Source organism: Chelmon rostratus, chromosome 4 (genome assembly GCF_017976325.1).
Source record: "Chelmon rostratus isolate fCheRos1 chromosome 4, fCheRos1.pri, whole genome shotgun sequence".
Lineage (NCBI taxonomy): Eukaryota > Metazoa > Chordata > Actinopteri > Chaetodontiformes > Chaetodontidae > Chelmon > Chelmon rostratus.
The window spans coordinates 10,825,020-11,089,732 of NC_055661.1; the positions used below are offsets into that span (position 1 = coordinate 10,825,020).

At 42.3% G+C, this 264,713-nt stretch overlaps 3 protein-coding genes and 3 non-coding genes across 6 annotated transcripts; 1 reads left to right on the forward strand and 5 right to left on the reverse strand.

Moving 5' to 3' along the window:
- Positions 1–38,779: 38,779 nt before the first annotated feature.
- On the reverse strand, positions 38,780–122,185 carry LOC121605271 (ephrin type-B receptor 1-like). The gene is made up of 20 exons (XM_041935133.1): positions 122,092–122,185; positions 91,966–92,030; positions 90,988–91,278; positions 89,986–90,204; positions 89,708–89,888; positions 81,041–81,196; positions 76,214–76,476; positions 73,226–73,301; positions 71,772–71,896; positions 63,126–63,291; positions 62,605–62,710; positions 61,436–61,497; positions 61,141–61,338; positions 55,514–55,761; positions 52,428–52,495; positions 51,638–51,785; positions 48,316–48,465; positions 40,375–40,571; positions 40,095–40,253; positions 38,780–38,891 (listed from the first exon to the last, which is right to left on the reverse strand). The coding sequence occupies exons 1-20, from the start codon at positions 122,183–122,185 to the stop codon at positions 38,780–38,782; spliced, it is 3,084 nt and encodes a 1,027-aa protein (XP_041791067.1).
- Positions 122,186–127,350: 5,165 nt separating this feature from the next.
- LOC121605601 (glypican-1-like) lies at positions 127,351–166,386 on the reverse strand. The gene is made up of 10 exons (XM_041935583.1): positions 166,050–166,386; positions 138,942–139,100; positions 137,116–137,333; positions 136,459–136,632; positions 134,627–134,792; positions 133,770–133,900; positions 132,849–132,986; positions 132,290–132,420; positions 129,636–129,811; positions 127,351–129,176 (listed from the first exon to the last, which is right to left on the reverse strand). Exons 1-10 carry the CDS (start codon positions 166,198–166,200, stop codon positions 128,995–128,997), a joined length of 1,626 nt encoding a protein of 541 aa, XP_041791517.1. The 5' UTR covers positions 166,201–166,386; the 3' UTR covers positions 127,351–128,994.
- Positions 166,387–182,533: 16,147 nt separating this feature from the next.
- Positions 182,534–225,922, reverse strand: LOC121605958 (glypican-5-like). The gene is made up of 11 exons (XM_041936105.1): positions 225,745–225,922; positions 222,924–223,085; positions 219,143–219,690; positions 217,319–217,501; positions 215,388–215,542; positions 215,154–215,213; positions 214,798–214,920; positions 205,266–205,386; positions 197,226–197,355; positions 182,759–182,868; positions 182,534–182,635 (listed from the first exon to the last, which is right to left on the reverse strand). The coding sequence occupies exons 1-11, from the start codon at positions 225,920–225,922 to the stop codon at positions 182,534–182,536; spliced, it is 1,872 nt and encodes a 623-aa protein (XP_041792039.1).
- Positions 225,923–234,487: 8,565 nt separating this feature from the next.
- LOC121606056 lies at positions 234,488–234,593 on the reverse strand. The gene has a single exon (XR_006006829.1). It is a non-coding gene; the product is annotated as a U6 spliceosomal RNA (small nuclear RNA).
- Positions 234,594–240,491: 5,898 nt separating this feature from the next.
- LOC121606057 lies at positions 240,492–240,597 on the reverse strand. The gene has a single exon (XR_006006830.1). It is a non-coding gene; the product is annotated as a U6 spliceosomal RNA (small nuclear RNA).
- Positions 240,598–260,420: 19,823 nt separating this feature from the next.
- On the forward strand, positions 260,421–260,526 carry LOC121606058. The gene has a single exon (XR_006006831.1). It is a non-coding gene; the product is annotated as a U6 spliceosomal RNA (small nuclear RNA).
- Positions 260,527–264,713: the final 4,187 nt, after the last annotated feature.

The window sequence follows — 264,713 nt, forward strand, 5'->3', positions numbered from 1 at the left end:
GATGCTCTGGATGTCTCAGCCTGTGTGTGTACATGCGTGCACGCGGGGCTGCACGTGCACGTGTGTAGATCTGGGTATGTGTGAGAACGTACGTGTGTGTGCGTGCACGCATGTGTGCGCTCGCCGTCCGTGTTTAGCTTCATGATGACGAACCATTTTTTAACTTTTATATTTCTAGACTTTACACCTCTCATCCCTTTTATGTCCATCTGCTCCAGCGTCTGAGGTGCAGTCTTTGTTTTGGAGTGAGATTTTTTTAATAAGCTTTCACACATTTAATTTCTCCCAAGACATTGTAGCATCTCATTTTTTTAAAAATATAAAACTCTGTTCTGTTTAAGTCCAAACCTGCGCTGCAATTTTTCAGATTGTTGAGAAGATATACTGGACCTGTGTCTTTTCTGTCAACAAGCCACTGATCTGCTCTCCTACTTTGTGTTTATCAGACTGCCTTATATACCATGGACATGGGATGTCCTTGGCAGCACGCCATTTCAATTATCTTTTGCTTTCACTTTCTCCAGAGTAATCTTTTAATCTTGCTGCAGTCTATCTCAGTCTCAGCCCAGTCTTTGAAAATCACTTAGCAATTTTTTTCTATCTCTAATGTCCATAAAATATTGAATCTTTTTTTTCTGTTTTTGTTCTGTGTGCAGCTCCCTACTGCTGTGCAGAAGCCTGTTGCATGCTTTGTAGTAATAATCAGTGACATCTTCATGTAAAAAAATCGCAGTTTTGCTGTTCAGCATCTCTGATTGATATGACAGAACAGTGATTCAACTTATTCATGACCTGAGCCTTTACATCGTCTGTTCTAGGACTTCTTGTCTGAAAGGGATTGTCTTGAAATAAAAACAAAGACAGAACAAAAAACAACAAACTCGTACTAACTAGAAGTGATACGACCAGTCAGCAGCGAATAATGATAGTTAACAGTGGTGGACTCTGGCAGCCTGAGGGGCAGGGGCGAAAAAATAAAAGGGCACCTGGCAGTACACTTCATTCAGTTTTCTCCATTGGAAAGGCACCTGAGAGGGTACTTTGTCACATTTTCTCCACTAGTAAGGAATTCTAGAGGGCAATTTGTAACATTTTCTCCACTGGAAAGGCGGCTGAGATGACACGTTATCACATTTTTTTGGACATTGGGTCACTCTAGAGGACAGGTGATTTATCTACCATAGGGCTAGATTTTTTTTCTAGATACCAGAGGGGTGTCTCTTGGTTTCCCACATATGCTGGATCAGATCTGATTATCCTTGGCTCAACACGCAATTGTGATTTCTTATTGCATTATTTGCCAGTATGGAACCTCTAATCACAGGAGCAAGCTATGGAAAATTGTTCCGATCTGTGGAAAAATCATGGGGTTGCAGCAGACGGACCTGTATCACCTGTACCTGACCAGGCTGACTGTGAAGCCTTACAAGGTATGCCAGGATCGTTCCACTAGCAGCAGCTTTTCGGCCACTGCCTTCTGGTAAAGAAACAACAAAATACTGACCAACAGTGTCAAAAACTCTTTTATCTCCATGACAATAACACAGTTAAATAAGGTTGGTGGCCTTATTGTTGAGGTGCAATATATGTACAAATTCATGATTTTAGCATATGGCCATAGAGCAATTTAGATATTTATTCATAATTCTCAGCATGTTGCAGGGAGGTGCCCAAATTGCTTTGAAAGGGTGGTGCAGTGTTTTACTGTAGTAATTAATCTTGCAATTACTTGTTTTTGTTTTTTTTGTACATACCAGTTTCCATGATGGTTTCCGACCTACCTGTAGCCTACTATGTAACAGGTTGTAACAAATTGGACAACAAAGTTTCCTAAACTGAAACTAAACAAAACGTCTACATCACTGCAGCAAGCTGAGACATTCAATGATCTGAAGTCAGCAAAACCAAAAATGTCAGCTGGTGCTCTGGTGTTAAGTTGCTCTTTAAATTGTAAGGCTTCATTCTAACTAAAGGAAACTGATGAGGTGAAGATCATGTCGAGTTTTGATAATAAAAAAAAAAACATACAACATGTCACCGGCATTCAAGAACGCTGGCTCCCTCCTCTTGAACTTCACCTTTCTCCCACTTCATCTGGATTGATCTTGGTTTTTTATATTTGAATGAAGACGGCTGGTTTGGGTAAAATAAAAATTCAGGACCACTCCCACACAGTCTGTCTCCTTCTCTGGCTCCCACTCTTCGCTTGGCTGCCTCTGACCAACTATCTGCCTGATTGCACTCTCTCTCTCTCTCTCTCTCTCTCTCTCTCTCTCTCTCTCTCTCTGCCCATCAGATCAGTGTTGCTCACAGCCAGGGAGAGGGGAGGTGTGAAAAGCTCATGCAGAGAGAGCAACCCCAGGAAATGCCAGCCAAAGAATGACTGAAACAAGGAAAGTGTGTCAGTGCATGTGTGCTTGGCTGATTGTGAGTGTGTGTGTGTGTGTTCATGCAGTTGTTTGTGCAAGTGTGTGTGTTACGTGTCATTCCCCTCTCTCTCCAGGTTTTCTGCCTGTCTGATCCTCTTCACCTGAATGGATAAGACCCTAGGCCTGACAGTGTTATAATGCATGGCATGAACTATGGAATATCAAAACCTTGTTGTTTTAGTCACAGTAGGACTTCTATAAATATGCTGCAACTTCCATCAAAATGCACAACTCCTCTCTATCTCTCTCTTTCTCTCTCACACACACACACACTCCAAATATAGAACACATTTACATTTACATAGCACATAGCATTTGAGAGCCAAACATGAAATCCATTTTAAGACGTGTGAGCACACCTGCCATGACATCAGTGAAGAGGTTGTCCAGGTAAGGATGCACATGAGCGGCATGCGAGGAACACGATGATGTAGTCATTTCCACACTTTAATCATAGATGTTTCAACACTTAAATGCTGTAGGAAAGGAAATGGAGAGCGGTGCCCTCTGTGAATGATATTAAGCATTAATGGATAAGAAAAACACTCTCACACTCTGTCTCACACACACACACACACACACACTTCAGCGGCTCCTGAGAGGAACGGTTCTGAAGCTTTATCAACCCTGAAATGGGAAGTGGTTTGTGGTATTAAAAAGGAATATGTGACTGGGGCGAGCAAGCGGAGGCGGGTAGGGTGTTGGTCAGGAGGAAGATCCAGGAAAGGATGGTCCAGCGGTCAAACAGGGTCTCTATAATCCTAATTAACCCTCTATGATTCTAGACCACAGACCACAGAAACCACACCAAGCAATAAACAAAATGTACCAAAGCAAACCAGAGGTCTGTTACGGTGTCCTTTCTTTGGATTCAGTGCATAAATCATGTACCTTAGAGTCCCCAAAGAAGAAATCTGCTTCTGAAGACAACTTGTCTACATCCAAAAGAGTTCATCAACCTACCAATCCTGTTAATATGAATACATCTTTGTCAGGAGAGGTCGACCGAATACTGGCACCTGTAGCTTAAGATGACATTGATAAAGAAGTTTCATAGTTGGTGAAGGTTGTAGCTCTATAGCATGCTTGTATTTTTCAGGACTGTAAACATGCCTGTGAAAGTCTGAATCTCCTGGATAAGTTATCATTCAATTTATGGTGCTTTTACTTGACTCTATATTATTGATTTATCTGTCTATATGATTTTGTAACATACTCTTTTAATGTTTCTTACTTAGTCATGTATTGTGCTTTGCTAACTTCTTGACTTCCCGTTGGACTGCCGGTATGTTGTGTGCATATTGTGTTACAATTTGTGACAAATATCTCCAACTGATATAAACTGTTGAATGATCAGAGCATTGTCAGCTTCAGCTGCACGACACACTTTGTTGCGTGCACGTCATCAGCGTGCAGCATAATTTTAAACTTGAGAAGTGAATGTGTCTCATGCCAAAACATTCATGGGAGATGCTGCTGAAGATGAAGTGGTTTGTGATGATGAATTTGTGAACAAAACACAGAATTGACCCAAAATCAAAAATGATAAAATAAGATAATAAGATTGTGTTTTCTAAACATCATAATTGTTAGCTTCCACCCACTGTCATCATTGCATGTGACAGAATTTAAATCTCTGTGATTGGGTGTGTCGTGTCAAAGTACAAAAATGCAAACTGATTACCTTTCCCTTGACATTTTTATTTGCACCTTCAGACTATTTGTACCTTCGACTTCTTTTCAGGTCAGGTATTGACCTCCTATAGTGAAAAATTACTTTATTTTCTTCACACTTTCCCTTAAGAGGCAGCCTCAAAGAAAACCATTACACACCAGCCAGCTCAAACACTGGAGTGTCACAGACAATTTGAAACAAATGCTTATTTGACAAGAGATACAAACTGGCTGCTGCAGGTTGGACCGTCAAGGTGTGACCACAGGTGAACACATGGGGCTGGTGCATGAGTTACAGCATTGCAATGAGCTCCAGCCATTATGGTTCTGCATGTATAATTATCATGTGTGTGTGAATAATGCTACTGAACTGCGAGGGTACCTCCCACTGTGGGTCCCTGTGTAGCCAGTCCCTGTGCTTTCACATCTGGCTGGAGCTTTGAAGTGGCAGGTGTGCCATCTACATGCCACACACACACACACACACACACACACACACACACACACACATACATATATATATACAGAGCCACCATGTTGGCAGATGAGACAGAGACATTGGCTTTTGTTGGCAAGTACAAAGAACATACACATTGTCGTTTTGGTGTTCAGGGACTGTTTTTGATACAGCATAATCAGATTCACACATCTTAGGTTACTGAGGCTTTAATGAACAAAAGAAAACAGGCTTTAAACCCACTTGGTTGTCAGGCGTAAGTCACCAGGGATGAGCATTGACTTGACTTGAGTCTCTGCTCATGTGTGAAAGACCTGATCTAACACGATTTCCCCTCCCTGTGGCACGACAGAATTGTATTTCACATAAAAAAGATGGGATTTCCACACATGCGCCAACACCCACACACATGCAAAAATACCTTCAAATTATGTGCAGGTGAGCCAGAGCCACAGTAGAATAAGTCAAAGAATTACAGAAAAGTCATTGTCAATTGTCTGGTGTCACTATTCCACACAGGCTCACAAACATCAGCATGCATGTCTTGTTTTGGAGCTTGCAATGAGCTAAAAAGTTTGACAAAACTACTGGGCTAAACAGAACTATTTACTCCCTCTCTGGGGATGCATAAATGTAATCCCTAAAAAGATTTTGCAAGCTAATATGTAGATTTTTCCAAGAGCATGTGTCGTGTTTTAATCCCCAGCTTATCTTGCATTGCAAACAAAATAACATGGCAGATAGACTTTGAAAAAGAGCATCTATAAAGCATTTTGAAGGCTTTTAACTGTCATATGACCAGTGGTGGAAGTAGTACTCAGATCCAGTTAAAGATACAATACCACAATGTAGAAATACGTAATTACAAAACTTACAATTTTTTGTAAGAGGTCACAAGCCAAAAGGTTTTTTTCTTTTTGTATTTTATGAGCTCATATATTTTCATCCATTCACATTGAAAAATAACTGGTAACTATAGCTGTAAAATAAATGGGTGGAGTTGAATAGTTGAAAAAAAAAGTTGAATATTTCCCTCTGAAATGAAAAGTACCTTTGTTTGTTGGGATTTCCATCACTGACCCCACTTACACTGCTGCCCCACTCCATTTTCTGGGGTCAATATTGAAATGCAATACATATAATCAGCAAGGTTTGCACTTACACATCATACAGATGATAGTTTCCCAAAATAGTTTAGTTACGACATTAACATTGCATAGAATAGTAGAATTACACCAAAACCATACATGTACAAAACATTAAAATAGAACAATTTAAGTGGCTTTACAGGTAAAACTAAACAACAATCACAATAATAATGATCCCAGTTCATCTAAAACAGGCATCTCAAACCGGTTCCATAAAGGGCCGCGTGGCTGCAGGTTTTCATTCCAACCCAGGAGGAGCACATCAGGCCAACCAATCAACATCAAGGGATCACTTAGTTATCAGCTGAAGACTGAGATCAGCTGATTAATTGATTCCAGCCAGGTGTGTTCCTCCTTGGTTGGAATGAAAACTTGCAGCCACGCGGCCCTTAATGGAACCGGTTTGAGATGCCTGATCTAAAACATCCACCCAAAGAAATCAAAGAAAACCCACTTTGCTGATCTATTTTGCAGGTTCTGGAGTTGAGCAAACGGTTCCAGTAAGATGTGACTTTTTCATGGTGTTGGTCTTGGTTGGAGTTTTTACAGCTCTGTTCTGCATGTGACAAGCCCACAGGCGCAAGGGTTCCGGACTCAGAATGCAGACTTTATACACAAAAGAAGGTTTTTTCTCAAAGGTGTGGTTTATTAACAGAAGGCGCTCAGGATATCTCAAGACAAAACTAGAAATGCAAGGCGAGCAAAGTAACAAACAAAAGGCGCAAGGATCTTGGCAAAAAGGAAACAAACTCTAAAATTACTAACAAACACAAAAAGGGTCTCTTGGACTAATCACATATCTGAACAATGCAAAAACAAGGAATCAAGGAGCTTTTCAATGCTAGGAAGGCCAAGGCTGGTTCACAACGCAGCACAAGACAATCTGGCCCAAGACAAAGGGAGATGCGGACTATATATACACGAGGTAACAAGGAACAGGTGGAGACAATTAGGGTCTGAAACGAGAGGAGAGTTTCACAATAAAACAGGAAGTGCAAGACGAGACATGATGCTAGTGAACAAAACACATTAACAGACACAACGAGACATGACACCATGACTTGACCAGATTACTGAGCTCTAATAAAGTTAGATGCAATAAAGTTAAAGAGGTAAGATCCTTAACTGTGTAATTATGAACAGTATTTTAGTATGTTAGTTACTTTCCATCCTATGAGAAGCAATGACTCAGAAATAACCTTATATAATAGTAATATAAGGTTGCAGGGTAGCCCTGATCCTGAACACACACAGAGAAAACACACAGAAACAGCAATCCTGGTTTAAAAATAACCACAGTCTAATTAGTTTTCTGTTTTGTGTGTGTGTGTGTGTAAGTGTGTGTGCGTGTGTGTGTGTGAGGGCAGGATGGGACTACAGCGACAGAGTAATTAAGAGAAACAAGTCTTTGATCTTAATGAGGTTTTTCTACACTCATCAGTGAGTGAGGGGATGTGCATATACATGTGAGAGGGCTCGTGCACGTGTGTATGTGTGTGTGTGTGCTCACCCTTTCTTAAGAAAAAAAAAGTTCCCTAAAATAACCCCCTCTGAAATGAAAAGTAAACTCCAATTCTCTGCAAACCAGCAGGGGGGAGTTTCATCTCTGTCTGCTCTGGTGACTTTCTGCTGTTTGGCCGCAGACTACATGTCACATCTTTGAAATAACAGATTTAGGTCATTCTGAAAATGGAAAAAAGAACTTCCTGCATCAGTTTTTTTTCTAAACTTTCTGACTAATTGACTGGAAGATAATTTAGATACTGAACAGTGGCAGCAGGAGTCCACTCCATTCAGCGGTGAGATTGATGCATCTGAACAACACCAACAAACATGGCCCGCAATCACTCTAGAGGGGGTGCTCCACTGAGAGCATCATTACCGACTCTGCGTTGTCTGCTAAATCAAAGTAGCTTCCCCGCCTTTGATAAAAGAGTGTGGTGCCGACCAGGGTGGGAGTTTGCCGCTGGGTTACTCAGATGAGAATTGTTCAATGATAAACTAAGATGCGTCTATTTGCTGGTCTGGCTGAAATTAAACAAAAAACACCAGAAAATAGCATGAAATATAGGAAAAGGTTGCAAATGGTCACCATGGAAATTACAGAGTTGGTCTGAGCTACTGAAGCCAAATGATAAATAAAGCAATATCAAACAGAATACAATAAGATTGGAAATATACTGTACAATACTATCAAACCGAATAAAATATGACTATAGTGTAACTGAACAGAAGATAATTAGTTCAAGTTAGGTGTAATTTATTTATCACAACACAGTCTCAGAGGACTTCATGTATAGAGAAACAAAGAGGTTTTTACTAATCAATAATCAATCACAGAGCAAACTAATGCATTACTATATGCAAAAACAGCAGGGGGCACAAGACAAAGTATGAGTGGCAGGCTGACATCATTTGTTTGTGCCTTTCAAAGCCACTGCTGAGAAATAAATCAGAACAGTGCAAAGAAGAAAGAACATGGATGTATAAAAACAGCCTTGCAAATGTTTTATGAGGAAGGCACAAAAACAACATGGTAACACTTGGATAGATCAAGGTGTGGGTTAATATGATGATGTTGAGGTCAGGAGTCTTCATCATTATGGTTTCAATGATAAACATTTGGTTTAGATTAGCGTGATGATTGTGCTCATGCTTTAAGAAACGCCAGCACTGACTTTTGGCAGGCTGACATAGAGGGTTTTTTTCACTTGAACGTAAATATATGTTTGCTGAAAAACCTTTCTCCTCAGAGGACAGTCTCGAGCCATAACAAGCCTAGTCATCCTCAAACAATCAATGTGTGAAATGGAAAAAGTCCATGAAAAATGTAAAAACTGTACAAAATTGGGTTTACATGGTCCTTTTCAACTAGGAACTTTTCCAGAAACCCAGGATTATAAATCTACATGTAGTTGGTGTCACGGGTCTCTCTGATGGACTAGAAAATAAAAGGCTGGAATTCCATTTTATTCTTAAGTGTAGTTCAATTTTTGAAACAAGAACAAAACAAAACCTATGGGGAAGGCAACATAAACATACTGTATAATCAAATTAAATTCCTTAGGAGAGATCACACACATGTCCCAGCATGTACATATTCAAAGAAAAGACAAAAACATATTCCATATTATATCCCATACAGACACAGAACACTGTCTGTTTTATCTGTCCTGTCCGATTTATCATGAGACGGTTATATCAGCTCCTTTATTTGGCTGTTTTGACCTCAACTGAAAGGCCTAACTGAGGACAGGGGCTGCAAATGACCTTAAATGTCTTGCGATCAGTGATGCTGGCTGTTGTGAAGACTAGTTCAGAAACGAGTAGATAAAGGTTAGTGAATCAGACAGAGTGAATGAGTGGGAGAGAATCGTTGCTACTTTGAAGGGCCTGATGCTCTCCTCTGCACGGTTCCTTTAAAACAACCTTTTGAATATCTTAATCACATGACCGTAATCAAACATTTCTTTTATTTTGATTCATCAGAATCTGGTTCACCAGAAGTGCATCTACAGAACAAGACAGCATTAATTTTCGGCATTTTCTGACAGCGGATCAGTTTTATATATTGCAGGAAGCACTGGATCAAGAAGGAGCAGTGAGCTGTTACATTAAAAGCTGCAGGTGACAGGCTGCACACTTCCAACTCCTCAGCGCTCCAACAAACTCCACTGTGCTGCCGTGTGGAAAACTACTTCCACAGCATGAAATCAGGTCATGGCTGCTCATGCATGATGCAAAAAGGCCAATTATTGACTGACTTCTGTGTTAAAACTACATGAGTTTGTTTGGCTGCACTGCAAACAGATACACCAGTTGCTCTGCTGTTGTGTTTCTGACAAAGCAGCTGCTGAAGGGCGGGGGGTTTGTTGTTGTAAACCTCACTTTCTTTCATCACAGGTGTTTCCAGATGAACCAGGACTGAAATGTGAAGGGATGTAACTTTAATGTGTCCAAAGATAAGATTCAAATGCCAGTATGCCACAGTGAAAACAGCTCTCTAATCATAGTTTGGGGACATAAAAGAGGCTTGAAGAGTTTGATAAAGCCCGATTAGAAACCTTAATGTTTGTCAGAGAACTACAGTATATGCAAGCAAACTCATCCTCATTGTGCTCTGCATACCGAGGCAGCTTAATGTTCAGCAAAGTCCTCACACACAGACTAACCTCCACAAACTTCGGCTGGCTAAACACATTAAAAGACTCTGCAGAATGCAGAGATGTCTCCGAGTAAGTGAACAAATGTTTCTCTCTTTCTGAAAACTTGACCTTTTTAGAGTGCGGCCTGTTTTCTGCTTGTCGGACGCAGACGATAGGTGTCTTAATCAAACTGGAGCATGTGGTCTGGGCTGCCTCTGACGGCTTCAGACAGTTTCTCATTACTGAGCTGGCATTTAGCATTTAGTCATTTTAACATTCAGTTCCACTCTTGTCTGCTGACTCAGTGCACAGTCTCTACCCCGCTACTCTAAAACACACCCAAACAAGCACCACAGTGGGACATTAACAAGGTTTGAAAACCCTTAATGGAACTGTAAAAGCTGACTAATAGACTGATTTGGAGTGATAAAAAGAGGTATAGGTGTAGAGAAAGTAATGGAGTTTTTTTGCTTGCTTTATTCATTTTTTGCTTCATTTGTCTGGTTCATTCAATGTGTTGGTGGCTTGTGGCGCAGTTTTTAGTTGTCATACATGTGTACACACACTTGCTGCCTTATGCTGCTGTGAAAAACGCTGCATTCACACTGCAAGCAACATGATCAGCAGTCCACTGGAAAACCATTCATTTCCTTTAGAGATGGGAAGCCACACTTGGCCAGCATGCGGATGATAAATAAACTTGTCAAAAGCCAAAAAAACAGTTGGCCACAACCTAACTTCTCTGAATCGATGGGCCGTCAGCAGCCAATCAAATTCTCACTTTCCTTTCTACCCCCATCACTGATACTCTGTCTCATGGACAATGGTGGGTGCAAAATGGATGAGAAGCTGATTACAACCATTCAAAGCTCCCCAGTTCACTACTTTGATTGGAACAGGAATAAAATGATGCTGAGAAGAGAATGGCCGCATCAGTCGTTGAAGTCAGTGTTAAAGGACAACTCAAACATGATTGAACACTTTGCTCATTTCCTGCTTTGTCCACCAGCTTTGCGTCATGTTCCGGTGCTTAGTCTGTATCACAGTTTGAGATACCTTTCCATTTCCTTAGTTGTTTTTCAAATTAAAATCTATCTATCTTTATCTGAAGAAGGTGGTGTAATTATAATTGTATACAGTAAATCACTTGATTTGGCTTCACTTTGAGGTTAACATACTTAACATACAGTGAACAGAATAAAAGGGAAGTCTGTTTTTGCACTAAAAGGTCAGTTTACTCATCACAGGGTGTGTTACACAGCCTGAGGAAAGAGTTGTAGGCTATGGTGTCTTCTGGGGCTCTGCAGGAGTTTTGTTAAGTCTGACAAAATGAGTGGATGTTCAGACTGAAGAAATGGAAGAGGCTGCATTGGCGTGTTATGTGAGAGATGAAGACTTGAGAAGATGGAATACAATCCGGGAGGTCCCATTTACCAGAAACAGACTGATGACTTTAAAGGCGTATCAGATGCCAAGACACTGTGTAGAGATTCATAACGCTCAGAGACATGATTTTACAACTTGGGATAGTTATCACAGTCAGATGAATGAGGAGGCCTTTTTAACGTGTTTGTTTGTAGTGTTGTCATCAAGGTTATCTCACTGTGCTAGTGTTAAAAGCAGGAGGTTTGAACGATGTGGCCATGTTGAGGTTAATGAATATATGCCATCCATTGCATCATGAGAAGTGTTGGATACAGGATTTCTGGAGGTTGACCCACACTAAGGACTAAAACCCAGCATACTGCTGTCTGTGCAGCTTTAATCTTGACGTCTACGACCAGAGAAATCAGTCAAACAAAACGCAGAAATAAAGCTTCTGTCAGCGTCTCACGTTGCCTCTCGCGGTGTTCTGACATGAGCATATTAATATGAATCATCTCTCTGGAACTTCTTTCAAAATATTTAAATTCATGGTCTGACAACGCCGATAATACTTAAGAAAGCAATCCCACCTCAAGGTCAGTTTAGTAGCTTTTTAGTTGGGTTTGCCTACCTATCATGACCTGAAGATGTTCATATTTCCATTTCCAGACATATATCAATGAGATGCATTTCACTGCCAACACTGCAGCAGTTAATTTGACCAGCTGGAATGAAAACCCGTCAGAATATAAGCCGTCCAGCTCAATACTCTGATCTGTTTCTGCATCCAAATCTCACAGCGACTCACTCAGGGAAGAGCTTCCCCCTACTGCACTGTTGTTGGTACCCTCTCTGTTGGTCTCTCTCTGGTGCAATAATTTGGAAAATCTCACAGTACCAAGACTGTCTCCTTGCCAGGTAATGGGACTTTTAAATGACTATCACACATGCTACCTGTACTGCACACCCCGCTGCTACACAACACGGTATCAGGAGATTATCCCCTGGCATACAGTGAATCCTTATCTTTACGTTGCAGTTGGGATTATTTTGCTTGGTGTTTTGGATGCAGTACGAGAGAAGACTCGGTGATGTAATGAAAGCTCAACCCATCAAATTAAAAGATAGACCCGGACACCTTCTGGAACTCTATTTTATCGAATTACTCTCCAGTACATGCAAGTTAGCTGCAATAACGCTCGGCAGATTTATTTCTTTTGTAGTCACATCCCATGACTCAAAAATCTGGCACAACACAGCCAGCAGTGGATTCCTGAGCCAAGAAATGTCTCTGCCATGGCAGCACATCAGGTACCACAGGTGACACAGAGACGTCCTCTTAATTTCCACAGCAGCAACAGTTATATGCCAGCCAAACACACGCTGAATCAACTTGAACCGAAAAGACTGTTTCAATCCAATATGCATAATGTGCACAGGGGAATTAGTGTATTTATCAACTTCTGTGTGCACATGTGCACTCTTGTGTGTGTATGTGTGTGTTGCACAGAGGGATGCTTGACTCCCAATAGATGTCATTATTTTCTACTCTCAAGCTCTCATCTCAGCATGAGCACGGAGGTATTTTTATTATTCTGTCTGTGTTTTGTGTGTGTGTGTGGCGGAGCGCGCGCATGCACATGTGGATGAGTGTGTGGTGAAGGGAGGGGGGGGCGAGCGTGGTTCTGTGTGTGTTCGTGTGTGGGTGTGTGCTTCGCAAAATGTTTGTCTCTCCAAAAAGTTCCAGACACTTTTTTGTGCTTTCTGGTTAGCTGAAAAGTGCGGAAAATCTCATTTCCTGCTAAAATTTCTGCAACAAAGAAGCTACGGCGCATCAAGTGTCACAGTGTCGAGGGAATCGGTTCAAGTCACTGGCACAAATACAATCTTTCATCTGGTTCAGGAGCGAGCTTTTGAGTGAACCCTGCATGTGGCGTGACTGTGTATCAGGCTGGCAGGCGCAGGGCTCATGTGCTGGAGAGCAGGATGGGATTCACCCTGAGAAGAAGAGATGACACGATCAATTACATCAGCAAAAAGCTTGCAGAGGGTGTTAAAAAGTGCTTTGTGAGCGCTGCACCTGGATAAAGGCAGCCAAGCATGGCTGTGTGGCTGTCAGCACCACGGACAGCAGTGTCTGTTCAGCACCACGGACAGCATCCTGCTCACTGCACCATGACTTCAGCTCTGATCACTGACATTCATCTCATTTTTTGACCAATTAGTCCATGTACGTTCATTGAAGAGAAGTTTAATGAGTGAATCTGAAGTCTTCACAGGCAAATTAATGTCCAAACTGCACCCAGGCTGGTGCAGAACTGCTGCTCCGGGAGCTCAAGTGATGTAACTCTGACAGGTGGAGGCAACTCAGGGGATTGTCACCTCTAATGCTAAAGTAAGTAGTAGAAGGACTGCAACAATGAATCAAGCCTCATCGAGTCCAGCTGTGATGTGCTGAGTTCATCCAACTCTGTCAAAATGTCTTAAACTGTTGATCGCACAAAGCTGAGGTACAAATATACATAATACATTCCCTATTTATGGCCATTTCTGTTGATAGGGAACACTTAACTGTTATGTGAACTTCCGTCAGTCCTTCCTCACATGCACAAATCAACAAATCATTATTGAAACTCAAAACACTTCTGCACCACATTGAGCCTTTTTTTTTTTTTTTTTTTTTGCTTTGATTGTCAGAGTGTTGAGAGCCTGGTTTATCAGGGATGTATTAACACGGTTTCAGCAGGGTTCACCGAGTTAAATCGAAGACTTTTAAAGACCTTTTTATCACCACATAGAATGCAGTTTAATAGCTGCTCCACAATAACTCCGTCCAAATCATGAAAGTATGCTGGGAAACCAGTGGGGACATCATGGCCTAGAATTATTTAGAATTTATTTATTTATTTCCAATATTTTCCAGCTTTAATGCTATAATGAATTAAATCAACATGAATTTTAATTAACCTGGACCTAGATAAGCAGCAGAAAATGGACTGATGCATTAACCAGTGAAAAATTATTAATTAATTTCACTGTACTTAAGTTTTTGCTAAAATTTGCTTTTTTTTTTTTTTTTTAACCTTTGAAGGCTTTTTATTGAGGAAGCTCAATTCAATGCTTTGCAAGACCTGCAGACACTCTGTATAAAAATGATCATTTCTTGTTATCTGTCCTGGTGCAAACATACCCGATTTTTACCAAAAAGCACTATGCTCTGTCCTTTCTGTCCACTTTCGTTTGAGTCAGCTTTTGTTTCCTGATGACTTCATAGTTTGTGTAGAAATCATTGCCACTCTCTGACACACCAATTAAATGAAATAAAACTCACTGCCTGTACTTTTATTTCAGCTAAAGTCGGATCAAATGAAGGAAGTTCCCTGCTATTCACAGCCTTCCTAATGTTTATGAGAGGGCGGGCACTGAGCTTGTTCTATTAAAACACATCCATGAATTGATGAGCTGTTAAGATTTCTATATAGTGCTCCACTTCACCTTTCATAGCATTTCCCAGGGGTGCAGTGACTTAAGCTGTAGCTTCGAAGTTGTTATATCACTTTGCTCTTTATCTGGATAAATCTTAATCACCAGGAAACAAAAAAACACATAGAAGGATAATGCTGTCTCACCCTCTTCTTACTTTCTGCCCTGTCTGTCTGTTCTCTCCTCCTTCGTTGTGGAAACTGACCAATTTGATGCTGGAAACTCCCTGCAGCACTGAGAGAGATAGAAAGAGACAAAGAGACACTGGGAGGGCAGAGAGATGAAGAGAGCAGTCAGCGGCGAGAAAGGTGGGACAAAAGAGAAGGAGAGCAGCAGAAACAGAGAGATGATAATGAGGACAGACAGAGCAGAATATTTCACCAGTGGAATATTTCACATTTCACATAATATTTCATTCTTACCGTCAGATTCCCGGGTTTGAGATTCTACCCAGGGCAGACAGATTGACAGACTATTTTTCATCAGCCATGCGTTTCCTCCCTGGCTCCTGCAACTGTGAACCTCTCCCTAAATGACTGCCATAAATCCTCCACAAACCCACATACATTTCTGCCATATTTCTGGTGACAGCTGATTATTTCTGCAGCGGTTAATGTGTGTATTCACAACTACAGTGTATTCATCTAAGTAACATAATCAAATCAATGGAGCCATCATTGCTTTGTGGGTGTGTGCTGATTCAATGTAATAACACACAAGAGGTCATTTAGAAATCAAAATGAGTTTCTTGACTTGAAAAAAAAACTTACTTCAGTAATTCCCTCTTGACTGATGAAATAATATATTTAGAAGGTATAATGTGAATTATTATGTGGGTCTGGCCATTAGGCAGTTTGAGGGGGAATGAGGAGGGATGTTATCCCCCTTGTTGGAAAAATGACCAAAATGCCTCCCCCTTGTTAACCTGCCATCCCCCAGCAGAGAGAGTGCAGGGGCAGAGGGGTTTGGTTGAATATGTTTACCTGACTCATTGCTCCTTTATGTGATCATTCAGTAGCATCTGTGCAGACTAAACCAACTTCTGCTTTCCATCCTCACAGTTTACAGTAATCATGGTGGCACAGTTACCACTGATATCCATAAAAACTTTCAAAACAACTGCTGTTGAATTCAGACAAAGGTAGACAACAGCAGGCTGCTCATTTTCAGCTGATGACTGGTGCTAGCAGATTTTATCAGCGAGCTAATTAACTCTCTCTAGCTTTTTTAAATGTTTTTAAAGCTCATGAGAATCCTGTGAATGGGATATTGAAAATACAATCCATCTCATGTATAAGGGCTGAGGCTAAAGCTACATGTCTGAGGCAAAAGGTTTGAATCCTAAACAGCTAATCCAGGGCACGTAACACTAGAAGACAAGAACAGCATTGTTTTTGTGCATGTGGCTAGTTGCAGCTAGTTACTTTTGGTATTAAGCATGAAAAGGACAAATGTAAGATCATGCTTATTTCTAATGTTTAGGGTGAATGTTTTCTTAAAATACTATGTGATTATTGAGTGAGATTCACCTTTTGTAGAAGTAACTTTTGTCACCGTCAAGCTTCCGCTCATGCACCGCCTCCATGCCGTTTACAGCAGTGCTGCTATCTGCTTTATATTTACTATCGATTTTCATAACAAGTTTGAAAGCGATGGGTCGTTGCTCATACAGAGGTAGACAAAAGCAGGCAGATCATTGTCAGACTGCTATCTGTCATAACCTGGCTCAGAGGTAGGTGACTTAAACTGCTAAACTAAAAACGCTGCTACAGGCCTCACTTGACCAATCAGACGTCAAACCCCGCTGGTGAAGCGAGTTTCAAAGCGACAGTCTGGCATATTCAGTGGTTTTTCTGTTGCTTCTTCGTGAGTTAGTTCTTAGTGAGTCTGTCTGTTTTGCAAACAGATGCAGCTGTTGTTTGCTTTTAAATGAAAGAGGCCCGCTGAAAAGCAAAATTGCGATCCTATTCGCAGCCCTTGATCGGCTCCATGGTGATCAAATAGTGAACACCTACAACACAAAAGGGCTGAGGAGAGATTTCAAAGCTCTCAAGATGGAGCTGGAGAAGACCAACACCAAAAAGAAAGAGACTCTGGAAAGATGTCGTGCCCTAATAAAGACAGATACAACGCTTCTAAGGCGCTATGTGCGGGCCATTAACGCACCGATAGCAGAGAGGAAGACCAAAGACCCCTCCTGATGGTTGAAGGAGGCCCAGAACTCTGTCTTAAGTTTGGCACTGGCATCTGCCGTCAATATCGGAGCCGCCAACTGGAAGAGGCAAATGGGCAATCTACAAGGGAGCAGGCGGAGCAGGATTCCAGCATTCAGCCCGGTGAGCAACTGATTTGCCTCAAGGTCAGTCAGGTCCAGACGATCGTGGACAATGCACTCACTGAGCGCTGCGACACGTACAAGCGTGTGCTGGACAGCCAGGCGGCAGACCTTACCAACCTTCAGACTGCCGTGATGGTGGACAAGGTGCCGCTAGAGAATGCAGGTCTGAATACAGTGCGGGTGGAGACGGACAGCAGGCCCAGGTGGAGGAAGAGGCTCCAGAGGTTGTTTCCATGCGTTTTTGGACAAGATATAGAACAGTAGGGGACTTTGGTTTCCAAAGAACAGCCTGCTGTCCGTGGAGGGGAGGATCTCTCTTACAATTGCTCTTCCCGAGGTTTCTTACGATTCTGGCCCACTGGGAGTTATTCCTGGTCTTCTCAGAGAGCTGACCACTGTTGATGTGGGCCTGTCCCCAGAGGGTAAATTAAAGCTGCTACAAACTACTGCAGCTGTAAACAAATTCAATTAATCTGGAAAAATAAAATATGCATTTAAAATAAAAAAATAAAAAAGAAACCTGTTCCGTTCAATTTCATTGCATTTCACTCAGTGGTAATATGTTGAAACAGTTGTAGTAAATTTTAAAGGTGCAGAGCATAAACAATCCACAGCTCAGGGTCTGTGTCGTGGGAAAACTCTGCTTTACTAAGCAAACTCAAGTGCAGGCAAAGCAGCCAAAGGGCCGGTTTTAACATACAACGTGTGTAAAACACTCGTTCACACACTCACACTGCAGTTCCCAAACATATTTAGACCTTCGTTTAGACACACGCCTGCAAATTCAGCTAGAAATGACAGGACAGACTTTTATTTAGAAATGTATACTTTATACTTTATTGGAATTTAAACTTTTGTAAACTATAACATTTCAGTGAAATAACAGAGGCCCATCTTCACCCAATACGAAGAAAAAGTCAGCTGTTTATGCTCATGTTGCTGCACAGATTAGCAGAATTTTCTTGATCCTGAACTGAAACTAAAAAAATTAATACTTGGTTCAATTTATGTTTCTTTAAAAAAAGATGCTGACTAACATTTGAAGTTTTCACAGATCATCAGATGCGTTGATTCTGTTTTTAAGCATTAACTATAGATCCAATGATGCCGACCCTAACATGAAGTTAAAGATAAAGTGAATGTTGCCTGTTTTTTAACACCTTCTTTGGAAACAGCTGCATAGCACACTAGATGTGAAGGGTTGAGACTGGATGTGGACATCTCTCATGATGAGCCACTTCTCAGATCTCTTTTTGATGTTTTCTGTGGACTAGTTTTTAAATTAGAATCATGTAAAAGGACCTCTTAAAAATATGTGAGCTCAATACCCTTGGTGTAGTGTTTAAGATTAAAAAAAGTCAAAACCCAACAGTTGATGATTTGTGAAGGACATGTAACGCTACATAAAGAAACAGTTGCAGCTCGTTAGCTCTGTTAGCATGAAAAAAGTTAATGTTATTAGATATTTCTTTCTGACAACCCTGTTTAATTTCAGCTTGCATACCTATTGCGTTTGCAAACAGTTTTTAAGTTTTAACATCACAAGAAGACAGAATTTTAGGGTGTAACCCATATGTTTAGCAAATGTAGCGCTAACTTGCTGACATTGACTGGGGCCGCTGGAGCGTGAAAATCCCCAAATTCAAGAGGACAGAGTAGTTAACCCTCACCTGAACCCTGATAGCCTCCAGGACCGCCTTTTCAACAGAGTGGAAATATTACTGTGGCGTACTAGTTATTAACAGGGCTTTTTTTCCCCCCACTTAGCCTTAACCCACAGAATCATGTAGCCAAGTTATTTAATGGTCCTTGACCTTGAAAATTCTGTAATGTAGGTCGAAAGCTAGTTAGCCAGACATGCTAGACAAATTCATTTGTCACCTTTTCTGTTGTGTTTTTGGTTTTGTAAAGACTAAAATAATTGTAATAATAATAATAACATGTCTGAGAAATCTATCCCAGAAATCACAGCAATGCACTGATGACATGATTGTAATGAGGAGCTGCCGGTCTCGTACAACCTTTGACCCTTATATCTACCCCTGAGGCCACAGTATCCCTTGAGTCTTCATTATATTCCGGTGAAAGAGCAGAATTGAGTATAACTGTCTGTATTAAATGTGATGCACTTTCTAAGTGCATTGCTGTGTTTCATTTTTTTACCCCCCCCCCACACACACACACGCACACACTCTCTCGCTGAGGAGAAGTGAGCAGACCGTCATGACAGTATGGAAAGGTAGCTACTGTTCTGCACTTCACACATCAGTCATTGTGGAGCTCTTTGTGATCGCCTGTAAACAGATGGACACCATGGTAGAGATGATTGGTGATCTGAGCCTTGCACCAGTGATGCTGTCACTGCTCATGTTTCTCTAAATTAACACTAGACTTCTCCAGAAACCAATAAACTTTAAATTGTTTTAACAGCAAGCAACACTTCCTCTCAATTACGAAGATGTTGCCTCTTCAGACAAACATTTTCTCTTCTACTTTACTGATGAGGACAAACAGCTAGGAAGTGATTTTCCATCTGTCTTTCACTCCTCACACCATCTGCCTTTGTAAGAAACTCTCAAGCATTAGTTTTGTCTGTGCTGGTGGAACATCCGTCTCTTCCTGGTTTGTGTCGCACAGCAATCCACTAAATCTCTAGTCAAATTAAACTCTGTGGCATAAAACATTGAAACGTGAAGTTTGATGGAGGCTGCCAGTCTTCTTGAACATGTTCTCATTCATTTACGGTAAATATCTCGCGTGGGCAGCCAGATTCAGACCATTTGCGGCTGAATATTGGTGCACTCATCTGGTGTCCTGGCATCAAGGACCAAATGTTAGCTAGCTCTGGCCCATGCATGGCTGCCAGATTTGGCTAAGATGTTTGGGTGTAGGGACGGGCTGAGAAACAGCTCCAGTTAGCAGCACTCAGGCTGGTGTCAACACCTGGAAGAGGACCAATGAACCTGGGACATTTCTGGCACGTAATTTGTCTTGAGTCTGGCAACCACAGGATTTAGGCTGCTGCTGGACATTTCTGGCTACCTGGGTGTGCGACTGCTGTGTGTTACAGTAGCTTTAACACTTTAAAGTCCATCTGAAATTTCATTGCATGTTTTTGTCTCTTACAACATAGAGATCTGTTCTGTAAATCACTTGAATAGCAACCTGCATTTTTGCATTAATCAGTCAGAAAGCTGTTGGTTCTCGTATACGTAGGTGAACAATTTGTTTTCAAATGAATCAAAAAACTGCATTTTACACTGACACAGCAGCCTGCTATACAACAGAGCCACAGACTAACACAGATTCATTTTTCTGCTTATGTCTTGCTCTGATTTAACATACAAAGACATGTTGTTAGCCAACATTCACCCACTAGGCCTAAAGAAAACTGCACTAACGTCAGTTTGCAGGGTAGATAACTAGCCAAAGGAATGCACCTGCAAGTGTCATTTCAGATTTTTTTTATATACTTATGAGTTCCTTAGTCTTAAAGTATAATTCTGGTACTTTTAAACATTGGCTCTATTTTTATAGATTTTGTAATCTATGCCCTAATAGGTGCAAAAAGTTTTTGGAAGAGGTCTAGTAGATCACCTCAGCCTGCAGTCACAAAACAGGCTGCAATGGCTGCATCATAATCCTTGGGGTCAAATTTGCCTGTCAAAGTACGGCCAGTAAAATGTTTGTTTTTATGTACGTGTATACAGCTGCTTCGATCGGGTGGCTTGTTTGTGTTCCTGTGTGACTTGTTTTAAAAGGTTAGTTGCAACAGCAAATTGCTCTTGGCTGTCAGCAGAACATGGACATGCCCCTCCACTGTCCCTTATAATAATAAAAACCTACTGACAACACATTTAAAAATCACTTTGACATTATTCTTGAGCCTTTTTGCAATCAAGCATAATAATGAATAATGGATGAAGGACTTTAATACAGTGAAGTGATGTCATTAGTTCAGTTTGTGACTGATGATGTGATTTAATCAAAGTCTCTTTCACATTCCCAGGCATTGCTGCAACATCTGCACGATTCCAGACTTTAGTCATTAAACTATACTCATGCTGGCACTTTTCAAGAGTTGACAAACTGCTGCGACTTTTTAAAAAGTTTGTCTTGAGCAAAAAAAAAAACCCAAAAAACTATTCTGGCTTTTTTTAAGACACAGAAGGCGACTTTCTGAAGAAAAAAAAAATTTTTTTCAAGATTTCGGCAAAGACTGCATTTTGTATGAGGTGATGAATCATGTTGAATGATACTCAGGATTTCTACTTGTCACTAATTTTATTTTAGGAAAACTCAATCTAATTCATAATGTGTTGTACAATGTTATTGAAACTGTTCAGGTCATAGGCATCTGAACAGACAATCATAAAGTGTTAAAGAGACAAAATGAACTGATGCATCTGTTTCTATTTAAATGGGATTACTGGAAACTCACGCTGGCTGACCTCCTGTTAGAGTCATATATATTGCTTAGTCATCTGTCTTTGCAGAGACAGCCATGTTTTCAGTGGTGGAGGAAGTATTCAGATCCTTTACTACAATAAAAGTAGCAATGCCACAATGTGAAAGTAGGCCACCAGTAAAAGTCTTTCAAAGTAGTTCAAAACCTTACTTAATTAAACATACTTTAATTATCGAAAGTAATGGTTCCTGTCAGGTTTTACTATAATAAAGAATATGATGATCTCATTAATATTATGGCTGCATTCATGTGTATGTTGTATTTTAGTGTAGTTCAAGGTTGTGCTACTTTTAACGGTAGTTTAATCTACAACAATGCTTTGTATTCTATAAAATCATTAAGAGTTTGTAGAACCCAGTAGTTTTAAGAGTATATTTATTTTGGGAAAAATTTTCACTCAATTCTTCAGTTTATCAGAAAAAATCCAGTTTAACATAAACAAATTTGGAGATACATGGTTTTCACTGGACAGGAGATCATGTTGCATGGCGATGAAGTGCAGCACAGAGCTGAAGAACAAAACTGAACAACAGGGGAGCCACGCTGCAACAGTAAGTGTGTCTCTAGTCAAGCCCTTGGCTGGGCTGGCTGGTATGGAGATTTGGTGCTGGAGGTTAAATGAGGAGAAAACTTCCCTTTTGGGAGAAAACCAGGCGTCTGCTCTGGCTTCCAACCATGTGAAATATTAACAAGGCCGGGGACTGTACAGTGGCTGCACAGCCCTGGCCTCTGCACACAGTCAAGACACAAAAAGAGACTTTGTTCTAAAGAGGAAGGCGAAAAAAAACAGGAGGGAGGCCACAGACCGTGGGATATTTTCTGAAACTCCAAAGGCTGATGTTATTTTGAAAATAGTGAAATATTAGCAACTCAGGGAAAGAAGATCTGTGAATACTTGTTTGATGACTCACGCACACGGCTGACACATCTGATGAAGAGTTAAGAAGGTAATCAATCTGTAATTTAAAGCAGATTCTTATTTAAAGAAACCATCTGAGCCGTGCTGCATGTGAGTCAGTCTGAGCTCAGCACTTCAACTAACTCTAAAATGATGCAACAGTCCTGCAACTGAGACACAGAGAGAAAAATATGCAGAATACCCTGCTACAATATGCATCTCTTCCATTTTTAATAATTTTCCTAAATCACACGTTGGTCGTTTTAGTCTTGTGTTAGGGCTTTTAGTGAACCAGAGGCAGACTCTGACTCCTGTCTGATGTATCACAAAGATTGCCCCTCGAGAAGTTATAATGATGCTCGTATCAGCAAAATTTGAGGCTTTTTCAATTGCTGCAAGCAGAGACCAGAATTCAGGTTTGTACTACAACATGATTACTTGACATTTGTTTACTGGAGAATGGGAAACAGAGAAAAAAAAAGAGATGGAGATAAGGAGAGAAGAGGATATGAAATGCAACAAAGGCTGCAAATTGGATTTCAATCTGCTTCATTTCAAGTTTAACTTTGCCGTGCACGCATGCAATGTTTTTTTGTTTTGTTTTTAATCTTGACTTTTCACCAGGCGAGTTGCAACAAGGCATCCAACCACTTAAATATCTAATTTACCCTGTGTAGGAAGCCCAGACGTCTTCAGGGAGCAGACTTTGACTCGAGAGCTGAAGTATTCTCTGGCACGCGAGGAGACAGGGGCCAAATGAGGCAGGCTGATTGCTATTCTGAAACACAGTGTTGTGCAGAGAGGAAGACAAGGCCAGTACAGAGAGAAAATCTGTACACTGACAGAAGAGAAAGAAGTGAGGAGTGTGTGTGTGTGTGTGTGTATGTGTGTGTGTGTGCATGTGAAGGTGTGGAGAGACGTGGGCAGAGAGAGAGTAGAGATTCATTCTCATACTGAGAGTATTTCACTCCCTCTCCCTGTTTTTCTCTCTCTCTCACACACACACTCACCCGCAAACACACACACACAGATATTGTCACTGAGCCATCTTTTCAAAGATGATTTAAAAAGAGATTAAAAGAGAGAACCAGATTTCTCTATAGTCCCCCGTTGCTATGGCGATACAAAATTGAGTCTCTCCCTCTTTTCTCTCTCTCTCTCCTTCTCATGGTCACCTCATCAAATCAGCATGTAGGTGCAGTCCTGAACATAGAGGCAGGCTAACTACAGGCTGTGTGTGTGTGTGCGTGTGTGTGTGTGTGTGAGACACTCCTGTTATCTTGGCTCACTACGCTGCCTCCCTCTTGCTGTTGTTGTTGCTTTTATGTGGTGACAATGAGGGGGCTTCCTCGCACCACTGCTGCTGCAATCTGAAAAACTCGTATCTCCAGAAGGCCTGTTTTTGAAGTGACAGTGACAATGAATTCTAAAAATGGACAGTTACGGGACATATCATCATCTTAAAAGATATATCCATTTGGCCAACATAGAGCTACGAGAGATCAGCCATCAGTTACCAGCATGGCCTGCACTGTTCAATCTTTTGATCAACTTGGAGTTGGGACACATGTGTTTAATGTGTATCTATAGGGAAACAGTTAGCCTGACTCTGTCCAAAGTCATTCTGTTTGTGTATAGATTAAGAGAATTAGACATAATGTGACATTCATGGTGCTGTTGACAGATTTGTTTACCTTTGAACTGAGCCAGGCTAGCTGTTTCTAACTGACTCTTAATGCTAAACTAAGCTAATTGTGTGCTGGCTTTATCTTTACATTGCAATCATGACTCCAAAAAAGTTTTGACGCTGTGTAAAGCATAAATAAAACAGAAATTTGATAACTTGCTAATCTTTTTTTTGACATAACCCAATTGAAAACAGCACTAAGACAATATATTAAATGTTTGACTGCATCAGCTCCATTGATTTTTGTAAATATCTGCTTATTCGGAAGTTGTCCTTTCAAACAGGTTGGGACAGGAGCAACAAAAGACTGGGGAAGTTGTGGAACGCTCCAAAAACACCTGTTTGGATCATTCCACAGGTGATAGTATCATGATTGGGTGTGAAAGGAGCACTCTGGAAAGGCTCAGTGGTTCACAAGCGAGGATGGAGCGAGGTTCAGCACTTTGTGAACACATGATTGTATAAAGGAGATTACTGCATGGGCTCAGGAACACTTCTTAAGACCATTGTATAGGGTTGTACCTTCATATTATATTCTTTATATTTATTATATGGACATGAGAGTGGTATAGATGTTCTCATCTAATTCTTGGCAGGGAAGCAATTAACAGTTATTCCCAAAGTGTTTAACCAACTGACACCCACACGTTTTGGAATGGAAGCAAGTAACAGTGAGGGTCAGTATGACATGAATATATCTCATCAAAATGAAGATAATGAAATAAAAACTCCAGAACAGCAGACTGTTAGTTCGAAATGGTATGAATGCTAAAAAGGAACAAACAAAGAAAACAGAGTCCTGCAACATCAAGGTGTTTTTGAAAATATCTTCTTTCATCAGCTTTGTCGCTAATGTGGCAAAATTGAAAGGACATCTTGTCCGGAGAGACACACAACTGTTGATTTTTCCAAATGTAATTATTTTTCTCTGCTTTGAGCACCACAAACAAATTCCACTCACATCACGTCTGCTGCAATTTTGGGGCTGGCTCTCAGGATTGAGTTGCAAGCGGGAAATACAGTGTTTAGGATTTGGGTGACATGACCTAATAGTTAAAGGATTGCATATTGAGTGAGGGAAATAAAAACTTACACGTAAGCAAAGAAACTAAAGAAAACAGTCTTCCCTAAGATGAAGTCATTGTGAAAACCAGTGCAGATCAATATCTCAGTCTCTCTTAACTCAGTATTTAACATTGCTGATCAGGTATCAGCTTGCTGACATTTAAACCTTCAGTCTGTGATACGGTTTCCTGTACGTGGACTGTATCAGTGTACAGCTTTGGTTTTACAGCAAGTGTTTGGTTTCCGTGTTCGTACTTCCATATTCCAGCTGAAGCCTCACACCGTAAAAAACAAGATTAGACTGAACTACTTCCTCCAAACACTGAGGGCGTCCTCGGAAAGCAACACAAGTACTGATCCCTCCAGAAGAGTCACAAGCTAAATTTAAACTTCAGAGGCTTCAGGGCAGAGAAGAACAATGGCGCGCAGGAAACGGGGGGAGAGGAAGGTAAAGGCGGGATAAGGTTGGAAAAAGGAAGATGGAGAGGGAAGAGGAGGAGAGAAGTGTGAAAATGCAGACAGAGCAGAGACAGCATGGGGATATTCTGACCTTTGATTACACTTTAGGTTTTTATTTGGGCAACTCAAAAAATGCAGAAATGTCTCAGAGTGTATCACAGATCAGGTCATCCAGGGTTTAAATAATAAATCACATCTTCATTTTAAGTTAAATCTCTCAACAAAAAAATGAAGCTGGCAGGTCATTTGCCCGACCCGAGCTGAAGACAGAGTTATTATCTTCGCTCTGAATCTACTTTGATTGGGTGGGGGGGTTCAGTTCAGATGAAGTTTGAAGAGTTGAGCATCAAAGTTACAACTGGCCCAAATTTCTCAAATTATGGCGCTCAGCACAATTCCCTGAAAAATGTGTGAATCTCATGAGGATCTGTTAACAGGGTAGTCAAAAAGCGAGACAATCCTTCCCCAATTCATTAATACTCAACTGCAAAGCAAATTTCTCAGGACGGTTGTTTAATTGATTGTTCAGTTGTGCACTTTGAATGCGAATTCTTTATTCCAAGGCCGAGTTTGGCTGGCACAAAACACCCCGCGGACCAGCCAAAAACACCAAAACAATATTTTTCTGGCTTTCATTGGAGCATTTTGTGTCCCCTTATGGTCCAAAAAGTCTCTATTTTTTAACTTGACACTTCTGGACAAAACGCTGCAGCATGAAAAACATTCAAATGTTCAATAACAGCACAAAAGAGCAGCTCAAACTCTACTTCTGCCACATATATGCTCAGTAAATGTAATGTGATGCTGCTCTGAATCACTGGACTGAAGCTCCAACCGTACAGCTGTGACGTGACGAGGTCAGAAGTGATTTAAGTCACATGTCTCTGAGCTTCAAAAAGGCAGCAGTGCTAAAAATCTGTTTCTTTTTTCTAAAAAAAACAAGGTGTTTACTCCCTGCTGGGCTCCAGAGCCACTCTGAGCACAAATTTACAGCACTGTTGTCGCTGTCGCTTCTGGAATTTCCTCGACTGGTTTGAGACCCCACAGAGGTTCATGCTGCAACTTGAGAATGTACAGCAAGCGTGAATGAGCTGCTATGTGAGGTTTGTTCAGAGGAAAGCTGGAGCGCTGATACATCTTTACGTTGTTTTTCAGTGTTAGTAAAGTCACAGGTCTGAGCGGAGGCTGTGTCTAAAGGGCAAAATGTGAAACTCTGACAGGCTCAAACTCCAAAACTGTGAGTCTGGTTGACATTAAACTTGCTGCACACATTCTGTATTCATTACAAATTGAAGTGATTAGCCTAATGGGGTGTGATAATTAAAGGTCAACATCTTTGCCTCAAACTCAAGACACTGCAGGTGACTCACAGGGATGATGCACGGTGGCTCTGTGTTCAGGAATTTTAAAAGTTACTCTGCAATTAAAGGTCAAAACTTTCAAAGGGAGCAATGGCTAGCCTGTAGCATCAGCCTGATCTTGAATGAGTGCATCTGAACTCTGCTCTGCGCTGTCTTGGATTTGACTGAGGTGGTTTTCATGACAGCCCAGACTGTCACCCCAGAAAACTAAGAATAAAACTGCTCCTCTCTTCAGGGCTGAATCCAGATGTCCTCCCTCCAAGACCTCCGGGCTGAGCCCTCACAAACTTTGTTCATTTATCGTGGATATACATCCAAGTTCTTGAACCTGTAACTGAAATCAAGGTATTTTCCTGAAATACTTTTTGTGGCACTGACATTGGTAATTTATTCCTAAATTAAATAATGGCTATAAAACTGTACACGACCATTAACGCTGCAAAATACATCAATATTCACATTGGTGGTTAAAAACCAACTTATCCCTGTTGAACGTACATTATAGGAGGAACACGATCAACCCTATGCAATGTTCTGTACGTATACAACACCAAACCAAACTGATTATCACTATTCTTTTTACATCATCACAACATATTGCCTGTATTCTGGAAATTAAGTCAAAAGTGTGCTTGAGGCCCCTTTGCAGACTTACTAAATTGTGGATGTGGACAGCCTCCTGACACCAACTTTTTTAGGAACGAGCCACAAAAAAGAGATCTCCATCGATTTAGCACAGCCCCTGTTCATGATCTCATCATCGACAGCTTAAAAAGGTTCCAAATCGAAGCAGCAGGACCACAGATGTCAGCTGTCTTTATTCCACACATTCTTCTTCCGTGTCAAAACCTGGAGCCTACATTACCCACAGCGCAACTCAACCACTGACAGCTGGGTCAGAGATTTGCGTGTGTTGTGCTAATAGCGGCTATTGTAGCATTGAGCTGCTAGCCTCAAGCAGAGATGAGGAGCGGGCTACAGATGACTGCTACGCTCACTGCTTTCTAATTTACCAGATGATTGTTTTTTTACTTTGAAACTTGTAGTTTTCAGACCCAAATGATGCTGACTCAAGTGACATCACTTGAAGCAACTTACCAGACTTCAAAGAGCTCCCTGCAGAGCCACAAAAGGCTTTATGTACCTTTTTCTCACATATACAGTCGTACTCCTGCAGACCTGTAAACACTCTTTGACGTGGCCAAGAAGTTTACTCTGGGTTTATGACTCTGCAGAGAAGTCTGTATCTTTGGATTTGGCCTCGCCCATTTGTCTCTGAGCCGCCACCGCGTAGAGCTAATCTAACTACTGTACGTTAATGAAGCTCCCACTGCTCAACCTCACACACCAGCTCCGGCTTCTGATGCCCAGAGAGGTGACATTCAGCGTTCCAGGCTTTTCATTGCCAAGTCCCACAATGCCTGAATCTGTTCCTGGTCCCATCTCTGTACGCTGCAGATGGCAGCTCCACACGGTAGTGATCCTGCCTAGCTTTTCACCTGCAAGCAGCACCGCCGGGCCTGGCTCGTGGACCTCGGCGTTCCCATTGTGAGCGAGGTTGTCTCGTGAATCGGTCAGCGGCGTATTCATGAGAACCCAATACCGCAAAAGCATCTTTTGTTTAGTCTTGTAGCACTCGTGGGCAGACTCAGCGAACAGTGCAGCACTGTGGGGATAAACAGTTGTAAGGAAGTGGTCAAAAAACAACCAAAGCAGGCAAAGGAAGAAGAAGAAGGTTGGAAAGTCACAGTGAAGACGCAACTCGGACAATCGAGAAGGAAGTGTTCACTGGAGAGCATGAATATACTGCACAAATTGAGTAATTTTAACTAATAAGGGGAAGCAGGAGAGAACAGGGTTTAAAATAATTATTTAAAGCAGAGACGGTGGATGGAAGATAAAACCGGGTCCAGTTCAAATGAAACACTGGAATGACTAAATCAAAAGAAAGTAAAGCAAAAGCACTTCCGCATTCAGTCATTCAGCAAGAGAGTTTTATCCAAAAAGCATCTTTATTTTCTTCAATCATCACGTTACTGCTCAACAACAAAAAAATAACATTTCATTTACAACAGGCTCGCTCGGCTTTGCTTTTGCTTTGCTGGTAAGTGTGTAACTGAGTGCTCCGAGCACACGAGGTCTCAGTTCAGATCTGTGCAAATCTCTTCGGTGCTGTGTCATATTTATTTTAGCAGCCTAGTAGATAGAGATAGCTGCTGCTGACTACTGCTCAATAATAGATAACATGTTCATTCCTTAAAAAAAAAAGGGAGGGGGGGGGCTCACTCTATTCATCGTTCCTGCAGAGAGCTCTGCGAGGGGAAGATACAGACGAATGAAAGGGAAAGAAATAGAGCCGGAGAGGAAAAGGAAAAAGCATCACGTCCTCTCATCTCCAGGAACCAAAGTCCAGAGAGCAAAATGCCTCACACCAGTGGACCAGAGCTGGAAAGGAGAAAGTCAATTATTTATCCAGGGGGTTGTTGGGGGAGGAGAGGAAAGAGAGATTTGTGTTGGTGAGGTTGTGCGAAGATGACTCACTGTATGTGACACACACACACGCAGACGTGCTTATTAAGAATCTCTTCTTCCTCCCTCCATCTTCTCCCTCTTAACCTCCTTCTGTCAGTCAGCGGTGATGAAGTCATGCCACCACACCCGGTGTTGTGCTCCTCACTCACACGCCTGGCCAGGCTTTGGTCTGCTACCACTGAAAGCCATTAACCCTTGAAGCAGAGATTTGGGGCGACCCGTACGATATCATCCATTAGATATGAGCTCCATTTACCATCCTCCTCTGGCCCGTTTCTCTGAACTCTGAGGGTAATGACACATGGGCAACACCTTAAACTCGCAAAAATGGGAAGTATTACCTTCAGTGAAGATGAGGACTGGCATCTGGTCCGCTAGACAAGCTGACAAGCCACCTTCACTTGCTTGCATGCTAGATACTTAAGACCTATGTGCAGACCAAGGCCATTATTTTCAGCTGAGAGTGTGTCTGTGTTCTCCTGGGCAGCTGTGTCGTCCGTAGAGGCTCACGCTGTTCTTGTTTGGACTTCTGACCACTAACATGTGCATCTGGTGGCATCCTGGTGTTGACAGGAGCTGGAAGCTTGGAAGGCTCACAAGTGAAGAAGGAGTTAATTGGGCTCTGCTCTCTGACCCTGCAAGGACTTCGGTAAACAATCTCAAAGATGGCAGAACATGTCAGAGAAGGTGGGAACACTATGTTACATGCGTGTGATTGATAACATTCCAGTGAATCCCAGTTAGCCGCACTAAGCTCCATCCTTGCATCCTGTCTCCTACTAACAGTCGACGTTGAGTTTTTATAACCACAAAGTTGATCTTTTGATCTATTTTTAGCCATAAACACAATGTTTCCCTAAACCCAAGTTCTGAAAAAGGTTCAGCTGCCTAAACTAAACCACATCTTAAAGGTAGTATAAAGTATGGTGTTATTCATCATGTTTTTCAGTGTGAATCAATAAATTCCAGCGAAACACCAAATATTTTTCGTCCTCTACCCTGTGCCTGTCAGTAACCCCCAAGCTCTTTCATACCGACGGGAGAGATTTTTTAAAAACAGGTCATACACGGTATATATACAGCATTCTTTCATTTTTAAAAACTGCTCATGAATTCTGAAACTGGTCTTTAGCAAACATTACTCAAATGGGAGCATATTTGTTGGGGACTATTTTCTGCTGTGGATTAACACACGTTTGGTGTTGTAGTGAGTATTTCCAGCTGCAGCACAGTGTATGACTGAAAACAAGAAAACAACTTGTGACCCAGTGCAACAGTGTGGCTGATTTGTTGCCTTTTTAATAGTTTTTGGACAGATGTGGCGCTCTATGGCACAGAAGAACAGTATATCAGGCTGTGGCTACACAGATGACACATTTTAGTAGGATCAGTTAATTGATGGTTTTGGTCTTTTCATAAGGTCTGTATCCTTTAATAACAGAGGTGGCTCTAATGAGTTGTTTTAAAGTGGTCATATGTGTGGAGTGCAGGTTCACGTCATGCAGGAGCTGTTTGTCTGTTGTGAGGTTTGACTTCAGTGGTATATATGGAGAATGTATTTATTACTGCTCACTCACAGGCCACACTTGATTGTAATCAAATTTCATTCTCCGTCACTTAGCGACAGTTAACGGGTTTATGTCAATTACGCTCCTAACGTGTATTCATGGCACTCATTAGCAATTTGCAATAATTCCTGCTGCTAATCTGCTTCATATGAATTGATGGGGCTCTCACTGCTCTGAATAATACACTGCAGCACACTCCACAGGCTGTCAGGTAATGGATTTCTTTTATTAGGGAATCTATCTTTAAATGTGATTCAATTTAGCCCGCCTCGTGGGTTTTTTTGCTTTTTGTAAATTTTTTGTCAGCTCAGCTGTGTTAATGCCTCTGAACGCTCTGAGGAGAGCTAAACAGCATCATTCACAGTCATCCTTGCAGGTTGTAAACTTTGGCATTTATCAACAAGGAGTTACAGTCGCAAACACGAGTCATTCACACACTTTGAAAAAGTGACTCTCACTCCCGTGGATGATTAATTTAGGCTGCTGGCATTAAAGTGGAACTCATTATGGACTTTTATTACCTTCTTTATCACTTTTCAGAATGCAGTTGTCTTCTATAATCTACTATGGAATTTATTGTACAGTGTATCGGGGAAGATTTAGGCTTAATGTTGCCTCCAGTAGTGAACATCAAGCATACCAATTCAACAGTTTGCTAAAACCTGGTACATTACATTTTTCCTTGTTTAATTTAAGGTTAATGTTTTTTATGCACTGTCCCTGTTGAAATAGAGATATATGAAAGAATATTGAGCCTTTCCATTATTATATCTGCCATGTCCTAAGCAGACTCAGAATAGCTTCACTTGGAAAACTTCATCTGATGTCAGTTTCCTCGTGTTTTGTCAATCGCTGCCACAAACCCCACATGTGTAAAATATATAAATTAATTGCAAAATCAACCACCTTTTTCCTTTTTTGAAATCTTCTTCTGCCCTTACTGAATCTAATATGTAGCAAAGTATTGAAGCAGCGACAAAATATGGAGATGAACATAAAAGTTTATTATTACACCAAATTAGGAAATATTTCAGATTTTATGTTACAGTATTTGCTGTGCATGAATATGTACATCTGTGTTTAGTTTGCCAAGCAGAAATTTTGAAAAGACATATTTGGGAGGGTGTATTTAATCATGTTTTACAGCTAACAAACAGAAGTAATTACATCATTTTGAAACACGTCATCGGTGCCAAATCATCTATTAGCAATTATCATAAAATTTGAAGAGTATCAAGGTTATGAAACAATATTAAGCATGTTTTACAAGCTGTTAAAGGAAGGGTGCGACATTTTGGGAAATATGCTCATTCGCTTTATTGCCAAGAGTTAAATGACTGATATCACCTAATATCAATATGAAGCTACTGCTAACAGCCAGTTATCTTAGCTTAGCATACACACTGGAAATAGGTAAAAAGTTAGCCTGGCTCTGTCTGGAGGTAACAAACAGCACATCTAAAGCTCAGTAATTAACACCCTGTATCTTGTTGTTTAATCTATGAAAATAAAGCATAATGTTGGGTTTTTTACTGTGTCAAACTCTTTCTTAGCTCCAAAAATCACAATGCTGGGCTGGTTTGTACACTCCACTCTGGATTAAACAAATAACATATAATGTGTTCGCTAATGAGCTAATTACAGTTATAATAGTGAGAATGCCGTATATTCCATTCAATTTCCTCTTCTTATTCCTTCATGTTGAGCTTGACCGCTAGTTAATTGATTACCAAAGCTGATCAGTTTGATTGATTTGTCTTCTTTATTGACAAACAGTGCATTGTAAATGTGAGACTCAGAAAGTTAACAGCTACAAACTCACACGCGCACGATGTACAAACATTTCACTGTACACTGAACAGCACACACACATTATATTACACACACACGCACACACACGAAGATGCACAGGTGTGCGCATACTCACGCTATTTTACAGCTGTATAATACATTACAGTGGGATGCTCCGACTATATGAGCAGTAACATCTATAACAGTTTTGTAGGTAAACAGAGAAAGGCAGACTACAGCTGATTACTGAGCTGTTTTTCTTTTTTAAAGAGAAACCATATACATTACATACATACTGAAAAGTATGGCAAGCAAGAGGAAATAAAATAAATTAAAATTAAATTATTAAAAAGGAGAGAACCATTTCTGCATGTCCAGAGTGCGACTGTTTTAGTTTGATGAAACACTGTCAGTGACATGACAGTTGGAACAAAAGTTACCAGCTGAAAAGAGAGAATAAACCCTTTATTTGTGAGTGGAGAAGACCTGTACTTGCACAGTTTTTAATAAACGCTCTCCTGAAGACACCACACTGTAGGTTTTTTTCTTTTTTGTGTGTAAAAGTGGTGGTTGCCAACACATGTTCAAGAGAGTCAAAATGTTTGTGAGAATATTGCATCTAAGAATAAAAATGAGTGCTCGACTCGCTTGCCTTTAAACTGCTAGTCAGTGGGAAAGCAGACAGGAAGCAGAGTGAGTTGTACACAGAGGGGTTGTGGGCATTAGGAGAAGAAAGAAGGCAGCCGGGTAGAGTATGGAGAGAGAGAGAGAGAGAGAGAGAGAGACAAAAAGAAAGAGTAATCTCTCCACACCCAGCCTCATTTTTATTCAAACATGAGAGTCGAGCTTTGCCTCTCACACCCCCCCCCTCTTTTTTCTCTCTTCTTCTGTTATCCTTCCCTTCTCCCGTTGCCCCTTCTATTACCTATTCCCTTTCACTTTCTTCCCCTCTTCATAACTCGCCTCCTCTCATCTCCAGCCTCACCCACAGTATCTATTACAGCAGAGCAACAGGAGAGGGGAACAGCAGCCGAGTCAGTCCAGCTTCCAGAAAATAACTGCAATTAAATGATAAATCCACCCTAAAGCCCGTGGAGGAGCTTCTGGTGACTCATCTTTCATTCCAGGGCTTATTCTGTTGTTGAGTGGTATATTTTTTAATGAAGCGGTTAATTAACATAATGTGACATCATGTTGCTGCATATTTCCAGCACAGTTACAGTGAGGTCTGGATGGAATTTTCTATCTAAAACATCTTGTAGTAAATGTCAGATTCTGGTGTCAATCCCTAAGAATCAAAGAGAAGAAACAAGACGGTTTTTGTGTGCAGCTGCCATTTGTACCGCCATTCAACAACGAACGGAGGGAAATTCACCTTCTCCATTGGCAGTAATCCCAGCAGACCAGAATGCATTGCAGCTGCGAAATGTTGAGTTTTTACAAAGGAGAGAGACTGTGGTCACAGTCTAATGTTCACAAGCTGGTCAGGTACTGTATATATGCTGACATGCCAACCCTTTGCAGAGTGGCAAGTTTCCACACAACACTAATGTACCATGCAACACAAAACAGTTTTGGATATATATATATATATAGTAGTAAAAAGTATTAATGATAGAGAAACCAGGTGGAGCTTTCCTTTAAAGGGTAAATTCACCTTAAAACAGTAACTGTGTCCAACATCCATACTACATAGAGTTGTGGGAGCAGCTATTACAGACATCCCCAGTTTTGCAAGTAAAAGTCCCATTTACATTTCCCATAGACAATGACCCATTTCCACTCAGTCACTTCATGTGTCATTAGTACCAAAGACGGTCAGCTGTGTTAGAAAATATCTATTTTGGCCAAAAAGTCACTCAAGAACTTAACTTTGACTCCCAATGTGCATTTTGCCAAGAAAAATCCAATCACAGAGCTTAAAATTCCATTAACTGAGCCGCTAACTGAGGACAGAAGCTAAACATTACAGTGTTGAGAAAGCTTTAAACACAATCTCCAGTTTACACCAATTTACTTATAATTTCTGGGTCACTTTTTCAGCGTGTGACTGCAATGATGAAGCTGCATTCACAGCTACTCTGGTTCGCAGCCCCTTCTTCTTCTCATGAATGTTGTAGCATTTAGACCCATCTACCAGGTCAAACTGATGGACAACACAAAACGAATTAATTAAAACTGACGCTTGATGACCTATAAGGTCGTTACATTATTCAGGACAGTCCGGAGTTTATCTGTTAAGAAATTGTGTTATTGTTTTTGACTTATTTTTGACCACATGCACAGGCGTGTGGGTGACATGATTCACGTTCCTGCTATTATTATTGTCGCATTATTCCACTGGTCTACAGGTGGCGATGACGCACCAAGAAGCGCTGCAATGTGCCATTAAGAGGCAAGGAAGAAGAAGACTGATAAGTAACATGAATGTAAACAACGCTGCTTTAAAAATCAATACATCCAGCATGTTTGTCGGACCTCAAGGAAACACACGAGGAGTTTTGGTGAGTAACACTGAATGTAAACAGAAAGCTTGTTTATAGGAAATCTCCAGAGGGCGCCTTTAACGGTTTTGTGCTAACAGGAAATGATACAATACAAACCAGAAAACCTTCAAATGTCAAGTGTCCATCAACAGCAAAACTGCATCCCGACTCTTTTGAGTCCCTGGCTCTTTTGAGTGTGCTCCCAGAGTGAACACACTCCAGCTACGCTCAAAAGCTGCCTAATGTAGTGTGTAGTATGGAAGTGGGACACAGCTAGTGTCTTAGGGAAACATCTTATCTTTGTTAAGTCTACAGTGGCTGGCAGATGTTTGAAAAAAAAAAAAGTCAAGCATAGACTGTTATTGGCTTGGCGATTTGTAGTTTTCAATATGAGAGAGAAAAATAAGAACCGTTTAAAAACCTTGATGTCAAAACTCCACACTTTCAATAAAAAGGATTAAAAATGTAATTTAGCCTTGAACTAGAAGACATTCAGCACTGATAAGATCAGAAAAGTCTTGTTCACATTCACAAACAGAATTCTCAAAGGTTTTGGTAATGTCTTCGTCTCTTCTAGGGGCTGGATTCAGGGTGGATTTAACTTTTAATAAGCACTTCAGAAAACTAAACATCAAAAACATTTTTCTCCATGAACTCTTAAAGCACTTCATTTTGGATTAATCCTGTAAATTAAACGATCCCTTTTTACGCAGCAGTGTGGCCAGAGCTCACTTCTGTTGTGTTCCTGAGACATCCTCTCTGTGCTGTGTATTTGTGCTCAAACCAGGATATGTTGTAGTATAAGTACAAGATGTGCTGTAGATGATTTGTGCCTTCATTGTCCGTTCACAAACACTGACGCAGGAACATGTGAAATGCCTCTGAAAGCTCACATCTAACCTTGTTAAACAGCAGGAAAAAAAAACATGAAGCAAAGGACAGACACGTCACGTTTAGCTAAGGATGTTATATAACGTATTAAGATGCCTGCATGTGTTGATAGCTTTCATTCCTGCAATTTCTGCATGACATTTTTTTTTTGGTGGCGTTCAATATGAGCTTTTAGGCGCACTTGTCGTGTCACTCTTGGTTAAACACCTGAGCCAGCGCGGAGACTGTTTTTCCAGAGGCATCTATTTACAACGAATTACGCCTCTGAACCACTGACACGCTCTCAGTTGATCTCAGTACTTCCTGATAAAATGTTCAATAAGCTATCGTTGCCAGGCAACAAATGCAATTCCGCAGACAAGTGGAAACTGAAACGTTTGGAGGTTTGAAACAATCGTGGACATCTCAGCGTCACAACGTTCATAAATAAAAGACTTTGGGCTGTCCCGGCAGTGGAGAGCGGTGGTGTGAGACAAACACGCGTCGGAGTCATGCAGCAGTAAAACGTGTTGAAAGCAAACAAGTAAACGCTGTCACTTCTGTCATTGTTAGCTCGGCCCGCGGCGGATGACGACTCAAATCATGACATCCAATCAGTGCAACAGACTGGTAATAGTTGGGATGTGGGTGCACACGCATGACCAGAGGTTTGGGGCTGAAGGCGGAGTGAGCTGTGCTGTTGTTTCACAGCTGGTAATCTGCTCAGCGCCGAATTAAAAGACATCTCCCAGTGCTCCTCCATCAGTGTGCCCCAGAGTGAGATCAGGCCTTCTCCGTATCATCTGTTGTCACATTTCTGCACTAAAACATGATAAATAAACCCTCGATTTCCTTCCTGAGCCCCCAGCATTTTGTATTGTACTGCATGTTTTCTCCTCAGACGTCTCTTTCTGACATGTCTGACAAATGAGTCATTGTTGCTTGTAAATGGATGTTGCCTAAGGCCCGCCGCAGGTTGCTGTCCACAGATGAGAACACGGATTGGTCACTTCATGTAATTTCATCTGCAAACTGACACAACAGTTTTAATCAGTTCCATCAATTGCGAAATGTGGCTGTCAAAACAGACTTTGACAACAATGACATGTCTGGCAGCCAATGAATAAAAAACAGAGTTTACACAAAGGCTCCTGCCTGGCCGCCTGTTGCAGTGGAGTGATGATTACCACCTGGACGGCAGCCATACAGTTTTGACAGAAATGTTTCGTGGATGGTACACGAGCGTCGGATCTCTGGTTTGTTCATGCGTTGTATTGACGCCCGACTGGCAGACAGCTTTAGGACTTGCAGCCAAATCACAAGAACATTGGATGAGAATACCTTTTCTTGTCTTTTGAGATTCTCTGGCCACTGCTGTGTGTTCACAACAGGTGCGTCTCAGCAGCTGGTAATGACTCAATACCCACAGTCTCTTAAGCAGTTTTTCCTCTTCTTCTTTACTTTCAAGCATGCAGCTGACTTGCTTCCTAGCATGAGAAGAAGACTTGTAGCACTGCTTTGGTTTAATATATGTTCGTCTGGTTTTGTTTAGATTTCCTTGCCTGTTAATTGGCTTTACTTTGAGGGCATCTGTGCTGACTGTACAACATCATCCATTATGAGTTCTCTCTGAAGTGAGTGTTCTAAGTGGGCCAGGATTTACTAACTCTCTGCATGGAAGAGTTTATCTTTTCATGGCTGCATGGAAAGTACAAAGAATAGAATTATGAAGCCTTTTTTCCCTCATTTTTTGTCTGCAGTCCACACCACTTAAACTTTGTTCCAGTGATGAATCAGGCAGAGGAAGATAATCATAGAGAGCTCACAAATGCTCCAGTGACAAATTATTGTTTGATGTTGTTGGCAACAGTGAAAGCAAATGAGCAAATAGGAAATAAACATCCCATATCATAATATGTACAGACTCTTCAATATGAAGATAGATTCACAAAGTCCCATTTAACTGTTGGCTCTTATCTGGATTCAAATGGTAGCAGTTTTCAGCAACGCACTGATGTAGTCTCAACAGAACTGGAGATAACAAAGCCTGTTTCCAGAAACACCGCTTTAAAGAATTTTAGTCCAGTTTGTGTCACTTCATATAAATGTCCGTTCAGTCGTTTTTCTCTTCACAGTAGCATGTTTGTGCGAGTTATCCTTACATAAAAAAAACAGGCCGTGTCGTCCTTGAATCAAACAGTCGAGCTGGTAAAAACGGGTCTGTGGATTTCAGTGGTGGATGTCAAAGTTATCTTGCAGGCAGATTTTGTGTGAGAGGGAATCAGGGTTTGTGATTGTACACTACATAGTCAGACAGAAAAGGCTGGAAAGTCACAAATCATGTCTGCATGCCGAGAGGCATTTAGTTGAAATCAGTTTGGGAAGCTAAATGGTATGAGAGAAGTCTGTTTCATGACCGAAGGAGGGACCTGTTGACAGACACATAAACGGCAAACTGAAGTGAATGAGGGTAAAACAGAAGTGTAAAGATGACAGCCTGCTCCTTCAGACTGTACACTTGTCAAATATTCATACTGTATGACTCCTTCGTGTGGTTACACAGATTCAGTAGGAGACTGGTCATCGACGTTGTGCCTCATTGACTGAACACTGGTCAGGATTTTCTTCTGGTGGCCGGCTAGAGAGACTCCAATCCTCTGAAGGTCTCTGCGAAAACACAGAGGTACATTATCAGAAAAACACCATATTAACACAGCTACTATTAAAGGTGCTATGTGTAGGTATTTAACACTAATATATCGTTACTAGCATTAATCATGAAATGATTGGAATGAAAAGGTGCCATGGGCTTTAAATTAGCACAGCATGAGCACGCAGCATGTAAGGATAAGGGCTAGTTTTTACTGGTTTGATTAAATAATGACAAAGTCGTTCAACTAATCATTTCCAGAGAAACAAAATGATACATTCCACACAATTATGTCTCAGCTTTTTAACATTTTTTGTTGTTGACAGAAGTTGTTTTTTCCCATTTAAATGTACATCAAATGTACATCATTAATTTTGTTTTACTGATCATTTGTCTGGGGAAATTTGCTTTTAACCATGATAAAAACCATGGCCAAGCCCATACATAGTCATATACATCACTTAACATGGGCTATATGAGCAGATGACTCTTCATAGGATCTAACATGGGCGTGAATTTATTTTTGTTAAATAAAGTTCTACTGTCTCCACACTGGTACCAGGTTAAAGTATACTTAATTAATCCCTGTGGGAACATTGGCCTGGGGTGGACAGGGACCAACAACATGATGCATATCTACAGTACATTACACATATATAAGCAAACAAAGCTAAAACTACTAGAATTTCCTACAATGGCAGATGGTGCAGGGAGAGAAATGTTGATCAAAAATCTCACTTTCAACATGTTCACATGAAGAGTGAGAACAAACCACGAGCAGAAACACCAGGTATGCCAGTTATGAGAAACAGCTACATGAAAGCCAGGGTCTGTGTGAAATACAGGCTTAGTTCAAGGAACCAAACAGCATCACCGATACCGTTCGTAGGAAAGAGCTTTTTTACTATTTTGACAGTGCTTCAAGTTGTTTATAGCAATTATAGTTTGTCACAATTTATTAGACAGAGATTTTTGAGTGTGAATGTTCTGTAATAGAGCTCATAGCATTTTATAGCATGATTAAAAGAGGGAGAAAGGATGGAAGTAAGTAAGTCTGGGAGACGGTTCAGACAGAACACATGGACCAGCAGTCAGCCAACCAGCCGTCCTGCCAATTGTCCATCTAACGAGACACTGACTTGGCAGGTGAGCAGTGTGAGACGTAGGCAGGGGGAGACAGACAGACGAAAAGAGAGAGGCAGTTAAACGGGTAGACTTACTCAGCTGTGATTTGTGTGACGAGCGGCAAAGAAGTGAATCCCGAGCCCAGGAAAGAGTCTCGATACTGGGTCATCTTCAGTGCAGCCAGCCAGTCTTCCACGGAGCTCACCCTGCTGAGGTCTGGAGCTCCACGGTCTAACAGGGGATGATGGGAAGGACTGCAGACATACCACAAGGGAGGCGGGGAGGTGTTAGAAAAAGAAGCGCTGTTTCACTGATACAGACGGCCGAGACAGGAAGAGCGTTTGCGTATGGAAATGAGTTTGTATCTCTCCTCACCCAGGGGCGACGTTGTTGGTGCCGGCTTTCAGAGATGCGGGGTTGCGTATCATTTTGTCCAGCATGCTGACAATGTCGGGGAACTTTGGCCGGGCGTTCCTGTCTTTCTGCCAGCAGTCCAGCATCAGCTGGTGCAGCACTACTGGACAGTCCATGGGAGCTGGCAGCCTGAAGTCCTGCTCGATGGCATTTATCACCTGAGACACGGTGAGAGAAGGAGGAGGGGGGGAGACAAGTGGACACAAATGGTTAGAAACAGTGGAAAATCACTGATTTATTGTGAGTAAGTGATTAAAGTTGATATAATCAATATCTTTATCTTGACACTGGGCCAAATGGCTATGTTTCTGTTGTAGTGACAAACCCACAGAATTACTGGCCTATAAGAAAGACAACTATCTGCTCAGTGGAGCTGGTGAATATAGTGGTTCATTTAGCAGCTAGAGCCAGATACCTCAGATACCTGGAGACCAAAATGGAGATAAGAACTGGCTACACGACTCTAAATACATGCTAATGATTCTATCTGATAATTGGCAACACATTCATTATATCAACTTTAAGAGGTGACATTACAGTATGCCAGTGATGTGTTGTAGCTTGTGCTGCTGCTCCCATGCGACCAGAAAAAAATATAATAATATTACATTATAATATGAAGGACACGCTGAAATGGCAGTTAAAGCATCCACAATGTTCCAAGTGTAATGGAATATGTGGGCAAGGTATAAGTTGGAGATTTGATCAAATCGTTCATGGATTTGATCGCTGGAAAGTGGTCTTGATTTGATGAGCACAGAGTCTCTACAGGAGTGTCCGCCTCCACCCATACCTCCGTCACCCTCATTGCTGGATGGGGAGGCAGAGAAAGAGGAGACATACATAAATTCCAGCCACTTAGACTGCATCCTTGGCAGTTTTGGAAAGGTAAACACTGTTTTTGCATTCTGATACCCAAATACTCACCTGGGCCCCGTTAATAATGTTGTGTGAGGTACTACGAATACACCAGTTAATGAGGTCAAGTGTGGTTTTATAGAAATAAAAGGGTTAGCTAGTGGACCTTAACTCACATTTGATTGGATAAATGTATGCAAATTTATGGAAATGAGAAATATAAGCATTTCTACATAATAATTGTCAATAATGATAATGATAATTATATGTGTATATATTTATTTTATTATTATTATTGTTTTGTTTTTTTTTGTTTTTTTTTTACATATGTTTGACATACCAGTAGGCAGCACAACACCTGACATGGAAATGTTTTCTTTGTGTGTGTTTTTAAACAAGCCCACTTTTCTAGTGAGAGATATAAATGATAGAGGGGAGAACATATTTTGAAGGAAACATATTATTGTGATATGACATCAGTAAATTGCACTCAGCATGGTGCTGGTCTGTGATGCTCAGGATATCAAAAGGATGAAAGAGGGAAAAAGATCCAACGCTGAGTCCAGCTCTCCGGCGGCTGTTTAGGGGACACTTTATATTTTGCTCTCGAGTTTTGATTTGTGACTTCCTGTTGGCGGAGAGGGGTTGAGTGGGGAGGAACATTCTCCTCTACAGCTCCTTTGTGATTTTGGCTGATAAGACAGGTGTATTCTTACAGAAAAATCTTGCCTCATTCAGCTTTATTTAAAACCACACAGAGAAAAAAAAACTTAGTTAAGAGGATTCATTTCCATTTGAGAACTTTATCCTGACAAAGCGTGCAGCCGCTCAGCATATCCAGATATGCATCACTAAGAAGCAGAGCCGCGTGCTGCAGCCTCTGATGTCAAGGCAGGTAGTTTTACAAGAGGAGCCTCTGATTTCATTATGCCAGTGCGGGTACTGAGAATGATAAGGACCTTTCGAGGTTTTTCTGTGAAAACTTTTAGGCAGGAATTTGGTATTGCAGAGAGGCTGTGCTAAATACGCCAGCATACCTTTGAGTGCAGATTGTAATTATCCTGAACATCACAGAATTGAAAATTTCTTTGAGTGAAAGAGCACCTAGCTGCCTTGCCACCCTAAAAAAATAATCAAAGAAAGGAAATATCAAGTGCAGTGATCATTATCACAAATTATTGTGCCCCCTGTGTCAGGGCTGTGAGAGTATTTATTCAAACGTCTCCTCAGCTGTAATTATGATGGTTGTCATGTTTAAAACTCACATTGTTGTGTAACCTTGTGGCTCAAAGATGTGGCTCTGAACATGATCTGTACTTGTACAGCCTTCAGAATTTTTTTTTTTTTTTTTTGCACGTTACATATCTGGTTACTAATATCTTTCTTCTCACCTTCCACACTTTATTCTTTAGAGGCCCAGTGACTATTTTTAAATATATGACTGTAATGTTTCTGTTATAGATGACAACAAAGCATTTTGTTTAAGTCATAAAAATGGAAATGACAAACTTGAATCAAATAAGCCGACCCTTTCAGCATCAGGAGTAAAGACACCTGTCTGTCAGCATCAGTATCGTTTATGAGATAAATGAGAAATATGGAAAGTACTTGCCAATGTACTATTTCAATCATAGACAGTCCATTCATGTTTAAAGGAAATGTTTGACATTTTGGGCATCAATCTCATTTGCTTTCTTGGCAAGACACTAGATGAGTAGATCAATACCGCTCTCTGTGTACAATAAGTATGAAGCTATCACCAGCAGCCAATTAGCTTAATTTAGCACAAAGACGAGTTGTTACATGAGCTTCCCCAACAAACAGTGAAACAAACTTCCTGCTCATAAGCCCCTGGTAAAACCTTGTTTCTATGCTTCAGTTTTGGACATATTCAACCAACAAGATAGAACATGTTGACTTGTAAGCTTCAGAGGTGCTGGCACACAGCTTTAGTTACTGTCTAGTAACATTTAGTTAGCTTCTTGTAGTTACATATTGATCTTCTCATCTAGATAAAGTGAATAAGCAGACACAACAGCTTGTAGCTCCTGTGTTTACTTTTCTGTTTGTTTGTTTTTACTCATATCTACGTTCACCACTCTTCTGGAAGCTCTAACACGATACAGCAGGTCCGAACTGTTGAACTTTGGAGTACAGTTCGGACTCCACACCCCCCCTAAACTGGACTTTATTCCAGCTGCTACGGACCCCAGAGCCCACCACAATCCCCCCACTGCTGCCAAGGAGACTGAGGAGGCACCGTAAACACAAGCGTGGCAAGAGAGCCAGCTTGCGTGCTAGGCTACAGGCTAACCCTCACAGACCGGCTCTCCCCAGTCTCTGCCTCACTAACGCCAGGTCTCTTGCCAACCAAATCGACGAGGTCCATCTAAGGATAGACTCTCAACATCCTGGACGCAGCAGTGGAGATCGCAGGGTGGACAGACAGGTCTGCAGCTTCAGGTAAGAGCAGAGGCGGAGGCTTGGCGCTATATGTACACAATGCCTGGTGTACAGCGACATGCACCTTCAGCACGTTCTGCTCGCCTGATTTGGAAGACCTGGCGATGACCATTCAAGCTTGTTAGAGAACTCTCGTCTGTCCGCGAGCTAATGCTAAATTAGCATTAGGAGATGTGCTGCCTAGTCAGCCGGCAGATGAACGACAACCAGGAGGCGGCTGTGATTGTGGCGTTGAACTGAAGGCGGTGTGTCCCAAATTTCACAAATAAAGTTTCCTTCCAGAGACAGTAACATTTTGGATCAGGTTTACTGCAACATCCTTGCTGCTTACAAGGCTGCAACAGCTCCACACCTGGGCATGTCAGACCACATCTCAGTAAAACTCATTCCTGCCTACAAGCCTCTGGCCTGCAGAACAAAGCCGACCACCAGGACAGTACAGATATGGACTGAGGAGGCCTCCTCTGCACTTCAGGACTGCTTTGAGCTGACAGACTGGACTGTTTTCAGAGAAGAGGCAGACCTGTAGGAGTATACATCATCTGTGTTGTCCTATGTTCAGTTCTGAACTGATGCTGTCCTCCCTGTTAAGACCATCACTGTGTTTCCGAACCAGAAACCATGGGTGGACAGCACAGTGCGGTCCCTGCTGAAAGCCCGGGACACTGCCTAGATAGAGGCGATAGATGCCTCCTTTCATGGTATGGCTCAGGTCAACTTGACATGCTTTTGACATCAGGTTCTTCTCTCATTTTCCACTGTAGCTGGCAGCCCCTTAATAGGTAGGTGGAAATCTTTGATCATCATAGCGACGCTTGATAAATCCGCTGTGACATCACCTTCAGCGGGACACAAGCACACAGGAGCAACGAAACATAAGCTTTTCATCGGCAGCTGAACAGACGAACGTCTGCACTTTGTCAATTCAGTTTTGCAAACTGCCATTTTTAAAATTTGGTTGCGTAAACAAAAAACTGCAGTGTCGCGCCATTAACTATTCTAGTGATGATTGTCTCTGACAAATCAGTGTCTGCAGAGTTTCACTCCACTGGTCAATATCGGCTCAGCTTGGAACCTTGACTGAGGTGAAACCAGGTACCCGGTATTATCCACAACTCTGACAATGGAACACTGAAAAAGAACCGTACCATGCAGTGGTCTTCATTACTGCCTCTGTGTTGTCATTATTGTATCTTTTGTCTGTATTTAAGGTCAATAAATTCTTTTTTTTTTTTTTTTGCATTTTTAGTGGCACGAGGCAATGCACGAGCCACGAGCCATGGCTCTTTGAGCTATAGAGGCGAGCTCAAAGAGCTATAGAGGCGAGTGGCTCGAGCTTAGCTTGTAATCTCTCGCGTTTTGTCTTCTTATTTTTCATATTCCGCCAGAATTTCGGCGTGTAACTAGCCCCGCAGCTTTAAGAAAACCCTTGCAAACTATATATCAAAACGTGTGGCGCAGGATTCATTAATAATTCGCAAAGCTATTCACAAAAAACTGTGAAAAATTTCCCATAAGAAATGAATGGGAAATTTCCTCAAATTTCAGCCTTTTTCAAGTTTCTGCTGCCTCGCCATACTTTCTCCTAGAGACTTCATTCGACTTTAAAACGTAGATAATTTTGTCCGCTCAAAATGAACATTGGCTCCCTTTTCGATATCTCTTATGGTTTTCGATCCCTGACCATCTGAAGACCATAAAGTTTCTCAAAAAATGCTCAGAATTTCTGCCCCTAGAGTGGGTGAAGTAATCAGCTAGAGTGAAAGAGGCAGTGAGAAATCGCCTGAAAGTAGTTTTTTTAAATTAGCATAAACTCCAAATGGTGAATAGGAGACACAACATTTTTGGATCCTTTTGTAGACAAACGTCTCTTCTCGCCTCTGATTTCAATTTTAAAGGGTTAGCCCCCACCAAATTTAAATAAAGAGGGATTTTGCACCAGCTGCTCTGCTCTGCTGCTCGTTACTGGGCTCTGCTGAGGCCTGATAACGAGCCATTCATTTGAATCAGGTGTGCTGGAGCTGGGATACATCTAAAACATGCAGGGCAGTGGAACTCCAGGACCAGGCTTGAGAAACAGTGGTATACCAGCAGCCTCCTCGTGCCACTGTCAAAATTTCAGCGGGACCGGAATTGTCTTCTGTTTTCTGTCACTATCACCATCTCATGTCTTTTCATGTCCTGCCATTCCCCCACTTGTCCCCACTGTGTTCCTACCATTCCCCATCACCTGACCTCCACATCCACCTCCACACCTGCTCCTCATTCCCTCATTATCTTCCCTAGTTTACCTGCCCGTAGCCTCAAAACTCTGCCAGATTTTTTATTGTGCCTTCCTGCCAAAGTGTTCCAGTTCCTGCCAGCCTTATTTTATGACCTCTGCCTGTTTCTGGACTCTTGCCAGCCAGCTTTTGCCCCCTTGGACTTGTCTGCCTCTCCCTGCTTTGATCGTTGACCTAGTAAACACTGTTTTACCAACCTGTTCTGCCTGTAATTCAACCTTTTGAGTCCAAATCTCACCTATCTGAGCGTGTCTGCACTGCATCTTGCGTTTTGATGCTGCTGCTACATTTTTGCTCATATTTTAATGATAGATTGTTCCTTTACCAAATCAGAGGTGTCATAAAATTCCTTTAAATAATACTTAAAGATGGTTTTTTTCAGCGCTTTCTGTAAATTTAAAGGTTACAAGCCGGTGTCAGTGCACTTGTAAGCCAATCTAACGGTAAGCTGAGGGAATGCGATGTTTCTACTACAGTAAATTCAGCGCCGGGGATTTGTCTGCTCGCCTGGTGAACTCTACTTGACCCCGACACACTTCTCAGGCTTTGTGCCGCATAAATTCTCTCTAAGCACCGCTGTCAATCAAAATAGCAGCGAGTGTAGTAAAACATCACAGGTCTCTTTCATGATTAATTCATGTCGAACACAGCACCTGTGGTGGCTCCGCTGACAATTTCACCGTTCCGTGTTCTTTGAAATCTTGTGTGTGTGCGCCTTTATGCATCTCTGCTGGCATGTGTGTGGTTTAGCTGAGTGTGTGTGTCGTATGTGTGAGTTTAGGGTGTGAGGTTCATGCATAGTTAATGCCCCAGCAGACCCTCGTTAGCTATAGTGGTAACACACACTTTCCTCATCATTATACACTGTCTGTGCCATTATAAAACTGTCTCTGTCATTATACTGACTCTCCGTCATTACTGCTGCATAGACCGCTCCTATTGTGCAGGAGCAACCATAAGGGGGTGAGGGCTGAGGTTGCAAGGGAGGTGAGGAGAGACAGCAGGGAGGTGGGGGTCTAGGGAGGTGGAGAGAGATAAGAGGCGGGGGGGGGGGTGAAATAAGGGGAAAGAGATGGTTAATGTGATGTAGATGCTAGATAGAGAAAAAACAGTGAATGACTTAGTTCTATCAGTTGAAAATCTTTGTCTTTCTTACAGTTGGAACAGGGTCTTGCCACTGATTAACTCTCTATCAGTGGAACAGTTAACGAACACTTCACATATAGACCAAGTTAATGAGGTTTGAGGCAGGTTAAAAATTGCTGACGTGGAGCTGTGGTCTGAATATGCTCTTACTCAAGAAAAAAAAAAAGACAAAATATCTTATTAAGAATATTTCCAGGTGATAAACACAACTGAAACCAGTCAGCAATGTTTTGGAAGATTTCCTGCAGCAACAAAATTTATTTCGAAGTTTAAACTCAAGACAAACTGGAGGCTTGTAAAATTCCCTGGCTCCTCTGTGTCAAAGCCATTAGATATATAGTTTCAGAAAGCAGGAGTTGGGATTTAGAGCCTCAGTGCTTTGAAGTAGGTTTTAGTGCCAAAACTCGCTATAATCTGTGTATCACATTTCTTCTCGGAATAGAAACCTAAAAATAAAAATGTCAGCAATCCGATCTTCTGGAACCTCCTTTTTCATGTACTGTACGTGATGCCCTTTAGGTTTAAACAGTAAAATTGAATACTCAGAGAGGATGAACTGTGCACTTCTTTTTCAGAAACTGGCAATTTTTTCCAGCCAAAAAAACACAGGGATGGATGTAACCTCAAAACACTTAATGACATAATTGTGATGCCAGCACAAGGGAAAAAACAGGGTATAGAAATGCAGCAGCAAATCATACTGTGAAGGTAATTGGAATAAAGTTGTCAAGACAATGAAATATTCCCGAAAGAAAAGATCAGCTGGAAAACAAAATTCTAATGGCTTTTGGTCTGATGTTCCAGGGAACAAACATTTCTGTGACACATAAATTGATGTCCTCATTTTCCGTGTGTTTTCCTAGACATGCAGGCACCCTGCTGTGAGAGACGCCAAAGGAAACAAACAAGCACACCCCCTCAACCCCCTGACTCGCATGCGAACACACACACACACACACACACACACACACTACAGTGTGTGACAAAAACATGGGTAAATGTACAGAATCTTAGACACTCACTGTAATCAATGAGAACACAAAAGAACAAGACAAACACTGTCTCTCTTTCTCTATCTCTCTCTCTCTCTCACACACACACACACACACACACATACACACACACACACACACACAAGCATGCGGTGACTCACATCTTGGTTGCTCATGTCCCAGTAAGGCCTCTCTCCATATGACATCACCTCCCAGGTGACAATCCCATAACTCCAGACATCTGAAGCCGACGTAAACTTCCTGTAGGCGATCGCCTCCGGAGCTGTCCACCGCACTGGGATTTTACCACCCTGAGAGGAAGACAGAGAAAAGGGAAGAGGAGAGGGGAAAAGAAATGAAGAAAACTGTTTTCTTCATAGTTCAACTCTTAACACGCTCGCTTACACATTCATCACACAGCACTAAATACAGAAGCCATAGGCAGCCCATATCTGCCATAGGTCATGATAAACATAAAGGTGAGGACTGACTATTAATGTAATGCTCATCACAATCCTGCACAGCACAGTGATGACATCTGTGGGAAATGGGGATGATAGGAAACAGTGCTGAAAGAAATTCTGTTTTAATTATTTTTATCTCTATTCTATTCCACTTACGTACATCCACATCTTCCAGAGGAAAGAAAAGGGACTGGCGCTGGGGATTGATTTTCAGTCAAAATGGACAGAGACATGAGGTAAACAACATACACTATAGTCACATAGAACAGGTGTACACACAAGTTTATCATCACTAGATAGTTGGTTGAACAGGATTTCAAATCCATTGTATAATGGATCCAAGGGTGGGAGTTTCCATTGTCAGTGTCAAAGTGCCACACCCTGTGCACGATAAACTGCCCTGTATGTCCTGTTTATATTGCCCTTCCACACAGCATAAAGCCACTATTAATGGTCCCCACCACACGATTATGGCAAGCATTGATCGTGTTGGGAGTCACAATATGGTATTTTTTTTGTGAGGGAATTTGTCTCAAGTCTCCCTGCATTATTGGGGACGCTGTCAATAAACAAAGAGTATCAAAGACCCTGTTTACATCGACTATCAACATGCGTCTTGGGTGATCCAATCACAAGTGGTAGCCAAGACACATTTACACCTGTGTCTGCAAGGTGTCCAGCTGTGTTCAAAGTGCCTACGTTGCCTCTGCTTGGTCAAAGGGCCACGCGCATAGTTACTATGTGTAGGCAGATTTGTTTCACACGGCTAACAGCTAGCTAGGAAAACAAAAATGTTTCAAGAACTGGGATACATGAACATGCCTAACTTGATCATTTTTAAATGTTCACACAGTCTGAAACCCTGTTTACACCAGGCAATAACATGCAATGCCCCGACAAGAATGTATCAGCATACCTCATCAATGCAGGAAGTGGTGGTTGTTTTGGTTACTGCGCACCAACGCTTGAAAGAAATGGAGAGGAGCACTGATGTACGAGGAATACAAGTCCCTTTTTCATCTTGTCCTACGCTCATCTGCAAGTGGCAAATGACTCAGTCCTGTCCATCTCAAGAGTTTGAATAGCCCGTACAAGCATATTAGTTCTGGTTTTTAGTTAGTTTTCTTAGCTAGTTGTCAGCCAGGGTGAAACAAACATGGCAACAGGTAAGAACTGTGAGCAGGGCCCTTTGACCCTTTAGCAGGACACACATGTTAATGCCAGGTGTAAAAAGGGCCTGAGGTTTGTTCTGACACTAGAAAACCATGTAACACTGTCTCCTGGCTGTCTAATCAACCTGCAGTTTTGTTTTTTCATTGTGGTCAGTATGCACAATGTTCTAATCTTGTGCTCTAACATCCACGTACTGATAAAACAATATGTTGTCTGCATGCTGAAATGTCACTGTAGCCCGGTTTATGGTGGACAAACTAACAGAGAGTCAAAGATTTGCATATCTGAAGACAAAACTGCAACCCATGCACAAAAGATTATTTTTTGATGCTATTGCTCTGAATAATGCACAGGCTAACCATGTCTCTGCAGCATCATTAAAGTTCTGGGGAATAGAAAAAATATTCCCCTCTCCTAGGGGTGGAGAAATGATCAACTCACTGCTCTGCAGAGAGACATATTGGATTCACACTCTTAAGAGCCTTTGGCCTAAATGACAAACTGAATTTATCATGTTTCCCTAGTTTATTACACTTGGTGGATGCAGTACTTTTACTTTTATCTCTGTAACTTTAAGATATGTTTATGTTCTTTTGTTTGATTTTGTTTGTGATTATAGTGCATGGGGAGTGGCACGTGGCTATGACTATGGCGACCCCCACCCTTGGATCCATTACCTACCAGAGTTGATAACCTGTTCAACCCATTATTCAGTGACAATACACCTGTCCTAGGTTCACTATATACTGTATGTTGTTAGCCTCCTCTGTCTGTTTTGACTGTGATGAAAGTTACAGAGCGGTTGGACACAGCCCCCTCACTCTGACGTCAGAAAGCCAGGGGGGTTCCGAAGCCATTAACCATCACACAAGTAGTTCTGATGGACTAGACCAGCCCCTCAGAGACTGCAGTGGTCTTGACTTTTCATACAGTGCCAGCATGAGTTCAAAATGTCCAACGCTTAAATTTATGACAGGACACCTCTAAAATTAATGACTGAATTTCCATCAGCCTCAGGGTGAAGACCCTGCAAACGTGGTGTGACACAAAGCAAATTATGGCCATATTCACCGAGTATGGGACAAAAAAAAAAAAAGAGGAATAGAACAAGGGGTCAAAAGTTGAGAATTTCCTCTTTTATATGCACATTATCTCTGTGTAAATCATTCCCTTGCCAGTCATGCAAAGTGCTAGAGAACATAGTCGGCTGCATACTTACACAATGTTCACTAACGTCAGATCTAGTGGTGAGTTAGAGATCTAGTTAGATCTACTGGCTAACTTGTGAGCATTTGGTTTCTTCCCATGGGTCTTCACTCTTAGTTATATGTTAAGTTAACATGACTGAGCACGCTTCGTTACCAACTGTACACATTATAGCAGCGTCAGTATTCAGCTTACAGTTGAGTTTAAGTACAGCTGAGGCTCATTATGTACAATTTATACTGGTGAAAAAAGAGTCAGTGTCTGACAAGCTGAGTCTGTCTTTAAATGGCCAATGCATGTGTTTTCTCTGGCATACCCCTCAGGACAGACTTTACATTTGTTGTCGCACTAGTGGTAAAGATCTAAGGTTCGCAAAGTTATCAGAAGTTCACCCATCCAACAAATTCATTCTTCTAATGTGCAGTAAGCATTAAAGCTTCACAGGGCCGCTAGCTTCGCTTTAGGCTTTAAGTGTTGTTTTTTATCAGTGAGTAAGGAACAGTGCAACCTCTTACGTGGTTATTAAAATAACCATGGCAACGAGCATCATCTTTTAACCAGAGAATGCAGCATTAGTGTGTCCTCTTTTACATTCGTTTGTGCTTGTATGTTTTCTGTGTGTGAGTGTGTGAGTCCTCACCAGTGAGCTGGTGTAGGTGGGGTCAGAGGTGTCCTCCTCCAGATATCGTGATAAGCCAAAGTCAGACACCTTACACACCAAATTACTGTTCACCAAGATGTTCCGAGCAGCCAGGTCCCGGTGAACATAACTCATTTCTGCCAGGTACCTGTAACACCAACAGGATTTATTATGTGAATGTGTGTGTTATCCACTGCCAGCTACCTGGGCTACTATAAAAAGGTAATGGGATTTAGTGTGCGTGTTGTCCCTGCCAGCTATCTTTGATAAAATAGGAATGGGATTTAATGTTTGTGTACAGGTACATGTTTCTGTGTTATCACCACCCGGATACGTGCAATAAAACTCAGATAGGATCTGGCGAGTGTACGTGTGTGTGTGCGCGTGTGTGTCTGTATGAGAACAGTGTTTCAAGCTGCTAAGCCGACAAGTCGTGGTGCTCTTAACTTGAATAAATAGAGTTGGTGGTTGTTCCTGTGTGTGTGTGTGTTTGTGTGTGTGTGTGACAGAGGGAGTTTGCAGAATGTGGAGGCAGCATATCTCAAGCTGCTGATGTCTGATTGAGAATAGCACATGACCAGACAGTATTGAATATCACCACATGAAACTTCAGTGTGTTAGAATTGGTATTGTTATATAAAAACTAATTTCACACAACAATTATTGAAAGGTCTGAAAAGGTTTACTTATTCATCCATTATTATGATAAAAATGGATTGGTAGCAGGAGTCTCTCTCTCTGTGTGTGTGTGTGTGTGTGTGTGTGTGTGTGTGTGTGTGTGTGTGTGTACCTCATTCCAGACGCGATGCCCCTCAGCATACCAACCAGCTGGATCACTGGGAACTGCCCATCATTTTGCTGCAAAACCATGAACCGTGACAGGATTACTTTTATTTTCCGTCATCAGGTTTTTTCACTCACTCACTTCAGTTATTAACAGAAAGTCTAGCAGGTGAAAAGATGTCAGTATATTTTAGCTATAAAAGACATTTGGAGGGAAAAAAGTATTATTTGTTACTTTGTAAGTATAATGTAAGCAAGATGATGCGAGAAAAGAAGAACAGGAATACAGTCTGATCATGCTGCAGTTCAGGAAATGTGATTTATTTTAGCGATTTTAACTTTAACTTAATTTGAACTATTCAGTTTTCTATCAATATTACGGTCCTTGGCCTTGGGTTAGGGTTGAGAAGTAACTGTGCTTCAAAGTGCTTGTAAGATCAATAAACAGTGTCAGATAGAGTTGGAGGGTTTTGTCCGACAATTTTTCCTAAACCAACACTCCAACATACAAACTCATTCACGTGGTGTTTGGCCAGGTGTGCACAGATGAATCTGAACTCTTACACATACTTCAGTCACTTTTCATGTGAACAAATAAGTGCAACACTGATGCATTTTAGGAGACGCATGCAGAGGCACATAGTTCTTAGAGAGAGCGAATGGCCATTCAAAACATGTATAAACACCTCACTTTTAGAAATGGTCACACTCACTTCCTGCACACTAGTTTGCTGAAAGCATACCAAGTCCCTCAGGTGCATCCTGACACCCTTTAAACATTAGTGGATTCATCTCAAAAAACTGTCTGGTGGCGGTTTTCACATGAACAGATCATTCACAATGTGAAAATAGAGTAGACATACATTTAATTTGAGAACTGCTTCCTGCTGCATGTCTATAGTTTGTTCAGTACAGCATGGGATGCTTCAGTTCTTTTCACTTTGAATAGATTGGAGCAGGTTGACCAATGCAATATACACAAGTGGCTTTAAAACAGGCTTGTGGAGTTAAGTAGGAGTCAATTATGCTGTTTTTCCTTCAGGGGAACAGTTCAGTTCACCTAGATGTTTTTAAGCTCGAATAATTAAGCAGGGACTGATTCTGTGTCTTGGCCTTTCCTAATATGCTCTGGTGGGCTTTTGCTTTCCCAAAGATGTACAATATATGATATGATGTAAAAATGCTTCATCCTATAATTGTAATTAGTTCCTTATCAGCATATTAGATAGATATGTTTATAGAAAAACAAAACAAAAAACACACTTATGGTGCCATTCCCTTTTTTTTTTTTTTTTTTTTGCAAATATCTCCGTATTGTGTAAAAGCAAACACAACATTCCTGGGCTGAATACAAAAAGCCAACAGAAAAAACATATATTTTGAGGAGCTGCAGGCTTGTTATGAGACTCAAAACATTCACCTTTTTGCTATTTTGCTCTTTCACCTTTGGGCCAGACAGTTTCTGTCTCACAGAACATCACTGACATCCCTGCTGACATAGTTGCAGTGGAAGGTGTCTGTGTGTCTTTTAATTCACTTAGTGCATCAAACTGCGCCTTTGATGCTCCTCTAGTCTAATCCTCTGCAGGCAAAACCTTCTTCTAGGTACACACACACACATACACACACACACACACACATTGATCCTCTGGGTCTTGTGCCTGCAAGATGGTCACGCTAGGACAGCAACACCAGTGAGATCGATCATTGTGTGTGTGTGTGTGTGTGTGTGTGTGTGTGTGTGTGTGTGTGTGTGTGTGTGTGCGTGCGTGCGTGTGTGCATGAGTCAGCGGATGATTTCTGAGTCAAAAGAGGTCACGCTGTGAGAACCAAACATCAAAGAGTTTCTCTTTCTGTCTTTAGAAGCGCCCCGAAAGGAGGGCAGGATCAAAGAGAAGGACAGACTGACAGACAGACATGCTGGCAGGATGAGGAGGAAAGAGCACAGGAAGGAGAAGAGAGGAGAACAGGAAGAGCAGGAGGTTGTTTCTGTCTTTGTGTCTCTTTCTCCAAAAGCTCCCAATCCTCCCATCTCCATCTGTTTTCCTGTTTGGACTATGTGTGATTTGGACTGAAGAGAAACATGCAGGAAGATACTGTAGGCACATACAGCATGTACAGCGTGTTCATGTATGTGTCTGTCTGCCTCATTAATATATAATTACATAAAGTATATTATATTCCTCAACAGCTTCACTTTGTATATAGAATTAAACCAGTCCTATACTGTGTTAAGGAGTGTTACTCAGCCATCTTTGAAAGCAATTTAATAAGTTTCAAATTGTAAAGCGTAAAAGTGTTGCTCCATAAGGTGACAAAACACTCTCAGCTCAACCTGCTGCTTTCAAGTGTACCATACGACTCAACCTGTGACAGCTAAAGCTCCAAAATGAGAGTGTAAATTGCCCTTAAATGGGCAGAAAATATATTCTCTCAATCAGCGTCACATAATTTTCTGGCAGATTAGAACAGTTGTGTATGGAGCCTGGGAGGCCAGTGGTTTAGTTCCTTTTCTTCTCTGTGCTCTTCTTGCTGCTTTGAGGTGGGTGGGGCTCACTTGGAAAAAGGCTATATCACATACTTCAGTGCACCAATCAGGATTTAGTAACGCCTGAATCAGAATCTGATGACAGTTGGTAGGCTTCAACCAAACTGATCAAACCAAAGCCACATCCCTGGATTAGCTGAGATATTGTTGTCACCTGCTGTTTCAAAGGTAATGAAGCAACTGTCAAACTCAATATCTATAAATAATGACAAGTCAGCAGTACACATAATCCTGGAGTGTTTTAACATCTACATTTCCATGGCAACTGAGCAAACTCAATTTGTTGATGAGGACCATGCGATACAGTGGAAATCTCCTGAATAAGAAAGACCTTAAGTAGGCTTTAGGTTGAGACTGTCAAGCACCGTTTGAAGGTCAAGAATGAACAATCACTGTTTGATAGACTTTGTGACCCAGCCAAAAATAATATCATCAAATTCCAAAAAGACATTAAACCTGTAGATAACTCTTTCTCAGATGTTATATGAAGAGCTGTTTAAAACAGCTGCATCTGTATGTGTGCACTGTATGTGTGTGTTATGTACCCTGAGAAATGAGTCAAGCGCTCCGTTCTCCATGAACTCTGTGATGATCATCGTTGGCCTGCTCTTGGTGACCACGCCCTCCAGTCTGATGATGTTTGGTTGGTCAAACTGGCCCATGATTGACGCCTCAGACAGGAAGTCCCTCCTCTGCCTCTCAGAGTAGCCAACCTTCAGGGTCTTGATGGCCACGGGGATTTCTTTTTTACCGACAGGCTTCAGGCGACCCTTGTACACCTCCCCAAACTCACCTGCAAAAGAAAAAAAAGAAAATATTTCAGGGCTGAAATTAAAGCATTCTTTTCGGCTTGTGACGACAGAGTGTGTGATGTTATCTCCTTTGTTTACTACGGCAAAGGCGGGTCTTGTTGTAAGCTGTAGGTTATAGCTTTTTTCAGGCTTGATGATTGGCCAGTGATTGGCCAGCATGGCTTTAGGGTTATGTTGCTACCTATTGGTTAGGCATGCTGTTGATAGTGTTTCAGTTGTGTTCTTGCATTTTCATATGGATAGGCATTTTTAAAAAATACACAGTGTTTTTTTTTATGAACAATGGAGGGGAAAAGCCTGCTTTAAAAAAATACAAGGCTCTTCAGGCAACAATATGTGACTCAGTGGGGAAGTACATTGTTGGGGATGGTTGTTTTTTAATGTTCCCTTGAGTTCAGAGCCTGTAAATAAGTTATGACATAATAAAAGGGGCTAATAAATAATTGCATTTTAATCACATTTTATGATGTAAAATGGCTCACCTGTGAAATCAGATGGGCTGTAGTTCATACCATTTGGACACCATTCATTATTAAAAATCCTCCATCAATCAAACAAGAAAGAGCATATTGTTCCTTGCAGCAGCTGAGCTGGGCAGCAGTGAGAGGGGCAGGGTGTGTTAAACACATAAACACTCTCTTAGTCATGGGAGCTGCCCTCTGTATCCTCAGTCTCATACTGACGGCATTTCAGTGGCTCTGCTCGAGCAGAGTGAGATTGAGGGCTTTGCTCAAGGGCACACTGATGGTATTTTTGCAGACCGAAAGAACAACAATCGAATCACCTCAATAGGTCCTCTCGAGGGGTGAGAAAAGGTTTGTAGCAGAGGTGGCAAACAATATTAAAGGGACAGTGCCAGTATTATTGCTAAGTTGCTTTGCACACCACACCTCAACTCTCATCTTGTGGTTAAACAAAGGCAGCCGGGTGACCTCATGGATAAAGAGACTGCACTGAAACACATAGGTTCACCCTCTGCCTACAACCTGCACCATTAGCCAATATGCAATTCTATTGCTATTCAAGGCACACCCAAAGTAAATCAAAAGCTGTTGTTGAATAATTTGGAATACATGCTAGGTTTTGGTCTCATTGGAAAGACAACACTCCTGCGCACTCCAGGTTTTATCCTCAGCAGCCAGAATCACTCCAACTTAAGTTTGAAAAAGTTTTGCTTTCTGCCTGAATGTTTTTTGCAGATTGCTAAATCTGGGCCTTATTAGCTGGAAAACACAATGGGACCGCAGCATGAGTGCTTTCAATAAAAACTGATAACAATACCACAGACAATGGATGTTTTGCATCTGTTTTTTCCGAAGCTATGTCTAGGCATGGCATTCTCCCAAAAAAAGACCATTTACTATATGACTCTTGATAAACATCTATATCTTTATTTAGGCATCTATATTTAGATTTTGGTCCCACTGAAGGAGCATGTCCTCAGTTTTGGAAATTCACTAGCTATATGAAGCCACTCATCTGCACAATCGGTCACACCTGGCTCGATCTTTAAATGAAAGGAGAGGGCAGGCACTTATTTTCAGCGTGGTTCAATGTCTTGAACTTATTCAATGTACAGAAAATGTCCCTACAGTGCTGCTCACAAAGATATCTTTTGTCACAGTAAATGCGGCCATATGCTGCTTGGGGACATGAAAATTGAATATCATTTCAAAATAAAAGTGCTCATCCCTGAGATAAAAATCGGTGTGTGAATAATGGATGAGTGATGGGAATTGGATGACAGGCTATGTCGTCCTGTCTCACTGTGATCTCTGCTCCACATCTCACTGCTCATTAAAAACTATCTACTGTCACCGCTGTAAACCAGAAGAAGTAGAGATGGATGGAGTGCAAAATAGGACGGAGAATGGAAGGAGGATGGGGAAAAGAATGAAACAGTGAAGGATGGAAATGAGACAGTATTGATAATAATGGAAAAGAGGGAATGCAGTATGGAAGGATGAAGAGGCATGAAAAACCATAATTTTTGCAACGAGGGGCAAAATCAGATGACATGTCACGAAATAGTGGTACTTGAGGAAACGATAGAATAGAAGAGAAATAATATAAGTAAATTAACTGGCCTGTCAGGTGAGACGTTATTGCTCCTTTCTATTGTAGGTGTTTGAGGACTTGTCTTCAGTCAAATAAAGTGCTTTTTATGAATGACATTTCTTACAGTGTGGGTGATAGTAACAAGGAAAGAGGGAGAGGAAGGGGTGTTATCACAGAGGAAAAGGAAGAGAGAGTGAGGTGAGATATTTTTACTATCTCCTTAGGGTGCTTTCTTCTTTTATCTTCCCTCCTCAATCTGTTGTTCTGCTTCTTCCCCGCTTGGTTCTTTGTTTTAGCATTTCTCTATACGCAAACAAACCCTAAAACTCCAGAGGGGCTGAATCACAGAGAGAGATGAAGATAGGGGGAAGTATCAAAGAAATACAGAAAGAAAAACAAAAAGAGAAAGAAAAAAGAGAGAAAGAGCTGTGGCTAAATTTTGACTTTCTATAGCGACAGAGTGGGAGAGATTCAACCGTTTAAGGGCTCAAAGTCCGGCCACATCTCAATCACCCAGGCTCATATTTTTCCCTCACTCCCCGTTGTTCTCATCCCTCCTCTGTCACCTCTGGCTGAGGTGAGAAACCTTCCCCTGAGAGAAATAAAGCGAGAAACCGAGGGATTACGGAAAGCCTCTCAGAGTGGCTCAACAGACCAAAGCCCAAAGCACATACTCTCAGCGGTGACGGGCTGAATCTGGTTCATGACCTTTATCACCCAGAGCTCCATGGCCATTTGGGTTTGATTGGTTTTGGTCCAAAGGTAAAAAAAAGAGTAAAAACATTGTTCCATCTACTATGGTTTAATGGTTTAAGGTAGAAGACAAATAGCACTCATTAATTATTAAAGATTCAAATTTGCCCAATTACCACTGGGTTGTGCAATAATACATGTAAGGAACCTATACAAGTTTTACAGTTTTATCTATTGACTATTTCTAAATTGGTGTTCCAGAAGATGTATTATAATATGATGCAAAATGGACCCCTTGATTTCCTGTCTACTGTCGGCTCTGGAGGAGATAGCCGGGGGCAGCGCTAGAGCTTCAGGGGGAATAAACACCTGAAGTCACGTTGGATTCTGCTCTGATCTGGAGCGGTTTGCCAAGCAGGAAGAGAGCTCAGAATTTTTTTTAGAAACTTTTAGGATTACAAAATGGATTTATCTTCGCTTTCGCTTCTCAACCTGTGTGCAGCAGCGAGCCGTCTAGGTGCCGACCTCCACTGTCAGGTGTTTGTAATTCTCTCTGTCCCCGTTGACTGCTGGCTGGAGGGGAAATGTACTTTACTTCATGATCGTACAGAGAGGAGAGAGAGGAAGAAATGGGACTGGGGGGAAACAGAAAGAACAGGTGTCTCTGGTGAGTGTTGAGTTCAGTCAGAGGCTAAAGTGAACACTCACACACACACACACACAGACACAGTCACTGTCTGCCAACATTTGCTAACTTAAATGTACAGGTATTGCTGTTTGGGGGGAATACACACGTGGATTGATCAGTTATTTTTTGGCGATACTTGTGCAATGAACACAAATGACCAATGCAATTTAAAGTAAAGTAACAATTTGAACGTACGGTGAGAGCTAGATTTTGACATAGAGAGCCACCATAAGACAGGGCCAAGAGGAAGCAAGAAAAATAGTGCTTTGTTTCTAGTCCTGGGCAAGGCCAGATGAACCCATTAGATAAGTACAGTGCACACTGAGACTTCCAGGCTTAAATATCAATACGTGAGTTTTTTCTGTCTGGGTTATTATGTGGTAAATTGACTAAACTTAATATGCGCCATGTGAGTATATAAACATACACTGTAGTAATTCATTCGAGTTTGACACAAGGACTCTTTTTAAGACAGGGCTACAAGATAAAAGTGAAATATTGAATAAAAGTAAAACAGTACCAAAATACCAAAAGACAACTGAGCCTGAGGCTTTTCAAAGCCTTGGGGCAGGTCAGAAATGCAACCTTTCCCCTGTAGGCAGCATTGAGCTTTCATGAAAAAGAGTTAAAAATTGAATGGTGAAACGATATACTGCCCTCGTCTTTTCGACCTCTTTGAAAAATTTATTTATTTGTAAATTTGAAGCAAAAATTCACTTTAAGCATTGATATCACCGTTAAAAATCTATGTGTGAGAAGAAATAATAGCTTTATCATTTTCTGGTACAGGGTTCGAGGTTATTCTTCAGTATTTTGCATTCCGCATAGTTTGTTAAGGCATAATGCAAATAAAATCATGAACAGATGTGAGTTTGATCTGAGGAATAACAACAGTGATTGACGTGAAAAATTCTTTTACTTTTCTTTTTACTTTAGTTTGAAATTAGCGAGTTCGGATATCCAACGTCTGATTGCTTTTACACATGAAGCCCTACATTTAATGACTTGGATGAATGATGATGGTTGTCACTAATGATTGCTGCAGTGTGTGAAGCTTTTTATAACCATGATAGTGGGTTTTATTATATGTATTAATTTCATGTTGTATGTATTTTATTATTTTTTTTGTATGTATCTTATGCTCAGATGTGTGTGTTCTGTGTTTCACCTGACTTGGATTCCCTTTGGGGACAATAAAGCAAAAGTGAAATTCTTGAAGGTATTGCGTAGTTTCAGTACTCAGGGGTCAGTGGTAAAATAAGGCACTTGATCTTCACAAGTTTTTCCTCATTTTTTTGTTTCTTGTTTCCATCTTTTTCTCCTTTTTACATCCGACAGCTGAAATGCAAAAACTCTGCCCCCCCAAAAAAAAATTTCAGAGGATGCGCTGGGACTCTGTTTCACATCCAACTTTCTCTATTTGCCAAACATCACAGAGCATTTTTACAGTGAGAGCTCAGATAGCCAAAGAGAATGCATGAAGACAGTTTTAATTTATTCCAGTGAAAGTTTTCAGCATGAATAAAACATCTCTCCTGACTTCAAAGGAAAAAAATAAAGTAATAAATTGGTATTGCACGTTTCCAGATCTTTGTCATTGACACCAAAAGTGTGGCACAATTGAAGAACTGGATTAATTTACTTTAGAGTTCATGTGACAGATGGTCTCATTAAAGGAAACCAAGGTTTATTTTTCTAATGTTCACTTCTGAAGCAGTTTATAGTAGATATGAACAAGGACTTTGATTTTTTTTATCTTCCTCCTCAACAAGAGCTCTTGTACAAATAGAATGAATTCACATTAATATTTGACACTTATTATCATAATCTTCAACATCTTTGAAACAACAGAAGCAACAACATAGAGGCAACATAACAGAGAGGAGGTGCAAGTCAAGATTCAAAGAATGAAAATCTCTACCTGATCCAATGACTTCCTCTATTTTGACACAGGAGGGGTCGATTTCCTTGGCAAACTCGCGGACAGCCTCGTTGGGGTCCTCATAGGTGAAGGGGTCGATGTAGATCTTGACCCCTGGTGAACTGTGACCTTCGGACAGGGTGGGAAAGGTCACAGTGGGGGTGGGACCGCTGAACATGTCAGGCCTCAGAGTCACCTCTGGGGAGAAAATTAGAAGGTGCACATATAAACACTGTTGTGGAAGAGTGGTGTACGGAAACGTAGAGCTCATTTAAAGTTGCAGTGGTGGTCGCACCTCCTCCTGTGTTGTACTGCTGCAGCTTGTCACCGTACACACTCTCCTTCAGCTGCCTTCTTCTACCGCCGCAAGCACAAGGAGAGAGATTTAGGAGAAAAAAGGCAAGCAGAAAGGAATGTTACACAAAGTTTGAAATAAAAAAATGCTAATTGGCTGTCTTCTCTTCAGCTCAGTTAAAATATATAGTCTTACTGAATGTCAAAAAAGTCTGTTTGAGAGCAGGAAAAAAAAGAAATTCATTAGTGGTGGCTGACGTTATTGTTCTGTCAGCTGTTGTTTCCTGCTTTCATCTGGGGATGGAAGCACAGAAATGCACACCTTATCCTGTATGCAGGAGAGCTTGTTGCTTGCTATTTCTGGGAGGTCATGGGGTCACAGAAACCTTCAGAAAGTCTATGTTAAAGCCAATCATTGTTATGTTTTATATGTCATTACTGGTTCAGAATTGCACTTGAATTGTTGTTAGCAAGCAAGCATGGGAATAGTTTCTCATACAGAGGCCATTTAACTGCATTATATTCTAGTCGTGGATTTTACGTCAAAATGCACGTTGTTCACTGTAGTTTCAGTAAACACTGTCCTCTCGGTTAATGTGAATGTTTATTCCTGTCCAGGAAATCTTAAATCAAGGCTGCCTTTCAACTGCGTCTTACAGTGTTCCTCAGCAGATACAGTTTGCTCGGTCGTCATGGAGATGGTTCAGTTCACGTGACCAAAAGTATGGAGCGTCACATGATAACAGATGGTCATCCAGAGGGGTGGGGATTGTAAACCTGTCATTACATGATTGAAGCTCCAGACTATGAAATGTGGTTGAAAGCTCTGTTAAAAGATTTTCTTTTTTTTTTTGTTCACAACAGACCTTTTCACATCACACATCGATTCATGATTCCTGTGCTTTTCCTACTATGACAAATCAAAATGTCGACTATATACAAACAAATTCACAGATTTAAAAAAAGGAGTGTGATGAGCCTTACTGAACCAGTACATGTCCAATACTTTGCTCAAAGACATTTTGATCGGATTCAAAACATGTCACATATGTAACAGGATATTAATTTTACCACTTAGGATATTCCTGTGAAACACACATATGCAGATGGGTTGTGTGTGTGTGTGTGTGTGTGTGTGTGTGTGTGTGTGTCTGTCTGTCTGTGCGTTACCTGGTACAGATGATGGCGATGGCTACCAATGACACGATACACACTCCACCTACTAAAGAGCCTGCAATCAGGGAGAGCTGCTGTCCCAGCTCTGACTTGTACTCATCTGCAGAAACACACACACACACACACAAGAACACACAATCCAACCCACACATTGAAGAGAGTCGTATTATTTTGGTATTTTTTTAGGCACTCTCGCATACACACAACTGAGCATTTCTGGAAGGGAAAATATACACCTGAAAGTTTCTCCCTCTCGAACACATATAAAGTATCTTTTGCAAGGCTCACTTTACATGACTGCAAGCACACGCACACACACACACGCACACACACACGCACACACCACACGCACACACAAAGTAGGGCAGAATTTAATTACTTCACAGCCAGATTTTCACTCTTGCTCAACCTCTCAAATTCCCTCTCTCAGTACTGCACTCTCTTTCCCCTTCACCACAAAACCTCCACCAACACACACACCTCCACACACTCCAGCCGACCAACCACCCACTTACCGTCGGTGAGTGTTTGGAAGAGCATGTCCTTGCTGTAGGCGCCATAGCCGGCCACAGTGCGGGCCCTCACCTGGACCACGTAGCCGGTCCCCGGCCTCAGACCCTCCAGAACAACATTGGGTGTTTCGCTCTGGACCACTGAACTGTTCAGCACTGACGACTGGGACTGAAGAGGAGGTTGAGAGAGAGATTAATATGTTTCACAGCCATGCAAGACAGACTGTAATATTTCTTCAGTCACAGACTACCAGAGACTAAATTTAGTACTCAGTTTTGGCCTTCAGCTAAGACAAGATTAATTCTCCCAAAGTTCCAGTTCAAACTGAGACATTTACCATTTTCCATCTGTGACACCACAGACACCCTGGCCAGATGGTGTAACTGCAACATCTTGACTTAAAATTCATGCAGGATCTTTGTCACACTGTGCCAGTCTCCATCACAATCTTTGTCTTTTTCCATTTTTTTCCCAACAGTAAAAAAAGAACAGTTTATATATCTTCTACTACATTTTTGTTTCTGTGCTCCACACATCTGTTTCTATCTATCTGTTCACACCTTTAAGAGTCAGTTCACCCAAATTACTGACATCATTTTACTCTTACCCCTAGTGGTACATTATGGAAGGAGAATAGTTTTAATTGACCATACTGAGACATCTGCCTCCACCCAATACAATGGAGGGGGATAAAATTTCATTAGTGGTCATCAAAGCATAGAAAATGACATGAAAATGTGTTTTTCCAGAAATATTCTCCCAGTTAGTGAGAATAGAAAGACCTCACTATGAACACTTTTTACTGGAACTACTTTCTACTGAAAAAAGTCACAATAAAAACTGTTCACAGGGGAGGTTTGTAGATGCACCTCTGGCCACATTCAGCATGACTGATGGCCAACAGCGATGTTATGGTGGACTGAGATAGCCATGAGTACATTTCTCTATGACAGCAGCAAAGTGAGAAGTTCAGATTTTCAGCTGCTGTTAAGTTGCTCTAAAAGTCGTACTGTTTTTGATAAATAATCAATGTCATTTTAACAGTGGAAATAGATTGAAATCAGCTTGTTCTAATCAAAGCTAATCAATAACATAATCAAATGGTGATGATTAAAAAAAAAACCCTTGCTGAAATATTATCAGTTTTACTCTGGACAATCCACAGACCTCTGTGTGAACAGTGAATGAAAATCACCAAAAACTGGTAGAAGTAAGTTTTGTAGAGATGATACTGGGTCATTCTTTCTGGAAAGACACGTTGCAATTACATTTTGTAAATGTCATTTTCAGCGTTTGGTGTAGCATAAACGGAATTCCATTTACTCCCATTTTAATCGGGCGGTGACAGACAGAAGGCAAAAAGAGCATAATTCAAAACCTCAGCACATAAAACAAAACCTATCTGCAATGCAAGACACCACTAGGGTAGAAAAAATGTATTTTCTGTCTAATTTCCATTATCTTTATCATTCTTCTGTTTTCTGCCCCCTTTTCATCTCATACTCCTCGAACTTAAATCTCCCTCTGTCTCTCCTCCTATCTGCCTTCCAGCCATCACTCAGTTTATACACAATTTCTTAATATTCTGCAGAAAAATCTCTTCATTTCCTCTCTCTTTGACTTCTTGCTCTTTTTCCCACCTCTTTGACCTATTCTTTACTCAATTTCCTTAAAATATCACAAAGTGATAATGCAGGTAATTAGCTGTTGCCCACAGAGACAGATCTACCAGACCATTTAGCCTTCTTTCCATCCTGTCCTCCTCCAGAGGTGAATCAGCCATCAGACCAATCAGGTCCATCTCATAAACCCAAGGCTACAACCTTTTACCTCTATCTGTCTTTGCCCTCCTTGGATGCTTCCTCTCACCCATTTCTTTCAGATAAAACGGTTTTACTGCGGCAAAATCGCAACGGTCCAGAGGGAATGACAGATATGCTGTGGTGATGGCATGAAAGGAGGGGGAGGGAATCATGCCGTGAGGATGAAGGAGGTGGAGGGGTCGACGGCAGAGCGAAGAGGAGAGGAAGAGAGATGATGATGGTGACGAGGAGGAGGGTTCAGGAGGGAAAAGGGTGGTAAGAAAGTGAGGGCTGGGGGTGCAAAGAGGATGGGGGGTATGAAAAAAGGACATGCACATGAATAAAAAGGGAATAAAGATGATTGAATTACCACTATAATTCTTAATAACAAACACCCATTTCCCCCTTGATGGTCTTAAATGCTTTTTGTTACTGCTTGTGGAGATTTTTATTATCATGATATGAAATGTCTTGTGTCATTTTTTAGTGTTAATCCTGTATTAATCCATTACCTTGATACATTGCATTTTCCATCATTAGGCTCTACTTCCTTAGAAGTGGACTGTTGATACACTGGAGTACGACCAGCCAGACTCCTCTTGTCATAATTAGGATGCGACACAAGGACAGCTACAGAGTTTGTGGTGTTAAAAGCTTGGAGAGAATAAGATAGAGTTATATTTGGAAGTGGCCATAGAAATGGGGGTATTGTGTCAGGGTGGGGTTTGGATTTGGAGGTGTACGTGTGGGGGGAGCTATGCTTGCCTTACTGAAAAGGTTAGGGGGCAGCCCATCTGGGAAGGTCTGGTAGCCAGAGATAAGTAGTGGGTAAAAATCCTGCCTCCCTGTGCCATATCAAATTTACTACATTAAAACTTCATTATCTATAGAGTGGCTTTGAGGGGAGGAGTTGGTGAGGGGGGGGGGGGGGTGGAGAAAAAGATGGAGAGAATGAAGGTGAAGAAATGACAAAGTATCAGAAAAGGAGTTACAGTACAGCTGTCTGGTTAGAGAAAACTGTCCTCTCTCTCCAGGCTTATCAAATGGCTCCCCGAGGACTTCTTCACTTTAAGCTATGAGCTAAAATTAGTCACTTTATGTCGCTGGCTTCTGCACAGTGTAAGATACAGCCTCTATCCCATCGCATGATGTGTATCAGGGAAGAATAAAACAATGAAAGAACCAACTGTCAGCTTTTGATTCTGGGTCTTAATTGGCTTCCATGTGAAATAATGTTAAAGCAAAGGCAGCGGCAAATAAGGCCGACTTACATTAAAGTGGCTGCCCTGATTTTGACAAAGTCAGGGTTTTATCTGTGACTGTCAGACAGCAGCGACAGTACATCTCACAGCGAGTGCAGTTCTTTTCACTCTGTCCTAAGCTCACTGTAATTACTGTCCGAAAGGCAAAATCTCAACTTCCTCTGTCTGCTATTCTCTAGCTTTCCCTGGAACTTCACTTCTACCAAAACCGTGGGAAGTAGGGGTGCTGAGGTGTGCTGCAGCGCTGCCCCACTCACATAGCACCTACGCCTCTGGAGATATGTCTGTGTTGTTGCAGGATTTGGTTTGCTGTCGCATTACGCCACATTTTGTGTAGTGTCCTATAGCTTCAGACAGCCTCTCCAGCATGAGCAAAATATTCATGTTCAAATGAAGTTTTCAACCAGCAGCTGTACTTAAAGAAGCTCATATGAGCATTTTCTGACCTGCCACCTCAACAGGTGAGGTTAGGAAAAGGACAGTGACCAAGGTTGAAAGAAACCAGTGTTGACTGTTGGAAGGAGAGAGGATCTGAACTGTGGTCCCTGGTGACAAAGTCAGACACTTTGTGCAACCAAACTTGAACCTGAACTCCTTCCTAAGAGGTTTTGCAGCAGTAAAACAGTGTCATACGTCTGCCTCTGCTTTTAAGAGAGGGCAGTCACTATTTGTGTGATCACACAAGTTTAGTCGTCAGAAAACTTAAACATGAGAGTTTTTAGGCACCTCAACAAACAACAGTGCTGCTGTTTTTCTGCTGAAGACAGTCAACAGTTAATATTTGAACTACAGTCAGCTCTGCTCAGAAGAACCTGCAAAATGTTTGTGCTTTGATCAACAGATGAAATGCTTTCAGGTGCCACATCTGATAATGGCATAAAAAGAGGCATTTCATAGAGGAATTATATTTCATGAGCTTTGAAGGATCTCTTACAATCTCAATTCAAGACAGAAAATCAGTTACAAGGATAGGTACGACCCAGCTTCCATTATAGTAGAGATTACACACTGGATCTGCATATGTTGACCATATATATATATATATATATATATATATATATATATATATATATATATATATATATATATATATATATATAGCACAGTAACAAGAATATGGCTTACATAAAGGCAAAGTAGTAATAGCACAATAATTTATATAATGCTGGCCATTGTGTCAGTGCTGTATTTAGTTTAGTTATAGAATTTAAATATTAGTATGTAACATGCATTGAACCAACATAAGCAATAATGCCTGTTGACAATAAAAATGAAAGACACACTATCTCTTTCCCTTTCCTTATGCAGCACAGTCAAATTATAGTTAATACTATGTTGTGCTGGGAAATTGGAATCTGTGCGCGAGCACTCTTTAGTCATGGACTTTAGGATTGTACATCTATAGGGGACAAGAGTCTTGAGCATTTAAAGGTTGTAGTTCCGCTTGTATCTCTTGTAGTTCCGCTTGAGTTATGGAAGCACCAACTCACTGACAGTATGTATTAAATAGACAAAATGAGACTGGAAGTGGTAGCCCAAAAAAAGCCGAAAACAATTTTCTTCGGAAAAAAGGATTGGAAGATGGCATTGAATCAAATGTGGGCTATGGATGAGGAGGCATATTGTTCTCTCTGGTGTATCTCGCACAATCCCTTGTAGGTGCTTTGCTCTTTGTTTTTAATCTGTCTGCAGTGAAAGTCTATCTATTTTTGCAGCTGTTGGCTCAGCTTCAGAAAAGAGGAGGATATTCTTATGTTTAGCTTTGGGTAATAGATATGCTTTTAATTTAACTTTCAGTTTCCAAAAGCACTGTACTTCCCACTGACTGAATTACAAAGAAGACAAGATATGATTAGGAACTTGTTCACTACAGGACAGTTGGAGGCTCAGACAAACTCAAAGAGCAGAGTGGTAGGATTGTTGATTTCAACTGTATCCACTTGTAGATGAATTGGTGATGCTGACATACACAGCAAAAAGCACTGGAGTGACATTTTTTTCATCAGATTTACACTTTATTCTCTTTTGCAAAACACTGAAAACAAGTGAAACAGGACTTTCACAGGGGTCGAGAATATTGTTTCTGCTGAGGAAAAGATTTAATTTCCATCTTTCTTCAAATCTTAAAAGGAGTTTCAGTAGTTCAGAATCCGAATATGGCAAACTGCTGTTGACTTGACTATGCCTTAAACCCTGTGTCTCCTAATGAAAGACAAGTTCATCCACAACTTCTCTTCAACTCCCCCAGTCCTGGGCCACCCTCTCAAGCTCCTGTAAGGAACCTTAGGCACTGGCATCGTAGGTTCATTGTGGTTGTTTCTGAAATCAATCTTGTAGGCTAAGCGGGGGATTGGCCCACCCATCTTCACCAGATTCCCGTCAGACAGTGCGTTTCCAGGTTGTTCTACAACAGGCTTTTAATTGCCTGTACTTTTCCTTTTTCTATCTCCCCAGTGAGACTTTGGGAGACGAACCGCAGTTGGTCACAAGCTGTGGGTAGTGACCAAAAGAAAGCAAGAAACTTCCTCTTTAGGGTCCCTGAGCTCACCCTTGGAGATAGCGTCAGGAGCTAGTTTAGGTTTGGGTGTCCGATAAGAATGACTCCTGATTGCCTCTGTTCTCTGGGCACATTCAACTGATACAAGACCCCAGGGTAGACCCAGAACATGCTGGAGGGATTATATATGTTATCTGGCTTGGGAACACCTCAGGCTCCTCTAGGAGGAGCTGGAAGACATTGCTGGGGAGAGGGATATCTGGACAACTTGGACGTATTTCTGGATAAACAGTAAAATAATGGATACATGGATGGATGGAGAATGTGGAAGCATATGTTTCTCAATACTCCTCTCCATAAGTTCAGAGAATGTTTTCTTTCTTACCACAGTGGTCAAAGGCGGGAAGCAAACGTCTAAAGAGTTCGGCACTTGCTGATCATTGGCCATGGCAAAGAGAATACAAAGAATCATGTTGAATATCTTTCCCTTCAACCTCAACTGCCTGATACATCCGCCTGATACATCCTCAACATCCAACCATGGATGGATGGTTTCCTGCAGAGATGTTCTATTCTCTATAGTGAAGAGTCTCTCTAGGAGTAGTGGGAGTAGTGACTCTATCCTTCGTAGATAAAGCCCCCTTGTATAATATGTACATATATATAGTCATATATATATAGTCAGCTGCTATTTTGTATTTTGTTTTTTGAATTTTTATATTTCTGTTGCTATATTCTTTCCAACTGCTATTACCTGCTGCTGTAATTTTCCCGGCTGGGGATTAATAAAGTCTATCTGTCATGTCTCGTCGTGTTTGAGGTTTTGTTCACTGGCGTCATGTTGTGTCTTGCACTTCCTGTTTTATTGTGAAACCTAACTTTCCTCTCGTTTAAGGCCCTTGACTTCCTGGTGTGTTCCCCGCCTGTCTGATTGTCTGTCCCGCCCTGATTGTCTCCACCTGTTGCTTGTCTTTGGTTCACATCAGTCCTGTCTCGCTACCTTGAAGAATACCTTGCCTAGTCGCCTTGGAGTCTTAGCGCCTTTAGTTACCATTTTCACTGAACACCATTTGTTGTATTTTCGTAAATTGAGCATTTTTGTTATTAAATCCGGCTTCAAGCCTTTTTCTGATTTCCAAGAGTGTCCACGAGTCTTGCATTTGAGTCCAGCCTCATTGCGCCTGAGCGCTCCTGATACTATCTTATCTTATCTTATCTTATCTTCAAGGTATCTATGTGAAACCAGTGGTCTGTAGTGTCTTCTGTTACATACTGAGGCACTAAGGCCCACCAAGAGACTGGAAGGGCACACCAACAGTGAACTGAATGAATCTAGGAAACAATCTCGCTCAACAAACAGTACTGCAATATCAGTGGCTGCAGTCCACAAACACCGTAACATTCCTCTTCACAGACTATGGAATATGTGCAACCATCACGATGAAGAGCTTCTTAGTGAAAAACTGCACCTGAGCTGTAAAAACATGTCATGATATCATTGAAAAAATATTTGTATAACATGTTTCATTGTTTCATCTTTTGCACTGTGTCATCAAAATATTTATTGATCAACTCAGATGGCAACATAGGGCATTTAGGACATTTATTTGGCCTGGAGATTTCATCTCGTGGTTAAGGTGAGGTGGTCAGCACAAGACATACAACATGTGCATGAGTTCTGTCTTAAGTTGCTAGACCAATTAAAAAATGTATTTAATTGGATCTCCCAGTGCTCACAGATGTGAATTAGATTCCATATTGTGTGTTACATGAAACTGTGGCAACTCAAACCACTTTATCAGTTGCCCATGCAAGAAACATACAAAGCGTTGTCTAATTCAATTAATCAATACATTAATTAATATATAAACATTTCTTTTACAATTTAGTTGAAGTTATGTTGTCTTACAGTTCGACAAGATCCCACAGCAGCCACTTGTTAATGAATGAATGCTCATTTTTGCTGCACAGCTACAATCGACAATTGATGAGTGCTGGAATACAAAGAGACTCTTCCATCACTGTGTAATCCTGTCAGTATGACAACAGGCTCTATGAAATAGCCATTGTGCCTCTAAGATCAATCCTGACTTATTCATAAATAATATTACATATATAATCAATAACTGGAATTACAAATCTAAAAAAAAAGTTTAGTTTCTGCCTTCAGTTGTCCTTAATTAATCATCATGTTATGTCTATGGTGAGCACCATCCTCTAAACTAATAATACCAATATTAATACTTTTTATCCACCATTAGTACTGAAGCTATAAGCGATAATAATAACACGAGTATTACAAGAACTTTATGTTTCATGATCATTGTTATTTTGAGTGGTATTGTGGTGTGTGAACACATTCAGAACACCATTTAGTCATGTGTGGAACAGTGGACACTGCTGTGTTTAGTTAATAAACAGGCGCATCGAGAGGTAGCAACTTAAATACAACTGGAAAAAAAAATCTTTACATTACTTACATCAGGTCAACTCCGATTGGGACACTGTGCCAAATTTACAATTTACTCTTCCATGTTTTTGAATGCCTGTATTGTTATTCCCATGTTTCTTTATTTTTTTTTTAGAATTTGGGCTATTTCATGGATTTAAAGAATAATGCATTCATTAAATTTTAAACAGTGGTCCTTTGTCTCATTGATCACCTCTAACTCTGCAAGATGAACACAAGCATTCCTGAAATGCTGAACTCATCCTTTGAGTAAACATAACATCTTTATCCAATTACCTGGATAGGAATATGAAAATTTTCTCAACGTGTTTAATTGACTGGCTGACACAATTTCTTGTGGTCCTCTGACATCTAATATCTCTGTGTCTGTGCACAAATAATGTACACACTGATTAGGGTGTTGACTGACACATTGAAAATAAGTAGCAATAGTACTTGAGAAGAGGTGAGACGGTTGCTGCATCTCAGCAACAGTCCTGATAATAGATGAGTTAGATGAAGTTGATATTGATTCGCCTGTTTTACCAACTCTAAAGGATTACTGTCTGTGACCGTAGCACCAAAAAGCACACAGTCACACACACAAACACTCACAGACATTCATCATCCCACTCTACCTTGTCATAGTATCGTATCTCGTAGTCGAGGATAATTCCGTTGGGCTGTTCAGGCGGTGGCCATGACAACGAGAAACTGCGGCTCGTTGAGCTCACTTGATGCATTATGGGAACTACTGAGGGAGCTGTTAAAAAAACACATATGCACACAAATACACACAATCAATTAGGCAGTTAAAAGATTTGCTAGCATGCTTGAACACCATAAATATGGAAATATAGTGTAGTGTAATGTAATGACATATTGCCAAGGATTATTTACACCCAAAGGAAAACAAATGCTTCCTTATCCAGTCTAATGAAAACAAATTACTGTACATGGCATTGATGGGGAAACAAGAGTTATGTCTGTAATGCATTTTTACCTACAATTTTAGGAACTAGAAGCCGTTGGCTATAATGTATTTCATGGTTTTGCCACTGGGACCTTTTTATAAGACAGTTTTCATCACATTTGTACTTTACTTGATGGCATACAGTGGTGAGAGGAGGGAATCAAGGCATGGAGATTGATACTACACCAGTAACAAGCCTCAAATTGATGTAAGTTATATTGAGATAGGGAATGTATGCATTCCAGACAGCAGAGTCACAAGGAATATCATGGGACTGCCATAATCCTCAGTAAATGCTGTGATACCTCATGAGCCACATGTGTCTTCTGTAGTCATAATTTGACAGCGTGAGCGAGCTGTCGCCTGAAAACCTCACAGTCTTTTTTAATATTGCCACAATTGACATTTTACAGGGTTCTCTATATGTCAAGTGAGTTTCATATCCTAAGGGCCTATGAAACACACTAAAAACTGCATTGCATAATTTAAACCCCCCCAGTCCAGTCAACCTGAAAATAAATCAGTTTTTGTTGAGTCCCAAAAGAGTTCAAGGATAAGAGAGTTTTTCATCCGGCAGCAGTAACAAATGTGCTCAGAAAGCAGCAGGGTGACAATGGATCATCTCTCGATTAGGAATGAGCCTGGGATGCTGTAGATGAGGTAAATGATGTGTTTTCCATCAGAGCAAAGCAGCTTTTAAATCTAAATTTGGGTAGCGGTAGAAATATCACTTGTGTCTGTCTCCATAAAGTATTGATGGAGCAGTAACTCAGTTCACTTTATAGTCTCTAAGAATTACACTGTCAGAGATGGGGGGCAGAGGGAAGAGGGCAGGGAGAGGGGATAAAGGCAAGAGAAAGAGAACTGAGGGAGAGGCAGGCGGAAAGAGGAAAACAGGATAAAAGCTATGGATGTGCAGAAAAGACACAGAAAGGGGAGAGAAATGGAGACAGAGGGAGAGAGATGACAAGCTTATAACATGTTTTATGAATTAAAAGGCTGTAGCTCAATTTCCTTTATCCCCCTAGCCAGTATAATCCACTGTGCCCCAGGGTATGCTTACGCACACATACACAGATGGTTGCACATGCACACACAGCTATTGCACTCCCCACTCACCAGCCTGATTGGTCGTAATGTTGATTGACAGTTGCTGGGCGGGATAAGGGCTCTTGTTGGAGACTCCGTTGACTGCCTGTGGAGTACAAGGCGTAATGGTCAGTTACTCCACCTTACATACATCAGTTATTGTTCTTAGGCCTGTCAAGCTCTCTGTTCTTGCAGACCACATGCAGCATGCAATGTCAGAGGCAGCCGATTTAACACAAATAACAGGACCTTAATTTCAGAGGTAGACAAAAGCAGCTGTCCCAGATTCTTATCAGCTGTAGCTAGCTAGCTCATTAAGCTAACATTAGCTCTGTCAGTCAGCTGCAACTAACAAACTGATTTTTTGATGTTTCCAGCTGACTCGCTTTCATTCATTAATTCATCCTTAATATGCACTTGAAGGCTGCAAACATGATGTTGTGCTAAAAGGCTAAAGCTACATGTCCCAGGTAAAAAATCAGCAACTTCACCAGCTGATGATCCAGATATGGCAAAAAAAAAAAATAAGTAAATAAATAAATCAAACAGCATTTTATATTTCTGTATAGAGTTAGTTCTGGTCTTATGACTATAATAAAGAAAAGAAAAAGTGTAAGATCAAGTTTACTTACATTTATCTTACATACTTGAACAAGCCCGACAGAAGTCGGATTTATGCTTTATTGTTGGTATTTCAAACATTTAATTCTGTGACAGGAGAGGCTTCTGGGTTGAGAGCTGAGTTTCACAAACATAATAACATCTCCTGGTGTGATTAGAGCGAGACAGGGCTCCTAACTTTGCGTTACACTCTGATATTGTAGCATCATGGATGCTCTGAGGAAATAATACCCAGACGATGTGCTATTGTGAATGCTGATGGTTTTCATTTCTGTGTAGAAGCACCACCAATGTCTTCTTAAAACTGCGAACTCTCACCGTCTGTCTCATCTCACCACCAAAGCCACCTAATTAGCTGTCACATGTTGTTTGTCATGGACTCAGTTAATCATTTTGACAGCCGAAACAATGTCTTCAGTCATAGCAAATTGTTAAACAAAGCCGTTGTAATTAGTGACGCTAGCTAAATGGCTTACTCCAAGCCCTAATTTTATATTGTTTTGTTTGTTTCATTATCATTTCACATGTGATTCTGTGTTTTTCCTTTCCTCGAGCATCTGAGGATTCAGAAATATTAGTTTTGTATATTTCATACACAGGATAATCAAAAACAAATGCTGAAAGTCAAAGTCTTCAAATGACACCTACCCTTGATGCCACTATTTTCTTAAAGCAATTGCTATGTTTTTACTCGGTGGATGATTTAATTTAGGAAACATTATGACAAATCATGGATATCTCAATGGATATTCAGCTCTCTGTTTAAAGGTGGCTGTCTTCTGTAAACACATCAAATTACAATTGATACTTTCACAATCAATGCTTTCATAATCAGGTCAGTGTTTGAGGGTTCCATTCATACATCATTATTGATTTATCCATCCCACAACAGATTGCTTTCAAGATGGATAAACTCATACATCCAGGCCGCTCTACTGAGTCGATCTTGAAAAGAATAATGTTCCATATGGCAATCCTACAAAAATCTAATTGCTTATTAATAGTCCCATTGGACATTAACTTACAGCAGTGGTAATTATGGTCAAAAGACTAAGATTTGGCCACATTTTGATTGGAGTAGTTGAGATTTCACAATCCAAGACTGAATGGGGAAAGTAAAGTGACACGCTCCCTTCCCTTAACAATTACAACGCAGGTCACCTTGATTTAAATGGCCAGGGTTGATGGTAAAGGCTGCTGATGGCAGAAGACTGCAGGTTCTCCATCATGCAGAATTTATAGGTACCATGGTGGCCTTGTGGTTTGAGAGAACATGATATAACTGACACACTCTGTCCCTCCGTCCAGCCACATTTCCACCACATCAAACCACTGCCATTGTCTTCCTGTCCACCAGATGCCCCCAGACTTTCTCTCCATTACCTGACCTTCTCTGCCTATCTTCTCACCATCCCCACTTTCCTCATCAGTCCCCCAAGTTTCCATTCAGCCCTTGTCAGTTCATCTTGGTTGCAATGTTGCTTATTTACCGTCTCTTTTTGCTTTTGAGCTCCTGCACCTGAACCTACCTGCCGTGCTTACCTGTATCCATACCTGCCTGCCTACCAACACCTGCCTGTTAGCCTCTCTATTTCAGTAAATGTCTGAAATTATTCTGCTTGCCTGCTTGTCTGCAGTTGGGTCCAGTACTGCATTTCCTGAGTCATGTTGTGCATAACACCCCCCCAAAAAAACAATGTCAGAAAACATCGATGTAGCTTCAGTATCCTTGAACATCACAGTAAATATCTGGAAATCATTTGCATGTTAAAACGGCAACACACTTAGCACAAAGTAACTTTCTTAAACATTATGTAACTAGTGGTGTGAAAAAAGAATTCTTCACTGAAAATCAAACTTTTGAGCAACTCTCCGGCTGTGGGCTTGAAAGGTGGCTTTGTAAAGTTTGTGACTTGCTTCTTCATGGAGCTGTAAATAATTCCTGGATTCATAGCAGTTACACTGGATTCCGCAGACAACCCTGCATCAGGGCAGAGTCACTTTGCAATACTGTGCCATGAAGAGGCAACAAAAAGAGTTGTGTATGTAGCTATGTATGTCGTGAGGAAAGTATAAACAACAGAGATCAACAGACAGAGAGTGGATTATACTGCAGAGGGGTTTGAGAAGTTCCTTAATGGTCTTTGAAATACTGTGATGACACTGTGGTTCTGGGTAGCTATCGGCGTCCATTACAAAGGTTGTAAATTCAGACTTAACGACAGTTGGCATCGTCCATGAAGAGGCAAGTTGACTTCTCAGACACACCTCTCAAGCCTGAAGGCAGCGAGTGTGTGATACTCCAAACGAAGACTTTCATTGGAGGATTCCTTTAACAATGCTGAACAAAAAGCATGACTGCTGTTCTGTGAACTTCTCTCTGCTCAGTGGACAAACCTGTATGTCGAAGGTGTACGACGTGTGGGCCCGCAGCTTGCTGATCTCCACAATCGTTTCCATTAACCCTCGCTTGCCTGGAACAAACGCCACGCTGTCGTCACATGGCTGACACGCCCGGCGCTCACTGCTGTGGCACCGGCGGCATAAGACATTATATGACAGGTCATCGCGGTGCCCGGTGTCACGTGGTGGGTGCCACTCCAGCAGCACCGATGTCTGGTTGACGACTGACACCACGTTGCGAGGAGCCGAAGGGACACCTAGAGAAAAAGAAAATACATGTTTCCATTGTCTGTCTCGGTGTACCTTTCAGCAACACTGTAACTGGACATGCTAAAGTGCTCTGAATATCATTCAAATTCAAAACCTGTCAAGCAAATCACCCTTTCACACCTGGATGCAATCAAACATTCATTATGGTAAGCACTTGAGAAAATCTTTGTTTTTTTTAATTATGCATGGCCTTCTAATGGCTTGCATGTGGATAAATGTTCTACTATCACAGGATGTCTATCATTTTATAGCTAAGGGAGCTGTGTATGAGCAAAGCATCACTGTGTGCATGCAAGCTATGTTTGGAAATGTTTTACTTGATATAATATTACAGTAACTACAAGTTTCACATTGTCATTAAGGTAAATGTGAGGGGATTGAACCACATTGGATTTACTGATCTATTTGTTTGTGCTGAAGCTGGAATATCACTGTCCTTTTCCATAAGCACATCCCACCCATTACCAAGATCAAGTGAAAAATTCAAACTCCAACCATCCTACGGTTTGTGCCACCTGGCTCACGATTAGGTATAGACAAAAAGAAAACATCCTGTGCAGATGCTGAGATCCCGTTTGAACCGTGTCTGCTGATACACGGCCCTCACCGATCATTTATTTGTGTAGTTATAGCAGCTGGTATAGCAGTCTTATGGGTCAGTTTGACTGGTTTGTAGTGTATTGGGATATAAAGGAGCAGTTCATTTGTAGTGAGGCATTAGACAGTATTAAACAGATTATCTACGGAGTACTGTCCCAGGAACTCCCCCAGTCTCCCTTATTTTTGCTGAACATCGCCAAATAACGATTGGCGGCGGATGGATTTGGACATTCTTAAACTTAAATACTGGTACATACTTCAGAAACATTTGAGCTATTCTTGCATATTTCAGTTTGGCGCAATTTTGTACCTGTACAAAAGTCAGCAGACGAAGCTGAATACTTCTTTCACGATGTGCAACAGAAAAGAGCATCCTGTCTCATAGCATGTTGGGTATTTGAGGAACCTTAAATTCATCCTGTTTGCTAGACTATATTCAACATAAAAGTATGGATGCATCAATTTGTCAATGTTTGAACATTTGTTTCTGTCATTTCAACGTTGCCTACATGCAAAGTTACCAAGTGCAGTTTCCAACCAGTATTGCTGGTACAGATGTAGGGAGTCTGGGCTTCAGCCAAGCCTGTCTCTAACAGACAGAAGGTGACCTAACAGCTCACCACCAGCCAGAGAATCTCTTTTGTCTGTCAGTCTTCAGTCAGTCAGTCAGTCAGTTTCTCTCTTGCTGCTTCTGTCTCTTTTCTGTCAGCTCATGTCTTTGATCTAAGGAGAAACTCTGGTTTTCTAGGGTGTTATAGGGAGTCTTAAATGCACACCCAGAGTTTTCACAAGGTTAAACCTAGCGGGTTCACTTCTCCTTGACTGTTCACACACATCACAAGACCCGCGACACACACAGACACACCCGCACGACATGTTGGAACAAAAGCAGATGAAATGAAATGGATATTCAACCTTGGCATGTTAAATCACAGAGTCATACGAGATGGCCCTGTGGAATATGTGGATGTGTGTATACGTCAAACAGACACTTAGAGAAACCCAAGCTGCAAAATCAAAGTGCTAACAATCAAACAATTGAAAGTCACACCATCTTATAAACCTACTGAGAGAGAGGACCCATCAGAAACTGTGTATTCATAATTACACACACAGGCACACGCAACCTGTTGACACAGATATTCACTCAAACTTACCTTTGATCTGAATAGCACAAATACAAATTATTTTACACTGTCAGACACTTGCAGAAAATATGTAATAACCACTTTTTAGATTGACCACTTTGCTGCAAAAAACAGAAACCATTTCAAGCACTTCATCTGTACTGCAGTCTGCAAACACATTCTGCACTTCTTTGCCTTTCTGTAAGTGGCTTATGCAGTAACAATCTGACCTGTGCACAAAAACACACCCCAGTCACACATACAGTACACACACACACACACACACACACACACACACACACACACACACACACACACACACACCTCCACTATACCTATGCAGCCTATGAGGCATGCTGAGGGAATGATTTTCAGTCAAGGAACTATCCCACACACTGCTCGCTCACTCTTCCATTTCACTGATCTGATCTTATATGTGATTGTGTTTATACCAAATCAAAATACACTGAAGTTCCTTCCTATATTGAAGTCCCACGGTTTTCAGAGTTTCCTTCGTTTCACTGTTGTGTTTGAAAAAAACTTGTAACTCCATTTGTTTTTGCCCTTGAATTGAGAGTACCAAGGTAATTCACAGAGCTGTATAGGCTGAGTAGGTTGACACTTGACACCTTTTCACTGGGGAAGTTGATTTTTCTTCTGTCAGCATCAATTTGAGAGTTTGCTGCCACTATTTGAGGTGAGGCTTTTTATGTGCTTTCTCTGTTGTCAGAATAAGTTAACCCCATAAACTGTTCAACAACCAGTGTGGCAAAATCATTTTTTCCCTTTGTAATATACTGCAATAAATGATGAGTAGTGACACGGTTTGATTGCAATACCTGTGAAGGAATAAAGACAATTGAAAGTGTTGCAGCATGTAGCCCCAACACTGTTTTAGTTTTTAGTTTAAAACATGACATTTGCTTTAATCCTGAATTGAATCTATGGGTGACAAATCACTTGATTTGTTGCCTCTATAGATGCTTTAATGGATCACTTTGTGACACTGATTAAGGCTACATCCACACCCAACTGCTTGGCTTAATTAAAACAAACTCTGGTGCATTTGACCTTTTGGTTGGCTTTATACAGATTGAGTGTTTGTGGTGTTAAAGGAAGCCACCACAGGATTGTGTGATAGTAGAAAAGCGATTTTAGCATGAAATCAAAATATAGACTACAATTAAATCCATCTACAGTACCAGTGGTGGAATGTACATGTACTCAAGTACAGTAGTTAAGTACAAATTTGGGGTACTACTATATGTACTTACATATTTGTCTGACAGATATAGTTACTAGTAACAGATTCCAATTTTTCATACCCTTTCTGTCCTGCGAAAACCAATTATTTCTCATGTTTCTGATAAACCGAGGGATTAGGTGTTCATTTATAGGTGAAGAAAATTATCCTATTTCTTAAACTAAATAAACTATTTAAATCCTCCTTGGATTAAATGTATTGTCAGAAAACTGAAAATGGGGCTGTTCTTCTGATCTTATGAAATGTTGAAATATTAGAGATATATGGTTCTCACAGCACAGCAACGATAAAAACTGAATGAAAGTGATGATCTGATGCATGAATATGGTGCATGGCTGTAGATCAAACTACCCAACAGCATGTAAAGTAGTTAAAATTAGCTCAACCTTCCAAAAACATCACATTTAACCGTAAAACACTGACAGAGGTATTAGTACTTGTACTCAAGTACTGAATACTTCTTCCACCACTTTTCTACTTTTTCTAAAATCAAGATGAGTGCCTTGGTATTTTTTCCTTTTGTTTCCCATGGACACAGCCCTTAACCAAAGAGCACCATTGTAAAAAAGTAAAAGAGAAAAAAGGAAACAAGAAAACCAGTTCCAGGCAGCACTCCTATCTTTTGGCTTTTTTTTTAGTAGTACAGTATTGTTTGGTCAATGTAGGGACATAAAAAAAAACTGGTACACAAAGGTCAAAAAGGGTCTAAAGAGGAAAAACAGGGCTACAAGTGGGGCTCATAAAATGGTCACCATGTCATGATTCACACACCTGAGAGAAAATTCTACAGTTTTTGAGCGACCTTCTGTATATTTTTCTGGCAGAATGTTGCAAATTCATTCAAGAATGTAAAACAGTAAAATAAAGACCCGTCTATGAATGAAGCTGAGCTTTTTTAGCCCCCCAAAAAACATGAAGTTGTATCCAGGTCACCAGGACGTGCGAACACACACACACACACACACACACACACACACACACACACACACACATACCAACACACACAATACACACAGACATACACACAGTCTCACAGTTTGAGACTTGCTGCAGAGACGGTCCAAATGATTCATGTCTCAACCTACTTACACCATCTCTCTGTGGAACTGAGAGGCAGCGTTTTTCAAACTCTGTGCCTCGTCTTGCATAGTAATACAGCCTCTTCAACACACTAAACACATATTCACTCCAATGGAAAGCCTGAGGAATGTGGCAGTGTTATTACTTACTGCTCCCCAAATCCCCAAACAAGGACGGGAACATTGCAGCACACTCGCTCTGAATGAGGTGCATAAAATTAAGGTTCTAGTGATAAATCAAAGCAGATGTTGGCCTTTAATTCAATGATGAGATATTGGACTGTCAGCGATGTCAACCACTGATGTGATGTAATATGTCAGCTAATGGTAAATTCAGTTCAAAAATCTGCCTTCTCGGCCTTGGATTATGTCTCAATCACTCTGAGGCGTAATCACACTGAGTTACACTACTGAAAGGTTTCTTGAGTATGTGTATATTTTTTTTTTTTTCTGTTTGTTTGACAGCTGGAGACTGACTCACTGGTGCACACGTCCTCCGGTCTGTCCATGTCTCCACGGTAATAGCCGTTCCGACAACCGCAGAGGGTGGCGGCTTCGATGGTGGAGCGACTGTTGAGCGGACATTGCTGACATAATCCTGCCCCCTGGGATGACTTAAAGGTGCCCTGAGGGCAAGCTGAAGAGAAAAAGAGGGAGAGAGGGGAAAAACATGTTACAAAAAAAATTCATATAAATTCACAACTCTGCCTCCAGAACATGAGTGAAACACAACAAATAAGATTTGTTTGTCCAGCTTTTGTTTGTCTTGATTGCAAGACATTTGGTAAACTTTGCTTTAGAAAGGCGCCATACCAGTAGAGTTATTACTGGTAGTACGAGGTTGACAGAGCACAGAGGGGGATTTTCTGGGGACAGCATCACATTATCTTGTTCAGACAAGATGCACAAAAACATTTTTTGCAGATCCACAAGCTCACACTATTATCTGTGGTGTAGATTACAGTTCCATTTCTCTGTCTCCTTTATCTGGGTCAGAGATGTCTCTGTCCATAAATATTAACTGAATTATCCTTTAGGACATGAAACACATATATGAATTCTTAAAGCTGATGTTCCCCCTTTATCCAACTTTTATTCATCCAGGGACGGCTTGTGCTGAACATACGGTACATCCTTGTTATGCAGCTTGTATAAAACACCATGGAGTTTTATCATTTGCCCTGCAGTCTGCTTGGAATAAGACAAGCCTAGAGATGGAGGTGGGAGGTCAGTGCATACTGGATGCTTCTGTAGCTGTGACAGAAGTTTTGAGTTGCTTCTGTTGTGATAGTGTGCCTCTGTCTCTCAACCATGGCGTTCAGAAAGCCCTCCTTTCATTTAATTAAAAATGAACACCACAGCAGGTCTTGTATGTGTCCCTCTGCACCCTTAAATCTGAGAAGGTACAGCATAATGTGCATTTAATAACCATCTGTTATAAAATAGCCTCACAAACTTCCAAGCTTTTGAACACATCATACTCGTCAGTTATAACTCTGTGTTGTGGCGTACAGCGTCTCACCAGTTCATCCAGAGGGAATCTTCAGGAAATGTTGATGCAGTTCCACAAAAACAGTAATTAAACATTCTCACTTGACACTGAACAGCCCATTCACACCAACCCACACTCAGTATTCCTATCCAAAAACACTACGTTTCTGGGATGCCACAGATGCATCTATGCATAATCCGCTTTTTTCCTGACAAAAGTAGTGTTGCATTTTTAATTTATGGCATGCATTTTTAAAAGCTATAAAGCCAGACCTTTGCCTGAACATGTCTCACAAAAGAACCATGGCTGCTACTGCTCCATGGCTGCTACTGCAGTATGTACACTACTCCAAATCTGATATCTGAGTAGTTTCTCACAGTAAAACACAGGGGTGAAGAACAGCATCCTACATTGTAAGTCATGTACGATCAAAATCATCAGCAAAACCAACAAATAGCAATATAAGATTACAGGAGAGTGAACACAATAGAACAGAAGTGCAGAAATTGTGATATTGAGAGGGAAGAATAAAAACATCAGTTTCATTGTGTTTCTTATTTCTCCTCCATTTCACTCTCTTTTCTCTTGTGTCTTTTATTATTTGTTTACTTTGTTTTTTTCTTTTTTCTCTTGAACAAACTGCCTGACCTGTAGAACCTTTAATGTTTCATTACATGTTGAGGCTCTTAACTTGCTTCCACTTTCTCTCATTTATTTGTTTCACTCAGTTCATGTTATCATTTGGACTCCAGTTCATATGGACTCTCCTCTGTCTTCCACCATAAATCTGTGTAGCATTTGCATTTGGTCTTACGGCATCTACAGCAGCTCCGAGATGAAGTGAACATTCATAACAGCGGAGGAGGGAAAACAAAGTGCTAAAGATAAATCAAAACTGTAAAAAAGTAGCATTAAAAAAACCTCATTTGGTTTTTCTCAGCCTTTTGGCAGAGCTTTCATTTCAGCCTAATTTCTCATTTCACACCTCTCTGTTTCCCTGTTCGCCTTTTTTTTAAATTATAGTCATAATTCAGAATATGTTTGCCCTGACCAGAAGGCTCTTATGAAACCTCATGTATGAATTTGGGACACAAAACATGTGATATGTTTTTCTCCAGATGTTTGACCACAGTATGTGAGGTTTCACGACTGTGTGTCTGATGTGCCAGTTTGCAGCACTGGGGCTCTGCAGGGTACTGCGCTCTCTCCTTTCCCCTTCACCCTCTACACATCGGACTTCAGACACAACTCAACCGGCTGCCGCCTCCAGAATTTCTCTGATGATACAGCCATCGTTGGATGTGTATCACAGGGGAACGAGCTGGAATACAGGGAAGTCGTCACTAACTTTGTGAGCTGGTTTGGACTGAACCACCTGCACATCAGCACCAGCAAGACCATGGAGATGGTGACTGACTTCCACAGGAAGGGTATTTAAGCCTGGGGACAGAACTGAGAGGGGCCCAGAATATGGAGACCGGGAATGGGCAAATGAGCTGAACCTGTTCTTTAACAGGTTTGATTCTACCCCCGTTCCCTCCCCCATCCACCAAAGCCCAGACCAGACGGCGTTACCTCTCAGCATCTCCTCCCTTCCCCCCAGTGCAGCCCTGATACCAGCAGCTCCGTCTTCAGACCACTTCACCCTCCTCCAAGCCACATCACAGACTTCGAACCCAGCCCCACTCCTCACCCAACAGGAGCCACCCCCCGTACTCCACCCAGCCTCTACATAACAGCTGATCAGGTGAGGAAGGAGCTCAAGAAGATGAAGATGAGGAAGGCTACTGGCTCCAGACTGCTCAGGGATTGTGCAGATCAGCTCTGTGGAGTTGTTCAGCACATCTTCAACATGAGCCTCAGCCTAGAGAGAGTTCCTGCCCTGTGGAAAACTTCCTGTGTGGTTCCAGTGCCAAAGACTGTGCATCCCAGGGAGCCCAACCACTTCAGGCCTGTAGCCTTAGCTTCCCACCTGATGAAGACCCTGGAGAGGATTATACTTAACCATCAGGCATTGGTGTGGAAGACGCTATCATCGACCTGCTCCATCGCTCTCTTTCCCACCTGGAGAGCACTGGTAGCACAGTGAGGATCGTCTTTTTTGACTTCTCCAGTGCTTTCAATATGATGCATCTGCAGTCTTTTACGCAGTGGTCTGCTGGGGCTGCGGAAGCTCTGAGAGGGACAGAGAGAGACTTAATAAACTGGTAGGGAGAGCTGGCTCTGTCCTGGACTGCCCTCTGGACACCACTGAGGATGTAGAGGAGAGGAGGATGCTAGCCAAGCTGACATCGATCATGGACAACCACTCCCACCCCCTGCATGACACAGCGGGGGCCCTTAGCAGCTTCTTTAGTAACAGACTGCTGCATCCAGTGTATAAGAAGGAACGCTACCGCAGGTCCTTCATTCCATCAGCTGACAGATTATTCATCTCCAGCATCGCTTAACATAAGACTGTGTTGATGTTGTTTGACAAATTACGCTCATATCCATACTTTTTGTGCAATATTACATATTTCCTTTTACATTTCGTGCAATATTACATAGCATTTACTGTTTTGTATATTTTATTCTTCTGAGCAATAGTAGTAACATTATTTATTATTATTTTTAATCTGAAGGCACCTTACATTGTTCTTTTTTTCTACAGCTATTGGGGCAATACACACTTTTTACATATTTTTTATTTTTTTGTCCTGCATATTTTATTGTTCTTTTATATAGTCAAATTCCATTTTGCTTGTGTAATATGAACATATATATAGTCTACTTTTTATTTTGTATTTTGTTTTTTTTTTAATGGTCTCTACCTCTGCTGTAATGCCCAAATTTCCCCAACTGGAGATAAATAAAGTTTTATCTTATCTTATCTTATGAAAATGCAAACGTTACACAAAGAAATAAACGAGAGAAAGTGACAGCAAGTCAATAGCCTCAAAGTATAATGAAACGATAAAGGTTCTACAGGTGTGTGTGTCTGTATATATATATATATTGTCTGTATATATATATATATATATATATATATATATATATATATATACAGACACACACACACACACACACACTATCGGTTCTGATGTCTTCAGTATGAATCTACAATGTAGAAAGTAATAAAGATAAAGAAAAAACATTTAGTGAGAAGGTGTGTCCAAACTTTTGACGGGTATAAAATTAACTGCTTAACTGCTTTGATGGTCGATTAATTTGCAGGTTTAAGAGTAAAAGGCTGTGGGGTTACGATGCCGACCATGAACTGCAACGTCCCTGGTTTAACTGCAGGCAGAAATCAGCAGCTCTATAGCCCTCATTTCTGTCATCTGTGTTCTGTCTTTAATACAGAAAAATGCCCCCCCCAAAAAAGAAAAAAAAAGAGTAAACGGCAGTGAAAGGCTGACTGTATCAGAGGCTCTGGTGGAATTTACATCCAACTGGATCAAAGAGGCTGAAACAGAATGACAGACCGAGTGAGGAAACAACAAGTCAGCCAACGCTACCCTCCTTACAGTCTTGAATCCTTTAAACCTGTTGCAAAGTACTGTGTCCATACTACCTGAAAAGTACAACCTGAAACTGACATCATGCTTCCTCACATATTCAGAATGTCTTCAGCTACAGTTTTGCCAGTGTTTCCTTCAGTGTCTCCATATGACAGACACCCTGTCCCTCCTTCTTCACTCTCTATGTCAGTCAGTTTCTTCATATGCAGACATCTACCTTTTCCCGTCTCTTCAGGAGTGTCAATGGATTATGGCTCTTTGTGTGTGTCTGTGAATGGCTTGAATAAGCAGATAGACATCTGGCTTGTCAAGGTCATTTATTCAACAACCTTGCTCATACACATGGGTCGTGTCACCATGGCAACAAGTCTTGCTCCCTCTCTCGATTATCTCTAGATACCTCTGTATAGTTATCTCTCTCTCTCTCTCTGTCTCTCTCTCTCTCTCTCTCTTTGTCTTTCTGTCTCAGGGTTTTAAACTAGTAACACTACATATGCATGTGCATGTTGGTTAAGTGTACACTTGTCATTTATGTGATATCTTCATATACAGTACATAGACCAAAATGTTGTCTTGACAACAGTGGGCTTTTATTTTAATTTGATTACGTGTTGTAATCTGCTTCCACTATGATACGAAGTAACACAATTTCACTATATAGTGTCACTTTTCCACCTTACATTGACACAAACTGATGAACCCATTAATATTATCTTTATTGGTGTCCCTAAGTTTAAACTGAAATCGTCCAAGAGTAACATTCAGAGAGTATTGTTGGACATTTGTTATTCAGCTGTCAAATTTGAGAGACTGAATATCAGTGAATGGAAAAGCTGCAAACCCCAGGACAAAAATATGTAGTATAGATGTCTTTACTGTAATTTTCATAATGTTATGTACCTAATTTGCTGTAGATACAGTGGACAAAGGTGAAAATGGCTTTGAGGATGAACTAACGCAGCTCACAGGCCAGAAAATTCATCATGTAAATGGAAAAAAACTCCGAACGAACAAGGAGACACAAAGAGAAAGAAAAAGATAGGAAAGTACAGAAAGAAAGAAAGAAAGAAAGAAAGAAAGATTATTCCTCTGTTTCCCTAAGTGCCTTTATCCAGCTGTGTGGAGTCACACAGCGACCATGCAGATGACAATTGTCTAAAGTAGGCATACAGGCTTACTGATCAATTATTAAAAATTTGCATGCGTGAGTGTCTCTCTCTCTCTCTTTCTGTGTGTGTGTGTGTGTGTGTGTGTGTGTGCGTGTGTGTGTGTGCGTGCGTGTTTGTGTGTGTTAAAACCCTGCAGGTTTTAAAAACTCTTAGAGCATTGTTGGGGTCCACAGCAGGGGTGGTTTGTGTATATTCAGTGCTATTGCTTACATTTGTAGTGTGATGCATTTGAAGAAATGGTCCAATTGAATATCTGTTTACAGTACACAGTACCTTGATGTTGATCCAGTTTGCCGGATGGTTTGCACAATATGCTGGTTTGGTGCAAAATAAACACAATCTCTGTGCCCTGACACACACAAACACACACAAATAACACACACAAATATGCACGCACACACGCACACACACACACACACACACGCACAAAAGACAACCATCTGTTCTAATAGTGAGTCCAGTTCCCTGCCAAGTCATTATCAGCTGATTGGCAGAAGAGCAGACCAAAAAGACGGCAGTTCAGTGGAGACAGACGGGACCTGCCCTGTGACATCTCAAATCACAGTTTAGGTGCAAAAGCTCCGAATGAAACATAAGAGGCAGGTGTAGGTAGACGCGGCATTGCAGAAACTGTCAAGTTGACTGAGCATGTCTTTGGTCTGCATCCAATCAGACTTTCTACTAGAGTTGGACAATAGGAACAACACAAACACAGACCATGACAGAAACATTTCTCATTCAGAAAATTAGAAACTTCAGTATCATGTCCAGAATTACATTTTTTGACAACATACAAACAACCCAAACCCAACCCAGGAACAAAATAGGCCAAAGAGGCACAGCATGGTTGGTTGAGTTAGCTAAAACACTACATGCTAGTGCTTTGCTGTCTGAAGTTGGACAGTTGGATGAGAGAGACAAGCGCTCCCTTTGAGAAAATGATTTCATGTCAACACAGAGAGCTCCAGCACAACATGTGAGGAGCTGCTGTGGATAAATTAAGTAGCAAGAAGTTGATGTTGTGGAGATACTTTGGGCACACAGTGGATGAGACAATGGATGAGACAGTAATGTTACTTAATGTCTGACATGAAACAGATCATGTAAATGAATCACCTGAAGCACCACCATTAAATAATGCACACAGAGTGCAAGCACGGTATTTAGACCCATCCCCAGGAAGGAGCAGCCAGGCTCTCAGAGAAACACCTCCGCAACAAACTGTGAGATCAGTTTGTATTTCCTGCTGTTGATGCATTAACCATGCTTGCAAAAGACAATCAACATAAAGGACAATCAAAAAACGATTTATGCTGACAGGATTGAACATTTTTGTTTATTTTTGTATAATGTCTTTATATAAAAAGATATTCTGTTTGCAACTCATACCATTCTTGGTCATTTTTCAGGTTGTGAAACTCTCACTAGAGAATTTCAACCTTAAAGAAAAATAATGACGAATAGTGACGTTATTCATATCGTCATAAATTTCAAGGGAAAAATTTACAGGAGCACAATATTTTTAAGAGATCCTGAGCAACAGGCTGGGAACATAATAATTCCAAACTGCACCTTAATTCTTTCTGCAATGGCAGTCAAGATTACTGCAGTATTGTCAGACTTAATCACTGTCTCCCATGAGTCGTGTCTGGCTTACCTTCGACCCACTCAAGTATTATATGAAGAAAAAGTATTTCTGTGCAAGAGACACTGACACCAAAGCCTAAGCTGATTTCAGTCAGTGCATTTAATGTATTTCACAGGAGACAGATAGAATACTATTCATCAGACCCGCCTTTGCTCTCTATCTCTTTTATCTGTCACAGTTTTTAACTTTCTGTCCTTGGATTGTCCTTTGTTTTAACTCTTTTTTTTTTGTTTCTTGCCAGTCCATCTCTCCAGAGGGCTCTCCTGTCTTTCTTTCTTTCTTCCTTCCCTCCTTTCTTCCTTCTTTCCCTCCCTCCTTTCAGATACCCCTCTATCTCTCTGAGACACTCTGACAGTTCAGGACTAATTTTCAGTAGACTAATCTGGCTGGAACACACTAAACTAATTAACGCGGGATGAAGCGGCCTCACTTATCATTTCACCATATGTACATACATCACACACGTGCTTGCATGGCCCCCCCACACACACACATATAGACACACAAAACGGACGAGACTCTCCAGGGAGAATACGAAATGATGGGTACTACTTCAGAGAGGAAATGGGGAAGGAGGGCAGATATAAAAAGGAAGTGAAAGAGGTAGAGATATATGGAACATTGAGGGAAGAGGAGCTATTTCTGTGCCATGTTCACCCAAGTCTGTTTCTACTAATATTAACATTTGGAACATCGGGAGCTGCACCCCAGGGCAAAAATACACCAGAAAATGTATACATGCATGTTATTATTCAGCTACGACTGCAAGAATTGACATACTTTGCTCTCTTGCACACAATAAATCATTTGCATTTTCTTCCAGAATTGAGTCAGCATACAGCAGTATAGCTATGGTGCTGTTTTGCAGCCCAAGCCAGGACTTAAATATGGCACATTTCTCGCAGTAAATGAAAACCAGGTATTAGAGTACTGATATGCACACATTGTGTTCAAAACATGCTTTCCATGCCATATTTGTAGCATGCACACACATATAAAAATGTAAAAAACTAATTTGTTTGATTCTAGCATGCTTGGTGCTACCTTTTTGCTGTGTGCTTCTCTCCTGCTGCAATAGCATGGTTGCTCTGTTTGACTATTAGAAGCATGTTTGCTGGATATTGATTTGCTGTCATGCTGGCTTGTTGAAATTTGTGTGCAGCATGCAACAGTGTTTGCTGTGGATCATGTTTGAAAAATGATAATTAATTTAGCCTACATGATATGATCTCTCATATGTTGTGATGCATTGCAGCATTTGTGGCTGTTTTCCTTTTTTCTTCATTTTTTACGAGCACAGTTTGAACTAGCAAGCCTCATTAATGCACAGATTTACCTCGACACACATTGCCATTGTCTGGTTCATAACCCGCCTTGCAGCTGCAGCTGCCGATGGGTACCATCCACTCTCCATCTCCGTTACAGTAGAGCTTTATGGGCACGTCTACTTCCTCAGCGTTGGGGATACAGCTTCCCCTAGCAATAACTAATGAGGTGGACTCTGCTCCAGTCAGTGTCTGCACAGAATCAGAATCATAAAAATTTACATGTTAGACAACAGCTGCACTAAAGCCGGATAAAAAACACGCCACAGTTTTCAGTTTTGGTCCATACCTCTGGGAAAAATGCAAAGTTCTGCACAATGCTGGGACATTTCTTGTAGAATACTCTGACAGCCAGAAGGGACATGCAAGCTCCCAGATCCTGAAAGGCTAAATGGAACCCTCTGCCTTTGGACAGCGGGCCGAAACTCCGAACTTCTGTGTTAACCTTCATTAGCCTTCCCCCAAAATCAACCTGGGAGAAACTCTCATCTGCAGCGATGGTGTCCACCTTACAGTGAGGTACAGACACAGAGATGGATAGGAAAGAAGAAGAAAGAGGAGAGACAGAAAGAAATTGATAAATGAACAAATTTTGTAAGGTTGTCCCTGTTCTTTATAGAATGGAAAATTTTGGTACTAATTTCAGATTTACTCAGTAATGTTTGAATCTGCTGTGGACCACATACCGTATCATTTTATTATGTTATAATTTGCAATTACCCCCCAATGGGCCTCAATGGTGGCAACTGGGACATTTCCAACACTCTGCAGCATTTCAATGAACAGTTTTTGAGTGTAGTTTCACACTGTTTATGTTGATGAATCAAACATGTAAGACTGTGACATTTTTAGGAAAGAAGTCAAAAGGCAATAAGGAAAACAAATTAAATTATTAAGAGTTAAATTCTAATAAAGCGAAGAAATTAGAGCTTTTCTTTTCAGATAATCTAATACATAATACGTGATACATGGTTTTCACTGGACAGTGATGATATAATGAATGTGCACCAATGTCAGATATCCAGATGCTGGCCTGCATTTTCTCCGGAGTAGTAAACTGAATGGACTCATTTGTACTGCATCACTCACATTCATCAGACCAAATTACAACTAATATCAGAAATTAAACTGAGCTGATGTCCATAACATAGCCCAGAATTAGGGTCTCTGTGTTGAGAAACATTGAGATTATCATCAAATTTTACATTTGAAATGCTAATTTACACTGTGACAACACTCCCAGAACCAGCAGCTCTTCACGCTTCACACTCTCTCGTGCCTGGACCATTACCTTAAGAAAAGGGGCATTGGCCCAGTACTCCACCCCTTTGATGCCCTCTGACACGGTCCTGTCAGTTTCCAGGTAGTACAGGTTGAACGTCTCTTTGCAGGAGCCCAGGACGCTGGGGATGGACGCACAGTCACGTACGGTGAAGCGGATCTCCACGTAGATCCGTTGTGCCGCCCGCCTGTCAATGTAAGTGGTGAGGAGCCAGTTGTTCTGGCTGGGCTCAAACACATTGCACACCTGGTACGTCCTGATGGTGTTGAGGTTCTCATCATAGCCGCTCACCTCCTCCCACTGTGGAATGTGTGTGTGTGTGTGTGTGTGTGTGTGAGGAAGGGGCAGGGGGTATGGGTGAGAGGGGAGGAAGCAGAGGAAGAGGGGAAAAGAGAGGCTAAAATGATTAATGGGTTTACCAAGACTTGACACAAATTAAACTTTCTCTTTCCCTCCCTTCCATTTTGTCTCTCTCTCTTTTCCTACTTCCCACTCCCCTCCCTCATTCGCTTTTTTCTCTCCTCTACCTTGTTCTTTTGTGAGCAGGGACAACCATTCATCACAATTAGAGCCATTCACCTCAAACACACACACACACACACACACACACACACACACACACACACACACAGCAGACCATTGTGACCGGCTAGTAGCCAAGCCAGCATTTTAAAAAATCCAAGGAGTTCAAGACTAAAAGTGAAGGGACCTATTCTATTTTATTCTATTATATTATATCTAATTTTATTTTTTTCTATTCATTGGTCCATTGTGGACTCTTGTGTGGTACCCCTGTCTGCTCTATTGGAATCCATTCTATTCTGCATCAGTAGCGGTTAATTGGTGTCACCTTGCAACTGTAATTAAGATTTTGACAGACTTGTTAATGGAGCACTGTAAAGTGTACTCAAACTGCTTTCCCCAAGGGTACACACACACACACACACACACACACACACAGAGTACACCTTTGCACATTGTTCTTACTCCATTGGCAGGGAACGATATCCAGCCAAGCTCAGCTGTCGCTGTCCTTGTATCCATCACTGTCTCTGTCAGACAAAAAGAGAGAGAGACAGAGAGACATGTGAAAAGATGGAGCTGCAGGAAGAGGACAGGTATGAGTTTAATTAATAGTCAGGTCAGATGCCAACTTTAGTACTGCATAGTGATGCATGTCATTCATATTCATAAAATTACACTTTACACCTTTTGTGCAATGCTTCTCCCTCTCTTCTTTCCACCCCCATGATGAAAGAGACAATGGCCACTAATAACCCAGGCCTCTGGTTATGCTAACACGGTATAAACAAAAGTAACAATGATGTGACACAATGAAAACAAAGGTAATCCAGTTTAAAATAACGTCATTGTTGTCTGCTTTTTATAAAACTTTACATAACAGATTACAGCTATGCTCAGAGGAGATTCATTCAGTGTTATCTGTGTCACAGTGTGACCATATCACTTACTACAGAATATAATGAAATAGTATGCTGAAATCCTGTTATAACCTAGAAATAGTAATTATATTATCAATTAGGGAATGGGAATCGAGGCGCATTCTGGGGTGGCGCCGGCACTTTTGGAGGATAGCATACTGTCATTATCTCTCACCATCACTGGTGATTTGTCATCATGTTGAAATTTAAGCTAACTGAGCTACTCCAAGTTGTACAGGTTAGACTACCTAGATAGATGAGTGGTGACAGGTGACTGTTGGTATCCTCAAGAGATGGCTAATTTGCTATTGAAGTTATTCCCATTCCCTATACCTCATGAATAAGATTGTATGGCTTCTGGCCTGAAAATAGCAGTTAGAAACAGTAATAGCAGTTAAAAACAGAGAGTAGCTGGCGCCATTTGAAGGTAGCAGCATTAGCAGTTAGCAAAAGCATTAACAGTTAGCCACAGAAAACAAATGGCAGCAGCATTAGCAGTTAGCAGAAACATTAACAGCTAGCCACAGAAAACAGCAGTAGCACTAACAATTAGCAAGAGCAATATCACGTAGCAACAGAAAACAGTTAGCCGCAGCATTAGTAGAATCATTAACAGTTAACTACAGAAAACAGTTAGCATTAGCAGTTAACAAAAGCAACACCAGTTAGCAACAGTTAGCAGCAGCATTAGCAGTTAACTAGAGCAACACCAGTTAGCCATAATTAAAAGTTATCTTAGCAGCAGTTATAACAGTTCGCAACAGATGCAGTTACCAGCAGCAGAAACATCTATACAACAACATGCATCATCTATCAGACATTTTTCTATTCAGTTTAATAACAGATAGCTGAATGCCAAGCCTTTTGCATTTATGTGTGTATACCACCGGACTGCTGTCAACTGCTATATATAGCAACTTCCTTTATTCTATACACTGAAAATTTCTCAGTCAATATTACAGAAAATGCAGTAGGTCTGTATTAAAATAAAATCAATACTATGCTACAAAATTTAAACATATTGGCCACCTTGCTTGAGGATGTTAAACATAGACTTTTCAATTTGAAATTGTAGTAACTCAGGCCTATCATTACTGAAATAAGCAATCACATTAATCTAGCATTAATTAAATAATAATTACATACAGGTGAAATCAGTCAGTTACTAAATAGACAACTCTATTATGTGAATGAATTTTGGTAGAACTCAGCTGATCTGGGTTCCCAAAATGCCACTAACTATCAGCTCTCTATCAGCTACAGTTACCTCACATACTAACATGACACTTTCATTAAACCACAGCTGGGTGGCACACTGACACAGTACTGTACATCACAAAGCTAATTGTGCTCTCTCCGATGGCAACAAAGATGCCTGAAAGCTAAATATATATATTTATATATATAAAACAACTCATCATCAAAGGTACTTGAAAGCCAAAGCCCAGATGGGGCATTCATTGTAAAAACATGTCACTTGATATTATAGATCCATTGTGTTAATAGTGACAAATTGCCATATGCGGAGCCCTAAGAACTATTTTAAGCATCTTTCTGTCTGGTAAGTCCAAATCCAGGCAGACTGGGAGAAAAAAAAGACATTAACATGTCCATGCATGTTAATGTTAGCACAATACAGTGAGTGGAAAGAAAAGCTATCAATAATTAAGGATGACAGAGTTATGGAAGAAGACACTTTTCATTGCATATTGCTGGTAGTAGTAGTGCAGACAAGGGAAAAAGGATTCATTTAGATGAAGATCTAAAAATCTGCATGGCACGCTACTTCCATGTAACTACAGACTGAAAAAAGAAATATATTTGGCCACCACCTTGTTAAGCAAAGTGAGCAAATATTTTAAGAGCTTATTGAAACAATCCTCTTTGTTGTTTTAGGTTCAGGTTCTTCATGAGTGCCTGTGCAGTTCTTCATAATGAAATGATGACTTTACTCACATTATTGTTTCTTCAATAGAATTTTTGCTCAGGCAGTTTCTCGGCTCTCCTACGTTTCTTGAACGAACTGCTGTTTTTATCAGCCACACAGTGCAGCGAGTGGACACGCTGAGACCCTCGAGCTGACATAGGTTAGTTGGCATGCTGACAACACAGACCCTAACATAGAGTCCTTTGTAATAAAACTTGGTGAGAAGATTTGACGACATCGCACCATGAGGCAGCCGCGGGCAAACAACTCCCCTTGATTCTTGACATGCTCTCCTCCTCTTGCACTCTTTCATTCTGTCACCCTGCCTCTCATTATCTCCCCTCCTCCTCCTCCTCCTCCTCCTCACACCCTCTCCAGCTTCATCCTCTCCTTCACTCTACCTCCCTGTCTTTTATCTCCCCCTCTACCTTGGGTGCTCCTTTTTTTGTCAGCGAACTAGCCTAATTACAGCAGAACCCAGTATTTCAGCTCTCCCTTGGGAGTGAAGGTCGTTTGGGAAAATGAAATGCTTGTCACGGGAAAATGTACTCGACTATCAAAATCTTGGACCAAAGCTTATTCAAACGGTGACAATTGTCACTATCTAATTTGTAGCTTCAGTGCGTTTAGTGGCATGTTGTCAACAAAGATTTTCAAAAAAAATGATCCACTGCAGAATATAGACCCAGTTTATTTCTGCCTTGCATATTTTGCCTGCTCCGATGTCTTTGAAGTTTGCGAAAAAAAAAAATGAGGCTAAAAAGAAAAAATAGTAATATAGAGAGAAAGCCACAATGTTGACAGAAGAGATGTTGGAACAGCTCATGTAGTCTTACAAGCTCTACCTTCCAGCAAAGTCTTGCAAGAAGGGATTTGATTCAGGGCTTTGCTTAAAGAATAGAACAATGGCTGTGCACTGTCATACTCCACCATACCACCATATTTCTACTTCAAAGTGCGTTGAAGGCACGTTCTCAGGCAATTTTAGCATACAATGCACAAACTTTGCTGCTAATACATTTATGGAAAATTGATTAAACCATCATGCCAGGAACTCTTGGAAGACCTCTATGATTCATCATTTCATGTTATTACATCCTGCTCACAGCTTGATGATTATGAGCAAGTGCTGGGAGAGTAATGTGGCAAAGGCAAATGTCTTTTATATCTAACTTCTTATATTACATGCAATAAATATAAATAAGACAAAAAATGAAATTCTTCCACGTGTCTGATCATCTTTCTCGCTTCATTAGGGCTGAGGCTAATGATCATTTTCATCATCGGTTAACCTGCCAAGCTTTTTCTCAATTAATTCTCTTTAACCAGGAGAGGGTCTAACTGAGATTAAAATCACTGAAGTGTCCTTACTATGCAGCACAACATAAAACATAAAATATAGAGGTTTCAAACATATAACATGGAAATAAAGATGAAATGTTTAGTCCAGAAAATTGTAATCACAACTATCCAAAGCACAAGGTAACATCCTGGTCCAAAACCCAAAGATATTTCATTTTCTATCATATTTGACAAAGAAAAGCATCAAATCCTCACATCTGAGAAGCTTGAATCAGCAAATGTTTAATCTTTTGCCCAAAAAAACCCCCCACTGATTCTTAAAATTATTATGCCTAACTGTTTAAATACTCGTCATATCTTTGTACAGCTACAAAGTGCTTGTCCTGGAGTCGAGGAACAACATAACCAAATCATAACAGCCAAGGTGCCTTGTGAATTCCCAGTTTTAAAGAGAGGAAGTCTATGCTGGGCTTATTAGAGTGCATCTACCCATCAGTCTAATTAACAGCGCACAGCACACACCTCTCTGCGCATAATACGCCATATTCTCCGATCAGCCTAATTACTTTTGACATATTGGAGGCTGTGATCACATTGCACCCACCTCCCCCCTGCAGTGGTGCACGTCCTCAACCAGCACACACCGAACGCACCACTGAATGGAACCAGTGTCATTTTATGGCAGAGGAAACAGCAGGTAAATCTCTGCGATATTGTAGCCATCAAAGAGGCTGTTAAATCCTTGTTGTGGCCAGCGAGGGAGAAATAAAAGTATTTCTATCGCAGACGCTGAATTAGAAGTAATTTTACTGTTTTTCTGCCTACTCCTCTTTCTATGTGTGTGTGTGCGTGTGTAATGTATAAGCGCAGGTGGTCAAACAGCAAGTGAGGTCGGTTCATCTTGTCCTAATTAGCCAAGTGTGTTCAAACCAGATTAGTCAATTGTTCAAAGGCACAAATTGTGTGATTTATATGCCTCTGTATGTGTGTGTCTCTGTGTGTGTGCCCTGTACATACTATATGTGTTTATGCCTGAGAGCAAAAGAAAGAAAGTACGCCTCGGAGCATCATGCTCGTGGTTAAGGGAGCACACCAAAATAACATGCAGACGTGCACGTACACACAAGCCAAACACACGCTAAAAGCCCTCCTGGAGTGAAAGACGTCATACCGCCCGCAGAGACAGTCGTTGACCAATCAGGCGTTGAAGTGGAATGACACAGTGTCACGGAAGGACAGCTAAGTCAAGAGCACACACATTCAGATGCAGATGTGCACTCGCACAAATCAAACATACATAGGCTGTACAGATACGTGCGTACACTCTCATACGCACACAAATATAAACTCTGCAGCACTGACGCCGAGCAGCTTTTCTTTGAATTCAACCTCACAAGCCCCCAAAATCAATTATGAAGACAATTATGAGACAGAGCACACAGCTCTGAAAAATCTAAAAACTCGTCCACACACGTAACCCAGGCGATCATTTACCTCTCAACAGGAAATGATGTAATTAGAATTAAACACTTGGACGACCAGCTAAACACAAAGCCAGAAAGCTGGCTTGGGCCATAAGAAGAAAGAATGAAAGCAAGTCATTATTCTTATCAAATTTTAGCTCCTGTCAAAAATGCTTTCCTGCATTAGGCCCACAGGAGCTCCACTAGGCTCAGTATTACCCTCTAGTGTCTCCGAACCGCTCTTATCTGCACGCAGTTCCCTGCAGCTACACTTTGGCCTGTGCACAGCCTGCAAAGTCTCACCCGATAATTTCCACATTCAACATCAATCTGCAGTAGTGGCTAATGGGCTGACCCTGTTGTCTTAAAAGAGTCTGCTCAGCAGTTCAAAAACACACTGTATCAGCAAAAAATAGACATAAGTATGCAACAACAGTAGATTTACACAAGGAGCTGTGGATGTTGTGGACAAAATTACAATCCTGCTACAAAAGCGTGACACCATCATGTCATAAATTAAAGAGTTTGGTTTTGGGGGCATTTTTAAGCAGAGTGGAACAAACATGTGGAAACTGTTTTAGGTGCAGTTTGAAGAAAACACTAAATGATTTATTATGATTGATTTACTCAATTAAAAGCGGCTCCACTCCAACTTTACTGTAAATACAGTCTAAATAAACTGCATGTTATACTTTACATAGCTATTGTTGTTTAAGTTTATTGGATCATATCAAACATCTGATCGATTTCTTACTTTCATTCACCCATGTAAGTACGAACAATGATAATACTGGACCTGCCAGGATGTTTTCATGTACATCCGAGTAAGATAGGCTTATCGCTGTTTATCTCACCTGCAAAAAAGCCTTTTTTCTTTATGTATCCTTGTGAGTGTGCGAGACCCTCTCTGGCTGGCAATGCCCATGTCTTTCAAACTCCACACCTCCAGTTTATATTGCAGGCTTTGTGCTGTACATTTTTCTTCAAGCTCAAAAAACTACAACCCCAGAAGACATCATGCAACTGTTTTGACAGGCTGATTTCAATGAGTCAGTTTGGTGGAATGCCCCTTTAAAACCTGTCAGTAAAGCATACCTTTTTACCTGATGTCCTGATGTAAGTTTGACTGTTTAACCACGAAACTGCATTATCCACCACATATAAGTCATGTCTTAGGTTTCTGCTCACAGTATCTGAAAGAACTGTAGGTTCTGCCATATCACGTTTATCAGCCCCTCATCCTCTGCTAAGCTGTCCTGCTAATACTGGTATTAATTTCCTTCTTGATTTCTCCTCCTCTGTGTGCGGCACAAAACAAATTAGACACAAGGGGCTCTCCGTCCTAGTGTATTAATAGCTAATCTCTGTTTATTTGCTTTCACACACAGCAGGGATTTCAGTACTTGGGCATGCCACCATATGTACCAGTTCTGGGAAAGGCCAACCTGCAACCTGTCAGTGTATTGGTGTTGATGATGAACAGGAAAGGGGGCTCAAAGAAATTAGTTGAACTTTTGGGGCAATTAAGAGGTTATTCCACAGTTCTTTCCAGTTTTGTCTCCCTCTATACATTTATTTGACTACTTTAAGGGCCTGCGTTGACAAATCTTACAGCTTCCTCATGGCAGTCTGCTGGCTTTGTTCCCATCTTCCTTTTTACTATTTGACGCTGTTTTCAATAAAGGCGTGTTTTTGTCATGAGCACAATCTTGGTGATAAAATATCCCGATGTGAAAGTTCCACTTGAGGTTGCTGAATTACTCTTTGTGGTGTTCAGCTTTTGCTCTCTGGTTCCTTGCTGCTAAATTAGGCGCTTTGCCTCTTAAAGTATTTTTGGTTCAGCTACTGTCAGCTTCTCTTTTATTTATGCACATTTTAACTCCTTTCACCAAGAGAGGTAAGTCGTGAGCCTCCATCGCTGCTCAAATAGCAGACTGTGGCGCACAGATGATTGTGAATAAAGCAGTTCAAGTGAACTGAAGCTAAATTTTATGAAGTTTGTTCACATCATATAACTAGGCATACAGTGTAATGTACTTATAATAACATGATTGATCTTATTGCTAATTTATCATGAATCCGTACTGTGTGAGTTCTCTGAAGAACAACAAATTAACTAAGATCCACAAAACGTTGCAATCACATGTTGGATAGCTCATATAATAAAGGCTGCAGCTGTAGAGTATAGTGTCTTTGTGGATAACACCTATTGCTGTGTAAGCCTGTAAGTATTTCACATGTATCTCAATATAACTTTCAGTATCAATTCATATAAGTAGTAATGCAGGAGAGTGAATATTGCACTTACAGTCATCGACCATGGCTCTGAATGAATGCTAACGCTGCTCAGCATCTGCTAGATGTGTCACCAACCCAAAGCACCAGCAGCTAGCATGAACAATAGACTACCTGACAACAGGTAAACAGATAAATGAGCTGCATGGGCACAGATTTAAAAACTTTCATCCATCCCGCAATGGGAAACACAATGTAGACGTTTTCAGGCCAAGCGTGCCCACAAAGCAGTGCGGCGTCACAGCAGCGGATCTTTAGTATCAGATGTGTGCAGGGTGTAACCAATGCCTTGTGGTATCAGGTTGCTTTTCTCACTGCTGACACGTCGCCGTTGTTGTGAATGGAGAGAGACGCAGGGCCGCCGTGTTAAAACGAACAACCAAGCTGTCACACACGAGCACTAATCTGTGTCACAGTTTCTTATTGAACAAGCATCCCACACAAAACGCGCACGCACGCACTTTCGCTCCCCAGACTTTGTATTTTTTCCTCTCTTTCGTTCCTCCCCGATCCTCTGACTTCACCTCTCCTCTCATCCCGCTCTCGCATCTGTCGTTAACAGCCTTGACCTAGAAAATTTGTGGTGTCATGATTTCACTTGATGAAAGAGGACATGCTCGTCACTGTTGGAAAAAATAGCATATCCTGTAGAAACCTTCTATCTCAGCTTCTCCGATGCTGAAAAAGGCCTGTAAATCCTCGCACATTTGAGCAATTTACAGCTTTCTCCATTGCTTGTGTTGTTGCCAAAAAATCAAGGTTAAGAAATGTTGATACATAGCTCCTGCAAACTTGGATTTCTTTACAATAGTATAGTTTGATGACTTGTCACTAAGACATATTATATGTTAGATAATGCAATACAACACAGTAAAACCTGTCAACAAAATACATAGTTTTTAAAGAAGGAGGGCAGGTTTGTGGCTTTAAAACTCAGAAGATGTATTGTGGTTCTCAAGAATATGATTGCTTGTCACAGTAGAGGCTTGTCACTATAAATATAACTGAAACATATTGAGTTTTTTGACAACGGGGTGTGGTAGTCACTGTAAAATAAATATATAACTAACTTATTGTCTTTTAGAAAATAGGAACGGAACAACAGTAAAACAAGAACATATTGGGTTCTTATTTTTAGAACTGAGCAGTGATGAAGCCTGTCTCTCTCTCTGTCTCTAGCTGGAAGAAAACTTAACATGAAACTGCCACTACCACAAAAAGAAGCGTGCACACACACACACACACACACACACACACACACACACACACACACACACATGCACGCGTTCGCTCAGAGACACAAGCGCTGTGTGAAGCATCCAGTCTGTCACAGTGGCAGAATCCTTTGTGCCTTTGTGAGTAGCACAAGGGGGAACAGGCCTCTAACTGACATGCTCTGTTTTTAAGGAGAGCGGTGCCTGCAGACGCCACATTAGACATCGTCACGTGCCGGTTCCTTTGTGAAAGTGGATGTTCAGCGCTTTGATAGGGTGGATAATTCAGAGGGCTACATGAGTGGGCACAGGCGGGGATGATATAGCTTCTGTAAGCACAAATAAAAAGTTACGTGCCCACTGTGGAACATATGGTGTATGGGATGGGCAGCCATTTGTCACTTTTCGTTAAATGGGAATATAAGCAGATAAATCAAAATCCAGGGAGTGTATGGTGGGGTTGAAGGACAATGGGTATATACTTTGTTGGTGTGTTTGATTTCTGGTGTCAAGTCTAAATAGAGTGTTTTCCATGTCAGCAGGATTTTTACATGAAATTTGGCATATACCTGGAGACTCAGTGAAGGAAAACCAGGTGAGAGAGGAAACAGCTCTTGAACTGATCACAGATGATAATTGAATTAATACTGAAGCAAGATGCACCAAGCCCAATACTGGCCACATTTAGCAGATTGGGTACCGGCCAGCCGTGCTGGAAGAAGTACTCGGATCCTTTGTAAAGAAGCAAATACTGCAACTTACTTAAGCAAAAGTATTCTGATCAAAATGTACTTAACTATCAAAAGTAAAAGTACTCCTTCTGCAAAATGCATTCTTACAAAGGACTTTGTTTAATGATCCTGACTTATCCAACAAGAATGCCTCATAAAGATGGACAACAAAAACGGCAGTGGTTAGAATTGGACCTGCATATCAGGTGGGGATCAGGTGTCTGAATGAGTATCAGGAGACGGAAAGTCAGATCAGTGCATCCCCAGCTGAAGCTGAACTGTTGTTTATCTGCAGAATAATATTTGATTCTTACATTGCATTGTAATAGTGATTAATGCACCCCATCTGCAGGGGATATAGTGTATAGTATATTATGTTTACAGTCAAATATAAAGTGAAATGGGCACCTCTGGCTCATGATCTCGGTCTTGATATCGATCGTGGTAAAATTTAGGGCGATAACAATGATAAGCTATGTCAAAGCACTCGGCCACTTCCTCCTACAAAGCATTGTTTGAGCTGCCGCTGAAGAAAGTGGATGTGAATGTGGATGTCCTCTAGATGTTATTCAATATATTCTTTTATCACAAAATATATTCAGAACCAAACCATGTTTCCAAAGTTCATTTCTATGCGGGCTAATGGTCAAATTCACCAGCAACTCAACAGTAAATCATGATTTTGTGTCTGAAACCTACCAGCCACTTTCATATTTTACCAGCATTTGGCTGGTGGCTGGTGTTAATTTCCAATCCTGGCACGCTTAACTAATTACTTTATGTTATTCTATTTTTTATGGTAATGAATTATATTTCAAAGTTTAACTAATGAACCCTCTGCTTCCTTCAGGCTTCATGCTTCATTATCAGGATACTCTTCAAACTTGCAGCATTACATCATCATTAAACATTTTTTTGATATTGATCAATAAGGAAAAAGTGATCCTGATCATACATTTTTGTGCAGGGGCATAGCACAAAATTCTGGAGCCTGTCTTAGGCATTCTCTATGTGCCCCTTCCTTCATCTATAGCCATTCCTTCTGGTATCTTTGTGATCTCTCCTCACATGAGGGCTCTTTATATTCAGTTCTCATTTCCCCCCAGTCCTATGTCCCCGCTTCAGTGATTTGATATTGGGGAACTCACAAGAGACAGATTAAAAAGGAATGGTCAATACTGAAGCAACTGGGGCTGAGTTATCCTGAGTTTTGGTCCCTAGTGAGTCAAGCTACAATAATGCTGGATCCTACCTTCCTCATAATACAACCAATATCATCTCCCCCTTCCTGTTCTGGGCACTCACTTCTTTTTCCATTTTACCTGGTTGTATCACAGTGGTCCTGTTAAAAATGTGCACTCTCCAATCCCAAGACACAATTATACTTGACATGAGACATTTTAGGTATAACTACTTTTGTAGACTGAAGTACTAATCGTGACAAGGAAAGCCAGTGGAGTTCCCCTGAAGATGGTATCGCTAAGTATAAGTAATTATCCCCTGCCTGGCTGATGTTATTATAGATATTAGCGTGTAATACAATTATAATGCAGTAATGCACTTCAAATGAACTTGGACTAGCATCTGTTTAACAGTCACTAACTGTCACTTTTAATATGACATCCGGAGTACACTGTAAATAAGACTAAAACCTCAACTCTCATAAAACTCACAAACTCAAAACTATGCGACAAAATCCAGCAGAGCTTTCAGCGTATCAAGAGATTTCCAGTGTTTTCACTGTGTACGTCTCAGAGCTGCCAGTCAGAAATGAAAGATGAGTGGGACACAAAATCAGACGAGGCAGAACTGAGAGCTACACATTGAAGCATTACAGCCGCAAACGCCAACATTTAATCTCCAAGCCCCAACATCAAAGCCCAAATCCCCCACATTTTTCATCAAATCAATCTTAAGTAAATACTCTTACATTTTGTATTTCTTTTGCATTTTGACATGTAAACTGACAATAATTGAGAGGCCCACAGGAGTCCATCAAAGTGGGGCGTCAAAATAATTTTAGATGCGACTTGCGATCAGAAAGCGCCTAATGGAAAAGGACTATGTAGCTGAATAGAAGTCAGCTGAAAGGAAATGGGCCACAGTGTGCATTGTTTGTCTAAGTACATCTACGCTGCGTCTCAAACGGTGACAAGCTCATCATATTCACAAAGAATACACCCACAGCAGCATTACAGCTTCTTAAGTTTATATAAGTGCATTGAGTCAATGTGGAGTCTGAAAAATACATCCCCAGCACACTGAAGACTGCAACAAGCCAACATCTTCATCCGAGCCTACAATTATACATCTTTGTATGAAGACACAGATCATTCAAGTTGTTCTGAATGTGGTCCAGTTCTTCATATAAGCTCCTTTTTTAATAGCAAACATCAGACATGGCCAAGTAATGCATGAGAAAAACTAAAACTGCAGTACTTTAGTGTTTTTACTGCTGATTATTTTCTTAATGAATTGATGAATCACTTGTTCTATAAAATGTCAGAAAATAAATTGACATATTGCTTTTGTACAACTAACGGCCCAAACAAAATATTAAGTTAATCTTAATAGAAGGAAGAAAGAAAACTGGCAAACTGACATTTGAGAAGCTAAAACCAGTGATTTGTTGGCAATTTTCTTATTTTTAAAATTGCTATTGATTCATTTTCTATTCATCAGCTGATCAATTTACCAAACTAGCTAAAAACTTCAGCTGTATAAAAGACTAAACAGAGCTTTGATGCACATACGCTGCACCTATTTTCATGTTTCTCTGCAGTATGACTTTTTTAAATCTCTGTAGGTTTTCCCAAGGAAACAACAAGCCAACACACTGGAATTCCAAGAAAAGTCGAAGAGTCGGCAGGAGTGTTGCTGAAATCCAGCAGAGTGAAACGCTGATGACTGACAAGGTAATTTCAGCATGAATATATTATTTACTTTACTGACATACGCGACCTGACAAGCCGATCAATATTTCCCAAAATCAAAGCATACTGCAAAGCGATGTACCAGTTTTAATTGTACACCCGTACAGATGGGATATAATACTGTATATATAATTAAAAAGCAGCAGACTCCAGCTTTGAGCATTATTTTGTGAAGGGGGTTGTCTAATCATCTCATTTGTATTCTATTAAAGCAGACCATTAGTCACAGATCTGTTTATCACATGTCAGCATGTGTCTCCGCTTGTCTCCCCGGAGACAGCTAGAGAGAGACAGAAATGAGCAAAGAGAGAAAGACAGAGATATCAGCTGACCACATGCCACCAAGCCTCTGCTGCATCTCCCCTGACAGCCTCGCTCTATCAGCGGGTCAATCTGTTGACAGATGTTCGAGCCTGGAAGACATCCGCTAGCTCGGTGAGACACCTTATGCTAACTCAGAATGCGCAGTGTGGCTAAGAGACACATGCTCGCGCCGTATGAAGCCTGGTCATGTCAGTGTGGAGCCGCACGATACCAGACTCGCTGTCGACCGCAATGTGAAGGTAGAGTGGCTGCTAGCACGACCTCTGAGAGGAAGGGACCTGGGTTGGTGTTGTTCTAGTGCTACATCTTTGTATATACAATGTCTGTCACCTAAGACCTTATGTTAGTAGTTCCTTTTCAGATTAAGATTTAGGATCAGTTTATAAATTATCATCCATTGTTAAAGATTAAACTATGAAAGAAAAATGGATAAAGCAGTTAAAAGTGGCTCAATCTTTAGCAGCAACAACAACATTAAAGTACCACTTACATATTAATACATCAATAATAATGATACAGTAATATAATAATACAACGTTGTAGTAACCACTCTACATACATACACTTTTACTTTTGATACTTGAAGTACATTATGAGTGCGGGACTTTTACTTGTGGTATTACAACCTTTTCTTACGTAACCTATTTCAATACCAATGTTACTCCAGCAGACAGACATTTTTGTTTTCATATGTCAAGGCTTTGCAATTTCTTGACTTTGAACACCAACACAGTGGAGATAAAAACAAAATACGTCTGTGGTACTCTCTGTGAAAAAGCACCACAGCTAAAACTGATCAGTAAACTGACAGAACACTAAGCAGCAGCTATTTTTATTTAAGTCATTTTTTTAACCAAAACTGTATTTTTTATTTATTTATTTATGTATTTGTTCTTGCTTCTCAAGAGACTGGAGACTTTAATTCATTAATTGAGAAATAAATTGTGGCAAATATAACCATTTGTTGCTGCCCTGCAACATCTGTTTCTGGAGTGTCCTTATTAGAGAGAAATAAATAAAATGAAAAGGATATAAAGACAAATCATGAAAGATTTAATCTACTGCTATCAATTTTGGCAAGAATGCCACTTTTAGAAATCAAAAGGTGTCTGAGCAGACTGCTTGATTACCAACTAATGTGTGACTGGTGCACACATGTCAATATGGCATATGTTTTTAGAGATATTAGTAATAACCACTTAACACCAGAGTTGGCCAGAGAATTCAAGAAGAAAGGGACTTACAAATTGCTCGTTAATGATATAAATCAACTTGTAAATCAAATTAAATAGGCTGCATGAAATTGTAGTTTAATTGTTGCAAAAAAAAATCCAAATCAAATTTGATTACTGTTCCACACAGTGGAATGAATGTTTCTGATTGTTACATGAAGTGTTTTTAAATGTACCACTTCAGATCCCCTGTTACTTAATTAAAATGGTGAGAGGCTGCTTTTGCACAATTTGGAGAGGTGCTGCGAAATCGTGCAAGCACTGAACAGTCATAAAAAAAAAAACCCAAAACTCCTAAAAACTCTGAACTCTCTGTTCAGAAACTCATCACATTAAAGTCACAGAGGTGAAGAGACCACAATGAGATTTGGGGTGGAAGTGCAGTGGTGGAGTTCGCCGAAAGGTCACCTGCACCGCGACCCGCCACAGCTATTTTCTGAGTCAGTGAGGATGATTATGTAAATTCTGCATGCAAGGTAAGGTAAACCAAGCATGTGTAAACAATTTCAGCGATGTGAGAGCTATGTTTGGCCCTGAGAGGGGACCTCTGCGCTCCTTGAGGTAGAAACCTGAGGAGGATCAGTTGCAAAGGAGTTTGAGGAATGGGGGTCAGAAGGAGAGGCCGGGGTTAAATTTGACTTCAGTAAACTCAGGGAAAAGATGAAAAGAAATCCGTGGTATACAGCTTCTGGAGTGACTCAAAGTTTACCTTGTTGTCTTTGATTCAGCCATCAGCGGTCTGATCCATGTCACTTTGGTGGGTACGACGCTCATCACGCGCACTATGGAGATGCTCTCTTTGTGTGTGTAAGTGCAAAGTGTATGAGGGTCTTCAAAGTCAAGTGATGTGTAGTCAGCTGCATTGCATTGACTAAGTGCATCCATACACACTCACACACACACACACACACAGTTTGACCTGCTGTCATAGAGATGTGCAGTGTCTCCTCCTTGATTGACCCTGAGGACTGCAGCACAGCTCCACCTGTCCTCTGTAGATCTCTCCTTCCCCCCTCCCCATCTTGACCTCTGCCTCCCTCACTGCTGTGTTTGACTCTCTGTGGTTCTTGAAGCACAGTTTGTCAGTGTTCAAGTAAAAATTGGTTCCCCAACGGACTGTTACTCTTTGCTTAAGTCCTCCTTTAAATCCCTTAAATAGATACAGTTCACTCAGAGGAGCAGAGTGAGTAAGCCATGTACACGCTGGACTCTCATATAACTGGTGTCATGCTTGACTGTTGAGAGCAAAATCCTGCCAAAATAGCTATTAAATATTTCATCAATGTCACCAGCCAGGGCAGGATTATGTTTGTCAGTACGATTGCTTGGTTTTTGACAGAATGCATATTTGACTTTGTTTACAGCTTCTTTGTAGCTGCCTGGTCACTACTGCAGCTTCCATATCAGGCCCCTCAAATGTCATTTTCTTCTTGGCTGCAGGTTTTCCTGAGACGTGGCCACAAAATAATTATTCCCGTTCCCTTTACACAGCAGGGTGGCTCTGCATCTGGGCCAAAATGACACTGCACTGTAAAGAAAGATATACCATATTTACTCAATAAAATTGAGGCAACAGATTGCACGCAATATTATTAATTAAATATTATCAGATTTGTAATTGAGTAAATTTTAATTAAATGAGACCCCTTGGAGTTAACCATTTAATATGAGTAGATTTAATTAAAATACAAAAAGGCAATAATTAAAACCTAAACAAAAATATTGAGTATATATCAAAAAGAGAAATGTCTAAATTAGTAAAAAGTATTAATAAAACATAATTAAATTCTACATACAAGTACCATGTAATTGAGTAATAATGAAATATCTTAATCAGTTAATTTATTTGAATTTACTCAGTGGATTTAATTAAATCGAAATATTATTCTTACTTAGATATATTGTGTTTATCTCATGATCTACATTTTAAGGTGAGATTACACTGGGTACCAGGAAGAACAGAGGAAATAAAACTCAGAAATTAACAAATCACACATAAAATGCTTGCCAAAATTAACATTTTTATTATAAAAGTTATAGCATTTCATTGCAAACTTTTACAAATTATGACCTTGAACACTATTTTGTGAAAACAAAAATGTGTACAGTTGCCAGAGTACCTGTCGAGAAGAACTAAGAAACATTAGGGCATGGCTACACTGTCCTATCATGGACAAGACAAGGTACCGAATTTCCAGTTTCAAATGTCCTGTGCTGTAGCCTGTAATGGGTCAGAAGATCACCTCTTGTCGTTGCTCTGTATCCACAGGTTTTACACTGCCATCTCATCTGGGGGCACATAAGAGAAACACAGTCATGTTAATTACAAAATGTGCCTTTCTGTTTAATTGCAGATAAAATAAAAACCATCCATGTATCAATCACATGCATATGGTGTATTGTAGGGCTGGTTGGTATATCAATATTTGCATCTCTTTATTGTCAACATATATGTACACTGATGACATCCAGTCTAGCAAGAAAATAAATTTTAAACAATTATAGCCTACATTCTAGATGTGAGAGTTACTCCAAAAACAAACCTTGTTAATTTAACTTTATTTCAATATTTCATATTTTAAATGAATTGCAAAACCTAATTGTTGTACACTTGAACACATAATTACTATCATATAATAAGTGATTGACTAAATGTTTACTGAGTTTTATGCAAAGGTAGAACAAACAAACAGATCACAGCAGCATGTCCTGACACGCCCCCTACCCCACCCCCACCACACACACACACACACACACACACACCACACGAAGTTCGCTAAACTTTTAAACTATCAACCCTGCATATGCTGGACATAAAACGAATGGTACCACATTGCTCCTCACATATTGTCAGAAGAATTTTATTGACGCAACCGTGATGTTAGCTCGCCGACCTGATTCGACTTTTCGCGGCTGGCGGGAGATTATGAATTAAGAGTAACAGTAAACCTCAATAAAATTGAAGCCCTAAAACGTAACACTGACTTAATGCGTTTTCGAGGTAACTTAACGTGATGACAAAACAGCGAAAGAACAGAGATAAGTGATAACGTTACCTGCGTGGTAAACGGTCCAACACAACGCGGAAGTTAAGTTAACGGAAGTGCAGCAAGTAGAGTTTGGAAATAAAAGCTCAATATACTTAGCGCGATAATCCTGATCATTTCTCGATATGGAAAAGTGTCTGATCGCAACACAAACCCCAACATGATTATCGGCAGGATTTAATAAGTACATGCCGAGGACATATGAATAACACTAACGCAACATGGGCAACACCATATCGGAATAATAACCGACATCTTTCAAAGTAAAAGCTTGTGCTTTTATCAGCAATACGAACGTTTCCATTTTGGAAGCGAAACACTATCACAATACTAGCCTATATTAACATAGTTAACATAGTTAGCTAACAGAAGCCGGCTTTCTGCTGCTGAGTTTCTCTCTCTCTGTGTGCTATGCTCTGCTCATGTTGTATTATAATTCAGCATGCACCATAGACATGTATTGACTTCACCATCCCAGTACAGACAAAATAAGTTTACTTACCACAGTTAACCAGATTACATAGATGAGTAAAGTGGAGGAGGGTAACTGCCCATCTGCATGTTTTGCCTGCCAAATTCAAAAAGCGCGGTTAACAGGAAGTGCTTTTCAATTAAAAATTGACAGGTTCAATTAAGTTGGATTTATTCAATTTTCTCTCCGTTTAGAATTGCATGAACAGAAAGCTTATATTTAATTAATCCAAAATACGCTGGTTTTATTCAAGACATTTTTATTTGAATTTTACTTAAATAATCACGACAAAATCAAGGACACATTAATATTGAATATACTTTACCAAATTCATCAGTTAAAACCTACATGACCACAGAATCATTTATTACAGTGTGGAAACAATGTCACATTTATCTTGAGTAACATTATATTTGTTAACCTAAATGAGCATTTCATCAAAACTACTTGAGACTTTTAATGAACAAGAAGTATGAGTCGAGTGACTTAGTGGGAAAAAATAGCCCTGCAATGCAATTTGTCTCAAAATGTTAAGTGTCTGTTGAGAATACTCCTTCTGCCCTCGCTGTGTGTGTGGAGGTGCACAGCTATGCAGCAAATCAAACAGGCCACTTCCAATAAAAGCTGAAGAAGAACTGGCTTTTGGACTATTTACTGGAAGCAATTTTGAAAGAGTGAAATTAGTACTGGTAATTCAACACAGTAAGTCAATGATACATAAATTACAGTTTTAGTAAAAGATGAAAAAACATAAAGAACAGTTAAACCACATATGTTGTAAGAATGAATTAGTCTTGTACAATAAGACCGACTGTCCGACCTATTATTACCTAACCAATATAAAGATATAAGAAATGCATCTGAATCCAACACTGATTTGTCTGTATGTGTGTCAATGAATGTGTTGTTGTCGAGCGCACAGGCTACCGCCACAGGCTATATAAAACATGGCCGTGGTCTCCGTGACGTCACTGATACTTTTCTGAAGTGCCGCTGTGAAGCTGAACAGTGACTCTGGTTGTCACCGCCTTGGCAGTGCCTGACTGCTCTTGGCTAATTCATAAATGGGTAAAGAGGTGCAGCGTGGGTAGAGTTGAGGAGGCCAAATGAAGCCTGGCTGCAGCTTCCTGTCAATCAAAGCAGCCATGCCCATAATTATGCATAAATATTCACTCCCTGTATCTAATTCCCTGGACCAGGAAATTAGCTATAGAGACCACAACCGTGGATTGTACTAGCCTGTAAACATGTATATTTCTGATGTAAATTCGGACATTTTATTTAGGGGGTCTACGGGAATTGACCCACTTTTGAAACCAGCCTCAAGTGGCCATTTGAGGAACTGCAGTTTTGGTGCTTCTAGAGAGTTACAGAGGGCTTAATCCTTCCTTCATAGAGCACTGCAATGAAAATGCTGCATTCATGGTGTTGAAAAGTGCACTCAGTAGGTGTGCCAAGAGCTGACATAATTGTGAACTCCCAGAGCAAGTACAACACAATAATTATTCTACTAAGAATAATAAAATAGAAAAGAGTAAAACTGGTAATGATAACATTTAGCAACAGTAATTTTAACAGTTGCTTAGTTAAATAATGCATTAGTGACCCACTAGCTGCAGAAAGCTAGCATAACAGCTAGCTTGGCTGGCAGCAAACTGATCGCAGAAAAAATAATTAACAAATCAAAATTCACACAACAAACAGGAGGACAGCAGGAGAGAAAGGTCGAACACAGGAGAAGTAAAACGGGAGGGATGCTCTCGGCCTAGTGATTCGCTCCCTGAGGTGCATCTGTTCACCTTCATGGCTCCCATAAGAGATGAATATCAAAGTGAACATGATTTCAACTTGTGCCAGACTTTCTTCTGTTCATGCAGTGGCTGAGAAAAGAATAAAATTAAGTGTGCAGTGTAGTAATTACTTGGCTATACTCAAAACCACACTGTCGAGTGTTCCAGTGAGTATACTGCACGGCGGTGTGTGTACTCTGGATAATGCAGCCGGGGTTCAGGCCAGGACCCAAATAAAAAATTCATTTTCTCACTCTGGGATGAAAAATATGTCAAAGCTCAGGAAGCGTCCAGGTGGACCAGTGGCTCAAAGCACACAGTGCATTGTCCGTTTGCAGTGTGAATATTGATTCAGGCTCATGGCCAACAGGGTGCTGTATGCCATCCCTGGAGTTCCCATGTCTTCTCTCTCTTTTCATTTGATCTGAGTCGTACCTTATAAAAATAGTAATGCAAAAGCAGTAGTACTTTGGTGGACGAATCAAAAGTTTAAGACAGAAGGCTCACACAAGCGCAGATGCTGATAGGAAGCGTTGCTATATTTTGCTTACTCGTGTAAACCTATGTATGTGTTCACGTCTTTATAATTTAAATTCCACAGCAGTCAGAAATTTCCAGGCCAGATTAACAGCCACTCAAACTGTAAGAGCTTGTTAAAATGGCTCCCTGGTGGGAGGGACCTGACACTTATTGGCTCTCTGCTCCATATATCACACTGCAGAAGACTTACCACTGGGTTCATTGTCTCACTCTTTTTGTCTTTTCCTTGCTTTGACTCATTCTCTATCCTCCTTCATCCCTCTTTTGCTCCCTCCAGCTCTCAGGAGATTTGCTATCAAAACTGCTGTCACGCAGAGTAAAACTGTCAAACTAAAATTGCCCCCGTCGCTCTCCTGCCTGTCTGCTCTGCCCTGGTTTTTGCTTTGCCCCCGTTGTGCTGAATTTATTCAGGAGAACAAGAGGGGGAAAAAATGCAACCACAAAAAAAGCCTGAAATGTGGGGTCATGCTACGTGCACAGTTCAAGTGTGTGACATTTCGCCAGACAAAAGTCGACACTCGGAGTACATGTGTCGGACCTGAACAATAATCTTTCTTTTTCCTGCGGTCAGTTTCCTTCTGTTCCCGAGCAGAGCCGCTGAATGCCCCACTGCTCCAGCAGAGCAGCTTAGTGGCCATCAGAACAGAGGCCTGTGGCTGTAAAAGGCAGGTGTGGATGAAACCGAGCAAGTGTGAAGCCGAGTATAACGGCACGCGGACACTTGCTCAGCCTACCGTGAGTTGATAAAGTTTAAACTGAACTGGAAACGCAGGACTGTGCAAGCAGAGAACTACAATAAAATAATGAGCAAGAGGCAAAGATGCTTTTTTAACATCCAGAAACAATTTCTGGTCTTGTCAAAATGCCAAATCATTTCCGACAGCTGCAGACAAATCAAATTATTCCTCATGTTCAGACCAGCCATTAAAAGAAAAGATCCCCTCCTAATGCACACACCAATGCAAGTTATGGTGGACAAAATACAACATCCTCTTTCTGTGCAATAACGTACTCAGCTGTGTAAACTGGACAAATCAAGTGACAGTCTTCCAAAACTACAGCCTTTTTAGTACAAAATTATCTCTTTACGAGGTACCCTTTAGCGTGCCTCGTGACCCATGGACCATTAGATGCTCAGAGCAAGGTGACGTAGTATAAAGTGCCACAAAGTCCTCAGAGGGGTGGAGGTGGGGTAGCCATGACTTCACCTCTGTGCCTTAACCTGAGTGAACAGCTTTCACAACATTAACCAAGTGTTAGAAAGATTTGCTGGCAGAAAGGCCTTTAGCATTGCTGGGATGAGAACATGTCTAATGGGTTTACATTGGAGCTTGTTGAAAGCATACAGGTACTAAAGAGTACGTTGTGCATCTGAATGAGATGGCAAGGCGTGTGACAAAGCTTTGGTATTTGACGCTCTGGGAATAAGAATGGGCTGCAAGAGGAGGAATAATTACAGCGAGCAAAACCTCTTCCTCGTTCATTTGGTCACCTGACTCATGTTTCAAGACATACTTGAAAACTTGTGAATCAATCCTTCAATCAATTCATTGAAAAGGAAGTTGAGACATTAAGAATGAAAAATTAATGTTATTTCTAATTTGTTTGCACTTAAATCTTTATCATTCCTCCCTTGATGCATTTTAAGATCTCAACAACATTTATAGTGTTCAAATCAAAACTAACTGAATATTCCTGATGAGGGACCTTTTTCAACCCACAACCTTTTCAAAGTGAGGCAAAATCAGTGATGTGCGTTGCCTCACCCATTATGTCCTTTTCCCTCTTTTCTTTTGCTTCAGCGGTGACACAGTCCTTAATATCCAGCATGGCTATCTGTGAGACCATATGCCCACAGCAGGAACCCTGAAGAGGCTGGCAGAGAGCCCACTCTCAACCAGCAAATAAATAATGGGCCATTATGTTCAATCATATGCTGAGCTATAAAGGTCTAAAGCTCAGAGCCGCAGTATGCGGCATGCAGTGTGGACGAATAGAACAGAATAGAGGAACAGAGTGTACATTTAATCCGATGCATCACGGCCATTCAAGCTGGAAATGAAATGTAATTAGTTATACACGCTTAATTGCATTTGAGAAATATAGGCAAAGTTTTCTTTCAAGATAGTAGCTGAGGCAGAGAGGGCTAGTTATTCGTTTTGGAGTCTTGCAGACAGATGTGATGGTAGGCATGAAAATTCTACACTTGACCACCACCCCCACCACCACCCCCACCCATTCTGTGACTGAGCTCTCATTGGCTGTTACGTGATGTCACCTAAGTCTCATCTGAACTCATGCTGCCGCCTGTGTGTTGTGTTTGAAAATGCAGCTATTAACATGTTGGCAGGTTCTTTTCATTTGTGGCTTCACTGTCCTTATTCTCTACATTGATTTGCATTGTGGACACAGTCTTTTTATGTGAACTTGTGACCCTTGAAAGTAAAATAACTGACATGAAAGTCTCTGAATTCAGTATTTACCCTAATATAAAGTGGGAGAATATGAGCTACAAACACTGATTTGGTGAAGATTCAAAATAATCCCCACAGATGTCTTTGAATATATGGGTCAAATTGCAGGAAATTGCATCATTATATTTTCTTCTGGGGAAGCGGCCCCATGCCCCCTGCTAGAATTGTGCCCCCCTGGGAATTCTGGCTTACATAAGATAAGGTAAGATAAGATCTAACTTCACTGATCTCATGCCAGGGAAATTAAGATGCTACAGACAGCAATAATAGCAGATAGAACAAAATTTCGTGGCTGTTTGGATGAAATAAATTAATTTTGAATACCCAAAAAAGATGCTGGACATATACTGTTTGTTTGAATCCTAATCTAGTTGGTGAACCCACCTAAATGTATATCTATTGTATGTGCTACAGAAAAATTAACAAACTCCTATTAATTTAGGATCAATTTGAAAGCAAAAACACAAAGAATTAATTTTTAACATAATTCTAAATAAATTCATGCGTCAAGGGGTTAATACTAATACTGTATTACTCACTCAACAGCAAAGTAATTGGTTACATTACTCAAGCAAGCTCCGTCAAAGATGCTTCCAAGCCTCCTCGCCTCCACGTCACGTCTGTGTTTAACACGTGTGGAAGCAGAAACTGTGACATTGTGGTTTGTCAGTCTACCATTTGGAGGCATTACAATTCAATAACCATCAACAGCGAGCTTATGTCACAGTCACAGGGCACTTCACATTAGCCCCAGTGGCCGCACACAGAAGGTTCACACTTACTATGATCAAAACCTGTGATTCCTGGTTGTAGGTTTACCAGTTAGCCACTGGTAGCTACCAATCAACAAACAACACATAAATAAGACAATTACTCCAGTAAAGAGGAGCATTTTTCCACTTTTAGGGCAGTACACTAACACATCACAGACCAGTCTGTCTGCTGACCACTGAGAAAAACAAAACTGATATCAGCCCGCTACTAAACTCCCAGTAAGATGTCAAATAAGCCAATCCTCAAAAATGTTTGAGAGAATTACTGGAGTTCTATTACTGATCTAACACACATTATTGAATTTCAAATTGTAATCCCTCACACTTACTTGTTATTCATGAAAGAAGTCATCACAAAGATTTAAGCCTTATTCAGTAATACATTAAATAGCAATGAACATGTAATAAACTGATTAAGTGTATTATAGTTTATTGATTTCTGAACAGCAATTTGACTGTAGAGAATGAAAACACTCCACATACATTATATTGAGAATTAGTGTTCATTCATTAATAGATTCAACAGAATCAATTGATGTTTTTTCTGTAATTTACCAGGCAACAGTGACTAATTCCAGCTTTGCAGATGTTTATGAAGAGGAATAATGTCATCATGCCATCACTACAGGAAAACTAAAAGACATTCTGGAGCAATCTCTGCTTCCTGTTATGGCCGATTTGCTTTTAAAAGCAGTGGTTGCATATTTCAGACTCTTACATTTCTCCTGTTTTTCTTGTCTACAGCCGGTAGATAAAGATGTCTGGGAGAGGCCTGAGGTCAAGACAAATGAAGGTGTAGAGAAATTATACTGCCTTTGCCTGAAACAAAGGGTAATTGATGCTACTGCTTACCTTGCGTGTTGAAAAGGAGAAGGCAGAGCAACTCAAAGAGCATGCCATTGACATCTGTCTAACATAGCGGTGTATTGATGTGACTCTTTGAGCTGCAAATTAGTTGAAGTGACAGTATAATGGACCCAAGTGAAAGGAAGGGGAGAATTTTAGGTGAAAACAAAGGGTTCTTTCATTCCTTTTATGCCCACCAGCGCTCTGTTCTCTAACGGTATCAATTATCGTTTCATATCAGGGAAATATAATCTATTTAGACTGGTTTGTTATGCAAATAACCCGAGGAGCTCGGATGGTGAAGTGTTTTATAATGTGCAAGCCTTCTGCATTTCTGCAGTTAAAATCAATTTATGCTTTTAAACATGTCAGCGATGACAGCTGTGGAGGAGAAATAGTGATTGTAGTTAAATAGACGCTGACTGACTGTTGTTGATATGAACAATATATTCACTTGGCAGGTTTTATGCAGCAGCGTTATTCACAGCACTTTCTAGATGCCTGCATATTGTAAGCTTATAGTTCCCCTCTCCGAAACCAGCATGGATTTTCCATGTCAAGCTTAAGGCTGCTCTAATCAACAGAGAATTATCACCAAGTCTGCAGTTCCCCTCAGCTCTACTGAGAAATTTAATGTCTTTTAGCTCATCATTTTGGTTTTGTTTTGGTTTAGTCTCAAAGCTCTCAACCTCATTTCCAGCAGACGGCTGGTTTCAGCGTAAAAGCCCTGATAAACTAACTCTACACGACCTGCTCAGCACCAACTGGCAGACAGAGTTAGCAACTTTCTGGTGAACATAGTGGAGCATTTATCCTTATGTTTATGTCCGCAACAACATTCTATTAGTGTAGGTTTAATGCAATGTATGCGCTTCAGCTCTTGTGCCATCTAATGGATTTTTTCAATCCTCTTGTCCTGTTCTACATGCACAAATAAATGCCAAATAATCTCTCTCTCTCTCTCTCTTTCGCTATTCAGTTACACAGGACTGGTTTTGCTACAGACAAAAATGTAGACATGAGACTTTTGTGTTTGTGTTTTGTGTTTGACCAAAATGAGGACTTGCTAAAAGATGTTTAATTTTCAGCTCTTGCATTCTGAGTAAATTTCTGGAACAATAAGAAATTAATAAGGCCGTGTCAGGCAGGCCCTGCATTGCCAGACGGCATGAATATTTAATTTTTTGCCCTATGCATTGAAGGGGGTCTACCTCGTGTTAATGCAACTTTGAATGGAAAATGTTCAAATGTTGTGTAACTTTATTGTACAGCATTTAGAGAAGATTTGGGACTTCAAAATTGCTGGCTACAACTGCAGATACAGCATAAAGAATTTTAGATCATGTTGTTCACATCTCATCCACAGAAGTCAGAAAGAGAAGTACATTGTGGCCCAAACATTTGGTAAAGAAATGGTGCCAAAAGTATGCATTAAAAATGCTACTTTTCCCAACAGACATGACTCATCACGGATCGAGTGGACAAACAAGTTCTTCCTTGAATATAAGAAAGGGGTTGTTGAATTGTGTGAAAAATCACAGCCAAGGTGTGAAGATTCATGATTAAGGATATATTTTCACACTTACAGAACTTATTAATCACATCTCAGTAAACATTGAGCATGTTTTGCTAGAAATGACTTCCTGAACCACTGAAAACTGTGATACTGAAGTCTGCTAACCTGTGGGTACAGAGAAGCGCACTGTCTAATACCAGACTGACTGATATGAAATTGCCTCTTGACGCCCAGTTCTCTGTGGGAAATACCTCACCAAAAGCCCGGGACTCTGAGGTAAATATTCCCACAAGTTCCTAGTATCTTACAGAAGAAGAAAACCAAATGTATTCTGAAACCATTTGAATGCTGTGTCGAAATAAATATTTAATGCTGGAGGGAGGCCCGAAGGAAAAATAGACTGGGAAACACTGGAGTAAAAGCCTCAGGACTGGTGTGAAGGATCTTCTCCCAAGCTCCTACTTTTCCCCAGTTCAACCATCTGTCTGTCACATTGATGACCTGTCACCAGATGAACATAGAAACCACATCTTTAAAACATGAGCTGGCAGAGCATGGTGCAGGGTACAGTGTGTGTGTGGCGGCAGCGCAGTGTGTCATCTGCATATCTCTTCGCAATAAGTGTGTGATGGGTTTCCCTGAGTCGATCATTTGTTCATCATTTGTTGCACACACACACACACAAACACGCACTTGTACTGAATAACGTTACAAATTACAGCTTGTCATGTTAATACCAGCGTGTGAAGCAGGATCTACCATGTTTAACCTTTAGCATCCCCACAAGATGACAGATGGGACACGGCGTGTATGTGTTCAGGCTCCAGGGAAAAGGACAGGAATAGTTTACGTGCAGGAGCAGAAATAATATGTGCAGCGTAGTCATGTATACAGTGCACAATTTACATGCAGCCTAGCTTCTGTAGAGGGGTTAAATCAGCGGCACAAGGATTCAAGATTTCTAAATTAGGCTCAAACCATGGCAGCGGCTCTTGCGTGAGAGAGTCGAAGGAAATTCACTCCTCGACCCCTCGACACTCAACACTGACACAAATCAGCAATTTCAGTGACAGAGCCTGCTGCTGACTGGACATTTGGTTCAGACACAGATGACTTTGCCACCCCTCCCGCGGCTTTTTTGCAGGATATGTAGCACTTATACCCACCAATATCCGCTGGGTCAGGGTTCGCATTGACTTTCAAAATTACAGGGTCAAATGCTGGATTACTGTGCTGCATTTGGGTCTCCCTGAAAAGGTGTAAATCCTGAGGGGATGTGCAGGTCATTGTATTAGTGCAGCAATTTCAGGCTACATAGATGACAGCAAATAGCCATAGCCAGAATGATGTATTCCTCATATTCCCTCCACACTTTTCCAGTATTGTGGCCCACATTTCTGCATCCTCACTCTTTCCCAAATCAGCAGTGACTGCGTGACTTCACACTTTTAAAAAGCTGCTGGCACTTTAGTAAACAACAGATACGATGGGGACAAAATTTCAAATCTGGCAAAGCACTCACTTCATACAAAGCAATCAGCAGGGCCGGGGCGACAAGACATTTCAAGAGAAACAGAAAGAAGAAACACAGCAGCAGACAGAGAAAACACTACACCCTGACTGAGATGGCAATATCAATGAGTCGTTGAGTTGTAATGATTGAGTGGGATTTTGAACTGAACTTCACTGGAAATGAAATGATATATAATAAAGGTAGATGTAACCTGGGAAAATAGGCTGCATTTCTTTTTATTTATTTATTTCAGTCTCATCAAACCTAAATAAAAATAACTAATGATAAACTACACTGAAATGTAGCTGAAGTGATTCATTGACTCACAGAAAATCAATCTGCGACTATATGATAATTAATTCTATAACAACTGATTAATCATTTCAGTCTTTTTTCCCTGTGAATATGCTGCCTGCTTTATGAACATAATTTTTTTTTTAATTATTATTATTAGAATTAAAGCAGGCTGTCATGACTCATCGTTATCTGTTAATTTATACTTGTTTTTAGTGCGTTTTGTTCCTTTCCATGCAATCAAAGCTTCGATGAATCATTGTCCAACCAGTATATACTGTGTATCAACAGATCAGAGGCCAAACAATTAGTTGATTAATTGATTAGTAGGCGGACAGAAAATGGATCAGCAACAATATTTATCATCTTCCAAGCAAAACCAAGAAAACTCTAGTGGTTCTCGCTCCTCAAATGCAAATTAGTCTGACAAAAAAGCTGTCTGACTATGCCAACCTGCACTCTGGGAGACAGTAATGGGCTGTTTTCACCGTCTGTCATTTTCTTGATCTATCACTTGATGGATTGATCGCTGGGTCTTAGAGTTTAATCCCACATGACTTTTCAAAACATATCTTAGGCATTTCTGTACTGCAATTTCTTGATACTGGCATATCCGTGAGGAAGTCTGGAAGTTTGGGAGAAGTGATAAAGTGTAAACAGAGCAGAGGTAACAGCAGCGACTGTGTCAGCAGTGGGTCTGTTTTACACCAACAGACTCAGATCAGCTTATACACCAGTTCATTAGGCACCTACTTACCATGAAAAGGCCACCGTGACCACAAAACAACCCACCACCCACACGGTACCTATTTGTCTCTCCTCTCTATCTTAACCTCCTACCTCTCTCTCCCACACACACACACACACACAAACACAGCTTTCTGTTTAATCAAAATAGACCTGCCCTTCAACACATTTACATGTCTCATAATGGGGGAGACTCACTACGGAGCCCGTCATTACGCGCACCATTAAAACACAGCAGTAGACTAATCTAGCGCTTCCATAAGGGACAGCAGCAGGAGGAGGAGCAGGAGGAGAAGTGGTAGAAGACATGGGAGTGGAGGCTGATTGGGGATGCTGCAGGAGGAGCAGGAGAGGAAGCAAAAGGAAGGTGGAGAGGAACAAAGCAGAGAGGTGGAGGACTTGTCTGAAGACTGGTAAAGAAGATCTATAAGAAGGTGAGGAAGAGGAGTATGGGGGAAGGGGATATTGAGGAAGTGGCAAGCGTAGGAGGAGATGCTTGAGGAGGAGGAGCAAGAAGAACAGAGAGGAGGTAGCAATGGTAACTTTTAGGCAAGAAGTGACAATTGGGGAGGAGCAAAGGGACATACAGTATGTGATGCTTGGGGAGGATAAGAAAATGGAGCAGGTCATGCCTGTGGAAGAAGAGGAGTAAGTGGTGCTTGAGGAGGGGCAGCAAGAGTAGAATTTGATGCTGCAGCTGGAGAGGATGCTCTGAGAGGTGCATTGCGTGCATAAGGAGCGGGAGCAACAGCGACTGATGCTTTGGAAGAAACAGAGGGATTAATAGGGAATGCATAGGGAGGTGCATCAACATTAAGAGATGCTCAAAGAGGAGTAGCAGGAGGTAATACTTGTGGATGAGCAAGGAATGATTCTTGGGGAGGTCAGTAGGAGAAAAGCAATGGGAGAACTAGTGAGTAATCCTTGGGAAGGAGTAAAAGAAGGAGCTGGATATCATGGTTGATGAGAATAGGGAGGTATAGGGGAACAGGAGTAGATGCATGGAGAGGTGCAACAGGAGGAGCAGCAGGAGATGCTTAGAAAAAAGAAGGAGCAGCAACAATTCATTGACGCTTGGGGAGAAATGTCAGACGGAGCAACAGTGCATGGGGAGGAGCAGAAGCAGCTACAGCTATCAGAAAGGTAGCAGCAGGAGGTGATGCTCGGGGAGGAACGAGGGCTGATTCAGCAGGAGCATTAGTTGGTAATGGGAGAAGTAGAAGGAGGTCACACTTGGTGGGGTGCAGCAAGAGAAGCAGGAGGTGATGTTTGAAGAGAAGCAAAGGGAGATGCAGCAGGAGTGCTCGGAGAGAAGTAGCAGGAGAGGTGGAACAAAAGAGGCAGAAGGTGATGTTCGGAGAGGAGGAAACAGCAGGAGGAGGAGCGAGAGGTGATGTTGAGCGGGAGGTGCAGAAGTGGGGGAGGTGGCAGCAGCTACATGGAGCAACTGAGCACCTGTGAGCTATAAATGTGCTTCACCTTGCCGCTCCAGGTGAGCAGGAGCGTGTTAAAGGAGCTACAACAGAGCAGAGAGGGAACACAGTAATGTTTTTATATGCTTCAGTATGTTCATGTCAGAGAACGTCACAGAGCTGTAAGTGAAGTCAGATTATTGGTGTATTCAGGACACAGTTTGCCTTTAATATCAAACCAAAACAACGCTCTATAGTTAAAAACTGTGCTTAGAATAAACGTTATTATGTTATTTCATGTTTGGTAGTATTTTGCATGTGTTTTATGTCCCTCAAGAAGGATTAAGAGATTATTAAAAGACAATTTTGCTATTAAGAACATCTTAGATGGATGTATAAATGTGGAATGAACCACATTCTTACAGGGAGAATCAGTGGAGCCTGCGGCTTACTTTTCATACATGGAGGGACACATGGGCACTGACAGTATCTTTAACAGTTGCATTCCGGCACTGTCCACAATCGCAGTGCTGAAAGGCAATTCATCAATATTAAAGCTCCAACACACCCAGCTCACCCTGACGGACGAGAAAACTTCCTGTGACAGATCTTAAAGCAATATCACTTAAAAATCGCAAAAGGGGCGTCTGTTGGACAGCTGCGCAGACACCAAGTTAAACTGGAAGTGCATTAGATGGATTATGGTTGTAAAAACGCGTGAGTTGACCGGGCAATTTTGCTTAACCACAGTTAGTGCATACATTAATTCCAGCCTACACCCTGCATCAGCTGAGCACTGACAAATGTCCCCTCTTTGCACACCTACCTTCCACTGCGCACACCCAAGTAACCACACAGAGAAGAACCGCAACCCAAGTGACCGGCACGGCCAGCATGACTCCCCGTCTGTCCTCTCCCATTATCCGTCTGACAGAAAGAGAAATCCCACAGAAACACGTTGTATTCCTCTGGTTAACAGTCACATCTCAGCCCTCAGTGTGTGTTCGTGTGTGTGTACGCGTGTGTGTGAGTGTGCGCGCGCGGCACCGGCAGACTGTGCGAGGACTGGAGCGGACAGACTGCTGCTGGAGCTCCGCTCTCTCTCCTCTCAACCTCTTCTTTCTCGCACCTTTTCTGTCCAATCAGGAGAGAGTATGGCGGATCGCAAACCAATCACCCGTTCTTTCCCACCTGACCCGCAGCTGAATGCCCAATGGTCAGGTCTCCCCCGCCCCGGCATGGCGGCTGCGCGACGGGACAGCGACGCCCAGCGGTCAAACCGCTGTACAGCATTTAAAAGACTTTTAAACAGAGGCTGAGCCCCTCGGGGACGTGTACAGGTGTGAAGGCTCCTGCCTCATAATGATGCGATGGGATGGATGCTCTGGTTCTTTTTTAAGGTTCTTGAAGTATAGTGCAATAATGCCCCTTTTATCAATAATGACTGAATGCCTCCTAATGTTCAGCCAAGTCCTAAATACAAAAGGTAGAGTAACAAGTTAAAAATTGATTCAGCACTCTTATTTTGATCAAAATGAAAACAAATAGCACTCCTCATCATATTTCAGCTCTCTTGCCTTCATCGTGGTTGTTCCACTTTCTGTATATAAAGGCCATAGCAATTAATCTGTCATGTGACTTAATGATCGCTACTAAAAATAAAATTACTAGCAAATGTTGAATTTTGTCAGTCTGTTGGTAGTAGGCTGTTAATAAAAACTGACTTGACTTTTGTGGGTTCAACATCTATGCTGATTCATGAGTCACATCATTAATCAACAGACTATATGAGGAGTAACAAGACACCGTGATACCACCGTGATGAAGGGAAGATAGCATAAAATGTTGGGTGTACTGGAAAGACTTGTGTGGCATGTCTACATTTGGATGAAATTACCAAAATTTAATTACTTGATCAATTGGAAAATGTTATGAAAGGCTGTCTCTGCAAATGAATCAACAGGTGCTATTAGAGGCATGTTGGTCCAGTTGATCAATATTAAGGTACATCAAATAACTCTTTATTTATTATAAATGCTCATTCCCGCAGGTGGTATTTTGCTCATAAGAGATGTGATCAGGTTGAAGGTGAGTCATGATAAAGTGATCAAGATGTACATTGTCCCACCTTCCCACCGTCCGACACAGCTAACAGGAGAAGTCGTGTGCAGATCATGGCTGTGCAGGGCCTTTAAAAACTCTCTGAAGCGGAGCAGAATGCGTCCTACATACTGGATGTCAGTGCAAGTGTATTAAACTCCGACCAACCAGCAATCGCTCTCAAAGCCAAACACTGCAACACTGAGCTTGTCAGGATTACATTCTCTGGGTTATTAGGATTTATTCTCTACATTCTGACTTTTAGCTGCAAAAGTTCAACACTTAGGTTTCAAGCTCTGAGTTATTGTTCATGTTCACCATTAAATCTCCTACACATCCACGGATTAGATGTGTTGTTCAGGTATATTATTCTTACCTGTGCTTTGCCTACTGTGACAGACTGCATTTGAAATTGCATACTAAGGTGCTGCCAACTACACACTCAATCAGCATGTACCGCTTACTGCCTACTAAACAAACGATTACACATGCCATTACCAGCAGGCTGTTCACACTGAAGTAGACTTGAGCAATGCATCTTCCCTGCATCACATGGCCGTATCGATCACAGCTTTAACATCAGTGCTACCACTGAATGGAAATTGTTTATCACAAATGCAAACCAATATTCCACTCAATGTAATATTTTCCAGGCAAGTTTAAAAAAAACTACCTGGCAAAGGTTATTGTTTGTGGTTTTCATTTGATTTAAAGTAGAATAAAGAATTAAGGTAAAATAACTATTAAGATCAAAGATGGAGCAGGCTATGTTAGCAGCTACCATCGCAGTGCTTCATCGAGAAGCAGAAGAGGAGGCTGCTGAGCTGAGCAGGCCACTGCAAGAGAGAAGAGGGAGAAGGAGGAGCTATCTTAACGTTTCTGGCTATGTGGGTTAGCTAATAAAGGTGATCTAAAGCAGAGCTTAACTTTAATAATAGTGGAAAATAGAGAACAGAATAAATATAATACAATAGAGAGATGCTGGTGCAGTGGTCTGTGTGGCTAGCTTCGCAGCTCCAAAAACATTGGAGCACATTTTTACATCAATTCACAGAAAACTGTAAATTTTGATTTCTCGCCTCAAAAATTGAGGCGAAGTGAAGTGAATTTAGTGATGAAATAGCAAAAATTGGGAAAAAAAGACAACCCACAACTGTCTGCCTCACAGTCCACCTTTGGGCAGTCTGAAGAGAGACAACTGTCATGTCCCGCCGTGTCTGATGTGTCTGTTCACAGTGTTTAGTCTTGTCGGGCACTTCCTGTTTTATTGTGAACCCTAACTCTCCTCTTGTTTCAGACCCTGACTTCCTGATGTGCTTCCCGCTTGTCTGATTGTCTGCCCCGCCCTGATTGTCTCCACCTGTTCATTGTTACCTCATGTATATATAGTCGGCGTCTCCCATTGTCTTGTACGTCATGTGCCCCGTGTCTTGTCTTGCTATCCGTCCTGCTAAATATATCTACACAGTTAATTACCTTTGATACCTTAGCGTCCTTAGTTCTCTTTTGAAAGCCTTAGCGATTTTTGTTCTTGCCTTTGACACACCTCTGAGCCCTGAGTTTTTGCCTGTATTGCCTTTTTGCCTTTTTGTTAATAAATCAGCCATCGCGCTCGCTTTTTGTTGGAACTGTGTTTGGTCTCCTGCATTTGAGTCCTGACTCCTTTGAGCCCTTGGGCCTTTCAACAACACATTTTGGGCCAGTTGAGTGTGTCCAGCTAAGCTAAGGTAAACTCATGGCGTACACTTAGAAACTCTTGCTGATACAGTATACATAAAGTCCATATACTATGCAGCTGAAAGGCACTACATACTCAATTTGGCATCATACTCACTATGAATAGTATGTTAGTATGCAACGGCGAACACAGCCAAATCATCTGTTGCAAAATTATGCCCTGAGCTTAATCCATCAAACAGCAGCCTGACTGGTCTAACCAGGTAGTGTAAGTTACAGCACCCGTGTGTCCACATTAAATACAGCTTCTTTGTGAATGTCATTATAAAACTGAATGTTTCCAGTAATGTCGTCAGCCATGACTGACTCAGCTTTTAATGCCACAGCAACCCCTGGCTTTGTTCTACCTTACACTGTAAATAGTGGGTTCCCAGGGAGTGAGGTCCACAGATTTTAATTTGGAAAAAGAGAGCACCAGTAATGGCCTGGTAGTTGGTCCAGGCAGACACTCTGAGTTGACATATTGCAATTGTTATCAGGAGAGAAAAAGTTGGATTGGTGCACCCCTAGTGGCAATATGATGGAGCAATGACCGGATAGCAACTACTAAAAAGTTTTTTGGTCCTCGGCAACAGCTGCAACAACAATCTCAAAGTTTTAATGACAACTGCAGTATGAAATCTGCAGACTTCACTCAGATACATTTCAGCCCCTGATGGCTTTAGATCAATTCACTCCTGAAGTTTCTGTCCTGTCTCTCATCTCCTTCATCTCCTGCTGCTTCCTGTCTCTTACACTGTCTGTATGAAGGAGAAAAGCTGCTGAACAACACGACAGGACAGATCATTCCTGTCTGCGGCCCAGACAGTCCATTTGCAGTCTCTCAACATGATTTTTCAGTTGTCAACAGCTTTTATGACACTGCACCATGTACCGCTGCAACAATCACCTTTATTCAGTGGCTACTGCATCCTGTACACATTGACCAGTGTCTCAAAGAGTCGTGTATTTGTCTGCGTGAAAGTGAGAGGCGGACAAAGAGGGAGATGCTTCTTATCTTAAACCAGTGGTTGGAGGCATTTCAAATCGTTTAGAGAACACATCAGCGCTGAGCTTGTTTCTTTTCAAACCACAGGTGGAGACTCAAAAATCGATTATAGCCCCACCAGCTGCCACATAAGCAGACCAATCACATTTTAACTGTAGCCAGAGTTAAGTTACATCACTTAAATGTGTGCAGCAAGAGCTGTGGAGCCTTTTGTTTTGAAGTAACTCTCACCAGGGGCAGTCAAAGCGGTGAGTAAACTTTGATCACGGACAGACAGCTGAGGGAGGATGCTGAGCGTCGATAAATCATGTCTAGACACAACCAAGCAGAGCCAGCAGTGTGGTACACGTGTCCTCCCACATCTCAGTGAAATTCAGCTCAGATTCTACCTTTACTTCCACATCGTTCACAACTACAGGACAAGACACGTTTCAGGAAAGACCCGTCATGTGGAAAAAGGGCAAATGTTCAGATGGGTTCTGCTCTGTCAGTCATAGGTAAGAGACTGGTGTTGAGAAATGAAATATGAGCCATGCACATTTAAGACATTTAAGATAATTTACATATAGAAACTTACAGTGATGTCTGTGCCTGTGCATGTGCCTGCTGCTCCGTTTCGGTCTGTTGTACTAAATGCATCAGGAAAATAAATCATTTATGAACCCCAAACCCCTGACTGGTGCAGGACTGTCATCCCCACAGACAACACGTGGTCCCGTTATTCTCCTGCAGGGCCACACGAGGCTTGTCAGTGCCTGCTACAAAGAGCTATTCATAGTTGTCGTGCAGCTCGTGATCATCCCAGATTTTATATCTGGGTGCAGGTGACTAAATGTGGTGGCCCCAGAGCATCAGGTACAGGAGGTTTGATGACCAGAGCAAATCGTGCTTGGTCGTATCTCTTTGGCTAATGGGTGGATTCCCGGATGCTTGTATAAAAAGCTGTATCAGATGACTCCACGCTGAGAAGAACAGAGAGGCTTTGAGGGGGTGCTCCACCGATTTAGTATTGCATTTTCATGAACAGCATTGCTTTGAGCTTAATGTTAACATCAGCATATCACCATGCTCGCAATGACAATGCAAACATACTGAATGATGTAGAGCAGGTATAATGCTTACCATGCTCACCATTTTTGTAGCGAATGCTAACATGCTAGCTAGCAAAATTTGCGAGGTAGCACAAAACACAGAGTACGGCTGAGGCTGATGAGAATGACATCAGAAAGTATTGGAGAAATTTTAATTTTGACCTGATCATCATCAAAGCTATTAGAATTGTAATGTCGATCCATCTGATAATGTGACATTTCATTTAAAACCACATGGCACACTCACTGCGGTAATATAGGAAATATCAGAGGATCCCCAAAGTCATTACGATCCCTCCTCTGGGGACCTTGAACGTCTGCACCAAATTTTAATGTGTAAAATCAGCGGAGTGCGCCTTATCAATAATAATCCAATCAAAATGTGCATGGCAAAATCCACTGCTACAATCAAACAGTTTAATGAATGAAATGTGTGATTAAATACACGGACAAATAAAAAAATCAGCTCAATACACAACCCCAGTGTGTGTCAATGTGTGTGTGTGTGTGTGTGCAAGACTTGCTTAAATCAGGAGTCCCACATGTACCAGTATAGTTCAGACGGAAAGAAAGGCATGCCAAGTAAATGACACATCACCAGGCTAATGTATACATGTTGTCAGTACTGTACTGTATGTACAAAAGCTGGACTGCAAACCTTTGTTTTCTTTTAACTTTGTGCGGTTACAAACCTGGTGAAAATGTCGTTGCTAGTGTTCAACGCACTCAGGGAAATGTCTGCTGTCAAAAAATGTAAAAAAAAGTGTGCAGTGTCATAAGTGCTTTGGTTTGACACACTGTATGTCAGCCACTTTGTTGCTTCTAAGACCTCAACAAGGAGTCCTCTCTAGCATCACTGCGTCATGAAATGTTCTCTGGGGAGATTTTTGTGGTACAGCAACCGCGAGTGTCGGAGTAACGTGCAGTTTTCTGTCGTCACTACAACCGCTCTCCTGTGCTTTGATGAGACTGCTTCACAAAGGTGACGAGTTCTTAAAAAAGTGATACTTCCTGTTTCTTTTGAAATGGTTGGGTATACAGTAAAAGTGAGGTAAAATCTTGCAATCACGACATCTTGTACATTTCAGGACTGTGATAATTCATCTGCAATTTTCCAAAGAAATCTGTTTATGCCAACACACACCAAGACGTCTGGACGACCACATCACAGATTATGGGGGATTCATTGCCAATATAGTATTATACTGTACATTCATGGCTCAATATGGTGCCAGTCTTTTAGCTAATGTACACAAACATTTACAACTTACACAATGTTTGCTGAGGTGGACGACCTCGACTCTAGTTAGAAAATGAAATGAAATTAAAAAAAGCCTTGTTGAACGCACCACATATGGGAGCACTAAACCTTTTTTCACTGAGCTCTGCCCCCTGCTGACTGGAAACTGGAGCTAAATGGACCTGATCGTCAATAAATCATTATCAATGACCCCATCGTTATCTTCATCATCATCCATCATCATTCTCTTCTTTGTCTTCTTCGTCTTCCTCGTCTCCATTTTCTTCCGCATCATAAGAATCCATTGAAACCAGCTCAACAAATCACCACATCAACGAATCACACCCAAACTACGACAAATTGGAACCGAGCGAAACAAAATAAAGAATATTGTCACTGTCAATTTTTGCTCATCTTGGTCAAAGAAAATGTTCATTTATTCCCCAAGATGTCTTTTTCATTTTTTGGCAAAGTTAAGTTCCAATCTTTTCCCCCGCCACACCCCTTCTTGTCCATCCTATGGTCCCGCCCTACCCTCAACTTCAGAGTCTGATTGGAGGCGGCGGCAGTCCATCATCGCTGAAGCAGCAGGACGGCCAGTGGGAGCAGGAGTAGGAGGCTACAGAGGCGGCTCTGAGACGTGGCTGCGCCTCTGACTCGTTTGTTGCCTGGCGTGTAGGCATACGATCCCGGTCTGCTCCGAGAACACTGACCACCTACGCACATCCCGCTTCCTGAGCCGCTGATGTCATCACCTGGGGAGGTCACAAGAGAGACGGAAAACACGTTTCTAATGGGACATTATTTATTATATTTTTTTTTAACACATAAGTGGGAGGTAAGTTTTTTCTTTTATTTGTCATGAAAACGCCACATTGCATCACTCCTGAGAAGCTCCCACTTCTCAGTTTGTAGGCGTTAATTACTGAGTGGGGACCATTTGACCCTTATGAATGGAATCAGTGTTTTAATTAGGTTTATTTGTCATTAGCTGGGGGTATTTACTCCTCAGGTCCCAGATGTCATCGACTCTGGTTTAACAAAGGGAATCAGACCATTAAGTCACTTCATGCAGTGGTATATGCACTGTGTGTGTGCATGTATGAGTTTGTGAAAGTGAAGAGAAACACAGCAGACAGGATCTGGTGTGTCATGCAGAAAATATCAACAGTGGAAAATACTTTTGAAAGCACAGAAATTAGAAAGGGACCCACTTGCGTCCTGGAAGTCCACGTCGTTGCCATCCAGTGCATTTTTCAGCCTGTTGCTCATGATTTTGAGTTGCATGATCTGCTGCCGGATGGTCATGTCTGGTTTCGTGATGTCAAGCTCCACTTCTGGGTTGTTGATCTGACTGGCCAAGCCGTCACCCATCATCTCTGGAAGATACCTGATTGGACGAGAGAGGGGTTAGGGGAAGAATGTGTGGCTACATCATTAAGGAAGTTGAGTTGAAAAAAAAAAACAAGCACACATCTGGTTGGTGAAATGCTTTTCTGAAGCACGGCTTTATTGGAATATTTTGTTTGCTTGTAAACATGTGCATGCAGTCACTCGGTAAATGTGCACAGCTGTGCTCAATCTTGTAAATTAGATGTGGCACTTTGTGCTGACAGCGCATGCTCAGCAGATAGACTGAAGAGCAGGAATGCAACTCACACACACAGACACACACACGCTTGTACTTCTGCCCTTTGGGTTAACCGTCAATGACAACAGAACTTCACCAATTTTGCATTGTACTCCTTTAACATCGTTGGTTTCTAAAAAAAGGATCAACACTGATGCATCAGAACCAGAGAGGTTTTTTATTCCATACATTGTTCTTTCTTTTCAACATCTTACCCACAATTCAGTTTGATTGTATATTCAGGTGCGTTACACTAAGAAAATATATTAGCTGCTACTAGCAACTAATATCAATATATATTACAGAAAATATATAATTGAGCCACTATACTGTAATCTCAATCTAACTAAACCTTAGTCTTAAATATAATGTAAGTTCACTTTTTTAAATCCAGTCAGGTGACCACACAAACTTTGAAACCATTCTTGCTTGGTCATTAAGAAATCTTTTTTCTTTCAGCGGAGGAGATGCCCGCAGTCCTTTTAGTACACAAATATTAAAGTTCAGCAGTAATCAGACAGGTCTCTTCCAAACTTTAGGTCTGTTCAGTGTGGAATTCCCTCATAACAAGACTGGATTTTGTCCCTCATGTCTTCCATTGGAAGTGTGTTAAGAAGAGATCCCTTCGTGGTCAGTATGAACAGGAGGAACGATTACATCCTGTTTCAGTGTTTATATGAGTGTGTGAGAGACTTGGAAAATTGTGAACCTTTCCTTCAATATTATGTCCCTTTAAAGAAGTGAGAAGTGGAGGAGTCAGAGTGTTCTCACTTTCCAAAAGCTCCTCAAAGTTTTAAACTCTTTGTCCTCACAAAGATAGAGCCACAAAACAGACACACACAAACACACACACACTCACACACACACACACACACACGCCATGTGCTTAGTGGTGGGATTTAATTTATTTTCTTGAAGCCACTTACAATTTTAAATAACCCTATTTAAAGTCCATACTCCAAACCTATCTTCCATCTTCCACACTGAGGATTTATTACAGTTGTAATTTTTGTGTGTGACATTTATTGAGCTCTCAAGAAAACCACAAGATGTCGCTGTAGAGTTTCAAACAGTTCATCACAGTTATAATTCAGTCTCTGCCACACACACACACACATATCTGTCACACACAGTCAGCGATTCATCTATATTTCACAGCCGTTCTCACCTTTTCATCTCTCTCTCTCACACACACCCTCACACATCTGTATCTACTGTCATATGTTTCGGCATGCTCTGCTCAGCATAAATCTCATCAGTTGGCTGTAATCCGATCACTTCAAAGGATGCAAGGTGTGTGCGTGTGTGTTTGCATGTGTGGAGCGTGGTGAGACGACATATACACAATGCATTTAGACATGGATTAAAGGGGCCTGAACAGCATGCTGGGATGTGTAAGTGTATGGCCATGAATACTGGAGGGTGTGAATCTCAAGAGACTTTACAATCGACTAAATGTCAGTTCAGAACACCTTAGAATAAATTTCCATAGCTGCTGTTTTCAGTTTGTCTGCGAAGAAATAGCTTGTTGCCTCTTTTGTTATGACACAAAGGATGCAAATGGCTTCAGCGGGAGGAGAACTGGCCTGTTTCATAGCAACTTTAACGAAACCTAGCTGTCTCCTCTCCTTGCTTTATTCTCCTCTCTTCAGAAGTCTCTTTTAGCTTTTAAGTGCTGAAGAACATGCTTCTCCTTTTTGTGATGCATCTTGTTTCCATGCTGCATGGATAAAGCTTACGTGGATTTTTCAGACCTTGGCAGCGTTTTATTCAACACTCTATAATCCAGCTTTCTATTGGGGGAAGGAGGAGTGGTGGGTTTAAAAAGCCTGGCTGCAGGAACATCAATATCATCAACATGGGTTCAATGACTGAGATCAGAAATGTGTAAAACTGAGAAATGAATGCACACATGATGCATTAAGGATTCAGCCACACAAAGAGAACAGAAATGGAACAAGAAAATGAACACATGTACTAAATGGGAATAAACTTCAATAGAAATGGATTGTATAGTCCTGAATAGGGAACATAGGGAGGAGTGCCATTGTTTGACAATTCCAGCCTTGAAAAGTGAGAGCAAATCCTGTTCTGAGAGAAATATTTTAATGTTGAATTTAAATGTTATCTCATCAAGCAGGTCGGGTGGATTTAGGTGGTGCTTGAAGTCACATGTAAACTGTAAAGAAGCTTGTGATGGTTCTGTGACAGGCGGCATTTTATTGGTTTCTTCCTCACCTGGCTCTTGTAATGCCATTCCAGCATTTATCCTGACTGGCGCCCCCTGCTGCCAGTTTGCTGCAAAGTGCCACGGGAAGCTGGACCCAGTACTGTCGCATCTCCCTCAGCTTGCTGGACAGATCTGACACCTGAGGACATGGACACTTTCTTTCATTTTGCAAGTCACAGGTGAGTCACATCCCAAATCTTATAGGTCAGGTATGGAATTTAAAACAACTCATAATGTTTTTTTACTCACATTTATCTGCAACAGAATATCTGTAGTACATGCAATTAATGAAAATCATGCTTTTTTAAAATGTAGCCATGGTAACCCATGGATAGCCTTGACAATAACAACATGGGATGTAGTTTCCATGCAAACATAGCCAGGAATTGATCCATGAAATAGTACATTTGTTCATGCACAAAAAAATCAATGCTGCAACTAATCCCATAATAACCCTTTTCTCTAGTATGTACGTTTGTGTGTGTGTGTGTGTGTGTGTGTGTGTGTGTGTGTGTGTGGGTGGGTGGATGCGTGGGTGTGTGTGTTTGTGTGTGTACATGCACAAACCTGCATCTCCAGTCTGAGTCCAGCGGTCGGAGAAGGTTTGTACTCTGATGCGGTCAGGGAGCCACTCTTCTTCCTCTGCTCATGGGGGGTGGGACTTCCTGTTCCTGTTTCACCTGGAGTTCCACATGTCTGGTACACCTACACACACACACACACACACACAAACACATCGATATACAGACACAGATCAACATAAACATGTACTAGAGGCTCTGAACTGTGAGGTTAAACACTTAAAACCACACAGCTCTAGACATTATTGGTGAGTCTGTATTGAAACAGTTGTGAGAGCACAAACAATTCCAGTAGATGTCGCCATAGACAAGCGTTTAAAACTGAGAAGATTCATTTTTCCATCCACGGCCAATTTCTTCAGGAACATAGCTTTGTTATTACCTACAGTGATATGTACGGAAGAGACAGATACACATGGAAATATCACACTTGATTATATATACATTTATATGTTAAAGTTCATGTAAACAGACATAAACAGACCTTGAAAATAAAGTGAACTTAACAAAATGTAAGAAGACAACAGCTTGGCTTTGAAAACAGGGCCAAGACTGCTGCACTCACTGCTTTCCCACTAAACGGACATTGATTTACACATCAGTTAAAATATTATAGGGCCGAGCTGCTCAGTAATGCTACCTAGCCGTATTTGAAGGACATGTCTATTAAAGCAGTAAAACATAGTGGTGAGAAATGGAGCCTATTACCGCTCAAGCTGTAGTCAAGGTAAGCGCTCCGCCAGGATAATAATTCTCTGTTTGATTTTGCATATTCCTTCATGCTTAATGATCAAATTCAACCAACAATCTCATAAAGAGGTGAAGTGTTTGAGAAATAATCCTGAGGGTTGAATAAAATGCTCCCAGGCAAAATTCACGAGAGACGAGACAAAGTGAGTCGTCTTACTTTCGCTATGAAAGTGTCCATGTTTTCCTGCAGGAAGCGAACAGCCTCGTACATCCGAGCAGGGATGGAGGAGAGTACCACATCAAGACTGGGCTCCATGCTGAAACTAGAGGCCACCTGGATCATGGTGTCTGAAAGGAGGAAGGAGAAAAAGATAAGAAGTTAACTTCAAAGCCAGTTTTTCTAATATTTTTTTTCTTTCCCAAGCCTCTAAATCACAGTTTTCCAGTACATAAACTGGTCACACAACAGTCACTCATTGAATGTGTTCTTTAATATCATCATAAGTAATCCTCAAAATCCATAAAGGTGGCATTAGTCATTTCAGTTTTTAAAAGGCATTCACGTGACTTCAGTCTCAACTTCATAAGATTATAACTTAGACTCAGTGGACCTCACGCATTTCATATTCTCATCCTAAATCTCTGTCAAGTGGGATTCACCTAACTATTAACTGGACAAACTTGTTGTAAATTTCTTGTTTTTAGCTTGATGAATGCCACCTGTTCAGAAGAAGGCGTGCATTTGTGAGATTTGAGAGGCTTTTCTTAATAACTACTGCAAGTTGCTATGTCGAGGTGTGCTAAGTACCCTTGATGAGAAAGGCAGTATGGGTACACAAGTCTGCATCAGGTCTGGACCGCTTGTAAATTCATCAAACCTCAGAGAAAACTTGAAGAAAAACTGGTGAATGACGCAAATTCTCTTACATCATTCATACGTGCCACAAAAGAACTAATCTCGTTGACTGGTTCTTGCATGAGGGCCACAGTCTGCTCCACTCATCCACTAATAAGAACATCTGGATTATCTCTAGCTTTACTCTGCAATGTCTGACATTGTGTTCTGGATCCTACCTATGAGGTTTTGCCACTCGGGGTCCAGGTCAGCTTGGTTGGCCAGGCAGCCCTTCATGACGTTGGAGCAGTAGTTGGAGCAGGGCTTGACGGAGGCCAGGCCACGACAGTGGGGGCAGTAAACCAGCTTCATCAGGGCCTTCATACACTCAGGGCTCAGCGATACCTGAGGAGGTTTGACAGGACATATATAAATATGAATGAATTCAACATACAGCAGGATTTCTCAGGTTTGGCTGTGAAGACTGAAGTTATTGTTGGATTAGTTGCAGCACTGTTTTTTTTTTTTGTGCATGAATAGATGCATTATTTCACGGATGGATTCCTGGCTATGTTTGCACCACTCATTTTTTATGATCCCACATTGTCATTGTATATGTTAGCATCACAAACCTCAAGGGCTAGTTGTGAAACAGGGACATCTATATCCAGAGCCACTTAGTCAATGATGATTGCCAGAGTATATTAATACTAGGCCCTGCTTCTTCCTTTCACCCTTGAACACACTGCTGTGGGAAATGTAATGTAATGTGAGAAGCTTCTCATGTTCAGCAGGAACTTCACTCCATGATGACCACGCACACCAACAGAGTATTAGCTCAAGCAAAATTATGAACAGTAGAGGGCAGTATTGCAACATTTTAAGGAACACAACCTGACTGAGACCAACGATGGTCCTCTTTGTCTTTCTTTGTGTTGTTGCATCAAATTCAGAATAAGTATATATTTACAAAAATCAATGCTGTTGAGGTAAAACATTAAATATATCGTCTTTGTACTCCTTTCAGCTGAGCATATGTCAAAAAGGATTAGCAAATGATGACGTTCTGTTTTATTTCTGTTTTACAAAGCACGCCAACTTTTCTGGGTTGTATGAAAATCAGTCCACAGACTCTTGAAAGTGACTTGAGTTGTATAATCCATCACCATCAATATCAAGTCTGCATGAATTTGTGTCAGCGTTGCATTATCGTTGTGTGGTAATGTGGTTGAGGTGCTGACTGATTTAAAAAGTCTGCACTCATTACGATAATGTGGCTTTGACGAATATGAACGCAGACACGAGGTTCACTGTGATTGATTAGAGAACTCACGTTAGTTTCAAGAATGTGCTTTGACTGTTACATCAACTGGAGATGAATAGAAACTAATGGCTGCCTGGAACTGTGAGTCAAATACATTCAAAAGTCTAAACCGCAGCAGAATAATTGCAAAATGATTAGCTGTGATGGGAAGTACTGAATATGTGAATTGTGGGAAATGGCTTGAAACATGAAAAAACACTGATATGGTTCTTTAACTTTAACTTAACTTACCACTGTAAATCTATTGGATGGAGGAAAAAAAGGGCATAAAAAGTCTTGTTATGACTGTAAAAGCTTGGTCAGACATTAGCAACAGCCTACACAATACTCATAGAAGGAAAACAATCACACAGTCACATCAGACTGTGTGTTGTGATGGGAAAAAACTGCATCATCACACCCATAATTTGACGAGAGTGTTGTCATCCCTCCAAATGAGAGCTTTGTTGTGATGGCAGAGTCTGACACTTCATTTCTGATGATCTTTGTGTTTTTCATTTTTTGGGTGGAGACATTTTCTCTGACAGTTAGGGTGTGACGACCATGCATCCATCATGTCTGCTGTTCTGGAACTCAGCCCAGCACACACACACACACACACGCACAACTGTCTCTCAGTAAGACACAAGCAGTGACTCTCAGTTTCTCAGCTCATCCTGTCTCTGTCTGCCTCACTGTGTCTCTCTGTACATCTCACACTCACTCACACACACACACACACACACACACACACACTCACACCCTCACCTGTGAGACCTTCCTGACCACCTCTCCGCTGACTATCAGCCCCTGGACAAACGACCTGGCTGTGACAAAAGCCCGGATCACCTTCGCCTTCATGTCCCGTGGGATGTCTCCGAATGGCCGCAGCGTCTCCTGTTGCTTAGCAACACATTCAAGGTAGTCCTCTGACAGGTTGACCTGCCAGACAGAGGTGATGACATGAGGGACAGGAAGGAGAGGTATATTACTGTTTTTTTGCCCATTTTTCCTTTATTAGATAGTATAGTGCTGGCAGTACACGGGGGAGGGAGATAGAGGATGACATGCAACAAAGTCCCACTCCAGGACACTGTGATCACATGATCAGCCTCTTAAAGAGAGAAGTTTTAAAACGGACCAGTAGAACACCAATCAGCTCTGGTTATGCATTTAAGTGTAATAATAGATGAAAAAAGTGTTGTAAAAGTGGTGCATCTAAGAATGTCAATTTTATAAACTTGTCACATTGTGCAAATGTGCATCACTTTCTCTTTATCATCCAGAACAAAAACAGGGCCGGAAGATCAGGATCAGTAATGTGAATTAACACAGCTGAATCAAGCTGAATGTTTGTGAACTGCTCGCCAGTCTGTCACTCAAAACGTGACAAGGTTTTCTAGTTGAGCTGGTGGGTTTACTCACATCTGTGGTGGCGAAGGTTTTAAAGGTGCGCTCCAGGAGTCGGGACCAGAACTCAGACAGGGTCTCGTCCAGGTTGAGAGCGGAGCCCCGATAGTACTGTCGCAGGTCGGCGTACAGATCTCCGTAGAGGCGAGTGTTCTGGGAGTACAGAGGGCCGAGCGGAGACAGCGCCTCCTGCAGGGAGCGCTCAGAACGGCTGTGCAGCTCAGTGAAATAAGCTGAAGGCGGAGACAAAGGAAAGACAGAAGCAGAGAAAGAACAAGTGAAACGAGTGAAACATCTGCACACTTCTGACATCATCATGGCCTTGTAAAGTTGATACAGTGAATATTCTAGAAAGCAGTTGCCTATTTACACATCGTACAGACACAGAGCAACATTAGTATTTAACTGGAGTTGTGTCCACCTGATTCATGTGAGTCCACTGCTCGCTCTCTTTGTCGCTCTGTTTTGGTCTCCACCACCTCCTGAGAAAAATATCTGGCTTTTTAGCTGCTAAATGTTCCACTGTGTTCGACGAGAGGCGAGAGGAACTGTAGCCTTTAGGTGTTAATTCTCTGTGGGTTTGTCACTATGAGCAACCCCTTTCACATTACACAGTCATTTGAGCTGTTGTTTATTTTTAAATATTAAATTGTGCAGCTTTAAATGTGATTTTATTATATAGCTATTGAAATACAGTCAATAAAGAGGAATTAGATTGCTCCTCAGGACAATCGTATCCGTGGATAATAGCTTTGGATGTACTTCTCATTATGATCTGCCTAAAACTAACAGTTGTCAAGATAATAAAGAATAACAATTTGTTCAATATGACTGTAATGATTAAGACTCATGACTGCAGAGTATATATTTGCACAGTCAGGACACTCATTTACTCTCCTTGCATTATAGCTGATTAGCACATCTCATTTACATTTATTTAACATTTTTAAAGGTTTCTTTGAATTTTCTTTGCTGCCAGATGGACACAAAGTGACAGAGAGGTCAAACAGAAAGGAGAAGGGAGTCAGCTTGCTGTCTCTGCAGCAAACTGGTCTGGGCTTTTCCCCCGTGCTTCAAAGGCTGTGTACCAGTGCCAGCCTGTTCTAACCACAACCAGATGGGCGACCACATTACTGCTACTGAGGTGGCCTGCTGCTTTGAGACTGATAATAATGTCCACCTCCTCCTCCTCTGACTAGTCTTCCTTTTGCTCTCAGTTTCTTTTCATTCTTTTTTTTTCCTCTTTTTTAAAATTTTGTATTTTCACTCTCTGTTTATGCTCAGTACTAATGACACATTTCTCACTTGCTTCATTCGTCTAGCTCCTGATTGTTAGCAGTGGCACTTCTCAGTCATTCTTTCTTTTCTTCCTCCCTCCATCCCTCTCTTTCTCTGATGTGCAGTGATCTGCAGACTCGGCTCCTCAGTGGGTCAACTGCTCATTAGCTGAACCAGCCACTGCCCCAGGGGACACCCCTCTGTTTGTGTGTGTGTGTGTGTGTGTGTGTGTGTGCGCCCCTTTGAGATCAGGCGATCGGCTTATCACGTTTCATTGTGTCTGGCTGACTCCGCTCTCATTATAACACCCAGTCAGGGGTCCCCTTGATGCACAGGACACAAACATATCCAACCTCACACACACACACACACACACACATCGTCACTTTCCAAGCAGCAGGATTGAGCGCTGAGCACAGTCAGAGCTTGTACCAAACACAAATTTACAAATACACAACATACAAATGTCACACTCCTCTGGGCCCGCTGCTGACGCTTTGGTATTGAGCTCAGTCAGTAATGAGTGTCTAGCCGGCAAACACACACACAGGCATGCTACTTACTGTCAAAGCTCCTGTGGAGAGCGTTGAAGGCAGCCTGCAGCGACCTGCCGGCTTCTCTGATCAGTCCCTCTGTCTCTCGGGTGCTCAGACCGGCCAGGTTCTCCTCCATGGCGCTGGTGCAACAGGTCGGACCCTGAACACACATCCTCAGATGTTCACCTGGCAAAGCAGAGATTGCACAAAGTTTTGCATTAATTGAATTGTTTTAAACAATTAATTTACAAAATATGTCAGCTCTTTAACATAGACATTTACGACCAGCCTCACTAAAATGATATTCCCATCAGCTTCGGCTGTACTTTGTGTTTGGTGCTAATCAGCACATGTTAGCATGCTAACATTAAGCTCAGATGGCGAACATGTCGTACCTGCTCAACCTCCGCATGGTAGCATTCTCAAAGCACTGCTGTGCCTATAAGAACACACTGTATGACAATGGAAAACAGCTGAACAAAGCTGTAGCAACAGTTACCTGTACATACAGGTCATTGTATATTCCATACAGCTTTGATGTACTTTACTGAACATACTTATTTCCATGGGAGACTAATGTAATCCTCCCAACATTTTTAGGAAATATTCAGTTGACAATCTCGAAAACTAAGCTTAAACTAAAACAATGTAAACAGTTAAAGGGTAAAAGTTTACAAAGACTTTAAAGAGCCTCTGCAGCGGAACCACTGTCTACTTACATCCCTTCATGATAAGTAACAAGTCTACCTGCTGTGACAACTTAAACCAAAGACGGATTTTTGTTGTGTTTGAATAATTTTGAGGCAAAAAAAATACACCAGAAACATGTTTTTTTTTTTGTGCTTTTCTTGCCTGTCAAACAACTTGGGCCACCTTTCAGGGGTCCCGACTGCCAGGTTGGGAACCACTGCTGTAAATGTAACTCTTATACTGATCTGAAAACATAAAATCCCCTAAAATGGGAGTTTTGTATGACAATAACAGTGTGACATATCACCAGGGTTTAACACTGGGTTAACCCATCAATAATTTAGAGCTTTGAACGGAAACAGCATTCATGACGAGTACTTTATCTAAAGACACAGTGTATATTGTTCTGCTCTTCTTTACTTATTACAATTTGAATGCCAGACTGGAGTGTTTTTCCAATGTGGTTCTGCTACTTTTTCATCTGTACAGGATTTCAGTACCTCTCAAACCACTGCATGAATCATTTATTGCACTCCTGGAATCCTTTTATATCTAGTTACCAACCTGAAAAGCACTCTGTACAGTATATGCACTACTGTATTCTTGATTTATACATTGCAACCGTGTTTTTTTGTTTTTTTTTTTTTGTCTGTTTGTCTCTTTTTCGATACCCACTTAGACTGTATGTTCTGTAGCTGTTTGTTTGTGTGCCTGTACATTCGTTTTGGGACAGTATGTGGATACACAGGGGGCCACTGACAACCAGATGCAGTGCATTAATAAACTTTATCTGCAGCAAAAGCCTGTTGGAGTTTTATTAAAGCCGTCACTGGTTTGAATCGGGCAGGGGACTTGTTTTGCATGTTATGCCTCTTTTCCTCTCCCTTCTCCAGTGATGAAAGAAGTACTGATAGTAGATGTTATATTCAGATAGAAGGAGCAATACTGCATATTCCATTACAAAAAGTTCAGAGTGCATAGTTCATAGATTGATAACATATAAGAAGCATTTCAATGTTGTGAATGTGGGGCTTGTTTTGACATCTTTTTATACTGTGGGGTAGTTTTTCTACAACAATGCATCGTATTTTTTAAACTAATCTTATGTAAAATCTTGATTTGAAATCTAACTAGTGGCTGTGAGCTGTGACAAGTGAGCTGTGAAATAAAGGCAGCCAAGTAAAAAGTACAATGTTTCCCTCTGAAATATGGTGGAGTAAAAGTATAAGGTAGCATAAAATCAACCTAAAACATTTTTTTCTTCTATTCTTTGGGGATTGTCCCACTGGGGAGAGTAAAAATAAAGATAACAAAACACACACACACAAATAGACACGCACACACACTGACTCTGCCAGACAGCCTAGAAAGCAGTCTGCAGCATCAGTCTCTTGACAGCCTGTGTGTGTGTGTGTGTGGGTGGGTGGGTTAGTGGGTGGGTGTGTGTCTGTGTGTGTGTGCCAACGTCTGGGAAGGTTAAGGGTGAGTAAGTACCCCACAGCTGTGTGCATCGCTGCTCTCTTCCTTTTTAACAGGTCCTGGGTTTGAGTGCGTGTGTGTGTGTGTGTGTGTGTGTGTGTGCGTGCGTGCTTGTGTGTGTGTCTGTGTGTGTGTGTATGTGTGGGTGGGTGGCTGGATTGGGGGGTAGAATTTGTCCACGAGGGTAAGTGGAGCAGAAGAGGAGACGCCTTCATCATCACTGCACCATGAATCTTTCATCGGCAGAGGCTGGTGTGCGTGTGTGTGTGTGTGTGTTTGCGTCAGAGAGACAGAGACAGCCATAGTACAGGAAATAGCACCTTATGCACCATCTTACTTCTTTTCTCAAACCTGTTTTTGGTCTGTTTTAAGGCCAGAGTGGAATCTGTCTGGAGCTGGAGTTGAACCCTCGCACACAAACTCATCCGCAGATCAATCGGGACCCTCATTAATCTCCTCATTTCTTCAGTGGTCCTCACATGTCAAGTGCAGGTCAGTCAGTCTGAGATGAGGCGCTCCACTTCTTTGAACACCATCAATCAAAATCACTTCCTGCTAATCGCACCTGTTTTTTTCACCGAGCTACGTGTCTCATCGCTCAAAGTTAGAAAAATGTAAGTGCTTCCTCACACTTTAACTGTGAATTTTCTCACGACTCCCACAATCCTGTCAGTCTCGTTTCGAGCACTACTGCACCACTCTTTGTGTTTATCAGTGGCTGCTCATGTCAACAGCAGGAAAATCTTGTTTTTAATATATGCTACACCTGTACAACCTCATACAGTCAATTACAACAGTCCTACAAGTTTAGTGATATGCTCTGAAATTCTGTCCCCAGCCAAATTTGCCGAACTGAAATGAAGAAATCAGTAAATATATCCTTGGTATTTGTTTTGACTTTTTTGTAACGCTCAATAGGACTTTCATTTGTGATGAAGAACCCCCACACTAGTGTTCCCCAGCAGTGTGAAATGCTGGTACAGACTAACAAAGTTGGTGCTGTTATGGTTTGGTGGGGTGGAGGAACATATGGATTCATATGAGAATAAAAATCTTCTTTGATGCTGAATCAATTAAACAAATGTCAGACCCTACAGCGATTGTCTGGTTGGTAATCCAGCTTTAGTGTTTCTCCTGCAATGGCCCTTAAATGTCAAAAAATATCTATATATAAATAAACAACAGCCACCCAGAGGCTTGAGGGTTAGATGCTGTTTCCACAAATATGTACAAAATAGCTTGAGAAACAGCACAGTATCATTATAGATTATAGTTCATAATTCATCTTGATTTAAAATCAACTCTGACACATTCTCCCCAAAAACTGACCATTAAAAGCTAAAGAAGAGAGGAGAGGACAGGTGTGATACACAGGTGTCACCAAGAGCAGTGGCAACATTTTCTTTAAAAATGACGTTTAGAGGGCTTCAGAACCCAGTTTCCCCTGCCTGGGTTTAAAACCACACCATCAGCGTTACACATGTGGTCCAGAGACAGCAGACACCATCTTTGGCTGCTCATGCGCTGCAGCTAATGTTAGCATTTTGTTGTTGGTTTGCTTACCAACCTAGAGGGCGTATACCACAGACACATATGCTTTACTACATTCCTGGGTTGCTGGGTAATGGAAGCAGCTGGCATCCTGCTATAAAAACTTAATTTACTTGAAAAGACAGAAGTGAGCACAGCCGTGACACATGAACACATGTACAAAAAGCAAGCTTGCAAACATGCGAATACATGCAGACAGATGCGTTACAGCAGGCGAAAAGTATAAGTGCCTTGCTCAAGGGCTTCGTGATGGGAAATGGAAGGTCTTTGTGCAGCCATGTGCGCATAGCGAAAGAATGAGATTATCAAAATGGTAGACACTCCTTTAAAGCAAAGCCTTAAAGAGAAATAAAGCTTTTAAGTGCTGCTGGAAAAAAGAGTGTAAAAAAGAGGAGAGGAGAGGAGAGGAGAGGAGAGGAGAGGAGAGGAGAGGAGAGGAGAGGGGATGAGAGGAGAGGAGAGGAGAGGGGAAGAGAGGAGAGGAGAGGAGAGGAGAGGAGAGGAGAGGAGAGGAGAGGAGAGGGGAAGAGAGGAGAGGAGAGGAGAGGGGAAGAGAGGAGAGGAGAGGAGAGGAGAGGAGAGGAGAGGAGAGGAGTCAAATAAAATCAGTTTCTATAGGTTATTTGGTTGCTCATACTGTTTCTGCCCTGAAGCTTCAGCATATATTTAGATAAGTCCACATCTTGAGGGGCATATACACACACACGCACACACACACACATTTCCAAATGAGAAAAGCCGCTTGAGGGGGATAGTGGGCGAGAGACAGGAGCTGTGACCAACCTCACTAAAAACAAGTAAACTGGAATATAAATTGGTTTTACAGAATTTGTCACTTGTTGGTTTTGCTTATTTCACTTCACCTTTGAAAGAATGGCTCTCCGACCACAACCCTAAAGGAGGTCAGGGCGTGCTTAAAACAAACTTGTTCATGCTAAAATGTTGCACAGCCACATCTGAAGGCATATGTGTTCGTAGCTGTGCAGAATCGACACGCTCAAAAGCAGTGCAGAAATGTTATCATGGTGTGGGATCGCAACACACATGTTTGGAAAGTTTCCCCTGGAAGGCATTTCTGGTGTTGCACTTTGTGGTTCACATGAAAGGTGGAAGAAGTACGTAGTTTCACGAGGGATGAAAAAGAGAAAAGGTTTCGGAAAGGTGCAAAAAAACGTCAGATGCAACCCCTCCCAATAACCATGTCAGAAAGTAGTGAGTGAGGGGGGGGCTCAGTCTGATGGGCTGACATGCAGTTCTTTTGTACCATACTAACATCTTAAACTAACCCTAAAACCTGGAGCTTCTTTAACTCTCAGGCACTCAACCAAAGATTTGGCCTGACTTCAAACCACTTGCACATCAAACCCCAAACATCTTTGTGGAGCATCTCTTGATCTCTTGATGGACTGCCCTCATCTCACCCATCTCATCCCTAAATCCTGATCCCATTTTGTAACACTAGGTTATGAGCCGCATTTAATCCTCTTTTTTCCATTCGCTCCCACTTGGATGGTTAAGTCTTGAGTGACACGAAGGACACAAACCTAAACACTGTCCGATCCCAAACGGGTGGATGATGTTGCGGCCTAAGTCTGATTTTAACCTTCAAAGACGCCTTCAAAGAAGTTTAACTGCTGTAAAATGGATACTGGTCATCACAAAGATACAAAACTAGACATACAGCCTAGTGGTTGACTGCTTCTATCAACCAATCAAGTTGCAGTTTACACCCACGTGTGTCCAGATTCATACAATTTATGTTCTGAAGACTTAAATGAATTTAATAGAGGTATTAAGTGTATTTTTTGGTAAAACAGAGGTTATATATATTGTGTGATTCCAGTGAATCATTTCCAGGTAGAAACTTGCTTTCCTCACTTAGAGATTGTTTTCACAGAGGACTGATAGAGAGCTTCATCACATGGTGCAACAACAATCATCTGAAGCTCAATATCAGCAGAACCAATGAACTTGTGCTGGACTGCAATGCTTCAAATATGGATGTTGCTGCAAAGAAGCAACAAACTGTAAAATGTTGATGCTTCACACACATCTTCAACCCGGCAGCACCGAAGAGCTCTACAATCAGCACAGTTTTAAGGTGGACACCCAAGAAGAGACTCGTCAATTCAGTATCTGACCAAATGTGAAATATAGCCACAATCCGCCTTCTGCCATGCTGAGTCATGCTGTTGAATAATGGCCAGTGTGAATTTTTGTCATAATTAACATATGAATTCTTGAGTTATGGACAAAAATGTGTTGTTTGAGGTCACAGTGACCTTTGACCTTTGACAACCTAATTCTAATCAGACCATCTTGAGTCCAAGTGGACATTCGTGCAAAGTTAAAGAAATTCCCTGAAGGTGCTCCTGAGATACCGCGTTCACGAGGACGGGACAGACAGACAGCCCGAAAATGATGAACATAATGCCTCCAGTCATGGCTGTCGGCGAGGCATCACTAAAAAAAAAAAAAGCAAGAGCACAGAAACACACACACACACACACACACAGTCATAAATATGCAGAGCACTAGTTTCTGCCCAGCAGTGATAAGATAAACTCCCTCTGGGCTATCAACAAGAAAAGTGATAGTGTGGGTCTGGTTTGATTTTCATTTTATTTATTCAGCTTCAAATGACCAGAAAAATGGGCCGAAGAGGAAAAAGGCACAATGACAGCTGAATTACACACAAACATGCCACCAGGATTCTTTATGTGTGTGGCATCTGCTTAAAATTGTCGGCTACTCATAGCGATGAACAGTTCAGATGATGAGCTTCACTTTGGTGCATGTACGCATTATCCAAAGTTGCTAGCAAAAAGATTCTGGGAGTAAATAGAAAATCTTTTCCTGAATATCAAGAGTTCAGTGGCTGACATCTGCCGCGAAGCTGTGCTGCTTCCTAGAGGGGAGCTGATCAGCAGAAAGTGACTCCATGCAGCTCTGTAAACCAGGAGAGCGTGACACCATCACCTGGTGTTGTGTTTAGAATAAAACAAAAGAAGTAACCCAAAGAACCCATTTAACCTAAAAACCTCTTGAATAATCATCGCCCACTCAGATTTTAAACATTTGTGTACCCAGGAAGGGACACCTGCACCTGCTGGCTCCTGTCCAGTAAAATCCTACCTCACAAAATCATAATCACCATCATAATCAACCCTGAGTGCTCCTTCATAAGTTCAATCACTGCCTTCTATTCCTGGCCGCCGCTCAGCCACTTTCTCCTCTTACCCTTTTACCAGCAGCTCAAACTCAAACCGCCAACCTTACGGCCTCAGTCTGGTTCCTGTAAACTCTGAGTCAGGGAAACCTGTTCAAACTCACACTGGCCTGCTTATTATATGAGGAATCATTTATTCACCACTTAAGACTGGCATGAATCCTGATGAGGTAAATTCTTTAGTACTGATTATGTGGAAACGTCTGATGTAATATTTATGGTGATTCATTCATTTAATGGTGGATGTTATGCCAAGCAGGCATCACAGTTTCCCACAGCCCTCCTGGAGCTAAGTGCTGCATTAGAAGAACTGCAGAACCTTGTCCTGCCACAGGGTACTTTGCACTTAATCATTAGTGAATCTGTTCAATCTGAAACTTGTTTTTGGTTTTGCCTGCAGACGTATAACAGCTTACACTTGTCGCCATGGGGACCACATCAAGCCAGCATTGCTTAGCCATTCATTTCCTTTTCCCATCAAACGCATCTGGCTCTCACTTTCTTCTACCCGTCACGCCCTCCCTTTTTTCCCCTGCATTCCTTGTGGCTGCCCCAACATACCTGAGCCCGTCTCAACAAGCAAGAGCCAACCTCGGCACGTGTGCCAAGCAGGTGAACAGGTATCCTGCACAGCACTGCAGGCTGACAGGAAGCCACCCAGCAAAGAGCTGACTCAAAACCACTCAGCAACAGGAAGTGTGGCGTTACGAGGCTTCAGACTGGTGACATGCTTTCTGCCTGTCGCTGCGAGGAAACGTGTATACTTTAAACCTGTGCTCAGTCACGACTGTGGTGAAACTCAGATTAAACTCCCATCAAGACAAAGTTTCATTAATCAAGCCAAATACTCCAGTTCTGGCAACACCCAGATTTAATCAAAGACAGGATGCTGCTGATACAGCAGTTTATTTAAACGCTTGACAGCAGCTGTCTGTTTATCTCTGTTTGACACTAAGAATTAATTACTTTCTCTCGACTGTTATTCTTTCATAGCGGTGTGGTGCCATGCTGCTGGCTTGTACGTCAGACTTGGGAATAGTTATTGGTTTGGCTTATGGCTACAGACAGATAATTGGTATTTCCCCTCTGGTAAAATGCATTTTTAATGTTCATGGGAAGATGTTTTGCTCACAAGTTGTTTATTTCTATGATACGGCAAGCTGATTTTGATCCAGCATTCATCAGTGACTGGAATTTGTTTGCGAGTATATCACATATTTTCCCAGGAGAAGGTGAGATGAGCTGTTAGTTGCGGTGAAACGTGCAGATGAGTCTATTGTAGCTGAGCTCAAGTGGAGGGTGCAATCAGCTGACCTGATGGGCACTGATCTTAGAGGGATTAAAGATGGTTTCTACTGATATCCCATATTGTAATTCTTATCAGTGCCATCTGTATTTTTAATCCACTGATAATCTGTCTTCTGTTAACAGGAGCAGTTTAACATTTTAGGAAATACACCGAGTTCGATGAGAAGATCAAAACCATTGTCAAGTCTTTGCATTTAGAACAGAGTTGGAGGCAGAAGGCAATTATCTTAGGAACGAGCAAGCTTAGCTCCCTCGAAAAGCACAAATGGTCAGTTTTATTTGTGAGATTTAAAGAAATGAAATATATCATGTTAATTAAGGAACTTCAGGGGTGCTTCAGGGGTCCCCCCGTTTTCAACCTTCATGCTAAGCTAAGATAATCCCCACCTGGTTCCACAGTTACCGCAAAGACATGAGAGTCGTATCTATCTCCTTATCTCACTCAATGAAAGCAAGTAACAGTATATTTCCCAAATTGTTGAACTGTTTCTTTCAAATCAGGGGATTCAAACGATCCTACTTTTTAGTGAAAAATATTAATTGTTAAGACTTTTTTTTCCTGATTAGCTCACTGTGATCGTTAAAATTCTACCCCAGGACCAGTAGTATCTCGTTATAATTAACACAAATGAGTTAAAAAGTAGCCTTTTCTTTTGTGAACAGTAACTTTTCATGTTAGTTAAGATATACTTTTACCTCAAGTCCTTTTTGGGGCAATAAGGTACTTTGAGAAACTCTGGATTGATTCTGATATATTGACATAATCATCTCATTTTGCAGAGCATGGCTTTGATGGAAATTAGCCCATTTCTGGGTGGATAAAAAAGTCCTGTTGGGTTTTACACAGGTCGCCCTCTCACAGGCTGCTCCCACGTGATTGCCACAATAATTCTTTATGTTGCAAAGATTATGTTCCTAGACGCTTTAGGAATAATCTTATTGCATCGGGTGCCTGTGCTATTGGAGAAGGCAAATCAGATGCAGCGCCCTTCATATCACAGCAAGCGGTTTGGTTGGCATAGTAACTTGTAGTTTGAGTAGTTTGTTGACCACGTACTTTCATACTTGCTTAAGTAGATTTGTCAAATAGTTATTTTTGCTTTTACTTGAGTAAATATTTTTGGTACTCTACCCTGCACTAATCAGTGCACCTTAAACATGAGTAGATACAGTGTGGGTATGTAACAGTATAGCAGGCGAGCAGAGCTTTAATACACTTCACGCTTCATCCTTGTCGCTCCTTTATTAATAACTTTAAGTTATTAATAAATTAGTTTTTGGTTTATATCCTCAGCATCTTACAGTGGTTGAGAGCAGTCACTTTATCTCTTAATTAAATCATAAACCTCTATATATAAATTACTAAATGCAAAAGGCCCCACTTCCATCACTGTATGGGAGCTAATGAGAATACAAACACAAACATGCTTGCACACACACACATACACATACACATACACACACAAACAAACACACACAAACCCCCCTTCTGACCTTGATTAGATGAATCAGGGTCACCAGACATACAATTAAGACGATCCGGTCACTGGATTTCATGACGCACGCACACCAGTTACTAAAATTGTATGTATAGGCTTTGATCCATCTACACACCCCGATAAACAGACACACATCACATACATGCACACACGCACCATCATCCACCATCACACACACACACACACACACACACCCCATCACCCACCATCACACACACACACACACACACACACACACCATCAGACACACACCATCACTCGCTCAAAGGTATAAGCATTTAATGTTACTTCCACAGACATAATACCCTCAGGCTCTAGGTTACACTAAATGGAATTTACACACAAGATAATCTCTTATCTTTCCAACGCACTCACACACACACCGCAGAAAAGTAGCAGAAACTGTGGAACACTGCTGCTAAACCAAGTGAGCATCCAAACTTATCCCCAATGTTTTGAATCAATATCAAAATTTTGTTTTACTCGAGAAACTCGAGTGATGTTTCCAATATCTGAGACTGTTGAGGCATCTAGCGGGTCAAATGAGACGTGTAAATCCAATTACACTCCCAGCCACAGTAGAAGCTCCATCATGCATCTAACCTGCACCAACACTGCAGACTAATCTTTCTCAGAGGTCGGGCAGTGTACGCTGGAGCTGAATCAGCACACTGTAAAGCATAACTGAAGTCTCTCAAATGACTACTTTCCAGATGTTAGACCGTTGCTCAACCTGCTTTAGCTGCTGACAACTGAAGATTGGAGTTTGACAAACAGCTCTCCTGCTGGGTGGAGCATCACTGTTGTCCATTTAAAAGAATGAAACAATTAAACTGAAACTACCTGTAGCCGTTAAAGTACTTAATAATCACTTCCCAGCATTTTAAAAGATAATTACAGTTTATTACTACATGAATCATATTTTCTAGGTTTTTGCCATCATTTCTACCAGAATATATGTACAATGTGTTCACCAATTAATTAACATTGTATTGATGTGGAAATTAAATCACTTAAAATACATCAGGCTGGGCCACAGAGTCAAGATGTTCAGACAAATTAATTTCAAAGAGTAAAGAAACTGGATTGTTAAGGTACTAACCAAATTATCTGCTATAAACATCCAGTATGCAGAACTGCCTGGTTTAACTTTGACCCACTGTTCTTGCCGTAGTTGTACAGCCACAGTTTTTCTTTACTAGAGGAATTCTTGCAGATGCTTTTTTAGTTCCACCTGCAAGTTTCACCAACAAGACTAAGATCCTGCTACGACTCTGTGGTTATGAGTCTGAGCGTTTGAGTCTGAAATACATTGTTGATCACATGTTGATAATTATCAATAAAGTTGTCCATCATCAGTGTCATTCCACAATCTACAACTATATGGAATATGTCTCGACAGACTCACAGATAGACCACCACCACCACAACAAGGCTTTTTTTGTACTTTCTTTCCATTTTTTGATCTGGCCTTGACCCTTAAACATCCCCTTGACCTGTCGTCCAGTCTGCCTTTCTTTTAATTCCTCTCCTCACATCAGTTTCTATCACTTCTACTTCCACCCCTCAACTTCCTCTAATGTCATGGCCTCCTTCCTTTCATCCACACATCCCTGCTTTTCTTTTTTCTTCTCTCTCCTGCTGGGATGAAAGTTTGCCATAGGAAGTGACCTTGCACCGTGTTAGCGCGGTTACACTCTGCCTCATAGTAACTGACTGACCTCTGACCCCTGAAGCTGTAATGGACACATACATGCAGTGCTCACATACATGACACATGCCTAGCACAAATCACACATTATGCAGTGACCACATTGTAAATAAAATGTAAAATCAGTGTTACAGGACATAACTACCACTCTGACACACACACTCACACGCCCTCAGTCTGCCCCAAAGCTGCCATCACACACCACATCAAAGCGGCTTATTGCTGAGCAGTAAAAATGGCGCAGTGGTTTGAATTTATTCCCTTCAGTCAGACGTTTATTCCTGCTTCCCTTTCTTAATGAGCGCCTTACAATAACCCTGTCACTTACTGCGGCAAATTACTGCTACCTAAATGAGGGGCTGGTGGTACGCTTGTGTGCACGTATGTGTGTGTGAGTGTGACACTCTCTTCACCATTTAAGGGCACCTGTATGTGATTTAACGTTCCACATGGCCTTCCTACCAAAGCACACTTTTACCTTTTTACTATCCACCGAAGAGGAAAACGGGGGGTGTTGGGGCACAGAGCTGTAATGATGAAAGAGGAGAGAGATGGAGGGATGAGAAGGCAGTAAAATGAGAGGAAGAAGTGGTGGCGGTGGTGAGAGGAGTGAAAGATCATCAGTGGAGACAGAAGCAGGAGCAGAGAGAGAAAAAAAAGTGAAAATGGAGTAAATGATAAAGCTGTAATCTTCCTCTAAGAGTCTAATAAATCTCTATCTTACATCTTTTGTCTGAGATTTTGTGATTTAAAGTCACACTGCTCTTTTTTTTGCTGGCGTGTTTGCCGTTTCTCACAAATGACCGCATTACAGATTGATACAAAACTGACTTCCACTGCAGTTTTGTTACAGCTCATCACAATTTCTCCACAGCAAGCAGAGTTATTCAAAGCTCTGGTCAACATTCAAATCAATGAGGCTGTTTTGCAGCTTATATCAATATGTGCATGCTGACTGCACAAGGACTGGTGTAAAGTCCTCTTGTGATTGGAGACTGCACTGATTTAGCTGACACAGCTGATTCATTGTTTAGTTGATATTTCCATGATTGATTCATGTTAAGTCTGTTTTAAGCAAAAACTGAAACGTTCCACAACAGACATCACCTGCTTCCAGCTTCTCCATTGTGAGTATTTGAAGACGTAAATGAAGACGTCATTTTACAGTTGGTCTGGACATGATCAATCCATTAATTGAGAAAACAGTTGTCATATTAATCAATTCTGAAAATAATTGTTAGTTGCAGCCTTAATTCCACAAGACAAGGAGTCAACAACCATACCAGCAGCTCTGTGAGGCTATACTTAGGCACAGTGGTCTTTGAGCTAAATGCTAACATCAGCATGCTAACACGCTCACAGTGAAAATGCTAGCACGCTGCTAGCAAGCATATTGAGTTAGTTTAGCATGTTAGCATGCCAACATTTGCTAATTAGCACTAAATGCAGAGTGAAGGTTGTGCTAATGGGCAAGTTATTAGTTTTTGCAGATATTTAGTCAAAAAAAAAATATTGCACAGTTAAAATTTTGGCCTGATGACGACGCTAGAGGAAACATCAGGAGATACTATCAGAATTCATCCTGAGGGTGGCATGAAGGTAAGTGCATAAAATGCATAAAATGCCACCGCTTACAATCCTCCGTTTTGCTTATTCTTTATATAACATATTAATGGCTATAACTTATAAAATACTGTATTTATTGTTCCCAATATGGGCATGTCTAATTGGCAAAAACAAACATGCAACACAGAGGAAGGAACTACATTTAAGAATGTGAGATTTAAAAAGTTAAAGAAGCAGATAAAAGGAGAGGGAGCTGTAGGCAAACAGTGTTTTGGGTGAACCCTTCCTTATTTTATACTATTACTGAACCAAAAATAACCCACCACCCCACAGTCCAGCCCTGCCTGCTGCCCAGCGAGTGTATATGCGCGTGTGTTCACATGGCACCAACTTCGCCTTTTAATACCATAATTCTATGTCATTTCTGGGAGCAGTTAAAGGCTCTTAAACTAACTACTACTTTTACTCCCTTTCACTCAGTCTGTAAAAAAGCACAGCACGTGCCTACTAGTGTGTGCCACGCTGAGGAGAGTGACTGCCTGACTGTGCACATTTGTGCAACTATGTGGATAATTCTGGTGAAGGCAAAGGTCAAGGCAGCTATCTTTGACTGCTGGGATCAGCCCTTATTACAGATGACTGTAAACAAGGGATTGTGCTTCCCATTGACAAATCAAAAGGAGATTTAAGCATCCTGACAAAGAGTAAGTTTCGACATGTTGAATGAGAACAAGGGTCAAACAGACAGAAACATATATGGAATAAATCAGTGAGTGTGTGTGTTATTTCCTCAGTGGCAAGGTCATCGCATAGCTGTCTGTGAGCTTAGAACTGCTAGCACGTAGATTAACAAGGCAGGATTATCATGAGATTAGACATCAGCCCCTAATCCAACAGTACAGTAGTGGTGGTGGTGATGTGAAGGTGGCAAACAAGGTGCGTGTGTGTGTGTGTGTGGAGGGTGGGGGTTGAAAGGGTCACATCAGAGGCCGATTCTACATCGCTGCTCTTTCTCAGCAGGGAGCATCAAATCCCCGTGGACGGGGGAACATTCGGTCAAAGCCGTTTCCAGGTCAAATCTTCAATGTCAAAACAGTGAATGAAACTGAGTGAATGTGGCGATGAGCGCTTGATCAGAGCCGCTGGATGAACAGCCACGTGGTTTTTGGACTGAAGCATCGTCAGAGGTGGCTTCTGCCTTCGGCTTAAAAAGTACAAAGTGAAACAAACTTCTGTTCAGGGACCCAGCCATTGTCTAGAAACATGTTAACTATAGTGATGGCAGTGTATATACTGCAACTCCCATGCAGTTATTAAAAATGGGTTACTAGGAAAAACAGTCATTGTCTAATCTTGGGGTAGATTTTGCAGAGAGACATCATTTATCATCTGTTTCAGCATGATGCTGATACTTCTTATCCTGGTTTCAGAACCACGAATGAATCGCTGCCCACATGTCAGATGTTTTCCAACGACTAAATGGGTCTGGTGTGACAACCAGAGATTTGTAGGTGGGATTAAGAATGGGGACGCCATCCTCCATCCTTTGTCGAGCATGGTGAAGTAACTGTGCACAAGCCAGTCTGAAAAATTCAGACCTTTTTCACACTTTTCGTTTTTTGTTTTTTTTTCAATAGGGATTTTTTTCCTTCTTTCATCCATCCTTCAATCTCTGTCCATATGAACACACACAAAAACACAATTGAAGGACCAGGAGCATGCCAAACAAACAGGCAGTGATATATCCCTAACCCTGAAGCATGAAAAAAACAGGTCTTGTCCAAAAACCAGCGACATTGGATCTTTGTAACCTCCGTGGCGTGGCATGTTGCTCAATATAGTGGAAGAGTAACTGTACATTAACGTGTAAACACGTGAAAAGTACTGTCAGCAAGGTTGGCAACATGGTTTTGTTCTGTCCTCCGCTGGCCTTCATACCTCACTGGGAGCTGTTTCAGAAGAGGAGGAGCGGAGTTTTCTTCCTTCTGCCATGGCTAAGTAGGTTACGTAGGCTACATTCTTTTTGTCTGTTTTTACTATTGGGAGTCTGCGCAGGATGTTTTATTTTGAAAGCTTTTTACTGTTACTTCTGTGCCTGACTTCCTGCCTGAATGACAGCCATAAGCTCGGGCAGCCGTATCACAGGCAGAAGGCGACGCAGCCATGCCTGGTGGAATCTGCGGTTATTGATATGTTGCTGTACACCAAACAGCCTGTTTCATTACTGGAGCTTTGAAAACCAAATAATGTTTGGTGAAATTGACCAACTTCTGGTGAAAATCGTACCAGTGCCATCTGTCATAAGCATTGGGTTTCTCAAAGCCTGGGAAGAATCAAAATGTTAATCAATGTTTGCTCAACTGCTGTATAACATGAGTGGTAAATCTTTTGCAGCGGCTACGTCTGACAAGATTCAAATGAAAAGTCAGGAAAATGCAAAGCAGCTATTTAAATTTCATAGGGAGCACTTATTCTTCTGCTTGGAAGTCTATTCACAGAAATTCATGATTATGTCTCCCATGGTGCCTTTGGGCAAAGACCTGTACTGTGCAGGAGCCGCTGCACACACTGTGGAACATTTCGAAGACTCATATCGATACCCTGGTGTATCGTCAGGATATGACGCACGCTGTGTCTTCAAAATGTTATGAGCCAAGAAGCGGTTTCTATGCAGTTCGTCACCTCTATCAAATAAACTTCTCTGGCACTCCCGATGGCAAACTATCTAATAAAGCAGAAATGCCATAAAAATAACAATAAAAAATAACATGAAAAAGCGTCGGAGCTGACACTCGGGAGGTTAAAATGATAAAAAGGAATGAGAACGACTGGCTGTATGGAGCACAGGAAGGCTCACAGAAACACAAGCACAGCATGCATGCATAGAGTTTGGATTTTTCACAGCGATGTGTCTAATTATAGGCCTCTATCTGAGCCTCACATACAGAAACACATTCAAACACACACTGTGATGGCTTCTTTCTTCAGATGCAGCATTTGGTCTCAGGTTCCCCATTAACTAGCCACACCTCTCATGATATCCCATGGGGCTGGCAAAGAGTTGTGCGGGTGTGTGTGTGTGTGCGTACGTGTGTGTTAAATGTCAACAAATCCCCAACTCGCTCTTTCCAGGAATCAGAGCTACGACCTGGATTCAGGTGAAAGTGACAGCATGGTCCCTTATCGATCTGGCCTTTTAAACTCACCCCTCAACATTAACATCAATCATCTTTTCACCCCGCTCGCATGTAATGGATCAAAGATGATCACTGTCCCCGGTTGCTATTGGAAACTGGTGCCATGTCTGTTTGTCTTAGAGTGAAGAGCCGTGACAGATACACCTGCCACAGACATCCCGTCACACTCAACGAGATCTGCCTCTGATAATACTCTCCACTGGTGATCCTATCAGTGCTGTGGGTGTGCAGCTGTGACCTCTCAGTTAGGACACTGAGTGGCTTTTACACTAAGAAAAACAGCATCTATTGTATAAAAGCACTGAGCTGCTTCACATTTTCTTTTAAAGAGACCATTCAAGCTATAAAACAGATAAAAACCCTGCTGGGGTTTGAGGAAAATACTTACAAACTATGTGATTAGCTGTAATTATGTAATGTCTCCCCTGGTGACTGTTCAGTACATTGAACAAGTGTACAGCCACTCATTCAACATGCTGAGTCTAATATGGCATTAAAATATTATATATAATATATAAAACTAGATTTCATCTGCAGAAGACAAAATCTCAGGGGAATACATTATGTCTTTGAATTTTTTAAATGTTTTTTCTTGACAAATAACCTTTTTTCCTTTATTGATTGGACGCAGCCCGTCAAGCTGTTGTAGAGAGGTGCTGATTCAACTTTATGCTCATTTTGGAGGATGTGGTTTATGCTGTGGTTTATACTGACAATGAGGGCACAGTGAGGGTAGACTAAATAACAGTGTGTCTGTTGTACCAGCCTGCATTAGTTTTAGATAGGTGTACCTAATAAACTGGCAACTAAGTGAGGATAATCACTTTAGCACATAGTGTTATATCTAAAAAGATTTGTGAAACCTTTTTCAAAACCAACTAGATGAACTGAAAACTGTTTTCTGATAAACACACATTCATTTTGCTGTATCACATTTAGCAGTGCAGACTTGAAATAGAACAATGTGACTAATCCTTGTAATAACCAATTAATAGAAATCCAGAGGCCTTGTAATGCCTCACTGTACATTCTCTAATATGTCTGTCTGTAGATAACCCACTGAGGAGACTGCACTTGCGTCCTTCCCGAAATTACAAACCACAATGCGTGACAGTTAATATGCAGAGCTGGGAGCTGCAAGCCGCTGGACGTTGTAAGCCGACACATCTCATCCACTCCTGTCGTCTTTCCCGTGCTCACGAGACGTTATTAAAAATGCTTCTACTTTAGCTGAAGTGCAGATGAAGGCTTGTGACTGAGCGGTTTGTTACTACACATCTATATGTAGTGTTGCGCTATGTTACTGCAGGATACTCAGTTCCTTCTTCTCCTGTATCACATGAAGACAATGAGCGAATCAATTCAAATGCATGAGGGAAATGACACCACTGCCCTGTTTTAGCTCTTTGCTGAACATGAATTCATCTCAATTATTTAATTATCCTTTGGTCTACAAAAAGTCAGAAAATAGTAAAAATTCTCACTTTCCCAAAATCAAGTTGTCATATCTAAATCACAACAGTCCAGAGCCCAAAAATATTCAGTTTCCCATCATAGATGATGAAGAATTGGAGCTGGACTCAGTGATTGGTTCGTATTTTTGCTTTTAAAAAGCCTTTAATCAATTGTGTCAAATGACTAATATCTTTATCAAGTAATTGAGTTTTCAGTGACAACAAGCTGTTTGATTTCATTGTTCAGTCGTTTCTTAATGTGACTGTAGAATCAGCTCAGAAACCACCAGTATAACCAGTTCTGCACCAGTTCATTTCACTATGTAAATGCCTGTTGTACCAATAAATCTTCATCCCTTCAGTCCAGACACATTTACACACACATACACACACAGTGTATAGGGCCCCATGGAGCATACTGTATGTATGAGGAGCGTTGACTCATAAAGCAACTGAGCAACCACCGAGTCCACCACATCACACAAACAGCTCATCTTTTCATTTGGAAAACAGATGGACCCGACTCCCAGAGAGGGCGGGGGGAGATGAGAGGAGGGCTGGGAGGAGGAGGAGAAAGTAAAAATAGCGGCTGATAAGACGGAGGAAGTAAACATTAAAGGGAGGAGAGAGAACAAGGAGAAGAGGTGTGAACTCGAGAAGGGGGAGAGAGAGCGGAAGGAATGCAGAGGAAAAGAAAGCCAAAGGTTATCGAGAAGCAATACTGGTTTGTACCACATTGATTTTAGGTGCAAAGATTGATGTTAAGGCGTCGAACGTTTGCACTTTTGCTCCTTGGTTCTTTTTCTTCCCCCTCCTGCCACTCCTATTTTACGTGATCATCATGGATGCAGGAGGACTGTATGACTCTTTCCTCGCATTCATCAGTTTTATTTGATTTTATGTTGGCAAAGGAGGAATTTAATCTATTGGGCTTTTACCCACAGTCACTCTGGATAATAGCTTTAGGTTCATATGTAGAATGTAAGTATGCATTATGTGGCTGCATGATATCAGCACGAATATTTGCAAGTTTACTGGCATATCATGGAAGAAATCTATGCTAACTGCCCCAACTGTCCTTAGTTGTTGTCAAGCTTTCTGTTTTCGGTTATGGCACATATGCATAGGAACCGACCTTTCGCTAAACCCCTTCTTCAATTAGACACTGTCCAATCATAACTGTAACCAGGCACTGGCCTGTCTAGCTTTACATTTCTCAACATGTTAATGTGGTGTGCATGAGGCTCCAAACAATACTTGGATCTCATCTCCAGAGTGTGGAGCAAGGCCACTTTTTTGAAGTCTTTCAAAACCTAAAACATAAGAAATCATGTGTGAGGGATGGAATAACCTTTTGTATTTATCTGCTGTAACCTAAACTATACCTGTCAACATCAGCCGTCCCACCATCCTCACCACTGTCCACAGAACCCCTACATTTAGACAAGGCTACACACAGTGAATCCTAAAATCACCACTGGGTCACCACTTGCTTTAAAACATCATTAGTTTATCTATGTATGGCTTGAAGGACGTGTACACATCACTTAGACATTACGCTGTAATAGTGATTTTGAAAGATGCTGCTGGCCTCTGAGGCGATTGGTGGGAGAGGATGATTATGAAAATGGATGGGAGAAACGGTATAAATGCAGTCACTGGTGGACCGTGTTTCTGCACCTCTTGGGGCGCTTACGCTCGGCACATTTGTCAGAAGCATGACTTCAACTGACGTACAGGTAAGCCCCCTCTCATTTGGTGAGATACTTGCACAAACTTGTAGTCTTTTTGGCAAGTACTCCGTCCCTCTCATGTTCATCCGCCTTTCTTCTTCTTCTTCAATCAATCCTAAAAAGCCAATCTTTTGAAAATCTGTTGATTTTGGCATCTACAATGACAACTGTTACTCTTATCAGCCCCAGCTAACTAGTTACATGAGCTAACATTAGCTGCATGAGATGGCTGAAAACAACGGATGACGTTTGAATGTTTCCAGCTGACTCATTTTAAAACAAGAATCATGCAAAAGGGATCTTTAGTACACACTTCATGGCTACATGGCCTACATGATATTGTGCAAATAGACCAAACAAAGGATCCTCAGCTGATTTTTGCTCTTACTACAGCCCCATACACACAGCTTCGGCATGTTGAGAAATCCCAGGCTTGACAGACAGAAGTTACAGTTGCTAAACTATGATTGGAAAATCACTATTGGTAGTGAGCGGTCAGTTCTTCGACATTCACAAATATTTCCCTTTTGCTTGCACAAGCCCGAATTTTTTCAGCATTTTATAAAAAACGTCGGAAAATGATCAAATATAGAGCACAGAAGCAGGAGTATCAGAGCCGTTATAGTGACATCCATATCATGTCGATGAAGGAGAGATGACAGGAAAGGCAACCAGGACGGAGCCTCCTCGCTCCTCCCTCTCATCTTCCTCAGGTTTATCCTCCTCACGTCCTCTCCCCTCCACTCCTCCTCACCTCCATCTCTCTCCATCTCTGTCTGTCTCTCTCTCTCATGTTGCTGCATCAGACATCATGAAAGATTCACAGCTCTGCTTTTAACAGATCTTGCCAGCCAACCCTGCTCCCCTGACACGCAGACACAACCCTGCACTCATAGATCTGAGCCTGTCTATGAAAACAATGCAGAGATGGAAGCAGGAAAAACAGAGAGAAGTTATAGAAGAGTATGGAGAATGTGTGTGTGTGTGTGTGTGTGTGTGTGTGTGTATTTGTACTTGCTACACAGTGAGGACTGCATGTCTTTAACCGACAGAGTGAGGACATTTTTGGAAAGTGAGACATTTTGACAGGTCCCCACTATAGGATAGAAGTACAAGTATGTGTATGTGTGTGTGTGTGTGTGAGTCTGTGTGTGTGTGTGTGTGTGTGTGTGTGTGTGCGCGCGCGTGCGTGTGTCGACTGGGTATTCTGCGTTCCACTTGGTGGCGTGTGCTATGAGCGCCTGAGTGAGCATGTGATGTGTGACAGATGACGGACAGTATCAATTTCCTCTCTCACACACATACGCGAACGCTCACACACACACAGACAGTTCCACAGACACTGAGAGGGTAGATATGAGCCAATATCACCAGATGTAAAGCAGGTAAACTGTAAAATATTGATGCTGGATTCAGTCCACACATACATCTTGTCTTGAGCTTTATAGTATGGCAGTATATTCCAAGGTACCGTAAACTTAAAAATGCATAGAACAGAAATGTTCTTCAGGCACTATTAGGCAGAGCAAGGAGAGGGTGTATTAAGCTTTTATGTAGTCGTGCATATTGGTTGAAATGCAGACTGGTTTTGGCCTCACGGGGTCTTCTTCAGGGCGTAAATAAAAAACAAAACAAAAGTCCCTGGACGAGTGAAACGAGCGGCACCTGGATATCCTTCACTGTAAAATCTGCATTTCTCTACACATTTGTTACATAATTTTAATGCTGCAGCTGCTGATCATTTTAACCAATCAATGCAAAGTTCCTAGAACCCAAACCGACATCTTTTTATTGTTTGTCACGTCTAAACCAACAGTCCTAAACCCAAAGATATTAAATCCTCACTTTTGAGAATCTGCGACCTCAGAATGTTTGTCACTTAACAATTAATCGATTTGCAAAATTGACGATTGATTAACTTTCTATCGTTCAACTTACTGATTATTAGACTGTTCAATTCAGCAACATACACAGACACACTGATCATGATGATTAGTTCATAATTCTCAACCCGCCGATTAGTAAAAATCAAAAACTGTAAAAAAAAAAAAAAAAACTGTATGGACACATCTATTCATACTAATGATGTGAGCAGGTAGTAAAGTCAAAAACCACCTCACAGACAGCTGGACCAACGCTACAGTCTGTGACAGGTGGCTTGGATAGCAGAAACATACGGTCGTGTAATCACTCATCATATGATTCCACTGAGAGTCGTGATATTTAAATGGCGAAAAACATTTGGATGCTTGGCTGAAACAGAAATTTTGGTGCATCAATAAAAGTTAAATGTGACAAAGTGCAATGGAAACAGACTCAGCTAATTAATCATAAACAGTATATTTGCTGAAGTACTGTACTGAAGTACAGCTTGAAGGTACTTGAACTTTACTTTACTTTACTACATATTCTGCAACTTTAGACTTTTGCTCCACAACAATTCATAGAAAAATTGCATGTTTTAATACACAACAATTAATCTATTACTTTAGTTACTTGCCAGATTCAGGTTAAAAACATAAAATATAGTTGACATATAAATAATGGCATTATTAAAAGAATTAGACTTTTTTGATCAGCAGTGGGGAAATTCACAAGCTGCTTAGCAGTATACTATACAGCAGTATTATATATATAAATAGAAATAAATTAAATTTAGCCACAGGTCTACCAGCTGCAACATTACAGTGATAGTGAAGTACACATTAATGTAAAATATACCTGATTCTGAAATGGGCCTTTCTGCAAAATGAGTACTTTTACTTTTGGTGCTTTAAGTATATTTTGATGCTGATACATTTGCACTTTTATTTAAGTAAAACCATGACTTTTATTTGCAACAGAGTACTGCTACTCTTACTTTAGTATCTTCCACTACTGACCGTGACGTACATGAAGCGGGTGACTTGAACATAACCGATGCTTTCACTACACTGGAAAAATTCTGCTCTGTGTGGACCGATGAGGAGACAGACGTGAAACACATCATCTTTGTCTTGTTTTGGCTAAAACTTGACTAGTGAATGATAATACAGAATTATTCTTCAGTCGTAGGTACAGTGCATCTAACAAAAGGGCACCGATGTGTTTTAATGATGGCCCTCTAGTTGACAGAGTCTTGTTAAAGCATTATTTACTGGTAACTGTTTCCTGATCTACCAGTAATCTGACCTGAAACACAGTGTATCATGTTTAACTCTGTCATTCGAACACATCTTCCTTGCATGTTCTTTCAAACGACGAACAACGTGACAAATACTCAATATGTAGGCTACATAACACACACACAAACACACACAGGCGTCAAAACTCAATACCTCCCAGTGCAGAATATGAAGCGTGCAGGATACACAGGATCTCTGTTTCTGTGTGTCATATGATCACATGGGTGTGTGCTGCTCTGCACAGACAATGCATGTGTGAATGAATCTAAGTGTCTTCCCTGGAGAAGGTGTTGGCTTTCACTGACTTTTAAAAGCACACATACTCACACACTATAGGACCAGCTAGTCTTTAACTACTGACCAGGTAAAGGGTCCAGTGTATATGAGTTTAAAACGCTCGCAGGCACAAAGACAGACAGGCAGGCAGCAGGAAAGACGACTTCCATTCACAGGCTGTTAAACCTCCAGGACAATGGGTGCGAGCATGGAGTGAGAAGAATAGAGGCTTTTTTTAAACTCTGGGCAGGAATTAAGAGCATCTGCTTGTCATATTACACATGTTTTGCTTTGTAATTATTACATTTATCATATCCACGTACAAATACAAGTCTCACACTCTGTTTATGCCTGGCAATAACATGCATTTCAAATCCAGACTGTCCTCTAGAGCAGGCATGTCAAACTGATTCCATAAAGGGCCATGTGGCTGCAGGTTTTCGTTCCAACCAAGGAGGAGCACACCAGGCCAACCAATCAACATCAAGGGATCACTTAGTTATCAGCTGAAGACTGAGATCAGCTGATTAATTGATTCCAGCCTGGTGTGCTCCTCCTTGGTTGGAACAAAAACCTGCAGCCACACGGCCCTTAATGGAATCAGTTTGACATGCCTGCTCTAGAGCTAGCATGCTAGCCATATCTATGCACTGAATTGTATATTTTCCTTGCATATTGGCACACTGCACATCAGATTATACAGTTCCTTTTTGAATCTGCATGTACATATCTAAACTCATGGAGAGATGGAGAATTTCAATTGCTCGCCTTGAAATTATTTGTGACCACTATTTGCATGTCAGTGATGTTTGACTACACGAGCTGGTGGTTGTAACAGTTGCCAAAATTCACCTGTGAAAGTCTAAATTTATGCTTATCAGAAGCCAGAAATGCCAGCACTCATAAAAACAACATTCCTGACCACAATTTTGTAATCTTTAGTTCTGTTCAATGCACTTTTCTGTTAACACTACATCACTTAATTGTGGGGCTTTTTGAATAAGGTGCATGATATGTTTGCCAAGAGAGTGAAGGCTTACACATCAAAGCTCAACACTGTTAGACTACAGAACAAAATGTGTCTGAAGTAGAAAATCTAAACTAAAAACTTGGGTTTCAAAAGATGACACTGAATGCTTGGTCTTTAAATACTGACATATTTGTGATATTTTTTAATTTACAAAAGGGTTTTGTTTGTTTTTCTCAAACTACAGTACTGCAGAATTGTTTTGGTACCGAAATGCAGGTATTGTATTGCATTTGACACATGTACCCATCCCCAACCAGGAGTACTATCCTGTATATTGAGGTATTTGTCACTCAGCCATGTCAGTAAAGTGAAGTAACCTGCTCTACGACTTTTGTGCTCTGCAGATAATGCTAATCGTGAACTGATCGTGACTGGCAACAGCTGGGTCCTGTCCCAAATCATTAGGAGACTGTTTGTTCCTCCAAATGTGAGCCTGCACGATAAGGAAGGCCACAGGGCTGAGGCTTCTACGCATGTGTTTTCTGCGCTGAGTGATACTGGATACATTTAAATCATGCAATGTTGTGCTTTGATTTGTAAGCAATGGTTTTTGCTTCTGATGTGAAGGCTTTGTTGGTTTTACACTAGTTTCCTTGCAGTGAGACAGGTTTAAGTTTGATGTTATTCATATATTGAAACCATCATAATGATCTTAAACAAAGGGAATTCTGTCCGGTGTATCAGCATCGACTTGTAGTTACAGCAAATTATAAAATAAAGTAAGACTAAATTTGTGATAATTTGGTAATCAACCTAAATGATTACTTGAACTACAGAGCCTTATGGTAAAAAAAGACAGATTCCAGTTATCTTATCCTTAAAATCTTCTTAAATCCATCCAGCATGACTCTATCCTTTAGCGTTCAGACCGTTTCTAAGTTCTGACAGGCAACAGGGACATCAGACATGAATGTTTTTATGATCAGGTCAGTTTGAACCTTTGGCAGCAGTGAAAAGAAACAAAATCAAACAATGGAAAGTAGTTACTTTTGAGCTCTTAATTGTACTGATGCATGCTTGCATCAGTAACGGTGGATGCAAATGAAAACACTGGAACAAAAAGGTATGCAAATTGCAGTCTAGCTGTATCATCCAAACAATGAATATTCCTCCTAATGGCCATAAAGGTGCAGAAAAATGACTTCTTCCCAGGTTCAAACATGACTAACTCATGCACCAAAATTTGGTTTACATGAGGAATCTCACCCTGGTCAACAGTGACATCCTCCACAGTGAGGCTGACACAGGAGTGCAGACAGCCTGTCTCTCTCTGAGCAGAAAAAGCTAAATTTACCAACCCTGGGGTCTCTGAGATGAGAAAGATTGAAGAACCCCCTGTTGTGGGGAATTCTGCTGCCAGTCGCCATCTTTCTGTTCCTATCTAGTTGTCAGTTTTAATGGGTTCTAGGAAGAAAGAAGTCTTGCACAAATAACCAGAGCAGATCAAGGTCCAAGTGACTGAAGCATTGTGTTTTTCATCTGTCAATAAAAGATGAGTTTTTAATGGAAAGGGAGGGAGGGCGACGTGTCGGGTCTCTTCCTCGGCCGTCCATGAAACACAGACAGAAAACCTTAGTGACTCACTTGCTCTGTCTCTGTCAACCTGCCTCACCGTCTGTCTCTCTTTTTTCTCCTCCTGTCTGTTTCTGTCTCCACCTTTCTTTGCCTCACTCTTGTCTGTTTGTTGGTCTTTATGTCACTCACACACCTAAGCATTCACACGCACACACGCACACACATCCAATATTAATAACTCACCCGCCCATACAAGACGATTTTCATTGAGACACCATGAAATGACCTTCAGATCACACGCACTGAGCAAACCTCAATCTCGCCTCTCTTTCATCTCCTCCTTTGCGAGGCTTCCTGTGGCTTTCTTTACGTGTAGACAGACACAGGAAGAGACAAAGAGCGACAGATGACTGCCTTAAAGGGGAAAACAACTCAATTTCGTAATCCCCACTTTCACATGATCCTCCTCCTTCTGCACTTTCCTCAAGGCCAAGACAGTTTAATCAGCATTGGTGAAGAGTGGCGACCAGAGAGACCAGATACAGAGAGTTTGATGTGTGCTGTCTGGTTGACTGACTGGTTGACTGACTGAGTCTCGAGCTGATTGATTAGTTGACTGGCTGTGTAATTGACTGATTGATTAAATGCATGATTGCTTGAATGGTTGGGTGGCTGAGTGACTGACAGGAGAGGGTACCAAGATGAAACAAAAGCACAAAATAAAATAACCATCACAAATCTGATTCTCTTCTCTTGTTCAGCTCAACTTTTTCACAGCTTATGCTTATCCTGCGATCTTGCTGAGCTTCACTTGTTTTGGATATTGCCCCAGGCTGGCCTAAATTATTAGTTTATGCAAATGACAAAACAGGCCATTTCAGCATCTATTGAGTCACGCATATGCACACGCACACGAATACACACAAATACACAAACACACCACACCTGCAGTCCAGAGCAGAGCAGACAATGAAAAATGCCCCAGATCACATTAGTGTACTTCTGCTATTAGACATGCTGCCACAAGCAGAAAGCAAATCTATATTTCCTACCGTAGTTTATATTAATAGCTGTTCACACCTACAGCTCAAACCTCAGCAAACAATCAGAAATGCCCTGAATAGACAATAATAGCCCAACAAGACCGATGGCTTCCACCCACCTGCAGTTCTGCCCTCAGCAGACAATGAAAATGCCCCAGAAAGGACTATAATAGAGATGTGCAAGAGGGTCTATGGACTGGGAAACACCTCAGTTAGGATGGGTGCATTGCTCAGTGAGGGAAATAGTAGGCAGCATAATTGCACAATGAGACACGTTAACTGAGATGTAGCGCAATATAAGCACACCTGCCTTTTGGAACAATAAGACAAGTTAATGCAACTTAAAACTTGGCTCAACAAGCTTCAGGTGCAGGTTTATTAACATTCAAACCAATCCCAATGCACAAAGCAAGCATTTCATCCTTACTGAAAACAATAATATTTGGATATGTGTGTTAAGGAGGATTGCAATAGAAACAATAGACACACTGTAAATCCCTAAAGCTACTATTGCCAAAGGAGATGATAAATCCCACAAAACAAGGTGAACCCACTGTTGAGAACTGGCACATTACATCAAAACCTCCTCTGATATTTTATGTTTTTAATCACAAATATGAAAGCTGACTGAAGTGTTGTGAAGTGTGTGGAACTGCGTGTTTGTTGTTATTGTTTTTATGTAAAACTCACCCGAGATTTCTGTCTGGGGCACCCCCACTAGAGTGAAGCCCTTCCCGGTGTAGAACTGCCGCAGGTCGCTGCAGCTTCTCTCCGCCCCGGTCACCGGGCCCGGTGCTGCAGACAGACACGCCAACACACACACAAGCACCGGGAGACGCATCTTCACAGGAGTAGTCCCTTTTTCTTCCAGTCGATCAGAAAATCCTGAAGCCTTCTGGTCCGTGTGAATCGAACAGGAGAGAATCCCTGCCTTTAAAGAGTTTTCAGTCTGTCAGCAGGAGCAGAGTCCCCCGTTCAAAGTGCACGGAGCGCCGGTGAACTAACACACAGAAGAGCCGGGCGGCAGAAGAAGGCACCCGTGGCCAGTCCTGGCTCTTTCTGCGGGAGAGCAGAGCTGCGACGCGCGGCTGTAGGTGTCAGGTACACCCCGCTCTTCTTCCTCCTCCTCCTCCTCCTCCTCCCCCTCAGCGCTGCTGGCTGCGAGCTGCAGAGATGTCAGAGACAAAAGAGAGAGGAAAGGAGAGAGAGAGAGTGTGAGTGTGTGTGTGTGTGTGTGTGTGTGTGTGTGAGAGAGAGAGAGAGAGAGAGAGAGAGAGAGAGAGAGAGAGAGAGAGAGAGAGCAGGTGTCGCTCACTCAAAGCCGGTGCAGATCCACGCTCCCTCTATCGGGTCAAGATTATGGAAATCAGCCGGTTTAAAGGCAACAAAAGAGCAAAATGTTTGAAATGAGGGTTCAGTCAGCAGGACTGTCCGGTTACCCCAACTGTCCAGCCTTTGGGACAATGAAACGTGTGTTTGATGCTTGCTCTTCTCTCCCTATCTCTTTGTGTGCGAGAATACGAGTGTGTGTCTCCTGCTCTGTGGACCAGGGGCTGAACAGCGCCACCTGCAGGTCCTAACAATAGGACAAAGCGCAGAACAATGATACTCCAGGCAGTCCCATCAAAAATGTATGTTGTTTATTCTCACTAATTGAAAATGACAGTGCGCACAATGAGAGACAGTGTTTAGTCATTATCCATACACACAGTCCTCAACACGAAGGCTTAAAATGATGATACATTGCAAATATAATAACGAGTTGTCCATTATATAAAATTAAAGGGTGGTTCCATGTTTTGAATCCTAAATATCTTCTTGAATATCTTCCTATTCTTTACATAAAAGAACCAGTCTGCAGCCAGAGCTTTGTGTACAAATGAAAGGAATTTGAAAAGAAAATGAACACAAAACATTAATGATGATGTGCATACATCAGAAAGTTAAGTGAATTTAGTTCACATTTAGTACGGCATGCTATGTTGACCCTAAAATAAGTTCAACATCAGGTGCATGTTCTGTTAAAGGAAACGAAAGACAATGAAATATGACAAAAAGCATGAAATCAACATAAAACAGAAGATGCATATTGTTGCATATTGAGTATGTTAATGTAGGCCAGGCAGGGAGTCTCACAGCTAAACTGAATTCTTCTTCTGCCACACTGTTCACTGGAACATTAGTCAGATCTTTCATCACAGACACTTAGATGACTGATGTCGAGGTCAGGATTTGAGGTTCAAGGGTACATTTTCTCCTGCAAGTAAATATATGAAATTTGTCACGCAAATGAAAGAAATGTGTGGCGGTTGGTATTGTCTGTGCTGTTATTTTGAAGGTCCATTTCCTGTGTTCTGTTTTGTGGGCTGTAACTTTACGTTTTGTTTTCCTGAGGCTCCCTCCCCCCCCCGATGCGTCGAGGAGTGATTGGGCACACCTGAGTTCACTTCCTGAAATTAGGACGCCTATTTAACCTCTGCGGAGACGCTCCTCGACGCCAGAGTATACTTCCACGTACCGTGGTATCAGTTGGTCTCAGTCTCCTGTGGTATAGTACGTTTTGATAGCTTGCTGAACTTTTTTGATTAATTGTTTGTCTCTTCTCTTTTTGTTCCAGTGCCTCCCTTGCCCACACAGCCCAGCACTCTCTGGACCTCTCTGAGTTCGTGTTTTGTTTGGACCTCACGCTGCCAGCGATTGTTTCAGTTATTGCCTGTTGTTGCAAAATAAACTTTTGTTAACCTTCTCCGTTTCCGCTCCTGGGTCTCTCTCTGCACCCGCCGTCACAGAATACTCTGGCCAATCATGGACCCAGCGGATTCGGACCCCTTTCGAGCGGCGCTCGCCCATCAAGGACTACGTCTCGGCCAGCACGAGGACATGCTGCGGGGAGTAATGGAGGCAGTACAAGGTCTCGGCGTCCAAGTCCGTGACCTCACCGCTTACCTCAGCCGCACGGACACCCGTGGCTCTCCTTCCTCCCCAAGTCCCACACCAGCGCCACCCCCACCGGCAACCGCTGCAGCCCAATCTACCTCTCTGTCTGTCTCTCAGCGTGAGCCGTATGTGCCGGCCCCCGAACCCTTTTCAGGTGAAGTTGGTAATGCTGGGGGGTTTATCTTGCGCTGTTCACTAGTATTTGATCAACAACCCCTTAGTTATCCTTCTGATAGAGCTAAGATAGCTTATACAGTTAATTTGTTACGGGGCAGGGCAGCGCAGTGGGCCACAGCGTTATGGGAACAGCACTCCCCCATTCTCTCGTCTTTCGACAGTTTCTCGAGGGAACTTAGTCGTATTTTTGATCATTCACGACAGGGGCAGGAAACTGCAAAACGCCTATTCTCCTTGGCGCAGGGAGCGAGATCAGTGGCAGATTACTCTATTGACTTCCGTATCGCAGCTTCAGAGAGCGGGTGGGGGGAGTTAGAGCTACGAGGTGTTTTCTTACGGAGTCTTTCTAGTGAGTTAAAGGACGAATTAGCTTCCAGAGATGAACCCGATTCCTTAGAGTCATTAATCTCCCTCGCCGTACGCATAGATAACCGCTTGAGAGAAAGACAGAGAGAGAAAGCCCAGACTCGCCTCTCTCATGTTCACGAGCCAGCTTCCCTCGCTCCCCCTTCAGCCAGTGGCGGATCCTCCGGCCACTCCGCTGCTCCCTCCACGTCCTCCTCTCACCCTTCGGAGCCCATGCAGTTGGGTCGGACCCGTCTCCACCCCAGCGAGCGGCAGCGACGTTTCAGCCAGCGGCTCTGTATCTACTGTGGCCAGGGAGGTCATTTTCTCGCTAACTGCCCTCAGACGCCAAAAGGGCAGGCTCACCCGTGACGGAGAGCGCACTGGTGAGTCAGACATCCCCTAATCCCAGCTCTCCCTCCCGTATTACCGTGCCCTCCTGTCTGCTTTGGGGTCGTGAGTCGCTTCCCATGAGGGTTCTGATTGACTCAGGGGCAGACGAGAGCTTCATCCACACCGAACTAGCCACCCAGCTTAAGCTCCCCCTTGAATCCCTCCCGGTGCCCAGAAATGTAACCGCCTTAGACGGCCGACGTATAGCTCAGGTCACTCAACGTACGGTCCCGGTCACGCTCATAATCTCTGGGAATCATAGAGAAGACATCCAATTCTTCGTCATTCCTTCCCCTCAGATTCCCCTGGTGTTGGGCCTCCCCTGGTTGCTTAAACATAACCCCCAGATAGACTGGACTACAGCTAGTATCTCCACCTGGAGCCCATTCTGTCATGCCCACTGTCTTCGTTCGGCCAACCCCTTTTCTTCCCGTGTTTCTCCACCACCTCCCACGCCCCCTGTCCTTACCTCCGTGCCTCCCGAGTACCATGACCTAGCCCCTGTGTTCAGTAAAGAGTTAGCCCTGTCCCTGCCTCCTCATCGCCCCTACGATTGCTCCATAGACCTCCTCCCTGGTGCTCCTCTCCCTTCTAGCCGGCTGTATAACCTGTCACGCCCCGAGAGGGAAGCCATGGAGACATACATCCAGGATTCTCTAGCCTCTGGACTCATCCGCCCCTCATCCTCTCCGTTAGGGGCTGGCTTCTTTTTTGTTAAGAAGAAGGACGCCTCCCTTCGCCCCTGCATCGACTTCCGTGGACTTAACGACATCACCGTTAAGAACAGGTACGCTCTCCCTCTCATCGACCCCTCCTTCGAACCACTCTGCTCCGCCACCATCTTCTCCAAGCTTGATCTGCGTAACGCTTATCACCTCGTCCGGATAAAGGAGGGTGATGAGTGGAAGACAGCTTTCAACACACCGTTAGGTCATTTCGAATATTTAGTCATGCCTTTTGGTCTCACCAACGCCCCCGCTGTCTTCCAGGCTCTCATTAACGATGTCCTCAGAGACATGTTAAACCGGTTTGTTTTCGTTTATTTAGATGACATATTGATTTTCTCTCGAGATCTAGAGGAACATAGACAGCATGTAAGACTAGTGCTTCAGAGACTTCTTGAGAATAAATTGTTTGTTAAAGCGGAGAAGTGCGAGTTTCACTCTGACTCAGTGGGTTTCCTCGGCTATATCATCGCCAAGGGTCAGCTAAGACCCGATCCTGCCAAGATCCAAGCTGTCACGGATTGGCCCGTTCCCACCACCCGGAAGGAGTTGCAGAGGTTTCTCGGCTTCGCTAACTTCTACCGCAGATTTATCCGTGACTACAGTAAGGTAGCTCTTCCCCTCACTAGACTTACTTCTGTGAAAATCCCCTTCCAGTGGTCTCCCGATTCCCAACAGGCTTTCGCCCAGCTTAAAGCACTGTTTACCTCTGCCCCGGTGCTCAAACACCCCGATCCCACTCGTCAGTTCGTGGTCGAGGTAGACGCTTCCGACTCCGGTGCTGGTGCCATCCTCTCCCAGAGAGACCCTCAGACTCACAAACTGCATCCCTGTGCTTTCTTTTCCCGCCGCTTATCCCAGGCCGAGCGGAATTACGACGTCGGGAATAGAGAGTTGCTGGCTGTGGTTTGGGCGCTTCAAGAATGGAGGCACTGGCTGGAGGGCGCTACGGTTCCCTTTTTGATCTGGACTGATCATAAAAACCTCGCCTACTTACGCACCGCGAAGAGGCTTAATCCCCGCCAAGCCAGATGGGCTCTGTTTTTGAGCCGGTTCAATTTCACCCTCTCCTATCGCCCCGGCTCCCGTAACACTAAGCCCGACGCCCTGTCCCGTCTCTATGCCCCTCCCCTGGACTCGGAACATCAGGATGTCATCCTCCCGCCGGCTTGCATCGTGGGTATGGCTACATGGGAGATCGAATCCCTCGTGCTCCAGGCGCAGAAGCAACAACCGGACCCTGGTTCCGGTCCCCCCGATCGCAAGTTTGTCCCGGATTCGGTCCGGTCGCAAGTTCTCCAGTGGGCTCACTCCTCTAGACTTACCTGTCACCCTGGTTTCCACCGCACCCTCCAGTTCCTCCGTCAGAGCTTCTGGTGGCCGAGGATGTACCGCGACACCCGTGCATTTATTGCCGCTTGCTCTGTCTGTGCCAGGGGAAAAGCTTCTCATCATCCCCCTGCGGGGTTACTGCACCCCTTGCCCGTCCCAAGCCGCCCATGGTCTCACATCGCCGTGGACTTTGTTACTGGTCTTCCTCCATCTGAAGGTAACACTGTCATCTTAACTATTATTGATCGCTTTTCCAAGTCTGTGCATTATGTTCCTCTGCCTAAACTGCCTTCTGCCCTCGAGACTGCTAGTCTACTCGTGACTCATGTGTTCAAGCTTCACGGAATTCCCCTCGACGTGGTCTCGGACCGGGGTCCACAGTTCGCTTCCCAGGTGTGGCAGGAGTTCTGTAAGGCGGTGGGGGCCACGGCAAGTCTGTCCTCTGGTTACCATCCCCAGAGTAACGGCCAGACAGAGCGAGCTAACCAACATCTGGAGTCCGCTCTTCGCTGCGTGGCTGCTCATCATCCCGTCTCTTGGAGTACACACCTGCCTTGGATAGAATATGCCCACAACTCCCTCTCCTGTTCGGCCACAGGTATGTCACCGTTTCAGTGCTGTTTGGGTTATCAACCTCCCTTGTTTCCCGAGCAGGAGACTGCGGTATCCGTCCCTTCTGTGAAGGAGCACCTCCGGAGGATTAAGGAGGTATGGCAGTCTGCCAGAGCTGCTCTCACCCGCTCCACGGAGAGGAACCGACGGCTGGCCGACGCTCGCCGCGTCTCCGCCCCCGAGTACCGACCGGGTCAGCAGGTGTGGTTGTCGTCACGGGATCTTCCGTTGGATGTCGAGTCACGTAAGCTCTCTCCCCGTTTTGTCGGTCCTTTCGAGGTGTTGAAGATCATTAATCCGTCTGCCGTCAGGCTCAAGCTACCAGACTCTATGAAGGTCCACCCCACCTTCCATGTTTCCCTGTTGAAGCCGGTGCATTCCAGCGAGCTCAGCCCGCCGGCCGCCGCCCCACCTCCCCCCCGCCTCATTGATGGTCATCCCGCCTACACGGTGTCACGGATCTTGGATGTCCGTCCACGCGGCCGTGGTTTCCAGTTCTTGGTGGATTGGGAGGGTTACGGTCCAGAGGAGCGTTCCTGGGTCTCCAGGGGACTCATTCTGGATGACTCTCTCCTTCGGGACTTTTATGCCGCTCACCCGGACAAGCCGGGTAGAACGCCTGGAGGCGTTCGTTGAGGGGGGGGTACTGTGGCGGTTGGTATTGTCTGTGCTGTTATTTTGAAGGTCCATTTCCTGTGTTCTGTTTTGTGGGCTGTAACTTTACGTTTTGTTTTCCTGAGGCTCCCTCCCCCCCGATGCGTCGAGGAGTGATTGGGCACACCTGAGTTCACTTCCTGAAATTAGGACGCCTATTTAACCTCTGCGGAGACGCTCCTCGACGCCAGAGTATACTTCCACGTACCGTGGTATCAGTTGGTCTCAGTCTCCTGTGGTATAGTACGTTTTGATAGCTTGCTGAACTTTTTTGATTAATTGTTTGTCTCTTCTCTTTTTGTTCCAGTGCCTCCCTTGCCCACACAGCCCAGCACTCTCTGGACCTCTCTGAGTTCGTGTTTTGTTTGGACCTCACGCTGCCAGCGATTGTTTCAGTTATTGCCTGTTGTTGCAAAATAAACTTTTGTTAACCTTCTCCGTTTCCGCTCCTGGGTCTCTCTCTGCACCCGCCGTCACAAAATGAGCCTCCCTGAAAACCAAACCTGACTCAAACAAAGCCGTAGACACGCGATGTACCCCTGCAGGGAGATCTGTGGCTGGTAGGGATTCAGAGCCTTCCTCTGGCTCAATTTGTCAGGGTTGGTGGACGTGACCGATGAGCTGTCAGACCCTCTCCAATCTTCACGTCCTACATCCTCCACAGCAGCAGTGCTGGGTCCAAAGGCTGGCCAGGAAAGGTCACTGGCAGCCCTGAAATCTGACTGACACCTCCGAAATGCATCTGAAGTTCAATTGTCAGTGAATTTAAAAACAGAAATGTTTTAAATATGCTCTAATTACTTTTAAATTGGACATGGCAGAGGAGTGTGAAGTTTAACAGTGTGACGACTGTTAATGCTGCACAGGTCAGTCAGTCTCAGGGTTAAGGCTAACATGCCATTAATAATGACGTATGCTGTATGTTAGCAGATGAAACTCGCTGTGCTGTACCTCACGTTCTGCTATTTGTAGCAGTATTGTTAGAAACTCTGAAAGCAGTTTGATTATTTAATGTTGAAGAACCATGGAAGTCTCAAAATGGTGGAAACACCACTGTGTCTTCATTAAACATACATGAGCAGGTCAAAGCAAGTTCAATCACCCGAGGCTTCAAACTGGAACTGACAGTACTTTATGTGGCCAAAAGTATGTGGACACCCTTGGGACTGTTGTTCATGGTTTAAGATCACTCCCAACTTCTAATTAATGCTCCAGCATGTGTCCTTTCAACTTTGTTCCAACTTTTTTTAGAGAAGTTCCTTTTGTTTCAACATGACAGTGACCCCATGCACAAAGCACAAATTTTCCCAATCTGGTGTCGAAGGACTTGGCTGGCCTCAACCCCATCCAACACTTTTGGGATGAACTGGAATGCAAACCAGTGTTGATGCTCTTTTGGCTAAATGGGAGCAAATCCCTGCAGCCAGGTTCCAAACTCTTGTGGAAAGCTTTAGCAGGACAGTGGAGGTGTTGCACCATAAGCAAGTCATTTCCAATCTCTTTCATCCCTCATTTCCTGTTAACTCACTTCTGCTGACTTAGAAATAAAGCCATAGGTAGGGCACAGTGAACCTAATAAATTAGCCAAGAATTGCAAAACCCTTGTCATAGTCATGTGTGTTGGTGCATGGGCATATACTGTAAAACGGAGTGTGGACGAGCTGGGGTTAAGGGTGAAGGAGCTTGGACATTTTGACCTTTCATAGGAGGAAAAGCACAGGTGTTACCAGTAACACTGGCAATAGCTCTGCTGGATTCAAGAGTCCCAGTCCCAGTAAGCCATGACAATGTGACAAAATACCAAGACCCCGAAACTGAAGCTGCCTAAAAAGGCCTATGGTGCACTCAGCTGGTCCTAATCCACTCATTAAGTCAGGAATCATCATGTGACCATGCTGTATTTAGCTGCCATTTGTTTCATGTGGTCATTAATCACTACTATATGAACTGCAAAGCAGTTCAGGTAAAAACTCTTCTGTTCTAGTCAGCAGCCTGAACATGTTGAAGCACAGGCCTTCACAGAGAAATGTATGGAAAAGAATCGTAAAAGTTTCATCACTAACCCGGCACATTTTTGCCAGTTGTTAAACGTCATAATTTTACTATAAAACTGCGTATCATGGGTGTTTACCCAAGTGAACAACTGATATAAACCGTTTTGTTGGCCGTGTGAGGGCGACCTCCAGGTCAAGCACACCATTTGTTTTGGACCATCTAATTTTAGAATAGCAGGTTCAGCCACACCTTCAGGTCAGCTGAGGGACACACCTGCACAAGCCAACGCATTCAAAAGAGAAATTACAGCTAGACTTTCATATAATCCCCCCCGACAGACACACACATACACACCTATAGCGTGATGTCAGGACAAGTGTTAATCCAGCCAATGATTTATCGCCCAGGCAGGCTAAGTGCCGTTAGGATTAGTGCGTTAAAAGAGAGTGGCACATACCAGCCGCTTTAGCCCGCAGGGAGAAAGATGATGTTTTATAGCAGTTAACAGAGAGAGAGAGAGATGAGCAACGTGAAATACCAGCATCAGATCCAGTGAAAGAATGGCATCGTTGCTGTTTTGGAAATTCATTGATGCCAGATTTTGGCTGAGAATCTTTTTTAAAACTGTTTTCACCATAGAAAAATAAAAACATCATAATCCACCATGCGTTCAAAAAAAAAAAGGACACCCAGTTCCAACAAGAACTGAGGGCGTGATATATTAAATGTCAGACTGAAACGCCACTGGAAACTGGCTTGAACTGATAGCAGACAAATATTTAGGTCATTAATTCAAGCAACAATGTGGATACTGTCTGTGGACGAGGACAAGTGTCATCTCAGCTTTCTTTTTGGCACATCTGTGCAGCTTTTCAGTGACAGCTCAGGCCACCGAGCCAGCCATGTCCAAAAGTTGTCCACATGATCAAACCAATTTGGTCTTTTATTCCATTTTCTCTTCAATTTCCTGCCCTGTTTTATCCGCCCTTAACAAAGCCCACACATACTTTATACTAATTTCTCAATCTATTCCCTGTTTGCCATCCTTCACACCTTTTAGTATCATATAGATACATCATGAGGCTCAGTATTTCCAAGTGCATGCTTGTGATGCATCAGAGCATGAAGATGTCAGGGAGAAAATAATGAAAGACAGAGCACCTCAGCTTGCTATGACCTGTTGTGTTTTAGTGTAGTGTTTGTTCTGTTCTACTTTGTCTGTCTTCAAGTCTGTCAGTCAGAATGACAGATATTTCCTTCCCTGCAGACTTAAAATCACATGTCAGTCGTTCTTGGTTGCGTCTGCGGTAGCGGGACTAAACCAAGAAATGATAAACATCAGTGGAAAGCTGTTGTAGACACAGCGTACACTCTCTATATGTCTATCTCGAAGCAGAGCTGCACACCTGCCGTACACACCCCTACACACAATAAATTACACAGATGATGAAATTTAAATGGCTTACCCGCCACCCTCGACTCATCTGTCAATCAAGATCAGATCTCTGAGCTGTAGCCAATAAACATTGGCATGGGAGTGAGTGATTGGCTGGCATCCAGGTCAATATGAAACTGCTTCAACATAAAACGGCGTGAAGTTAATGCTGAAGGCCAAACTCAGTTATTGTGAATGGGAGAGAACATAGGGGGGACAGTGGGACTTCTTAGCTAAGCTGTCGGCCCGTCGATCGGCCCGCCGCCGACAGGCCGACACTGAATCACCATCGTCACTGAACGAATCAGTAGCTTATTTTTCACTGAGAGCGCCGATGTCAGCTCAGCTGTGAGTCACATTATGTTACTCCCAAGGGCGAAATCTTCGGTCAGACACTCGGGGGCAAATGTGCACACGAGACACAGTCAGCATGTGATTTTGTAAAGCGGTGTTATGAGGTATGTACAGAGCCGTTCATTTTGTTTCTGATACCTATAATCAACCATTGAGTTCCATTAACTGCTGTATTGGGACAGACAGCCATTTGTAAAGTGATGTGAAAAATTTATGTGCCAGCAAATGTCATATTTTAATATTAACCAATGCTCGTTTTAGTGCAGCAGTCAGCCAAAGTGAGACAGAGACCTCTGGACAGCTGGCAATATGGAGGCTGACTGCCTGCTAAGGTCTACAAACTTTGTTTTCTTGGCCCGCACAAACTCTGAAATAATGAACTCCTCTGCAACATGTGACCTGCTGCCAAGAATGTTGTTGTGCAAGCGTTATTTGAGTAATTCAGTGTCTTGGTGCTCACCTCGATCCTGCATTAATCAGTCCGCTGTCTGCCTCTTTGGCCTCCCTTTGTTATCTCTTTTTACTGGAATATGTGTGTGTTCAGCCGTGTACATATACACACAAACACACACAGACTATCTTCTTCTTTTGTTTCATTTGAGGTACAAGCATACGAGCGTATGACGTATGACAGGGCTACAGGGCACCTCTACTTTTAGCAAGCATCTTAGCACTGCTGACAAAGCTGAGGTGAGGCTGTGCCGCAGGAGGTGTGTTTCTTAACCCCCTCCTTCTCCTCGGCTGCTTCATACAGGTGGGCTGTGACGTTTTGGAGGAGAGGTGCATGGGACCATCCAGCAGCCAAATATTTCTCTGAATCATGGTCTACCATGCCATAATTCAACATGGTGAGAGTCAGGACAGCCATCATGGCTCCGGGGAGAGATCCGCAGGCTTGAGGACAGAAGCACTGTGTTGTTCAGAGCTTCAGCAAATTGAGTGGCACACTAGTGTGAACGGTCAGAGAGACGGGCTTTCCCTGCTGTTTCCACACAATTCGACTCTCTCTCTGACTCCCCAACAGGGAGATGGGAAAACCACGAGGAGAGCCCAAAATGGAGGGAGCTGAGCCGTCTGACCCGTGCCCGCTGTCTGGCTCCCTTTCTAGGATGTCTGGTCGCTGTTGAAGATTATCGTGTTGTTATTATCTCGCATTGGCACCGTGGTGGTCAGCCCAGCTTTTGTCGCCCCTGCCCTCCACTCAGAGAGTCATGAAGGTGTCCGGTCACCACAGGAGTTACAGCTTGCTCAGCGTGCTCAGCACCAAGGCAGCACCTGCCGCCGGTTTGACAGGCGAGCCACAAGCACACACTGTATATTGTGTTACTGGCTGTAACAACGACACTAAAAGAAGCAGGGTCACAATCTAAAGAGCAAAGTTACCGCAATATACTCCTTTGATGGCCAGAGAGAAAGTACCAGACCCCTTTGAAAAAATCTCTGTTTTAAGAGTTGTTGAAATAACTCAGTGAAACTCTGTCTAACAAGCTATGTAATTTTTTATTTGGTCTAATAATACATAAATTATTTTCTTTCTTTGGGTAAAAAAAATGCTGCCTTAGCTTCTCTCGACAGTTGCTGCAGTACCTGCGATGGTCAAATCCATCCACTGACATGAACTATCCATTGAGCTGCCCTCTCAACCCACCCGGGTGTGTTAAGGTGAGATTCAGTGCCCTACACACAGTAACTGATGTTAAAGTGCCCTTCAGCAAGACTCTTAATCCCTGACTGTTTCAGCAGAGCTGCTCTGTGTTGGCAACTGTGAATAAGGAGGCCGCCAACCCCAGGGAAGTTAATCAGCTTTTAGGGTTAAATTAGTCCTAAACATCCAATCCAACATTTGACTAGTGCCACATCACCGCCACATAGACTCCATCAGCAGCCGTTGATGCTGAAGGATCTTTTCAGAAGCCTCCAACTAAAATGGAAGGAGTCTCCATCTGTATGTACGTCTGCCCTTCCATTTCCACAACAACCATCCCAGCTTCACACTTTGAGGAGGTATTGTGGAGGACCCAAGCGATTGCAGTGTTGAGTGCAAGCTCTGTACATCCACGGGAGATATTTATTAGCAGTGTGTTACTACAGCTGGAAGTACACACTCTGCAGCGTACTGAGAGCATAACTGCTACACTGCCCAATGGCATGGTGGGTACAGCTCACTCCCCATCACTTGCTGCAGTGCATTCAAGAACAGATGAAGACAGAGACCAGAGGTGTTACATGGTAGCAAACTCTTGCAAGCTCAAAATTCAGCTTATTTCATCTTATTTATACTTTGTTTCAAGGTTTCCTTTTTCAGACGGACAAACCCAGATTGAAGTGCCCAGTGCAGGGCATGCGTTTCCTAATTTGACCTCTGTAGCTGTATCACAGCATCTAAATCCTGTTTTTATGTGTGGCAGGCAGGTGTGCTTCCTGGGTGATCCTAATAACCACACGGCTCCCAATACTTAGAAAGCCTGGACTCATATTTGTATAGCTATAAAACAGCTATAAAATCATCATGTACACATCAGTAATCTGATCAAATGTCCTGTCTCGAAGGCTGCAAACACTGGCGATGATCGGAACATATATATGATTTAAATCACACAAACAATCATAACCCTTGGTCAGTGTTAGAATAATCAGAGCTCTGATTTCATTCATGTTGGCACAGAGGAAGGATATTACTCAGCAGATCAACCTCACCAGCTTGTTGAAACAACATCCTGCAAATCCCCTGTCGCGCTCCCTCTCTCTGACATGAACCTCCTTCACCTCTCATCCTGTCTGCTTTTCTGTCTCTTTCTTCTTACGATCAGGGATGTGCAGAGTATACTCGCTCTTTGACCTTAATGGCTGAAGTGCATCAGAGGCTCACTTCTAGGCAATTGATCAAAGCAGCACAGTGCATCGTCCATGAAAGACAGACATTTCCCATGAATGAAAGGAAAATGATAAATCAACAACGATGAATAAAAAGCTGGCAAAATATTGCATTTGCAGACATCTTGGAACAACATTCTTAGTCAGAAACAGAATATATGGGTGGGACCACACTGCCAACAGGATGAGGACTGGAAACTCTGCTCCTTCTCAGTCTTTCTCCTTCATACTCTCTCTCCCTGTGTCTTCCTCTCTGTGGCAATTTGCATTCAATGATGTCTTTATTTCCCATCATCCCTTGGCAGCTTCCTGTGCCAACCGAGCGATCTGTGCCAACTTCCTGACCATGCCAATCCAATCACAGTAATCTCTCAAAGGGCCAGAGGCCAAAGAGCTGCAGCTGCATTCCCACATATATACATACACATAAGGCTCCAAATTCCTGTTTAAACCCATTTTAGCAGCTCAGATATGGTGGATGCTCTGATGGTGAAATACACCGCTTAACAAAAACAGCCCAAATATGTTTCTGAATGAAATCTTTATTTTGTGTTAAGATAGATGGCAGAAATTCCACAAGTATATATTTCATCTGCAATATGAACATTCCCAGCAACAACTGCAGCTCATTTTATTTTATTTCAACCATATTGCACACTCTGCAGTTTATTGTTATTTACAAATCATGTTTGTGGCTCCCATGTACTTTCCTACACAGAGACTGTTACACACGACAAGACAATGTGCAATGTATATTTGAAAGCAGTTTATTACTGAGGATATTTAGCTGGAGATTAATGACACAACAGAGCAGCAGGACACGGTGTATTACAGTAAATTTATTTACGTTTCACATGACAGTCACTGGTTTAGTTTATTAAAGTAGCACAGTAGTGTGACGAGAGAAACTGTAGTACTGCAGCTAACTGGATGTTTGTTGCATCCTGGTGTTCCTGTATACTGCTACAATACAACAACAAAACTAGAATTTCTAAAGAAAAAGAGCTGTTAGACCTTAAAACAAGTACATTTAATGATATTATATAACAACGACACAGCACAGCTCACTCTATGGCACACCAGTGTGCCTCAGCATGCATGCTGAGAACCTTTATGACAACACAGCACTAGAGGAACAGCAGCCTTTTCTATCCTTGATATAACATCACTCGGCCTCATATACAAACATGTCACACTTCATTCAATACAAAGACTTGTGAACAGTTCAGCTTGTGATCCGCAGATAGAAGTTTGTAGCTCACAGATGAAGGTGAGCATCCACAGACTGACAACTTCTGAAGTTTCATCGTCACTTTCCAGATGATTTAATTTTAATTATTCCCCAAGAGAGCTGTAACTGCTCATTATTTTACATTTTACAAAGCAGATACCTTTTTTTTTTTACGTTTTCAAACTGCTGTCAATATCCGACCCTGGTCTTGTCCCAGATTGAGAAACAAAACAGCATGAATCCATCTTTTTTATACATCCACTTATCTGTATGTGCTTATGTAGGTCGCCTTGCAAAGGTTGTGAAAGATGGACGAGTTGGTTTGAATCCAAAATCTCACCTCATTTGGATGTAACGTTTAAGTGGTAATTAAATAGCAGCACATTTCTTTGACAGATTAGGTTGTAAAAGCATCCCGCTAGCTAACATGGTATTTGGGCTCACTGCCCAGATAACTCACACACTTAATGGTATTTCTCAAGTTGTCTCATCTGTCAGTCACATTCCCTCATAAATAAACTGTCTCGGGTGATGAAAGCACTGCATTGTTAGGGGAATTTTGCTATTTTTAAAAGACAAGAAAGAAATAAACTAAGTCTCCTTCCTCTGGTTCATTTGCTACATTGTGAATTTATTTAATCAGTATTGCAGTTGTCTGTCCTGCTGTTGTTTGCAGTTTGGGGGGGTTTGAGATTCAGCAGAGAGCCGAGAGGACTAGATCATCCTAATAAACTTGAATTAAATATAATTCACATGCTTGGATCTGAGCTCAGCTGCACTCTGATCACTCTCCCGACACGTCATTGCTTGTCTTCACTGAATACAAACTGATAACACATGCGTGAGACTTAGAAAAAGCTGGGCCTTATATGTTGTTTCATTGCAGTTTTAATTAAAACGTTTGGAGGCCGGCCAGCTTTTGAAATCAGTGTGATGGTTCAGTGTTTGCATATGACAATGAGGTGTCAAATTATCCATTGTTCAGGCAGACGGTTGTGTCTGCAGTATGCAGCCCATACTTAGTATTTTCTTGCGTTAGGTGCTTTTTGTTGTTTAGGACACTTTTATTTTTACAAAGTTTTCCGTGGAGGACGGCTGCGGCAGCTTGCAAGTGAAACTGAAGTTGGAATGGAGGCTGTTATATCTCTCCCTGTAGTGCTTTTACAACATTGCTAACTGTATATCTTGAGAAGAAAATAGTCTTACCAAGACTATAAAAGGTATTATATACCTAGAAACGGAAAAACAGTTTCTTGGAAGAGATCTCAGCTATGTAAGAGTTGTTTTCGGAGGAATTAAAAATTTCGTGAAAGTGTTAAACAGTTACAACTCTCAGCATACTTGCTGCAGGAATAAAAGAAAATCGCCCAGCTTGCATGAACAAAGAGCATATTTGTGTGGGGGAAAAAAGTGTTGGACGGGCTTCAGTCTGCACAGACGTACAGGCCAAACTGTCAAATTCTTCATTATGCTGCATAACCATCTGTAAATGGTCTGAAGTATCGCATAATTGGTTGCTTTGCCTCTTGAGGAAAGCTTCTTAATGTCGTTTTCCAGTCTATGTTTACCGCTCTGTGCTGAGTTCCCGTCAACATTAATAAGTCCTGACAAGAGCGCCTTTACTGTTGCTACAGTGGAGGTCTCCAGCCTGAACTTTAGCTGTCATGGATCTTAATCTCTGTGGGGGATACATAATGTAAAGGTCAAACCAAACCAAACAGCCTTTAGCATCTAAGATGATCTGCTCTGTTCTATATTAATCTCTATTTACACATCATGCCGTTGTTATCTATAGAAATTCTTTATATAAATATATAATATATATATATTTGTATTTACATCTCTCTTCAAAAAAGTCAGTAGTGCTGTGCAATCTATCCTATCAGAGTTAAATACAAATAAACAAACACATGTAGAGGTCAGTACAGGTAACATAAAAATGCATACTGTGCACCTGCAACTGCGATGAATCGACAGCTTGTCGCACCAGCCGGGCCATGGTTGACCTGTGCTTACAGAAACTCTGCACACTCAACTTCACCACAAAACTTGTGAGGTTATCTCTCAGTCTTTTTTGTCTCTGCCAGTCTCAGGGACCATCTCTCCAGGATCAGCGGTGTTCCCATGGTGACAGCAGTAGGAGCAGCGGGGTCACCAGGGTCAAAGATAGCGGTTCAACAGACAATGTGTGGGCTGAGCCTCGAACAGCCACCTGATGGAGAAAATGAGATAAGATACAAAATTATACAAGAATGGACCAGGCTGTACAATCTACAGATGAGAGGAAATTGAGAAAGAGAGAAAGGATGTGACAGGAGGAATAGCCATGAGCTACCTGTGGAGGTGAGAGGTGATGAGGAGGGACGGGGCGGCGAGGAGGAGGAGGAGGAGCCATATCCTTTGTCGCTGGACTACGTCCGCTGGATGTATCACTTGTCTCATCACCTGAGAAAGACAGAAGCAAAAATATGATGATGCAGTATAACAGTAGTTCATAACAGCAGCCCTTTATCAACACCACCCGTCCTGTTCCAGATATGTTAATTTGATTTAAACTGGATGTCACTGAACTCTATTAATAATGAAAAGTGGATATCTGAGTATTTTCACACAAGAGTGTTTATGTTCAGCTTCTTTTTAGCTATTTACCCAGTTTTTATTCATCATTTTTGACTTTTCTGCTCACTTGCTAGCTAGTTTTCACACACTCTGAATCACAGCATGTTTATTGATTTCACTAAAGATGTGAAGTATTAGGATCATATGTAAATATGTAATCTCAAGATCAGATCAGATCAGATCCAGATCAGATCTAATCCAGCATAAAGTATGTATGTGATATGATAATCTTGAACATGGGAAATGCAATACTTCATTAATCTAGCTGTACAAGCAACGAGCCTGAGTGTCTGAAAAGATCAATTAAATGAGCCAAAACAAATTCAGCTCAGTAATTTGAGCAATCTAGTTTAAAAATATCTCCATAAATAAACAAGTCCATAAATTAACAGTGTGAGTGGAAATCATTTCTGGTTCTGTTTTTAGTCTCACAATCGCACAAAATCTTGCATCAGTTATGGCTGACCTGAGAGATTTATTGTGTCACCCCACCCACCCACAGTTTTGCACAAATGCGAACACTGTCACCTTACACACATAAACACACACACAAACACAGATGTGTGAAATGTTGCCTCATTTAATGGGCATATGGCCGGACTTCACCAGCTGCTGTAACGCTTTCATATGCATGTATGTAGTGTTTGTGTATGTGTGTGTTGGCAGTACTCCAGGCTCCTCATGGGAGGAACTCAGATAAATGAGTGGATTAGGACAGGAGGGAGACAGACTGTGCCGCCAGCTAAATGTGCGCACACACACACACACACACACAAACACACACACAGGCATATCAGCCAGAGACATTCTCATACTCACCTGTGCTGTCAAAAAAAAAACACTCAGCCACAACATGCTCTATCCTGGCACACACTCACACTCACACTCACTCTCTCTCTCTCACACACACACACACACACCTGCTTGGGCAGAAATCTGATTCTGTCTCTTACAATGCACATTGTCCTGCAGTACAATAGACAAAGAGCCTCTTTCAGTCGTTGAGGAATGAGGCAAGTTGTTAACGTTCGCACATTCACACAAATATTATATCTCATAATAATACAGACACAGAGCTAGCAGGAAAACAGCCTTATAAAGACACACATAATCATAAGCCGGCATACATAAAACCTTAGAAATCCAAAACACAAAGAATCACACACAATAAAAGGGAAAATCTGTGTGAGAGATGCACGATGTGTTTTTGTTTTTGACTGTCTGTGTTGATGATTCAGATGATTTACTCACAGCAGAATGTTTTCCAATTAGGAATCTGTCCTTTATTGTGTGCTCTCTTGAAAAATAGCTGCATGGAGAAATATGGGACCCTGGTGTCATGGCTGTGCAAGATTGTGTGTGTGTGTGTGTGTGTGTGTGTGTGTGGTCTGTTTTGTGTCCATCAGAGCTGAATACCTTGTGTCACATCTGGAGTGAACCTGTTTGAGGAACAGAACTGCGTCGTATTGTTACTGCTTTTCAAACATGCATCATTGTTGCAAAAACTGGCCCTCCTAACAGTGAGAAATGATGAAAAATGGCAAGTTGATTAATTAAGTCCCTTTAATTAGGCCAAAAGAAATATTTTTATTAATTGTTGACACTGAAGAGCACAAACAAGGTTACACTCATATTTGAAGGCAATTTAAGCAGCAAAATTATGATTTTAGAGGAATAAAGAAAAAATAATGTTACAAATGGCCTTTTGACATGTGAAGTAACTGTAAATGAAGCTCCTTGGACATTCCCTCTAAGTCACAAGCACAGTTTCCCATCATCTGTAAGCATCCAATCACAACCATACACGCTCACCTTTAGCCAATCATCTGTAAACTGTTGAACTTTAAATCTGTGTCCCACATCCACCGCTTCACCACCTCAACAGCGGCTGTCTGGCCATCTCCAGTCAAACCCTCCAATCAGAAGCTTCCCTCTAATGAAGTCATCCCAATGTTGAGCTCCATTCCTCATCACCACCACCAGCGTTTGGGCTCCAGGGAGAGTTTCCCTCATATTGGAAGCACCTGCTCCATGGCGCCGCTTCTGTGGTAATCTACTTCCTGCTGGCATCTGAGCGCCAAAGTCTATTCCTTCTGTTCACAATAAATGTAATCTAACTTCAAGCTTTCTCATTCTCTTTCCTTCATCCTATTAGTCCCTTCTGACTGAAATATTTTTGGCTGACAAGAGATGAATAACATCTTATTTTTTTAAGCCTGCTGAAGAATAAAGATTCTTGTTCTTCTTGTTAGTCAAACAACTGAGAAAAGCAGCAAATATTTACATTTGAGAAGCTAGAGGCAGCTAATATTTGGTATTGATAAACTGATACAAAGCTCTGATTCTAGCACCACAATAATCCAAAGGTTCATAATTAGACTGAATGTCTTAAATCAGAGTCACTCCAACTTTGTGTGTGTGTGTGTGTGTGTGTGTGTGTGTTCTGATGTGGGTGGTAACACGTTGTCTCCTCCTACATGCCCCCTGGCATGTTTGTCTCTTAGCAACAATCCCGAACATGTCACATACGGCAGATTACCAAGAAATATGTGGACATGCGCACACACACACACACACACACACACACACACACACACACACACACACACACACATACCAGAGATGAGAGATGAACAATGTCACTGCTCATACTCATGGGGTAGTTTAACCTTTAGTGCAATGAGTAATACGTGTGCGTGTGTGTGTGTGTGTGTGTGTGTGTGTGTGTGTGTGTGTGTGTGTGTGTGTGTGTGTGTGTGTGACAATAAGAATGCAGGGGTGACATTTGAAGGATCCCAGCTGCAGTGGTAGATTGCAGAGTCCAGGTCAGTGGATTGCAGATCAAAGTTTCAGCATTATTTGCTGACGTCCAGCATGTGAACACCTCACACCTCCATTCACGCACAGTTTGCATCCCCAGAGGACTTAAAGAGACATTGTACAAGGGTGGACAAAAATGGTCACCACGTATTGTAATGGCTGAAGAGGAGAGCTGGTGGAAACATGCTTCAAGCTTCATCTAATGTAGAGTAACTGTTAGCTTAGATCACTACACTTTCAAAGCAGCTTGCCCAACACCGAAAAAGGCAAGACATGCCTTATTGTTGCAAAAGGAACATATAATATTCTGGCAAGTGGCACGATTATTCACAGACTATAACTAATTATGTGTTATGATGTCATGTGGAAAAAGATGTGGATAAAGCACATATTAAAATGATTAGTATTGGATTAATAAACGGTCATCAAAACCAGACCAAACATTCCACAAATAAATAAGAAACATGTATTAAAAAAGAACAGGATGTACTTCTGTCACTAATTTTCTTTTATCAAAACATATTAAGCTGGAATTGTATTTGTTTATTTTCATATATTCAGATACTTGTTTCTTCAGAAATGAACATCTTTGCTTGTCAATTACAGCAATTACTTTTTCTCAACCAAGAACACTTTTAAATCATATACTGCAGCTTGATTGTGATGTAATTGTAATTGTAATTGTTTATTTACTTTGGCTCTGCTATTTTACTGAGCAAAACTCTGATTAGGCTAAATACATAAATGTTCATCTTTATCAAATATAAATGACAGTGCCTCAAGATACTGCTGATAAGGAGCAACATGTTTTGAGGAAACATTTATTTGCCCAATTTAAAGACAAATTTTAGCCACTGTGATGCTGCTGTATTTGACACAACTGGGATAAAACCTTTTATTTACACCATTTCCATTGCTTTGTTTTTGATAATGACCATCCAGCCAAAACCACCATTTTGATCCGTGGTGCCATAATGCATTGCAATGTTCAGACATTAGCATCACTGCCTCTTCTGTTACAAGCAGTCCCAAAGCATCCATTCCAGAGAAGCCAATATCCAAACCTCAGCATTACTGTGTTTAACGCTCTGTCATGCATTCCCCTAGTCTGCCATCTGAAACAAAACCCAACTGACAACACAGCATCTTCCACAGCAGACAATTATGTGTGTCCATAAACAGCGTGTGTCACAGAAACATGTTAGTTATGCTTTGATCAGCCAGATCTGTGTGCAAAGTAGAACTAAATCAATGCATTTTAATGAGTCAAACAAGGAAGAGGAGCACTTGTGCTGTCTTGGCTTGCTTCAGAAGGTAACCTCAGGTACTTCAAATATTTGTTGACGTTTATGTTCGATATACAGTGTGTATGCCTGTGTGTGTTTGTCCATGTGGATGCAGTGATGAAATGATGTCAGGGATACATGATCTGATGAGTGAAAGTTGAAAGGTGAACTGACGGCAGCAGTGAATATGTGTGTGTATGTGTGTGTGTGCGCGCCTTAATGAGTGTGTCTGGTATCGGATGCCTGCGGTGTGTTGTACAGAACTGTCAATTTACACCCCAATTATGCCCAATCTTGTTGGCCCTCAATTTGTGTGTTCACTTCACATCACACATTCATTCTCTTTCTCCCTTACACACACACACACAGACACCCAAGCAAACACACACACAAATGATACGAGGTGACCTTGAAAAGCATCTGGATAGGTGGTGTGTGTGTGAGTGTGTGTGTGCATGTGTGTGTGGGCGTGTAAATGTATCCCTAGCATTTCCAGCTGAATCAGTAATGAGCATTTCATTACTTCAGCCTCAGTTCCCCAGGGAGGAAGCACTAACACACACACACACACACACACACACACAGAGTAGGAAGAGCACAGCAAAAGGTAGCAGTGGATTATACCCTCAGCAAGTACTTATCAGAATCAAATTATAAATGACAGCAAATTTTTAAAAAGCTGAGAAAGAAAGAAAGAAAAAAGATAGAGAAAGCACAGCACTGTGAACATTATAGTAAATAAATAACGATAATATATCTCAACACCAATGACAACGGCTATTTTCTGAACACAATGTATGTTAAACTTGGTAATTCAACTAAAATGATTCTGATATCTCTGGACGGCATCTCTTAACTTCACTGCTGTCATCTTGTTATTTATGGACGGAAAGAAAGAGTATTATGAAATTGGCCTGCTGTTCAACTCACCCACTGAGATGAGAATCTACAGACAATAAAATCATCCATGTGTCCCTGGTGGGCAATTTGCTGTGATGTTTTCAAGCATTTTAGTCAGCCTTTGCTATCCTATACTGAGTGATAGTGAGGCTCCTTATCTCAGAAGGAAAGAACGACTCATTTTATCATAAGGTATCATGCTTTATCAGCATGATAACTTATTTTGAATGGGCTGATGTTCAATAAGTGTTACATTGAAATAAAACAGCACGTGAATTGTTGGGGTGCTTCTTCTAAGAGCAGGCCTCACCAACGTGGATCAAACCAGAAAAATAACCTTAAAGAAAAACCTCTGAGAACTGAATGCTTCTGTTTTGCCCATAATGCTTTCCATGTTCACTACCGTTGCCTATCAGCATGCTAACACCACGGAGGCTGATGTGAATCCTTCCTGCTGGCACCGGAAAAAAGCTGTGGACTGACCAAACAGGTCAGCGCATTTTGCTTCTTCAAGAATCTCTTCATACCCATCATTTCTAAGTTCAAGTTGATAGAAAAGATGGCAGATAGTGACCCATTATTTGTGATGAAAGATCAGTCAATTCATGGTTGCTCATCTGCCACATGAAGGTACAGTATTATTAAACCTGATTTATATGTTCACTTTTAACATGTAATTTAACCTCCAGTAGATTTTATGAACTGATTTATCTGTTTACTTTGTATACTCCTTACTGCAACCATGACTGCATATCTATCTGTAATCATTTATAAACTTGTGTATCAATTGAATTAGGCTATTGTGTACAACAGTTTGGTGAGATGATCTATCGCTGCTCCACTGGTGCAGTAACATAGTCTAAATACTTTCAGATTAATGGCTAGTGCTTGCTTTCAAATGGCCATAATAACAATCACAGTTTGACTTGCAGTGAAGCGTCTTCCCAAGGTCACACTCAGTGAGGTTAAGCATAGCCTCCAGTGGAATCATAAAACCTTTGGAGGAAACACAGGGAAGAAAAATGAGCTCAAGACTGCAGCGAGGGACCGACCGTGATTGGAGGTGGATGAAAGGATGAATGTGCCGTGGTGATTGGTTGAAGGCTGTGCATCAACACAGGCCATCGGGGGCGTCTGCTGTGTGTGCGGCATGTGAATGCTCATTTGAATACATGAGGAATGAAGCTGGAGGTAGAGGGAGCAAGACAAAGCAAGGGCAACAGGCTTCATTCAAAAGGTCATATGAGAAAAAACGGCGTCACTGCAGAGAGGAAGACTAACAAACAGATGATGTCTAATCAGACTTGCATGAACAAACTCAGTCAGGTGCAGAGACAAGCATGGAGTCAGACAGAGAGACAGGCCAGCAGAAAATAGGCAAACACACAGGCAGGCAGGGAGGGGACAGGACATGGCAACCAATACAGGTGATATATAGGTGGAGTGCAGGGAGTCGACCTTGCACGCGGTTATTCAATAGATATTCTACGATGTGCAGCTTTTTATGTAAAGTTCAATTCTTTTATCTCTCTCTAGGGGCGATGAACAAAACAGACCTGAAGTCGCTCTGAATGAGAGAGACAGCGAGAGCAAAGTGAATGTGTAATTCTTTAATGAGCCGTATCTTCTACCCTGAGGATCTATCATTTTAACTCTGCTGCTTATGAACCATTACCACATGCTGAATACACACACACACACACACACACACACACACAGCATGTGAGCACGATCACTTATGACTTCCCCTTCTCTCTGCACCCACTGTTACCCCCAATCGTCCTCTCCTGTATCTGCTCCTCCCTATCTCCTTCCTCTCCCCCATTGATTTGTGTATGTGTGTGCTTGCGTGCGCTCTAGTCAATATACCCCAGGCTGTGAGATTTAGGCAACATAAACAAAACAGAACCAAAGAACTGAGTGCAGACAAAGAGGAGCAATTAAAAGAGAATAGCCAGATTATAAGCAACACAGCAATCTCAGTGATGGTACAAAGTTCGATTACGTGCTATTAATTTGCTTTGCCAAATGCATTTTGGAGACAACACGATTGCTAGATGACCTTTACTGGCTTTTTCCAATCCAGGAAATGTAACATCCATACCAGACAAAAGTCACAGGGAGCCAGTTGGAGACAGTTCATGCTGGCAGTATGGTATTTTATATGTGTGTGACTAAAATTCCTTGAAAAGACCAAAAACCATCAGTGCTTTCTGACTACCATAACCTGTCAGCGTAAAAAGAGGCTACACCTCTATACCGAAAGCAGCTGGGCGCTGTAGTTTTTAAAAACTCAAACAGGAATAAATAGTGTGTTTCTTGGGGACTAGTTTCAGCTGTAGTATGTTAGTAAGTATTTAAGGTGGAAAATATAGATCTCTACACTTATTCTTTAAGGGAAGGGGAAGACGGTGGTTTTCGTCAGATATTGAGCTTTAAATCAGCACTGACCTCTTCATTGTTTAGGTAAGACCACGACCACCATGCTTCAGTAGCCAGGAAGAGATATTACAGGAAAAACAAATGCAATGTGCTGATGGTGAAAATGTTGCTGATATTGTCCATTTACATGGCTGGCAGCTGACAGATGTTAAAAACAAGGTGCAGTCAACATTTCCTCATTATGTCAGAAAAAACAAAATCCAGACAGCGAAATGAAGAAGTGTAATTGTTAGGAGACATGGGTGCTCTCATGACTACATGTGAAAATAAAGCATGATAAGAAGAAATGCTTCAGTCTGTATTTCCAGAGAAAACCTGCTGTATCAGTAGGATAGTAACTGCATTCATAGCATGTTTTATACCCTAATGTTCTCCACAGCCTGCATGTACAAAGAGAGCGGCTTCACTTTATAGCGCTGATCAATCCGATGCAAAGGCTCGCTCTGAGGTCTTTTATAGTCGTGGGTGCAGATTAGGAGCCTCACCAGACTTTTTACTGTTATTTCTGGCTCCCTTTAGACAGATGCTTATGAATGCAGATCAAACTGTCCTCGGGCAGAAGGGTAGCATGTTCAAGCGCTGGAAAACAGTGACCTCCCCTTTAAGATGAAATAGCTTCTAAAGGCTTTGTGAATCTGGCCCCAGGGATGTGGGGGAGAGGCCAGAGGAGCAAGGCAGAGATGATGGAGGGAAGATACATTCAGTGTGTCCATTATTTGGTGCAGGGCTATGATGAGAACTAAATATTGACAGTTTTTTAACCACAAATTAAGCTATGCTTAATGAGATTTCCAAGGTATTATAACACAAGTGAGGTAACAAGATTACAGAGAGCATGATGCAACTATGCATTATGTTAGCTGGACAACACAGATGGCACAAAATCTGCCACACCTCCTCTCTTTCTCAATCTCCTCCTCTCTGTCTCTCGCCCTTTTTCCCTCTCTTTCTCGTTCTTCACTGTCATCATTCAGCACCCATGGGAAGACAGACCACCTGGTAACCATGGTTACAAGGATTGAGTGCCCCTCGCGAGTACACGTTCACACACACACGCACACATACAGTTATGTGTCCATCACTTTTGGGGGCATTACATAGCCTAACATACATTTTTGGAGACTTACCCAGACCCTAATCCTTACCCTAACCTTAATCTAAACCTTACCTTACCCTGACCTTCACACTAACATTTAATGATTTACATTAAGGAAACTTGTGTTTTGTCCCCATAAGGTTGAAGAGTTCCCACAATGTGTAAACAGCTTTATGTCCCCACAGTGCCAGTATATTAATTCTCCCCACGCACACAGAAAATTACATCTTGTACTTCATAAAGATGCAAAGACTTCCTGAATATAGTTGAAATTGTTTGTGAAAGACAAACCCCCTTAAAACGTACAGTGGAGTTTAGCTGCTCTTTTAGGACAACATGAATCTGTAAGACGTAGCAGGGACTTTGTAAGCAGCTCCAAACTATGAAACTTTTTACGGGAAAATGATCGGTGCTTTCCAGATTATACTGACATTAGTGGTTGTAATGTGACTCATGGATACCTGGAGGTTAAAGTATCCCCACCTCTGCATCCACCACATCACAGCTGAAAGCATAGCAATTATGGTGACACAGGATTTCGTCTGTTACACAGAAGAGAAGAGAAGAGAAGAGAAGAGAAGAGAAGAGAAGAGAAGAGAAGAGAAGAGAAGAGAAGAGAAGAGAAGAGAAGAGAAGAGAAGAAGCTGTGATTACATTTACATTATTGACATTATGGGACCTGGATATGTCTGGGGAGACAGAAAGATCGGAGAAGGGGCAGGTGAAGAAGGGATAGTGCTGGTTTGGGGAGAAAAAAATCAATCAGTTTAATCTCCCTGAATTCAAGGGGAGGGGAAGATGAGAAATGACTAAATGAAAAAAAGAAGAATTGGAGAAAAAACCCTGCAAAATAATAACTCTGTAACAGACTGTGTTTAATGGCATCTGTGGCATAACAGATAGCACATAGCTAAATATAATAAAGTGTTAGTATAATAGTTCCTGACAGTAAAGCAGAACACCATAACAAATTTAGCATGAATTAGCATAACCTTTTTAATGGCAGGACCTATAGTTTTGTGTCTATAAGCATGTATCAGTGTCTTCTATTGACATACAGCATAGTGAGTAAAACATACTCTTGTGCAATCTTTACTGTATCGAAACAACAAATGACTACAACGTGAGATAAGAACTAAAGCATCAGCTCTTCTGGCCTGGACTGGACTTCAGCCTTTATTACGTGGCACAAATAACGCTAAGATAAGCTCTATGCTTTTATCTGCTCATATGTTGAGGTGCCTGCGCCTTTCCTTTGCTTTTGATCGGTGAACAATGTCTGCCAAGTGATTCTCCCTCCCCGGCTGAGATCAACTTGTCGATGGGCTTAAATCAAATAATAATAGCCCGTGCACTGTTCCCGCATGACTGAAATAACTTCTTACTGCTAAGTGGTCCACATAAATAACACACATGCTTGGCACTGAGGTGTTGAAGTTCTGAGGTTTTATTTCAGCTCTTGGCTGATATCACACCACCTCCACCTCTCATCCTCCACTCCTCTTGTCCCTCTTCAGTATTCAACAAAGTCCAAATGTCGTGAGAATTAATTACGACGGAGAATATTTTCCTCGTTTGATTCATCCCTGTTCATGTCGGCAGCCCAGGGATAGAAAGGGAGGGAACTTAAGTTCAATCATGTGTGTGTTAAAGAAAGCAGCGGGTTGATATTGAGAAAGTCATTATAAGTCAAGAGGCAGCATGCTACTGGATCTGTTTCAGCCAGTCAGACAGAGAACTGGGCCATCCATAAAACATACTGGATTACACACAAAGACATCGCAGCAACAGATGTACCGCCTGCACACACACAAACACACTTGAGTTGTACAGCACATGTCGGGCACGCACGCACAAACAAGCCATAAACATTCATTTGTGCATGCACATCCACACACGCTCAAACACTCTCTTTCTCACGCAAACACAGTTTTGCTTCCATGCTCTTCCTTTCCTGTGAAATAATAAGCTCCGCATTTCAGCCACTCAGATTTAGAGAAGTTTTTTGTAGGCTGAATTTTAAAGGGAGGGAGTCAGAGAGCATGGATAGGCAGATTTACAGGCCGATCCATCCCAAAAAAAAAAGAATCAGCAGCATGCATTTATTCATTTGATGGTATTTTATTCATACATTAGCTCAGAACTCCTGGTTTACTGTACAGCACAGGAATAGACAGTAATTACTTTTTTAAAAATGAATGAACCTCTTTGATTTGTGTGGTCTGGTTGATACTGCATCGCTCTTTCAGCTTCAGCGCGTGTGAGGCTTGTTTATATGCACAGAGATGCCATCAAGCAGGGAGGCATGCAGAAAATCCCCTTTTGTCACTTATTGTGATTCTTTCTCCAGGAATTCATTGTGGCTTGAGAGACACGATCCCCACATGCCGCCAGCAGCTCGGGAAATCATAACCAGCAATTTTCTTTGTAAATAGCCAGTGTACCGGTTTCAGCCCCAGCGGGAGGCACAAGTTTCCACAGATATGACACATCAAGGTTAGTCTAAAGGTTATGACAAATGTGCCAACAATACCTTATTTTTAGAGAGTTAAATTACCGGGTGAGGCAGTTTAAGAAAACAGACATTTAAGGCAGCGTAAATGTTTTATCTTGTTATGAACACAGTCTCACATTCCCGACTGCAATATCAACAGTGTTTGCATGTTTTAAACATAATCCTGACTATTATCTCCTGTCATTTGCATTGAAATACTGTGGTTTGTAATACTCTAAATGAAGCTCACCAAACGTTTACAGCGGTTCCCAGAGATCTTAAATACAGTTTTGTTCTTGTAAAACACATACACGAAAATCCCTGATTTAGCTCAGTGGTCTTACTTTGAATGCTTTAGTAAACGTTACAACTTTGATATGGAGATTAGTCAACCCACTGCTACATCAAATCTCCTAACTTCAATAGCAATGTTTATTGCTGCATACCTACAGTGGAGGTTCTCAATATTTTTTACGTCATGGATCATTTTATAATCACAAGGTATAACACGTGCGTTGGGCCTTTTATCTTTCCTAACTCTCAGTCTTTCTCTGATTTTCACTCAAGGCTTTTTTGTTGTTTGGTGGTTGCAGTAGCAACAGTTGGAACATCCCATTAGACTTCTGCACAGGCCTAAAATTGAGAATTAAAGGCAGCCTGGAAGCATTTCTTTAAAACCCAACCTGACTGAAACCCAACCCAACCCAACAGCTATAGTCTTGCTGTATTTTATCCATTGCATACAAACTTTATTTAATGAAACAAACTCATTGAGATTAACATGTGTTCTGCAAGAGAGACCTGAGTACGGGCGATGAAAGAGAAGCAGACATTATTGACTGAACTGGCTAAATCAAAGACAGAAAGAGGGACCCGAACCCAACCCGAGCCCAAACTCCTGCACATCACAAAGCCTGAAACCCAAACCTTGTCAGGACCCACTGAACTCAGGTCTGGTAGCAAAACTCTACAAACCACAATTAAGAATGATTACTCCCCCACACTGATGTCCTACTTTAGCTTTCAAACAGTGTCTTCTTGTAGGTTCAACAAGTTAATTACTGCACAAATAAGTGATGAAGTTCTAAAATTGTTACTTTGCGTTTTCTTTATAATCATATTGTCTCCTCTTAGCCTGGTGGCAGTCAGCGGCCTGGGGATTGGGAACCGCTGACCTGCAGTTGAGTATCATAAATGACGAACAACAACACTGCAGTCATGAGTGTGTCTCCGTCAGTGTGATGTACACTCATGACTACAGTAATGACGAGGACAGTGCAGGGGTAATTAACGTTACAATGACCCTATTACTTCCCGCCCGAGGCAGAGATCCCACTACCCGATGACATCACATACGACCTCAAGGGTCATGGGTAACAAGGTGACGATGGTTTAGTAAACTGACTGACTATCACTCCCATGAAGCAAGAACACTGCCAGCAATTACACTTCTATTCTGTTCAGCTTGTTTACAATCTTAGTCCTGCACAGTGTCCATTCTGTGCGTTAGAAACTACAGAAAACACCACCAACCAACACAATTATGACGTCACTGGTTTGACCTGAAAATAAGTGGCCTGGGTCATCACCACAGAAACTGCAATCACAAACCAGTTGTGTCATGGAAAGTTCCGTCACCATAAAGGTGGCCGGGGTCTTCTCCTATATTGACCAGTTAATCAACATATGTGTTTTTCCAGCTTCAGCCTTTGATTGGAGATGACATTGATATTTAACTAAATATACTAGTTTGAAAGATGGTTGCTAAAGTATGTAAAATACTCTGCATAACCATCTGCTGAGTCTGATGAAACTAGTTTAAACCTATTTTCTGAAGTAGCTTCTTACTATAAGTAATGGGCTCATACATGAACCCACTGCCACAGTAGAATGAGGCTGATCAATTCACATTTGTCTGTTATATGTGTTTTTGTCTTCCAATTTGAATGTACGAATGGGAAAACGTGATGCCATGTACAGGGCTGAATTTACCATTGATGACACTGATGACCAGGCCTGTGTTTGTTTTTGAAGGGAATTGAAGGGGGGGCGGGGAACCCCCTTAAAATCTTGTTTTCGCTTACCTCCAGTGGTTTGAGTTTCTTTTTAAAGCCCGATAAGAACATCTTTATACATGGTGCTTATACTTTTGACTGTTTGTATACGTGTTACAGAAACTAAAATAAGCATTCTTAAGTGAATAAGAATCCATTTTATCTTTTGTTGTTAGTGAATAACAGCTAACAACAAAAGATAAAATGGATGTTTTAATTAAAATGGAAAAATTATACAGATTTACAGAAGCTTTTACAGGTTTTTTCATGTATCTATCTGTAAGCTTATGACCTCAGTATTTAAAGTCATGTTGAAGCTAATTCACTCATCTTCACTGTGACTGTTGCTTTATTAAGAGTCTTTAAATTTATGGGCTACAATTCAAAGTCCTCTCATATTTTACAAGTCTATTGTGCATAAAATTAAGCCACTGCGCAACAACTGAAATACTGGCAAATTTTAACTGCATTCACTCTGTGGGATTGCCTCAAGGCTCCTCGGGGTCCCCAGTTCTCCCTGTGACACCCATGTATTATGTATAAGCATAAGCATGATGAATAAGTCAAGGGATAAATGAATAATTAGTTTATTTTCCCAGTTCTGTTTTTGGTGTGACCTGGTTGTTAGTGCATCCTTTATCCTGGCCGAAGAGGAGAAAAACTGCTGAGAGCAGCAGAAAGAGAGAGAGGAAACGAGAGAAAGAAAGAGGGAGGACAGCTGAATCCATCTTTCAGTACTATCCCTCCCTCTGGGCATTTCCCTGCTGGCACAAGATGTGTGGAGGCTGCAGCATTTTAAAACCTCCACCATGCCAATGAACTGTGCGTGTGTGTGTTGTCTTTTATTTATGATGGGTGTGTGTATATCCACATATATACATACACAGTGTATACGTTTATGCTAATGTGTTACGTATGAATCAGAACCCCTATATTTGCACAACCACAAGACGAGCTTGCAAGTGTGTGTGTTTGTGTGTGTAAGTGTGGGTGTATGTTTGCTAATGTTTGTTCCTCTATTTTTGCATGCATGCTTGTCTGTGTGCTAGTGTGTGTGTGTGTGTGTGTGTATGACTCACCGTTCTCCTCACCAGATGCTTCACAGCCGTCTTCATCATCACAGTTGTCCCCGCTGCCTCTCTCTGTCTGTGCGCTCCCGCCCTCCTCTTCCTCCACCTTTCCTCTGGTTTTGCTCGCCCAGCCGAGCTCCACTAACAGCTCCTAAATAAAACACACACACACACACGCAGTTTCAAAGTGCACACATGCTCTGTGTGGCAATGTTGGCCAGTTTGTCCACCACGTTAGTCCAAACTGAAATATTTCAACAACTACAGGATGGATTGTGGTAAAAGTTTGCACAGACATTCAGGGTCCCCAGAGGACAGATCTTACAGACTGCATCCTATGGCTTCTCCTCTATTGCCACCATGGGGTGGTATGCTACGCATGAGCATGTTAGTATGCTGATGTTAGCATTTAGCTCAAAGCACCACCATGCCTAAGTACAGCATGACTATAGATTGTCACATTTTAAGCATTTAGTTGACCAGAGAATGAGTTACAGTGAGCACAAACTCATAAATCATAAACATTACAAACAGCTAAGAGAAATACCAAAGATAAAACAAATAATGGTTGTTTTTCTGTAAAGTTTTTCCCTCTAAAGGCACCAAATGACCACAAAAACATCTTTGCACAAACACAGAAACATGTACAAAAACATTAAAGAACAAGAAAAACACATACACATACACACACAGGTCAGAGAGCACACTAAAGGGTAATTGAGGTCATGCTGCCTCTGCATGGATCCATATTCTCCACTGCTCAGTCTCAGCATGGATGCCGTGGCATGTTACATAATTGTGATGTCGTGTGAAAACCTCATGTCTCAACTATTGAGGGGGGAAAATATCCAAAACATCCACTTAGTCAAATATTAAGTTTTGAAGTTTAAGTTTTCAATCAATGGTTGTAGAATTTGATTAACTCATAAAGGACAACACAAAGTTTTTGTCCAAGTAAGAAGCTATAAAACAGTTATTAGGTTTCCACACATACACAGCGACAAGAGCATATAATTGGTTCACGGCATGATGAATGTGCATTGTACAGGGTCAAGGTAGGTAATATATATGAATTCCAGCTGAAAACAGAGATAAGGAAAACAGCCACCAGTTTGAAAAAGGAAAAGGATAAATTGTGTTGACATTTTATTCTATTTTATTTTCCCCTAAGATAACATTTCTATATATACAATACAGCAAAGCTGATGCTACCAAGATTACAACATCTATCGGAATGATTTATATCTTACACTGGTCAACTCTGTCCGGCAAATTAAATACTATGCAAGCCAAACTGAGAGTCAACTGTTTTGTAATTGCAAACATTTTTTAGAACTTCATTGTCATTCAGGGTTAAGAGCAGCTCTAACAATGAGCCCCTGCTCATGTTGCTTGTTGCTAGACAGCCAAAATCCATTTCACTGTCTAGTATTTAAAGATGACTTAACTCTGCCTAACAAATATAATCCCTTTAACACTAGAACATATATGGTGTAAGCTGTTACTATACAGTATCTCATGGTGCACAATGTGATACACCTGTACTGAGTATGCATGGTATACATTTTTCTTCAGTGTGACCCTGAAAATGTGGAGCAGTAGACCAACACATTATTGCACTACACCATACAGTCGAATGTGCCATGTCAGCAGAGAAGAAAACATATGTGTGCTTAACAAACAAGGCTGTAACATGCTTTTATTATGTGCGCATGATATTCAAACCTACCGTGTTTCTTCTTAGTTTGAGGAAGCGTCCATAAAGTGTAAAGAATATACATTAACTGGTATTATTAACAGTTTTAAAATAGAAATTGGTGATATTGTCTACCTTTTTAGGATGAGTTTTCATGCTGTACAGATGCAGTTTGGAAATAGAGAGAGAGGGACATCTGGCCTCCACTGTGCAAGAAGTGTGGAGCAGCCGTGAAATCAAGGGGAACCAAGGTTATTATATGACAGCATGTCCAAAGGGACATGGAGACAGACCAGACTCTGTGTGGTGATTCACCATCATGTCCTCGGACTGCTAATGAGGGCTAAGGGAGCACAAAAATACATTACAGCAATGTTTCCAGCAGAACTGTGTTTTCTTAGTCATGAGGAAAGGGTAGCATTTAAACAGAATTTGGGTCGTGTGACACTGAAACTGTCCAGTGAAACCAATAGATAAAAATTATTCAAGGGTGGCATCTCCAGAGTGATCTGTCCTGTCTAATTAATGACAAGAGAAAATCTTACAGGTAGCAAGTAAATGGCTAAGGTGAGGACTTTTGGTCATATTTTTTTGTTTGCAGCATATTACAAAATGGAAAGATAGAAATAATTATCATAATCAAGATAATGAGGGATGGAATACCAATTCTAATATTATTTCCTATTCCAGCTATCCAACAATCAACACTTTAATTTTTGAGGTTCCATTATTTGGATAAAAACAAAGATAATGAATGGCAGGGAAAATCTTTACCAGTCAAATGGAAGAAATCAGCCCAAACTACGACTGATGTAGTTTAGTGAAATGCTGAAGCTCAACGGCATGTTGTACAACTACTTGCACTGGTACTGGTGTAGCGGTTGCACAAAGTACTGTGTGGAGCCAATCAGGATGAACCCTTTTTAAAACCAAGTGTATGCGGACTAATATGACCACCTTGGTTTTTTGGAGCCAGGAGTGACCATATTTGGACGAGAGGGTGGAGCTGCCATGGATACACATTACTATGCCTCTATCCTGATTGGATCTGACTGAGAACCTGAGGACACTCCATGGTAATGACTTGTCAATCCCAAGGCAGCCATGCCCTAAAGCATCCCCCGCTTTATTGTCTGTTTTACTGTAAATGGGACCACAATTTACGTCATGCTGTATTGACTGACTGACTAAAACTGTATACTGAGGTAATAAATCAAGTGAGAAGTAGGGTCGTTTTCTCATGATCTTGCATGCAATCTGACTTCTTTTTGCAGCCAGTGGAGTTGCCCCCTGGTCATTAGAGAGAATCTAGTTTTAAGGCACTTATGCATCTGTGTCACTTCTCAGACCTGGAAGCTCCATTCACTGTTTACACAGTCTATGTTTAAAACATTTTAGGGGATACCTTTTACTGGTCACCAAGCACCCCCAGAAAATGTCCAAAGATTTGGCGGTTCTGCAAAATTCTCAGTTATGTCCAATGACGTACATGAGTGCCATTGTCCCTTTTCCTTTTATTTTGGTTTCTACAATATCCATGCATGGTAGCTACACTACTCTCAAGTCATTTCCTGGAAAAGAAACTATAAAATAAGGAAGGGTCTTCATATCACAATCACAGTGTAATGCTCTGCTTGGTGCCAAACTTTGGAACCAGTTCTACTGAAGCCTGTGGGAGATGAATGGAGAAGCACACCAAAGCCCAGCATATTGATGTCATATTACTCTGCCACATGAAAGAACACACTTAAGAGAATAGTCACTGAATGATTTTTCCAATTGTGCACTTTTGTTTATTTGCTGTTGGCCTTCAAATTGTATCCACTTTTAGAAACTTTTAGAAAAAAATTTAAACAACTTGGTCAACAGAAATTAATTAAGTTGCATGCAAATAAATAGTGACTGAATGAAATCAACCTTGAAAACACATGAAACATTAACTAAATGACAACACACCAAAATACAGCTGCCTCCCTCACCCAGATTGATAACCTGTGAAACTGAGAGGGGAGAAATGAGGGAGTGGTCTGCCCATTCAACACAACGCTAACTGAGCCCAGAGCTTTCAAATGTGGCACCAATGTGCGTTCATGCACTACACAGTGATGTAATGACCCTTCCTTCTTTTGTAGTTTCCTTGGAGTCTTGCCAGTTCTATGAGGTTGCCAGGTAACCAGACTATGATATTACCCACCCTGCAAATCCAAAACTGGTCATTTTATCATTCTGAACTAATTGGTACAGTTTTTGTACAAATCAAACAATTAGATAGAGCGTGGTAATTAGTGTTGGAGGGGCATTTTGTCACTGTTGGACAGAGCCAGGCTGACTGCTTCACCCTGTTTTTAGTCTTTGTGCTAAGCTAAGCTCATTGGCTGCCGGCTGTAGCTTCATTTTCAATAGACAGATATGAAAGCAGCATCTATCTTCTCATCTAACTCTTTACAGGAAAGCAAATAAGCATATTTCCCAAAATGTTTCCTTTGAACAAAGTAAAGATTAACTGCAGGTCTGTACAGGTCTCCTCTCATTTTCTGCATTGGCTCTGACTGTTGCCATAGGATGTAAATTGCAAGCTGCACGCAGTATAAACGTAATTCCTGAGAAGTGGGTGAGAACAAGAGATAACAGGAAGAGCAGAATTCGAAACAGTCCTCCAATGAAGCCATCCTTGTCAGTGCTGTCACTTAAGAAAAAAAGAGTGGACAAGTATGGATGGAGTGGTGGGACCACTGCCCTTTTTCTGTACAGGGGCAGCTCTCACAGGGCTGATTAGGCTCATCCTGATTGGCTGAGCATGTACATACAAATTTTAATTGCGAGGATAAGCGAGTGGCTACACTAATGGACTCCCATTAGAGGGCAAAGCCTGCGTGAAACACAGCCCACCGCTGCAAAGGTCTAATTAACACGTAATACAAAATTGGGACATTGAACGATAAGAAGAGACTGAAGGAAGACGGACCTCCAAAACACGCCAGATAAAATAATTAAAATTCCAAGGCTGCTTCTTTGTCCTGCTTCATATTTTGCTCCTCCGCTGTGCAAATTTGTAAATGGCACACATGACAGGCATGAATAATCATTAATACATGCTGTGCATTAATGTGTATGCTTCAGATAAATGGCTTTCCTCACAGAGAAAGCACTCAGGCAGCTTGCATGAAAGAAGCACAGCCTCTAAACTGTAAAGTGTGTATTTGCTTCTGTACACAGACGTGCATTTTCTCGATTTATCAAAAAAGATGGATATACTGCACACCTTTTGAAGTGAAAATAGTCTGCAATGCAGATGAGTGGCTTAATATATCTGACTTTTCCTTTTGGTTCATGTTGTGGCCTGTTAGCATTTACCACCATCCATCTATCCGGCATGTAGACATTTACCTGACTTTTCTTATCCTCGTGCTGTGTGACTGTGTGTTGGTGTACATCATAGCTTCAGTGTTCTTTAAATCATAGACTAGCAAGACATGCACGGGTTACGTAGAATTAATAGGCTGAGAAAGTAGATCTCAAACATAAATGATTACACGGTGCGTGTGCAGTGCGTGTTTGTGTATATGGCGGGGGGGATGCTGACTTGACATTTCCTCCATGTAAATGCAACATGATTAATGGACCCACCACCTAAATTAGATGGAGCATAGAAAAAGCTTCAACAGCAAAAGCAGAAAAAATAAAGCTTTGCATGTCCCAGTGCTTGATTTCCCATGAATATTCCATAAACAACAACAACACTTACGTTAAGAGAATTTTATCAGGTTTTGTTGACAAACTACAATTCCCATTATTCACCTTGATTACGCACAAAGCCCAGCCGATGTAGGTTTAGATTTATAAACAGATTAACATCTTGTTTGTGCTTTATTAATAATGCAGAGAGTTGCTGTGTTTACATTCTGTCATTTAAGTGACAGCGGGAGGGTCCACCTGAATGAACCCCCCGCCCCATCTTTTCTTTCAGACTGCAAGTGCAGTGAGCTGCAGGCCTCAATGAGCAGCTTTGCACCCTATGCTGGGTGTGTGTAACTGAAAAGGAGAAGATAACTGGGCCTTTTCCCCCCTCATTACATGTGTCTCAACAATCTCCATCCAACAGAAAAACACAAGCAGAGCCCATGCTAGCCAGTCATACTTCTGCCAGTCCCCATGTGGTATCTGCATAGCTGCCGTAGTCACGACATGTAGTCACATTTTTGAGGAGGGAGCCTATGCATGTATTAGTATTGTCAGTGTAGCTAAAGCCTGATTTCTCTGGCTCTGTGCCATGGACCTCCATTATTGTCCTAAAAAAAATGTTAAAAATCCATCAAAGAGCCACACTGTTGCACTGACTGACATGTTCCTTTATTACGATGAACCTGAGCTTGTTTTGAATACATCCCACACACACCGTCCTTCTGTCTTCAACTCTTGCTTTACTGTTTGTTCAGAGAAAGTCAGCTAAAAACTACAGTGCCCAGCTGTGTTAAAAACTTAAAAAATAATAGTAAATATTCTTGATGCCTAAGAGCACAGGCTGGCTGGGGATGTACTGAGAGTCAACCTGATGCAATGGTTCTGGTGTTTTCATGGGATCTGTTGACAGTAACAAAAATACAGAATATCGCCAGCCTTATTCTTTAATGGCTAACAAACGATATGTTCCTCAGCTGTCGTCTTCGATTGTGTGTTTGATCTTCCTCCCAGTTCACTGGTCTGGCTTCCTGTTTGTCTGTCTGTCAGCCTGTCTCACTGTCTCTTAAGTATCCCAAGCACGGCCACACAGTCTTTGGTGCAAACAATGAATCATCATTATGAATAACCTTGACATCATTTTATGTGATCATATTTGTATGATTTTATGAATCATTCATGCAAATCATTTCACCATATTACCATGCTGTCCAGAGCTTTGAAAGTACTGCGTAAATCCAGTCTAACTGTTGAATTAATTAATTTATTATTGCATGTTATTATCTACACTCATTCAGAGTGCTGACATTTAAATTTATTGGATTAAGCAGGGTTTCACACATGAGGTGATAACAGATGATTGAGAGGCAGATGAAGATGAGGACACACACACGCACGCACACACCAACAGAACCTAGGCCCCTGCAGCTAGCTTTAGCAACCGTGTATCACACCTTCATCACACCGTGAAGAAACACCAAGAGCTGAACTTAATATTTCACTATAATAATAACAGCCAAAGAGCAAACTAACAAAGCATTGTTATTTAAGTATGGATATGAATAATTCCATCCATTAAGGGAAAGTAGCAACATTCCTGAGGAATTATAACCACCTTTATACATCATAGTAGAAGATATTAATAATCTTCAGAGGAGTTATGAAATCACCCATAGATCCTCTGGTTCACTCTGACTTCACCTACATCTACATCCACATTCAGCCTCTCCAATTTACAGGTTTACAACAGAGGCTACTGCACAGTCTGCACAGTGGGGTATGTGAATACCGTTGTGCAATGCAAAAATATGTCACAGCCCAAGCCATTCCAGTATAGAAAGCAAACATATTATCAAGGAAGACATCCTTAAGCCACCCTGCTATGAATGATGAAGATTTTTGGTTCATGCAACAAAACAAAGCTATGTTGCACAGTTGTTTGAAAGGTGTAAAAAGTCACCAATTCATTGAACTACGCCGCTGAATGTACAGCTCTGTACTGCTGGAGGGGGCTGTTCCATTTACCAAACACTGACGTCATTGTGTGGGCCCTGAGAAGAGCATTTTGGTTATGAGGTAGACTACAAAGTTCATGCTGATGTAACATTGACATTTTGGCCTGATGATGACGCCACAGGGAAGAAAGAAAGCATGTGTCCAAAATGGAAAATGTCTCTGCATGTATCTCATGCTCATTGGATTTCCTGTTAATAAGAGGAAAATTCTGACTGATGGTGGTATATATAAAAATATAAATATTCATAGACAGGGTATTACATACATAGACAGGGATATTCAAGTCATCTTGTCAAAGGTGTTGCAGTGTTCATCAAGGAGAAATTCTGAACAAATGGTTGCGCTAGATGAAAGGTCGTGAGGTCACCAAAATAATCACGAATCATCATCTTGAGAGCACAAATGTCTATTTCAATGTTATACAATCAAGACACTCAAGATGGCTTGCTCTGGATAAACGTGTTGGTGAAAAAGGCAGAGTGCAATCAGTATTGCTCTGTGTAGGCCTTGCTGTTTGAGGGGTAAAAAACTAAATATTACCCCAGTGAACTCACTGAAAGGAAGAGAAATCATTCCAAAGTTTGCAGACAATATGAAATCATGAGGACTGCGAGTGCCAACTTTTATCTCATGCACTATTTCTTATTTGAAGCAGGCACATGTGTGTGTACCTGTGTTAGCTGCTCCAGCCTCAGTTTCACCCCCTTCAGGACGGGATCTGTATTACGGACGGTCATCTCCGGGTTCTCCCTCTGGGCTTTTAAAGTGCTGCCAACCACACGACCTGCATAACTATAGAAAGAGAGAAGAAGAGAGAGACATACAGTGCTTTCTGCCCCAGTTCTGAGCATGTGTCTGTGTGTGTGTGTGTTGCTCCCCTGCCCCAGTTTTTCCAGTCACTATACTAGTGTGTTCTGTCAGGGTGTAGTGATTCACTGCCCCTCACACACACACCCACACACACACACACACACATACTATTAGATGTGTTTACTCTTGGCAAAAACACAAAGTAATGCAGTCTCAAGACTCACTTGAGATATTCATCATTGACATGAGCTCATCTTCTGGTAGACTGATCTTAATCGTAATCACCTTGTCGGAGGTCGTAGAGATTTTATCTAGAACTGGTGGAATATACCGAAACTAACTCAAAACCTTAAGAGAAATTTAAACATAGTTATTTATTTAAGTTTGGCGAGGCTTCACACTTTTACTCCATTGCATTTCAGAGGAATCTACTGTATCTTTTACTCCACCACACTAATCACACTGCACCTAGTTGCTGGTGATTTTGCAAATCGAGCTGTAACATGCAAAGCATACAGTGGGATCATAAAGCATAATGCACTGCTGTAGTTTAATCCACTATTGTACGAAAACATACTGTTTGAACAGTAAAGAATTAATCATTTAACTCCATGAAATTTCCCCTAATGAGTATGTTTAATTCATATATTTCTCAATATTACTGGTTATTACCATTTTCAAAGGCAGTATTTTAATGGAGTTATGTTGTATTTATACTTCTGTTTTAGTAATGGGTTTGAATGGTGTAAATTTAAATATTCTTTGTGACTGGACTCCCAGTACACAGTGAGTCTATTTTACTTGCAGTGCAGTGCAGTTTTCTCTCGCGACAGAAGTCTCTCACAGGTATGTGGGATCTTTTATTCCGTGAGCTCAGAGCTTTTCAGACAAAATTTAATTTGGCCTGTTACCAGCTGTGAATAGGTCGGGGTTGTCCCCTGGTTTCTGACCTCTTCTCACCCCTTTTTCTGGATGCTTTCCTCCACTCAGCCTGCTAATAGCTACTTTTTCTGCAGATATATGCATATAAGGACTTCATACTGAACCTGAACTTATCCAAATGACAAAAATGAGTGGCCTGCATGTGGCAACTGAACATCGTCGCTGAATTTGATCCTTGATCATCTTGCGTACTGATGTTTGTTCCCTCAGTGGGCTATAAGCAAGTATCACATCATTTTGTCTGCGTGTGTGTGGGGGGGTTGCAGTGGGTGGATCAAATGGAAGATGAAGTGAGAGAGAAGCACAAGAAAAGGAACAACAGTTCATGAGTCATATTTTTCCAAGTTTCCAAGTTCCAAACCAGCTTTGCTAGCTAATACAATCAGCCACCAACTCAGTAACCGCTGAGTCCACACCCTCGAAACACAAACACACTCCGGCTATGGCAACAAGGGAAGAGGATTGTGGGAACCAGAGCAGAGGCACGGTGGATGTCAACCAAATCTAAAAAAATCCGACTTGACTAATGCCAAGAGATGATGTGGTGGAGAAGACCCCAGCCTCTGGAGCCATGCTAACCCTGCTGGTCTGGAATCTGAATGTGTGAAGTCTCTAATTAACTTTTCTCAAATCTTTGTTTTATTCTCACACAGATTGTGATTTCTTCCATTTCTCCCGATAAAAGGTCATATCCTGGTAAAGGTCTTATTAAAGACAAGTCAAATGTTCTGACAAAACAAGTTCAGTCTGGTTCTTTTTGTGCTCCGGCTTCATTAAGCCTGTCATTGGCAATCTATGATAAATCATCTCACAGAAGTGGTTGTGGGCTGTCTCTGCGAGATACATTTTCCAATCCAGCTTTGGACAAGTTTACATTAAATATGCAGCCAATCACATATATAGCAGCAGCAGATCAAGAGCTGCATGTTTAATTTACGGGATGATGAGACTATAGATCCTCATGGGAAAAGCAGGTCATTAGAGAGGCAAAAATAATATGACGCAGTGGGAAAAAAATACAGCTCACAGCAGTAGTAAATATAATCAAAAGAAATGCAACTAAATATAAATTACACATTATACTGCTGACACTGTCGACATATTCAGTAGCCTAGAGTGGATATGAAGAAAAACAATTAGCAGCAGTTTTGCTCTTGTTTCATGATGAGTTGCATTATTACTGTTCTGGTGTTTCTGCTGCCAGTGCAGAGAGGATTACTGGAGAAAAACTGCATTGTAAATGATTAAACGTAAAGGCTACAGGAAAGTAGCAATTGATGAGGGTCTGAGACTACAACACTGTGTACATAAATTAGTGGAAGCTGCTTTTATGGCTGGATTTATGGTTGGCACATGGTTGTCCTACCATAGGGAACATATCTGCCACCTAGGTTTTGATTCATAGTTCAGCGTCAGATATGCTTTGCTAGACAGATGTATCGTACGTGATCAGGCCATATTGCGTTGTAATTATAGATCCCAAAGTGACTGTGTTTACATTCTTTCATTTACTTTGTGATAGGTCCCACTGTGGAGAGGTCCACCTTGTTTCCTTCACCAACATGACACTATAGTTACATTTTTGTGGAGGTTGTGGGTGGGCCATTTACACATTTTCTCAAATCCTTTGATCTCAACATACTCCTGAGGAAGTTAGCTACTCTGCACACAAACAAACCTTACTTCATGACACAGACCACATCTCGTGGATGTCTTTTGTGCTGCCACATAAAGAAAAGGAACATTTCGAGCACTATCACCATGGAAACTGCTTACAATGATTAAAAAGAGACACTGCTGAACAGCAAAAGTTCATAAGGTATATCCCATCTAATCTCTATAACACTTTGAATATGCTTTTATTGTATGTTTGGGATGAGACAGTAAATAGTTGATTAAAAAATCAGGTTATGATGTTACATGTACCAACATGCGCAAAACAGATTGCCTGAAAATCCAACGGAACAGCAGGATATTGGGCTACATGTAAATGCATTAGCATGTGTGACAAAAGGTTTAGCAACATCCCCCTAACTGATTTGTACAATCCCAGGCAACAGAGAGAGCAGAACATGAGAGGAAAAGGGGGGGGGGGCAGGAAAGTAGAGTGGTGAGGAGGGAGGATGAAAAAAAGCTCAATTAAAAACCACAGAGTGTGCTCCAGGGGGAAATCCCAAGATTCCTCAGACTCCAGCAAAGATTTTGGAGATCAGTATCAACACCACACATCCAATGGCTCTGCTACACATGCAGGAGTGTCACCACCTCACAAATATTCTGCCATGTTCGTGTTTTCCTTTTTCGCTCATTAAAGCTAGGAATGTGTGTGCTAATTAGTATCAATGAAACCATGAGTGACAGGCAATTGATTTGACCTTTATAAGGTTGGCTGAGCACAGCTGCTCTTTTACCACACACCCTGTTTACAGTTACACCAAGAAATAAACCAACCAATACAAGCAGACACACACAAACAGAAGAAAGACAATGGAAAATAATTAGCATAATTAGTTCAAGAATTATGGGCAGGTATGAGGCTATTATTATGGCTCATTATTTGGCTTACAGGGTTGCACAGGGTTATAAAGTGTCTGTTTTTTTAAGTGTCTGATTAAGTGCAGATGGTTTCATAAGACCATTGCATCCACAATAAAGCAGTAATTCCTTCCAGAGCATTAAAAGACACATACATTTGTTGATAAATAAAACACAATTTTATTTTATTGTGTCTCTCAAGTAAGTCCAACTGACCTAATCATGAAAAAAGCAGTGGTGGGCATTTCAGTTATCTCCAGCAATGACTACAAGTGCTTAATGGTGAACTGAGTCCAAGGGCCCAAAGGTGGAGGCAGGAGTGTGTCTATAGATTACATCCCCCTAATCAGGAACTGAGAGGAAAACAACTTCAGCAATACTTTTCCTACACCTCAGAGGGTAATTGCTTGTGTGCAGAAAGCCAGGTTTCTGTTGCAGCATACAAAAGCTTTCTATATATTTAAAAGTACATGTGTTATTGTGACAGATGCCCCGGTATTTGTATTCTTTGACCTTCTCAATCTTAAAACCAGTGGCTGTGGGGTTATGCAAATAACTGTAATATATCTATATATATCTCTGGATATTGAGTACAATAAGAATTTAGTTGTATTTGCATTTGTGTATTTTGTTTAATTTGAATATTGTGTTAGTGTTAATTTCCCTGTAACAATAGAATCACCAACAAAGTATAATGGTGTGTCATCTACATACAGATGTATTTGACAATAGGGCATTAAAGACATTCCATTTACATGGCTGGTGAACAGCACAGGGCTTAAATGTACAGCATTCAGACTGGGCTGTCCCTTCCCTGAAGTAGCTCTGAAAATATTTAGAGGCATCCATTCTGACTTCAAAAGAGGATAAATTTTTAAGTATATAGGACAATATTGCTTATGGCTAAATCATTTGTACTGATCTAAGATGGGGCTATTATTGACTCTAAAAGCAGATTGACCTGAGTGCTCCAAGAGAAATGCCTTCAGCTGTTATTGATTAGCAATGCCAGGATAAATGACAGGTAAGACAAATTGGAAATTGGGCGATAGTTATTAGGATCAGTGCAATCTCCACTGCAAATGCATAAGGACCGCATGAGCCAATTGCCATGACTATGCAAGATGAATTTGGAAGATCAATTATTAATAAAATATGCTCTGTAATGATTGGTGCGATAAGAAGAGTAAGAAAAGATCCATGATGTTTCACCCATCAGCTGTTGAACATCTTCAGCCTAGAGGCCCTACAGCACAACAATAGCAGTGGAAAGAGTTGGCTGTGTGCATCTATTTGTTATTTGCAGGAGGAGACATTCTTACAGCACACTGCCAGCGGTAACTACACATCTGTTGAAAGCTGAACAGATATCATTCTCACCTAATGCTTAACAGCATTCAGATTCTCTGAGGTTGGAGGTGAAGAGGTGGCGGCTCTATTTGTTTTCATTTTACTGCCGTTCAGTATCGTTAAGTTCAATTAAAATGAGTGAGCCCAAGCAGAATGAGCAGAAATGCAGTGAATGACTACTGTCAATCATTAGACCGTCTCTTTGATCGGTTTGGATTCTGAGAACTGACACTTGCTGAGGGTGATAAACATAGCTGCTTCAGTGCGAAGGTGACTGAAATTACAGAAAATACCATGTGGCATATGTATTAATCAAATAATAGATCATGTCAAACAATAGATCACATCTTGTGGACTGTGCTTTATATTCGAATGGGGAAGAAAGAATCAACAGCATCTATACACCTAAAGCATTTTTGCTGCTGCACATATTGGATACTGTCAGTGCTGTGAATGAGTTATTTCCAGATTACACACTGTTGGGATTTTCTGCTTCTTTGACACCAGATGACTATAACACAGAAAGTGTGCTGCAGACGACACTGAGAGGTGTGACCGTGAGTGACACTTAATAAGATCTAGAGTACATCAGACATAAATCACCAGCACCATAACGGCAAAGCTGCTCTGCTGCCGCCCTCGGTTACTGCATGGTTGTTAACGGTAACGCACACACACACACACAGATCCATGTCTCATCTCTGTCTCATCTCTGCAGCAATCGTTTAAAGCATCTGTGGCAGGAACACAAACATACACACACACACACACACACACACACACAAAAAAAAAAACACACAGTGAAAATGAAATCACCTGAGATAGTGATGTGATCAGAACGTAATTATAAGTGAGTCACAACCTCAATCGTAAATCTAGCTGCATTCCTGTGGAGTCATTTACATAGTTCTATCATACACACACACACACACACACACACACACACACACACTCACACACAAAACCACAATAACACACTATACTGACACCTGAAGCCTTTGTAAAGGTTTGGAAAAATTGCACTTAGTCTCACTTTCTCTGTCCATCATCTTCCTCTCCACCCCCTACGGACAACTCTCTCTCAGCAGCATTTCCCTGACTCCGTGAAGCATTAATGGCTGATGTAATAGAGATTTTGATGCATTATTAATTACACAAAATACATCAAAACATCGGGTGTGGCTGGTCCTCACAGGTGGAAGCAGTGTTAATGTCTTGTAATTTAGGATGGTGATAAGATGCTTCCCTCTTCTGGAGATTGTCAGCCATTACAGCTTCAACTGCCTACACAAAGAGCACAGTTCAGTCGGTCTAAACAGCTGCAAATCACATATCTGTTGTGAATATTCATGCACAGTTCATTCTGATACCACCATAGATGTGTTGTCTTATTGCGGCCAGTCAAACAAAGTTTTAGAAACATAACCACCACTCCACTGCGTATCACACACTCTGGATTTCATTTGTACCATTTGCCTCCTTACCTCAAACCAGAGCCATTCATAGAGGGCTGTAAATTAGCCACGGATGGGGGCTGTGACATTAAGTGAGAAAGGACGGCTAGAAAGCTGCTCAGTGCAGTTGTGGCTTTAAATGTCACTGGATGATCCTAATTTCTTTTTATATAATGTAGAACAGATATATATTGAGAGCAACTGTGTCTATAACATAACAAAACCACACACAATGGTGGAGATGGTGATGTTTCATCTTACTCTGTTCCCTGCTCTGTCTGTGCTCCACTGGCCAGCAGCGACTGCAGGACCGTCTGCTGCCAGCTGGGTCCTGTTGCCATCGCCTCAGTTTATATATGGCCTGGTCTGGGTTGGCAGCTGATAGCGGTGTTTACTCATGGGTTTCCAAGTTGTTCAAGTTGTTCAGGGTAATTCATTGGTAGTTGTATTCTGAGACTTTTATCTCAAGTTGTTAAATACTGGAGATTGTAGCTGTAAATTGTAGCTTCCTTTGTATATTCTGTTCCCTTTCTCCTGCTTGTTATTTTTTAATCGTTTGTTTTAGCATGAGCGCATACTGATGCGAAACATTCAGCGCGCCCATTAGGCATGTGGGTTTTGCCGCTTACCTCTCTTTTTCTCACATGCACACACTCTCACCAACACAGACGTTTGAAAGTGAAGTGGGTCAGAGGGCGGAAGAGATGAATGGAGGTCTGAATAGAAGGATAGAGAGATGAATGGATGGCTGAATTAATGAATGAATGGGCGGATGGATAGATGCAAGAGAGAAGAAGATGTAAAGAGGTCAGAGAGGCACAGACTGGCTGAACTCCAACACAGTGTAACATCGCCTCTGTTCCTCTAAGTAAAACTTCACACACTTCACAGATGATGACAGTCTGACGGTTTCTGAATCTTTTACTTACAGTCTTGTTTATGTTCAGAAACCTCACCTCACTGACCTGCCACACACAAAACTACAAAGTAAGGAGGGACTTTTGGTTTGGATAGGGCTAAGCTTCATGCCCTGAATGCAGATGAGGAAGGAAATTAGAACTGTAAACGCAAAATTTTATCCGTTGTGCTTTCTTTTCTTGGCAATCAGGCCTCTTGTGTTAGTTAAAATACAGCCTTTCTTTATCTCAAAGACAATCTATTGTCACTTGACAATACAGAGTCAAGTACACTTTAATCCACAATCACACCTCGCCACATGTGCAGGAGGGTTCTGGCTAAATATGATGAATTGGTTGTTTAAGGCTCCGATTTTATTGAGTTTCCTAAAATCCCTTAATTCTTTAATCATGACAGTTGAGGGAGGTTTAGAAAAACTGTTCACTGTTCTCTGTGTGATATTTCACACTTCAGTGATAAACATAAAAGAGTTCAAATAAACTCTGATGCCTGCTGAAATGTATTTTACTGTATGCTGTCATATTTTGCCGTCACATCCGCCATGTTTATATATTTATATATTTACTTAACTAAAGGAAATGTGACATCCTAAGGGGTGTAATCTGCAGGCTGCATTTCTTAAATGTAAAATAATGTACATTTATGTATATTACAAAATACATTTTACTGAAATGAGTGTTTTTTTTATATAAAATTAAATATTTTTGATCCTAAACTGATCCTGCTCCATTAAATATGAGGTTTACTGTCCTTCACTGTAGCACAATGGTGACACAGCAATGTCTGTGTTTTTGTGCGTGCATGTGTGTGTGTGTTTGTTTGTGTACGATGCCCTTGCAAGGCTACATGGCTTGTTTCATATGGTTGATAGACCATTAACGGAGAATCCTCTCCATCACAGACACTGCTTCCTACTGAGATGGATAGAACTTCACCTTTATGTGTGTGTGTGTGTGTGTGTGTGTGTGTGTGTGTGTGTGTGTGTGTGTGTGTATGCATGCGTGCGTGCGTGTTGAGATGGGGCCGTGTGCAGTGAGATGTCAGATGAGCACAATCATTCCATATTCTTTGTGTGTTGCATGGTGCGTGTTGGTATGTGTGTGTGTTGGTACATGTGTAGAAATGTGTGTGTTGGAGTGCGTTTGCATGCGCGCCTGTGCGTGAGTGTGTGTCAGCAGTACGTGTGTGTGTATGTGTGTGTGTGTCCATTTGTCTTGTTACCAGTTTAAGCTGCCAATGTAATCACCATGAGAAAGACTCTGGAAACGAACTCTCTAACCTTCACAACCCTGTCACCCCCCACTTCCCCACCCCCCACCCTGGCAGCTATTAGGAGCCACACACACACATACACACACACACAAACTGGACTTTCTTACTTAGTCCCCTTTTTTAAATTTAAAAATCATTCTGACTAAAAATTGGACACAGTCATGGATGTCCACCTGAGTTAAGCTCTCATTACTGCCATTTATAGCTCATTATGCTCTGTTTCACATAAATGTACAAAACACAAACTCAACAAGAGAAGATGAACTTTTCAATAAGAACTCAGCTAAAGCGACAAAAACATGATTTACACCAGTGAAGTGCAGTTAAAGCCCCTTTCACATACCTACTGGATCACAACTTAACACAGAATTGTGACTGAATTTTAAAGTACACCGGGACGAATATACCCTCGAGTGTTCATAAATATTGCTGCAATATACTGTAGCTTCTGGGTAGAACAGAGAACAATGCTGAATATTGTAGCACTCATTAACTATGCACCAACTTGGATTTTTCATGGCCTGCACAGTGCTGCACGGGCCTGACGCAGGCCTTGTGGGCACAAACTTGTCCAAAGCCAATATTTTTACATCAAAACTCTCTCTTTCTCTCTCCATGTACTTCTGTCTCTCACACACACATTCAGTGGAGCATTTGAACAGTGAGTCTTTTTCTGTTACTTTAGCTTTATACTTCAGCGTATTGGAACTAAAATGAAATAACAATAATGTTCTGTCTGTCCAATGGGGATGCATTTTCATCATTCATCCAATGTGGGACTGTATGAGCATTAAATGACAGAAATGGGTGCCTCACTTGAGTAGTCATCTCGGACCATCTCTTGTGTAGGAGCAATTTCCTATATGCTTAGTGTCAGGTAGGTCCTGCCTTTAATATAAAGCAATATAGCAAACACACTCACCTCTCTATGACGTCCTGGCCACTCCAGCATGTGTGCTGCTCAACCAGCATCTCGGTTTCACAAAGCATCTCTGGCAGCTCTGAGAAAAACCACTGGTACCGCTGGATAGAGCCCTCAAACTCCCTGGAAGAGAGAGGGTTGTGCACAGTTGAATGCTTGGCTTGCTGTCAGTGAGAGAAAGACCAGTGCACCATATGCTTTTATTTGTTTCAATTTAGACCTGTCATGTCCAATTCCCTGTGTAACTCCTTCTGATAGAGTCTGGTAAGTTACTGAAAACAACCTGGAGACGGGAAACAAGCTCACTACACTCCTTTGATAATTATTCAAAGTGCAACTGATGGAGATGAATTTACCTTGACAGTTTTTTCAGGCTGCGGCTCTTGTCTCCTCTGGAACCTTTAAGAAGGAATGACCTGGTGGGATACACAAACACACACAAGCACAGGAATGTGTGTTTAAGTTGATTTTCCTCTGCTATGCCTGAAGGTGCAGAACCTTTCCTAGAGGGGAAGCCTCAGACATCCTAACCTATGACAAGAGCTCATACATTTCATCAGAGGCATGTAGCTCACCTCCGGGAGTGCTGCTGCAGACCCTGATGAGCTGAGTGCGTTGGCATCACAGGTGACCTGTCTGAGGTTACTGAGGTAGCAGGGCTCACAGAGGTTGTTACATGCGAGGTGGTGAGATTTGCACTTGGCATCATGGGGCCAGCTGCCTGGGATCCGCAGACCTTCTCTACCTGAGGAAGAGACAGTGTGCACCATCGTGTCCCAAATGTGAGAATTGAAACTGGATGTTATTGTTATTTTAAGTAGGTTCAAGTCAAGTTTGCACGAGTAGAAACTGGATGTTTCAACCCCTTGTCCCTAAGGTATTTAGACTGCTCTGCTTGCTTGCTCTCTAGTTTACACTAACTGCTAGAAATATATTAGATCAGCCTCACTACAATTTGTTGTCCTGTTAGTGTGTTTATATTCCTCCAAAACACAAACGCATGGATTTATTTATTTAATTTTTTTAACACAATATATTTTCAGCTGAAGTACCCACTGGGGTCCAAGTGCCCCTGGCTGGAATTTACTTGTCTAGTAGCAATCAAAGGCAACTAAATTTGTTGACTTGTTCCTTCTAGCTATCCCTCAAGTTTCCAGAGTCATTCCAGTGACTGGCTGGTTCTTCAGATACCTCGTGCCAGGACTGACCCTGGAAAGTCTGCTTTTAGTGTTGTGCAGCAGTTTTATGGAATCTCTTGCAACACGAACTGAATTCTCGGTTACCACTTGGATGCTTTAGGAATTTACTCAATAACCGTCCACTCTCTGCCTTTAACTGAAACTGTCGTTGCTTTGTATGTTTGTATTTCTGTTCCTACTGGTTTGCTGTTGGATTGTTTGATGTCTTTGTTCATGCTCAGCATTGCTGAAAATGAGGGACTCCGATTCCCAGAGTCTTAATTAAAGGTTTGAATGAATGAATTACGTCCAATACGCATTTCAGTCTTAGCTGCCACAAAATTTAAGCGACATAGTCAGAATAGTAAAACTCACAAAACTATTTCTGTTCTGTGTTGTAAAGCAAAGCAACCCAGAAAATTTAAATCAAGATCCAACACGGTGGAGCACAGCACACAATGCATTATCATATTATAGGCTGGTCAATTTAGTTTTCTCAACAGTCTTACTTGTTTAAAGAGATTACTACTGCCTTAAAATTCACATTGCAATCACCATTAACTTTAAATGCTGCCCATGTACTCTGTTAATGGGTTAGGGGTCAGCCTTTGGTGATGTGTCTAATGAATAAGAAGCTAGATCAAATATTCAATTAAGTGGTATTTTCTTATTAGGGACAATTAGCAGTGCGATTCTGCTTGTGTGTGTTTGTTTACCTCTCAGGAATCTACTCTACTAAGTCCACAATGTTCTCTCAAAGTTGGACGGCTACTCTATTTCTTCCTCCAACAGTGTGTGCATGCATGTGTTTGTGTGTCGTCTGTTTGTCCAGAGATTAGCCACAGAAACTTTCTCATCACTCAGAACCAAGCTGCATTCTGGGTATCGGTTGTCCCGCCAACCGCAGTCTTTGTCTGGCACTGGATCTGTATTCACACTCACATACACACTTGCACACACTCACACAGACTGAGGGGAACCCCAGAATCTCTGAAGAATGAGGCTGTTTTTAGCCTATCTAGGTACAAGGCTTTTGTTAGAAGATCCAACTGCCAGGCTGAAAGAAAACCCACAGCCTTCCTCGCTCTGTGTCCAAAATTCAAATGACTTTATTATTGGGGTATATGAGTACGGACGGTTTAGCAATCTCTTACTGATCCCATTTTAGTGACTGAATTTTACAGGGGCACATTTAGGGGCACTTCATTATTCAAACGTTTGTCAATCAACACGCATCAATACCCAGAATAAAAAATATTTTCTGTGACAAATTACACTACAGACAGCATAAAACAAACCACTTGGTACACTTTCACCTCCATCCCATCATCCCCTCTGCTTACTGTGGCTGTAATGCGTGGTCCATGCAGCTGAGCGTGCAGTATAGCATCATTCACATGATTTCGAACTGCCAACAGAGCTAACTCCATGCTGTTGTGGTTGCTGCTGGTTGCTAAAGTAGCAGCTATCCGTTGGAGCAACACCACTAGACTTCCCCAGGGGGCGCCAAGCTCTGATACACCCATCTAGGGAAAGTGGAGAGATGAGTAGAGTGGATGCAGAAGGGAGAAGGAGGAGGAGAAAAGGGGTGCATAGGTGACAATATGGAGGGAGGAGGAGAAAGAAAGGACATGTTTTAATGTTCTAATTAAATGTTTCTTAAAGCTGCTAAATTAGCTTAGATGTTCTGCATACATCCTATTTGAAATCAATCTATCAGTAACAAATTAATGGCGATACTTTGCTATAATTAGAAAAACGAATGCATGAATGAGCCAGTGATTGAGATGACTGGTTTCTATCTCATGACAGAAGAGCCAAGAACGCATTTTCCAGAAACCACGTTGCCTTCTGTAACAGAGAGGCTGTTCACACTTGTCCCGCTGCCTCTCCTTGAATTTGGTCTGTGTGTTTTTCTTTGCTTTCCTTCGCTGAAGAGGATAAACATGATGGGAGTTGTTTTTCCATCACACTTTCTTTTCTTCCAAGAAACTCTCAAGCGGGATGAACGGTGGCATCTTCCGGCTTTGTGCTATAAAGAAGTCTCTCTGTGGTGGGCGCTGTTAAAGCTGTCCAGCAAATTTTTAGGGAGCCCAGTAAGATGCTCAAAGGACACTGCCAATTCTCTTGGCATGGCTCTTATTTGTCAGTTGAAAACTTAATGTGGGGATGATTTATTGATGACAAAATGCTTTGAATCACTGATTCACTTATGTGAATGATGGGAGCATTACTACTTTTGATTTTTACTTGCCTCTCCAGAGGCAAAAGGAGACAAATACTCTGAGGCGTCCCATGCATCTAAAACAGTATCAACTACAGTCCACAGACACAACCTGAAAAGAAGAACACTTGACAAACTATTGTTAGTCTCCAGATTACATATCATTTTGTGGCGCAAACCATGACTGATATGATAAAATATGTAAATTATTGACCTTCGACGTGGCAGAATCTTTAAGAGAAAGTTCATTTAAAAGACTGGTTCAACATACACAATGCAAAACCTTCCACCTCTCTCTCTGCTTCCTCGTATCAGTCGGTAAGAGTCGGTTGATCGGTGAAACCTGGTGCCTCGTAGGGCCCACTCTCCAAGGCGTGAGCCTCTGCAAGGGCCCAGTCCCCACCCCAGGCCTCAGTGGCAGCGGTGATGCTGTCTATCAGCAAGATGAGAGGCTAGTACACCACACACACACACACCACTGGCCCCCCCTTAAAAGGCCAGAACATATGTTTATGTGTGATACACTGTTATAAGGAGTTATTAGAAATTCATCACAAGTTGCAGGATTTTCCGCTGTTGAATCAGGCTCTCCAGTGCTGGCACAGTGCTAACAGCAGGTGTGGAGCTCTGGCTATGCGAGACAAGGCTTTCACCATCTGAAGGGACATGCAAAATGGCCAATAGGAATGTCCTTTTTCTGAAGTGACCTGTGATTGGCCAAAGACTCCCATCAAAGGCAACAGAAGTGTAGTTTTCTCTCAGACCACATATGCTGAAAGGTTATTATGGAATTTTTGCCCAATGATGCCTAAAATAAGCTGCCTACCACAGCTTTGATCCACAGATCCAATGCTGCATTTTATCTCTATGTACAGTATAACCATGAATGGAAACATACACACATATTAAAACAGATACAAACAGTATGTGTTCAAACACTTACCAGACATCCTCTCATGATGTTGACACACAGTCCGGTACAGGGCCGTATTAGTGTCAGCCCTCTGCAGTGGGAACAGTACTGCATCCTCACTAAGCCTCGTCCACACTCTCTGGATAACGTCGCCTTCTCGGTCGCATTCACAACCTCTCCGGCCATTCTCAGCAGTCGGCTGAGCGCTCGGCCCGGCCCGAGCGCACGGGACAAGCTGCTGACCAGCAGGCGAGGATGGGGTCCGAACGGGCTGACATCGTGCCGCGTCATCCGCAGGCAGTCGTCGTGATTTGTGGAGGGGGAGGAATAGGACTGGGGCGACGTGTGGCCGATCCCAGGATTGAGCAGGCGGCGGTAGACCAATGGGAACAGGTCATTGTAGAACCGACGCACAGTGTTGTCCAGTGAGGAATTGGACTCTCCTGAAAGGTGGCGTTTGATGCTGCTGAACAGCTGAAACACAAGGGGGCGACAGTCGGACGCCAGAGCAGAGTAGGCGCTGTCGAACAGAGTGCCGGTCAGGTTGGATGTGAAGGATACAAGTGACTCGAAGGTCTCTGAAACAAGAGAGAAGAGAGAGACAAACATTTAATGCATCACATTCACTAGTGACAAACACCTTCTGATGGCCCTACATAAAATGTATAAAATGTCAGAGGATCATTGAAGTCACTGGGATTCCTCTTCAGGGAACCATGAATGTTTTTGTCAAATCTAATGACAATGCGTCCACATGGACCAAGACTGCCAAAACATTATGAGCAAGAGCAGTCTTATGTGCTATTATACGAGCTAAAGGTTGTTATAAACAGTATGTCACACATGCTGTATGGTCATATAAGAAACAAACATATGCAATGTCTCATGTTAGGTCTATGCAGTCAGTCTATATAAAATTGTTCCAATTTCTAATGGGGGCATAGCTGACATACATGTCATTCCCACATTTGTGCATCTATTAGTTTCACTTCTCTCACTAACCTTGGACTGACTTTATCCTGCTGCATACGAGCCAAAATAGCACACGACTTAATTCATCCCTGAGCTCGTTTTCACTACCCTGTTATCTATAGTCAGGTGATAATGAGAGGCCCAATCTCAGGATCCACTGTGTTTCCTATGTCCGACACGGTCTAACAAAGTGGACAGCACCCTTAACAGAGGCTGTGTGTTGGTGGTGTGTGACAGAGTGTGTGTGTCTATGTTTGAAGCTTGCCAAGTAAAAAGGGTGATGTCAATCTGATGGCATCCTGACACTCACACACACACTCACGCACACATTAGCGGACAATCGCACACACACACTCACACAAACTGGAAGTAAGAGTGAGACGGAAATCTATTTATCTGTGACTTTCACAAAGCCATTCATGTTGTCTGTATATATATAGCTTTGTACTTCACCACCACATCCTGACTCTCCGCGTGGGAAATCATTAAATAACTCACAAATCGACCAAATAAGGAAATCGTTATCACTCTCCATGACAGTTAACACATCAGTGACGTGGTATTTGTTTCAGTTCTGTACATTCATACTCTTTACACACACGTAGATGAAATGAAGTGACGCTGATGGTGGTCGGGGGATGAGGCGGTGGAGCAGCAGAGGCAGGGCTCACTTGCCCAAAGTACTGAGTGAGAACATCTCACTTTTATGTGTTTGCATACCCATGTCCTGGCAATAGCAACACAAATACAGATGGCATCGAGTGACACGGCAAAGTCTGCTCTGGGGTCGTGTGATTAGCTCTTTACCCTCCGTGATTGGATGACAGCTGCGCCATGGTGGCGAGGGCGCAAGGGTCTCACAGTGCCAGGAGAAACGCACGCAAGCATGCAGACACATGAGCGCACACGCATACACACACTGAAGTAATCCACAGGGTGTAAATAGAGCCCGACTACAACCGCTCTGGGCATGTCTCAGTTTCTCTAGTAGGTTTTAATCACTGTGCTTTGGAGAGGGGATCCTCTGAGATTTAGCTCAGCTGTTGAAGACCAGTGCTGTCGAGCAAAATTCATTTCATTTACTGAAGGGTTGGTTCATGCAAAACACAAAAAAAACATACTTTTTTTCTCCCTTGAAACTAGAATTATTTAGCTTTGTTTTATTTGTCCAGGTTTGTTTGATAGATCGAACTACTTTATTGCAAAGAAATGGCTCCTCTGAAAACTACAGACAGCTAAGTCTCCTGAGGAAAGTTATCAACTTTATCTTCCACCTGAAAAAAAATGGTTGAATGACCATAGGCGCCTATAAATGTATGAATGGGACATGGAGTATTTGCGGTATCGGGTGTAATTGATCAGCTTTTACTATTTTCACCCTAATAAACACAATGTTCTAACTAAACAAACACTTTTAACATTACTTATCAAGTTGCTCTGCAGTTTTCTTTTTGGCATGTTTTGAGCACTGAGGGCACTTATCAGAAAATTATTTCTTTCACAGAACTTAAGAACATAACATCATGTGCATGGTTAGATATCTGAGAGAATCTGTTTTTGTGTGTGTGTGCGATTTGGGTGAACTGACTCTTTAAATTATATTGTTTAAACCTGTAAATGCAACAAACTTGTCTCCTGCTACGTGCTGCAGCTTTCTCCTCGTTCAACCCTTCTTTGTGTATGGTTGTTTTGCATGAATTTTACCCATGGATGGTTTAGCCATCCACTGGGCATAAATAGCAGCTGAAACTGAGCCCGAGCGCATTCAGATGTAGCAGGGGAGGAGACAGTGAGAGATAGAGAGGCAGAAAAAAGAAAACAGAGAGGTACATGTTTGCCATGTCTGTCTGCTGGGTTTCATCAAGTCTACCCCTCTCATAATCTCTGCACATGCACACGCACACATCCATGCACGCAAACACATACACACACAAGCTCTTTCTGTCACACACACACACATGCTCACTCAGTCTGGTGAATAGCGTTGAGAGACAAGTGGACAAGCAGAGTATTCTTCCTCCTATTCAGAGCAGCCCGTTAGAGACCGGCTGTTGCCCACGGCAACAACACTTTGCTGCGGATACGTACTGAATGTAAACATTCTCCGTCCCTCGCTCTCTCATTGGTCAAGAACAAAACCTGATTATCGCAGCGACAGAGACAGACAGACAGAGAAAGAGAGCGGAGAGTTGTAACAAAGTTTTCCGCTGCTCCCTCTGAGAGTTTGCTCTCTCAAAGACTCAATCGAACATCAGTTGTTTGTTTGGCTAGCCACTGTGGCGCCTCACAAAATAAACCGGCCCCACACCGCCACCCTGACACAAACTAGCTATTTCATGATGACCACACAAAGTGAGAATGACGGGGGGCTATAGGCACTTGACAGAACTGTGAAAGCACCAAAATCACCACTGCTATTAAAGTCACTTTGATTTACGTTCTTGAATGACCCACAGACATTTATTAGTGCTTGTTAGTCAGAATAAATCCATGAGGAAAATCATTAATGCAGCATGACTAAAACAGAAACAATCTCGTTTTAATTATGGATGCAACTAATGCTTATTCTCATTATCAATCATTTTGGGCTATTTTTACGCTACTTTTCCTGATCATTTGTGGCCCAAAATGTAAAAACAAGTTTACTAAACATGTACATTGACCACTCCCCACACCTTTATGCCACAATGGACATTTTTGGATTTGCAGAGCAACCGGAAAACACTTTCTCAATTCCCCAGCATGCATTTCTCTTCAGTAATGCATGAAATGGATTAGTGCACATATTGTGGTCTCTAGTCTAAACCCCTTCCTTCCTCTGTAACTTTCTCTCCCTCACCTTGGTAGGCCTTGGTATGCCCAGCGATCAGGTACTTAAGTTCAAAGCTGTAGGATCGCATCTTCTGCTGAGTCTCACTACGAACAGCCGCCATGTAGCTGTCCTCCATCTTACTGGTGCAGCAGCTGGGCCCCGGGTGGACACACACTCGGAGAGACTCGTCTGAAAGACAGAGGCAGAAGAGATAGCTTCAGGTCTGCTCACATTCACTGAAGATACACTGATATGTTCAGTCACTGAGAGGTTAAATCTCATCCAACACACAATGGTGGTTGAAAGAAGATTTTTCAAGGAGGCTGCACAGCTTTCTGTCCACCTTTGCTCTGTCCTTGGGTAAGAAGTTTTAGGCGCCCTCACCAAGTTTCTCATGATTAATAGAGGCGATGACATATCAGATAAATGTTTAATATTTTGCAAGAAAAAAGGCTCAGATTAAATCTCACTTGCTTTACTTTGGGCAACTCTAAAGATACTCAGAGAGATTTGTTCCTAAAGGCTGTTTTTAGATTAATCACAATCCCTTATCTCTAATTAACTAACCAATAAGAATCCATCTTGTTAATCAGATAAGTTAGTTGATTCGTACAGGGGCCGGTAATCTATAAGCATTTAATGCACATGACCTCATGACCATACAAACATAACTCTGCAACAAGCCTGCTGCAACCTGACATGATCACATGCACGGTAGTGACACTTCACCACTCAAACTAGAGTGTGTGTGTGTGTGTGTGTGCGTTACTCGGACTGTGAGAAAATAAAAATCTGTTTCCAAAGTCACATTATTGGTACTCATCCTTTTACAGAAATAATGGGAAGAGTCCCCATCATGTGAATCATTAATCTTTAGGATGAAGACTTGGGTTAAGGTCAGGTTAAGGTTAAGGTTAAGGTTAGGGCAGGGAGTGGTTATGGTTAGGGTAAGTCTCCAAGAAATAGTGTAAGTCCATGTAATGTAAAGTGATGGAAACACAACTTGCATGTGTGTGTGTGTGTGTGTGTGTGTGTGTGTGTGTGTGTGTGTGTGTGTGTGTGTGGTGCAGTCTGACTTTGGCTGACTGCTGTAAGCCAAGCTGTCAAGTAGCTCACAGAGATCAAGGGAGAGAGCGATGAGAGGAATGGACTATTCACCTATGTCTGACCTGACACACACACACACACACACAAAACACACACGCACGCATGCACGCACGCACACACAAACACACACACACACACACACACACACACACACACACACACACCAGACCTGTGTCAGACTTTCAGCTATTCATATTTAACTGGCTGACTGTGGAATACATTACTGAGATAGTTACTATTTATTGGAAATCCTAGGTTGCATTCCCCATTTACAAGTGGGGCAGCAGGTTGTGCAGAGGCCAGACGACAGGTCTCAGTCTTTGCATTTAAGCCTGAGTCCAACGCTGACTCGGTCAGCATGATTCAGAAACCTGTGAAGCCTCTGTTCTTGTCTCAAAATCATATATTAAACAATGGTGATATTCCACTTACTGGAACCAGAGCTTTCAGCTGCATCACACAGCCTTCAGCAGTAGATGGAGTTTGCTCAGTTGGCATAAAGATGGCTGCATTGTTATCATGTGATATATATTTGGGATTTTGGTCACATGATGACAGGTGGTGGGAGCCACTTTGTGTTATGTGAAGATTACAAGAAAATAAAGCTTGTTAACTCGAGATCTGTATCATCTACCACTTGTCTCCGCTACCCAGGGAAATCTGAAACGCCTGCGAACAAAATGACTGAAAGGAATGACCGTGGATTCTTTTTGGGTGCAGTTACATTAAAAATTACATTATTCCATTTGACAGTATAGACCTGGTAGCTCACACAGTGCAGTCCAAAGAGAGTCTCATGAGTGGGACAAAATCTCACATTTACATTTTGTAAACAGCCTCTTTAACACCACCGCTTACAGCCATGTATGCTTTCAAGAGCGCCATAGACGTGTTGCAGACTATTTAGGTTAGTTTCCAACAGAAATATCTTCTCTCGAATGTGTCGAAGTGTTGTCTGCACATGTGATGATCCCTTACATTTGGAATTGGGCCCTGCATCTCTGAAGCTATGTGTTTAAATCCTGCGTGGGCTACAAGTAATAGCAACCTTTAAAGTATTAAAAATCTCAAAGCAGGAGAGATATTAAGATGGGCTTTGATTATGTAACAACAAATGGAGTTTCTCGGCTTTCGTTTTAGACACTGAAGAGGAGAACATGGAAAATATTATTCTTTTAAATTCTTTTCAGCACAGTAAGGCTGTCAAGCTGAGCCCAACTATATTAAGTGAATCTCAAAGTGTGTGACACTCAACAGAAAGTGAACACTCAGCTACATGTTTGAGCTATATTTATGATACTTTAGTATATCTTATAGTGTATAATAGAAGTACTGCACCCTTTACTTATATACCTAATTACATGTTCTTCAAGTAAAATCATACAAAAGCAAAATGTTAAAGTATTAAAAGTAACGTCAGAAAAGCCTTATCATATAATTATTATACATGTATTATTTTTAGATACGATATAATGTATAGTTATTAATATAATTATTACTGATGCTTCATTAATTAGTGATCAGCACTGCTCATCTAGGTGGAGCTTGTCATTGCTGTATGGTAGTTTAACTTACAGCCCTGCATTGTAATATATAAACTCCTATGTTTTACATTGAAATTCTCGATCTGCATAGTAATAATAGTTGTGATAATTGACAAGAGTAGTGGAGTAAAAATAGCACAAAACAGAAATGTTCTGCTCCTGTAAGTGTCTGCTGTGATATTTCCAACCGGACTGACCTGTTCCCGGCCTGTCTGGCACCAGCTCCACGGGGCCTATTTGGCGCATCATGTAGGCTGTCTTCACCTCATGACAGCTGTCCACGTCGGCTGATCTACAGCCAGTCTCCGGCAGAAAAACAAAATACAGCACAATCAGCCAAAACAAGTCCGCGTTTTGTAAGGCTGCACGGAACATCGCCACATGTCAGTCAGGAGGTAAGAGAGGGCGGCGGGTTAACGTGAATTCCTCAAAGTCGCGCGGCGCCGTGTGACTGAAAACTTCATCTGCAGCCAGTCAGCCCGAGCGGAGCGCGCGGCCACACTCAGCGCCTCCTCTCTCTCTCTCTTTCTCTGACTCTCTACTTCACTTCAGCTCTCTCACTTCATTGCATGTGCACCCAAAAGACTTGCAAAAAAACACAATCTCGTTTGGGAGTGTGTGTCTGCTATACACGTGATGCCTAGAAGTGTTCAGGACAACTTTTTATAGTTAAGACATTGACGACACAATAAGAGCCATAACTGCCACAACAATCTTGAGGAAAAAGGGAAATTTAGTAGGAAGTCACATAGTTATGTGGCAACAAGCCGTGTGTTTTACTGACGTTAAAGCTGTCTCACACATACTTTGCAACAGCTGCTTCTGCAGGTAAGATCCATTAGACTCGACGGATGAGGTGATATCAGGAGAATAAACAGTCTGAAGGTGGATCGTGGGCGCCACCTGTTGGTCACTTTGGGTCATAGCAGAGTAACTTTGAACAGCTCCTAGCTAAAACACCAACATTCATACAATGTGAAGACTTCACGCATAATTACACGGACTTTCTGGTGAAATGTTGCATATTTTCCACTAACTGATTGTATAGTATAGGATGGGAATCTTTGACTTAACACTCATTGATCTATCCTAGACTTAACGTTACATTTACTCACTGCATCATGGTAGCTGTTAGCTGAGGCAGAACATCCACACATCAGTGCCAGTACACAGTAGCTGACCCTGTCTGTTGTTAAAAACTCACAAAACATGAGTTTCCTCTTTGTTACTTCGACCATGAGGCTTAATTAAACTGACAAGGTTCTTCCAACATAATGTTCAGGCTGACCGAAAGGCTAATGCTGCAACTGATTAACGTTAGCTAGCTAGGTACTTTAGCATAGCCACAATTCGAACTTGACCAAATGGAGGACAACCTACAACTCTTAGTATTTACGAGAACAATGCAGGCGTAATATTTGGCTTCCTTGTTATCAAGGAAGATCAGTAAGATTTTTAATGTTTAATATATTCAGGGAGCTCATAGTAAAACTCATTCTCTATGTCGTTCTCCATCATGTCATAGCAAAAGCAACGCTGTATGCTTTCAGCCAATCTTACAGCTTCTATGCAAGAACATGAACAGGAGTCAGGTAATAACTATGTATATATATAATATGTATAGCCATGAAAAAAGCCACATTCAAGGCTAAAAGCAGCAACTCCAGCCCCCTTCACTCTCCACAAAAGTACTGAAAAAAATGGGGAAAGAATGAAGCTGCACTACAATTAGCTACCACATTCTCTGGTTTAAATAGCCCATTTAGGGCTTTTGACATCTGCAAAAAGCTGCTGCAGATCTTCTACCACAGTAGCGAGTGCCCTCCTGTACGCAGTAGTGTGCTGGGGGAGCAGCCTAAAGAAAAAGGAAGCAGCACGCCTGGACAAACTTGTGAGGAAGGCAGGCTCTGTCGTTGGCACAGAGCTGGACAGTCTAACATCTGTGGCAGAGCGATGGATACTGAACAAGCTCCTGTCCATAATAGACAATCCTGATCATCCACTGCACAGCACCATCTCCAGGCAGAGGAGCAGCTTCAGTGACAGACTCTTGTCATTGTCCTGCTCAACTGACAGACTGAAAAAATCGTTCCTCCCCCAAGCCCTACGGCTCTTCAACACCTCTCGGGGAGGGCGACAAAAACAATAATCAACACAACTCCGAACCCACTACACACTTACACCACACAGCATGGACACACACACTTTATCACACACACATCCATATGCTGGACTCCGTCACACACACATCCAAATGCTGGACTTTATCACACACACATCCATATGCTGAACTCCATCACACACACATCAAAACGCTGGACTTTATCACACACACATCTATATGCTGGACCCAAGTGTGGACAAACCGACTATTGCGCACTGTTATTTTGCACAACTGCACTACTATGCACATATTTAACTGCTCGAATGTTTATCCTGTATTACAGATGTTTATCCTGTATAGCCAGATGTTAAGACGTTTATCCTGGATAGCCTAGTTCTTTATTTTTACTTCACTATTTTTTCTTATATTGTTATTTTGTATTTTGTATTGTATTTTTACCTCCTACTTGAAAGTTGTTCTTTACTAGTGAGTTGATCTCTACTTGTTAGTTGTTCATTACTTGAAAGTAGTTCTTGTTTTTTGCATGCCCTTGTGTGTCCACCCTTTTAGCTGCTGGAACTGCACATTTCTCTTTGGAGATGAATAAAGTATCTATCTATCTATCATTTGTATTATTTTATATTAGGGCTATTATATTAATATTCTTAAAGTAATATTAAAAAATTTTGCCATACATGTAGACATGCTGATTTGCAATAAAGTTGAAGTGGCCCCTTAAAATTTTTTTTCCAGAGTTGCAAATGCACACACACATGATCTTTATGAAGTAACAAACTTTTACATACACATTTAGCCATTTAATATGTTATGAAGATACATACCATTTAAAGTGCTACTTTCAATTTATCTTACTTCGTGATATAAAATCTGAATTTCCCACAGACAATATTAAAATGAACGAATTTCTTCAGAACCTTTCGAATCCTGTCATTGACATTGATACTTCCAGGCAATTGGACTTCCCACTCTCCCTTGAATAAGTATCAAATGCTATTAAAGCTATGCAGTCCAACAAAGCCCCAGGCCCTGATGGGTTCGATTGAATTTTTCAAAACATTTATTGGTAAATTGGCGCCACTACTTCTATCTATATTCAATGAATCCTCAGAAAGTGGTTCATTACCTCCAACTTTGACACAAGCCACTATAGCGCTCCTTCTCAAGAAGGATAAAGATCCAACCTCCTGTAGTTCCTTGTTCTTTTAATGAAGCAATAGGAGAAGATGTTGAGTCCCCAACATCAGTAGAATGTGCAAGGTTACAGAGCTCTGGGTCTCGACTTAACCTTTCCCTGATCCACAACAGAGTTGGGTCAGTTCACAAAGTCTGACACACTACCTCTCCCTGACCCAGTATTTTAAAGACAGAACATGAGGAAATGCTGAAACAGTCGTTGGCTCCTTCTCATTGGCTCCAGGCGCTCTCTCTCCCCTCCTCATTGGCTCCAGCAATGTGTCCTCTGCTTGGTTATCTTGGAGAATCGTCACCGGCCCAGCAACCTGTTTGCAAGGCCGAATCTAGAGACACCCTTATCCCTGACGCCAACCTGTTTTATCCCTTTTCTTTTCAGCTTAAGTCGAGGGCTCCAAGATGTCTCCCATGCTAGGCCTCTATCTCAAAACCTCCTGTTCTAGGTCACACTGGCCTTAGATATATTTTGCACGCAAAGAATCACTCCTCGTCTAAATAATTTCTATGAATAATATAGGAATATGACCCAAATATCCATCATCCTACATACCGTTTTCTCTGCTTAATGCTGATGTAAAGGTGTTGGCTAAAATAATTGCTTCTGGTTTAGAGAATGTGCTTCCTGATATTATATCTCAGGAGCAAAATGGTTTTATGGTAAAGGGTCGTCAGTTGTTTTTTTAGTACCCATACACTTTCCAATATATTTTATTCAGAACATTTGGCTAAACTTCCTGAACTTGTGATTTCTTTAGATGCTGAAAAAGCATTCGATAGGGTAGTGAGTGGAAGTACTTGTTTGCCGTTTTAAAGAAATTGGATTTGGTGATAAATTTATTTCTTTATCCGTCCCCTAAAGCCAGTGTCCATATTAATGATGCTTATTCTGATTATTTTGCTCTTGGTCGCAGAAGTCGCCAAGGATGTCCTTTGTCACCTTTGCTCTTCACCATTGCTGTCGAGCCTCTGTCTATTACATTGAGGTAAACGTTTGAAAGTGGGGTCATTTTTATACACTGCTCAAAAATAAAAATAAAAAGGGAAAACTTAAACAACACAATGTAGCTCCAAGCAAATCAGACTTCTGTGAAATCAAACAGTCAACTAAGGAAGCAACACTGATTGACAATCAATTTCACATGTTGTTGTGCAAATGGAATAGACAACAGGTGAAAATTATAGGCAATTAGCAAGACACCCCCAATAAAGGAGTGGTTCTGCAGGTGGTGACCACAGACCACTTCTCAGTTCCTATGCTTTCTGGCTGATGTTTTGGTCACTTTTGAATGCTGGCAGTGCTTTCACTCTAGTGGTAGCATGAGACTGAGTCTACAACCCACACAAGTGGCTCAGGTAGTGCAACTCATCCAGGATGGCACATCAATGCGAGCTGTGGCAGGAAGGTTTGCTGTGTCTGTCAGCGTAGTGTCCAGAGCATTGAGGCGCTACCAGGAGACAGGCCAGTATATCAGGAGATGTGGAGGAGGCCGTAGGAGGGCAACAACCTAGCAGCAGGACCGCTACCTCCTCCTTTGTGCAAGGAGGAACAGGAGGAGCACCGCCAGAGCCCTGCAAAATGACCTCCAGCAGGCCACAAATGTGCATGTGTCTGCTCAAACGGTCAGAAACAGACTCCATGAGGGTGGTATGAGGGCCTGATGGCCACAGGTGGGGGTTGTGCTTACAGCCCAACACGTTTAGCATTTGCCAGAGAACACCAAGATTGGCAAATTCGCCACTGGCGCCCTGTGCTCTTCATGGATGAAAGCAGGTTCACACTGAGCACATGTGACAGAAGTGACAGAGTCTGTAGACTCTGTGGAGAACGTTCTGCTGCCTGCAGCATCCTCCAGCATGAACGGTTTGGCAGTGGGTCAGTAATGGTGTGGGGTGGCATTTCTTTGGAGGGCCGCACAGCCCTCCATGTGCTCGCCAGAGGTAGCCTGACTGCCACTAGGTACCGAGGTGAGATCCTCAGACACCTTGTGAGACCATATGCTGGTGCAGCCGACCCTGGGTCCCTCCTAATGCAAGACAATGCTAAACCTCATGTGGCTGGAGTGTGTCAGCAGTCCCTGCAAGACCAAGGCATTGATGCTATGCACTGGGCCCCCCTGTTCCCCAGACCTGAATCCAATTGAGCACATCTGGGACATCATGTCTCGCTCCATCCACCAACTGCACGATGCACCACAGACTGTCCAGGAGTGGGTGGATGTTTTAGTCCAGGTCTGGGAGGAGATCCCTCAGGAGACCATCCGCCACCTCATCAAGAGCATGCCCAGGCGTTGTAGGGAGGTCATACAGGCATGTGGAGGCCACACAGACTACTGAGACTCATTTTGACTTGTTTTAAGGACATAACATCAAACTTGGATCAGCTTGTAGTGTGTTTTTCCACTTTAATTTTGAGTGTGACTCCAAATCCAGACCTCCATGGATTAATAAATTTGATTTCCATTGATAATTTTTGTGTGATTTTGTTGTCAGCACATTCTACTATGTAAAGAACAAAGTATTTAATACGAATATTTCATTCATTCAGACCTAGAATGTGTTATTTAAGTGTTCCCTTTTTTTTTTAGCAGTGTATATCATTATATCCATTGATAAGTAGATCTTCACTTCCAAGTATGACTTTTTTTTTCGGTTTTCTGTTATTGTTGTCTGTGTTTTGTGCTTGTTTTGCCATCAAACAGTGTATTCCTGCTGCGGGCAATCCTTTGTAATGTCAGATCACAGCCGCTGGGTGGCAACACGGAGCTGCTGCTTGATTGTCCCTGTCTCACACAGAGGTTCACCACTTCAAAGTTTGCTGAATCTTAGTCTTCACGACAGTTCGACGTAATTAGCCACCTAATTGACATCTAAATATATATTAACATCTAGTCGGTTCATATTCGTCACTGTTTCTCAAAAAACAACACAAGCGGCAGCAAGTGCATTACTGGCATGTAAACCAATCAACATTGCGCATTTCTGACCCTAGATCTTACCTGATCGTAAAGTAAGTAATGGTGATAACGCTGCAGCTCTTTGTGTAAGTTCACGCCGTAAAGTACATTACGCACGCACTCACTCTAAGTCACCCAAAACATCTCGTCCAATCACAGCACCGCTATTCCACACGGGCCGGTTTGCGGCTTGGAGGCTCTGTGGCCAGCTGAGAGGTAGTCTTTGTATGACAGAGCTGAAGTGGAGCTCCTGACTCCGCAGACAACAGGCGCTGCTGCAGCTGCTGGGAGTGCAGAGCTTTAGTTCACAGAGAGGTGAGAGGCTGCGACAGAAATTCAAGATTCAAGATTCAAGTAAAAATATGCGTGAATGCAATAAGAATATACCACAAATGAAAATATACTAACAATAAAAATATACTAAAACACTAAACAATAAAATACACCTTACTTACATACACTTAAATGTTTAGTACACAGAAGGTACATGTGAAGGTGGACAAAGTGCAGTGTGAGGAAACTGCACAGGAAACCAAAGACGCCACAGAACGAGCCTCTCCTTATCGTTTTACCTCGGCCCCTGTTGTGCACTTTGTAAACTGTTCCAGATACGTTTCTGTGTATTTTTGAGAGTCTGATGTCTCTGCCTCCATCTCGAGGCTCATCCTGAGGTCCCGACTGGCGAGAACGAACTACTCAAGAACTTTGCCAGAGAAGCATCTTGGCTCTGCAATGGGCAGCAGATTGGTGTGGCTGTCCCTTGCGCTGTCGGTGGCGTTTTCCGCCAGCCAAGACGCAGGGGCCACAGAGGAGGACATACCGGAGGGCGCATCCACCCTGGCGTTCGTGTGTGATGTACAGGCTCCATGTACGACGTCCTGGTGCAGGTCATCGAGGGCGCCTCCAAGATTTTGGAAACATCCCTGAGCAGACCGAAGAGACCTTTGAATAACTTTGCCTTGGTCCCCTTCCACGATCCAGGCAACATCCTTGACAGCTGCAAAACAAAGACTCACAGCTGTCACTCTGTTGAAGCTGATGGCGGCGAGCAGCACGTCATCAGGGGGCTCTGAGGGGTCTGTGGAAACACCACCTGCCAGCAGAAAAGAAACTCGGTGGAGGCTGCGGTGCTATTTGCCGAGATGGTGCAGCCGCCGGTGCAGCTGCTGCGACCTCGTTGTCCTCGTTGAACATCCAGGCCTGCAGTTTCTGCTTCCTCCGCCACTGCAGGTAGCTGCAGACATGACAGCAGCAAAACAAAAGCAAACCCTTCACTCACACATCATCTCACATCGCGTGAAGTTCAGTCCAAGATCCAAGGATGATTCCCAGATTTCAAGACCAAACATTCCCAGTGTGAACTGGGTGGAGAACCAAACTGAACCACTAAAGTGTACAGGGTTTCCTGATTTCCTCCTCCCTCACAGATTGTGTGGTCACGCAAAATAAACACTGGTACACTGGTGCTTTCTTGCATTGGACAGGGGCCCAACGCAAGAAAGGTTAACTTTGAGGGTTTCTTTTCCCTTGCAAGCTTTATCTTCAAAAAAGATGTGATGACTTCATTTGCATGTGCCTGCCTGCATCATGCATGCACAAATTAGCTCCTCCACGACAGCTTACCTGTGTACTACCCAGGCCGGGTGTAATTTTCAACCAGCGTCACACCCATCTCTTGGCTGTGACGTCACCAGCGTCTTGTCCAGGCCCCTCACTGACCGACGCCGCTGGATGGCCAGCTTTTTCATCTCAGGAAAAAGCTGGGCGTAGGAGGCGAGGGCCTCCTTGTTGGCTGTGAGGGGCGACTGCACAGTATCACCACCTTCCCTCTCCTTCTCGTGGGACGCCAGCACGCTGCAGGCGTAGCCCACGTCATGGCTGAGCAGCCACTTAAGAGTTTGACCCCGGTACTGGCCGAACTGGAGCTCGCTCTCACTGAGCACCAGCTGCCAGCACGCAGGGTCTCCTCCAGCTCGCAGGATCCGACCCTTCGCCTCCTCTCTGGCATCTTCTCTGGCCACGCCGCGGACAAACCTTGCCTGCGGTAGGCCTGAGCCAGCCTCGACGCTTCGGGTGAGCGCTGAAGACGAAGGCTGCAGGCGGAACTTTGCTCTGTTAACCATTCTGCCAAGAGAAACACATTTATTTCTTGCACAATGAGCAAGAATAAGACCAATAAAGCTTCAGAGCACAAACATAAATTCAAATGGCCCAGTGTTAATGTCACAGTCACATCAATGCATTTCAAACTCTTGTTTGCTCCTTCCTTATCTGCCACTGCTGCACTTGTTCTAAGATTTTACTGGGTTTTGGCCATTCCTACCATTCTGCTTTCATACTATGTTTGTTGTTTCCAGTCATTGCGGCACGTCGCTGTTATTACAGGTTAGTGCAAAATTACCTCAGTGTTAATGTGATAAAAGTTCAAGCAGGGCGACTGCACGCCCACAATGCAAGTACTAAAACAAACAAACAAACACAAACACACACACACACGCACACACACACACACACACCTGAGAAACAGGACAAAACGATGAGAAGCGGAGAGGCGACTTGCCTTTGCAGAATCCCTGGAGTCATTTACGGTCTCACACTGCCCTCTGCTGTCGAAAAACTGCTAATGCTGAATCAAAATGCATGACTGCATGTCTAACCCTCACACATAAAGAAAATGAGGAACGCTTCACGAATTTGCGTGTCATCCTTGCGCAGGGGCCATGCTAATCTTCTCTGTATCGTTCCAATTTTAGTATATGTGCTACCGGAGTAACACAACATTGCCCTCTTCACGTGCCTTCTATAAAGGGGGTCTGTCCCAGGACATCCCCGACTTATGGGGCATCTCACACACTGTGTGTAAGGGACTAAACTGCTCCTAAATGGCTTTAATCAAGGCGCAGCACAACACTATATACACATATGGGTTCTGTGCTGTGACCCCTGTCCCTACAGTGACCAACAGGACATGATCTGACCCGCTCTGACCCGCTCTCGAGTTCAGAGGGCTGATGGGAATTATTGCAATGAGCCTTTACGTCAGGCGGCCAGGATTGGTGTGCTGAAGGCGGGAGATTTACCCACAGCTCCTCCTCCTCCTGCGTTCCTCCCAGAGGACCTTCAACCCCCCACAAACCCCTGCCAGAGCACCAACAACTGCTGTCTACCCCCCTAGGACAAAGAGAGAGAGACACAGAGAGAGACAGGGCTTGGGGGAGGAAAACAGAGACACACAGGCTGCACCATGTGACCGGTTCTTTCCCCTGGTGTGTGTGTGTGTTCACCAAGAAATCAGAAGCAGAGGAAATAAGACTGTGTGTATAACTGAAGCTTCATGTGTTCATTATCATGTTTTGTTGCTGCAGGATAGCTGATGTGATCACACACGGTGCGTTAGTGAAATGGATTCACACTCTGACGACTTGGATTTCTCTCTGCTCTTATCACAGAACCTCCCAGTCGTGAGACGGACATTACGACAGGACTACCAGCTAAATTCTCCACAACCTAGCAGGGTTTTGTCACTATACCCCACACTGTCAGGGCCGAAGAGGCACAAAGGCAGTAATATCTTATCACACACACATCAATATGGTGGACCCAAGTGTGGACAAACCGACTATTGCACAGTTATTTTGCATAACTGCACTACTGTGCACATATTTAACTGCTCGAATGTCTAATTCAGAAGTTTATCCTGTATAGCCAGATGTTAAGATGTTTATCCTGGATAGCTGAGTTCCTTGTTTTTATTTCACTATTTTTTCTTATATTGTTATTTTGTATTGTATTTTTGCGTCTTACTTGAAAGTTGTTCCTTACTTGAAGGTTGATCTGTACTTGAAAGTTGTTCATCACTTGTAAGTTGCTCATTACTTGAAAGTAGTTTTTGTTCTTATTTTGCATGCCCTTGTGTGTCCACCTTTATCTATTGTCTCACCTCCAGTTATGAGGTGGTAGTGGAGGTGGTAGAGGGCAGCCCTGGTACAAGAGAACATTGAATTGTCATGTCAGTATAGATGCAGGGAGTGAGCCGGTCATTGTCTTCATGCTTTTCATTGACCTGACATATCAATTGTTTGCAGAAGTATGCTGAGTACTGTACACACCTGGTGTCTTGTCAGCCTCCTTCTCCAGGTGCTCATGGATATTTGGATCATATTCCTATACTTTGATAGGTTTGATTACACACATATATTCTGCTAATAGTTCGATTACTTGCATATGCTTACATTAATGCTAGTTGGATCCTGATGTGTTGATCTTATTCATATTTTCTGCTGATGGATTGTGTGACTGAATAATCAACAGAAATTCTACTTCTCCTGGTTAAGTTTGTCCTTTATTATTCATAGAAGTGATTTAGACGAGGAGTGAATCTTTGTGTGCAAAATGTATCTGAGGCCAGTGTGACCTAGAACAGGAGGTTTTGAGATAGAGGCCTGGCATGGGAGACATCTTGGGGCCCTCGACTTAAGATAGAACAGGTTGGCGTCAGGGTTAAGGGTGTCTCTAGATTTGTCCTTGCAAACAGGTTGCTGGGCCGCTGACGGATTCTTGAAGATGACCAAGCAGAGGACACATTGCTGGAGCTGATGGCAATGAGGAGGGGAGAGAGAGAGCGCCCAGTGCTAATGAAAAGGACCCAGATAAAGAACACTGCATTTGAGATTTCTCTTCTATTCTTACTGTGTCACATTGTCCACGCCTGGCATGGACAATGTGACTTGCAGCGTCCTGCAGCTGTGTGTAATGGACGCCGGCCTCTCCGCATGTTGCAGGACATCTTGTCCTCTGTCGTGTTCTTTTTAGGTTGTTGTTTCGCTGAGTGAGGCAAGTTTTTGTCTCGGGTCTTGTGACATATTTATTGCTTGCCCTTTCCAAAACTATCTGGCAAAGTTTAGTCGATATATGACGGCTATAACATGGGGGTAGGGAAGCCTAGCAGAGCGGAGCCAAAAGCTATGCAGCCATGGTGGTGTCGCGCCTCACCGGAGGTCCCTGACCAGCAGTCCTTTTTAATGGATGTGCCTGAGGAGAGTGACTCGGACGAGGATACTGATGAGCCAGTGGATCAGTCATGTAATCTAGGGGCCAGTCTTCATAACTGTGCAGAGGCACCTGGACAGAACTGGGCAAGGCATCCTGTCAGAGTTTTGAAGACATATGGTAAAAAAAATATAACATCTGGTTATTGTTAGAACTTAATATCTCCCAGTATTTTGCTGTAATTGTGTTTGTCTCTCAAATCAACCTAATTTACTAATGTCAATTTTGTTTTAGATGACTACATGTCAGCTTGGCATGGTATGAAAAAGTCTTTGACCTGTGACACATCTGAGTTGGATTCACATGATGAATTCACATGATCGTTTTTTTTCTCTGCACTGCATGATATGACACTAATATAATAGGTAGGAAAATGTACACAACGCCATTTATTTTTGTCCTTTCAGCAATGCATCCTCTACAAGACCACAACAACCTCCACTGCCATCTTTTGAACATTTCCATTCATCTCAGTCCACATACTTTGGAAACCGCCTCGGAAGTGTTCATGCCCACTGTAAAAGCTGGCCGGTCTGGGAGGGAGCCAATTCCCGGCACATGTAAGTATTGACTAATCCCTCACCTGATGCAATATTGAACTGATCATTTAAACTCATACAATTCTGAATCCTATCAACAAAAAATATCACAGATGAATTAAGCACTGAAAAAACAACTTTTTCGTCTATAATTTAAAATGACTTTTCCATAGAATTGTTTTGTTTTGCTCTTAGTTTCCTCATCATGACCTCTATAAATTTTTATGTCCTTTTTGTAGCTGCCGAGCTCCACATGCTCACTCTTTTGGAGAACCTAAAACACCAGCTTAACCAACAAAGTTCTGTGATGAATCTCATGTCACGACTGAACACTGCACGTGAACCACCATCAGAGATGCCAGACGACATGACTGGCTCAATGACCCAGCGAATGCCATGAAGAAGAAGCAGTTGGTATATATATCTTGCAAACACCACTTTTGTTTATATTATGTACTCTCTCAGTGATTTCTTTCTTACTGTTTTTTTTCCTTCATTGCCAATTCAGTGCCTTATTTTTACAGGTCGCTGTCCTGGCCTCTCTTGGGGGATGTGACATAAAACATGTCACCTGAAATATCCTGACACACATTTTTTCATCTAGTGTTGCCAAACAGATAAATTGGAAGGGAGTTAATAATAAAAAGAAATTCAGCGAGATGGCAACCAAGGCTCTCCTCGCACATCAGTGTGAATATATATATATATATACATGTTGCTCCTCAAAATGTCAAAATGTCCTCAGCAAATCCAGCCCTGTCTTTAGTTAAGTGAAGTTTACTATTGCATACAAAACTGCATTGTGGGATAAAGTGACAGAAATCAAAATGTTGAGTTGGTAATTTCTGGACCATAACCTTTTGTTTGCTCTGTGTGTTTTTCTTGTTTTAATGTACTGTAGGGGCTGTGCGCAAGAACCATCAGGGGGAAAAGGCAACGGACATGGAAATAAACCACCATTCCATCAGGTGGTTTAATTTGGCTTCTGACCGTGGGGGTGGCCGTAGACAACGGTCACAACAAACTATGTCCCAATGAACTAGTGCCCATTCTGGACTGTTTGACACCCTTGTGACTGTTCCCTAGACTAATGTTTCCTATGTGGTTCGTGCTCAGCCACAGCTAAATAATATCTGCTGCGGGGGTCTTGTGAAAGAGACGTCCTGCGGAGGCGTTCTTGAATGTTTCTGTCACTGCGTGTCGAGAGGTCTCTTCATCCGTTGACTCCATGTGGACGAAATCGTGTTCGCCTGCTCGTCGTCTGAGCTGCCTCTTGTTGTTTTTGTTATTTTCGTTTTAGATTTTAGATTCTTATTGTTGCACATGCTGACAGAAAGATTGTCAGAAAGAAATCTACCTCTGCTAGAATGGAGTTGGTACAGGCACCCAGAAGACAGTTCACTACACATGCCATCCCGTCCAGGGCGACCCGCCTAACTGGGCTAAAGGAAGGACATGGATTATCACTTCCAAACCAACTTCTATCAAAGAATGTGTGTAAGAATGTATGTGTGGGTAATTCTGACAAAAGAGAGCGTTTGGTGTTTTCATGTACATGTTCTGACAGAGAGCTATTTGGTGTTTTACATGCAAGTCTGACAGAGCTGTTAGGGTTTTAAAAATGTACATTTAAGTCTGACATGTACATGTTATTATTAAGACCCTTTTGAGACATTACATGTAATTCTGACAAAGAAAGCTGTTTGGTTCGGGTAAATCTACAAATAAACATTTTTTGAGGACAGATGTGCATTTCTTTATGCTGTATGTGTACACATTTTGGACCAGGTCTGTGCCAGATCTGAACCAAATGTCATAGAGCTTTACTAATTATGCTGGGCCAGAACTGGCCCAGATCTGTTGCTGAGTGTGCTGTATGTGGATTGCATTTGGCCCAGATGTAAAATATGAATCATGGATTTGTGCCGGATCCGAACCAAATGTTATTGCTTTTTTAACTGTATTGGGCCACAACTGGCCCAAGTCCGTTCCAGATCAGAAATCCGTATCTGCGCTGGTATTGGGCCGTTGTGAATAAAGACCCCGGTGCAGACCCGTTTGGCCACAGTGTCATTTTGCTGTCTGGGCAGGTACTCCACCCCGAAGAGCTCCCCTGAACAAAACGTACAAAAAAGATGTGATGACTTCATTCGCCTGTGCCTGCCTGCATCATGCATGGCCAAATTAGCTCCTCCATGACAGCTTACCAATGTACTCCCCAGGCCGGGTGTAATTTTCAACAGGCGTCACACCCAGGATCTCTGGCTGTGACTCCACCAGCGTCTCGTCCAGGCCCCTCACTAACCGAGAGCCCTCGTACATCCGATGCCGCTGGATGGCCGCCGTCATCTCAGGAAAAAGCTGGGCGTAGGAGGCGAGGGCGTCCTTGTTGGCTGTGAGGCGCGACTGCACAGTGTCCCCACCTTCCCTCTCCTTCTCGTGGGACGCCAGCACGCTGCAGGACGCGGACGACTCTTGCCCGCGGTAGGCTTGAGCCAGCCTCGACGCTTCGGGTGAGCTCTGAAGACGAAGGCTGCAGGCGGAACTTTGCTCTGTAATCCATTCTGCCAAGAGAAACACATTTATTTCTTGCATAATGAGCAAGAATAAGACCAATAAAGCTGTTAAGTACAACTTCAGAGCGCAAACATAAATTCAAATGCCCAGTGTTAATGTCACAGTCACATCAACGCATTTCAAACTCTTGTTTGCTCCTTCCTTATCTGCCACTGCTGCACTTGTTCTAAGATTTTACTGGGTTTTGGCCATTCCTACCATTCTGCTTTCATACTATGTTGTTTCCAGTCATTGCGGCACGTCGCTGTTATTACACGTTAGTGCAAAATTACTTCAGTGTTAATGTGATAAAAGTTAAAGCAGGGCGACTGTACGCCCACAATGCAAGTACTAAAACAAACAAACACACACACACCTGAGAAACAGGACAAAACGATGAGACGCGGAGACGCGGCTTGCCTTTGCAGAGTCCCTGGAGTCATTTACGGTCTCACACTGCCCTCTGCTGTCGAAAAACTGCTAATGCTGAATCAAAATGCATGACTGTATGTCTAACCCTCACACATAAAGAAAATGAGGAACGCTTCACGAATTTGCGTGTCATCCTTGCGCAGGGGCCATGCTAATCTTCTCTGTATCGTTCCAATTTTAGTATATGTGCTACCGGAGTAACACAACATTGTCCTCTTCACGTGCCTTCTATAAAGGGGGTCTGTCCCAGGACATCCCCGACTTATGGGGCACCTCACACACTGTGTGTAAGGGCCTAAACTGCTCCCAAATGGCTTTAATCAAGACGCAGCACAACACTATATACACATATGGGTTCTGTGCTGTGACCCCTGTCCCTACAGTGACCAACAGGACATGATCTGAGTTCAGAGGGCTGATGGGAATTATTGCAATGAGCCTTTACGTCAGGCGGCCAGGATTGGTGTGCTGAAGGCGGGAGATTTACCCACAGCTCCTCCTCCTCCTGCATTCCTTCTATGAGGACCTTCAAAGCCCCACAAGCCCCTGCCAGAGCACCAACAACTGCTGTCTACCCCCCCTAGGACAAAGAGAGAGAGACACAGGGCTTGGGGGAGGAAAACAGAGACACACAGGCTGCACCATGTGACCGGTTCTTTCGCCTGGTGTGTGTGTGTGTTCACCAAGAAATCAGAAGCAGGGGAAATAAGACTGTGTGTATAACTGAAGCTTCATGTGTTCATTATCATGTTTTGTTGCTGCGGGGTAGCTGATGTGATCACACACGGTGCGTTAGTGAAATGGATTCACACTCTGACGACTTGGATTTCTCTCTGCTCTTATCACAGAACCTCCCAGTCATGAGACGGACATTACGACAGGACTACCAGCTAAATTCTCGACAACCTAGCAGGGTTTTGTCACTACAGTATACCCCACACTGTCAGGGCTGAAGAGGCACGAAGGCAGGAATATCTCACCTCATTCAAACTACCAGTGTTCACAACACAGCATTTCAGAGTCAAGATATGTTTGTTACACAGTCAGGGCTGTTTCTTGTTCATTGATTAAAGTCATTGAACTGTTCTTTATTTCCTCCTTTGTTCTGGCAATGCTTGTTTCTTGCTGCCTCCAACTTCCTGCTTTTCTTCTGTTTCATAACATATCAATGCAGTTTCAGAAACTTACCACCAGGGGTCAGCCTATTACCAGTCTGTGGAGCGAGGGGCGCTGCTGAAGTCTTTAGCCCCACTGCAGAACATGGAAACATGTCAAACATCCTACAGCCTGAAGCCCTTATTCTTATTGAAAAGGTGAATAATCACAAACATAAACAATTTCGAAAAAAGAACACAATAACATACTGATGATCATAATTATATACAAAAAAAAAAAAAAATTTGCGACGTTTCTCCTCCTTCTTCCTCACCTCCTGCTCTCTGGTTCTCCTCTCTGCCAGCCACAGAACCAGAGGTTTATCCTCATACAGGCTTTCTTTTTTTGTGCCAGCGGCTGCTGCTCAGAGAAAAAGACATGAGCATTACACTTTATGCTAATATACCGTTTAGCTAATGTCCCCTACTTACCGACACACTTACGCGAATTAAAACAGTCGCATGTTTTACTTGGTCCCGTTTACTAAACTTTCACAACGGTTTCAAATGTTCACTTTTATTTATCTCTTCTCATCATTGTTATTCCGGTGGAATAACAAGTGCTGTTAATGAATAAGTTATTGTCAGGATATCTATCTGTTTTGTGGTGTTTCTGCTGGCTCGGTCGGTCCGCCGCAGGTTATCTGACAGGCCCGTTTTTTTTGCTTTGTTTTTGTTTGTTTTGTGTGTGTGTGTGTGTGTGTGTGTGTGTGTGTGTGTGTGTGTGTGTGTGTGTGAGTGAATGCGACGACAATAACGAAAGGTGAAAGACTCTGTCTCACCTCCAGTTATGTGGTGTCCGCCGAGAGGAACAGAGATTTAGTCTGGAAGAGGCATCTGACTGATCTTCACGGTCCGTAGGTGGTGTAAAGCGGTCTATCACTTGAATTGATACACCGCTCAGGGTCCCAGAAAGGCAAGAGTGAGTGAGAGACCTTGTTTTTTTCTGTTTATTTGAATGATTGACTGACTGCCTGCACATAAATAAAGATCATTTATTCTTATTGAACAAGTGAATAATCACAAACATAAACAGTTAATTTCAAAAATAACATAATAATAAGAACAATGACATAATACATACTATCCCATCATTAATAAATAATGTAGGAGCCACATTTAAGTTTATTTTGCTTGCACTCATATTTTGTTGTTTTCTGCACTTTGTGAGATTGCATCCTCTATAGGTGGTGAATGGTGCCACCACCACCGCGTAAATGGTTGCCAATTGCGCATGACTGGAGGAAGGCAGGCAGCAGGATACAGTCATTGACCTCGCCCGCCTACGACGCACGCGGCTCACCTGTGCTGAATAGTGTCTTGCAGTTGTGCTATTTACTAGACATTATCTTTTGCATACCATTGCATCCTTTTGTTTGCTTTTTATTTTATTTGTAATAAAACCGGCAACAATTCCAGTCAACCATCTCGTTGGATTATTAAGGGTGCGAGTAATCCAAACTGCCCTCTCTAGAAGGCGTGCCTGGTTTCCAGGACGTCCCTGTCCTTCTCCTCCCTCTTCTTCCTCCTTTAGACTGTGTACCTGGTCACCTCTCCAGAGGCATTGGAAGCGGAGGCAGATGTGCAGGTGGAGATGGAGGCAGAGGTGCAGATAGAGGTGGTGGAGGTGGTAGAGGGCAGCCCTGGTAGATAGATAGATAGATAGATAGATAGATAGATAGATAGATAGATAGATAAGCAAGCAGTAGAAATTATATATGTAATAATAAAAATAATAATAAAATATAAAAAATAGCAAACAGTAGTAATAAAAAGTATTTTACAAAAGATATATGTATGTATATATATGTGTGTGTGTGTGTGTGTGTGTATAGATATAGATGTTATTGTACAGTGTAATGGCATGTGGCAGGAAAGATTTCCTGGATCTGTCACAGAGGTGTAGATGGAGGTGGTGGTGGTAGTGGAGGTGGTAGAGGGCAGCCCTGGTACAAGAGAACATTGAATTGTCATGTCAGTATAGATGCAGGGAGTGAGCCGGTCATTGTCTTCATGCTTTTCATTGACCTGACATATCAAATGTTTGCAGAATGCTGAGTACTGTACACACCTGGTGTCTTGTCAGCCTCCTTCTCCAGGTGCTTTGTCTTTGATTTCGCCTTCTTTCGCATAGCTCGAGCCACTATTGTAATCTCTTGTGTTTTTAGTGGCAAGGCAATGCAAGAGCGCGTTTTTTCTCAAGACCATAAAGTTTCTCAAAAAATGCTCAGAATTTCTCCCCCTAGAGTAGATGACATCATGAAGTGAAAGAGTGACAGAGCCAGTGAGAAATCGCCTGAATTTTTTTTCTAAAATTGCTGTAAAATCCAAATGGTGAATAAGAGACACATAATTTTTGTATCTTTTTGTCGACAAACCCTTCTTCTCTTGTCAAAGTTCAATTTTAAAGGGTTAGCCCCCACCAAATTTAAATAAAGAGGGATCTGGCACCAGCTGCCCTGCTCTGCTGCTCCATTTAAACCCATACAATCTCCTGTTTTCTAATTTGCAGCCTGCCGGAGTGTGTCTTTTTAAATTGACCATTTAGTCATTTTTCGAAAGAATATCTGGACATAAACACACGTATGTATGGCCCAGACTTCTATGCTTCTTCTGGTTTAAATAGCCCATTTGTATTATTTTATATTCGGCCTAATATTCTTACAGTAATAAAGTTGAAGTGGCCCCTTAATTTTTTTCCAGAGCTGTAAATGCACACACACATGAGCTTTATGAAGTAACAAACTTTTACATACACATTTAGCCATTTAATATGTTATAAAGATAGTAACATACCATTTAAAGACTTTGGTCCTATTAAGACTGGCTGTATCTAATGAAAATATTTTTTAGGTTATCTGTCTCAACCAATAATGACATTTTTTTTCTTTTTCTTTTGAAAAGTATCAAAAAGTATTGAAATACATGTTGGTATCATGACAACACTAATAGATATTGATACATATACCACGGTTTGATAATCAATAATTTTATTGAAATATACCAATACAGACACTTCCCTGTTGAAAAAAAATGCATTTGTGGCTCGAGACACAGCAGGGGAGTCTCTCCCATTAACTCCCATTAATTAAAAGTATGTATATTGTCCCTTGAATGATCTTCAATTATGTTTTAACTAGTTAAAACAAGGGAGAGATATCTTGAACTGAAATTGTGACTACTGAATGTTTAGTATAGATCAGTGTATTTAGCTTCTCCATCTTTGTCCAGGCAGGTAATCGAAACCCCTGACCTTGTGGTCCGCGCCAGATACGCAGGCGAAGAATCTTGCATCCCTCGCTTCCTTTGTCCCCCTTCATAAAGAAGAATGAACAACTAGACAATACCAGCGCTGCCAAAATTTTGATGTTGGCACGAGGGGGCTGCTGGTGTTATCTATACCACTGTTTCTCAATCCTGGTCCTGGAGTACCACTGCCCTGCATGTTTTAGATGTTTCCGCATGTTTTAGATATTTCCATGCTCCAACACACCTGATTCAGTACAGACCACTACAGACCAGTTCCCCTCACATCCCATGTGATAAAGTCCTGGAGAGAATGGTCCTAGCCCAGCTGAGTCCACAGGTGAAGACATTCCTGGACCCCCTTGAGTTTGCCTATGAGCCCCATTTAGGAGTTGATGACGCTGTCATTTACCTGCTGCAACGAACCCATATGCATCTTGATGGTGGAGGAGGCGCTGTAAGGATCACATTCTTTGATTTCTCCAGTGCTTTCAACACCATTCAACCTCTGCTATTGGGTGAGAAGCTGCGGGGGATGGGTGTTAACGACTCACTGATCTCCTGGATTGCTGACTACTTGACAGGCCGGCCACAGTTTGTCCGTCTGGGCAGTGGGCTGTCTGATGTGGTGGTCAGTGATACAGGAGCTCCACAGGGGACTGTGCTTTCTCCCTTCCTCTTCACCTTATACACCACTGACTTCAAGTACAACTCTGAGTCATGTCACCTGCAGAAGTTCTCTGATGACTCAGCTGTTGTCGGGTGTATAAGAGAGGGAGAGGAGGGGGAGTATAGGACACTGATAGACAACTTTGTTGAGTGGTCCGAACAGAACCACCTGAGGCTGAACATCAGCAAGACCAGAGGGATGGTGATCGACTTCAGGAGGAAGAAGACGCCCTCACAGCCACTCCTCACAGTGGAGGACTACAAATACCTTGGAAATGATTGACAACAGACTGGACTGGAAATCCAACACAGAAGAAGGATGAACAGACTCTACTTCCTGAGGAAACTGAGATCCTTCAACGTGTGTAGCAAAATGTTGGAGATCTTCTACCAGTCTGTGGTTGCCAGCGCCATCTTCTTTGCTGTTGTATGTTGGGGCAGCAGCATCAGAGCCAGCGACACCAACAGACTTGATAAGATCATCAAGAAGGCTGGCTCTGTACTTGGACTCAGACTTGAGTCTTTTGAGACTGTGGTGGAGAGGAGGACGCTGAATAAACTGTTATCCATCATGGACAATGATCAGCACCCTCTCCATCACACAGTGGACAGACAGCAGAGCACCTTCTCCCACAGGCTGCTACAACTCAGCTGTCGAAGGGACAGATACAGGAAATCTTTCCTGCCACATGCCATTTCACTGTACAATAACAGCTAAAAAAAAAAAAAAATCTTTTGTACAATACTTCTTATCACTACTGCTTGCTATTTTGATATCTTATTATATATAGTTTGTTCTTTATAGTCCTATTTCACACAAATTTTCACTGTGTGTATGCTCACAGTCACGGTACACTTTATTTTCTACACACTGCCATTTGCTGTAGATATTCTTTTTTTTGCAATACTTTTCATTACTACTGTTTGCTATTTTGCTATTTTATTATTATGTATATATTTTTTTTACTGCTCGCTATTTTGATATTTTATTATGTATAGTTTGTTCTTTGTAGTCTTATTTCACTTTTTTCACTTATTTCACTGTGTGTAATGCTGCTGCTGCACTGCATTTCCCAGCTTGGGATAAATAAAGTATATCTATCTATCTATCAAATGCTCAGCTCATTACTGGGCTCTGCTGAGGCCTGATAACGAGCCATTCATTTGAATCAGGTGTGCTGGTTCAAGGATACATCTAAAAAATGCAGTGCAGTGGTACTCCAGGACCAGGCTTGAGAAACAGTGGTATAGATAACACCAGCAGCCCCCTCGTGCCACCGTCAAAATTGTCTAGTTGTTCATTCTTCTTTGTGAAGGGGGACAAAGGAAGCAAGGGATGCAAGATTCTGTGCCTGCGTATCTGCGTATAAGGTCAGGGGTTCGATTCCCCGCCAGGACAAAGATGGAGACAAGCTAACAACACAAAACACTTGGATGAAAGTAGCACAAAGAGCAGAAATGAAAATGTGCTGTGTTTAATATGTGTATAAACAGTGTCGACTACATGATGATTAAATGATGGTTGTGGGCTGTACTGTGTGATGCACATTTGTTATTCCTTGTGTTTTGGCTGCCTTCTTAGGCTGATGCCTGCAGGCTGGTCGAGCAGCAGATGCCTGGCTTCCAGCAGCTCTGTGGACTGTATGTGGTCATTAGAGAGGCAGCAATGCCAGACAGCCTGAGCTTCACAGTCCGCACCAGCGTTGGACCCAGACACCCTGTCCAAATACATCCTGATGACAGCATGGATTCAAATTCCACGTTTGACCTGAGTGTGTGTTTATCATAGAGAGAGCAACAACAAGTTTGGGGCATTGAAGTTCTAATAACAACATGACTTAATGGTCTGTTTTTTATAATTCACATGCGCTGATAGTCGAATGAGTCCTCTCTGTCATTAATGTTAATAACTGCTGACACGTTTGTGTTTTGTTTGAGCAATCAGACATTTCTGTCAATTAACCCTTAGAGTGCGTCAGCAGCATGGGTGATTCACCTTGGGTATTATTGACGAGTGCTGTAGTTACCGTCCTCAGTTTTTCTTTTATTTCAAAACAAAACCAGCTGTGATTAAGGCACTGAACACAAGCTGTTCAGCAGCAAACAACAGACACACACAGTTGAGAGAGGAGCTGGTGAACATGGTGGAGCATTTAGCAGCTACAGGGAGAAAGATATTTCCTTCAGGAGTTGGTACAGAGCAAAAACAGAGCAAAGGGAGAGATAATATTGGACTTGCACTCATCAGATGGACAGACACATGTCTCCAAAAGTCAAATCATTTTGATGAGTTCAGTCAGCGGTTCACTCATTCACAGTCTGACAAGAGGACCGAATGGAAGCAACTCAGGACCTACAGGACCGGAACTGTAAAACAGGATGGTGTTGGGTTCGGTTAGATCCGGCCTAACCAGATTGATTTTACAGGAAGCGACTAAACCGGCATTTGTCATTGACGTTCTGGCAAATGAAAGAAAGGAAAAAAAAGACAAAATGCAGCGCTCAGCCACAGTGTTACAGGTACCGGACAGCAGCAGCCACAAACACCTGAAAGTATCTTGTACATCATTGGTCTGTCGTACTTTAGCAATGGTCAAACCACAAGTCTCCCAATTTTATTGCAATGTCTGATTAACTGTCCTACATTGAAAATCACTCTAATTGGCTGCTAAACTGTGCTGCCTCGGCCCCAGGCCACACGACAGGCGCCACTCCAAACAGAGAAGTTTTCGAGACGCGTGAGTATGATGTAGTTTTAAGTTTAAGTTTATTTACTTTGTTGATCCCAAGACTGGGAAATTATTCTCTGCATTTAACCCATCACTGGTGAAACACACACACATGCAAACATGCACCAGGCAGTGAAACACACACAGGAGGAGTGGGCTGCAATCAAGCGCCCGGGGAGCATATCGGGGGGGTTAAGTGCCTTGCGCAAGGGCACATCAACCGGCTAATGGAGTGTATTATTGTTTATTAATGATAGGATAGTATGTATTATGTCATTGTTGTTATTATTATGTTATTTTTGAAATTAACAGTGTTTATGTTTGTGATTATTTGCTTGTTCAATAAGAATAAATGCTCAAAATGTACTTCATTCATGTGCAGGCAGTCAGTCAATCATTCAAATAAACAGAAAAAACAAGGTCTCTCTCTCACTCACTCCTTCCATCCATCCTGATCATTGGGTGATCATTGACTGGTTGGAACAAAAACTTGCAGCCACACGGCTCTTTATGGAATAGTTTGGACATGCCTGTAGTACCTGTGTGAGGATCTAGTGAATGAAACCTGCACTCAGGGACCGAGGGCCAAGCTCACGTGTTGACGAACCGCGTGGGTAATTTGCATGAAGGGGCTGTGTCCGGCTCCTCTTGCCTTTCTGGGACCCTGAGTGGTGTATCAATTCAAGTGATAGACCGCTTTACACCACTTACGGTCACGCCCGGCGGGCCGTGAAGATCAATCAGATGCTTCACGGTCGGCGGGAACCATCCAACTAGAGGCGAGACAAACTATTTCACACAAATGTGATCACACGTTCGTGGGCGCCGCAATGTCAACCTTTTACAGCCTAACTGTGGTATTTTTCGGCGTGGACCCTATTTCCCATGTTTTTGTGTTGATGATGGTGCAGGAAGAACTCCGCTGATACAAGCTTGAGTCTAAGAAAACTTAATTAACAAGCAGTATCAGATAAGATGCAGGCCATTTGAGAGCTTCGGGGTCACATCAGAAAACTCTTCCGTTAACATACAGACAACACAGTATGTAGCGTGACGTTTTGTCTTACTCCATCTTTCCTATCTGAAATACCAGATCATGTTCTGTGCATCTATATCCACCTCCACAGGAGATTTGCGCCCTAATGGCCCCTATATGCACATTAGCACGTCTGGATTCGCAAAAAAAGTGGGCCACGCTTCACAGTTTCGCGTTTCGGCCTTGAGCTCCAGCACAAACGACGTCCGTTCATCCCCTGTAGTACTTTCGTCCTTTTGCCACGCCCACATAAGCCTTTTACCGTTCCTTATTGGTCTGTCTTACTTTTGACGAGGTCAAATCACAAGCCTCGAAATCTCATGGCAACGTTTCATTTGCTTGTCCTACTTTCCACACTCGCTCTCCGGGGCGTTAGCCACCTGCCCCGACATAGGCCCCTCGCAACATCAATGCTAGCCATTCGACCGGACACTGTTTATCGCAAGAGACAGAGTGAAAAAGACGCCGTTTATCGGAAGAGGGACAGAGAAAAAGACGTGAGTATTACACTTTATGCTAATGTACCTATTAACGAATGTTCCCTACTTAACGACACACTTGCGCAAATTAAAACAGTCGCATGTTTTACTTGGTCAAGTTTACGAACCTTGAATAACGGTTTCTAATGTTCACTTCACTAAGTTATTGTCAGCATATCTTCTAATTGTTTTGTGGTGTTTCTGCTGGCTCGGTTTCTGCTTACAGGCTTGTTTTTTAATGCCTTGTTTTAGTTTGTTTTGTGTGGATGAGTGTGTTTGTGTGTGAGTGTGTGTTTCTGTGTGTGTGTTACTGTGTGTTTATGTGTGTGTGTCTGTGTTTCTGTGTGTGAGTGAGTGTGTGTGTGTTTTTTTGTGCGCGTGTTTGTGTGTGTGTTTGTGCATTTGAGTGATTGAGTGTGTGTGCGTGTGTGTTTCTGTGTGTGTGTGTGTGAGTGAGTGATTGAGTGTGTGTGTATGTTTTTCTGGGTGTGTGTGTGTGATTGTGCGTGTGAGTGATTGAGTGTGTGTGCGTGTGTGTTTCTGTGTGTGTGAGTGATTGAGTGTGTGTGTATATGTTTTTCTGGGTGTGTGTGTGTGTGTTTGTGCGTGTGAGTGAGTAAGTGTGTGTGTGTGAGTGATTGAGTGTGTGTGTGTGTGTGTTTCTGTGTGTGTGTGTGTGATTGTGTGCGTGTTTCTGTGTTTCTGTTTGGGTGTTTGTGTGTGTGTTTGTGCGTGTGAGTGATTGAGTGTGTGTGTCTGTCTGTGTGTGTGTTTGTTTGTTTTAGTACTTGCATTGTGGGCATACAGTCGCCCTGCTTGAACTTTTATCACATTAACACTGAAGTAATTTTGCACTAACTTGTAATAACAGCGACGTGCCGCAATGACTGGAAACAACAAACATGTGCAGCAGTGGCAGATAAGGAGGCAGCAAACAAGAGTTTGAAATGCGTTGATGTGACTGTAACATTAACACTGGGCCATTTGAATTTATGTTTGCGCTCTGAAGTTGTACTTAACAGCTCTATTGGTCTTATTCTTGCTCATTTTGCAAGAAATAAATGTGTTTCTCTTGGCAGAATGGATTACAGAGCAAAGTTCCGCCTGCAGCCTTCGTCTTCAGAGCTCACCCTCCAGCCCTCACCCGAAGCGTCGAGGCTGGCTCAAGCCTGCCGCAGGCAAGAGTCGTCCGTGGCGTGGCCAGAGAAGAGGCCTGAGAGGGTGAGAGAGGAGGCGAAGGCTCGGATCCTGCGTGCCGGAGGAGACCCTGCGTGCTACCAGCTGGTGCTCAGTGACAGCGAGCTCCAGTTCGGCCAGTACCGGGGTCAAACTTTTAAGTGGCTGCTCAGCCATGACGCAGGCTACGCCTGCAGCGTGCTGGCGTCCCACGAGAAGGAGAGGGAAGGTGGGGACACTGTGCAGTCGCCCCTCACAGCCAACAAGGACGCCCTCGCCTCCTACGCCCAGCTTTTTCCTGAGATGACGGCAGCCATCCAGCGGCGTCGGATGCGCGAGGGCTCTCGGTCAGTGAGGGGCCTGGACGAGACGCTGGTGGGGTTCGGGGCACATGCATCCAAGACATACAGGTCCCTGTATGAGACCCGCAGCAGCGAGAGTGAAACGTAAGTATGGCAAGCGACAGGGCAGGTGGCGGTGTGAGTTGATGTGCAGGCTAACACTTTACCTTGTGTCCTTGTCACCGTGTCTGTAGCTACCTGCAGTGGGTGAGGAAGCAGAATGTGAAGCCGGGGTCCAAGATGTACACGCTGCAGACCTACGTGCTGGGCCGGGACAACGAGGTCGCTCCTGCTGCTCCTCCTCCTCCGGCGGCTCGGCAGACAGCACCAAAGCCTCCGTCGAGTAAGCCACCCCACCACCACCACCTCCATCTACATGCAGCTCATTAGTTGTGTGTGTTTGTTTGTTTGTTTGTTTGTTTGTTAAAATTTCAACACGCAGCGTTCTTTGCTTCTCTGCTTGCAGGCGCTGCATCCACGGACCCCTCAGAGCTCTCTGACGACATGCTCCTCGCCGGCCCCATGGAGGTCGACTCACAGCGTGAGTGCACACAAACATAAACGTCTCTGTGCATCCACATGCAGCAGAGTGACCAGAGTGACAGCTGTGAGTCTGTGTTTTGCAGTCTTCAGGGACGCCCCACCAGCCGTCGACCCGCCCAGACCCTCTCCGCCTGAACACGCCACCCCCTCTGCCAGGGACATGGCCTCGACCTCCGGTGCTCAGGTAGGACTGAATGGTTGAAGTGCGTGCAGACATGTTTGAGGTGGTTTGTATGAACTGCTCGGTTGGAATCTTAACAATTACATTCTTCACAGCTGCTGCCCAAGGGGTGGAGGATGACGCTGCCCGAGGAACAACAGGACTGGCTTGGCCAGGCTCTGTTTGTGAGAGGCGTGAGCGGGCAGCCCGTCCTCACTGCTGACCTCCGCCTGTGGTGGTTCCCCCCCGGCGAACGCCCCCTCTACACCCAGCCCCCTACCTCAGCCCATGCCTTTTTCCAGTGCCGGTTCTTCCTGTGGGCGCCCTACAGGATGTGGGCGTACAGGCTGGTGTGCCCAACCTGCCGCCGCAAGCTGACTGGCGCTGGCCTGTATAAGACCACACGGAGGGTCTTAGACATGAACGGCTGGTACTTTATGGGCACAGAGTACCTGGAATGCCGTCCATGTCAAAGGAAGTACGCCTCGTGGGCACAGGACGTCATGGAACAGCTGGACCTGGTGCATCAGGAGCAGTTTCCAGCTGTTCTCACTTACAAGTAAGTCGGGCTGTGAGAGACTTGCCGTTTCACAGCGGGGGGGGGGGGTAATTGTGCTGAGTTTTCAGTGACGGTAGCTGCCATTTGACAGTGACCCATGTCTGTGTGTCAGGCTGTCCTGCGATAAGATGGTGGTGGGGCTGTTAAAGGAGCGCACTCTGGGCAACAGTGCTTCTCGCCTCCGTGCTACTCTGGTGGAGCAGCACACCAGAGAGTGGATGGTTCGGTCGATGAGCTACCTCTCTGTGCTCCACAAGCTCCGCGGACTGGGAGTGGCACCCCAGCAGCAGGTGTCTCTCCCACCAATGCACCCGGTACCCACCATGCCCTGGCTGCTGTCCGTCTACGTGAAGGAGGCCCTCCCTCGCCTCACAGAGACAAAAGCCAGGATTACGTCCATCTTCGGGGACATCTTGAAGATGGACTCCAGCAAGAAGGCAAGCATCTGTCCATCTGTGTATGTGATGTTATGTGGGTGTTGTTTTTGTGACAGGTATCTTTCTTTTCCCACACAGATGTCCAAGAAGCTTGGGGGAGACGCTGCCGGCTCGGCCGCCTGGGTCACCAACGTGGGCAATGAGCACGGGCAGGTGCTCATATCCGTCCTCACAGCTTCCAAGGGGGACGGACTTTTGCCCATGGCGGCTGGACTGATGCGGCGGTACAGAGAGGCCGGGAAGACCCCTCCTCAGGTTTTGTACGTGGACCGGGACTGCTGTGCCATCACCGGACAGCGCAAGGTACCATGCGGCCCCTCGCTGTGTGTGTCAGTTGAAAACACGCTCATTCCTGCTTTGACTGTGGCATCGGAATGTAAAGATGTGTTCCATTCTCTTGTCAGGTCGCCGCCATGTTTGTCGAGTGGGAGCGGCTGATGGTGCGCCTGGACGTGTGGCACCTCATGCAGCGCTTTGCCAGGGGTGTCACCACCAACAGCCACCAGCTGTACGGCCTCTTCATGGCGCGACTGTCCTTCGCCATTTTTGAATGGGACCGCTGCGACGTAGACAGCCTGACGGAGGCCAAGCAGTCCGAGGAGGGGAGGGACGCCAGGATCACGCTGTCTGCCAGGGAGCTCACCCGTCACTGCCGCCGTCGCACCAGAGGCCAGCAGGAGACGGAGAGGCTCATCCAGGAGCTGCTGGATTCCCTCTGGGAGGCAGTGGACACCAGGGGTGTCCCGCTCATCAACCGTGACAGGATGGAGGAGATCTGGAGCACCCAGCGCCGTCACCTTCACTGCATCCAGGACCCGCCGGGAGTGAAGCTCTACACGAAGACGGGGGAGGTGACACGGGGTGGGGTTAGGCTCCCCATCTTCCGCTGCGCCAGAGGCTCCACCTCGCTGGAGTCGTTCCACCTCCACCAGTGCCGCTTCATTCCGAGTGAGTTATGTTACTGTTGCGTTTCTTTTTTTGTTTTGTTTTGTTTTTCTTCTGTTTCTTTACAAATTAAGTGATTATAAGATCACAAATGAGCACTGCTGAAGACTGTGTGTGTGTGTGTGTGTGTGTGTGTGTGTGTGTATGTGTGTGTTTGTGTTTCCATCCCTCTCTTTCCTGTCACAGGCACATCTGCCAGCCCCCTCCACTTCCAAGTGTACCTGCTGGAGGGCTTGGTGAGGTGGAATGAAAATCGGGCTAGGGCAGCAGTGGAAGACGCCCAGAGGACGGCGCTGCGGTGCTACAGCGCCAAGCTGCAGCACAGCTTCAACCAACTCACCCAAGAGATCCTAGGTGTGACGCTGGTTGAAAATTACACCCGGCCTGGGGAGTACACAGGTAAACTGTCAATGAAGAGCTAATTTGTGCATGCATGCATGCATGCAGGCAGGCATGCAGGCAGGCACAGGCGAATGAAGTCATCTCATCTTTTTTGTACGCTTTGTTCAGGGGAGCTCATCGGCGTGGAGTACCTGTACTCCCAGACAGGCGCTGTGCTGCAGCGGGATCTCTGCCGGGATCCCGATGCTCGGGATGGGACTGAAGAGGAGGAAGCAGAGTATGAGGAAGGAGAGGAGGATGATGACGACGAGGTTTTCCAGGTGGAGCTGGCGGATATGAGGTTTGCTCAAGACCTCAACAAATTCCTCTGCTCAGCGCAGCCTCAGCCTGCCGCCGGCGCTGCCGCCACCATCGCCGCCTCGTCATCCCAGTCGGGCCCGGCCCCACCAGAGCCTATGGAGGTGGTGGAGGAAGAGGTAAGCACACTCTTGTGTCTGTTGACATTTATGAACATCTCTTTGGGAGCAGCTGTGTGTAATGGACGCCGGACATGTTGCAGGACATACGCGGGCCAGACGGTCACGGAGGGTACCAGCACGCCGTCCGTATGGCCCTCGCCCTCGTAGAGCTGCGTCACCACGCATTTGTGACGCAGGGGCAGGTGAGGGAGATAGCCGCGCTCTGGCAGAAGCTGTCAGACAAGGACAAGGCTGCTATCTCCTTCCCCCCGCGCCATCAGCAGCGTCTGGTCAAAGGCTGCTTCAAGGCCGGCCACTCCACGCCAGGCAAGGACAATGTGACACGGTAAGTGTAGCATGTGAATAGAAATCTCTAATGCAGTGTTCTTTATCTGGGTCCAGTCTGTAACAGGGGACATTTCTATCTCTCTGACTCTGTGTGTGTGCTCCACGTGTACAATTGGTAACATGAGTGTTTCAGATTTCTTCCAGTAACAAACTCTAACTCCACTCTGACATTATGATATTCTCTGTCTGTGTGCAGTTCCTTCCTTGTGCAGGGCGCGGGTACGGCACAGTCTCCGAAAGCCAGCAGGTTGGTGGAGGCCATCTTTTTGGAGCTGTGCCGCATTCATTATGAGGGCCGTACCATCGCCGGGGTCCGGGTGAACCGCTGGGGGTCTGTCATGCGGGACTACTGTCAAATTAGAGACAACGTGTATAACTGCAAGGATCTCATGGCAGCCGCCCCTCTCCAGCTGTACAGCGTGAACCGCCGGACCCTCCTGCAGTGGTAAGACTCTGTGTTTCAGCATGTCAGCAGTGACTGACTGGAAGAATGTCAGCAGTGAACAGAAGATGCTGATGATGACTATTAACATCATGAAACTGATCCCCACCAGGCACAACCAGAGGAGCAAGGCGATGCAGACCGGCAGCGTGCAGGTGAAGGTGCCCGAGGACGGTCAGGCAGTCACTCACCATGGGCCCCTGGCACCAGAGGTCTACAGCATCGTCGCCGCCGCCAGTGCCACTGCAGCCTCCTCTTCCTCGTCCTCAGTCACACCGTCTGCCTCCTCCACCTCTGCCGCCGGCTCAGCCTCCACCTCTGCCGCCGGCTCAGCCTCCACCTCTGCCTCTGGCCCAGCCTCCACCTCTGCCGCCGGCTCAGCCTCCACCTCTGCCTCCGGCTCAGCCTCCACCTCTGCTAGTGGCCACAATGTGCCCCGCTCCACAGCCTGGCAGAGAAAGGTGAGGGAGGAGCAGCAGCGACGGGCCCGGGAGGAGGGTGCTCTCCTCAAAGCCCCAAAAAAACCCTTCCAGCACTTTCTGTGCAAGCGCTGTGGCCAGCCCAAAACTAAAGAGTTTGGCCACAGCCGCTACAGAGGAGAGCACTTTTGCTCCCGGGCCGAGGGCCGCTCGGTGGAGGACTGGCTGGCAGAGAAGAGAGAGAAGGACCCCCTAAAGGTCAGTTACCTCATGTTGTGCACATAGACACGCTTCACACATCAGCTTGATATCGTAGTTACTGTGATATCATGATTGCTGTTGTTACATTTGGAGATTACCTGTCTCTGACAGTCATTTCTTACTCTGCAGACTCAAACCACCCAGCCTGCCCCTAAGCCAGTCCCAAGGCCTGCCAGACAGCCTACCACCCAGTCTGCCCCTAAGCCAGTCCCAAGGCCTGCCAGGCAGCCTGAAAAAGGGGACATATAAATACAATATGCATATGCATATATGTGTGTGTGTGTGTGTCGCCAATATTGTTTAATATAGTTTTTTGTGTTGATGTATTGTAAATAAAGAAGACACTGTTCAAAGTTCTAATGCATTTCTCTATTCAAAGCATACTTGTGCATATGACACATTACTATGACACAGTTCTGTACAGACTGTCGAGGACATGTCTCAAAAATCTCTGGTCCTCTGGGTTCTTTTAATGAAGCAATAGGAGAAGACGTTGATTCCCAAAAATCAGTTTTTTTCTAACATCAGTAGAATGTGCAAGGTTACAGAGCTCTGGGTCTCGACTTAACCTTTCCCTGATCCACAACAGAGTTGGGTCAGTTCACGAAGTCTGACACACTACCTCTCCCTGACCCAGTAATTTATAGACAGATCATGAGGAAATGCTGAAACAGTCATTGGCTCCTTCTCATTGGCGCTGGCCGCTCTCTCTCCCCCCTCCTCATTGCCCTCGGCTCCAGCAATGTGTGCTCTGCTTGGTCATCTTCAAGAATCCAACGTCAGCGGCCCAGCAGCCTGTTTGCAAGGACAAATCTAGAGACACCCTTATCCCTGACGCCAACCTGTTTTATCCCTTTTCTTTTCGGCTTAAGTCGAGGGCTCCAAGATGTCTTCCATGCCAGGCCTCTATCTCAAAACCTCCTGTTCTAGGTCACACTGGCCTCAGATACATCTTGCACACAAAGAATCACTCCTCGTCTAAATCACTTCTATGAATAATAAAGGAAAAACTTAACCAGGAGAAGTAGAATTTCTGTTGATTATTCAGTCACACAATCCATCAGCAGAAAATATGAATAAGATCAACACATCAGGATCCAACTAGCATTAATGTAAGCATATGCAAGTAATCTAACTATTAGCAGAATATATGTGTGTAATCAAACCTATCAAAGTATAGGAATATGATCCAAATATCCATGAGCACCTGGAGAAGGAGGCTGACAAGACACCAGGTGTGTACAGTACTCAGCATACTTCTGCAAACAATTGATATGTCAGGTCAATGAAAAGCATGAAGACAATGACTGGCTCACTCCCTGCATCTATACTGACATGACAATTCAATGTTCTCTTGTACCAGGGCTGCCCTCTACCACCTCCACTACCACCACCACCTCCATCTACACCTCTGCAATAGATACAGGAAATCTTTCCTGCCACATGCCATTACACTGTACAATAACATCTATATATATCTATATCTATATCTATATATCTATATATCTCTCTCTATATATATATGTGTGTGTATGTGTATATATATACATACATATATCTTTTGTAAAATATTATTATTACTACTGTTTGCTATTTTTATATTTTATTATTATTTATATTATTATGTATATAATTTCTACTGCTTGCTTATCTATCTATCTATCTATCTATCTATCTATCTATCTATCTATCTACCAGGGCTGCCCTCTACCACCTCCACCACCTCTATCTGCACCTCTGCCTCCATCTCCACCTGCACATCTGCCTCCGCTTCCAATGCCTCTGGAGAGGTGACCAGGTACACAGTCTAAAGGAGGAAGAAGAGGGAGGAGAAGGACAGGGACGTCCTGGAAACCAGGCACGCCTTCTAGAGAGGGCAGTTTGGATTACTCGCACCCTTAATAATCCAACGAGATGGTTGACTGGAATTGTTGCCGGTTTTATTACAAATAAAATAAAAAGCAAACAAAAGGATGCAATGGTATGCAAAAGATAATGTCTAGTAAATAGCACAACTGCAAGACACTATTCAGCACAGGTGAGCCGCGTGCGTCGTAGGCGGGCGAGGTCAATGACTGTATCCTGCTGCCTGCCTTCCTCCAGTCATGCGCAATTGGCAACCATTTACGCGGTGGTGGTGGCACCATTCACCACCTATAGAGGATGCAATCTCACAAAGTGCAGAAAACAACAAAATATGAGTGCAAGCAAAATAAACTTAAATGTGGCTCCTACATTATTTATTAATGATGGGATAGTATGTATTATGTCATTGTTCTTATTATTATGTTATTTTTGAAATTAACTGTTTATGTTTGTGATTATTCACTTGTTCAATAAGAATAAATGATCTTTATTTATGTGCAGGCAGTCAGTCAATCATTCAAATAAACAGAAAAAACAAGGTCTCTCACTCACTCTTGCCTTTCTGGGACCCTGAGCGGTGTATCAATTCAAGTGATAGACCGCTTTACACCACCTACGGACCGTGAAGATCAGTCAGATGCCTCTTCCAGACTAAATCTCTGTTCCTCTCGGCGGACACCACATAACTGGAGGTGAGACAGAGTCTTTCACCTTTCGTTATTGTCGTCGCATTCACTCACTCACACACACACACACACACACACACACACACACACACACACACACAAAACAAACAAAAACAAAGCAAAAAAAACGGGCCTGTCAGATAACCTGCGGCGGACCGACCGAGCCAGCAGAAACACCACAAAACAGATAGATATCCTGACAATAACTTATTCATTAACAGCACTTGTTATTCCACCGGAATAACAATGATGAGAAGAGATAAATAAAAGTGAACATTTGAAACCGTTGTGAAAGTTTAGTAAACGGGACCAAGTAAAACATGCGACTGTTTTAATTCGCGTAAGTGTGTCGGTAAGTAGGGGACATTAGCTAAACGGTATATTAGCATAAAGTGTAATGCTCATGTCTTTTTCTCTGAGCAGCAGCCGCTGGCACAAAAAAAGAAAGCCTGTATGAGGATAAACCTCTGGTTCTGTGGCTGGCAGAGAGGAGAACCAGAGAGCAGGAGGTGAGGAAGAAGGAGGAGAAACGTCGCAAATTTTTTTTTTTTTTTGTATATAATTATGATCATCAGTATGTTATTGTGTTCTTTTTTCGAAATTGTTTATGTTTGTGATTATTCACCTTTTCAATAAGAATAAGGGCTTCAGGCTGTAGGATGTTTGACATGTTTCCATGTTCTGCAGTGGGGCTAAAGACTTCAGCAGCGCCCCTCGCTCCACAGACTGGTAATAGGCTGACCCCTGGTGGTAAGTTTCTGAAACTGCATTGATATGTTATGAAACAGAAGAAAAGCAGGAAGTTGGAGGCAGCAAGAAACAAGCATTGCCAGAACAAAGGAGGAAATAAAGAACAGTTCAATGACTTTAATCAATGAACAAGAAACAGCCCTGACTGTGTAACAAACATATCTTGACTCTGAAATACTGTGTTGTGAACACTGGTAGTTTGAATGAGGTGAGATATTCCTGCCTTCGTGCCTCTTCAGCCCTGACAGTGTGGGGTATACTGTAGTGACAAAACCCTGCTAGGTTGTCGAGAATTTAGCTGGTAGTCCTGTCGTAATGTCCGTCTCATGACTGGGAGGTTCTGTGATAAGAGCAGAGAGAAATCCAAGTCGTCAGAGTGTGAATCCATTTCACTAACGCACCGTGTGTGATCACATCAGCTACCCCGCAGCAACAAAACATGATAATGAACACATGAAGCTTCAGTTATACACAGTCTTATTTCCCCTGCTTCTGATTTCTTGGTGAACACACACACACACCAGGCGAAAGAACCGGTCACATGGTGCAGCCTGTGTGTCTCTGTTTTCCTCCCCCAAGCCCTGTGTCTCTCTCTCTTTGTCCTAGGGGGGTAGACAGCAGTTGTTGGTGCTCTGGCAGGGGCTTGTGGGGCTTTGAAGGTCCTCATAGAAGGAATGCAGGAGGAGGAGGAGCTGTGGGTAAATCTCCCGCCTTCAGCACACCAATCCTGGCCGCCTGACGTAAAGGCTCATTGCAATAATTCCCATCAGCCCTCTGAACTCAGATCATGTCCTGTTGGTCACTGTAGGGACAGGGGTCACAGCACAGAACCCATATGTGTATATAGTGTTGTGCTGCGCCTTGATTAAAGCCATTTGGGAGCAGTTTAGGCCCTTACACACAGTGTGTGAGGTGCCCCATAAGTCGGGGATGTCCTGGGACAGACCCCCTTTATAGAAGGCACGTGAAGAGGACAATGTTGTGTTACTCCGGTAGCACATATACTAAAATTGGAACGATACAGAGAAGATTAGCATGGCCCCTGCGCAAGGATGACACGCAAATTCGTGAAGCGTTCCTCATTTTCTTTATGTGTGAGGGTTAGACATACAGTCATGCATTTTGATTCAGCATTAGCAGTTTTTCGACAGCAGAGGGCAGTGTGAGACCGTAAATGACTCCAGGGACTCTGCAAAGGCAAGCCGCGTCTCCGCGTCTCATCGTTTTGTTCTGTTTCTCAGGTGTGTGTGTGTTTGTTTGTTTTAGTACTTGCATTGTGGGCGTACAGTCGCCCTGCTTTAACTTTTATCACATTAACACTGAAGTAATTTTGCACTAACGTGTAATAACAGCGACGTGCCGCAATGACTGGAAACAACATAGTATGAAAGCAGAATGGTAGGAATGGCCAAAACCCAGTAAAATCTTAGAACAAGTGCAGCAGTGGCAGATAAGGAAGGAGCAAACAAGAGTTTGAAATGCGTTGATGTGACTGTGACATTAACACTGGGCATTTGAATTTATGTTTGCGCTCTGAAGTTGTACTTAACAGCTTTATTGGTCTTATTCTTGCTCATTATGCAAGAAATAAATGTGTTTCTCTTGGCAGAATGGATTACAGAGCAAAGTTCCGCCTGCAGCCTTCGTCTTCAGAGCTCACCCGAAGCGTCGAGGCTGGCTCAAGCCTACCGCGGGCAAGAGTCGTCCGCGTCCTGCAGCGTGCTGGCGTCCCACGAGAAGGAGAGGGAAGGTGGGGACACTGTGCAGTCGCGCCTCACAGCCAACAAGGACGCCCTCGCCTCCTACGCCCAGCTTTTTCCTGAGATGACGGCGGCCATCCAGCGGCATCGGATGTACGAGGGCTCTCGGTTAGTGAGGGGCCTGGACGAGACGCTGGTGGAGTCACAGCCAAGAGATCCTGGGTGTGACGCCTGTTGAAAATTACACCCGGCCTGGGGAGTACATTGGTAAGCTGTCATGGAGGAGCTAATTTGGCCATGCATGATGCAGGCAGGCACAGGCGAATGAAGTCATCACATCTTTTTTGTACGTTTTGTTCAGGGGAGCTCTTCGGGGTGGAGTACCTGCCCAGACAGCAAAATGACACTGTGGCCAAACGGGTCTGCACCGGGGTCTTTATTCACAACGGCCCAATACCAGCGCAGATACGGATTTCTGATCTGGAACGGACTTGGGCCAGTTGTGGCCCAATACAGTTAAAAAAGCAATAACATTTGGTTCGGATCCGGCACAAATCCATGATTCATATTTTACATCTGGGCCAAATGCAATCCACATACAGCACACTCAGCAACAGATCTGGGCCAGTTCTGGCCCAGCATAATTAGTAAAGCTCTATGACATTTGGTTCAGATCTGGCACAGACCTGGTCCAAAATGTGTACACATACAGCATAAAGAAATGCACATCTGTCCTCAAAAAATGTTTATTTGTAGATTTACCCGAACCAAACAGCTTTCTTTGTCAGAATTACATGTAATGTCTCAAAAGGGTCTTAATAATAACATGTACATGTCAGACTTAAATGTACATTTTTAAAACCCTAACAGCTCTGTCAGACTTGCATGTAAAACACCAAATAGCTCTCTGTCAGAACATGTACATGAAAACACCAAACGCTCTCTTTTGTCAGAATTACCCACACATACATTCTTACACACATTCTTTGATAGAAGTTGGTTTGGAAGTGATAATCCATGTCCTTCCTTTAGCCCAGTTAGGCGGGTCGCCCTGGACGGGATGGCATGTGTAGTGAACTGTCTTCTGGGTGCCTGTACCAACTCCATTCTAGCAGAGGTAGATTTCTTTCTGACAATCTTTCTGTCAGCATGTGCAACAATAAGAATCTAAAATCTAAAACGAAAATAACAAAAACAACAAGAGGCAGCTCAGACGACGAGCAGGCGAACACGATTTCGTCCACATGGAGTCAACGGATGAAGAGACCTCTCGACACGCAGTGACAGAAACATTCAAGAACGCCTCCGCAGGACGTCTCTTTCACAAGACCCCCGCAGCAGATATTATTTAGCTGTGGCTGAGCACGAACCACATAGGAAACATTAGTCTAGGGAACAGTCACAAGGGTGTCAAACAGTCCAGAATGGGCACTAGTTCATTGGGACATAGTTTGTTGTGACCGTTGTCTACGGCCACCCCCACGGTCAGAAGCCAAATTAAACCACCTGATGGAATGGTGGTTTATTTCCATGTCCGTTGCCTTTTCCCCCTGATGGTTCTTGCGCACAGCCCCTACAGTACATTAAAACAAGAAAAACACACAGAGCAAACAAAAGGTTATGGTCCAGAAATTACCAACTCAACATTTTGATTTCTGTCACTTTATCCCACAATGCAGTTTTGTATGCAATAGTAAACTTCACTTAACTAAAGACAGGGCTGGATTTGCTGAGGACATTTTGACATTTTGAGGAGCAACATGTATATATATATATATATTCACACTGATGTGCGAGGAGAGCCTTGGTTGCCATCTCGCTGAATTTCTTTTTATTATTAACTCCCTTCCAATTTATCTGTTTGGCAACACTAGATGAAAAAAATGTGTGTCAGGATATTTCAGGTGACATGTTTTATGTCACATCCCCCAAGAGAGGCCAGGACAGCGACCTGTAAAAATAAGGCACTGAATTGGCAATGAAGGAAAAAAAACAGTAAGAAAGAAATCACTGAGAGAGTACATAATATAAACAAAAGTGGTGTTTGCAAGATATATATACCAACTGCTTCTTCTTCATGGCATTCGCTGGGTCATTGAGCCAGTCATGTCGTCTGGCATCTCTGATGGTGGTTCACGTGCAGTGTTCAGTCGTGACATGAGATTCATCACAGAACTTTGTTGGTTAAGCTGGTGTTTTAGGTTCTCCAAAAGAGTGAGCATGTGGAGCTCGGCAGCTACAAAAAGGACATAAAAATTTATAGAGGTCATGATGAGGAAACTAAGAGCAAAACAAAACAATTCTATGGAAAAGTCATTTTAAATTATAGACGAAAAAGTTGTTTTTTCAGTGCTTAATTCATCTGTGATATTTTTTGTTGATAGGATTCAGAATTGTATGAGTTTAAATGATCAGTTCAATATTGCATCAGGTGAGGGATTAGTCAATACTTACATGTGCCGGGAATTGGCTCCCTCCCAGACCGGCCAGCTTTTACAGTGGGCATGAACACTTCCGAGGCGGTTTCCAAAGTATGTGGACTGAGATGAATGGAAATGTTCAAAAGATGGCAGTGGAGGTTGTTGTGGTCTTGTAGAGGATGCATTGCTGAAAGGACAAAAATAAATGGCGTTGTGTACATTTTCCTACCTATTATATTAGTGTCATATCATGCAGTGCAGAGAAAAAAAACGATCATGTGAATTCATCATGTGAATCCAACTCAGATGTGTCACAGGTCAAAGACTTTTTCATACCATGCCAAGCTGACATGTAGTCATCTAAAACAAAATTGACATTAGTAAATTAGGTTGATTTGAGAGACAAACACAATTACAGCAAAATACTGGGAGATATTAAGTTCTAACAATAACCAGATGTTATATTTTTTTTACCATATGTCTTCAAAACTCTGACAGGATGCCTTGCCCAGTTCTGTCCAGGTGCCTCTGCACAGTTATGAAGACTGGCCCCTAGATTACATGACTGATCCACTGGCTCATCAGTATCCTCGTCCGAGTCACTCTCCTCAGGCACATCCATTAAAAAGGACTGCTGGTCGGGGACCTCCGGTGAGGCGCGACACCACCATGGCTGCATAGCTTTTGGCTCCGCTCTGCTAGGCTTCCCTACCCCCATGTTATAGCCGTCATATATCGACTAAACTTTGCCAGATAGTTTTGGAAAGGGCAAGCAATAAATATGTCACAAGACCCGAGACAAAAACTTGCCTCGCTCAGCGAAACAACAACCTAAAAAGAACACGACAGAGGACAAGATGTCCTGCAACATGTGGAGAGGCCGGCGTCCATTACACACAGCTGCAGGACGCTGCAAGTCACATTGTCCACGCCAGGCGTGGACAATGTGACACAGTAAGAATACAGTAAGAATAGAAGAGAAATCTCAAATGCAGTGTTCTTTATCTGGGTCCTTTTCATTAGCACTGGGCGCTCTCTCTCTCCCCTCCTCATTGCCATCAGCTCCAGCAATGTGTCCTCTGCTTGGTCATCTTCAAGAATCCGTCAGCGGCCCAGCAACCTGTTTGCAAGGACAAATCTAGAGACACCCTTAA

Excerpts from the sequence above, each read along its gene's own strand:
- LOC121605601 (XM_041935583.1), bottom strand. The coding sequence starts at position 166,200 with ATGCGTCTCCCGGTGCTTGTGTGTGTGTTGGCGTGTCTGTCTGCAGCA. Across the intron at positions 139,101-166,049 it reads GCCCCAGACAGAAATCTCGG|GTGAACATCTGAGGATGTGT; the intron begins GTGAGTTTTACA and ends CTGCTTTGCCAG. Across the intron at positions 136,633-137,115 it reads AAACCTTCGCCACCACAGAT|GTCAACCTGTCAGAGGACTA; the intron begins GTGAGTAAACCC and ends TCTGTCTGGCAG.
- LOC121605958 (XM_041936105.1), bottom strand. The coding sequence starts at position 225,922 with ATGTTCCGTGCAGCCTTACAAAACGCGGACTTGTTTTGGCTGATTGTG. Across the intron at positions 219,691-222,923 it reads GCATACCAAGGCCTACCAAG|AGACCTTCGAGTCACTTGTA; the intron begins GTGAGGGAGAGA and ends CTCTTGTTTCAG. Across the intron at positions 217,502-219,142 it reads ACATCATGAGAGGATGTCTG|ATGGGTGTATCAGAGCTTGG; the intron begins GTAAGTGTTTGA and ends CACTTTCCCTAG.
- LOC121605271 (XM_041935133.1), bottom strand. The coding sequence starts at position 122,185 with ATGGGAGAGGACAGACGGGGAGTCATGCTGGCCGTGCCGGTCACTTGG. Across the intron at positions 92,031-122,091 it reads TTGGGTGTGCGCAGTGGAAG|AGACAGTGATGGATACAAGG; the intron begins GTAGGTGTGCAA and ends TTTGTCTGACAG. Across the intron at positions 61,498-62,604 it reads ATCGCCATCATCTGTACCAG|AAGAAGGCAGCTGAAGGAGA; the intron begins GTAACGCACAGA and ends TTGCGGCGGTAG.